The sequence below is a fragment of the Dothidotthia symphoricarpi genome (assembly GCF_010015815.1).
Source record: "Dothidotthia symphoricarpi CBS 119687 unplaced genomic scaffold P153scaffold_2, whole genome shotgun sequence".
NCBI lineage: Eukaryota > Fungi > Ascomycota > Dothideomycetes > Pleosporales > Dothidotthiaceae > Dothidotthia > Dothidotthia symphoricarpi.
In genome coordinates, this window is record NW_022985009.1 from 1,693,362 (window position 1) to 1,945,085 (window position 251,724).

The 251,724-nt window shown below is 49.1% G+C and overlaps 93 protein-coding genes, 1 non-coding gene and 1 pseudogene across 95 annotated transcripts; 41 read left to right on the forward strand and 54 right to left on the reverse strand.

Moving 5' to 3' along the window:
* Positions 1–45: 45 nt before the first annotated feature.
* On the forward strand, positions 46–1,956 carry P153DRAFT_419988 (uncharacterized protein). The gene is made up of 2 exons (XM_033672215.1): positions 46–831; positions 1,548–1,956. The coding sequence occupies exons 1-2, from the start codon at positions 99–101 to the stop codon at positions 1,577–1,579; spliced, it is 765 nt and encodes a 254-aa protein (XP_033528645.1). The 5' UTR covers positions 46–98; the 3' UTR covers positions 1,580–1,956.
* Positions 1,957–2,173: 217 nt separating this feature from the next.
* On the reverse strand, positions 2,174–2,896 carry P153DRAFT_363238 (uncharacterized protein). The gene is made up of 3 exons (XM_033667328.1): positions 2,802–2,896; positions 2,541–2,738; positions 2,174–2,485 (listed from the first exon to the last, which is right to left on the reverse strand). Exons 1-3 carry the CDS (start codon positions 2,870–2,872, stop codon positions 2,362–2,364), a joined length of 393 nt encoding a protein of 130 aa, XP_033528646.1. The 5' UTR covers positions 2,873–2,896; the 3' UTR covers positions 2,174–2,361.
* A 206-nt stretch (positions 2,897–3,102) lies between these two features.
* On the forward strand, positions 3,103–3,702 carry P153DRAFT_372709 (uncharacterized protein; the record flags this gene model as incomplete). The annotated part of the gene is made up of 1 exon (XM_033669413.1): positions 3,103–3,702. The coding sequence occupies one exon, from the start codon at positions 3,103–3,105 to the stop codon at positions 3,700–3,702; it is 600 nt and encodes a 199-aa protein (XP_033528647.1).
* Positions 3,703–3,894: 192 nt separating this feature from the next.
* On the reverse strand, positions 3,895–5,439 carry P153DRAFT_372710 (CaaX prenyl protease-like protein; the record flags this gene model as incomplete). Its single annotated transcript, XM_033669414.1, has 4 exons — positions 3,895–4,130; positions 4,186–5,131; positions 5,187–5,369; positions 5,419–5,439. 4 exons carry the CDS (start codon positions 5,437–5,439, stop codon positions 3,895–3,897), a joined length of 1,386 nt encoding a protein of 461 aa, XP_033528648.1.
* Positions 5,440–5,953: 514 nt separating this feature from the next.
* Positions 5,954–7,657, forward strand: P153DRAFT_381446 (uncharacterized protein; the record flags this gene model as incomplete). The annotated part of the gene is made up of 1 exon (XM_033670043.1): positions 5,954–7,657. The coding sequence occupies one exon, from the start codon at positions 5,954–5,956 to the stop codon at positions 7,655–7,657; it is 1,704 nt and encodes a 567-aa protein (XP_033528649.1).
* Positions 7,658–7,900: 243 nt separating this feature from the next.
* On the reverse strand, positions 7,901–10,520 carry P153DRAFT_392867 (amino acid permease). Its single transcript, XM_033671187.1, has 3 exons — positions 9,817–10,520; positions 9,409–9,760; positions 7,901–9,358 (listed from the first exon to the last, which is right to left on the reverse strand). Exons 1-3 carry the CDS (start codon positions 10,100–10,102, stop codon positions 8,212–8,214), a joined length of 1,785 nt encoding a protein of 594 aa, XP_033528650.1. The 5' UTR covers positions 10,103–10,520; the 3' UTR covers positions 7,901–8,211.
* Positions 10,521–13,504: 2,984 nt separating this feature from the next.
* On the reverse strand, positions 13,505–14,024 carry P153DRAFT_108426 (uncharacterized protein). Its single transcript, XM_033661890.1, has one exon. The coding sequence runs from the start codon at positions 13,991–13,993 to the stop codon at positions 13,673–13,675; it is 321 nt and encodes a 106-aa protein (XP_033528651.1). The 5' UTR covers positions 13,994–14,024; the 3' UTR covers positions 13,505–13,672.
* P153DRAFT_281201 (kinase-like protein) lies at positions 14,025–16,712 on the reverse strand (the record flags this gene model as incomplete). Its single annotated transcript, XM_033663132.1, has 6 exons — positions 14,025–15,175; positions 15,227–16,129; positions 16,184–16,331; positions 16,388–16,505; positions 16,580–16,611; positions 16,662–16,712. The coding sequence occupies 6 exons, from the start codon at positions 16,710–16,712 to the stop codon at positions 14,025–14,027; spliced, it is 2,403 nt and encodes an 800-aa protein (XP_033528652.1).
* Positions 16,713–16,900: 188 nt separating this feature from the next.
* P153DRAFT_108514 (uncharacterized protein) lies at positions 16,901–17,282 on the reverse strand. Its single transcript, XM_033661891.1, has one exon. The coding sequence runs from the start codon at positions 17,176–17,178 to the stop codon at positions 16,963–16,965; it is 216 nt and encodes a 71-aa protein (XP_033528653.1). The 5' UTR covers positions 17,179–17,282; the 3' UTR covers positions 16,901–16,962.
* Positions 17,226–18,386, reverse strand: P153DRAFT_381449 (2-nitropropane dioxygenase; the record flags this gene model as incomplete). The annotated part of the gene is made up of 3 exons (XM_033670044.1): positions 17,226–17,878; positions 17,940–18,194; positions 18,245–18,386. 3 exons carry the CDS (start codon positions 18,384–18,386, stop codon positions 17,226–17,228), a joined length of 1,050 nt encoding a protein of 349 aa, XP_033528654.1.
* Positions 18,387–18,872: 486 nt separating this feature from the next.
* Positions 18,873–20,440, reverse strand: P153DRAFT_280818 (uncharacterized protein; the record flags this gene model as incomplete). Its single annotated transcript, XM_033663098.1, has 4 exons — positions 18,873–19,400; positions 19,464–19,707; positions 19,754–20,180; positions 20,287–20,440. 4 exons carry the CDS (start codon positions 20,438–20,440, stop codon positions 18,873–18,875), a joined length of 1,353 nt encoding a protein of 450 aa, XP_033528655.1.
* A 575-nt stretch (positions 20,441–21,015) lies between these two features.
* P153DRAFT_363241 (uncharacterized protein) lies at positions 21,016–24,483 on the forward strand. The gene is made up of 2 exons (XM_033667329.1): positions 21,016–21,508; positions 21,560–24,483. The coding sequence occupies exons 1-2, from the start codon at positions 21,174–21,176 to the stop codon at positions 24,324–24,326; spliced, it is 3,102 nt and encodes a 1,033-aa protein (XP_033528656.1). The 5' UTR covers positions 21,016–21,173; the 3' UTR covers positions 24,327–24,483.
* A 682-nt stretch (positions 24,484–25,165) lies between these two features.
* Positions 25,166–26,545, reverse strand: P153DRAFT_363242 (Zn-dependent exopeptidase). Its single transcript, XM_033667330.1, has one exon. It carries the CDS (start codon positions 26,487–26,489, stop codon positions 25,293–25,295), a length of 1,197 nt encoding a protein of 398 aa, XP_033528657.1. The 5' UTR covers positions 26,490–26,545; the 3' UTR covers positions 25,166–25,292.
* Positions 26,546–27,007: 462 nt separating this feature from the next.
* Positions 27,008–27,762, forward strand: P153DRAFT_363243 (uncharacterized protein). The gene has a single exon (XM_033667331.1). It carries the CDS (start codon positions 27,417–27,419, stop codon positions 27,576–27,578), a length of 162 nt encoding a protein of 53 aa, XP_033528658.1. The 5' UTR covers positions 27,008–27,416; the 3' UTR covers positions 27,579–27,762.
* On the reverse strand, positions 27,498–27,568 carry P153DRAFT_t18. The gene has a single exon. It is a non-coding gene; the product is annotated as a tRNA-Gly (tRNA).
* Positions 27,763–29,120: 1,358 nt separating the features above from the next.
* On the reverse strand, positions 29,121–30,988 carry P153DRAFT_363244 (cysteine proteinase). Its single transcript, XM_033667332.1, has one exon. It carries the CDS (start codon positions 30,955–30,957, stop codon positions 29,308–29,310), a length of 1,650 nt encoding a protein of 549 aa, XP_033528659.1. The 5' UTR covers positions 30,958–30,988; the 3' UTR covers positions 29,121–29,307.
* Positions 30,989–31,162: 174 nt separating this feature from the next.
* Positions 31,163–33,260, forward strand: P153DRAFT_363245 (T-complex protein 1 subunit beta). The gene is made up of 4 exons (XM_033667333.1): positions 31,163–31,251; positions 31,304–31,452; positions 31,505–32,879; positions 32,934–33,260. The coding sequence occupies exons 1-4, from the start codon at positions 31,249–31,251 to the stop codon at positions 32,991–32,993; spliced, it is 1,587 nt and encodes a 528-aa protein (XP_033528660.1). The 5' UTR covers positions 31,163–31,248; the 3' UTR covers positions 32,994–33,260.
* Positions 33,261–33,725: 465 nt separating this feature from the next.
* Positions 33,726–37,705, forward strand: P153DRAFT_419999 (uncharacterized protein). Its single transcript, XM_033672216.1, has 2 exons — positions 33,726–36,346; positions 36,397–37,705. The coding sequence occupies exons 1-2, from the start codon at positions 34,109–34,111 to the stop codon at positions 37,654–37,656; spliced, it is 3,498 nt and encodes a 1,165-aa protein (XP_033528661.1). The 5' UTR covers positions 33,726–34,108; the 3' UTR covers positions 37,657–37,705.
* Positions 37,706–37,907: 202 nt separating this feature from the next.
* P153DRAFT_280638 (uncharacterized protein) lies at positions 37,908–39,610 on the reverse strand (the record flags this gene model as incomplete). Its single annotated transcript, XM_033663084.1, has 4 exons — positions 37,908–39,092; positions 39,122–39,253; positions 39,307–39,393; positions 39,449–39,610. 4 exons carry the CDS (start codon positions 39,608–39,610, stop codon positions 37,908–37,910), a joined length of 1,566 nt encoding a protein of 521 aa, XP_033528662.1.
* A 9,942-nt stretch (positions 39,611–49,552) lies between these two features.
* On the forward strand, positions 49,553–50,428 carry P153DRAFT_271242 (uncharacterized protein; the record flags this gene model as incomplete). Its single annotated transcript, XM_033662903.1, has 2 exons — positions 49,553–49,698; positions 49,981–50,428. Coding segments are annotated over 2 exons (594 nt in total), but the record flags the coding sequence as incomplete, so codon positions are not given.
* A 1,598-nt stretch (positions 50,429–52,026) lies between these two features.
* P153DRAFT_353447 (SAM and PH domain-containing protein) lies at positions 52,027–54,666 on the reverse strand (the record flags this gene model as incomplete). Its single annotated transcript, XM_033666439.1, has 3 exons — positions 52,027–54,366; positions 54,414–54,608; positions 54,664–54,666. The coding sequence occupies 3 exons, from the start codon at positions 54,664–54,666 to the stop codon at positions 52,027–52,029; spliced, it is 2,538 nt and encodes an 845-aa protein (XP_033528664.1).
* A 3,405-nt stretch (positions 54,667–58,071) lies between these two features.
* Positions 58,072–60,074, forward strand: P153DRAFT_281108 (uncharacterized protein; the record flags this gene model as incomplete). Its single annotated transcript, XM_033663126.1, has 2 exons — positions 58,072–58,144; positions 58,216–60,074. The coding sequence occupies 2 exons, from the start codon at positions 58,072–58,074 to the stop codon at positions 60,072–60,074; spliced, it is 1,932 nt and encodes a 643-aa protein (XP_033528665.1).
* Positions 60,075–60,811: 737 nt separating this feature from the next.
* Positions 60,812–61,957, forward strand: P153DRAFT_353449 (uncharacterized protein; the record flags this gene model as incomplete). The annotated part of the gene is made up of 1 exon (XM_033666440.1): positions 60,812–61,957. The coding sequence occupies one exon, from the start codon at positions 60,812–60,814 to the stop codon at positions 61,955–61,957; it is 1,146 nt and encodes a 381-aa protein (XP_033528666.1).
* A 514-nt stretch (positions 61,958–62,471) lies between these two features.
* On the forward strand, positions 62,472–64,571 carry P153DRAFT_372724 (uncharacterized protein; the record flags this gene model as incomplete). Its single annotated transcript, XM_033669415.1, has 4 exons — positions 62,472–62,561; positions 62,612–62,827; positions 62,880–62,983; positions 63,284–64,571. The coding sequence occupies 4 exons, from the start codon at positions 62,472–62,474 to the stop codon at positions 64,569–64,571; spliced, it is 1,698 nt and encodes a 565-aa protein (XP_033528667.1).
* Positions 64,572–65,498: 927 nt separating this feature from the next.
* P153DRAFT_307360 (uncharacterized protein) lies at positions 65,499–68,896 on the forward strand. Its single transcript, XM_033664667.1, has 5 exons — positions 65,499–65,954; positions 66,011–66,525; positions 66,573–67,531; positions 67,583–67,688; positions 67,743–68,896. Exons 1-5 carry the CDS (start codon positions 65,534–65,536, stop codon positions 68,682–68,684), a joined length of 2,943 nt encoding a protein of 980 aa, XP_033528668.1. The 5' UTR covers positions 65,499–65,533; the 3' UTR covers positions 68,685–68,896.
* Positions 68,897–68,928: 32 nt separating this feature from the next.
* Positions 68,929–70,610, reverse strand: P153DRAFT_108810 (uncharacterized protein). The gene is made up of 2 exons (XM_033661893.1): positions 69,911–70,610; positions 68,929–69,831 (listed from the first exon to the last, which is right to left on the reverse strand). The coding sequence occupies exons 1-2, from the start codon at positions 70,207–70,209 to the stop codon at positions 69,174–69,176; spliced, it is 957 nt and encodes a 318-aa protein (XP_033528669.1). The 5' UTR covers positions 70,210–70,610; the 3' UTR covers positions 68,929–69,173.
* Positions 70,611–72,448, reverse strand: P153DRAFT_108809 (cyclin-domain-containing protein). Its single transcript, XM_033661892.1, has 2 exons — positions 71,235–72,448; positions 70,611–71,188 (listed from the first exon to the last, which is right to left on the reverse strand). Exons 1-2 carry the CDS (start codon positions 72,363–72,365, stop codon positions 71,012–71,014), a joined length of 1,308 nt encoding a protein of 435 aa, XP_033528670.1. The 5' UTR covers positions 72,366–72,448; the 3' UTR covers positions 70,611–71,011.
* Positions 72,449–72,781: 333 nt separating this feature from the next.
* Positions 72,782–74,084, reverse strand: P153DRAFT_363257 (proteasome-domain-containing protein). The gene is made up of 5 exons (XM_033667334.1): positions 73,994–74,084; positions 73,899–73,944; positions 73,831–73,845; positions 73,502–73,777; positions 72,782–73,455 (listed from the first exon to the last, which is right to left on the reverse strand). The coding sequence occupies exons 1-5, from the start codon at positions 74,019–74,021 to the stop codon at positions 73,134–73,136; spliced, it is 687 nt and encodes a 228-aa protein (XP_033528671.1). The 5' UTR covers positions 74,022–74,084; the 3' UTR covers positions 72,782–73,133.
* A 138-nt stretch (positions 74,085–74,222) lies between these two features.
* P153DRAFT_331319 (alpha/beta-hydrolase) lies at positions 74,223–75,818 on the forward strand. The gene is made up of 3 exons (XM_033665457.1): positions 74,223–74,513; positions 74,565–75,200; positions 75,256–75,818. Exons 1-3 carry the CDS (start codon positions 74,410–74,412, stop codon positions 75,401–75,403), a joined length of 888 nt encoding a protein of 295 aa, XP_033528672.1. The 5' UTR covers positions 74,223–74,409; the 3' UTR covers positions 75,404–75,818.
* A 1,968-nt stretch (positions 75,819–77,786) lies between these two features.
* P153DRAFT_381466 (uncharacterized protein) lies at positions 77,787–79,967 on the forward strand (the record flags this gene model as incomplete). Its single annotated transcript, XM_033670045.1, has 3 exons — positions 77,787–78,675; positions 78,758–79,353; positions 79,407–79,967. The coding sequence occupies 3 exons, from the start codon at positions 77,787–77,789 to the stop codon at positions 79,965–79,967; spliced, it is 2,046 nt and encodes a 681-aa protein (XP_033528673.1).
* Positions 79,968–84,390: 4,423 nt separating this feature from the next.
* P153DRAFT_281451 (alpha/beta-hydrolase) lies at positions 84,391–85,301 on the reverse strand (the record flags this gene model as incomplete). Its single annotated transcript, XM_033663142.1, has 3 exons — positions 84,391–85,043; positions 85,096–85,167; positions 85,217–85,301. 3 exons carry the CDS (start codon positions 85,299–85,301, stop codon positions 84,391–84,393), a joined length of 810 nt encoding a protein of 269 aa, XP_033528674.1.
* Positions 85,302–86,120: 819 nt separating this feature from the next.
* On the reverse strand, positions 86,121–87,379 carry P153DRAFT_381468 (uncharacterized protein; the record flags this gene model as incomplete). Its single annotated transcript, XM_033670046.1, has 4 exons — positions 86,121–86,240; positions 86,292–86,667; positions 86,716–86,777; positions 86,825–87,379. The coding sequence occupies 4 exons, from the start codon at positions 87,377–87,379 to the stop codon at positions 86,121–86,123; spliced, it is 1,113 nt and encodes a 370-aa protein (XP_033528675.1).
* Positions 87,380–87,783: 404 nt separating this feature from the next.
* On the forward strand, positions 87,784–88,981 carry P153DRAFT_372733 (lipase precursor; the record flags this gene model as incomplete). Its single annotated transcript, XM_033669416.1, has 2 exons — positions 87,784–88,020; positions 88,076–88,981. The coding sequence occupies 2 exons, from the start codon at positions 87,784–87,786 to the stop codon at positions 88,979–88,981; spliced, it is 1,143 nt and encodes a 380-aa protein (XP_033528676.1).
* Positions 88,982–89,042: 61 nt separating this feature from the next.
* Positions 89,043–91,407, reverse strand: P153DRAFT_392890 (glycoside hydrolase family 13 protein). Its single transcript, XM_033671188.1, has 3 exons — positions 90,739–91,407; positions 90,097–90,636; positions 89,043–90,036 (listed from the first exon to the last, which is right to left on the reverse strand). The coding sequence occupies exons 1-3, from the start codon at positions 91,066–91,068 to the stop codon at positions 89,176–89,178; spliced, it is 1,731 nt and encodes a 576-aa protein (XP_033528677.1). The 5' UTR covers positions 91,069–91,407; the 3' UTR covers positions 89,043–89,175.
* A 614-nt stretch (positions 91,408–92,021) lies between these two features.
* On the forward strand, positions 92,022–93,770 carry P153DRAFT_281118 (maltose permease MAL61; the record flags this gene model as incomplete). The annotated part of the gene is made up of 2 exons (XM_033663128.1): positions 92,022–93,443; positions 93,513–93,770. The coding sequence occupies 2 exons, from the start codon at positions 92,022–92,024 to the stop codon at positions 93,768–93,770; spliced, it is 1,680 nt and encodes a 559-aa protein (XP_033528678.1).
* Positions 93,771–93,852: 82 nt separating this feature from the next.
* P153DRAFT_363264 (uncharacterized protein) lies at positions 93,853–95,966 on the reverse strand. Its single transcript, XM_033667335.1, has 2 exons — positions 95,624–95,966; positions 93,853–95,549 (listed from the first exon to the last, which is right to left on the reverse strand). The coding sequence occupies exons 1-2, from the start codon at positions 95,925–95,927 to the stop codon at positions 94,132–94,134; spliced, it is 1,722 nt and encodes a 573-aa protein (XP_033528679.1). The 5' UTR covers positions 95,928–95,966; the 3' UTR covers positions 93,853–94,131.
* A 4,353-nt stretch (positions 95,967–100,319) lies between these two features.
* P153DRAFT_372737 (monosaccharide transporter-like protein) lies at positions 100,320–102,398 on the forward strand (the record flags this gene model as incomplete). Its single annotated transcript, XM_033669417.1, has 6 exons — positions 100,320–100,336; positions 100,445–100,516; positions 100,621–100,729; positions 100,785–101,522; positions 101,574–101,943; positions 101,995–102,398. 6 exons carry the CDS (start codon positions 100,320–100,322, stop codon positions 102,396–102,398), a joined length of 1,710 nt encoding a protein of 569 aa, XP_033528680.1.
* A 1,022-nt stretch (positions 102,399–103,420) lies between these two features.
* On the forward strand, positions 103,421–104,367 carry P153DRAFT_372738 (uncharacterized protein; the record flags this gene model as incomplete). Its single annotated transcript, XM_033669418.1, has 3 exons — positions 103,421–103,630; positions 103,682–104,044; positions 104,095–104,367. 3 exons carry the CDS (start codon positions 103,421–103,423, stop codon positions 104,365–104,367), a joined length of 846 nt encoding a protein of 281 aa, XP_033528681.1.
* On the reverse strand, positions 104,282–105,390 carry P153DRAFT_109189 (uncharacterized protein). The gene is made up of 2 exons (XM_033661894.1): positions 105,132–105,390; positions 104,282–105,073 (listed from the first exon to the last, which is right to left on the reverse strand). Exons 1-2 carry the CDS (start codon positions 105,255–105,257, stop codon positions 104,480–104,482), a joined length of 720 nt encoding a protein of 239 aa, XP_033528682.1. The 5' UTR covers positions 105,258–105,390; the 3' UTR covers positions 104,282–104,479.
* On the reverse strand, positions 105,165–107,089 carry P153DRAFT_392896 (putative FMN dependent dehydrogenase). Its single transcript, XM_033671189.1, has 2 exons — positions 105,785–107,089; positions 105,165–105,735 (listed from the first exon to the last, which is right to left on the reverse strand). Exons 1-2 carry the CDS (start codon positions 106,854–106,856, stop codon positions 105,524–105,526), a joined length of 1,284 nt encoding a protein of 427 aa, XP_033528683.1. The 5' UTR covers positions 106,857–107,089; the 3' UTR covers positions 105,165–105,523.
* Positions 107,090–107,214: 125 nt separating this feature from the next.
* On the reverse strand, positions 107,215–108,713 carry P153DRAFT_331351 (NAD(P)-binding protein). The gene is made up of 2 exons (XM_033665458.1): positions 107,835–108,713; positions 107,215–107,776 (listed from the first exon to the last, which is right to left on the reverse strand). The coding sequence occupies exons 1-2, from the start codon at positions 108,301–108,303 to the stop codon at positions 107,376–107,378; spliced, it is 870 nt and encodes a 289-aa protein (XP_033528684.1). The 5' UTR covers positions 108,304–108,713; the 3' UTR covers positions 107,215–107,375.
* Positions 108,714–109,068: 355 nt separating this feature from the next.
* Positions 109,069–111,003, reverse strand: P153DRAFT_331354 (cholinesterase precursor; the record flags this gene model as incomplete). The annotated part of the gene is made up of 5 exons (XM_033665459.1): positions 109,069–109,276; positions 109,329–110,266; positions 110,316–110,400; positions 110,452–110,629; positions 110,701–111,003. 5 exons carry the CDS (start codon positions 111,001–111,003, stop codon positions 109,155–109,157), a joined length of 1,626 nt encoding a protein of 541 aa, XP_033528685.1. The 3' UTR covers positions 109,069–109,154.
* A 909-nt stretch (positions 111,004–111,912) lies between these two features.
* P153DRAFT_280712 (uncharacterized protein) lies at positions 111,913–113,185 on the forward strand (the record flags this gene model as incomplete). Its single annotated transcript, XM_033663087.1, has 3 exons — positions 111,913–112,126; positions 112,178–112,628; positions 112,678–113,185. 3 exons carry the CDS (start codon positions 111,913–111,915, stop codon positions 113,183–113,185), a joined length of 1,173 nt encoding a protein of 390 aa, XP_033528686.1.
* A 551-nt stretch (positions 113,186–113,736) lies between these two features.
* Positions 113,737–115,293, forward strand: P153DRAFT_381480 (uncharacterized protein; the record flags this gene model as incomplete). Its single annotated transcript, XM_033670047.1, has 1 exon — positions 113,737–115,293. The coding sequence occupies one exon, from the start codon at positions 113,737–113,739 to the stop codon at positions 115,291–115,293; it is 1,557 nt and encodes a 518-aa protein (XP_033528687.1).
* Positions 115,294–115,566: 273 nt separating this feature from the next.
* P153DRAFT_109333 (uncharacterized protein) lies at positions 115,567–118,212 on the reverse strand. The gene is made up of 2 exons (XM_033661895.1): positions 117,180–118,212; positions 115,567–117,125 (listed from the first exon to the last, which is right to left on the reverse strand). The coding sequence occupies exons 1-2, from the start codon at positions 118,061–118,063 to the stop codon at positions 115,826–115,828; spliced, it is 2,184 nt and encodes a 727-aa protein (XP_033528688.1). The 5' UTR covers positions 118,064–118,212; the 3' UTR covers positions 115,567–115,825.
* A 1,811-nt stretch (positions 118,213–120,023) lies between these two features.
* P153DRAFT_372744 (HlyIII-domain-containing protein) lies at positions 120,024–121,589 on the reverse strand (the record flags this gene model as incomplete). Its single annotated transcript, XM_033669419.1, has 2 exons — positions 120,024–121,358; positions 121,410–121,589. 2 exons carry the CDS (start codon positions 121,587–121,589, stop codon positions 120,024–120,026), a joined length of 1,515 nt encoding a protein of 504 aa, XP_033528689.1.
* A 1,627-nt stretch (positions 121,590–123,216) lies between these two features.
* P153DRAFT_281041 (uncharacterized protein) lies at positions 123,217–125,741 on the forward strand (the record flags this gene model as incomplete). The annotated part of the gene is made up of 3 exons (XM_033663119.1): positions 123,217–123,414; positions 123,619–123,863; positions 124,034–125,741. 3 exons carry the CDS (start codon positions 123,217–123,219, stop codon positions 125,739–125,741), a joined length of 2,151 nt encoding a protein of 716 aa, XP_033528690.1.
* A 244-nt stretch (positions 125,742–125,985) lies between these two features.
* On the reverse strand, positions 125,986–128,311 carry P153DRAFT_353471 (glycoside hydrolase family 47 protein; the record flags this gene model as incomplete). The annotated part of the gene is made up of 3 exons (XM_033666441.1): positions 125,986–126,234; positions 126,328–127,664; positions 127,726–128,311. The coding sequence occupies 3 exons, from the start codon at positions 128,309–128,311 to the stop codon at positions 125,986–125,988; spliced, it is 2,172 nt and encodes a 723-aa protein (XP_033528691.1).
* A 440-nt stretch (positions 128,312–128,751) lies between these two features.
* P153DRAFT_109418 (Metallo-hydrolase/oxidoreductase) lies at positions 128,752–130,100 on the forward strand. Its single transcript, XM_033661896.1, has 2 exons — positions 128,752–128,803; positions 128,912–130,100. Exon 2 carries the CDS (start codon positions 128,950–128,952, stop codon positions 129,988–129,990), a length of 1,041 nt encoding a protein of 346 aa, XP_033528692.1. The 5' UTR covers positions 128,752–128,803; positions 128,912–128,949; the 3' UTR covers positions 129,991–130,100.
* Positions 130,101–130,346: 246 nt separating this feature from the next.
* P153DRAFT_281304 (ribosomal protein L38e) lies at positions 130,347–130,943 on the reverse strand (the record flags this gene model as incomplete). The annotated part of the gene is made up of 3 exons (XM_033663135.1): positions 130,347–130,402; positions 130,521–130,649; positions 130,880–130,943. 3 exons carry the CDS (start codon positions 130,941–130,943, stop codon positions 130,347–130,349), a joined length of 249 nt encoding a protein of 82 aa, XP_033528693.1.
* A 228-nt stretch (positions 130,944–131,171) lies between these two features.
* On the forward strand, positions 131,172–131,887 carry P153DRAFT_420028 (uncharacterized protein; the record flags this gene model as incomplete). Its single annotated transcript, XM_033672217.1, has 4 exons — positions 131,172–131,383; positions 131,476–131,569; positions 131,621–131,667; positions 131,780–131,887. Exons 1-4 carry the CDS (start codon positions 131,348–131,350, stop codon positions 131,885–131,887), a joined length of 285 nt encoding a protein of 94 aa, XP_033528694.1. The 5' UTR covers positions 131,172–131,347.
* A 664-nt stretch (positions 131,888–132,551) lies between these two features.
* P153DRAFT_428111 (uncharacterized protein) lies at positions 132,552–134,687 on the reverse strand (the record flags this gene model as incomplete). The annotated part of the gene is made up of 4 exons (XM_033672703.1): positions 132,552–133,604; positions 133,709–133,917; positions 133,966–134,455; positions 134,508–134,687. The coding sequence occupies 4 exons, from the start codon at positions 134,685–134,687 to the stop codon at positions 132,552–132,554; spliced, it is 1,932 nt and encodes a 643-aa protein (XP_033528695.1).
* A 1,271-nt stretch (positions 134,688–135,958) lies between these two features.
* On the forward strand, positions 135,959–137,655 carry P153DRAFT_363280 (uncharacterized protein). The gene is made up of 4 exons (XM_033667336.1): positions 135,959–135,976; positions 136,027–136,101; positions 136,154–137,057; positions 137,110–137,655. The coding sequence occupies exons 2-4, from the start codon at positions 136,029–136,031 to the stop codon at positions 137,192–137,194; spliced, it is 1,062 nt and encodes a 353-aa protein (XP_033528696.1). The 5' UTR covers positions 135,959–135,976; positions 136,027–136,028; the 3' UTR covers positions 137,195–137,655.
* P153DRAFT_392910 (williams Beuren syndrome chromosome region 22 protein-like protein) lies at positions 137,216–138,412 on the reverse strand. Its single transcript, XM_033671190.1, has 2 exons — positions 138,315–138,412; positions 137,216–138,257 (listed from the first exon to the last, which is right to left on the reverse strand). The coding sequence occupies exons 1-2, from the start codon at positions 138,335–138,337 to the stop codon at positions 137,441–137,443; spliced, it is 840 nt and encodes a 279-aa protein (XP_033528697.1). The 5' UTR covers positions 138,338–138,412; the 3' UTR covers positions 137,216–137,440.
* P153DRAFT_363282 (DUF396-domain-containing protein) lies at positions 138,363–139,573 on the forward strand. The gene is made up of 3 exons (XM_033667337.1): positions 138,363–138,673; positions 138,772–139,005; positions 139,109–139,573. Exons 1-3 carry the CDS (start codon positions 138,604–138,606, stop codon positions 139,543–139,545), a joined length of 741 nt encoding a protein of 246 aa, XP_033528698.1. The 5' UTR covers positions 138,363–138,603; the 3' UTR covers positions 139,546–139,573.
* P153DRAFT_363283 (adenine nucleotide alpha hydrolases-like protein) lies at positions 139,460–142,215 on the reverse strand. The gene has a single exon (XM_033667338.1). The coding sequence runs from the start codon at positions 141,906–141,908 to the stop codon at positions 139,698–139,700; it is 2,211 nt and encodes a 736-aa protein (XP_033528699.1). The 5' UTR covers positions 141,909–142,215; the 3' UTR covers positions 139,460–139,697.
* Positions 142,216–142,972: 757 nt separating this feature from the next.
* Positions 142,973–144,690, reverse strand: P153DRAFT_281027 (C2H2 transcription factor-like protein; the record flags this gene model as incomplete). The annotated part of the gene is made up of 2 exons (XM_033663116.1): positions 142,973–144,087; positions 144,198–144,690. 2 exons carry the CDS (start codon positions 144,688–144,690, stop codon positions 142,973–142,975), a joined length of 1,608 nt encoding a protein of 535 aa, XP_033528700.1.
* Positions 144,691–144,700: 10 nt separating this feature from the next.
* Positions 144,701–145,321, reverse strand: P153DRAFT_392913 (uncharacterized protein). Its single transcript, XM_033671191.1, has one exon. It carries the CDS (start codon positions 145,180–145,182, stop codon positions 144,979–144,981), a length of 204 nt encoding a protein of 67 aa, XP_033528701.1. The 5' UTR covers positions 145,183–145,321; the 3' UTR covers positions 144,701–144,978.
* A 4,988-nt stretch (positions 145,322–150,309) lies between these two features.
* P153DRAFT_331395 (DUF1000-domain-containing protein) lies at positions 150,310–151,594 on the reverse strand (the record flags this gene model as incomplete). Its single annotated transcript, XM_033665460.1, has 3 exons — positions 150,310–151,264; positions 151,314–151,461; positions 151,519–151,594. 3 exons carry the CDS (start codon positions 151,592–151,594, stop codon positions 150,487–150,489), a joined length of 1,002 nt encoding a protein of 333 aa, XP_033528702.1. The 3' UTR covers positions 150,310–150,486.
* A 648-nt stretch (positions 151,595–152,242) lies between these two features.
* On the forward strand, positions 152,243–153,900 carry P153DRAFT_381497 (uncharacterized protein; the record flags this gene model as incomplete). The annotated part of the gene is made up of 2 exons (XM_033670048.1): positions 152,243–152,376; positions 152,430–153,900. The coding sequence occupies 2 exons, from the start codon at positions 152,243–152,245 to the stop codon at positions 153,898–153,900; spliced, it is 1,605 nt and encodes a 534-aa protein (XP_033528703.1).
* Positions 153,901–154,457: 557 nt separating this feature from the next.
* On the reverse strand, positions 154,458–157,088 carry P153DRAFT_363289 (uncharacterized protein). The gene is made up of 2 exons (XM_033667339.1): positions 154,941–157,088; positions 154,458–154,879 (listed from the first exon to the last, which is right to left on the reverse strand). Exons 1-2 carry the CDS (start codon positions 156,984–156,986, stop codon positions 154,745–154,747), a joined length of 2,181 nt encoding a protein of 726 aa, XP_033528704.1. The 5' UTR covers positions 156,987–157,088; the 3' UTR covers positions 154,458–154,744.
* On the forward strand, positions 156,925–158,426 carry P153DRAFT_420039 (Pre-rRNA-processing protein PNO1). Its single transcript, XM_033672218.1, has 2 exons — positions 156,925–157,624; positions 157,682–158,426. The coding sequence occupies exons 1-2, from the start codon at positions 157,313–157,315 to the stop codon at positions 158,150–158,152; spliced, it is 783 nt and encodes a 260-aa protein (XP_033528705.1). The 5' UTR covers positions 156,925–157,312; the 3' UTR covers positions 158,153–158,426.
* On the reverse strand, positions 158,320–160,170 carry P153DRAFT_428120 (uncharacterized protein). Its single transcript, XM_033672704.1, has 3 exons — positions 160,085–160,170; positions 158,855–160,033; positions 158,320–158,803 (listed from the first exon to the last, which is right to left on the reverse strand). The coding sequence occupies exons 1-3, from the start codon at positions 160,136–160,138 to the stop codon at positions 158,411–158,413; spliced, it is 1,626 nt and encodes a 541-aa protein (XP_033528706.1). The 5' UTR covers positions 160,139–160,170; the 3' UTR covers positions 158,320–158,410.
* Positions 160,171–160,726: 556 nt separating this feature from the next.
* Positions 160,727–161,308, forward strand: P153DRAFT_381501 (uncharacterized protein; the record flags this gene model as incomplete). The annotated part of the gene is made up of 1 exon (XM_033670049.1): positions 160,727–161,308. One exon carries the CDS (start codon positions 160,727–160,729, stop codon positions 161,306–161,308), a length of 582 nt encoding a protein of 193 aa, XP_033528707.1.
* Positions 161,309–161,602: 294 nt separating this feature from the next.
* On the reverse strand, positions 161,603–162,466 carry P153DRAFT_353483 (uncharacterized protein; the record flags this gene model as incomplete). The annotated part of the gene is made up of 1 exon (XM_033666442.1): positions 161,603–162,466. The coding sequence occupies one exon, from the start codon at positions 162,464–162,466 to the stop codon at positions 161,603–161,605; it is 864 nt and encodes a 287-aa protein (XP_033528708.1).
* Positions 162,467–162,956: 490 nt separating this feature from the next.
* Positions 162,957–164,690, reverse strand: P153DRAFT_331407 (uncharacterized protein). The gene is made up of 2 exons (XM_033665461.1): positions 163,518–164,690; positions 162,957–163,456 (listed from the first exon to the last, which is right to left on the reverse strand). Exons 1-2 carry the CDS (start codon positions 164,346–164,348, stop codon positions 163,079–163,081), a joined length of 1,209 nt encoding a protein of 402 aa, XP_033528709.1. The 5' UTR covers positions 164,349–164,690; the 3' UTR covers positions 162,957–163,078.
* Positions 164,691–165,061: 371 nt separating this feature from the next.
* P153DRAFT_392922 (uncharacterized protein) lies at positions 165,062–166,902 on the reverse strand. The gene is made up of 5 exons (XM_033671192.1): positions 166,662–166,902; positions 165,643–166,610; positions 165,399–165,595; positions 165,181–165,350; positions 165,062–165,130 (listed from the first exon to the last, which is right to left on the reverse strand). Exons 1-5 carry the CDS (start codon positions 166,805–166,807, stop codon positions 165,100–165,102), a joined length of 1,512 nt encoding a protein of 503 aa, XP_033528710.1. The 5' UTR covers positions 166,808–166,902; the 3' UTR covers positions 165,062–165,099.
* Positions 166,903–167,742: 840 nt separating this feature from the next.
* On the reverse strand, positions 167,743–170,029 carry P153DRAFT_420042 (cell division control protein Cdc6). Its single transcript, XM_033672219.1, has 2 exons — positions 169,925–170,029; positions 167,743–169,861 (listed from the first exon to the last, which is right to left on the reverse strand). Exons 1-2 carry the CDS (start codon positions 169,974–169,976, stop codon positions 167,997–167,999), a joined length of 1,917 nt encoding a protein of 638 aa, XP_033528711.1. The 5' UTR covers positions 169,977–170,029; the 3' UTR covers positions 167,743–167,996.
* A 1,748-nt stretch (positions 170,030–171,777) lies between these two features.
* Positions 171,778–173,349, forward strand: P153DRAFT_363297 (uncharacterized protein). The gene is made up of 2 exons (XM_033667340.1): positions 171,778–171,808; positions 171,853–173,349. The coding sequence occupies exon 2, from the start codon at positions 171,899–171,901 to the stop codon at positions 173,069–173,071; it is 1,173 nt and encodes a 390-aa protein (XP_033528712.1). The 5' UTR covers positions 171,778–171,808; positions 171,853–171,898; the 3' UTR covers positions 173,072–173,349.
* Positions 173,350–173,431: 82 nt separating this feature from the next.
* Positions 173,432–173,504, reverse strand: P153DRAFT_t17 (annotated as a pseudogene). The gene has a single exon. The product of its transcript is annotated as a tRNA-OTHER (tRNA).
* Positions 173,505–173,749: 245 nt separating this feature from the next.
* Positions 173,750–175,049, reverse strand: P153DRAFT_331419 (uncharacterized protein; the record flags this gene model as incomplete). The annotated part of the gene is made up of 5 exons (XM_033665462.1): positions 173,750–174,203; positions 174,252–174,453; positions 174,502–174,679; positions 174,739–174,843; positions 174,894–175,049. The coding sequence occupies 5 exons, from the start codon at positions 175,047–175,049 to the stop codon at positions 173,750–173,752; spliced, it is 1,095 nt and encodes a 364-aa protein (XP_033528713.1).
* A 1,444-nt stretch (positions 175,050–176,493) lies between these two features.
* P153DRAFT_307473 (NAD(P)-binding protein) lies at positions 176,494–177,904 on the forward strand. The gene is made up of 3 exons (XM_033664668.1): positions 176,494–176,876; positions 176,937–177,356; positions 177,408–177,904. The coding sequence occupies exons 1-3, from the start codon at positions 176,810–176,812 to the stop codon at positions 177,764–177,766; spliced, it is 846 nt and encodes a 281-aa protein (XP_033528714.1). The 5' UTR covers positions 176,494–176,809; the 3' UTR covers positions 177,767–177,904.
* A 1,825-nt stretch (positions 177,905–179,729) lies between these two features.
* Positions 179,730–180,768, forward strand: P153DRAFT_363300 (uncharacterized protein). Its single transcript, XM_033667341.1, has 2 exons — positions 179,730–179,979; positions 180,035–180,768. Exons 1-2 carry the CDS (start codon positions 179,974–179,976, stop codon positions 180,404–180,406), a joined length of 378 nt encoding a protein of 125 aa, XP_033528715.1. The 5' UTR covers positions 179,730–179,973; the 3' UTR covers positions 180,407–180,768.
* A 98-nt stretch (positions 180,769–180,866) lies between these two features.
* P153DRAFT_372765 (uncharacterized protein) lies at positions 180,867–182,031 on the reverse strand (the record flags this gene model as incomplete). The annotated part of the gene is made up of 4 exons (XM_033669420.1): positions 180,867–181,033; positions 181,145–181,485; positions 181,557–181,846; positions 181,915–182,031. 4 exons carry the CDS (start codon positions 182,029–182,031, stop codon positions 180,867–180,869), a joined length of 915 nt encoding a protein of 304 aa, XP_033528716.1.
* Positions 182,032–183,195: 1,164 nt separating this feature from the next.
* Positions 183,196–185,144, forward strand: P153DRAFT_363303 (ribosome biogenesis protein YTM1). Its single transcript, XM_033667342.1, has 2 exons — positions 183,196–183,368; positions 183,424–185,144. The coding sequence occupies exons 1-2, from the start codon at positions 183,266–183,268 to the stop codon at positions 184,734–184,736; spliced, it is 1,416 nt and encodes a 471-aa protein (XP_033528717.1). The 5' UTR covers positions 183,196–183,265; the 3' UTR covers positions 184,737–185,144.
* On the reverse strand, positions 185,070–185,626 carry P153DRAFT_281084 (Trm112p-domain-containing protein; the record flags this gene model as incomplete). Its single annotated transcript, XM_033663123.1, has 2 exons — positions 185,070–185,336; positions 185,441–185,626. The coding sequence occupies 2 exons, from the start codon at positions 185,624–185,626 to the stop codon at positions 185,070–185,072; spliced, it is 453 nt and encodes a 150-aa protein (XP_033528718.1).
* Positions 185,627–186,430: 804 nt separating this feature from the next.
* Positions 186,431–186,969, forward strand: P153DRAFT_110043 (uncharacterized protein). Its single transcript, XM_033661897.1, has one exon. It carries the CDS (start codon positions 186,561–186,563, stop codon positions 186,843–186,845), a length of 285 nt encoding a protein of 94 aa, XP_033528719.1. The 5' UTR covers positions 186,431–186,560; the 3' UTR covers positions 186,846–186,969.
* Positions 186,970–187,094: 125 nt separating this feature from the next.
* P153DRAFT_331434 (uncharacterized protein) lies at positions 187,095–189,884 on the reverse strand (the record flags this gene model as incomplete). Its single annotated transcript, XM_033665463.1, has 5 exons — positions 189,463–189,884; positions 189,327–189,417; positions 188,373–189,276; positions 187,872–188,304; positions 187,095–187,821 (listed from the first exon to the last, which is right to left on the reverse strand). Exons 1-5 carry the CDS (start codon positions 189,486–189,488, stop codon positions 187,095–187,097), a joined length of 2,181 nt encoding a protein of 726 aa, XP_033528720.1. The 5' UTR covers positions 189,489–189,884.
* Positions 189,885–190,815: 931 nt separating this feature from the next.
* Positions 190,816–194,182, forward strand: P153DRAFT_110128 (uncharacterized protein). Its single transcript, XM_033661898.1, has 4 exons — positions 190,816–191,424; positions 191,470–193,013; positions 193,068–193,650; positions 193,710–194,182. Exons 1-4 carry the CDS (start codon positions 190,992–190,994, stop codon positions 193,814–193,816), a joined length of 2,667 nt encoding a protein of 888 aa, XP_033528721.1. The 5' UTR covers positions 190,816–190,991; the 3' UTR covers positions 193,817–194,182.
* A 366-nt stretch (positions 194,183–194,548) lies between these two features.
* On the reverse strand, positions 194,549–195,776 carry P153DRAFT_381515 (phospho-2-dehydro-3-deoxyheptonate aldolase; the record flags this gene model as incomplete). The annotated part of the gene is made up of 3 exons (XM_033670050.1): positions 194,549–194,709; positions 194,764–195,721; positions 195,771–195,776. The coding sequence occupies 3 exons, from the start codon at positions 195,774–195,776 to the stop codon at positions 194,549–194,551; spliced, it is 1,125 nt and encodes a 374-aa protein (XP_033528722.1).
* A 181-nt stretch (positions 195,777–195,957) lies between these two features.
* P153DRAFT_363312 (xylose isomerase-like protein) lies at positions 195,958–197,657 on the forward strand. Its single transcript, XM_033667343.1, has one exon. The coding sequence runs from the start codon at positions 196,259–196,261 to the stop codon at positions 197,330–197,332; it is 1,074 nt and encodes a 357-aa protein (XP_033528723.1). The 5' UTR covers positions 195,958–196,258; the 3' UTR covers positions 197,333–197,657.
* A 1,040-nt stretch (positions 197,658–198,697) lies between these two features.
* On the reverse strand, positions 198,698–199,393 carry P153DRAFT_280419 (uncharacterized protein; the record flags this gene model as incomplete). Its single annotated transcript, XM_033663074.1, has 2 exons — positions 198,698–199,215; positions 199,267–199,393. 2 exons carry the CDS (start codon positions 199,391–199,393, stop codon positions 198,698–198,700), a joined length of 645 nt encoding a protein of 214 aa, XP_033528724.1.
* A 153-nt stretch (positions 199,394–199,546) lies between these two features.
* P153DRAFT_420053 (WD40 repeat-like protein) lies at positions 199,547–200,881 on the forward strand (the record flags this gene model as incomplete). Its single annotated transcript, XM_033672220.1, has 1 exon — positions 199,547–200,881. The coding sequence occupies one exon, from the start codon at positions 199,547–199,549 to the stop codon at positions 200,879–200,881; it is 1,335 nt and encodes a 444-aa protein (XP_033528725.1).
* Positions 200,882–200,963: 82 nt separating this feature from the next.
* Positions 200,964–202,515, reverse strand: P153DRAFT_420054 (uncharacterized protein; the record flags this gene model as incomplete). The annotated part of the gene is made up of 2 exons (XM_033672221.1): positions 201,076–202,515; positions 200,964–200,993 (listed from the first exon to the last, which is right to left on the reverse strand). Exons 1-2 carry the CDS (start codon positions 202,303–202,305, stop codon positions 200,964–200,966), a joined length of 1,260 nt encoding a protein of 419 aa, XP_033528726.1. The 5' UTR covers positions 202,306–202,515.
* A 223-nt stretch (positions 202,516–202,738) lies between these two features.
* P153DRAFT_281314 (S-adenosyl-L-methionine-dependent methyltransferase) lies at positions 202,739–203,844 on the forward strand (the record flags this gene model as incomplete). The annotated part of the gene is made up of 2 exons (XM_033663136.1): positions 202,739–203,208; positions 203,265–203,844. The coding sequence occupies 2 exons, from the start codon at positions 202,739–202,741 to the stop codon at positions 203,842–203,844; spliced, it is 1,050 nt and encodes a 349-aa protein (XP_033528727.1).
* An 897-nt stretch (positions 203,845–204,741) lies between these two features.
* Positions 204,742–205,411, forward strand: P153DRAFT_331459 (phosphoglycerate mutase-like protein; the record flags this gene model as incomplete). Its single annotated transcript, XM_033665464.1, has 1 exon — positions 204,742–205,411. The coding sequence occupies exon 1, from the start codon at positions 204,779–204,781 to the stop codon at positions 205,409–205,411; it is 633 nt and encodes a 210-aa protein (XP_033528728.1). The 5' UTR covers positions 204,742–204,778.
* Positions 205,412–207,915: 2,504 nt separating this feature from the next.
* Positions 207,916–209,386, reverse strand: P153DRAFT_307516 (uncharacterized protein). The gene is made up of 4 exons (XM_033664669.1): positions 209,080–209,386; positions 208,645–209,014; positions 208,458–208,590; positions 207,916–208,407 (listed from the first exon to the last, which is right to left on the reverse strand). Exons 1-4 carry the CDS (start codon positions 209,266–209,268, stop codon positions 207,975–207,977), a joined length of 1,125 nt encoding a protein of 374 aa, XP_033528729.1. The 5' UTR covers positions 209,269–209,386; the 3' UTR covers positions 207,916–207,974.
* A 1,701-nt stretch (positions 209,387–211,087) lies between these two features.
* P153DRAFT_428138 (GMC oxidoreductase) lies at positions 211,088–213,153 on the forward strand. Its single transcript, XM_033672705.1, has 2 exons — positions 211,088–211,343; positions 211,397–213,153. The coding sequence occupies exons 1-2, from the start codon at positions 211,154–211,156 to the stop codon at positions 213,106–213,108; spliced, it is 1,902 nt and encodes a 633-aa protein (XP_033528730.1). The 5' UTR covers positions 211,088–211,153; the 3' UTR covers positions 213,109–213,153.
* A 367-nt stretch (positions 213,154–213,520) lies between these two features.
* On the reverse strand, positions 213,521–214,968 carry P153DRAFT_420059 (Clavaminate synthase-like protein). Its single transcript, XM_033672222.1, has 3 exons — positions 214,724–214,968; positions 214,111–214,676; positions 213,521–214,059 (listed from the first exon to the last, which is right to left on the reverse strand). The coding sequence occupies exons 1-3, from the start codon at positions 214,836–214,838 to the stop codon at positions 213,610–213,612; spliced, it is 1,131 nt and encodes a 376-aa protein (XP_033528731.1). The 5' UTR covers positions 214,839–214,968; the 3' UTR covers positions 213,521–213,609.
* Positions 214,969–215,798: 830 nt separating this feature from the next.
* Positions 215,799–219,255, reverse strand: P153DRAFT_392944 (glycoside hydrolase family 3 protein; the record flags this gene model as incomplete). Its single annotated transcript, XM_033671193.1, has 4 exons — positions 215,799–216,157; positions 216,612–218,689; positions 218,777–219,096; positions 219,166–219,255. 4 exons carry the CDS (start codon positions 219,253–219,255, stop codon positions 215,799–215,801), a joined length of 2,847 nt encoding a protein of 948 aa, XP_033528732.1.
* Positions 219,256–219,896: 641 nt separating this feature from the next.
* Positions 219,897–221,419, forward strand: P153DRAFT_252426 (putative hexose carrier protein; the record flags this gene model as incomplete). The annotated part of the gene is made up of 4 exons (XM_033662726.1): positions 219,897–219,929; positions 220,008–220,716; positions 220,766–220,948; positions 221,004–221,419. Coding segments are annotated over 4 exons (1,341 nt in total), but the record flags the coding sequence as incomplete, so codon positions are not given.
* On the reverse strand, positions 221,352–223,107 carry P153DRAFT_420062 (uncharacterized protein; the record flags this gene model as incomplete). Its single annotated transcript, XM_033672223.1, has 5 exons — positions 221,352–221,486; positions 221,693–222,418; positions 222,473–222,693; positions 222,751–222,935; positions 223,076–223,107. 5 exons carry the CDS (start codon positions 223,105–223,107, stop codon positions 221,451–221,453), a joined length of 1,200 nt encoding a protein of 399 aa, XP_033528734.1. The 3' UTR covers positions 221,352–221,450.
* Positions 223,108–223,964: 857 nt separating this feature from the next.
* Positions 223,965–225,702, forward strand: P153DRAFT_280431 (benzoate 4-monooxygenase cytochrome-like protein P450; the record flags this gene model as incomplete). The annotated part of the gene is made up of 3 exons (XM_033663076.1): positions 223,965–224,193; positions 224,246–224,700; positions 224,752–225,702. 3 exons carry the CDS (start codon positions 223,965–223,967, stop codon positions 225,700–225,702), a joined length of 1,635 nt encoding a protein of 544 aa, XP_033528735.1.
* Positions 225,703–226,384: 682 nt separating this feature from the next.
* P153DRAFT_353506 (uncharacterized protein) lies at positions 226,385–227,005 on the reverse strand (the record flags this gene model as incomplete). The annotated part of the gene is made up of 3 exons (XM_033666443.1): positions 226,385–226,469; positions 226,645–226,670; positions 226,727–227,005. The coding sequence occupies 3 exons, from the start codon at positions 227,003–227,005 to the stop codon at positions 226,385–226,387; spliced, it is 390 nt and encodes a 129-aa protein (XP_033528736.1).
* Positions 227,006–228,036: 1,031 nt separating this feature from the next.
* P153DRAFT_274853 (uncharacterized protein) lies at positions 228,037–228,414 on the reverse strand (the record flags this gene model as incomplete). The annotated part of the gene is made up of 2 exons (XM_033662932.1): positions 228,037–228,114; positions 228,202–228,414. Coding segments are annotated over 2 exons (291 nt in total), but the record flags the coding sequence as incomplete, so codon positions are not given.
* Between the last annotated feature and the right edge of the window lie 23,310 nt (positions 228,415–251,724).

The window sequence follows — 251,724 nt, forward strand, 5'->3', positions numbered from 1 at the left end:
ATCTCGCTTGCACCTTCCCAACCTCCCATGTTCTCCAACCAACCACCAAACCAAACATCAACCCGATCATACCAACCTTGACACCCAAATCACAAGAGATGGCTCTGAAGAGGGAGCGCCCGAATTCCCCAAACCGTGCACAAGAGATATTCCGCTCGACATCCATAAAAGAACAAACATCTACATTCATCGGCGCATACTCTCCAACACTCTCCGCCAAAGCCCTCCAATCCCTCCCAGAATTCAGAACCGCAACCCACAAAATCGCAGCATGGAGAAAGCCCTCACGTCAAAAGTCCCTAATGCCGGATTCCAAAGTTTTGTATGATCTGGGCCACGACGACGACGGTGAAAAGTGGGCTGGGGGCCGTTTACAAAACGTGCTTGTAGACACGCAAGCCGAAGGCGTCGTTGTCGTAGCGCGCTGGTACGGTGGCCAGAACATCGGCCCTGTTCGCTTCACGCACATGGAAAATTGCGCCAAAGAAGCAATCTGGAAGTGGAAAGTTGCCGATACGGCCGCACAGGAGGAACAAGCAGCCAAGAAACAAAAGGTCAATGATGAAGCGGTGCGGAAAGAGTTGGAGACGAACTTGAGAGAGCGAGATTACAATATATTTGCGTTGAGGAAGTTGCTGGCGGAGAAGAAGGCGAGGTTGAATGATGAGGAGCTGGCGCCGCCGACGCCGCAGAAACCGCAGGATTATACGCGCATGGGGTTGGATGCGCTGAGGAGGATGGACAAGGCGAGGGATGCGACGATTGCGTTTATTTTGAAGCAGATTGATAAGGTGGAAGAGGAGCTGAAGCTTGTGGAGGCTTTAGATGGGGGTGAACATGATCTAAGCACGGATGTGGCAGAGCGAGAAGAGGACCAGAAGAAGACCCCATCGATACCGGAAGTGGGCGAAAGTTGAAGTATGTTTATGCTTTCGCGATGAGGATTGCTTCCAACCAAGAGGAGTAACACAGATCTTCATTGGACACCAAATCAACACAGGCACGGAAGATATACGGATAGGCATCATCAGTTTCGCCAGATACCCCCCCTGGCTACTGGATTGTCCAACATCGACTACGATTCGAAATCCAAGCGGAAGACATGGCGCTCAACCTGTCCGAAACGGCATCTACGCACCACCCGCCTCCTTCCCCTCAATAACATCAACGACATTCTTCGCCGCCCTCCTAACCGCATCACCCAAATCGACTCCCTGCCCCGGAGCCTCTCCAAACATAACCCCCATCCTCCCCGACGTATCCGAAATCATCGTCTGCAACCTACACTCCCATCAGCACATCGAACCACCCACCCCCCTCACACACCAACTCACATTATACACCGCCCCACCGCATCACCCCTCAGCTCATCCAGCTGCGCCCGACTCATATCAGCAGGCGGCACATTCGGCACCGAGCCCCTCGTCGCCGGCGTATCAGGCGGCGCCGTGTTCTGCACGATGCTGTCGATCATGGCGCCCGTGCGCTGCGCGAAGTCGTGCATGAAGTAGACTTTCCCCGCGCGCTGGAGCGACTGGGCGCGGAAGGCGGGGTGGGCAGCGAGCGCGGAGAGGAGTAGTTCGTTTGCGGCGCTGATTTGGGGGAGGCGCTGCGTGGCGCCTGGTGGGGTGGGCATTGCGCGGGACATGGTGGTGGTAAAGAGGTATGTGTATCAGACGGGAGCGAGGAAAGATAGGTGGATGAGCAGACGCGGGTACAAATACGCCAGCGTTTTGGTCTGTGCGAGACTCAGTGGAGTGTCAATCTTTTTGGTTCTTCGCCGCTGCGACGCGATGTGAAGCTGCTGCAGGGAAGCGGTTTCCCCGCTTCCTATGATTCGACCACCATGTTCGGATCACGTACGCTGGTTGGCGCTATGAGATATTCAGCCCCGTTGTTCGTGCATGGGAGCTCCCTTGGCTTCTTTGGGCACCGGTTTGCATGCTGTTGATGTGTTCCATTGGAGGGGGGTGTGGTGGCTTGCTTATGCGAGGAAGCACGCTAGAGTCGCGGTATCACATGTGAACCGTTTACGTCTGATGTTGGCTTGCTTGCTTGTTTGTTGGACGGTGTGATATTTTGCCCATGGAAGTATACTGGCGTGGTATATGAATTTCAGGCTTTGAATGGAGGGTGATAACAGAGCTACATGATATTTCTTGCAGTTGTATATTTTGTATGCTCTACCATTGAAATTGGCGGAGTGTATTGAGTCGAGTCAACTAACCATACCATCACATATTCAGGCTATGCGTGCAATGTACAATAAACACACAATGCTCTCGCCCAGTATCTCCCTCCTCTGCACAATCCCCGTCCTTCACCCTCCCATCCAAACCATACCACACCTCCTTCCACCCCCTAATGGCTCAAATTCCACCTCCCCTTATTCAGCCTCCGCATCAAAAGTTTCCTCCCCTTCTTCGTCCGCAGCCTCGTCAAAAACCCATGTCTCCTCTTCCTCACAATATGACTCGGATTATACCTGCCTCCCCATTAGCTCCAAACCCCCCAAACACAAAGACATGCACATGACCTACGTATCTCGCGGTCCGCAGCGGATCTGCATGCTCCCCAGCCCCGGGTGCGCGGATATCTTGCCCATCAAGTCGAGCGTTTCGGAGGAGGGCGCGGGGGCGCATGGCGTGCCGGGGGCGGCGAGGGGGGAGGGATGGGCGAGCATGGGGCGGCGCGGACTGAGGAGCGAGATGGAGCGGGAGTGTTGGAGGAGGGAGGATCTGTGGGTGGGTGTTAGCATGTGGTTTATGGAGACTGTGCTCTGGGGGAGGGTTGATGGATACCGCTGTGGAGCTGCGAGCGACGGTCTGAGCAGCGCGGTCGCCGGGACCCGTAGACAGCGAAACGCATTCATCGTGTGTTTAATTGGCTTTTCTTGTCGCCGATTTCTTCGATGCGGGAGTCGTCCACCCCAAAGTTCCACCATGCCATGCGTGGACAGAAAACCCACGCTAGCGGACATGCTCCGTGCGCAAAAAAGTTCGAGAAACGAATCTCGCTCTCCACTACATCCAATCCCCCCAACTCTCACCTCACAAAACCCTCCTACTTAATACACCCACCCACCCACAACCCCCCGAAAAAATGACGTCCCTCGAAGGTCCCCCGCCCCACCGCCACATCTCCACCACCCCCATCTCGCTCTCCGCCGGCTCGCGCATGCTAGAAGCCTACCTCGCGCACTCGGAAGCCCACCCGCACCTGCACCCCGACGCGCTGATAACGCCGACGGGGGTGACTTTCTCCTCGCACGGGGGGCCCATGGGCGGCGTGGTGATGCACAACCTGCGGCGCGTAGCAGCGGGCCTGCGGGGCGAATATCTCGAGCCCGAAGCGACGCCGGAGCCGGAGGCGGACGCGGATGTAGTGGCGGACGGCGCGGGTGCGCAGAAGAAAGCGCGGAAGGTGGGCAGGGCGGGCGCGGAGGAGGGGTGGCAGGATATGGCGCGGTATGAGGAGAGTCAGGGGATGATTCAGGTGGGCGATTTGGGCGAGAGGAGTAATGCGCTGCAGGATGGGGGGGAGGCGCCGGAGATTGAGGCGACTGGGGGCGACGGGAAGAGGAAGATTGAGGATGGGGAGGGGGGGAAGATGGATAAGGAGGCGAGGAAGAAGGCGAAGAAGGCGAGGGATGCGGAGCGCAAGAGGGATAATGAGAAGAAGAGGGCGGAGAACGCTGAGTAAAGAGGGTTCGACACTTGGGACACCGCAATTGCATACAGCTGAGCATTGGATATGACGACTCTCATCCATCGGAGTGGATTTGCTCCTACCGAGCAGTTCTACCGTCTACGCCAATCTGCGCATCTACATGCTTTTCAAACGCGCCTTTTATGATCTCCAAGATCTGTACCATTCAATACATCGCCAGCCGTCTCAAAGTTCCCGGTCACCAGCTTTGATCGGCTTATCCTCATCCGCGGCCTTTTCCTCCACAATCTTCTTGTCGCCCGTCCAGCTCATAGCCTTCAAGCGCTCCGTCAAGATGGGATGCGAGTGGTGGAAGCTAGAGTAGAACCAGTCGGCGTCCATGCTGGAAAGGTTCTGGATCTGGAGCTTGATCAACGAAGCTCCGAGCTCGCGTGTGTAACCAAGATCCACAGCGAAGGCATCTACATTGATTAGGTCAGCCATAGTTCAGCAGAGGAGAATTTCAAGACGACATACCAGCTTCATACTCCATCTTGCGGGTCCATACGTTCATGAGCAGCTTGATAATGGAGTCCGTAGGCGAGAGAATCTCGTTGAACAGGACAAAGCCTACGATATCAGGCCGTTGTCGGATGAAGCCAAAGTCGGCGTAAAGCGACCTGTTCTTGATGAAGACGGAGAATAGTGCAAAAATGTAGAATAGATGCGCCTGGCTGATGAAGAGGAGTCGTGACGTGTGGTTCATCTTCCAGTGACCAAGCTCGTGTGCCAAAACAGCCTCGACTTCCTTCTCGGTGCTCTTCTCCAGCAGTGTGTCGTAGATGACAATCTTTTTCTTGCCAATCCAGGGTAGTCCAGTGAAGTATGCGTTGCTGTGAGCGCTGCGCTTGCTGCCGTCGATGACCTGGAGCTCGGCAAGCGGGAACTGGAGTTTCGACGCAAGCGCTTCGACGGATTCCTTGAGCTTGCCCGGCTTTAGCGGCTCAAGCTTGTTGAACATGGGAACGATGAGAATCGGGTAGATTGTCATGGCCGAGATCTGCACAACCAGCATGAACACCCAGAGGTAGTAGAAGAAGTTCTGACCCGTCCTCTTGATGATGGCCAAGAATCCGCTGCCGATGGGGATACCGAATGCAAGAGCGAGAGCCTGGCCCTTGACCATGTCAGAAAGCCACAGCTTGACCGTCATCTTGTTGAAGCCGAATTTCTCCTCCAGTACGAAGCTGTGGTAGTATGAGAACGGGAGGCCAAACGCAAGGTCGATCCATCCTAGCAGATACATGAACAGGAGCGATTGGGTGATTTCGCCGGAGAAGCGGACGGGCGCATAGCTGGCGACCAACGAGCCGGCGACACCCCAGACGATGGGGTAGACATTGAAATAGAGAGTTGCGAGGTGCTTGACGCGGTTGAAGACGCCGGAGATGAAGCCGAACTTTGCCTTTGCGCGACCGTATGCCTGCTGCATGTCAGCTCACTTAAGCGCGGGGTATTGAAAATGAAAACGTGCGCACCTGAGACTTGTCGAATGTAGTCGAGTCGATTTCCTTGTTGAGTGCTTTGGGGACCGTGGTGCGCTGGAGAACGCGGTATTGGCGGAAGAGGAGCCAGTTCTCAAGTGCGAATTCAGCGAGCGAGAAGCCAACGACAAGCTTCTTCCATGGAAATAACGGCCGGTCTAGCCAGCGGGCCAGGCGCTGAGACAGTCAGTTCACGTCTTTATGTGTGTGTATTATTATGTCTTACCTGGAGAAGTGCCTGGATCATGGTGATTGTGGTTGAAGAGTCGTCAGGCAACACCACGCGTTGAGGACAGTTTAGAGCGTTGTAGGGCTGAGCTAGTGTTGGACAGGGGTACGTCACATCTCACCACCTTTTATTTGTGCTACAAACTACTCCTACATCAGATTCTTTTTCTTTTCGCGCAAACATGCGTGGAAATCTTGTAAGTCATACCTCAAGTATAGTTCGAATCCTCTCGAACGGCGAAGATGCTCGCTGCAGCTTTGTTCTATATTTACTATGTCGAGTGAGAAGTCTCTTCGCCCCATTCACTTCGTTCTTTCTCTTCCTTTGTCTGATGAAAACACAATGCTCGACCATATTCTGCCGTATAACTATCACTGCATACTATCCAATATATCTGCTAGAGCCTCTTGAGAATGTCACCACCAATCATAGTATCCGCATCACCTATCTTCGAATTGTCATGTCTAGGCAATAAATTTGCATGCAGCACAAGATATTAACCGCTACAAGAGCGATCCCAGAAAAACAGCAGATGGGAGCAAACAGGACGACGAAGCTTCCAGGACAGCTAATCTGCTCAACCTGCCATACTGTCTTCGTCACAAAAGTCTCTGACGAGAGTGAGACATATCATGGCCAGCCAGACTCCCCTCTTACAAAAGCTGCCATATATGACGCTCGAGACCTGCAAAAACTGCCCGATCCCTACACAAAATCACCAAGCCTGCGATCCTGGGCAACTTTTAGAGATAGTAAATCCACAGACGAAGCTACTTCGTCAGAGACTCTTAAAACCCCCGATACGTCTCGAATGCAGGTCGACCCAAATTCTGTAGGGTTCCCGACATCAAGTCATCGAGCTGTACGCCGTGACAGCGTTGTGTCTGCCGCTGAGATCGAAAGTCTCTCAAAGTCAAAAGACCCTCGAAGAGACTCTGATACCACCCTATTCCCCTCCTTCCCATATACTCTCAAAAAGCCCAACCCAAGAACAAAAAGCACGCCGAGAGGCAAAGCTCAAAATGCAGGTGCTGCTGCATCTAAGGTCAGTTCCACTCGGCCTTTAAAAGGTAAAGATCACAGCACACATACCGGTTTGAAACTCGCAAAGATGTATCGAACTTTGAGAGGAATGCACAACTCAAAATCTCTAGGAGAAGGCAAGGCAGTGTTGGAAGGTATCAAGGTGTGTTGTAAGGAGAAGCAAGAGTACATGCTAAAACAACAGTCCCTAGAGCACAAGTTCATTAACCCTCGAACGCCTCCATGTCCGCCTGCCAGGGCGACGGCAGCACGTCCAGCGATACGACGTTCACCAAAGACAGCTCGTAGAAGGTCTGGAGATGTCGGTCAGATACCATTGAGAAAGGATTTGCGGAAAGATTCTGTTATAAGCGACGGACAGATCTCGCTGGCATCCCGGGAAGTACCCATTGGTATTGACATCGAGCACATCGCTCTTAACCTTAACAAACCACTTCCACCACTCCCACGACCCCATCCCTCCCCCAGATCAAAACACCACCAAACCACCAAACCTACACACAAAAACCCATCACAAACCGCCAATCCAACCACCCTCCACCCCCCGCAACAGCCCAGAACCCAACCCCACAAACACCCACAACCAGAAAAACACACAAACACCACACGGCAATGGAACACAATCATCACCGCCAACCCCCTGAATACCCAAACCAACGCCCACTCAACCCTCAAAGCGAAAATCTCCCACCCAGGCCCCCTAATGGCAACAAACAACGGCCAAACAGTAAACATAGCCATTGAATGCGGCGGCGCTGGCGGTCCTGCTGCCGCTGTCTCCCTACCATTTCATTCTAGTGGCACGATATTGCCTTCACACACTCAGACTCAGAAACATAACCAACACCCACCGCTACGTCGCGAGCGCCGGAAATGGCAGCACGCGGCGGCTTCGTCGAAGCACTGGCGTGATAGGCTGGTTAGTTCAACTGGGCGGCCGTTGACGGGGGGTCGCAGACCGGACTCGGATGTGAGTTTTTCGTGTCGGGGGGTGGAGGGGGGTGCTTCGGATGCGTTTCCACGGCGGGGGGATGGGGGGATTGACGTACGGGATTCTGGGCCTCAGACTCGCGAGAGGCGTGGGGTTGGTGGAGATGGTGGGGGGATAGGGGTTAGAGCGGGGAGGCGAGATGAGAGGAATACGGAGTTTTATCGGCCTTTTTATGATGTGCTGAGGGAGTATCGCGGATGAATTGGTGGTGGGATTTTGATTTTGATTTGAAAGAATGTGTTTGGCGAAAGGGAAGGACGGTCCTGGTATAGTGCTTTTTTAGTTGGACGCTTGAGGTTGAAGAAATGTGTATATTTTGCTTCGTCACTGGTATATGTTGAACGTGTGTAAATCAAGCGTATAACCTAACTCTAAGGTGGTGCCGTACCTGGTCGTTGCACAGGCGTTAGAAGTCAAATACTCAATCATAAACAGCGATAGTGTATGAAGTTCATGGTTTCATTCATCCCCATCCAGCTCATATCACTTATCATCTATGAACCCTCCAATCACCCCAGCGAAACGTCAACAACAATCATAATTAACCCAACCTCATCAGCGCTCCACAGTAACAACCACATAGAAGACAAGCTAGTATGCAAGGCTGCGCAATGCTCGAAGCATGCCGCCTGGTAGGTATCACAAACCAAGACGCAACCAAAAAGAAAAGAGGGGGGCAAAGAAGCGCAAAACGCTGCAAGAAAAACGACAAAATAATCGCTAATAACGACACACATAAAGCATAAGCATCAGTCTCAGCACAAGAACTTGTACACCTTCTTCCAGCGCGGCCACCTCTTGCGCTCCTCGCGCTCCTCCTCAATCAGCGCCTCGATATTCAGCTCGCGAATACCCGAGTGCAGATCCATATTATGCGAGCGCACAATCGACGTGCGGAAGTAGAGTTTGTACGGGATGTAGAAGGCGATAGTGACGGGCAGGGCGAGGTAGACGCTGAAGAACCTCTGCAGGTGTTCCGAGGTATTTAGGGGCGCTTCGTCGGGGCCAAGGATGGGCGAGACAGAGACCCAGAATTGGGCGACGAGGACGAGGATGTTGAAGAACATGCCAATGTACGAGCCGATGATGCCGGGCTGCGAGCGGAATGCTAGCTCCGAGAGACTGTGGCCCTGCACTTTCCACCCCTTGCGGAAGCGGATGTGTGCTGCGCAGATGGAGAGCCATGTGAAAACGGCGGAGAGCGCGGATAGGGAGAGCATCCAGTTGAAGGCGTCTTCTTGGATTTTGCGGTCTGCGCCGGCAAGGAATGCGAGGAGGCCTATGGCTGAGGCGAAGGCGATGGAAACAAGAGGTCGTCCCTGGCGGTCGATGTAGGCGAAGATCTTGGGTGCTTGGTTCTGCTCTGCGAGCGCGGCGAGGGTGCGTGACGAGCCATAGATGGAGGAGTTGCCGACGGAGAGGACGGCGATCATGATGACGGCGTTGAAGACGGAGGGAAGGCCTTCGATGCCGGCGTTCTGGATGGCGATGACGAAGGGTGAGGCGACAGCATCGGTGCTGTACAAGCTCTGTAGAAGACGCGGTTCGGTGTAAGGTACGAGTAGGCCGACAATAGTAAGTGAGACAATGTAGAATAGCGAGATACGCCAGAAGACCTGCTTGACAGCGGTAGGGAGAGACTTTCGTGGGTTGGCTGTTTCTGCTGCAGCAAGACCGACGAGCTCAGTTCCCGAGAAGGCAAATGCAGCGTTGACAAATGTGCTGCATATACCTTTGAAGCCGTTGTTGAAGGCACCTGGGTCGCTCCAGAGCTTACCGCCAATGTAGCCTCCTTCTGGACCGCCACCGATGTTGATGATGATGCCTAGAATGATGAAGCCAATGACCGCGGTGATTTTTATAATTGCAAACACAAACTCTGCTTCACCATATCCTTTGACGCTGGAGGTTGTCAGAATGAAGTTCGAAAGGTAGTATATGGGTTCACATACCCAAAAAGATTGATGATGACGATAAGGACCAGAAAGATAGCGACCCAAACATTGTTGTTGACCTTGCCACCATTCCAGTATTCGATGGTAAAAGTCGCAGCAACAATCTCCAGAGGAAGCACAACCAACCATTGCAAAGCGTAGTTCCAGCCCATGGCAAACCCCCACGCGGGGTCCAGAAAGCGAGTCGAATATGCTGAGAAGGAACCAGCAACGGGGAACAGCACTGCCATCTCGCCCAAAGCATGAACGGTGCAGTACAGCATTATTCCTACGAGACAGTATGCAATGACGAGTGACCCAGGGCCACCATTGCCCAAGGCTTGGCCTGAACCAACAAACAACCCGGTACCTAAAAAGGTCAGCCTGGTGGAACGCCACACCGTTGACAACACGGCCGTAACATACCTATCGAACCTCCGATAGCAATCATCTGTAGATGGCGGCCTTTGAGTCTCCGCGCAAGTGGCGAATTGGCCGTATTAGCCGCTGCACTCTCGACATCGAAGACCTTGGAATCAGCACCCATAGTCGTCTTGGGCGTGACTACGAAATTCGGATCTCTCTTGAAACTCTCGATAACTCTTCTCCCGATGCCATCTCTATGTACGGAGCTTTCGCCATAGTAATCCGAGGCTTGCGAGCCTCTTCCAAAGCTCTTTTCAGTCCCGTACATGTCGTCCTCAATCGTCATGGTGATAAGCGAAGGCGTGGTTACACGGCGATGGGAACCAGCAAAAAGCAAAGGCAGCGGGCGCTGCGAGCTTGGTCGATCCTGTAGCAAGGGTGGTCTAGTCGTGGCCCAAGAGAAAGAATCCAGGAAGGTAATGAGCGTCTCTCGTGCTCACGTCGGAGGAGGTTGGGCCAGGTGTATTTTAGAAACGCAAGCTTACAAGTGTCCAGGGTGCATATGGCAGGGTCCAGATAGCCGGGTAGCAGATTGGATGTAGGCCTAAGATGCAGGCGCCGGGCCATGAAGGGATTGGGCTTAGTGAGCGGCGGATACGATTATCGAATTGGGGGCAGGCCATGCCGTGAATTCCTGCAGATGGCAAGTGACATGCAGCCCACGCGAATGAAAACCCAGGGGCAATCCCAAGGCTGATTTTGATGGTCGTGGAGAGTAGGCTGTCCAATAATGTCCAACCAGAATGAATTTTCGTCGATAGCCCTGCGTTTGTGCTGCCTGAGCCATGGAATGGTAGTCTGTCACCCCTCGAACCCTGACTGACTCAATGCTCGGTACTTTTCCACGCGACCAACGTCGCCGACGCCATCGCGTTTCGTCATGCCTCGACGCTTGGTCGCTATCGAGGCGGCTGGTGGGACTCGTATTCGGTTTTCCAGAAGCTAAGTGCTTATCAATTGGGAGATTGGTACCACCCCTCACTTGAAGCATGATACCTACGCAGTCCGCGAACGTGTCCTTTGGCGCGGCTCCCTACGGTGGGCCTTGAGATTTACGGTCAACATGGACATGACTGTCCGTGGATCCGTGGATCCGCTCTGGTAGCCGCTTCCTGATTGGGGGACAACCGCCGCGCCGAAAGAGGCGCAGACACGGCGGGGTCCAATGCAAACCTCAAGCATTGTCCAAGACATCACCAACGGCCCTACCCCAGCAGTCAGCATCCTTCGTACCGTGTGGAGATGTGCAACGGTTTGTCGAGCCGCCATTCGTATTCATCAAACCACGGCAATCCGCTCACCCACTTGCTTCCCGCTGTACTGCCGTCCTCACATGAAGCGTCTACTGGTTGCAGGGGCTGACCTGGAACCTCTGTACTGTTACATAAATGCAGGTACCATCACCACCTCCTGCCGTTCACGACGGAGAATTCAGCTCTTTCTGAATGAGCGGGGCATATGTTCATCCTCGGTGCTGTGTATTTGACCGGACCCGGGCCGTCCGCACAATACGTCTTGTGCTACAGAAGGCGAGTTGTGTGAACACAATTTCTATACTCATCAGTACCACATCCCCAAAGCAGTCAGACATGCTCACCACTCTCTCGCGATCCTCTTATCGGTGCTCACCATCACCTGATCCTTCCAGCGAAAGGCAAGACGATGCCATGCATTTCATCGCCGCTAAACACTTACTCGCATGCAGGCACATGTGAACGCCTTCCCATCCCGGTATACGGCCAACGCCTCGGCCTGCGAAAACGCCTCTTCCGTCCGTAGTGAGGCATTTTGCGAGGTCTGAGGCGGCGACCTCCTAGAGGGAATGTCGCTGTGATGGGTAAGTCATGGCACGCGTGGGGTGTTTTGGAATTGTGGTGGTGGCATACTTTTTTGTTCTTTGGGCGTTCGACGTGCAGCGCTGATCTCCCCTTCCCGTCTTTCTTTGCTTTGCTCTGGTCTTCGCGTCTTTTACCTACCACACTAAAGGTACAGCTACAGCGGGCACTTGTTTTCCACTCAGCCTTGAACATTTCCTTCCGATCTTTCAAGACATGTCTCACAATCTCTTCTCATTCCCAACCCCGCATATCACCCCTCCTCCACGGCAGCACTGAACTAACGTCTACTGAAACCATCGCTACGCAACCGACAACAACTTCAAACTAACATCCACATCACACATTCGACATCCCGCCTCCGACCGCGGAGGAAGTCACATGTGCATAGCGCCTTGCAAGGCGACTACCTACTTTCTCCAACACGCCGTCGCCAAACTAGTCTCCGGCACGCATACAAGCGCGAGGCTCGAGCGCGCGAGTGACACTCCTCCGGTGTTCAGTTCGCGTAACGAGGGAGTATAAGCGAACCGAGTTGAAGATAACGTACGCGAAGCAAACTATGATAGGTAGGGAGATAGAGCCGCAGACACGAGTCGTGTTAACGTCGAATTTTCTACGCCACAATCACAACCACCGACCAGAGGCTCTAGTGACGACGACGGACCTCCACGACGACGACGACGCAGCGCGCTGTACTCCGCTTTCTCAAGTCGTAGAATCGGAGCATGTTGTGCGGCGTGTCACTGCTTGCGTACTCACTCACGCACGCTGATCTAGTCGTGGTTAGCTGGGCCGCTTACCAGTGTCTAGTCACATCCCGCCAGTGCCTTGCGTTCCAGCTTTCTATCTACCCGCCGCAGTATGCACTCACTCACTGCACAAGTAGGCGTGATGCGCATCTGCATATCCAGACGTAGCTAGCGACAGCAATCTTCGTACCCGCCCACCAGGTTGCCTCAACGCAAAGGCATGTCTCGCCCGTTGTGCGTGTGTACACCGACACGTGTTGACGGAGTGTTACGCTGCATGTATTGGGGGCGCTGGCTGGCTGGGGAAAGCTAGACTACACTCTATGCTTTACTCTTTTCTGCTAGGAATTATCTATCGAAAAAGTATTGCAAAGGGGTAGGATTATGTCCGTCTCTTCCACCTCTGCTTTCTCCACCCCTCCTCAGTAAAGAAAAGGTAAAACAGACACTACGAAGAAAACCCCCCAAGTAGAGAAAATCTGGGATATACACCGCATATCGCGCAAAAAAGAGCGTAGCAAGACAACACACTCAGCCCGCCTTGCTTCCCAACCCCTCCAAGTCTTGAATAACACTTTCTCCTACCATGCCATGCCATGACTATATTGTATTCTCGGGCGAAACACCCACGGTAAGTAAGTCAAGACTTCTTTTGTTTATTCGCCTCTTTATCGGCAGATAGGTAGATACATGGACAGATAGCTCAGGAGAGGTCAAGCGGGCGTGCTTGGATACAAGTCAATATCAACTCGACTCAATTCAACTCAGCTCAGCATACCTTGGATTTGTCTCAAGTCATCTCAACAACACTCACCTCAATCAACTCAATTGAGCATACCTTGACTTGTCTCTTTCTCAACTCATCTCAACAACAACCAGCTCAGCTCAACTCACGTTCATCTCAAACCAACGCAACACAACATGAACAAGACCAAAGCTGGCAGAGCAGAAAGGACACGGGATAGAATACATAACGCTCCTCATACACACACACCATTTCCCCCATTTCCTCATCTACCTACCTACATATCGCATCGCCCTGCAACAAAACCCGCACATTTTATCTCACACATCTGCCCTGATTCCCAGTCCGATATATACATCCGCATCCTCACCTAACAACACCATAGATACATCTCATCTCATCTCATCCCACCACAGCACGATATATCAACACAACACATCACCACATCACCACATCACCAAATCACCAAATCAAATAAAGTCCAGCCCAGTTCAAGGACTACAAATCCAATTGCCCTCCCTATATCAATAACCCCGACCAAGAACAGCAACAAGAACGAACGACATATCCCCAGCGCACAATCCTTTACAAAAGGCCGTATTCAAGTTCAAGTAAAACAATACACAAGATAATACATACATATATATGGCTAAGAAAAATTTGTATGACAAGTGATGCCGTAGTAGGATTAAGGAAAAGGATAAAAAAAGAGAGAAGCCAGAGAGGCAGGATATCGTGCGTAACGAACAACAACACAACAACACTATACAAGTACAACACAACACAGCACACCAGAGAAGTAAATCGAAAGAAAAGACAAAAAAAAAGCGAAAACGAACCCCCATCCCCCCTTCAACCCACCACTCTACTTCACCCCTACCTCACCCTCCCCCCCAACCCCCCTCCCTCCTCCTCCAAGCTCTCCACAAACTCCCCCGGTCTCAACTCCGGACTAAACTCCTCCACCTCCTCTATATCCTCCTCCCCTTCCTCCTCCTCCTCCTCCGTAATCCCCATAATCTCCCCACTACGCCTCCCCTGTACACTAACACTGCGACTCCCACCCTCTCTCTTCCACGCCGGCTGTCCCCCCCCAGCACCACCACCACCACCAGCTTGCGTATTAACATTCAGCATAGGCCCCTTAAACGGGCTCCTCTTCCTCTTCGCGAAGACCAACCCCGGCGAGGGTGGCTGAACAGTTCCAAACGCCGCCGCGCCCTCATTAGCGCGCACGACGCGGATATTTGAGGGAAAAGCCGAGAGCGTAGGTGTAGACGGTAGGATCTTAACACTGGAGCTATTATGCGGGGATTTGCGAGCCGAGTGTCCCGAGACGGAGACGGTGGGCGAAGTGATGGAGTTTGAAGATGTGGATGATGCTTTCGAGTGCGAGTGCTGGTGGCGCGGCATGGAGCGGATCGAGGATACGGATGAAGATGTGGATTTGCGGCCGCGCAGGCCGCCGGAGGAGCGGCGGTAGGAGGAGCGCGGGGTGAGGGGTGCGGGGGAGGCGGAGAGGCGGCGCATGGAGCTTGTTCCTGAGCCGTTTGTGGAGACTCTGGGGCGCGGGGGTGGGTGTGTTGATGAGGATGTGGGGGGGTTGGGTTGCGTAGAGACGGAGTGGCGGGTTATGTTGCTTGAGCGGCGTTTCGAGTCGGAGATGCTGCCCTCTGGTTGTTTGGGGGATTTCTCACTGCTGGCTTTTGAATGCGGCGAGCGGCCTCGTTTTGAGGTCTCTTTTATCCAGTTCCTGAGTGATAGAAGATGGTTAATGAAGGGCTGTTTTCGGCGGCGTTTGGGTATAAAACCGTTGGGAGATAGGAGGTCAGGGTTGGTTGACACCACCTGTAGCATGCTGCTGCGTGATCTCCGTCTATCCATGTCCTTTGCTGGCAGCGGTGGGCGTGATAATGAATCCGAGTCTCGGAGGTAGGGTTTCTCGATCGGTGGGAGAGGCTTTTCGGTGCTGGATCGTAGGTTTGGGGTCGAGCTAGACTCTGGGAGTTGGGGAAGATCTGGGATGCCTAGAGGAAGTATTAGCGCAGCTGTCACCCTCAAATAATACAACTACTCACCATGCGAACTCCGCCGATTCATAGTCCTACCACGACTCTTTGGTGTGTCCCTAATGTGCACGCCCTCCTCGTCCATCTCTCTGATCGTAGGCGCTAGCTTATCCAGACGACTACTTGCAGCGCTCAACCGTCTCAAGCTTTTCGCCTCGGCCTCCCTTTCCTTTCGTTTGCGTTCCCTCCTCTTAGCCTTGCGTTCCTCCTTTTCCAACAACAACGCCCACCATCCAGCCAGAGAATCGCATCGTTGAGCCAGCACATTTTCAATCACCATATCGATATCCACCCCAGCAGCCCGCATGCGGTGCAGCACTTCTTTCTCCAACTCTGTCGAAAACGGCGGGGGCTGCTGCAGCTTCAGGATCTCCTGTTGACGTGGCGCATGTTCGGATAGCCAGGGGTTCTGCAGTATCTCGGCCAAGGTGGGTCGGAGGATCGGTCGTTTCGAGAGCAGCGCCGAACACAGCTCTCTCGCCTGCGGGGGAAAGTTCTCTGGGTATCTCGGTTCCTCCTTAAGGATCTTCATCTTTGTGACCGTCTCGTCGTCCTCGTCAAAGGGCAGCTCGCCAACCAAAAGCGCGTACAGGATGATGCCCAGACTCCACACATCCACCTTCTCGCCCGCGTACTTTTCGCCCTTCAGCATCTCCGGCGCACTGTAGCACACCGTCCCGCACCATGTCTGCAGGTAGTTGGACTTGCCCTCGTACTCCCTCGTGAATCCAAAGTCGACCAGCTTCACATCCCCGTGTTTATCCAGCAGTATGTTCTCGAGTTTCAGATCGCGGTGGACGCAGGACTTGTTGTGGACGTAGGAAACGGCGCCGACGAGTTGGGTGAAGATGCGCTGGACTTTGGAGGGCTCGAGCGCGCCTTTCTGGAGGAGGTAGTTGTACAGCTCATCACCTGGTTGTCTGGTCAGAATGCGCCAGCTACAGGCAGGCAGATACTAGGGTGTACCTTGACAGTACTCGAGCACGAGCCAGACGAGCTCCTCTGTGACTATGACCTCGTACAGGCGGGCGATGTGCGGGTGTGTGAACTGGCGGTGGTGGTGGATCTCGCGGGCGAGATTGGCGTCGTCCTTCTTGGCCGACTTGAGCACAACCTGTTGCCGTCAGCCATTGCGCTGCGTGCCCAACACGTGCCGTCTCGCATGCGCACCCTGGAGCCATTGCTAAGCTTATGCGAGGCCAAGTAGACCTTCCCGAAGCTGCCCTTGCCGATGAGCTTCCCCAGCGTGTAGTTGCCCACGTTCTTCAGGTCCGATGTCGCAAATTCACTGCGTTGGGCGTTCAGTACATGGTCGGGTCAGTGCACGCGCGCATGTGCGAGGCGCGTCAGGCGGAGGCTTACTCGAGGAGCTGTTTGTACGAATTGGCAAGCTGCTGTCGTCTCAGTCTCAGTACCCGTTGTTACTCCCCCCTGCACTGCATACCTTTTTCCTCTGGGCCTGCTGTTCAGCCTGAGCCCTGAGATTTGACTGCATGGATTGCGCCGCTGCGAGGTGGTGTCGGCTGCAGCGTCATCTACAACGCTGGTCGTGAGGCTGCGGAAGTAGACACTGCACAGGGATATGCACAAGCCAGAGAGGGTCGTGTGCGTACAACAAGAGTCGCCACGTGGGAAGGGATAAAGATGATGGGTCGCAGCGGGGATCGCAAGACGTGAAGAAATTGTGGCGAGACCGCGTCGGGTCGCCTCTCCTGAGCGCGGTGGTGATGCTTGGGAGCCTGATCCTAGTGCAGATCATCGAAGTCATGGAACCTCAATGACGGCCCGTTGCCCTCTCCCCGTGTGCACGCTGCCAGTATTATTCGTTTTTTGAGGGGTTCGGGGATTATAGCAGTTCGCCCCCACGAGAAGGTGTTTTTTTTACTTCTAGTTCGCATGTCGTATTCCGCGCATCTGGTTACACAAACCCCAACCCTGATTCCAAGGCACCACACAACCATCCCGACCAAGTCAAACCCAGGCCTAAATTACACTAAGACGTGATACCCTACAACTTCGCACTCGGCCCGCCGATATACGACTGCCCCAGCCTCAGCATGTCCACCGCCTCCCTGACCATATCATCCACGATTTCTTTTGCCGGCTTAATCTCCTGAATTACGCCTGCCACCTGGCCCATCAGAAAGGGAATATCGACGTCCTTCCCATCATCCATGTCCTTTGCCATCGGCACAATCCCCGCGTCAGTCAGCTTCTTGATCTCATCCTCCCTCGAATGCCAGTCTTTGATGTAGTCGTTGTACCGGACACGAAGCGGTCGGCCGCTAATAACAAGTGTCCGCCCAGTATCGGTGAAGTCTGCAGTCACGACGTTCTCCTTGTGCATCTGCGAACACCCAGCTTCTGTCGACGCAACAAAACGTGTTCCGACCCATACGCCCTGCGCACCCTGCATCAAACTGCTCGCTAAGCTGCACCCGTTGTAGATACCTCCTGCCGCGACCACCATGGCGGGCTCGCCGGTGAGTGGGCTCTTGTATTTTCGGGCAACGTCGACGACAGATGGAATCAGGATGCTGTTTGAAATGTCGCCTGTGTGACCTCCGCCTTCTCCGCCTTGGGCGCATACGATATCAACGCCAGCGTCTAGTGCCTTGACTGCGTGCTTGGGATGTCCCACCATGTTCATTATTAGGATTCCTACAAAGAAGAACTAGTTAGTGCCTTGAATGACGTGAAGGCAAGCTTTAAAAGTGCTTACCTGCTTCATGCAGCCTCTTGATTGTTCGCGCAGGCGGCACACCGACAGCACTGACAAAAAGCTTCGCGCCGTTCTTAATCGTGACCTCAATAAGCTCGTCCAGGTGCCCATGCGTGTAGTCGTGGTTCGTCTTGCGGGCGCTGCCTCCGACCTGCGGGAGCGCCAGATCGACACCAAACGGAAGCGACTTGTCCGACAGGTTCTCTTTCAATTCGTCGATGATGGACTGCAGCTGTTGTGGGGTGTATCCCAGTCCTATTAAACGTTAGGACCAAACTGCTCGTTGTGCAGTGGGAGTGATTCACCTCCAATGACACCAAGACCCCCTGCGTTCGACACAGCTGCGGCGAGGGGTCCACCAGACGTGCGTGCCATGCCAGCGAGGATTATTGGGTATTGGATTCCGAGTAGCTTCGAGAGCGGCGTTTGAAGGGATGGGGTCGACATGGTGGGCTTTCGCGATGTAGACTGTAACAGATTAAGTCAGGGCGCATAAAGCAGAGACGTGTATGAACAGTATATGAAGCGTGTGTGTACATGGCGGATCTGTAGAGTCGTTGCTAAATAGCGGAAGCTGTCAGCCTTGGAGACAGGGGTCTGGCAAATGCGGGGACGGCCTCGGCTCACCCGTCCACCACCTGCGCTTGTTCGAGTCGAGAGTCACATCATGGAAGCTCACACCCCGACGATAAAGTTACCGAAAATTGCCAACCTATATCATCTCGTCAGCCGTTTGCACAAGTCGAGGGCAGGCTGTATGTTGATTCGACCAGTCCAACACAGCAACAGCCTGGCAAGATTGTAAGTCATAACATTGGCACGTGGGGAGTTGTAGACAGAAGAAGGAGTTTGTGCCGTTCCTGATTTTCATTTCCTTGAAAAAATATGTACATTCCTTCGACGGTGAGCAATGGCGAGTTTGGATCGTGGCACCTAGCGCTTAACTCCGTTGATCTGCACATTGGCTCCTCTATGGCCGTTGATTTTTCCATTAACAATAGCCTGTGGCGGCGGCGGTGGCGGAGGAACAGGTCCAAAGGGGCGGCGCTCGGGCACAGGTTCGACAGCGTCCTCTTCGGTGTCGTCATCGTAGTCTCCACTACCTTCTTCGTCGTCTTCTTCGTCTTCGTAGTCGTACTCACTCTCCGTAACCTCCTCGTCCTCTTCCAGCTCGTTCATCGGGACCTGGCCTCGACCCTGGGCTTGCATGCCGCGACACAGCGTCTCCAATTGGATAATCTTCTTGCGCGCAATCTCGGCTTCCTTGGTCTTCCTCGCGAGCTCCTCCTGCATCTTCTGACGTTCCTCCACCATCTCGCCAATATTGCGATTCGTAATCTCTTTGTGACGTTGTAGGTTTTGGTTCTCCTTTTCGAGGCGCTTGGTCTTCTTGGACATTTCCTCCATTTCCTTGCGGAAGGTCAGGAACAGGTCGTTGGAGTTGTTGAGAGTTTCCTCAACCTGCATCTAGTCAGTATTAACCATGATGCCATAAAAACAAAGATGGGGGGTCAGGCCGCTTACCTGCTTGAACTTTTCAACATAGATGTTCAGCTGGGTTCGAAGCTCGGTTTCGGTTTGCGAGAAGGTCGAGACTTGTCTGGTCAACTGGTGGGACTTTGAGGACTCTGCTTCCTGCTGCTTGCGCTGCTGCTCTAATCGTGCCATCTGGTACTGTATCTCGAGCTCCTTTGTCCGGAGCAGGGAGTGAAACTGCAGTTCGCGGAGCTCGTACTGATCGATGAAGGACTTGAATTTCTGACGGAACCTGAAGCGTTTAGCGCATGTTATGCGGGCTGTGGAGCGTGACATACAGCTCGTCCAGCTCGACTTCGGCCTGGTTCTGGGGCTCTGGCCCCATCTGGGCCGTGATGCAGTCGTCGACGTCGGCTATCAGGTGATCGAGGCGTTCGTGCAGCTCCTGGCGGGCCGTTGACTCGCTCGTCTCGAGCTTGTGCAGCTCGTCCTTGAGTTTCTTGTTCTCCTTGGCAAAGTCGCGCGAGAGCTTGTCCAGCTTGTCCTTCATGGTGGTGACCTTGTTCAGCTCGGAGCGCTGGGCGTCCTTTTCCTTCTGCAGCTGGTCGCCGCGCTTCTTTGCCTTTTGGTGCTCGCGCTCGGTGCGCTTCATGGCGGACAGCAGCTCCGTGTAGCGCTTCTGGACGACCTCGAGGCGGGACAGCGGGCCGTCCATGTTGGAGAGCAGCGACGAGAGCTCGCGGTTCGCCTTCTTGACTTCGCGCTCTGTGAGAAGACTCTGGTCAGCCAGCGTTCATTCGGGACGAGGCTTTGCGCCCGGCGGCTCCACCACCCCGCTTTTGCGTGCCTCAGACAGCAGACGTGTACCCACCGATTTCGAGCTCCTGCTCCTTGTCGCCGGCCTCATCGAGCTCGAGCTGGGCAATCTTGGCCTGGATCTGCTTCTGCTGCTCCGAGGGGTCGGCGGCCTTTTTGCCCTTTGCCTTTTTGGGCGCGGGCGCCGGGGGGTGCTGTGCGGGGGGCATGGTGGCCGAGGGCGAGGCCGACGTGCTGCGGCTGGGCTCGTGGTGCGGACGGGACTGGGCAGACGTCGGCTGGCGCTGCTGGGCGACCGAGGCCATGGCCGTGGGTGGGCGAGGGCGTGGGCGTGGACGTGTGGGCGTGCGGTGCTGGCGTGTCGAGGCCCCGTGACGTGCTCGGTGAAGGGGCAGCCGGTGCACTCGCTATCGGGGGGCTCTGGCCGGGGATGCTCGAGTGGTCGGGCTGCGCATCCGCGGCTGCAGGGGCGAGTGCGTCAACGGTGCGCGACGAGCTGGCGTCTGCGGTCGGCGGCGGATCGAGAGTGAGCGCCCGGCGCACTGCGGCTGTGCAGACGGGCGTGGTGCGATGGGCGAGGGAGGCGGCGAGGGAGGCGCGTGTGGGTGTGGTCAGCGAGCGGGAGGGTGCGGGCGTGGCGTGGGCGTGTGGTAGTCGTCTGGGTGGGGAGCGACGGAGTTATGCAGAGTTCTTGGTGTGGTTTCGTCAGTCACGACACGCGAGCTGCGGAACTCGACCAGGCCTCGACGCCCTCGTCGTCCGGAGAATGCACAGGTCACGTCCCAACCAGTCACCTCGCCCACCACGCCCGCTGCAGCCAGGGTAATTTTGCCATGTAGCCATGAGGGCGTCTCGGCGGCAACCGGCCAATCGGCGTCCGAGGCCAGCGCGTCATGTACGAGCGCTGGCCCAACGACGTTTCTGCACTCCTCTCCCACCGCCATGATGCTGCGCTCCACAGGCCGGCCGCTGCCCACTCCCCGCACCCTGCGAGCAGTCTGCAGCCCACGCCGCCGCTATGCCGCCGTCACCGACGTCGCCAACTTCCCGCGCGTCGGCGAGCAGCTGCACGGCTTCACCCTCCGGCGCGTCAAGCAGGTGCCCGAGCTGGAGCTGACGGCCCTGCACCTGCAGCACGACCGGACGGGCGCCGAGTACGTGCACATCGCCCGCGAGGATGCCAACAACTGCTTCTCCATCGGCTTCAAGACCAACCCGCCCGACGCCACCGGGGTGCCGCACATCCTCGAGCACACGACGCTGTGTGGCAGCGAGAAGTAGCCCCGCCCTGACGCCCCCGCACCGCACCCATGGCTCACGACGCGCAGGTACCCCATCCGCGACCCCTTCTTCAAGATGCTGCCGCGCTCGCTGTCCAACTTCATGAACGCCTGGACCTTCCCCGACCACACGGCCTACCCCTTCGCCACCACAAACGCCCAGGACTTCAAGAACCTCATGGCCGTCTACCTCGACGCCACGCTGCATCCATTGTTGAAGGAGAACGACTTCACCCAGGAGGGATGGCGCATAGGGCCCGAGAACCCAATGGCGGCGGAGACGGACGACCCCAGCGCGAAGAAACTGGTCTTCAAGGGCGTCGTCTACAACGAGATGAAGGGCCAGATGTCGGATGCAAGTTATCTATTCTACACCAGGTTCCAGCACGAGCTCTACCCCGCAATCAACAACTCTGGCGGCGACCCACAGAAGATCACCGACCTGACGTGGGAGCAACTACGCAAGTTCCACGCCGACCACTACCACCCCAGCAACGCGAAGATCCTCAGCTACGGAGACATGCCTCTGGCTGATCACCTGAAAGAGGTCGACGGGCGCTTGAGTGGCTTCGACAAGATCTCCGTCGACCAGGAGGTCAAGGCCCCCATCGAGCTCAACAGCCCCAAGCAAGTCACCGTCCCCGGCCCTCTCGACCCCCTGGTTCCCCAGGACAAGCAGTACAAGACATCCGTTACTTGGCTGATGGGCGACACTGCCGACGCGGTCGAGAACTTTGCGCTTGGTGTACTGAGTAGCTTGCTGATGAATGGGTATGGGTCTCCACTGTACCGCAACCTCGTCGAGTCGGGACTTGGCGCAGACTTCAGCGCAAACACAGGCTACGACAGTGCAGGGAGACGCGGCACTTTCTCTGTAGGCCTCGATGCTGTCAAAGCAGAAGACGTGCCCAAGGTCCGCGAAGCCATTGTCCAGACTGTCCTCGAGGCGCGAAACAACGGCTTCGACAAGATCAAGGTCGACGGCATCCTTCATCAGCTGGAGCTGTCCCTCAAGCACAAGACGTCGAACTTTGGAATGGGTATCTTGCAGAGACTGAAGCCCAGCTGGTTCAACGGCATCGATCCTATGGATGCGCTTGCTTGGCAGGAAACTGTTAACGCGTTCCAGGAGAAGTACGCCCAAGGAGACTATCTGGAGGGTCTGATCGAGAAGTACCTCCTGACCGAGAACACTCTTACCTTTACCATGCAACCGTCCGAGACGTTCAGCCAGGAGATTGTGGACGAGGAGCAACAGCGATTGGCGACAAAAATCGCTGAAACCACAAAGCGGTTCCCCAGCGAGCAGGAGGCACAGCAGTATCTGGAGCAACGGGAGCTCGAGCTGCTGGAAGTGCAGGAGAAGGCCAGGAACGAGGACTTGAGCTGCCTGCCTACAGTCCACGTCAAAGACATCCCGCGCGAGAAAGAAAGGAAACCGCTTCGTCATACAGATGTGAATGATGTGAAGGTGCAGTGGCGCGAGGCACCCACGAATGGGCTGACATACTTCCGTGCAGTGCACCAATTACAGAACCTCCCAGACGAACTGAGGGAAATGATTCCGCTGTTCACCAGTGCTATCATGCGTCTCGGCACAAAGAATAAGACAATGGAGCAACTCGAAGAGCTCATCAAGCTGAAGACGGGTGGCATCTCCGTCGGATACCACTCCTCGCCCTCACCACTATCGCTAGACGCGTTTGAAGAGGGCCTGGCCTTCTCAGGCTACGCGCTTGACCGTAATATTCCAGACATGTACGAGCTCCTCCGGATGATTCTGCAAGAAACAGATTTCGAAGGACCAGAAGCCGAAAAACAGATTCGCGAGCTGCTGCAAAGCTCAGCAAGCGGTGCGATCAACTCCATCGCCGAGTCAGGACACTCGTACGCGATGAGATACGCAGAAGCCGGGATCAACGAAGTGGGTCGGCTGGCCGAGCAGACAGGCGGTCTCACGCAAGTCAAGCTCACCACGAGTCTAGCCTCGCAAGACTCACTCAGCGACGTCATCCAAAAACTCAAAGCCATCCAATCCTTCGCCATCGCAAACAACGACCAGTTCCGCGTCGCAATCAACTGCGGCAGCGAAAGCTCAACAGCAAACCAAGACGCACTCCGTCGCTTCCTCGACACCCTCCCCCAAAAAATCTCCGTGCCCCCAACACCCCACCAAACACAATTCCCCCGCAACGCAAAATCCTTCTTCCCCCTCCCCTACCAAGTCTACTACTCCGCCCGCGCCGTCCAAACAGTCCCCTACACCTCCCCGGCCGGCGCCCCGCTCGAAATCCTCGCCAAAATGCTCACCTTCAAGATGCTGCACCCCGAGATCCGCGAAAAAGGCGGCGCATACGGCGGCGGCGCCTACGCGCGCGGCCTCGCAGGCTTGTTCGGAATGTACTCGTACCGCGACCCCAATCCGCAGAACAGCATGAAGATCATGGGCGAGGCGGGGCGGTGGGCGCGCGATCGCGCGTGGACGGCACAGGATCTCGAGGAGGCGAAACTCAGCGCTTTTCAGGGGTATGATGCCCCGCAGAGTGTTAGTCGAGAGGGTATGCGCCTTTTTCTTAGTGGGGTTACGGATGAGATGTTGCAGGCTAGAAGGGAGAGACTTCTTGATGTTACGGCTGAGCAGGTGCAAAGCGTGGCTGAGGAGTTTCTTGTCCGGCGCGCGGGTGAGAGTAGTATCGCGGTGCTGGGCGAGAAGAAGGATTGGGTGAGTGCGGCGGGTGCGGGGTGGGAAGTGCGCGATCTGGGTATGGCGGAGAAGATGGACAAGTTGGCGCAGAGTGAGGATGCGACGAACTAATGTGTAGGATTTATCACGGCTGTGTTTTACGACGTTATGGTCTTTGTAGGTTCATTGTACGATTACTCTACTCTGGTATTCTTGGCCCGCCGCGTGCAGGGCCCTTTTTAAGCTCGGCCCCCCCCTATCTCATTTCCCTATATATACCCCCCCCCCCCCCCCGTAAAACCTACACAAACACAACAAAAAACAGCGCAGCGAACAGAACCCACAGACGTCCTGCTTCCCCATAGCGGCGACGCTTCTGACCTCCCCCTCCCTCCTTCTTATCAAGGTCGCGGGGGGAGAAAAAACGCGCAAGATCAATCCACCCCCCTATCCATCTATCTCTTTCCTGACCATTCACCCCGGTCGTGAGATCGTGGGCGGAGGTTCGGAGGGAGGGAGGTGTGAAGGGGAGGGGGTGGAGCACTCATTTCTCAGAACTGCCTGTGGTTTTCTATGAATCATGAAGAGCGAGATTTTTCTCCTGGCGGACTAAATTTGGGGGTACATTTTTACTTTATATGTTTCGTTGGAATGTGACTTTGCTTTGTTGTTGGGTCGGGGATATATGGATGGATGGATAAATGAGGAACGAAGAATGAGGCATAGAGAGTACCTATTCCATGGATTGGACATGTCCATGAAAACACACGATCAACAGCTACCCGCTCGTGTTCTGTCCGCATCTATACATCAAGCAGCCAGGCCAAACCAGCCAGTCGGTCGGTCGTTCAGAGAGCTCTCTGCTACGACAGACAAGACAACCGTGTACCCTACCCTTCCCTCCCGAGATTTATCATGTGTGTGTGTGTAAAGCATAGTTAGTAGCAGCTGCTCTCCTCCACCGAATCACCATGTCGATGTTTTCACCGCGTCGCATTCCGTCAATCTGCTTCTACAACAAAGCAAGCGAGCAAGCAAGAAGAAACACGCCCAAAAGACGTAACACCGGTATGAGAATTTATATCGATTATACAAATTCTACAACTCCACCACTTCCCCTTCAACCCCCCCATATTTCTCCATCTTACTCGCCTCAATAACAAGCCGTCTATAATCCAGCACAGCCTGCTCCAGCTCCCCCCTCTTAAGCGCCTCATGATCCGAGTGCGCCACGAAAATACTGCCAGGGCCATACAAATACCTCTTATGCTCGCCCTTGAGATTCGGCACATCCGTCCCATAATTCACAGTCAGCGTCTCAAACCCGTCGATATCACAGCTCATATCCACAGGCGCATAGCCCTCGCTGCCCCACTGGATGTGCAGGGCGCCGCCGGCCTGCGTGGCGCGGGCCTGCACGTCCACCAGCGTCTTCTCGATGAGGGCGCGCACGGATTTTGGGGTGCCGGCTGCGAGCCGTGTGGCGATGGATGCGGATGCTGATTCGGCGACGACGTTTGCTGCGACGCCGCCGTTGAGGCGGCCGAAGTTCATGGTTGTGTTGCCGTATTTGTCGCTCCAGGGGAGGTTATCGCGTAGCGTGAGGAGTTCGCCCAGGGCTTCGACGAGGATGTCGTTTGCGCTGACGCCCAGCCAGGGGTAGCCTGAATGCGCTGCTTTCCCCGTCGCCTGCAGGGTGAAGCCCAGCATGCCTTTGTGGCCGCAGACCAGCTTCCCCTCTGTGGGCTCGCCGAAGATGACGATGTCGTAGGTGGGTCGCTTGGCCCAGTCGCTGAAGCTGAGCATGCCGTCGCCGCCTGTTTCCTCGCCCACGACGAACAGCAGTGAGATGTCGTCGAAGAGGGCGTCTTTGAAGCCCGTCACTGCTGTGATCATGGCTGCGACGCTGGCTTTTGCGTCGACGCTGCCCCGTCCGCCGATCATCTGGGTGGTTTCATTGTAGTAGTACGGCCAGAACGGCGGGACGGTGTCGATGTGCGAGGTCAAGAGGATGGTGGTATCGCGTTTAGAACCGTAGGCGAGCAGGTTGGTCCGGTTGGGCGTTACTTCTTGCAGCTCGACGGTGAAGTTTAGCGAGCGCAGATAGCCGGCTAGCCATTGGCCTACGCCGCCTTCGTTGTCGCTGATGGATTCGATTTCGATGAGCTGGCGGTGCAGGGACAAGAGCTCTTTTGAGGTGCGTGGGTCGAGGACGCTGGGTTGGATGGGTGCTTGCAGGGCTGAGACGAGGGGCGCGAGGGCGAGAGGCAGCAGGGAGAGGGTTCGGAGGATCATCTTGGTGGTTGGTGGTGGGGATTGAGTGGTGGTGGGTGGAGGTTGACAGCTTGGTGCTCAGGCGCGATGTGATGAGCGCTAGTCTCGGGCAACTGTAAAAGCGGGAAGTCGGCTGCATTCTTTGTGGCTCCTACAAGCTGCAAAAACCACACAATTAAAATCTATAAAAGTGCATGCAAGGCTTATATTGTTTAAAGTTCTGGAAAAATATCCCTACACTAAACTTAGTTGTAGTTGTCAAATGATTTCGCTGCATCTTGGTTCCTGGTATTTCGATCGACCGAGAGCCAGATTCACACCATCAGCACCCTCAAGCTGGTCGTGAACAGGGCTGTGGTAGAAGTTTTCAGTCTCTTGTATTTGTCTGCGCAGCATGTACTTCTTTTGAGATCTGAGCGCCAGATCGGAACGTGCAAGAAAACGTTGCTTGACAATACAACATCTCGCAATGATTTTCACTTCACAGAATTTTCCAAAAGACTGATCACTTTGAACATGAAGATCCTAGATTGAATTCCTCGAACTTCTACCGCTTGCTCGTCTGCCTCAGAAGCGAATAAGCATATTGAAAACTGGATAAAACCACCTACTTTGCACGAAGCGGAACGGTTGATGGGTGCATGTAGACGCCATCGATACATTGGTAATCTACTCCCTCTCAAGCGAATATACTCCCGTTCAAGGCCTCCATGCCCGTTGCACAGTGTAAGTGTCCTACTGTGTCACCGCGCTGCGAAGCCCAGCCTAGAAGTCTGCGATATGTCCCTGCATCGACCACACTTCTGAGACCTTTGACAACTTCAACACCATCATTAGTCCTCCAAAAGTTCTCACTCGTAGCGCTGTATGCTTCATCTCTACTGATTTATTAACAAACACAAGAATAACCCTCACTGTATATGTCCACTGGATAAACAACCCTCTGCCATGTCGAATAAAAACAAACATCTTCATTCCAATTTTACCCACCATGCCCGCGACAGTAGATTGATGGAAAAAAAGATAGGCTGCATCCTCCGGGAGTCGAACCCGAACCAATTGCTTGGAAGGCAATTATCCTACCGTTGGACCAAGGATGCTGATTTCTGACGCCATCTATCCTACGGATGAGATCAATGCGCGAGCTGTTGCTCTATGGTCTTCGATGGAAAAACGGCGGGTTTTTTGCAATATATTGGCTGCGTTTCGACGGCGGCAGCGATGGCAAGACAACGGATCGATTTGAGTGGTGAAATTGGTGGCGGTGAGGATGCGTGCGGGGCGTAGTGTAATGTGCCAGGGTTTGTCAAAGCCATGGTTCAGGTTTGCGAATCGGCCGGTGTGACGTCGGCTCTCGGGTAATTGTCGAGCCGGAAGTGCACTGCACTGCAATGCATCCATACAACATCCATCAGAACAACCATCTACAAACAAAATCTGTATTTCACACTACGTGCCTGCATTACTCCTCGTATACGCCAAAACATTTTTGTTGCAGTATGGTTCCCTTCAGATGTGTTGCGTTCTCGTGCGTAGAAGTTAGCTACAGCAAATCTTGCAACTACCTGACGACTACATGAAAACCTAGCAGTAGAGTTATGCGACTTGATGATTGCTGGTATCCGTCCAACTTGCCTCTACTTTCGCTTTTCTTCGTGTGATTTTATTGAAGTTATGTTGTAGTGAGGTTGAGCGATACTCATTGCGACAACTACGTACCATAGTAGAGATGAGACTCTGTGTTTTGGATTCTGTAGATACACGCCTAATACGGCGTTGCTGTAGAATTTGTTATTGTTACTTTATCGTGTTTCTGTATGAGGATGTAAGATGTAGCGAAGTCTTGCAGCAGCTTGACAACTTCACACAAATACTTAGGTTGAAGTTGTGTGCCATGGTTGTTCTAGTATACGCTCAATCCCCACACAACCACCGACACACACTCGACAGACACGGCCCTCTGCTGTTTCCCCTCCACGACAAATCCTACACTGACACAATTCGACTAGTGGTTTTGGTAACGACATGGTGCTGGGAACGAAGGAAACTGATCTACCATTGAACATGGAAGGAACTACAAAGGCGGCCTCTGTCAGAGTGAAGGAGGGCCGGTGGATGTGTGATGTGAAGATGGGCAGACCAATACCCATATATGGCCATCATCCTATGTTTCATGCAATCATCTCACCTCCAACAAATAGTACCTTTGGACAACTACACACATGAACTCTAGCTGAACTACGTGCCTCGATTGCTCCTAGTATACGCCCAACCCATCTTTCTTGCAGTGTTTCTTCCCAGTAGTTCGTTGGATCTTGTACATAGAAGTGAACTATAATATACCTCTGGACAACTACAACACAATTAGTATTGGAGCTGTATGCTTTATTTGTTCCTAGTATACGCCTAAAACCACTTCGTAATGGCATATGTACTTTGATGTTTCTTTGTACTGGGTAAAAGGCTCGCTTCTTCTCTCCCACTTCACTCATACTTTGTGTGGATGACTACGAGCGGTGTTGAGATGGAAAGGTTTAGAGGCAATGACTGCGTTGTATGTGTCAGTGCTGGTTTGGGTAGTTTGAGGTGTGTGACGGTCTTGCGATCTGTTCGTTCAAGATGTCATGGTGTCGAGCATGTGTATGGTGTTTGGTGTTATTTGGTAAATGTTTTGTAACTACATCCCTCAACTACCAGGGGACGACTGCAAATATCCAGCCAAAAGTCTCCACAACCAATACTCCTACATCATAGAGCCGTACATGCTTGACCCTCTTCGCCAAAGGTATCTATCTTTCCGCCTTCCATTACTCCAAAAAACTTCTACCTTCCCAAGAGCTCATGCCCTCCCCTTCGCCTTCCCGCCTCTCCTCCGCTCCCAGACCTGCAAATAGCTCTCCTTCGTAAACAGCGTCTCGCCCCGCTCCTTCTCCACAAACAAGTCCTGAATCCCATACCAATCATCGCGACTCCGATCCTTGAGCTGGACGCGCCAAACCTTGCTCTCCTGCTCGCCCTCAACACTGTCATCCTTCTTCTTGACAGCCTCATGCGTGATGTTCGCGACGAGATCGTACCAAATAGGCTCGCCGGGCGGGTACTCCCTCGGATTCGGCTCCACGTACGGCGACATATCGAGGGGTGTTTGCACGGGGAAGGTGACGATGGTGGGGTTGCGCTCGGACACGAATTTGTTTTTGCTGAAGCGCTTGATGTTCATCAACAAGTAGGGGGGCAGGGGGTGCAGCAGGCGGTAGCGGACGCGGTTTTTCATCTTCTCCTGCGGCTGCATGCCGTTGTACTTGCCTAGGATGGTGGTCAGGGGCACCTGGGGGATGATGTTCTTCTCGAGCGCGTCTTGGAAGAGGGGCGCTGCGGGGAGATCGAGGGTCAGGACGAGGAATTTGGAGATCTCCGTCTTCACGTCTGCATCCTCGAAGCGCAGACGATCCCCAGCGTCGGCGCGGGCGGTGATTTCTTGCGACTCGATTTTCAGGCTGCCTTGGAAGACTTTTTGCACGATGCTGGAGCCGGGTTTTGTCTTTGAGCCGCCGACGGCCAGGTGCAGGTTGTTGAGGAACCAGGAGAGGAAGTCCACGGGATCTGATTGTTCGGATAGTGTGAAGCGTTTCGAAGATCTCAGTCCGACTTCTTGGAGTAATTCGTGTGGTGATACGTGTGTCTTGAAGGCGCGTGGATTCCAGATCTTGCGGACGAGAGTGCTGAATCGTTGCGCGAGTTGTGGCCGACTTGACAGGTCCTCGAGCATAAAGAAGTTTCGCAATGGCGCAACGTGCGACAGCGCCTGGACGACGACATTGAAGTAGTCATTCGCCTTGATGTTGTTCATGCCGATGAAGCCTGGTATGTACTCCTTGTTGGAGAGGTCCCACGACACCTTGGGGTCCTTGTCCAGCCGTGCCACCTCCGTCTTGCTCATGCGCGGGTCCACGACAAACTTGATGTCCTCCAGCGACTTCGACTTGACCTCGTAGCCTTCTGGAAGCACGTAGACCTTCTTTGTCTCCATATTCACATACACGTGGTGACCCTCTTCCAGCGCGTGGAAGTATGCCTGAGACTTTGGCCCTCGTCCCTGGTAGTATTTCCCGCAGACGAGACACGCGTAGACGTTGATGTTGGATAGTGTGACGGAGCAGAGCTTCTCAAAGTCGAAGTCGAGCACCTTGCGCGCTATTGTGTCGAGGTACAGGTCTGTGTATCCAGCTTCCGGCGCAGTCTGTCGCTTGGGTACCGCAATCGCCGGCTCGTTCTCGTCGTCGTCGTCCGCATGCTCCTCCGCCTCTGCGCCCACTATGTCCATCTTTCCTTGGTCTTGCAGTCGCAGAGGCATGCTGTAGCCGTTTGTGATCGCGCCCTCCGGTGGTGGGCTTTCCATCTCTTCATCTTCGACTCGCGCTCGTTTCAGAGCCGGGGAGGGCGCGTCGTAGACCTCTTCGAGAGGCTCCAGAGCTTGTCGTTTGGACATGGCGGGGTGTCGTGATTGTGGAAGGCGGCGGCCGGCAGCGCCAAGGTCTGATGGAAGCTAAACACGTCGTATATTGGTTGCAGCAAGCAGATGTGACGGGAGTCGCAAAAGTTCCAGGCGGCATCGAGCAGCGCGGCGTCCGGCGTATTGATTGGCCGAGAAGCTTCGAGCAAACGACGCAAACACCAGGTTCCAGCGCGGGCAACTTGGAAAAAAGTCGCGACGCTCCACGGCCAACAACCCCACATCTTCTGAGATACCCCTCCTTGCTTGTTTCCACCTGTTTGCAACATGGTGTGTCCGCTGCTCACGCCTCATCCCGAAATGTCTGCTAACACGCCTCCAGTCGAATCCCACCCAAATCTTTGCGGACGACGTGACGGAGGAGAAGGGCGAGAATGCGCGTCTATCGGCCTTTGTAGGCGCCATCGCTGTCGGCGACTTGGTCAAGAGCACACTGGGCCCCAAGGGCATGGACAAGATATTACAGTCTGCGTATGGCTCTGCTACCCCGCTGCTTGTTTGACCCAAACTCACACTACAGCAGTTCTACCGGTGAGATTATGGTCACAAACGACGGCGCCACGATCCTCAAAGCCATCGCCCTCGACAACGCCGCCGCAAAAGTGCTCGTCAACATCTCCAAAGTCCAGGACGACGAAGTGGGCGACGGAACCACGTCAGTCACCGTGCTCGCCGCAGAGCTTCTCCGAGAGGCCGAGAGGCTCGTCGACCAGAAGATACACCCCCAGACCATCATCGAGGGCTACAGGATAGCGAGTCACGCGGCTCTGTCAGCTCTGGAGAAGCTTGCGGTTGACCACAGCAAAGACGAGACAGCCTTCAGGAAGGATCTCGAGGCCATTGCTCGCACCACACTAAGCTCCAAGGTCCTCTCCCAGGACCGAACACAATTTGCCACGCTCGCAGTCGATGCCGTCCTCAAGCTGGGAGGCTCGACCGACCTCACGCACATTCAGATCATCAAGAAGGCGGGTGGAAAGCTGAAGGACTCATACCTGGACGAGGGCTTCATTCTGGACAAGAAGTTTGGTGTGAACCAGCCCAAGAGAATAGAGAACGCCAAGATTCTGGTAGCCAACACATCCATGGACACGGACAAGATCAAGATCTTTGGCGCAAGAGTCAAGGTCGACTCGACGGGCAAGCTTGCCGAACTCGAAAAGGCAGAGCGGGAGAAGATGAAGGCCAAGGTCGAGCGCATCAAGGCACATGGAATCAACTGCTTCGTCAACCGACAGCTGATCTACAACTGGCCGGAACAGCTCTTCGCGGATGCTGGCATCTGCTCCATCGAGCACGCAGACTTCGATGGTATTGAGCGTTTGGCACTCGTCACAGGAGGAGAAATCACTTCGACATTCGACCACCCCGAAAACGTCAAGCTTGGGTACTGCGATCTGATCGAGGAGGTCATCATTGGGGAGGACTCGCTGATTAGGTTTTCGGGTGTCCACGCTGGCAAAGCCTGCACCATTGTGCTTCGCGGTGCAACTGAGCAGCTTCTCGACGAGGCTGAGCGATCGCTACACGATGCCCTCGCTGTTCTTTCACAAACTGTCAAGGAGCCCAGGACAACACTTGGTGGTGGATGCGCAGAGATGAACATGGCCAAGGCCGTTGCAGAGGCTGCACAAAATGTGGAGGGCAAGAAGGCCATTGCCGTCGAGTCCTTCTCCAAGGCGCTCCAACAACTACCCACCATTCTGGCCGACAATGCCGGTTTCGATTCCAGCGATCTGGTCAGCCGACTCCGAAAGGCCGTATACTCCGGGCTGACCAGCTCTGGATTGGATCTTCTGTCCCCTGGTGGTGGAATTGCGGATATGAGGGAGCTGGGCGTTATCGAGAGCTACAAGCTGAAGCGCGCAGTGGTTTCGTCGGCTTCCGAGGCCGCCGAGGTAAGATTTACCCATTGTTGCGTTAGTTTGAATATGAGCTAACCTTCCTTGCAGCTACTGCTTCGCGTAGACAACATTATTCGATCAGCTCCTAGGCGGAGGGAGCGCATGTAGGCTTTGATGAATTGATGTGTCTGGCGGGCGAATCGGCTTAGATCCTAGTACGAGCATGAGGTTGTAACGAATTCGGCACCAACTAGAGTGTGTTCTACGAAAAGAAATCCATGCAGTCAAGAAGAACTATGGTCTCTGTCTCTAGTGATGTCTTCGTCATTTGTTGGATGAAGTTACTCGACAGTTTTCTTCTTCGCTCCACCACTCCGTGTTTCAGCCCTCATTCTAGCCCAGCAACTGGGACAACGATCGTCTCTCACGTTTTAGTGGTCCGCGTCGTATCCGTATATGGGGGGTTTCTCTCGTGTTGGACGGGGAAGCCTCCGTGACGCATTGACGCATTTGGAAGGTTTGGCGATTGAGCATTGTTACAGTGGAGCGCCTTTCCATCCTGTGCAAGGCGAATGATGATGTGGATGCTGATGAGCAGATGCAATTACTTTTTGACTGTGCCGTGAATGCTGCTGTCGAGTAGAGTACTTGGCAAAATGGCTGTTACGTATGTAGGCAGGCAACAACAATGACTATATCCGACTGCCACAGCAACGTGAGTGGTGAGGATGTATGGTGACCAAGTGCTTGGGTAGAGACAAGGAAAGCCTAAATACTGGTCGCATGACTTGCTGCTTCGAGGGGCCGGAGAGTTCGGAGGCTTAGAGTTTGTGTGGGTAGTATGTGCTTCCTTTTTGTTTTGGAGAACCGTCTCGTGCCACAGCAGCTTTACTAGATAATGTTCAATCATTCTTGTTTTAAGATCCGATGTTTCACGTCGTCCATCTGCCAACAACACGACGCAACGCTCTCTGCTATTTCGTCACCATAACGACGTGCTCTGTGCCGTGTACCTGAAACGGCCCACGCCGATGACAGGGCCAAGGACCTAAAACAAGGGAAATCGACGGGCGATTCACATTGCGGCCAATCCAGACCCTGGCGACGGCTGTCGAAGCGACCCCCGCCGCAGCTAATATCGACGCCCAAAATCAGCTGCTGCGTCGTGAGCGTCGTCTGCTCGACCCTCTCCATCTCCATCGACTCTCTGATGCTCCATCTCCTCCGTCGCCCCAGCCTCGCCCAGGCATCACCCCCCACCTCGTAGACGAAGCAGCCTCGCCATGCCGCGTCGCCGGCCACCCGGACCTGGCCCGGCGCTCCTCCTGGCCCTGTTCTTCCTACCCTCGATACTCGCGGCCGCTCAGCAGCAGCAACCGCTTGGCCGCAATGCCCGCGCACACGCACACGCACCGGTCGTGCCCCCGAACCATGCAAGGCCCAACCGGGCAGATGCACACGCCGACGGACGGCGACCATACACACCACTACTAGCCCAGAATGAGCGCGCCGTAGCAACAAAAGTCACCTCTGCTCCAGCCATCGCGGCTGTCAGAGCCCCTCCTCCAAGCAATGCAGCCGACGCTCTCATGCAGGGTGTGCGCTCGTTGCAGGACTGGGAAGTTGAGGACTTTGTTCTCTTGGCGACCGTCGATGGCCGCATACACGCACGAGACCGATACAACGGGGAGGAGCTGTGGGAGCTGCCCGGAAAGCCCATGTTGGAGACGTTCTACAACACCTCCGAGGGCAGTGCCGACCTGCACGACCAGTCCTTTGTCTGGATCGTCGAGCCCACAGAGGACGGAGCCCTTTACGTCCTCACTCCAGGGCCCTATCCTGTCCTGCACAACCTGGGCCTCACCATCAAGCAGCTGACCGAGCTCGCACCCTACTCCAGCGAAGACCCGAATTTTCCCGTTGTTTACAGCGTGGAGAAGAAGACGTTCATGCTGGTAGTCGAGGCAGCTTCTGGTATTGTCAAGAAAAGCTTCAGTGCAGGTGGGACCGACTTCCTCGATGAGAGTTGTGCACCGCCAGTCAGGAACTACTTCAACACTCGACAGCGTGAATCTTTGGGAGACATCAATCTTGGACAGACCCAGTATACCATCAGCATCCACAACAAGATGACGAACGAGCACATCTGCACCATCAAGTACGCTGAGTGGGCCCCCAACAATCGAGATCGCGACCTGCAGCTGCAGTACCAAGAGACAATGGACAAGCAATACATCTACAGCAGGTACAACGGCGAAGTCATTGCATACGACCACAAAAGACCCAGATGGCACCAGCGTCCTCTCTTCAGACAGCCCTTGTCGTACCCTGTAGCGCGAGTGTTCGACGTTGCTCGACCTTCCAAGTCTAGTAATGAGAATGAGAATGAAAACCGTGACTCCCTCATTCTTCTACCCCAGCCTCCGGGGCCAGCATTCTCGGAAGACAAAGCAGCTCACGTCCTTCTCAACACAACTGATGCCGGAGCCTGGTATGCGTTGTCAGAGGTAAACTACCCCGCAGTGACCGACGGCGCCCCGACAGCCCTGTGCTACAACCAGGATGACCTACTGGGCTGGGACGGTCCGCACTTCGTAACGGATGAGCAGAGCCTTGTCGGCGTGCATGTCCTAGATCACAGAGTGGAGACCCAACTACGATACAGATCAATTGCAGCCCCGACCTATTATCAGACCGAAGATGGCCAGGTCGTCTCTAATCCTCCAAAGACATCGCCGATGGAGCGAGCTACAATCGATGCTCCGCCTTCGGCAATGATGGAGTCGAAAGTATCCTCATACTGGGCGGTGTTCTTCCTGGCCTGTGTCGTTGTCGCGACTTCTGTTGCCTCGTACAAGCGCCCCAAAAGGCTCGATCACGCGAAGCACTACTTGTCCAACATCTTCAAACCTAGCAAGACCGAGGAAGTGTTCTCTCCAGTGCCTACCGTTTCTCAACAACCCAATTTCATTGAGAAGCAGGTGGCTGAACTACCTGTTGTAGAGGATGTTGTTCCAGAGGCGCTGGTAGAGGATTCTAAACTAGAAGTGCCGATCACTCAGGAGGCAAAGGAGAAGAAGGTGACGTTCAACATCCCTGAAGATGAAGAAGAGGACTTGTCCCTCTCAAGAACCACCACTATCGACCAACCCTCCCCAACTGAGGAAGAAGCGGGCAATGAAGAGGAATCACCCATCATGAACGGCGCAGATGAGGCCCCCCAGGACCCGACCACCGCACCCGCAACCCCGACAAAGAAGAAGAAGACACACAGAGGGAAACGTGGTGGACGGAAGCTGAACAGAAACCAGCAGAAGGATGACGACGAGGTTGGTCGCATCGTAGACGCTGCTAAGAAACTCGATCCTTCGCCACGTCTGCAACCGGATGAAGTCACTATGAATGGCGATGATATGCAAGACGTGTCCAATATCAAGCGGATTGGCAAGTTGACCATAGATCAAGATCGCCTTCTCGGTAACGGAAGTGGTGGGACATTCGTGTTCGAAGGAAAGTGGAATGTAAGTCATTCTGATAGGAGTTTTGTAGAACCACTCTAATGATTTTCAAGGAACGCGAGGTTGCTGTCAAACGCATGTTGCCACAGTATTTCGGACTCGCTGAGCAAGAGGTCAAACTCCTTCAGGAAAGCGACCTACATCCCAACGTCATCCGTTACTTCGATGACGAGAAAGATGAGAACTTCCTGTATATTGCAGTCGAACTCTGCCAGTCCAGTCTCTTCGATCTTTACAAGGATGGCCGGCCCGGTGACGAGCTCACTGAATCGCAACAACGTCTAGTCAACGAGATCAATCGTGACGTTGACCGTGCGTTGTATCAGTTGGCCAACGGTCTCAACCACCTTCACAGTTTGAGGATCATCCATCGCGATATCAAGCCACAGAACATTCTCATTGCGTATCCAGCGAGGAACCAGACAAAGGGCCCTCGTCTAGTCATTTCCGACTTCGGGCTGTGTAAGACACTTCCTGACAACGTCAGCACACTCATCGGCACTACTGGTAATGCCGGCACTGTTGGCTGGAAAGCACCGGAGCTGATCACGCAGCCGAAGGAGATCATGGGTGGCAGTTCCACAGGTGCCTCCCGCGACTCTTCAAGCTCCAGTGATCCTGTTGCCCAAGGCGTCAAGCGCGCCGTCGACATATTCTCCCTCGGCTGCGTCTTCTTCTACGTTCTCACCAACGGCGGCCACCCCTTCGACGACGACGAAGGCTGGATGCAGATCCGCGAGTACAACATCAAGAAAGAAAAAGCCAACCTCAAGCAACTCCGCCTAGGCGACGACTCAGAAGAACCCTACCGCCTCATCGAATGGATGCTAAAAACCCGCCCCGAAGACCGCCCCACAGCCCTCCAAGTCATGAACCACCCCTTCTTCTGGTCCGCCGAAAAGCGCCTCAACTTCCTCTGCGACTGTTCAGACCACTGGGAGCGCGAGATCCGCGACCCCCCCTCAGACCACCTCCTCAACCTCGAATACTACAGCGACCATGTCCTCGACCACAAACGCAACTTCCTCGCTAAACTCGACCATGGCTTCATCGCTTCCCTCGGCAAACAGCGCAAGTATACAGGCGATCGCTTGTTGGATCTTCTCCGCGCACTGCGCAATAAGAAAAATCACTACGAGGATATGGAGGAGGGTGTTAAGGCTAAGGTTGGTCCGTTGCCGCATGGCTATTTGAGGTATTGGACTACCAAGTTTCCGCTGCTGCTTATGAGTTGCTATGAGTGTGTGCAGTACTGCGGACTGCAGGATGAGCCGAGGTTTAGGCCGTATTTTGAGGGCCAGATTATGATGTAGGGGAGGAATGGTTTGGTATTGTGTCGTTTGTGTGGAAAGTTTTGCAGCATCGATTGGTAGTTTCGCTTGCCGTTTTTGTAGGCGTTTTAGTATAGTCGTAATTCCATTCTTTTGTTTGAACAGCCGTCACGCTCATATGCCCATTGAACTTTTTTCATCTGATGGAGGGTGAATTCTAATCTACACTCTCTTTTCGACGAACAACATCGTACACTTTTTTACATTCCTACACCAGCGTTTCCCCCAGTTGTCTACTCCTCGCTCGACAGCGGCGGGAACAACACGCCCTTGAACGCAACCCCCAACTCCACCATCGGCACTCCATACTCAACATCAGCACCGGGCCTACACCACTCCAGCGTCCGCCTATCGGGCGCCACGCCCAGCTGATCCAGCATAGTATCCGCCTTATTCGGCATATACGGCAGCAGCAAGATGCCCGTCAACCTTAGCGCCTCAGCAGCCAAGTACACGATCTTATCGACGTCCTCGCCGGGCTCGCCCTCAGCAAAAGGCAGGACCTTACTCCACGGCTCGGACATCTGGAAGAAGGAGTTTGCGCCGCGGACGAAGTTCGCAATGAGGAGGAGGGCCTTGCGGGGGTCGTTTTCAGCAAAAGCGGCATCTACCTTATCTGTGATAGTGCAGAGGGAGTTAGTCCAGAACTTTGAGCCGGGCCCGTCGTCCCACTGCGAAGTGGGGAGGGGCGAGATACGCGTTATAGCGCCGCGGACGCTCCATTTCTTGCCGCGCGTGACGCGCGAGGCGAGGTTGCCGAGCTGCTGGTTGAGGAAGGAGTTGTAGAGGGAGATGATGCGGGTGTTGCTGTAGCTGGCGTCGTCTTGGATGCCGCCGTCGTGGGCGAGGTAGAAGCGCATTGTGTCTGGGCCGAAGCGGTCGAGGGCGTGGAAGGGCTCGACGACGCGGCCGGTGGATTTGCTCATCTTTGCGCCGCCGAGCGTCCAGTGCGCGTGCGTGAGGATCTGCTTGGGGAGGGGCAGGTCGAGCGCCATGAGGAAGGCTGGCCAGTAGATGCAGTGGAAGCGCACGATGTCTTTGCCGATTACGTGGCAGTCTGCGGGCCAGCCGCCGTCGTTCTCACGACCTGGTGTGAAGGGGTAGCCGGCTTTTGTGGCGTAGTTTAGGAGTGCGTCGAGCCAGACGTAGATTGTTTGCGTGTCGTCGTCGGGGACCCGGATTCCCCATGTTAGACGGTCGTATGGGCGGGAAACGGAGAGGTCGTCGAGCCCGGATTCAACAGAGGCGATGACTTCTTTCATGCGGTGCTCGGGCACAATCCACGTCGGGTTTTCGGCGTAGAAAGCGAGGAGTTGGTCGCGGAAGGCGGAGAGACGGAAGTGGTAGTTCTTTTCCGAGGACCATTCTACCTCGCTGCCGGTCTCGATGGACGTCTGCGGGTTGGTCAGCCCAGCGTTCTGTTGTCTGACAATGAGTGGGCTCATACCATAATCTTCCTCCCTGTTGGTGGATCGAGGTACGGTCGCACAGCCGACTGCGGGTAGAAGGCCTCGTCGGTGACCGAGTACCAGCCCTCATGCTTGGCCGTGTAGATGTAGCCCTTCTCTTGCAGCAAGTACTGTCGACCATCAGCCGCGGATTGTGGCGGGCAGCGCTTCCATAGACTCATACCCATGCATATTCGACGGCTTCCTTGTGGTCACTATCCGTCGTGCGCACAAAGTGGTCGTAAGAGATGTCTCCCTTTTTCGCGAGTTCCTTCAAGTCGTAAGCGTCTTGGACATTGAAGAAAGTACAACACGTGCATACATACTTTGAAAATCTCAGCGCCCTTGTTACAGAATAGCTTAGGCTCCACGCCAGCTTTGGCAGCTGCCCTCTGCACCTTCATCCCATGCTCGTCCGTGCCCGTACACATCAACGCCGTGTTCCCCTTCAGCACTTGCCACCTCTTGATGATATCCGTGAGGACCATAGTATACAGATGTCCGACATGAGGGGCAGCATTGACATAGAAGATGGGCGTGGTAATGTAGTAAGGCTTCACGGCCGGCGGCGTGGTTGAAATGTACCGAATTCGGTTGCTACGAGATTGACATGATGCGGAGAGCCATGGCGAACTTCTCGGGAAACTCGAAAGTACCCTGCGAAGTGTGAGAGGCGGATAATTGACTATTCGGGCGCGCATCGTTCTGCAATGGCAGCACGTCGCGACGCGTGAGCTTCACCTCTGAACTTTTGGCGTGATGACGTGGGGTGGGATTGCTGAGTCAGGCTCCAACTTCACCACATCACTGCGGCTCTTCCAACATCCTCAATCAGACCATGTACCCTCATAAACATGAGCACGGTAGTACTGACGCCCTCATCTACGCTTTCTCAACCTTAGGATGCGAAAATACCGTTGTCATCACTGTTGCTTTGCTCTTTGAGTAGCACGCTACATGTGCGTGAACGGTAATAAAGAGCGGCCAACGTCAAGTATCTGACCGTTCAGTTTCGCATACATCTTGCACTAATACCTCGATTCGAACTGGTCGAGTTGTGTTGCTCAATGGCGAGTCACTTGTCACGGGTATTTCCATCTGAGCTCCTGTCGGCCCACCTTTGGTGGACCTCTGGGCTAAGGGCGCAAGGCCCTTAGAGCTCTAGTATATAGTACTTATAAATCTCTAAGGCTTATACCTTAAGGATTTATCTAATCTCTTAATAAATACCTATTTATCCTATATCTTAATTACCTATTTATAGTGCCCTTATAATTTAAATCCTTTATACTCTTCTTTAGAAAAAGTAGTTAATTTAAAATAAATAAAAGCTATTTTCTTTAATAAAAAAATAATACCTTGTTAAAGAAGATAAAATATTATACTTAAGAAAAGCTTAATAGTATTCTTATCTAAGACTAAAAGTAACCTAGCTCTAAAGTAAAGCCTAGCTACTTATATTAAAGATATAAAGAGCTTAAATAAAGAAAAAGAAACTTTTAAGTAAAAAGTAACTTACTTCCTAATAAAGAACTAGCTACTTAAAGAAATATATAAAAGCTTTTTAAAATAACTTTTAATTAAAGAAATAAGCTATATACTTTTTTCTAAAATATAGTTAGAAAGTAGTATTAATAAAGTTCTAAAAGTAATCTACTAGTTTAGTATTTTATAACTTTCTTAGGAATTACCTTTAAGAGTTTATATATAAGTAGCCCTACTAAGTAGTAAGTAGTATATTTAATTAATTTTAAATAAGCTTCTAAAAGAATAACTTTAAAGTACTAGCTTAAAATATATTATAATTCTAAAAAAATACCTCTAAGTTACTTTATAGTACTTAGGCCTAGAATACTCTACTACTTTAGTAGAGCTTTTCTAGTTAGTATCTAATATAGTAGAAAAGCTAATTAAGGTACTTAATATAGTAAACTTTAAGCCTAAATTAAGTATAAAATTCTACGTCTCTACCTTCTAATAAGTAGATTAGTAGGTTAAGAATATAGATATAGTATTTAAATATACCTAGGTACTAAAGGACTCTATAACTAGAACTTACTAAATAATAAGTACTATCTAATATAGAGTATACTAAGAATTAATCTAATAAAAGATTAATAAGAAAGTAATCTATACCTAGGCTAATATATATATAAAGAAGTAGAAGCTAGTATAAGACCTAGTTTTTATATAGTATAAAAACTACTTAAAGTTTTAAAACTTTAAATAATATACTAATAACTTAGTTAATATATTCTTACTATACCTAAACTATAAGAAATTTCTACTTTATTAAAGCTTCTTTAAGCTTATAGATAGTAGTATAAATAATAAGTTAAAAATCTTCTTAGTATAAGTAAAAGCTTTTAAGGCTTACTAATAAGAGATTTAGTATAATAAAGTATTAGAGACTATTACTAAATAGTTAAAGTTTAAGTAAGCTCTTTATAATATAGAGACTACTATAGGTATAAAGATAAAGTTAAAACTATTAAACTTTATAAAGCTTAAATAAATAGCTACTTCTTTAACTTAAAGTAGCTATAAGAAAAGATATAACTTTAAACCTTTAAGATAGTACTAGAACTAATCTACTAGTACTCTACTTTAGGTCTAGAACTAGAGTAGTAGATAAGTAGTAAATACTAGTAATAATTAAGATAATAAGAAGAAAAGTTAGTAGAAACTAAATTAAAAAACTAATACTAACTAACTCTAAGACTTAAAAAGCTAAGGCCTAGAAAAAGAGAAGCCCTAATTATAAATCTTTTCTAATTATAGCTAGGGCTAGAGTTAAAAAGAAAATAAACTTATATTAAAGTTACTATAATTCTGTAAAAGTTTAATAGGTCTATAATACTCCTCTATACGCTATATAACTTAGGCGTAGAGATTAATATTATTAACTAATATATAGTTAAAAAGAGAAATCTCCTCTATAATCTATTTTATTAAAAGCTAGTAGTAAGCTTTATTAATAGTAACTATTTAAATATTCTTAAACTATATAAACTTATACTTTTATATAGTAATATAAGAAGAACTACTAAAGAAGTAAGCCCTTAGATATTCTAAGTAGTAAACTTTATAGGTTATAACTTTATACTAGAGTACTCTTAGCTATAAAAGGCAGATCTAAAGATCTACTTCTTAATAGGTAAGTTTAAATAGTAGGTAGATAATACTAATAAAATTTAGTTACTTTTTATAAAATAACTACTAGATAATATAAGTCTAGAGAAAAGAGTATATATTCTTTACTCTAGTAATCTAGTATATAAGCTTCTATCTAGTAGCTAAAAAGCTCTATATAAGGAACTCTTATAAAAAAACCTTAGAATACCTATACCTATAAGTAGAGTATAACTAGAAAAAGATATAGTTTAAGATATAGAGTACTATTACTAAAAGAAGATTCTTTAGTTAAAGAATAAGTTCTTAGAAATTATTAATTATCTTTACTACTATATATAAAACTATCTAGACTTAGCCTAGCTACTAGAAATAATAGCCTATTAAATAGTTACTAGTATATATAATAAGAACTCTAATTAGGCTAAACTACCTTTAGGCATAGCTTATATCCTAACTAATAATATTAAGATAAATACTTTATATCTAGTAGTTAAAGATAATATACTTAATCTAAATAAATTAAAATTTATACTAAAGAAGCTATACTATAAGTAGCTTATATTTAGTAAGTATTAAGTAGATATACTTTAACTTAATAAAGAGTATAACTACTTTATTAACTTAAAGCTAAAGACTAAGGTTCTAAATCTCTTTATTTATAACTTCTTTAGCTATAAGCTAGAAATCCTATAGAACTACTTTAATATAGCTTAGAAGAAGAGATAGATCTATTTTAGTAAATTACTTATAGGTACTCTAATCCTCTTTATACTAAAAGCTAATAAGATAATAAGACTTTATATAGACTATTATAAACTAAATAAAGTTATAATTAAGAATTAATACTTTATCTTACTTATAAGTAAGATATTAAATTAATTATTAAAGGTAGCTATTTTTTTTAAGCTTAACCTCTATAAAGCTTATTATAGGCTATAGATTAGAAAAGGTAATAAGTAAAAAATAGCCTTTAAAATAAGGTATAGCTATTTTAAGTACCTAGTTATACTTTTTAGATTAGTAAATACGCTAGTAATATTCTAATTCTATATTTATAAAGCCTTAGGTAGCCTAGTAGATTATACCTATATAGTATATCTAAATAATATCTTAATCTACTCTAAGAATAAAGAAGATTATAATACCTATATTAAGAAGATTCTTAATAGGCTTATTAAGTAGAGCTTATACTATAAAGTAAGTAAATATATCTTTTTAATAAAATCTATAAAGTTCTTAGGCTTTATTATTACCTTTAGTAGTATAGTTATAGACCTAGTAAGAGTATAAACTATTAGAGAGTAGCTAAAACCTAAGAGATATAAGAATATCTAAGTATTCTTAGGTTTTATAAACTTCTATAAAAGATTTATCTATAACTACTCTAGTATTATATACCTACTAGTAGACTATATAATAACTACCTAGTCTTTAGTACTAGCTCCTATAGGAGCTAGTGTAGATAAAAAGAAAAAGAAAAACCTAAAGAAGACTTAAAAGGGTCTTATAAAATAGTATTAACTATAAAGTTAGCCTAATAAGGTTTATAAGGCCTTTTTCTTTATCTAATTAAAGTTTATAGAAGCTCTTATACTCTAGTACTTTAATTTAGTAAAGCTAGTAATAGTCTTAACTAATATATTAGACTTTACTATAGTAGTAATCTTACTTTAGCCCTAAATATTTAAGCTAGTAACTAACCTTTATTAAAAGCTAGTAGTATTCTAGAGCTATAAGTTTACTAGCCTATTAATTTAATAGTATATATATAATAAGAAGCTTTCTATAATTATAGAATTATTTAAGTAGTAGAAATACTACCTTAAATACGCTCTATTAATAATCTAAGTTTTTTCTAATTATAATAACTTTTAGTACTTTATAACTATAAAGGAACTCTCTCTTAAATAAGTATATTAGGTAGAAGAGCTAGCTTAATTTAACTTTAAAGTTAAATATAAGCTAGGACTAGAGAACCTAGCTAATAGTTCCTTAAGATACTCTAACTATATATAGGGCCTTATAGTTAGAGAATAATAGGTACTTTATAATATAATATTACTTATACTTTAATAGAAGCTTTAAATATAGACTCTTTAAAAGTTTAAAGCTTAACTAATTAATTAGGTAATTTTAGTAGAAAACTACCTTAAGAGTAGGCTAGTATAGCTTTATTAACTTTCTAAAATAGTTTCTAAATAGAAATTTTCTAATAGTAGTTTAGCTACTAGTAGTATACTACTCTTAGCTCTTAACAGCTTTTCTATAAGCTATAATAGTTAGAGTTAATCTAAATTATTTAAAGCTTAAAGGTAGAACTTTAATATAGCTATAGTATTAAACTATAAGCTTAATAATTAGGTCCTAGCCTCTATATACCTTATAAATAAAGCTGTATAAGAGAAAAACGCTTATATACTAGAAATTCTAAAATAGCTTTCTAATTTTATTAGATAGGTTTAAGAATAGGATAAGGCCTATCTTATAAATAAAGCGCTAGTAATATAGAGAGATAGTAAAGTAATTAAAAGTACTACTTTATAGAAAGTTAACTCTAGTAGTATTCTATATAGAAGTAGAAAAGTATAGATTCTTAATAATATTACTCTATACTAAAATATACTTATAAGAAACTATAATAATTCTATAAAAAGTTATTATAGAGTTAAGAAGACTAAAGATCTTCTTATAAGAAAGTATTACTAGCTATACCTTAAACTAGATATTTATAAATATATTAAAAGGTATACTACTTACTAGTTAAATAAGATTTAATAGTATAAGCTATAGAAGATACTAGTACCTTTCTTTATACCTAATATAGTATAGTAATATTACTTCTTAAACTTTATTACTAACTTACCTAAGTTAAAAGATAACCTAGGAAATATATATAATTTAATTCTAGTATTAGTAGATAGGTTTAGTAAGTATATTTACTACTTTTCTATAACTAAAATAATCTTATTCTAAAAAGTAGCTAAACTACTTCTTAAATAAGTATTCTTAAAATAAGAACTTCTAAATACTTTACTATTAAATTATAGCTTAGTATTTACTAGTTAATTCTAGTTAGATATATACTACTACTTTAAAATTAACTATTACCTAAGTATAGTATTTTACTCTTAGACTAATAGTTAGACTAAAAGGCTAAACTAGAAGCTTAAAATATACCTATATATCTATATAAACTATAAGTAGAATAACTAGGTTCTATTATTACTATATACTAAATATATATATAACTCTAAAGTATACTCTATATATAAAGAATACTCTATTAAAGTAGTATTTAAGTTAAACCTAAAAGGCTTTAATAAAATCTTAGATAAGTACTAGTTAAAGTAACCTTTTAAAGTCTAAAATAAGAATATAAAGGTACTAAAGCTTTACTAGTAAGTTACTAGAAAACTTACTTAATAATAAGAAATATAGAAAAAGGTAAAGTAAAGCCTTAAGTATACTTAGAAAAGTATAATAAAATAGTATAATACTAAGTACTTTAAGAAATACTATACTAAAGGTAAGTAAGTACTTCTCTAAGTAAAAAATATTACTACTAGGCAGCCTTTAAAGAAATTTAATACTAAATACTTTAGGCCTTTTATAATTATAAAGTATATTAGGAAATTAGCTTATAAACTAGTACTACTACTTTTTATAAAGTATATATATCTAGTATTTAATATATTATTACTTAAACTATAGCAGAAACTCCTTACTAAGAAGAGCTTCTAGCTAGGGCTTATATAACTTCTAAAGAATACTCTACCTAAAGATAAGTATAAAGTTAAAGGAATTATAGAATACTATAATACTACTACCTAAAAGTAAAAGTATAAAGTAAAGTAGCTAGGTTAGTCTAATAAGAATACTACCTAAGAACTACTTAAGAATCTTAATTACTATAATAAGATTCTCTAAGACTATCTAGTAAACCTATAAGATATATTTTAAGGTACCTATAAGCTACCTAAGAAATATAAGTAGAAGGTAAAAGCCTTACTAGATCTAGAAGTTAATAATTTACTAAAGTAAAAATAAAAATATCCTAGAAAGAATATTTAAAAGAAAGAAGAAAAAGAAAGCTAGAGCTATAGTATAGTAATTACTTCTAAAACTAAAATTATAAACTAGTATAAAATAATATAGGCCTTAGTAAAAATAGAAAATTATAATTATTATTTCTTATACTATCTAAAGAAACTAAAATATATATCTACTAAGAAAACCTTTATAGTTACCTATTAAAATACTATAAAGTTAGAACTAATACTACTAGAGTTATACTTAGCTATTAAAGAACTAAAGGAGCTAGTAGTAAAAGCTTTTCTAGAAATACTACTAGCTACCTTCTAACTAGAAGTATAGAAAGCTACTAAATAAAAATACTTTTAAAGTAATAGTAAGAATAGAATCTTTTTCTTCTTAGTATTAGAAATATTAGTACTATAGTAATAGAAGCGCTAGTTAATATTCTTAGAAGTACTATTATATAGAAAGTAAGCCTTTATAGGAGCGTAAATAATAATATTATTAAGATAATATAGGCTAGTAGTACTAAGACTTAACTAGAATAAATTAATAATAGAAAGATACTAGAATAATAGTAGACTAACCTTATATTACTTTAAGTTATACTAAGTAGAAACTTAATAAGCCTAACTAAAAGCTATAGTAGAAAAACTACTATTAGTAATAGTATAGTACTTAGTATAATTATACTTAAGGAAACTTTTATAATAAGCTTTAGTATAAGTATAAGTATTTACTTAGTTAGCCTATACCTAATTATTTATAAAGAGTATATTAGAGTTAGTAGTAAATATAAAGCTAGTAAACTTCTAAGTTTTATATAAGGTATACTTAAGGTAGTAGTTAAGAATATTAATAGTATAATAGAACTTAGGCAGGATTTATTAGAGTTAGTAATAGATAAGGTATAGATAAAATAGAATAGAAAACTTACTTTAGTATAACCTTTAGTCTTAGTATTAAAATAACTACTATAGATACTTTAACTAGCCTTATATTTATAGTATAGCTTATTACTCTACTATAGCTTAAAAAATAATATAATAGTACTATTAGAAAGGTACTTTTAAGAGGTAGTAGTAAGAAAGTTAATATAGCCTATATACTAGAAGTAAGTAAGAGTAAGCTAAGGAGCTATACTAGTAAAGAGCTAATAGATTTACTTAAGTAGAAATATATTACTAATATAGAAAAGTAGAAGTATAGTAAGTTAATAAAAAGAAAGTTATTATAGTAATATTAGAGTTATAAAGTAATATATAGGTATTTTATACCTATTTAGTATATATATATAGGCCCTTTAGAACTACTATAATACTATACTACTTTACCTTACTTTACGTATACTAATAACTATAAAAAGTTATTATAATATAAATAAATAATAAATACTACTTAAGATACTAGAACTACTTCTAGTAAACTACTTATAGAGAGCTAATAGACCTCTATAAAGAAACTATAGTTATAAACCTTATAAAGAGTATAATAGGTACTAATATTAAAGTAAGCGCTGCCTATATAGAATAAACCTTTAAGAAGGCTACTAGTAATATACTTTATAAAGATAATACTAGCCTATAAATAATTATATAAGTTAGTATAAATACTAACTATAATAAGAAAGTAAGTAAATAATAAATTATTATAAGTAAACTCTATATTAAGCTTTTACTTTATATAATTATATATTATAAAGCCTTTAGAATAGAGCTAAAGAAGTAATAGAGCCTAATAAACTATCTATATAGTTAATAGGTACCTAATAAGGTAAAAACTTATAAACATAAAGTTACTAATAATAATATATAATAAGTATAACTATACTTCTAAGAATTATAATCTAGGAATAATAGTAAACAGAACTCTCTATAGAGACCTAGTAGTTACTTATAATAAACTAGGCTATACTTACTAAAGTTATAAAAACTTAGTAATAAGAATATAGGCCTAGTATAGTAGGCCCTTAGGCTAGATCTAAAGACTAGCCTAGAGAAAACTTAAATAATTTAGTACTAAATTTCTTCTAAACTATTTTCCTTTTATAGAAGGTTTTTATAAAGTTTAATTAAGGTAACTATATAAATTAAATACCTATTTATTTACTTTAAAAATTCTAGTAGTTTAAGATAAACTATAAGAAGAGGAAAGGCTTTATTATAGGTATTTCTATCTAAGCTCCTATTAGCCTACTTTTAGTAAACCTCTAGGCTAAGGGCGTAAGGCCCTTAGAGCTTTAGTATATAGTACTTATAAATCCCTAAGGCTTATACTCTAAGGATTTGTCTAATCTCTTAATAAATACCTATTTGTCCTATATCTTAATTACCTGTTTATAGTGCCCTTACATTACTGCAGATTCTCTGTACCCTTCTATCTAATACAAAAAGGTTACACAAGAAGAAAGAGATAGAAGGTAGTGTAGAGAAAACTGCAGGGTTAATCATTCATATCTCTGCTGGACTCTCAACAACATTAACCTTACAGTATTATCGGATTATCAGGGTGCAAACATGCCCATCAAACTATATGCTCATCGCACGAGCCGCCTCCTCACTCGCCATAACACTCAGTTCTAGTCGCAAAATACTCCTTGCATATGGCGCTCTCCCTCTCCTCAGCTACTCTTCCAGTGGTAAGGCTGTGGCGGACGCATTACTCAAGTTCGGCCAGCGCCAAGTCTTATTCTTCTATTCACTTTTATTCAAACCCAAAAACAGTAACGACACAACCACGCTTTCACTTCACCCCCTTCTTGAAAACAGCAGCAATCCCTTGTCAACTCCTGGAAGAAGTTGCATACCCTTTGTAAGCTATGCGTCCTGCTGACTGCATCGGAAGCTTCAATTCTCTAGAACAACGGCGTATAGCGACCTTGGCAATGTAGACGGCATCTATCGTCAAATTTGGGAGCCGTTACTGGATCATACTAGATTTTCATTCCGAGAGATCCCTTTGAGCGTCTGTCCTTCACTTTCATGAGTGATATACCATTGGATGAAATGGGTTGTCCTATTCGGAGTCTATTGACAAACGACATCGTTATTGACTCTATTGAACAACACCGAGGTCGAAAACCTCATTTCGCCCTTACACCTCTCATGTATATCCCGAACTTAAATACAACACATCTTTTCATCTTTCTCAGACACCATCGACGGCAACTCGAACACAATCCATACAGTCATTTGGCCAAAGTCGATCTTCAATTCTCCAACTTGCACCATTCGTTCTACAATACTATCTGATTCGTCACTATGAGAATCAACGCCATCCTCGCGGCGACCATCCTCGCAGCCACCTCGGTCTCTGCGGCTGCCCTCCCAGTCCCCGAGGACGCGGTTGCTGTCCCTGAAGTCACCGAGACCACCGAGGTCACTGACGCCCAACCCACCATCCCCGAGTTTCCCAAGGACGCTTTCGCCGAATACTTCCCTGAGGGATTCGATCCCGCTTACTTCGACGAGGAGGACTTTGACGCCTTCCTTTCCAAGCGCGACGCCTCTCCCGACGCCGGAAAGGGCTTTGGTGGCTGGACCTGGCGACCATGGAGGCCATATGGCTCCCCGATCGGAAAGCGCGATGCTGAAGCTACAGCAGATGCCCAGCAAGGCTTTGGCGGATGGACCTGGCATCCTTGGAGGCCCTACGGATCTCCTATTGGCAAACGTGACGCCGCAGCTAGTGCCGACGCCCAACAAGGCTTTGGCGGCTGGACCTGGCACCCATGGAGGCCATATGGCTCCCCAATTGGCAAACGCGATGCCGCCGCCAGCGCTGAGGCTGGGAAAGGTTTCGGTGGGTGGACTTGGCGACCATGGAGACCTTATGGCTCTCCTATCGGCAAGCGTAGTGCTGAAGCTGAGGCTGATGCTCAACAAGGCTTCGGTGGATGGACATGGACGCCATGGAGGCCTTTTGGCTCTCCCATCGGAAAACGTGACGCGAACGCTGAGGCTGAGGCTGAGGCTGGGAAGGGGTTTGGTGGATGGACATGGACTCCATGGAGACCCTACGGTTCTCCCATTGGAAAACGTGACGCCGAAGCTAGTGCAGACGCCCAACAAGGCTTCGGTGGATGGACCTGGCACCCATGGAGACCGTATGGTTCTCCAATCGGCAAGCGCGACGCCAGTGCCTATGCAAAGGCATTCGCTGAGGCATACCCTGAAGCATGGGCTTCAGCTCAACCCGAGGCAGCTCCTGAGGCTCACGACGACTAAACCACTACTCTCGATATGACATCTATTGCGAACCAAAAAAAGGACGGCTTGTTTACTCGACTTTTCACTTCTCCTTGTTCGTCGGCCTCGAAGATCTTGTATATACATCTCGGACCGACGGACTTGTACCTGTTACACCCATATGCTCTTGAATATGCTGACCCCATTGGAGTCATGTTCCAGCGATAGTTTGGCAACTGCACAGAGTTGGCCGGTTTCTCCCACCATCAGCACACATCCAGGCTTTGTGAAGGATGTTTCCCCGACGACGGGAGGGTACCTGGTCTTTTTTCTCCCATATCTACCTACGCATCGAATGATATTTGTCTGCTCACGTTCCCGCGTCTCCCGTCAGCTCTGTGATTGATATCCGCGCGGCCTACTCTGAATCCGCAGATTCCACTCCAGCTAGTTGACTAGCCAGCTCGCATACAATAAGTCCCCCCTGTAGTACACTAACTGACAAATTGCCCCACCTCCCGCCTCACAAACGAGTTCACCATGCTTTTGTCAAATATCACGATGCATATGCTGACCTTCCTTGTTCCTGTCACATCACATCACATCACATCGCCGATCTCCCACTTCTAATTAAAATCTTCACATCCTTCGCTCCTTCGCTCCCGCGCTCTAGATAAACTCTCGTCTTGACAGCTGACATGCTTGCTACCCGCTTTGGTGTCTGCTCCCATATCACCGCCATGCGGGTAGCCGCTGTCATTCGCATGCTTGTGCTCTGTGTGCTGGTTGGGTCGGAGGTTGTGCTGGCACATGCTGTAGTGCGAAGAGATTTAGAGAAGTGATGGGTGAGCGAGAGGTGCGAGTTTGACTTGAAGGCAGGTCAGGACCTCCTACCCATCTGCGAGGGTTGCGAGAACAAAAGGCACATGCAAAAACAACAGGAGTGAAGAAGGTTCTAATTCATATAGTTCATTTAATTCGTTACAGCTGACTACCCCATGTATGCATTGCCCTCTCAACTCTCATCCCCACCCATCTGGTTTTCCAATCTGATGTAACGACAGCTTTTGAATAAAGTCATATTTGCCACCAAGATGCTCAACGATAGTAAAAGAACAGAAAGGTCCCATCCAATGCTCCTCCTCTTCCGTAGATAATATCCTAGTCATTCATTGCCCCATACATTTGTGTGTGCCCCATGCGTTACTCCCTGAACCTCGCGGTCCCGCTCAGCGTCCAGATCTTTATGATGGAAAAACAGTCGTAATATCAAGGTGCTAGAATTAGGGGAGAGGAGATATCGAACGCGGATAACATGCCAAGTAAAGAAAGTATGAAAGGGTATAATCGCGGCCGTTGTCAAGGAAATAGAAGACAGTGAAAACATAACGCAGAAACAAAACGCAGGAAAAAACGCGGAAACAAAAAGGAGCAGAATAATCTCTTGCGGACTGGTTGCACAAAGGCAAAGGAGGTTGAACCAACGAGGTGGTCGAGGATCATCCAGTGATCACTCTGTACCCGTTGGTTCTTTTCTTGCCACCGCTTCACATGTCGGCACCGTTGACGTTCACTTCGTACCCATCGTTCTTGGCCTTCAAAGCCTTAGCCAGCATAAGCTCGCGCATCCAGTCGATGCGCTCATCGCGGCCTTTGACAGCGAAGTGGTGTATCTTGCCGTTGGGCATGACTCTCTTAACATCACTCTTAGTGGGAGCGGCAGGAACGAGCTGAAACTCGAATGCAGATGCTGCCATACTATCCTTCTCTTTCTGGTGGCTCGAAGAGAGCTTCAAAGCACGCAGCTTAGCGGAAAGCTTGTTGGAAGCGAGGGACGAGCAAGCCACAGCATACTCGTCGACATCGATTGTGTGCAGTGCTGACGAGGTGGGCAGCTCATTGGGATGCATGGCTAGCGTTGTGCCCTGGAGACGGAAGTGGTGGTCCTCCCATTCGTGACGCAAAAGTCGGGTGCGGCGCTTCTTCATCCAGCCATGGTGATTCACGCCGTTGTACGAGAAGCCACCTTTGAGTGGCACAGACGGGACCTCTGCCATCTCGGCAACTACAGGCATGGCAACTCGGACAGGTGACGACTTTGCACTGTCATCGGAAAACTGTGTTCCATGAAGAGTGTCATCATCCGATTGAGGACCCAATGGGCTGAACACCTGGCCTTCATTAAGCGCCGGCAAGGGTAGGGAGGGACGTCTTCGTTCTTGACGGGATCCAGCCCTTTGGAGTTGGACCTTGTATTGCATGTTGGGTGGCACCGACTGACTTGTGTCACGAGACACAGGGGGTAATGGCACGGCCGTTACGGGTACGTCCATTTCGGACATTGGTGTACCAAATCGGTAAATGCCACCTGGCGAGGCTGTCCTACATGGCGAGAATGTAGTGTCCGGTGCAACGTACGAGTTCGCTGGAATGGCGTTGCGTGGGTTGCCGTAAGGCTGGGCAGACATGGAGCGTGCCACTGGAATTGTAAGTTTGGGAAGACTTTTGAGGTTATAATGCGGGGCTGGCATGAACTCCGGAGGATGCAGGAGAGGGGTGGAAACATTGAATGGGTCGAAGGACTTTGTCGTGTGTGCCGAAGTCGACGCAGAGAAAGCTGAAACCTGTGGGTAGTGCTGATGCTGTGGTATCACCAAGTGTGGCCGACTAGGGAACATCTCCCTAGGAGGTGTCGGGGGTGCTTCGATAGGTGTTGCACTAGCATACGGCTGATCGACGCCCTGGAGGGTAAGGAAGTGTCGCACATTGTCCTGAGGGTCGCGGTGCTCCAACTTTTGGAGCATGCCTTCCTGGAGGTTGAAGTCGGGTAGTTGGCTGGGTCCTAGCAAGTCTGACGATGCTACCACAGATGGCACCACGACAGATTGTTCTGCATCCGAAGTTGGACGATGGACGTTCTCGACGGCCCGATATGCTGTCCGGGCGTTGCCTGGGTCTCCTGCGATGAAGATCTGGCCACCCTTTTCTGGAGAAATTGGAAACCCATGCTCCTCTTGGAGTCTGGCAAGTTGACGTTGCTGTTTCCTGTACTTGGCGCATCGTTCCCCCTTTGCACATGTGTGTGGCTTTGGAAGTAGTTGCTCGATGGCCACAATAGAAACCGACTCTGCAGGAGTGATCAAGTCGTCTGCTGGGTTCTTGTTTCGTCGGCCTCTCCGTCGGCGACCGCCTCCGGGAGTGATTGGCGTCATCAAGTCATCGCCATAATCACCAGCGCCCCGTGGCTTGTCACGACGTCGACGATCCCGGTTCTTGCTTTTCGATCTATTTCCCGCCGCCGAGCATGGATGGTCAAGATCCTCGAATGGGGTTGGTATGGGCGCCGGTGCAATTGGAGAAACCAACCCATCTAGTGTACGCAGGGAGTCGATTTGGTTCCACAATTGATGTCGTTTCCCGAAGGACTCAATTTCCAACTCTTTCAGATCATCGAACTGCAGATCGAGCAACACAGCACCGGTAATATCATGAACAGCAAACTTGTCAATGACTTCGTTCTCGAATCCATTTTGGTACATCCAGGTAGCCACGTCGCGTGAGCTCCAAGCGCGGACTTCAGCGTTGTCGAGATGGGCTACTGCCGAGGCAATGTTATTGTACTCACTCTTTGGGACTACCGTCGCGGGCGTAGCCTCTCTGAACGAGGTCTGGAGTCGGAGGGGAGTCTCTCTTGGCAATAGTGGTGACATTTGCAGGGCATAGTCGAAGTCGTTGGAGGATTGTGAGGTACGAAATAGATGTGGCCCTTTGGGGCCTTCGACTGCTTTTGGCAGATACCATTCGGCAAATTGGGGTCGTTGTTCGATCTCTGGTGTGTGGACCTCTTCAAAGGTCGATATAGTTGTCTGACTGCGTCTGTTGTCGCTCTATTGGCCGTCAGTGAAGCACGTCAAACGTTGCAATTCAAACTTACAGACGAGCCACTGTACTCCTCGAATTCACTTGAGTCATCTTCGTCTTCGATGTCTGTATACGCAACGCTGATATATGAGACGGGACGTTCTAATGACGACCGGGGTGCCAGAGTAGAGGAATAGAATGATTGTGGTGTCCCCTTCTCAAACATCTCCATACCCGGCTCAAGGGCTGTGAAGGGTGTCATGGCCTGCTAGAAGAATGTCAGCATCGACTACTCAACTGATTCAGGGTGATGTCCGACATACCATGATCACGGTTTGTGGTATGTACACGCTCAGTGGCAAGGAATACAGTTGTTCAACGATGGTCTAACAACGATTCCGAACGAATGTCTCGAGCATGGCACGTACACTGTAGCAACACGACTGTCAAAAAACGGAGAAGGACCCCTTCGGGTGGAGGGCGCTTGTAAGTCTTTTTGTAGAAAGTTGTGGACAGCCGTTGATAGCGGAGCCTCGAGGTGTGATATTATCAACGTCTGCTGCAGAGGCAGCACACTACAGGCATAGCTCGTCCACTGAGGGGTCTCGAGTCTCAGAGACACGTCTTCTCCGCCAATCCGCACCCGGAGCTTTCCGCCCGCATGCTGGTCAAAGTGAGGCCGGCGCTTGTACAGCAGGATGAGCGAGGGCATGAACGGGCGCCCATTCGCTGCCCTTGAGATTGGAGCAAGTGCTAATTATGCCCTATCGGGAGGGATAATTGCCATTAATATCGCGGAGCATAAGCCACATGCACGCTACCGATATACAAGGTCTTCAGGGTCTGCACTTGGCCACGCTCGCTTCGGCACGCGCGGAATGGCCCACAATGAACGGCAAGATGTCCACATCTTCTCGGTCAGCCTGAGATTCGTGGTCGCTTTGCCAGACGATCATCGTGCATGTGGCTGTCGAGTAGTTACACAGCGCAGATCCGTCTTGCCGATGCCGTACACTTACGTACGTACATGCCGAGTCCAACGACGCAAAATCGCACTGGCGGTGTCGTCAGCCCCACTGTCAGATGACTCTTCCTTGGGCTTCAATTCAGGACCAGCGGCGATGGCTCGGGCTGTGAGGCTATTTGGCCGACCAGAGAGAGGCTGGGAAGTATGCCAAGAGCAAGACTCCCTCGGATGTGCCGAAGCGATCACAAGCCACAATGCAGCACGCGATATTGGAAACAGGCCCATCACACACTGCGGACGGCTACTTCCAGCCATGCACGCCACAGACGGGTAGTTGTGCACAGAGACCGTTGTCGTCACCTTCTCTAACTTCGCCTTCCCACTCCCAACCTCACGCCTCGTCGAATCCACCACCTCGCGTCCCGCGTGCGACCTGGGCTGTTGGCACCCGTGGGCTGCAAAGTCGATTCAATTCAGAAGCCACCCAGAGTCGACCATGACTCTACTCGATTTTGCCACAACAACAGACCACATGCTCTGTCGACCCTTGTCCGCGGTCGCGAGAGATGGCAGAGATGGCAGAGTTCACCGTGAAGGCCTCATCAACCCAGGTCGAGCTGAGGGCCAACGAAGTCGCACAGGACTGCCACATTTACTCCCCGTGACTGAGTATTCCTGCGGTTTCCCGTTGAGATGACCCTCTTGGTCTCCATATGCTCCGCTACTTACCACGATGGACCCTCAAAGCGTGATTGTTGAGGGCGAATCAGACCGCAGGCATGGCTTTCGACTACCACACTACCAAACCGCGACCAGGATAAGCATTAACCCGAGTCCACTTGTACAGTCTGGCCCAAGAGACGGTGAGAGTCGTCTGTCGTGCTACCCAGAACGATGCGTTTTTTGCGAACACGGCGCCGACAGAGTGGTGCTGTGCTGTTCGGTCGAAAAGGCAGACTTCGGAGGGTCGTCCAGTTCTGCATCGGTTCCGCGAGTGGCAAGCACCGAACTGGCCGGCCCATCGTCATCATTGCGGTTTGGTAATGTGCTGTTGGCAAAAGCTGTCCAGCAACTGTTCGTTTCGTGATGCTACTTTCCGTCATGCGATGGGGGTAGGTATGACATTCTGCAACTCACAGCTTCAACGGCAAGTAGCCTGCAGCTTGTACCGAGTTCAACACTGCAAACACAAATTCATGCTCTCAGGTGAGCGATCCTTCCGAGGAGGTACCTATCTACAGCCATTCGCGGACTATAGAGTATTGACTACGTTTGTCGGTAACCAATGGTCAATTAGAGCGGAGAACATGCCCAAAAGGGAGTTACTCTTTCTACGGAGCAACTCTGGCATAATCGTACTAATTATGTGCAACTCCTCGAACTCAAATGGTCAATTAGCGGTCTATACTTAGGAGCACTGCACGCAATCGCAGCCGAATCTACTCGTGCGCATGTAAGCTAGCTCATCACGTCCTTCCATTGGATGGCTATCTGCCGCTAAGGAAAGCTTGTTCTGCAAAATCCAACTTCCAACAACATGCATGTGGACCACTCAACGTGCACCCACGTCGTCTCTTCGCTTCTGCATACTAGCCCGACCCATCACACGATAATCGACTTTCGCGTAGCTCGGAAACTCTCATCGATGGACCTGCCGCCTTTGGTCGGCCATGCGGCCTCTCTTTTCGTTCGCGTAACTAGCTCGTTGGGCAAATCCGCGGTGGAAATGATTACGACAACTCGAAAGGGAATTGGACCATAGCCGTGGTCTGCAGGACGCAGTTCAACGCCCCGACGTTGTGGTCTTACTTTGCACAAACGAATAGATTCGAGAGATGGCCGCATATTTCGGTGCCACGAGTCGATATGCATTCCTGGAACCCAACACCGATGCAGGCACCAAATTCATGCTCCAATGCCGTGGACGCCCACATCTTACCTCTTCACATGCACCAGCGATCTCCAGAACAGAACTAGCAACGTCCGGGCCGCCCATCTATCAGCCGCTGCAAGTATCTCCTCGCGACATGCACTCTGATCTTAGGAGGTTGGAGGTGAATGCGAGCTAAGACGTGGGTACGTCCCGCAAAGTTTACTCGATGACAAGGTTGATTTGGCCTAGGGTCTAAAGAAGATAAATTAGCATGCTATAGTCAGTGTGCGGGGCCCCTAACCGATCGATAGCCGTTCAGACATGCACCCCTCTCGCGCTCGGTGCGGCAGCTGGCTGGAGCGCGGCGGGTAAAGTAAGCCCCAAAATAGCTCGGGATCGAAAAGACCCCAAAATGTCGACATCTGCCTACAGGTTGAGATATCCTGACCAATAGACGTCGAGTACCCACTGCATGCATGGCGTTGGCAATTCATTCCCGTTGGACGGTTCCTCCTGACCACCCGGTCTGATAGCAGAAAATCCAATAATAGATCGAGTAGTTTTTGCTATCATTGCACCATTTGTGGCACTTTAAAGGTACATAACTATGTCGGTTGTCCCTCCAGGAAAGGAATATCACATAATTTGGTTGCGCTCCTTCTCTCCACTTCGAAGTCCGCCGGTCGAACTTCAAGTACCTGTCTTTAATTACACACAGCCCGGTCGAACCCTGCTATCCTGTCCCTTTTGCATTGTCCCGTTGCGCGTTAGTCATTTTTGCCGCATTGTTTACTAGCTTCGATATACATACCACACCTCTGGGCCCTAGTACATGAACTGTCCATGTCTTCCTCTTCCGCACCCACATCTGTTGGCAAACAGTCTGCAACTATGGTGGGAACAACAAATGCTGCCAATGCAGCAAAGCAAGCCGCCGCAAAGATGCATCGCCGCTCACGAACAGGTAAGAGTTACCCTTCGAGTCTTTATGCAGGGATCCCGCGCTTGGACAGTCAGCTAACGGGAGCTCTACAGGGTGCTTCACATGTCGCTTGCGACGAAAGAAGTGCGATGAAGGAAAGTCTTCCTGCCGCGCCTGCAAACATCTTGGTCTCAAATGTGAATACAAAAGGCCGATGTGGTGGAGCAACAACGAGCAGCGACGAGGCCAGAAGGATCACATCAAGAACATAATCAAGCGCACCAAGCTCAACGAGAAGAGTGCGCAAGGAGTTCCGATCGGCACCAACACTCCACCGAGCCTCTGCCACTCGATGCAAACCGCAGACACCTTTTCAGACGGAATCGCATGCACTCGTGCGCAGTCTGTCGATTCGCAGAACTCTCTGGACTACAACTTCAATCCCACGCCCGACTTTTACAACTCGTCAATGCCCCCGCCAATGTTTGCACCATCTTTTACCCATCCTGGACACTTTGCACCGTACGAGATCGACATCAAGACTGAAACTCAAATGTTCATCAACGACATCCCCACACGGCGAGACTCCACAATATCTACATTTAGCCACTATCAAACACCACCCGCTGTAGGACATGCATACCCGACTGACAACTGGGTACAACAAGATTACTTCGAGAGCCGCCGAGAGTCTTTCGCCGAGGAACCACTTGACTTTCCTGCCTTCGAATTTGCTCATGGTTGCTTCAGCCCCTCACACCAACCCATGATACAAGTCGAAGAATGTGATCAGCATCTTCTTACTCACTTCATTGAGAACGTCATGCACACGGTTTATCCCGTTCTTGAGGCAAACCAGGCTGGCTCTGCCCGCGCGGATGTCATTCTCCCAGCACTTGAGACCAACAAGGCTTACCTACACTGCTGCCTGAGTGTTGCTGCTTTGCACATGAAGACTACTCAAGGCCTCCAGGGAGACGAGATCGACAACGACATCTATCGAAACCGCTATGCTACCGTCCAACAACTCACCGACTCGCTTTTCCGTGACAACGATCATGCACAGACCCTTGAAGCTACTCTTGGTATGATTTTCTTCCCGTGCTCGGTCGGACGGCTCGATGATGGTCTCCCTGATATTCCATGGCACCAGCACTTCCTGGCAGTTCAGAGTCTCGTCCACAAGCTCGAACTTCCAGCACAAATGGTCGCTCTGAACGGACAGCCACACTCCCAGCCTCCTTTCAACATGACACTTACTTCTTGGATCGACATCCTCGGTGCAACTATGTTGGGCAGAACGCCATCCTTTGCCGACACCTACAGGGAGAAGCTTATCGCCGATGCATCCTCTGGCCTTGCAGAGCTCATGGGCTGTGAAGATAGGATCATGTACTTGATTTCGGAGATTGCCTGTCTCGAGGCGCTCAAACTTGAGAACATGGATGATGTGCAATTGTGCCAGCACATCCAGCTTCTCGGCGAGCAAATTAGCTTAACAGAGCCACCACATGGCGCGCTCAACCACGCATATTCGGGGACCGGAGAGATTCTCCCAAGGCAACTCCGCAAGAACATGACTGCAATCTATCGCCTAGCCGCCCGCATCTACCTTTGCAGCCTGGTTCCTGACTACGACCGAACGCAGCCGACCAACGTCAACTTGGTGAGCGCGCTGAGCAAGGCAATGGAGTACATACCTGCTGGTCCTCACGGGTTCGATCGCTCCCTTGTGTGGCCTCTCCTAGTGGCTGGATCAGCTTCACTGCCAAGCTCCAGCTTCCGCAACATGTTCTCGGACCGCGCCCTCCAGTTGGGCGAGTCCTCAAACTTTGGTTCCTTTGGAAAGATGAAGGAGCTCCTGAGTGAGGTTTGGCTGATTAACGACGACAACCTCGCAAAGGGCAACAAACAGAGTGTCCACTGGCGGGACACGATGCATCAGAAGGGCTGGGACTTTTTGCTTATCTAAAAAGTCCTGCCTTTCTGCTGGTTAGCATCCTGGTCTGTTTTAGCTACTTTGCGACTACACTCCTTCTTCGTCAGAGCCACCCGCACCTAACTTTCGCTATATTCCATCAAAGCATTTGCTCATTTCTTTGCATATATTACATTCTCGCTTTATACCCACTTTGTAATTTTCTATTACAGCCCTTCGGGAGCTAGACAGCATTCATACGGCGCGATAACATCGACTGAGTGGCATTGGAGGAGCATCATGGTGATGATATTACGGCTGACTCGATGTCCTGCCTTTTCTGGTGGACATCTTGAGACGATTTGGAAGCTAGTGCAGCTCCCACATATTTTGTATAGTAGTTTGATAGGATTTCCGCTTGAGCCTCAAGGCCATGCCGAAGAGACATGAGTTCGAGTCGAATCGAAGTTGAATACACATTTTCGAGCTGCACCGAAATACTTCTTATTGCATTTGTGAACGATTGGCTGGTTCGAGTTTCCACAACATGAGGCGGGGTTACCGCATCCGACAGTAACGCTCGTTCTAAATTTAGCAAAGACATACAGACTAAGACGATATGGATGTCGCGCCTCGACACACCTAACTCGCACGACGTTCTCTTGCCGCTTTTCGACATCTGGACAAAGTCTTGTCGGGTCACTGCAGCCGCATGCGACTGCTAATCTCGTTGACGTTGTTGTTGTTGGCATAGCGCTTGACCCGTGTCCCCACCCTCTGAGCTCTATACAATGACTTCTCAGGCCAGAGTTCCGTTCACCTCTGTAGACACATCGATAAGTCAGCCGCTCAAGGACGAGGTTGAGTCGCCGAGCATCTCCAGCACAAATGCGCTCGCCCGCTACGAATACGACCATGCCACCACAGATGGCACCAAGATCCTCATGGTAGAATGGGAGGACGACGACACAACACGAGGGGTGCGCGGAGACTGGCATATATCTTGGGAAGGCAGTACAAGGGTTCTCCCCACGGATGATCAGTCTGCCAACGATGTCAATCGCATGTACTTCCTCCTGCCTCCAGGAGTTGCAGTGCCTACGAGCGTGACACTCACACACAGACCGGAGGACACCGACAAGGCGCCGGTGGTGTGGAACACCAACCCGTTGCCTGCCATTTTCCCGCCCGAGTTAGGGGCATCAGCACGCGCGGCGGGAAAGAAGGGTGTTTTGCATACCATATGGGCGAAGAAGAGGTTACAAGTGCTGCAGAAGGAGATCGCGGCCGAGTCACGAAACAACATTGAGGGTATTGGCTATCTGATGGCGGTTCAAGAGAAAGATTGGATTGAGGAATCTTTTGGCGTGAACGCAAAACCAGCTGGTCTCAACATCTCGCTCGCGCAAACAACAGTGGCACAGCCAAAGGGTCCTACAAGTCCCAGGACACCCGGCGGAGGACGGCTGATGGAAAAGCTAGCCGGCCTGAGGTTGGGCACAAACGAGAGGGATCTCACACCAAAGTCAGAAGGCAACGGCGGCATGCCTCACCTGAACCCTCTGTCGCCAGAGACTTCCGACGTAGCCGTTTCGTCTTTCGCTATCTTCAAAGGTGCGAACCCCTCTACACTTGCAGCCAAGCCTCCGCAGCAGCCCCAGCCATCTCAAGCAGCACCTCGCAAACTTGCAGCTCAAGCCCCGCCGCCTTCGATTGTTGCACAACAGGGCTCGGGCATGGGCTCTCTTAATGCATTGTCAGCTCCGGATCCGAGCTTCCAGTCTCGAGGCCTGTCATTACCCTCAGAGAGTGATGACAAGGATGACGAGCTTTTTGCGCTGCCCCTCAGTCCGAGGAGTCCCGAGCTTGGGACGAGTCCGTTCTCGTTTGCGGGGAATGACACGTCAAAATATCTGAAAGGGGAGAGTGCCACATGAGGGTTTGTGTTAGATGCGATTGGTGTCTCAAGGTCTCAAGATGGATAGTTCAAGGTTTGCAAGAACGCTGGCTTGTGCACGGATAGATGATGCCTAAGCTACCTGCCATTTGCAAGATTAACCTACGGTATGTGAATATAGGGAGATGGAAAGAAGTACTTTGAATTTATACACGCGAATGCAAACCTTCCGCACTTGAACTCACGAACTCAACCAATCTTGAGATTTGCCTCGAGCCACATATTCAGAGTACCTATCAATACAATTTCCTTCTCTCACAAGCATGATATCTTATCCATGTCGACGCAGCAGATGCATACTTGACATCACGTGATTGCGACACCAGATCACGCTAGTTGACGAAAGTGGAACCTGCGACACGGCTCCCGTTGCAAGCTTCCCAAGCTCATCTTCGCAAAGCTCTCACCACCCTTCATTTCGCAGCGACGCAACCCCCTTCTCTTCGCATAAACTCACCGAATACCTCGACGCGTATCTAGCTCAACGCGACATAATGCTGGCAACTGGGCGCGGCAGCATCGCACAGGTGCACTACACTGGCGAGGAGGCTGCAATTGAAGTCAAGAAGCTCCTCGACGCGGTTGTGAGTGTTGAACTACCTTGAGTAGCTGCGCACATACTGACGGCTCTCAGGTTGAAAACGAAGATGATTTCGAAAAGTGGGAGGCGCTCGTTGCTCGCGCGTCTGAACTCGAGGGCGGCGTCACTCGAAACTCTAGCCCCTCAGCAATCGAACTTGTGCGCAATGTTTACGATTGCTTCCTCACCAAATTCCCGCTCTTCTTTGGATATTGGAAGAAATACGCCGACCTTGAGTTTGCGATAGGCGGCACCGAAACGGCTGAAATGGTGCGTGTTCCTGGCGAGCGCCCTACTGTAAATATGACTGATTGTATGTTAGGTGTACGAGCGCGGCGTGTCCTGCATCACTCCTTCAGTTGATCTATGGGCCAACTACTGTTCTTTCAAGATGGACACATCCCATGACAACGACATCATCAGAGAGTAAGTTTTGCCTTTCTTCCCCGATTCTGAAACTCAACTCGCATCCTAGCCAGCTGCGAGGACCCTGCAATGCGGCAGTGCGTGTTCACACATGATCGAGTGTCGCTGGATGTTATTCGTCACGCCGTTCTGTTGCCCTTCACTCTACCCTCTGCATCCCGACGAGCTCATTGCGCGTTATCGAAGTTGTTGGAAGTCGATGGTCTAGCTCCCGTTCAGGGACGGTTTAGTCTCTCTGCAAGCCCGAACTCCTCTCTACCTCTCCTCCCTCCATCGTCTTAGCACATACTAACAACGTAGACTCTTCGAGCGCGGTGCTCATTTTGTAGGTCTCGATTTCCAGAGCCATCCATTCTGGGACAAGTACATCGAATTCGAGGAGCGTATACAGGAGCCTGCCAACGTCACCAAGATCTACACCCGCGTCATTCTCCTACCCATATATCAATTTTCTCGTTATTACGAGAAGTTCTCCGTGCTGCTTGGCTCGCGACCGATCGAAGAACTTGCAGAGTCTGAGATACTCGAGACGCTGAAGAACGCAGCTCAGCTTGAGAACCAGGGACAACCCGAGAAAGCGCCGCTTGAGATCGAGCGACAGCTGCGTCAGAAGATTCACCAATACTATTACGACTCATATACCCGTACACAGCAGGAAGTACAGAGCCGTTGGAATTTTGAGCAGGCTATTAAGAGGGCCTATTTCCATGTCACAGAACTTGAAGACGCAGAACTCGACAACTGGCGCAAGTACCTCGACTTTGAAGAGAAACAGGGCGACTTCCAACGTGTTTCTTTCTTGTATGAGCGTTGTTTGGTCGCTTGTGCGCTTTACGACGAGTTCTGGCTGCGTTACGCACGCTGGATGTTTTCACAGGGTAGAGAGGAGGACACCCGAATCATCTACATGCGGGCCAGCTGCATATTCGTGCCAATCTCAGCGCCCACAATCCGCCTCAATTGGGCTCGGTTCGAGGAGAAGCTTGAGCGCATTTCAGTCGCTCGTGATATTCACACCGCCATCCTGGAACAGGCACCTGAACACATCGAGACTATCATCTCTCTAGCTGGAGTAGAGCGACGACACGAAGGCAATGACGCTGCTGTGCGCCTGTTAGATGAATACATTGGGCAACACAACAACCACATCGGTGGCGTTTTGGCTTCTGAGCAAGCGAGAATCCTGTGGCAATGCAAAGGCGCTGTCGACGAGGCTCGCCAAGTCTTCAAAGACAAGTATGAGAAGTTCCTCGACTCTCGAGACTTCTGGTTCAAATACCTGCAGTTTGAAGTTGGACAACCTTCTTCTGATCAGGAAGAATCTCACAAACGCATAAAGGCTGTTCATGAACTGATGCGCACCAAAGGCCGCTTCTCTCCAGAGACATCAAAGGAGCTGTCACACTGTTACATGGAGTATTTGCTCAACCGCGGGGGCAAAGACGCAGCTGAAGAATACATGCTGCTGGATAAGGAAGTCAATGGGTATGTATTATCTGCTAAGAGCGTCCCTTCTCTCCCCCTCCCCTCGAAACGAAAAGGAAAAGGACAGCCTCACGCCGCAGCAAACAAGCGTCAGCGCTTATAGACTGCTCTTGATATTGCCAATATCATAGAGCTAGCATGTACCTCGACTTCCGGTCGTCATACCATCATTGCCCTCGCCGTTTTCACCTTCCCACAAGCTTTGTTTGTTAGTTCTTCTGCATTTACATGACAGCTAGCGAAATGTAATTTACCACCATTCTCTTCTCTGTAATGAGCTTGCTGACATTGGTGTTTCGAATCTATAGATCAAAGCAGGTCGAAGATAACGCAACCATCATTCCTGTCCTTCCCACGAAGCCCAGTCATCGGACTCGCTATTAGGTGTTGCAGTCAGAAGGTATGTGTGATACAATCACTCTGTTTAACACGATCCCCAGTGAATAATTACTAACGCGTCGTCGCAGATGAGGTTCGTCACACCCCGCGAAGCAACTAGCCCTGCTCCCCTCAGCTCCAGCAATCGCATATGGTCTCTGATCCGCAGCACTGTATGCCTCGTATTATGCCAAGAGATCCTTTACTGTTGCCAATCTGACACAAGGGCCGATGCAAGCTTTAGGCTGGACCGTCTCGAGATTAATCTGCTCGCATTGTTCTCCGCTGTAATCGATTCCCTCAGGTAATACCAACTTTTCCTTTCTCTATTTGTATTATGTCTGGCTCGCCATCGTTACGCTGTTGGCTTGTGTCGATAGTAAATACTTGCTACTTCTTATAAGAAGTTCATGGCTATGAGCGCAGAAACGGCGTTATGGTTTGTTTCAGATTTACGAAGAACATTGTAAACAAGCAGTGACACTGTACCACGTATGTAGAAAAGTTCAATGACATGCTATGACTGCATTCTGCTGTGTATCGCTATTACTCCAGAATCTGGGGTCGAGTCAGATGATATCACTGGAGTTCGCGTCTTAGCGCGTTTTCTCCTTATCGATTCTCTCCTCACACAGCTGCTACACACAACGGCGCACCACTCGTCGCGCACAGTTTTGTCTCCCCACAATGGGACCCCACAAACGGCCTCTCCCTGATGGCTTCAGCGACGATTCGCCCTTCTACTCGTCGCAAGTCAATGCTTACCCATCGTCATCGCAGAGCTACGCGCATCCGTCATCGTCTCAAGGGCATGGATATGCGTCATCGCCTCGCGCCCCGAAGCAAACACGTACCGCATACAATTCACACACATCACGCACCGTATCAGGCTCGTCGCAACACGACCCTCTGGTCATTGACGATGACGACGACGAAGACGCGTCGCAAGATGCGCCCGATGCAACACAAGGATACAACGAGCAGCAGTACAGCTACATGTTGTACGGCGTGCAACATGCCAAAATTGTAGGAGTGAGATATTACGACGGGTATGCAACTGTTGGGGAGATGGTCATTTGTAGAAGAGAGCCGCATAACAAGTATGACGGTAAGATGCGCAATGAGCTGTGCTCCGTGTGAGTGATGGCTAATTGTTCGATACAGCAAATGCCATTCAGGTGCTCAACGTGCAGGGTCAGCAGATTGGTCATATACCCAAAACTGTGGCTTCGAAGTTGGCGAAATACATGGACCAGCGTAGTCTGCTCATCGAGGCGCAAATTACTGGTCCAAAGGGCGCCTTCGACTGTCCAGTTGAGCTCAAGTTCTATGGCACAAACGAGCCAGTGGAGCGCGAGAACCTCCTGGCAGCGATGCGCGCAGACAAACTCCCCATTGGACACGCGGCAGATCGCAAGCGCAAGGAGACCGCAGCCGAGAAGGAGAGACAAAAACTCGCCAAAGAAGCTGCCAAGCAGGCGAAGAAGAGAGGTGGTGCCGTTGTTGGTGCTGCTGGAGGCCTGAATTACGAGAATGGCATGGCAGAGTTTATGGCTGGCTCTTCGCAGGGCGTTGGTCCTGGGCCTAGCCTCGAAGACATCATCGGCGGCAGTGAGCGCTTCAACCCCAGGAATGTCGAGAGTGTCGTTGAGGAATTCGGTGTTAAGGAGAAGGATTTGGTAAGTAGTCACTTGACACATCATGAACTCCTATTAATTGTCTGTAGGCGGAAATGCCCAAGGCATCCCAGCCAGAAGCACTCGAGACAAAATTGCACCCCTTCCAACTGCAAGGTCTGCAGTGGATGTTGGACAAAGAATCACCTCAACTCCCAGCTCAAGGCTCGAAGGATATTGTGCAGCTCTGGCAGCGTCACCCGAGGATGCCGAACGCCTTCACAAATCTTGCAACCAACTATTCCATCACTAATCCTGTGCTTGCTTCAGGTGGTATTCTCGCTGATGACATGGGACTGGGCAAGACAATTCAAGTGATATCGCTCATCATGGCCGATAGAGCCCTCGGTCGCCGCGATCCTGACTCCTGCAACGCGACTCTCATCCTGGCGCCAGTCTCAGTGATGAGTAACTGGAGTACACAGATGAAGAAACATATCAAGGACAAGTATGCTCTCCGTGTCATGTTTTGGCACGGCACACGAAAGCAGCCCATTACACCTAAGCAGATCGAAAACTACGATGTCGTGATCAGCACATACGACTCGGTCTCGTCTGAGTGGTACTCGCAGAAGTCGACCAATGTACCCAGGCAGTCCGGGGTCTTCTCTGTGAAATGGCGTCGTGTTATCCTAGACGAAGGACACAACATTCGAAACCCCAAGGCGAAGAAGACAATTGCCGTTACGAATCTTATGGCGCAGTCTAGGTGGGTACTCAGTGGAACGCCCATCATCAATACCCTCAAGGATTTATACTCGCTTGTGCGTTTCCTCCGGCTATCCGGCGGCCTCGACACTTTTGAGATCTTCCACGGAGCTATCATGCGTCCAGTACTGCAAGGCGACGCACAGGGTAACATGGCACTTCAGCTCCTCATGAAAGGTGTCTGTCTGCGGCGGAAGAAGGAGATGTCGTTTATCGACTTGCGTCTTCCTGAGTTGTCGGAGTATGTTCACAAGATTAAGCTTCACTCGCACGAGCAGGAGAAGTATGAAGCGCTAGAGGCGTGAGTTCCACCCAGTTCAATACCATGATTTGCACACTAAATGATCTTCAGACAAGCGAAGGGTACATTAGACCTCTACAAGCACAATGTCGGCAAGCAGAATGCGGCGGATACTTATCGCCATTTGCTCGAAGTTCTTCTTCGTATGCGCCAGCTCGTAAGTGTACTTGATTGCTTTCTATGACAAATACTTACTTAACGGTTGAAATAGTGCAATCACTGGCAGCTTGTGGGAGAAGAGCGTCTTGACTCCATCTTGAAGCAGCTAGAAGCGGAAGGTGTTGTCGACCTGACCGAGGAAAACAAAGTTGCTCTTCAGAAGATGCTCCAGCTGTCTATCGATTCACAAGAGGACTGCCCCGTTTGCCTCGATACTCTGAAAGACCCAGTGATCACAAAATGTGCACACGTATTCTGTACGAACTGCATTGAGAGAGTCATAGAAACGCAGCACAAATGTCCCATGTGCCGCGCCGACCTCGAGTCTCTCGCTTCGACAGCTGTCAAGCCAGCGAAAGAGGTATCTGTTAAACCAGAAGCACTCACGCAAGATCAACTGGCAGACAAAGAGTCCCTCGAAAAAAACACATCCAGCAAAGTCGGTGCTCTGCTTGATATCTTGAAGGCCTCTAGCCAGGATCCGAGTAACAAGACTATTGTCTTCAGCCAATGGACGTCTTTTCTCAACATCCTTCAGCCTCACCTCACTCTACACGGATTGAAATACACCAGGATTGATGGGTCGATGTCGGCAACCCAACGCGACATTGCCCTCGAGGCCCTAGACTCCGACCCCGAAACTACCGTCATGCTCGCCTCCTTGTCGGTTTGCAGCGTAGGTCTCAATCTTGTTGCCGCCAATCAAGTCATCATGGCGGATTCATGGTGGGCGCCTGCCATCGAGGATCAAGCCGTCGATCGTGTACACCGACTGGGCCAAAAGCGCGAGACGAAAGTGTTCAGGCTAGTGGTTGAGGGTAGTGTGGAAGAGAGAGTTCTGGACATCCAGGAGGAGAAGAGAAAGCTCATGGGCCTTGCATTTGCGGAGAAGGAAGGCGGGAAAAAGAAGAAGAGGGCGGGAGCTGGGCTGGGGGATCTTATGAGGTTGTTGGGGCAGGGCCAGAGTCAACCGCAGCAGCAGACTCAGGACTAGGCAAAGACACGAAGTGTTTAGGTGCGGATATGGTTGGGTGTGTTTGGTTGTAAAATATCGACGGATGGCGTTATTTGCGGAAACGGATGGGTTTGATACATGCCATGGGAACAAGATCAACGGAACGGCTACGGCTTTGATCGGGCTTTGGAGTAGGGTTTTGTACTGTACTTCTCTCCATGTTTTCTTACATCAATGGTTGATTCGAGTTGCCAAACTACGAAGAGCGTAGACGGTTAGTCGACAGACTTTCCATGTTGCTGCTGGTGTGATTCGAGTGGTACTGTTGTCCATGTCCCTTGCACCTTCTTTGCGCATGATAAGGGCCATATGCTTTGGATCCGCAAACCCTCGAATCCTCCTGCATTGTTCCAGCAATCACCTCGCCCTCGAGAAGCTAGAAGTATGAACATCCGATTCATTACTGTTAGAATCCGACATGGTTCTCTTTAGATAGTCATCCATATATTTGATTGTTCACTTTCCACCTTATTCCCCTCCACCTACTCGCCCTTGCTCTTCGACAGGTGGCACAAACCCCTCCTGGAACCAACTCCAAACGTTCAATCCAACCTTCACCCCACTCTTAACCGGCAACCCCGCATGCCAGCTCTCCAGGTACCCGGTCCCATCACTCCGCATATTCTCCCAGAACACCGCATTCCTCGCCACCGGCTTAAAGATCACGCCCTGTCTCAAATCCACCTCTTTCCCCTCGCTCTTCCCACTTTGAGATGTCGCATTAGTCCCCGCAACCCCCTGTTCCTCCACACCATCCATCTCCTCTTCACACTCGATAAACCGACACCACTCGCGCCCCCTCGGTCTCTCCAAGCGCGGGAAATGCGTCCCCCCTCCCGTGCAGTTCGCAGCTACATAGACCATGAAACTGCTCACCCGCCCGCTCTTCTGCGTCCCCGTGCTCCAGTCGTAGTGGTACGTGTAGTGCCCGCCCGCGCCGTATCTCTGCGTCCACAGCTTCTCAATGAACATCCACGGCCGCCAGCCCTGGAAGCGGCGCGCGCGGTCCTCGATGCACTTCACCACATCATCACGCGGCAGCGGTGCCTTTTCGCTGTTACGGATAGTCTTATTCAGGTATTCTGCGTGGCCGGTCCAAGTCGTTGAGGGCGTGAAGAGCGGTTCGCTGGGGCGATGAGTAAGCATCCGTTAAGCGTCACACAGGCGGAACAACTTCTACAATTGTACAAGAACTCAAGACTCACCTCAACCCAACAACATGCCCCGCCTCCTCTGCGCTCAAGAATCCCTCAATGTAAACTACCAGAGGATCCCGTCTCAGCACGTAAACCCCCCGATACGCATGCTCCCCACACCTCAGATTCTCCTCCGGGAATACCAAGCCATCCAGCCTAGCACCGTGGTGCCCTGCGCTAGCGTCGCTAGGATGCGAGGCTCGCGTACCGTAGAAAAGGGACAGCAAAGGCGCGCCGGCAAGAACGTAAGCAATCGAGGCCAGAAAGACGTATTGAGTGAGCGAGGAGAGGGAGAGGGTCGAGGACATAGTTTCAGGGAGGTAAGGAACGTAAATGCAGCGGTGTAGAAAGAAGGATTTAAGATGTTTTGGCTGGGCCGTTTTTTGGCGACGCCCGAGTAAGGTCACCGTCTGTGCGTTTACATTGCTCCTCGCGGGGTTGCCTCATGTGGTAGAGATGCGGTAGTGAGTTGATGTTTTTAGGGGGGTGGCGTAATCCACCTGCTTGTGTTGTCGGATCGCTAATGCATATTGATTCGTCGTTTGAGACGAGGCTTGTATGTTCGTCGGTTCAAAAATCACTTTCAGAGACGCAGGGGTAAACACCGTAAACACCTCGGCTTGAGTATTAAGCATTGCATAAGAAGATCAACTCCTCACCCATTACACCTCTAAGAACGCCGCCCTAAGGGTCTTCGAGAAAGTCGTAGAAAACAAGAAACGGATGTATTGCTCAAAGAAAGCCCGTCGCTGTGATCTCGTCATGAAGCCGCATCCTGGCTTCATCAAGACCCCTAAGCCAAGCTTGTCGAGTCGTCCCAACTTGAACAAGCCCAAAAGAGACTGAATTCATGCAATGAAGACTCCGGCGAGCCATCGTTCCACCCACCGAACGCCAGGAAAGCAGCACTTCGTAGAAGCTAAACTCTTGTGGTATCTTCTTGCAGTTCGTGTCCTGCTATGAAATTGCAATCAGAAACTGCCTGCTCTATGCAGTGCCCTCGATTCAAAGTGGCGGGCCTACTCCTGCAGGCCCAGCACATGTCGTGAATGTTAACCGTTTCATCGCCTCCGTCAGCGTGCGCGCTCTCCGCGATGTACAGCTGCGCAATCACTGACTTCCTCCTGTCTGTCTCTCGTGTTGTTCCGCTACTTCTCGCGCGTAGAATTCGACCAGCATTGTCCCGTAAGCCTCCATTTCTTCCAATGGGACAGCTAGGCGAAAGTCGTTCAGCAGCAGAAACTGTAGCTCTAGATGGTTGAGTTCGACCAACGGCAGGCCACCAACCTGTTATGTATTAGTAACGCTCAACTATCAAGAAACAACCACATACCTTTGCGTATCTCGAGTTTGTGTAGAAGACGTCAGAGAAAAATTTGCTAGCACATGTAACACCAGCTATCACGAGTCGGTGAATGTTGAAGCTATCAACAACGAAGAAGTGTGATAGGTTGTATGTATCAGGTTCTAGGTCTTGCTGAGGCGGGGATGGTGGCTGAACTCCTGATACTTGGGGTTGAGACGATCTGCCAAGAGAACCAGAGGGTGGCGGTGTCGTAGCCTGTACTTTGACAGACGGAGCCTGCTGGGCTGCTGTGGAGTCGGTATTTGTAGATGCTGTGGAGTTTGCGCGCTCCAGTGATTGCTGGTTAGCCTGACGGAGGCTCATCATTGGTCCAGCGTTGACTCTCTCAGTCATCCTGTCGAAGTAGACCAGAAGACTAAGGAACACCTCGTATGTGGTAGGGCAGTATTTATGAATTCGGCTGAGATAGCTGAGGATGGAGATGCTAGGTACGTTCTTGCCGTGGAAAGCCAGCACGCTGCTGGTCTGCTGGCTCAATCCCGAGGTACCTTCAGGCGGTGGGATCTGGCGGTGCAGATGATCGTGCTGGCGATCGTTGGTGGTAGTGATTTTGGTTAGCAACCCGGCCACCATCTCGATGATGTCTGAAACGGGCATGTCGCTGATCTCATACTGGGGCCCAACGTCTGTGGGGTCACGTCGCTGGCGTCGCGACAGGGAGCGTGTCTGAGAGAATGGGCTGGACTCGTCGATGGCGAAGCTCTGGATGTGGGACAGGCTCTTCACCTTGATGCGCCGAGTTGGGTCTGCCGCAGCATCAGCTGCAGGTTGTGCCGATGGGGTGGGCTGCTGCGAGTGCGTTCTGAGAGGCGCCGGCGGATGCTGGTGAGAGACGGAGCCATGCGCGCTGGGCTCTGCAGGATTGTGCTGTTGCGGGCGTTGGGCGGGTGTTGAGCTCGATGGCGGGGCTCCCGAGTCGGTCATGGCAACATCCGTCTGCGAAGCCACAACTCGCGTCGGCGGGTTGGCGGCCACTGCAGGCGACGGGCGCGCGGTGGTGTGATGGGCAGCAGGCGACTCTTGCGTCTGCGGATGCCCGCCAAACATGGTGTTGTGAAAGTGGTTTCCACCAAAGTCGCTGACTACTATCGATCCCATACCGCGACGGCAGGTACTCGGGATTCTGCAGAGCGTAGGGAGGTTAGGGGTGGAAGGCGCGGCGCGGTGGCAGCACTGTCGAGCAAGGAGCGTGGATCAGGTGCGACGAGCGTGGGAAGTGTCGGTGGTATTGTCGAGCCGGTCGCGGTCAAGCTCTTATCGCAGACTACAGCCAGCGCAGACGATCAAGGCGACTCACGGGCAGATAGTGAACATTTCGTGCCGTGCCCAAAGTGAATTGGACGGCGACGCGTCTGGCAGGGAGGGTGAGGGGGAGGAGGGGGAGGGGAGGTGGGCAACACGAAGACGCGGGCGGTGTTGAGCTGGTGGAGCCGTTGTTGTTAGACTGGACTGCGTGGGGAGCGTGCCCAGGCCTCTTCGTCATCTGCCGCTTTGGCTCGTCGCTGCCCGAACTCCCTTTCAGGGCCTATCACATGCATGTGCAAGCATCAATAGGTGCATACTGTTCCCCAGCTTTGCTTTGCCCTGCTTCTTGTCGTAGCTATAGCTTTCCCATCAGAACAAGGCGATGAGTTAACGGTCATGTCTCATTGGACTATCATGTTGGCACCTGCCACTCAGGGCTGCCGAGCCTACACACCTCAAAGACGCTCGTACGCACATTTCTCAAGGCTGTCCAAAGGATGAAGGGCGAGCGGACGACGAGGGGTGTAAAAACCTTGTTAACCCTGCCGACGTTTCAGCCCCGTCGTGTGCCCACAACATGCGGTTCGCATGGCTTTCCTGATTCCAAACACCACCACGCAACTACTGCTTACCAGGGCCCTCGTAGCTCTGGTCTGGCAGGTACAGGTGCCGCTGCGCGCCTTTGGCAGTGAGCACGACCATGCGAATTACACCTCCTGAGCTCCCGTCCCACTTGATAGCCTCTGAGAGCGAGCCCTTGACAAACTGGATGCCCTCCTCCTCAGTCATGTTCTCCTTCCAGTTTGCGTCGCAGTAACCGTAGATGTATGTTGATCCAGAACCGCCGATTGCGTATGATTGCTTGTGTAGAGAACCACCGAGAGGAATTGAATACACTTGGCCACCGTGTCGAGAGTCCCATCCCGCAATAATCATGCCCGCCCTATGAATTGTCAGCCGAGCTCGCGGTTGACATCCGCGTCACCTACGAGAGCGAGTCCTTGTTGGAATAACAGAGCTCCTGGAATATGGCTGCCGCCGTCTGTGTCGTTGGTGGCTCGTCGTTCGTGATGCCATATGAGCCCAGATGGTAGTGCACAATGTCAGCCACCGCCTGCGTGTCTGCTGCAGAACCGGACCTGCAACACCAAATTGTGTCGTGGACTTGTGTGAGCTTGTCGGTGACACGGTTTGCAATGTATGCTCCGGTTGTCGTCCTACTATCTGCGCCTAATATTACGCCGTCCTTGAAGTTGATTGCCATGCTGTGCGAGTCGTCAGAGAATGCGGAGTAGTGGCGTGGGTTGAGGGGACAAACATGGAGGTACCGAGACTAGACATGTCTGTTAGCACGCTGGAGAATCGCTAGTACTGGTTAAGTCTTACTTGACCTCGCCCTTCTTGAGGTGGTTCATGTCGACATGGATGCCATCTGCGCAAAGGTGAGCTTTAGAGCTGCGTAAGTCCAAGGCCCAAGTTACCCTCTCCCAAGGAGCCAGTAGTCATCATCGTGATAGAGCGAGCTGGTGGTTTGTAAGGCCGATCGTTTCTATAGAGATGTCTTCTCGGAGTTTCAAGATGGGCGGGGAAGAAGCTGTGGGGTGGTGGTTGCATAGTTGGTGATGCGCAGGCAACGCGAGCAACTCGGTCTTGGCACTGCGCTACCGCGCTAAATCCCCTACCGTAACATGCGACAGCTATCTGTCCGTCAACTCCAACACGCGCCCGGAGAACTGCAGCCGCAATCGAAAGCCTTCTTCTATTCTAGTTACGCTCTATGGAGAGGTGATACATTCCCCCTCCTACGCTGTTGCTGCGTATTCTCCAGCAGACATTGGCAACTTCAATACCAAGCACTACCCCTTCCAGCAGATCCCCCAGACCAGGATTATCCAAGATGAGTTCGGCAGTCGACAACTTCATGTCCTACTTACGGCTCCCACTGCTTGCATCCTCTGGTATCGCGGCTGCTCTCAGTGGGCTCTTGTATTTTAAACAAAAGTCTGTAGTTACAAATTGAATTACCAATAAACACTTGACTAACAAGTACAGCGAGATCATCTACCCCAGGGCCTTTCCGCCAGACGCTCGTACCAACGTCCCACGACCATCGCAATTTGGCCTCACCGATTTTGAAGAGCTGTTCATCCCTACACCAGATGGAGAATCCCTCAGCGCCTTCTACATTCGAGCAAACAAGCAACGTGCGCGCAACGTGACGATTCTCATGTTTCATGGGAATGCTGGCAACATCGGTTACCGACTACCTATCGCAAAAATACTCGTGAACGAGCTGGGGTGTAATGTCCTGATGCTGCAATATAGAGGCTATGGCTTGTCGTCCGGCAATCCGAACGAGAAGGGGCTCATGATTGATGCACAGACTGGACTGGAGTACATACGCCAGCGACACGAGATTCGCGGCTCACGTATAGTTCTATACGGACAGAGCATCGGAGGTGCTGTTGCGATTGGCCTGGGTGCTCGGAATCAGAAGCACGGCGACATTGCTGCAATCATATTGGAAAACACATTCACATCGCTGAGGAAATTGATTCCAACGGCTTTCCCTCCTGCTCGATTCCTCGCTCCGCTCTGCCACCAGATATGGCCGAGCGAGGAGACCCTGCCTCAGATTACCAAAGTGCCGATTCTGTTCCTAAGTGGGTTGAAAGATGAAATTGTTCCGTAAGTGTTGTGTCAGGAATTGAGAATCTGTTCAATCACTGATATTTTCCATTAGGCCTTCCCATATGAGCCGGCTGTTCCAAGTGTGCAAGGCTACCAAAGTATGGAAAGAGCTTCCCAATGGCACACACAATGATACAGTTGCAGAGCCAGGTTATTTTCAACACATCGGCCAATTTCTGAGCGAGTTTGTAACTCAATGAGACTAGGTATCTTGTGGAGCAGCCGTCGCCTAAACAGTTTCCACTGGTCCGGGCCCCCGTTACGAAGCACGTGTTATAGATAATATATGAGGTTTCAAGGTTCACTGTGCGTAGTCGAAGAGATGTTACCAATCCAGCACGTTTGTACGTGGATCGAGTCGTGGCTCTTACAGACACAGAGCGTGTGCAGTCCACGACCGGAGGGGTCAGCGCGTCTAGATAGATGACTGGGCGCCGCACTCCAAGTGGGGACATCGAGACACTACGTAACTTCGCATGCGTGACGAGTTCACAGCATGTGATTGTCTCGTTCAAACCAAAACTGTTCTCAATCAGATGAGATATGGGCCCGGTGCAAATTTGAGTTCTTTGAAGCTCGGCAGTTCTGTCAAACAATAAATCAACTATATCGTATGTTATGACGGCGTTAACTATATTAGTTCCCGCAACAATGACACGCCATTTGTGATCGCCAGGGGCGCGGCGACGGATCTCCTTTCAAAAACGTATTTTGCCAAGTGCAGAGTGCATGGTAGCGATCTCCACCACAGCCACGGAGCTTACACAATCAACGCACGCGCAAGACGAGGCATCCGAGATGACGGGACGAACTGCCTCGGTATCTTAGACAATGATTCATATCTCCGATACCTATTCCAAAGTAGCGGGGTTCTGGCCAGACTTGCTTGTACGACACGATCTCGCCGAGCGTTGTCGGAAGAGTGGTGGTGGTTTGGTAGAGCACCTGTGTTTGGACCCTTGATGCCAGCCTAGCTTACGCCACTGAGCCACTGATGATTACGTCGGTCAAAGCTCGAAAGCTTGAACTTCTCGAACGTTGAGCTCTGGGCCTTTCGGAATCGAGCCACAACAGTAGTGGCTGTGCTAAACAGTCGTGCCGATCTCTCGTCCTTTTTTGCGGTCATACCGAGTGGCAAAGAAGCTGTGATTGGCGCGCCCCACATCCGCTCACAAACGGTCGTGGGTGCATCTGCTATGGAGACGTCTTCGCTTCACTAGCCCGTGTGAGCAAGCCGGGCACGCCGTCTCGCCACTGCCATGTACCAGCGAGTCGGTCTCAAACGCGTACTCCAGCCACTCTTCTCAGGCACTACTGCCGCGAGGCTTGCTATCAGGGCACAGGCCTCTCGGGAGCTGTTAACGTTGCTTTCTGCCGGTTCATGTCAGTCCCTGACGTTAGCATGTCATGATCATGATGCCCAAACGTCCACGCGGCGGCCACGGCCACGGCCACGGCTCCTCCCCTGTTCTCCTTGTCGATCCAAAGTTTTTTTTAGGGCAACCAGCTTGTGCGAGTTCTCGTGCAACCATCGCTGTGTACGGAGTAGGTAGCGGTCTCCCTTGGTCGGCAGGCTACGTTGGCGTCTGGCTTTGGTCGACTGTACAGTGTCTTTCGTTCACTTCACACGTTGGCCTAATCTGAAAATTGCATAGTTGAAGCGGAGCAAGCATCGTACTATGTCTTGCGTTCTTCCAAGACACGGCATTCTCCTGTTTGCTCTTGACTTTTCCTAGAAACCTAACAACCTAGCAAACTCAACTAGGAATCCGTGACCAAGACCACATCATCATTGTTTTCAGAACTCTTAGTTTAATTTCTAGGGTCTTCCATCTCCTAGGTACTTGTGTGCTGACAGGGTCCGCAAGCATCACGATAGTCGGCCAGGATCAGCGCTATTGCCCATGAGCGTCTAGAAACGCTCACTCGCCACAGTACCATTTCCCGTCCTTACGACATATGCCCTGAAACCCGAATTACCTTGACTCTTGCATTGTGGTGATCATGTCGCCTCCAGAACATCGGTTCGGGCCCTGTCGCTCCACAGCCCAGCCACAGCCTGCACCAATCCTGAGGCAGAAGGCGTGCAAACCTCGTGCGGCATTCCCGCTCGCCCTGGGCCAGCCAGTAGACCGTTCATGAAAACCCCCGCCTGTCTAGCCTTTGACCAACTACCTGGACCTACGCTTAACCCCATTGCGTACGCTACCGCTCCCGCTGTCAAGCCTCATAAAGCTTCAAGAGCTCGCTTCTGCAGCCTGAGTGGCTGCATAATCCGGATCATCGTCCCCCAACCGGAGCCCCTACTCTTTCTTGGGACGGTGGCACTTTCTCCATGCTTCTTATTTTACACGCGAACTCTCACTGCCTCCTTGTTTATCAATATACTCCAATCATCACTCCGTCTGAACCACTATCTTTCGGTACTCTGTCTTTCCGGCTGGTCACTCATCTTGGATTATCTTGATATAGCATCAGGTACGTTGTGCATTTTGGTACGATATCAACACACAGTCGAAGTTACTCAGATTGAGTACAACTTCGTCCTCCATCGCTCGCTTAACTTTTTGGATATGAGCTAATATGGCTTTCATTTGGGTTCAACAGTGGTTTGCACTTCCTACTATCTCTTACCCAGCTCAGATGGGTGATTTACCTCCTGGATCCAGGCCTCAGGCCTCGGATGTCATCGCAACTGGTCTTGCGCACGATGAAAATTCGACTTTCTATGGCTCCTCAACCTACAAATCTCCAGACAGCAACGCTCCGTTTTACTCTCAGCTGAGTTCGATACCCCAAGGCCCGCCTCGGCAAGATTTTCGCTCTTCTGTGCATACCTCCGTGCAGTACCAGCCTCAAGACAATCGTGTGTCTCCTCTCAATATGGGCTCAATGGCTGGAGCGCTACCAGACTTTGGCTCCAGCGACGAGAGTTTAGCCAGCTCACAGGGCATCCCACGGACGCTCTCTGGCGCATCACCGTCCGCCATAGCTTACCAACTCGGGCAGAATCTGCAAATGCCCACGCACATGTCCGGCAACTTTCCTGTTCACCAACCTTATCCATCTTCGTATGCTGCGGGCCCATACCAGCAGGGTTTTGTACATACGCAAGGTTCTCAACAGGGTGCTTATCCTCCTTTTGCGGCAAACCAGCAACGCCTCTCCGGACCAAATTCGATGCAACCCCCATATCAACACTATCAACAGCCTTCACAGTTTATGTACTATCCAGCGCCCTTTGGACATCAGAGCCATTACGTTCCCGGATACCAGATGCACGGCGCTCAGAATCAAGCAATCTACGGAAGAAGGGGGAGCTCGACCAGTGCATCATTTGCCATGCCTGGCCAGAACATCGAGCCATCACAGTACGAAGGAATCTACTCTGACCCTCGTATGGGTCCAGGAAGTGTACAAAACATGGGTATGACTGGGCCTGCGTATGGCGCACCGCAGGTTCAGAGTTCAAGTGAGTAAAATTCGGTCCCTAACGGTGCTTTCAGATGAAGCGCGAGTTTCATCGGGACATTCACTGACTTGGTGGGTTCTAGGTCTCCCTCGCTCAGGCCCTGTTAGCTCGATTCCTCGCGGACCACCTCGAAAGCCAAAACAATCCGGGCATGCGCTCTGGGTTGGAAATCTTCCCCCTGGCACTACAGTCATAGCTTTGAAGGACCATTTCTCGCGCGAGGCAACAAAGGACATTGAGAGCTTGTTCTTGATCTCCAAGAGTAACTGTGCATTTGTGAACTATCGCACAGAAGCTTCTTGCACAGCTGCTATGCACAGGTTCCACGATTCGCGTTTCAACGGCGTCCGTCTTGTCTGTCGGCTGCGCCGCAGTTCGACGCCGGCCTCTGGAGTGCCTACGGGGCCCTCAGCTATGATGGGCAGCCAGCACAGTAACTTGTCCTCACCTTCAACAACCAGGCCAGACGGCGAACCTGTAGACAGTCCGCAAAACGTCGATCCCGAATCTCCAACTCTCAACAACAACAACGGTGTGAATGGCACAGGAGCATCACAATCCTCGAACAAATATTTCATCGTAAAGAGTCTCACACTGCAGGACTTGGAGCTCAGCGTACGAAACGGGATTTGGGCTACCCAGTCCCACAACGAGGATATCCTAAACAAGGCCTTTGAGGTAATTTCGTCACGACATACTACATTGCGATGCAGATGACTAACGTTTGGTAGTCGGCGGAAAATGTGTATCTTGTTTTCTCGGCGAACAAATCCGGCGAGTATTTCGGCTACGCTCGCATGGCATCATCCATCCTAGAAGATGGCTCTTGTATCATAGGATCGGTACCCAAACCCGAGAGTGTTGAAGAAGCACCAGATGCGCCCAAGTCAATCCCTACACCAGCCATGGAGTGGGCTCCGCGAGGAAGAATCATCGACGATTCGGCGCGTGGTACAATCTTCTGGGAAGCAGAGAATTCCGAGTCAGAAGGCGATGACGAGACGGTTGTAAGGGAAGACACTCCAGTGGACGATGCGTCCTCTTCGGCAGTCACTCAAAGCTGGGGCAAACCTTTCAAAGTCAAATGGGTGTCTACAAACCGCCTGCCTTTTTACCGCACGCGCGGGCTTCGCAACCCTTGGAACGCCAACCGGGAGGTCAAGATTGCGAGGGATGGCACTGAGCTTGAGCCCAGTGTCGGAGAGCGATTGGTGCAGATGTTCCACCGTCTGGGTCCTTCGAGCGCCGCTGCGCCGATGATACCACTTCCTCCTCAGATGCGGCCTTATTAGCTTCGTGCTTTCTTGGACCGGCACTCGGCGTTTGAATGCGGTGCTTCGCGCCTCATTGTCACGCAAAAGTTCATTGGCCTGCTGGACAGGGTCAGTATGCCTTCATTCTTATCATGTTAAGACGATTGTATTCGACCGAACACTGATTATCAGACGACAACGTAAGTTTATTCGCTTGTCTTTTTTTTTAAATGCTTCGTATTTGCTTTCTTGTAAGTTGCGAGGCAGATTTAATCGAGGACATGGAATTGGAGTCTCGTTGTTATGTGTATATGTAATTGTAATCAAATTGCTTTCGCATAATTCGATCTTGTGTACACATCACCGATGACCAGAACGTTTCTTCAAACTATTTGTGGATTATGTCACTGTCTCAACGGTCATGCAAATCACAACCTGTCATAATCAACATGTAGGTATATAAAAACGCAGCTCAAATTTGGAAGAGATCACCGCAAACAGGCCATTTCTTACTGTAGATGAATCCTCTCTACAGTCTCAGAATCCTCAAGGAGCAATCTGACCAATACATTTTTGGCGCGTAAGAAGAAGGACCCTTTTTTAATCTACCTTCCATCCATCCGCTCAATCTCGTCCAGCATCCTAATGAAGGATACCCTGTCATGACATCAACTAAAAAAGAACCACTTTAGCCATCCATCCTTCTATCCTCAGACTTCAGGAACCCTTTTTCCTCGCGATCCTCGCCGCCCCCTGACTATGCATCCATACCGTGCGGTCATCGTGCGCAAATCGGGCCGATATATGCCCTGATATCACCATGCAAATTCCAACTTTTGCATGGGGCTCTGTGCGTATGTGTGGCGGTGCAGCTGAAAGTTTCTGGACTAAGACGGTAAGGTTTGGGAAGTGGTGTGATGTATGCGTCCGCGGAGCGTTATTGGAGAACTTTCGGAAGTGGCTAGGGGGTAAGAGGGAAGGAGTTAGGCACGCTGTGCAGCTTCGAGGGCATGGCATGGTGCGTGGATGCAGGGTCGGTCGGTTTGATATCCATTGCATCGCATCGCATTGTAACGCCTCGGCATTGCATCGTGCTACTTATTTTTAGTAATGCGTGTAGTTTACACATGCAAGACATAGAACGATTGAGCGGAGTTGTCTTGTGCCCTTTCAAACCACACCTAGGTACTCGTCGTAGATGTGCAATACTCTTACGCGTTTATTACGGTCATATCCCGGGGTTTTTGCTTTTTGCTATGCCGCGGTTAAAATCAACTGCATTAAACCTAATAGGGACATCGTACATTCACTTCTCAACAACCAACCTTTGGAGACGCGCAATCCCAATATCAATCCGCTTCTAGACAAAGCACTCCCCCGACTCATGGGCTCTATGAATCGTGCAGACAACACTTGCCATCTCCACCGGACCATGAAATTGATCTGTCCACCGCTTTCACGGCTCACGGGTCCTTGCCGCGCTGTCATGATAATTCCCGCTCGCGGCATTTATCCTACTGTGGTACCTAGGGAAGCGAATACGACACAAACCCCATTCCGGTTCAGACCGATCAAACGACATTTGGCGATTCAGCATCTTGAAGCGCGCTTGGCAGAGCGTTCCTGCCTAGCTTACAGCACTACGGGGGACGTTGTGGTTAACGATTCAGACATCTCCCCACCAGGACTGGCAATGAGAACCGGCATCAACGTGATCTCAGGGTTGTGAAAATGAATAAGTTTATGTTATGACATTTGGTTCCAAGTTGAGGTGTTGTGCTGATCTCCGTCGTCGGGTAGAGTACGTCGGAGTTGGGCGCAGGAGTGTAGATCTTGGTGTCTGCGCTGGAAGGAGTCGAGCAGATCGATTCTGTAACTTGCTTGTCCATGCCGATATGGGGATCTTACGCGGCGAGCTTCTGCATTGGTCGGTATGTCCCGAATAAGACGTATGGCAAGGCTTGCGTGTCAGGAGTGTTAGTACCACGCCAATACTCTTCGAGTGCGGAGTGGTGGCTACTACCGTAGAACCCATCGAAGATTGAGTTTCCCGAGCTCTTTAGCACAAACCTTCTACACTGTTAGATATACGCCTAGATTTTAGGCCCATTTTTATGACGGACCCCGCATATCAAAGTCATGGTTAAAACACGTATCATTAATGCAATTTGCTCCTTGTCATCTGGTAACATGTTGTCCAGCAATACCTTTGCCGCCATTCTTCTCCAGAACGAACTCTACTCTTGTACGAAGAAGTCTCCCTCTCACCCGAGAGACCATGAGGCACTGTTCAACGCACCATCTTCACATCAAAATCCATGCAGAGAAGCTTGGTCAAAAACAACACCATGTGAATTCTCAAGATTCCCAATAGCGTCTTATGCTAGGGCAAACAAACACCCAAACGCTCGTTGATCCGATGATACTAGAATTTAGGCTAGCTTTCGTTTGGCTAGACTGGTATATCATCACTTAAATGGAAAGAACTGCTGATAAAGGATCAGGTAGTCAAGATGCTTTTGACCATGAAAACAGCATCAGTGCGCAGTTATATGCTGTGTTGACCCCGTACTTGTGCCTTGAGCTGAAACTCTGCTAGATAGAGACCATACATACAATACCCAGCCGGTGCGAGCACAGTGCTCAAACAAGTTCAAGCCCTGTAACGATGAAGTGACGTCTGCATCAGTACATTGAGCAGAAAGTCGTCAAGAGACGGTCAATCAGCTCTTTGTTACTGTTATTATGTACTCTTACTAATATCTACTGCGTATAAAGCTTGTGCAACAAGCATGAATACGCGATAAACTTAAAATAATAATGATGAAGTGAAGAAAAGAGTCTTTGCAGTTAAGCAAAGACTACCCACATACCCTCCCCTTTGAGTTCATACATAGGACCACACGTTCACTGTACTTCTCAGACCTCCACTGCGCTGATGATGTTCTCTCTCGGTGCAAGAACTAAATATACACCCACTAGGTCCCAGCTCACTGGTGTCTTGTACTCTTCCAGATTGATCTAATTACTCATATCACTTACGATACTTTCGAGTGTGAGACATAAAACATTTCTCGACCAGCCTCTCCATCAAACCGACGACTTCGAAACAGCCAGTTCCAAAATACATGTTCCCGATATCCATCCAAGTAGTCAAGGCCTTGCACTATTACTACATGCTAGTACCTAGACAGTGTCAAGCACCCTCGCACAAACGGCTTTCTTCCTCAACAAAACAAGATACCACGATACAACGATAGTGAGTGATGAAAGTTTGACAGTTGATCAAGCGTTTTAGCGTTACGTTGTAGATATTCTGGACGTTCTGGAAGCTGTCCAGCCATCCACACCAAACGCGGCATACGTGCTCAACGGGCGTTGGACACGAGTGTAACAAATCATGGATGGTACGTGTATGTATTAGTGTGATGTGTGGGTGAGAGAGCTAGCTAGGTAGCTCATGCCATATATACATGCCAAGATCCGTGATAACGAGGGACTAACACACCCTCCCACCCCGAGACGCCTCCTAGTCTGAGCTAAAACTTATTTGTCGTTCAGAAGTCTTCCTCGTACAGAACAAGCCTGCATGTATACACGTCAGACAGCCAATGCCAAGCATCTACTTACTTACCTTGAGATGAAATTCCAAGTACTAACCCTCTCCTGCTAGTAAGCAAAACATACACATATCCTGGTTCCAATCCCCTACCCAATCTCCAACCTCTCCTTTCCTAGACCCCAAATTAACTCCCACCCCAGCCTTCCAACCCATGCTTTCCGCCCCGGCAAAATCGAAATCAATGCCCTCAGTGAAGAAACTTGACCTACTCTATCCTGCCATATGCCACAAGACCATACAGCAGAGAAGCGCTGAAACCAAATATTAGGCACTGAGCACTGGGGCGGATGGCAATCCCGTCCCCCATCTCTATCTAGACAAGATCGTTGTACCTATCGAGTTCTGTTGGAGGATATGGACTAGGTCATGGTGATCAAGGTATTGCTGGCGGCCTGGTATCGAGGTCGAGGATGTGCTGTCTGCTTGCGCATCACGACTGGCATGAACAGAGCACCAGAAGAGCGATAGTTCGATGATTGAGATGGTTGATGGAGCATGTAATCGAGGCATAAGGCCGAATTATATGCCCAATGTAATTGGCATGGCTGGGACATTTACATGATATTCAACATCTGGTGTGTATTAGGCGTGTGTGGGTTGTGGTGATGGCTGGTTCAATTCGGTGGGTGTAGAGAGTGGGTGTAGGGTGGGAGTAGATTGGGTGATTGGCGGGGATTGAGGTAGTTGCTTCCTTTCGACATATATACAGACCCCCCGAAGCTCATCCATCAAGGGAGATGCTCCGCAGAGAAACGCAGGACCAGTACCACGCGCGATTGTAGAGCCAAGACTACAACTCCCTGCCATGCCACCAACACTACAAGTCCATCCCCCCGACCCTCACAAATGCTTCCCAAACCACTCCAGCCCCTGCTTCTCCGCATCATCCATAGCCTTCTTATCCTTCTCGCTACTCCAATCGCCCCTGAGCGCAAACCCATGAACCTGCCCCTCATAAACCTTCACTTCACTCACACTCTCCTTCTTCTGCATAAGCTCCCTAATCTGCCCAATCTCCTTCTCACCCAGCAGACTATCCTTATCGCCCAGTGCCAAACTCAGCGGCTTAACAACGGGCTCGAAATCCGCCGGGATCGCGACCAAGCTCGGGTGACACGCCACGGCCGCATCCACCACATCTGAATGCGCAGCGAGAATCGCGTACCGCCCGCCCCAGCAGAAGCCGATAGCGCCCACCTTCTGCGTATCGCTGCGTTGCCGGATGGCAGCGAGGAAGTCGTCGATGATCGGCTTGGAGACTGCTTCGCGATGGGAGATGAGCCAGGGGCCGAGCGTGGCGCCGACCTTTGCCGTGGCGGTAGCTTTTTCGACGACGGTCTGGGACTCGCGGACGGGTAGTGGGGGCTCGACGACCTGCAGGAAGTCGATGGGGAGGGAGTCGCCGTTGTGGACGTCGGGGATGTAGGCTTTGTAGCCGGCGCGGGCGTAGGAGTCGGCGAGGAGACGCGTGTTGGTGAACTTCCAGCCGAAGACTGGGGGTGCTGTTAGATATGCTGGGGGGTGTGGGTGGGGTGGGGTGCGTACTGTCGACGAGGAAGACTACGGCTTTGCCTTTGGAATTGTCTGATGGGGTGGCGACATAGGTGTTTAGTCCACCTGGGAGACGTTAGTTGTTGTTCGGTTTATATCATATTGATTGACTCACTGATGACTTGCTCACTCCCCGTAGGCGTACCCTCATTGACCTTGCCCGAGAGGCAGCACGCACTCATTCCAACTCCGGTAGACATTGCGATGAGTTGAACTTATGTGATATGACTTGCTATTCACGAGCAGAGAAAACGTCCAGGTCAAGAGAAAGAACAAAGCAATGCAGAAACACAGTCTCACGAAGCCTAGGGTTGTGAGGGATGGTGACGTGCATCTTCAAACGTCGACATGACGCAACGGAACCCCCTCCGTCGCATAACATAGCAATGCACTACACATAGAACAAAGCATGGCCAATCTTTGCAGTATCCGCGAAACCCATCACATCGCCTACATAATCAGTGATTAGCAACCCCGCCTCAGCACCAGCGCGGAGCTCCGTCCAGAATTCCAAATCCAGCCCGAAGTCGTCGAGGATCGAGATGTTCCGAGAATGCGGAGAAGTAGCAGTGACGAAGCAGCGCACTAGCTGCATGAAGCCAAACCCGCAGTTTATAAATAAGCTTTCATGACATCGTCCAAGGCATTGGCGCCGCGTTTGTATGGTGGTGCAAAGCCTTGGGTTGCGTTGCGTCGTTTCGAAGGATGGCAAATTGCTACCGTACCCGTCCCGTCGTGACGTCAGTCGTATTCCACGCGGGTGAGACATTGCGCAAATCTCAAGAGGGAGATTATCTGTGGAGAAATGTGATTTTTCCAGTAATTGGTATTTGCGTCCCACGACAAGACGTCAAAGTGTCGAGCACTACCAGTACTCTACGCAAAGTGGTATGCGTAATCTCTAACCACTCATCAGTGTATGATCCAGACCAACGCCGTCGCCAATGATGAACCGTCACTCGTGGCAGCTATAATAATACAAAAGAAACAACACGAAAAAAGTCGCTGTAAACTAAAATCTAAGCCTTCCACTTCGCCGTAGTCCATTCATTGTACTCTTTCTCAAGATCTCTTTGGACCCATGGAATAGTAATGGCGGTCCAGATGCCCGCCCAGAGGAATGGCATTACCCAACCGACCTAAGAAAGTTAGCATGGAGCGAGGTGGCGGTTGCAAGTGGAACTACTTACAACGTAGGCAGCATCTCGCGGAATAGTGAAGACAATGACGGTGCAGACTAAGGAGCAGACAACGGCGCCAATAGCCCAGAAGAGAGTCAGGCGATGTAGCATCTCGCGGAAGCCCTTGCTAGCCTGGTACCTGAGGTTCAGCCTTTGTCGGAAGTCGGTAGTACCCGAGCCATCGACGGCACAGATGTCTTCAATATATGGGTAGATGCCCGGTCGGAGAGGTGCACCCATGGGTAGCGAGGAAATGCGGCAGGGGGCGGGCACTTTCAGGTAGCGGAGGACGTCGATTATCAGGAGTTGTACGCCAATGGCAAAGAGCATAGTTGGCGCAGGCATTGCGAGAACGCGGATAGGAGGATACTTGGGACATGTGCCGCTGGGAATGGTTAGACTGGACGTGAGAGGCGAGGGGGCAAGTACATACGCGATGAGCTCGATCATGACGAAGAACCATCCTACCGAAAGATTCCAGTGAAACCAGTCGAGCTGTATACGGTCAGTCTGGGGATGAGCGTGATTTCTTTGAGACTCACATAATGCCTCTGCGCGCCAATGACTCTGCAGTTGGAGTTCTTCTTCCACAGGCGAAAAAAACGGACAAAGTACTCGACGATGGAAACGGTTCCCAGCATTGCGGTGCTGATACTGAAGACGGCGTTTGCCGACAGCTGGTCTCTGGACAGGCCGTACCATAGGCCAAAGTACATGCCAATGGGCATCAAGATGCAATCGACGACAATCAGACACCAGAAGTAGACGATGGCCTTCTTTCGGATTCGCAACGAGTACTTGAGTGGCGGCGGGCGCCTGAAGTCGGGGTCATCGTAGGTGACCTGGGTGTGAGGATAGATGGCGTGAGGATAGGTGGCTTGGGCATTGGGAGAGACTGCGCGGCTGGCGGTCGCGCTGGGAATGGCGGCTTGCGTGGTGCTCCGTGGCTGTCGCTCGTCGTCGTCGGAGGCACCGTCGATGTTGATGCCCGGGACGTTGAGCGTGTTGGATTCGTGGGTATGCGCCGTGGCAGGGCGCAAGAGCTCGACGGGCGAGACCGACCTCAGCGGCTCTGTCGACGAGTGCTGAGTGGCCATGGCGTGCTAGTGATGGAAGACAGCACCAAGCAGTTGCTACGGCTGGGGAAAAAGGGTTCGTGGTCTTCGCGTTCCTTGTCGCGGTGCTAGCGGACGGTGGTGTCTTGGAGACGAGTTTGGGGAATGGAGAGATACAAAGGGCAGGCCGGGTGCACGTCTCATCGCGCAGGATGCACGCACTGCTATGACGTACTGCCGAGCATACAACGCCACGAATCAATCCCTCACACTACCCTCTGGCGCCGAGCCTACCAAGCCAATTAATCCCCACCCTGGCCGCTACACGCTCCGACACCACCTGACACTCGACCGTGTGCCACAAGCGCGCCCTGACCTCACCGACTCTCGACGTGAACATCGTCGCGCCACGCTTGCTGCTGCGGAACATGTAATACACACCACCCATGGCCACCTTCCTCGGCCTGCTCTTTTCATGCCTGGTGCTCGTCGCCTCTGCTTCTGGCAGTCGCGCCGGCAATAGCAGCCTGGTGTCGCAGCAGCTGTTCTGGGAGCTCGAAGAACTCGCGCGCATCGTCGACATAGCCTACTGCGTGGGCACTGCGGGCCTGGGCATCCAGAAGCCCTTCCAATGCGCGAGCCACTGTGCCGACCGCGACTTTGAGGGCTTCGAGCTGGTCGAGGTGAGCCGCTGCAGCTGCCATGCGCCGAGCACACGGCTCCGTACTGACTCCCTAGGCGTGGAACACCGGGCCCTTCCTGTCCGACTCGTGCGGCTACATCGCCCTCTCGCACTCGCCCGCCAACCCGCGCATCATCCTCGCCTTTCGCGGCACCTACTCCATCGCGAACACAATCGCCGACCTGTCCACCATCCCCCAGGCCTACGTGCCCTATCCCGGTGACGACGATGACGACCAGGCCAGCTCAGACTTTCTGGCCCCGAGAGTCCAACTCGAATCGTCAGAAGACGACCCTCCACCTGCCGATCCGCCCAAATGCGACAACTGCACCGTGCACATGGGCTTCTACTCGTCGTGGCTGCACACGCGCAAAGTGATACTCCCGCACGTCACAGCCGCTTTGGACAAGCACCCAGACTACAAGCTGGTGCTGGTCGGACACTCTCTGGGCGGCGCTGTTGCAGCCCTCGCCGGTCTCGACTTCAAGGCACGCGGGTGGAACCCCCATGTGACCACCTTTGGTGAACCCAGGCTCGGCAACAAGGAACTGAACGCCTACATGGACCAGCGCTTCAACATCACAGCCGACCACGAGCACAACAAGTTCCACCGCGTCACCCACGCAGGCGATCCAGTCCCCCTGTTGCCGCTGGCTGAATGGGGCTTCTCCATGCACAGTGAGGAGATCTTCATATCTGAGCCTGACCTCCCGTTCTCAATCGCTGATGTTCGACACTGTGACGGCGAGGAAGACCCGCATTGTATTGCCGGTAGCGACGCAGCACGTCCTGCATGGGGCGTGCCCACTCGGTTCAAGTTCTGGCAGCTGTTCTTCGCGCATCGAGACTACTTCTGGCGACTTGGTCTGTGTATGCCCAGTGGGAACCCAAAGGACTGGTATGGGAAGTACCCCACGGATGGCATTGATGACGACGACACAAACGAAATTGACGAACTGTGATGAGTGATGGATGATCCATGCAGAAAAAGTTGGTAATGTACATGCTGAATAAAAATTGTTTATCTTTCCCTCTTTGGTTTCATTTCTATGCCTAGTCTTTCCTTCGGTCCATCTCAACCAAATCATGATTCGTCAATTCATACCCCCCCAAACGCCTCTCCACATGCATCATCCATGGTCTATACAAATCCCCCCTAAGCTAGCAAATACACCCGCCCCTCAAACGCCGCCAACCGCTCCTCAACCGGCCCATCCACACTACTAACCAGCAGCTCCCTCTTCGCCCCCGCAATCTGCTGCGGCAACACCAACGCCTTCTCCCCATCAGTAAAATTACAAACAACCAGCGCCCTCTGCCCCTCCCACGTCTTGCTAAACACGAAGAAGTCGCGATTCCCCACGTTCAAATCGTCGTACTGCCCGTGCACGAGCAGATCATTATACTGCTTGCGCAGCGCGAGCATGCGCTTCCAGAACGCGAGCACCGAGTCCTTGTCGCCCTGCTGCTGCGCCGCGTTGCACACATCCGCGTCGTCGAGCGGACGCATCCACGGCTTTGCCGTCGCGTCGGGGGGCGAGAAGCCGTTGTACGGCGCTGTGGACCAGCTCATGGGTACGCGGGCGTGGTCGCGCGCGAGGTGCTGCAGCGACGCATATGCGGCTTTCAGGGCCGCGGGGTCGTTGTTTGTGCGCCGCGCGACCATCTTGTAGTAGTTGCTTGAATCTACGTCTTTGAACTCGCTCATGTCCCATGTGTCCGGGAAGTTTGTCATGCCGAGTTCCTGCCCCTGGTAGATGAAGAGCGTGCCGCTTAGTGCGCACATCATCAGGCTGAGCATCTTGCCGCCGGGGATCCGGTGCTGCGGTAGGTCCGAGGTGAAGCGTGTTATGGAGCGGGATTGGTCGTGGTTTTCGAGGAAGACGGTGGTCCAGCCGTCTGAGGGCGCGCGGATCAGGTCCTGCGTGCGGGTGATGGCGGCTTTGAAGTCCGGGAGCGTGTAGTTTCTGGGCGTGGTTTGGAACTTGTAGGGGCCTTGGCCGATGTCGACTACATCCTTGGGGGTTGTTAGTATGTGGGATGTTGGGTGTAAGGGAGGGGATGGGGGGGAACGTACAAATTGAAACACCATGTTCAGTTGCTTCTCCCGCGCGCTGACATACTGCATCACGCGCTTCATATCCGGCGTGTGCGGACACTCGCCTACCGTCATCGCATCGTACTTCGCTAGCACCTCGTTCATCTCGGCCAGAAACTCCGCCATGCGCGGACCATTGCAGTACTGCAGGCCAGCAGGCTGCCATTCGGACCCAGGATCCGTAATAGGCGCATCGCGCATATCGCCCTTGCTGTACATATTCACCGTATCGACACGGAAGCCATCGACGCCGCGCTGCAGCCAAAACTCCATGGCCGACTTGTAGATGGCCTGGCGCGTCTCCGGGTTCTCCCAGTTCAGGTCTGGCTGCTCCGGGCAGAACAGGTGCAGGTAGTACTCTTCCGTGGTGTCGTCCCATTGCCAGACGCTGCCGAGGAAGTTGCTGACCCAGTTGTTGGGCGGCTTGCGCTGGCCGTCGACGTAGCGTGCGGGCCGCCAGATGTACCAGTCGCGCTTTGGGTTGTCTTTTGAGGAGCGCGATTCTTGGAACCATGCGTGCTGTGGCGGGGGGTGTTAGCTCTCATTCATTCATTCATTGATTGCATGCATGTATGTCACTTTAGACGCGGGGTGACTAGTTCAAGGCGGGGCAGGGCATACCTGGTCAGACGTGTGATTGACAACAAGATCAAGCACCAGCTTCATCCCCCGTGCGTGAGTCTCGGCAATCAGCCGCTCCATGTCCTGCACGGTGCCGTACGGGGCGTACACGCTTTCGTAGTCGCGGATGTCATAGCCCATGTCCACCTGCGGCGAATCGTACATGGGACACACCCAGACGACATTGACGCCAATGGAGTGGATGTAGTCGAGCTCGGAGATGATGCCGTTTAGGTCGCCTATGCCGTCACCGTTCGAGTCCTTGAAGCTGGCGGGGTAGATCTGGTACACGACGCCGTCTTTCCACCACGGTCTCGCGGGGCCCGTCATGTTTGGGGTGGAAAGTGAGATTGGGGAGATGACGAGTCTGACAAGAGGGGGAGTGGGGGGGAGTTTCAGTATAATGAGGCTGTTTTTTGCGACGACTTGCGAGCTGCAGCTTTCTTATACCTCAGCGTGATCTCCGACAAGTGATCGACAGGCTCTGCATGCGAACCGACATGGCATGGGTTGACATGTATCGATGTCGGGGGAGCGGCGTTTCTGCCTCGTCATTGGCCACATGCCGGCCCGCACGGAGAAGATGTCGTGACGACAAGACGGGGTAAGAAGCATCTTTCCCATGGGGTAGAAGCATGGCTGCACCCCGCCAACAAGCTAACGAGGAAGCAGCCGAGAGTTGGAGAACCCAGCAACAGGTCCGACGTCGAACGAATCAAACACGAAACACGGCCGGTGAACGTTTCGTTCTCCGAGCAACTAACAGAGTTTACTTCACGTGAGCAGCCATTTTTAGAGTTAGTCGACACCCTTTTTTAACGCCGGTCCGTGTTCTAGCAAATCGAACGCCTGTAGCAATCTATCCGAGATTGCTTCCGCCCGCCTTCGAACGCTACTTTTTCCCCAGACTAGACCCCCAGATGCAATGCCCTATTGGAAATATGGGGTCCGTCGCGTTCACACCACCACAAACCTCCGATATAATACTCTGTCGCGTGAATCCCCTCACTCCACTATTGGCCTTTCCACACTTGGCAGGTGCTTGGGCATAAAACTCCGACTCCGCGTGCTCAAGAGTAGGGGGTTGTATAAGTAGAAGCTGGGGAAGCAACCAACCTGATCACCATCCATCGAGCTCCGAGTTCCCAGTTCCACGGTTCAAGAGCAAGCCAGGCCGCGAGATCTTCAGTGCATCTCGCGTGTATTCATCCTTTTATTATTGGTTTAGACATACTCGCCACCAAACTCGGTTGAGTACGACAACAAACAACACCATCACCAACATGTCTCGCCGCAACAGCGCTGTCGTCGCCGTCGACGCAGACCATGAGCGTCGTCTCTCCATCGCTGTCCCCGACCTCAAGGGTCTCACTCACGATGCCAACAAGGCCTCCGAGTCGGAGCGCAACATGACTCTGCTCCAGGGTATCAGACTGTACCCCAAAGCCGTCGCATGGTCCGCCTTCCTCTCCGCCGCCATCATCATGGAAGGCTTCGATAAGGTCCTCATCAACAGTCTCTACGCCGTCCCTGCATTCAAGGAGCGATTCGGCTCCCAACTTGCCGATGGAAGCTACGAAGTCAGCGCCGCCTGGCAAGCCGGACTATCCAACGGCGCCTTTTGCGGCGAGTTCTGCGGCCTCCTGCTCAACGGCATCATTGCCGAGAAGTTCGGATACAGGAAGACGATGATCGGAGCCCTGGCGGCCGTCAACTGCATCATCTTCATCGTCTTCTTCGCGCAGAACATCGTCATGCTGCTGTGTGGTCTGATCCTGTGCGGTATCCCATGGGGCGTCTTCCAGACCCTCACCACGACTTATGCCGCCGAGGTCGTTCCCGTCCCGCTCAGACCCATCCTAACCACCTACGTCAATCTCTGCTGGGTCATTGGCCAGTTCCTCGCATCTGGCGTGCTAAAGGGCGTTGCGGAGCGGCCCGACCAGTGGGCCTACCGCATCCCGTACGCGCTGCAGTGGCTCTGGCCCACCCCCCTCATCATCGGCATCATCTTCGCCCCTGAGTCGCCCTGGTGGCTCGTCCGCCAGGACCGCGACGACGACGCAAAGAAGATGCTCATGCGCCTGACCACCGCCGGCAAAAACCCCGACTTCAACGCAGACGAAACTATCGCCATGATGCGCCACACCAACGAACTCGAAAAAGCTGTCTCCGCAGGCACCTCGTACCTCGACTGCTTCCGGGGCACGGATTTCCGCCGCACAGAGATCGCAGCCATGACGTGGTTCACCCAGGCCTTCTGCGGCGCCGCCCTCATCGGCTACTCAACATACTTCTTCCAGCAAGCCGGGCTCAGCGTATCCAACTCGTTCAGCATGAGCCTAGGCCAGTACGGCATCGGCGCCATCGGCGTCTTCGTCGCCTGGGCGCTCATCCCCCGCGTCGGACGCCGAACCCTCTACCTCTGGGGCGACGTCGGCATGATCATCGTCCTGCTCGTCATCGGCGGCATGGGCGTCATCCCCAAGGGCAACGTCGGCGCACAGTGGGGCATCGGCGCTCTCCTCCTCGTCTTCGCTTGCACCTACAACATCACCGTCGGCCCCGTCTGCTACGCCATCGTCGCGGAGATCCCCTCAACCCGTCTCCGGCAGAAAACCGTCGTCCTCGCACGTAACTTCTACAACCTCTCCATGGTCGTCAGCAACGTCCTCACGCCCCGCATGCTGAACCCAGGTGCTTGGGTAAGTCCCTCCACATCCACACCCCTTCCCACAAAAACAACATAGCATAACTAACAAACACCCCAACAGAACTGGGGCGCAAAAACCGGCTTCTTCTACGCCGGCACCTGCCTCTGCTGCTACATCTGGGCGCTGTTCCGCCTCCCCGAAGCAAAAGGCAGAACCTACGGCGAACTGGACATGCTGTTCGAGAAGCGCGTGCCCGCCCGCCAGTTCGCCACTACCGTCGTCGAGCCCCTGCACGTCAGCGACACGGAGAGCGAGTTTGGCGAGAAGAAGCGTGCGTCGGCGCATGTTGAACATGTTAGTGCGCAGGCGGTGAAGTAAGGGTACGCATATGTGTGGGGAATGGGAGGGTAAAAGGTTAGGGGTTCGTGTGTATATGTCTTGCTTTCTTTTTCGGTTAGGGACTTGTTATGTGTAGGTTATTGTATGGATGGATAGATGGTTGGGTGGGTGTTTGCTTTCCACCGCGTTATCTGGTGTTGTGGGCTGGGTTGTTGCGGGTCTTGTATACATGTTCATCTGCTGCTTATTTGCCTTGTTGTGTACTCAGATACAACCCCTAGTCCCTTTCAAGTGCATCCATGTTTACAGTACTACCCCCTATACTCCACCCGCTTCCCTCAACCCGAACAAACAAAATCAAAGAGTAGAAACAAACCGACAAATTGATATACCACCCCCCTCACCCCGCCTCAGCCCCAAACGTCGCCATCGACAACCGCTGCGAGATATTATTCCACGTAGTCTGCAGCGCAACCCTCGCCTCCAACTTCGGGACCCCGCCGCCGCGCCCCACCCCATCCGCCAGCCCCTCCAGCCCCGCCGCCGTCTTCGACTGCGCAACCTGCAGCCAGGGATCGTACACGCCGGGGCTCCTCAGATCGGGCGGAAAACTAGGCGAGCTAGCATTGCTCACGGCCTCGGGGAACATAGTCTGCAGCCGCTCTAGTTTCTCCAGCAGGATGCCGCGCCGCGTCTGGTCCAGCTGCGGGAAGAGTAGCACGAAGTCGAGGACGAAGAGGAAGTCGTCTATGCGGAGGGCTGTTTCTTCGAGCGTGGCGGCGGGCACGTGGATCAGGACGTCTGCGATGGTGTCTGTGATTTCGAAGAGCTTCTGCGTGATGCTGCTGCCGTGGACTTCGAGGTCTTCGCGGGACATGGAGGAGACCTGTTGGCGTAGGGTTTGGGAGAGGCGCACGGGGAAGAGGAGGGAGAGGCATTCTTTTGAGGAGCGGGAAGAGAGGAGGGAGCGGCCCATTGCTAGGCGCCAGACGAGAGTGCGGAGCCATTCCCGTGTGATGATTAGGTCGGCGCGCTGCATCATGGATAGGCTGGCTAGCTCGCGTTGGTCGGTTTCTGGGTCGCCTTCTAGTTCGCGCGATTTGGCTTCTACCCAGGTGCTGGTTACGCTGGTTACGCTGCCGTCTTGGGCGCCGAGCCAGCTGTTTAGAAACTCCGTGTCCAGGAGTCTGAATAGCTTGATGATTTGGTTGAAACCATCGTGGACCTGTAAGGGGAGGGTGGGATCGTCCTCGGGTAGGGTGTATAGTGGTGGTAGTATTGCATGTCGGTAGTCCAAGATGGCGATGAAGCGCTCTTGAATGTAAGCTTGCCAATACAATCTCTGTCTTCTCGACCTTTCAGGGGGCGATAGACTCGCCATGTGTTCAGGATTGTCGATCCGGAGTAACTGAATGACGGAAATGGCGTCCCTCATATAGTAGAAAGCGGAATCGTTGCCTTGCAGACTCATGAGGCAGTTATGTATGAATATGGATTGCATGGCTCTCATGACAGACGAATGGAAGTGTTTGTAAGTAGGTCTCATGCTTTCGATCGAATAGTCCATGAGCTGCTCGATAGTCTGAACCACTTCTGCAGTTCTTCTGTCGCCATACCGTGTCAAGTTGAGCGTGCAACCACCAAAAGCGTAGATAAACGAGCGTACTTCTCGATCCGTGTCCATGCTTTGGATATAGTGCCGAAGTTCATGTTCCGCAATGACAGGCTGGACGGGGTACACTCCACCCATATAGTCCGGAACAAGGTCCAGGAAGAATGCTTTGCTGTACTGTGGTAAGGAAGGTGACAAAGGAGATGCTGGATCTCGTCAGCTTCAGTTTTCCATCTCAAGATTACGTCTTTGCTACACCCTTTACACGGTCCGTACGTACAGATATCGCTCCCATTGCGCTCGATTGACTGAGTGACATCACCATATGGTGATGGAAAGCCTTGCTGTACGGAGATGGCTGGCAGAATAGGCGGTGAGGTAGCATTTGTGGTGGTGTGACTTTTGAACTGCGAGATGACATGACCTCTCTTGCCTTGTGCCCTCTGTTTACCCGTAGGCGAGTAAACGCATCTCAGACCAAGATGGCTGCACTGCTGGCAGCGATCCTGGCCGTTACACTTGACCTTACGGCGCTTGCACGCGTCGCAAGCCTTCGAGACTCTTTTTTGAGCTGGCTGTTCCATGGTAGTGGGTCATGTTGCTGTAGAGTAAGTGAAGTTATAAGGCCTCGGCGCGAGCGGCCTGCGTGGGTCAGACTGGTGCGAATTCTGAGATGTACTCCGCACTACGCTAGCACCGAATCAGACAAGGCTGTGACCACTTGGATGCACGAGGCGCAGGTCCGATCGTCCTAGTCTCGCGACAGCAGGGGTAAATGCAAGTACGGAGTTGTACTCAAGACGGCATTCCCTGCGATGACAGATTTGATCATCAGGTGCTGAGCAGGCTGAGACTCGAGTGCGCGTGCTCCCTACAGAATCATGTTTGACCCCTTCTCATACTCCTATTCGACACTCGCATATGTGCAATCTCAAATAACGTTCATGCACTATGCAATTATCGATAATAGCATCATTCACACGCATGTAGGGCTGCAAGTAAGAACTAGTGACTAGTTTAATTTATCTCCTCCAGATACTCAAACTTTCTCGCAATTGTGATTTCCAGAAGCCAGTTCTTTCTAACAGCGTGGAACTCATATTTACATACTGCACATTTTGTTCAACATTCCAGTCCAGAGATCTTCTTCACAAATAGCATACACGAGGTTATAACTACGCACTGCCTCGATCCAGAGTAGCCACCGTGTCAAATCTGGAGACAAAAGGCAGACACAAAGGCTAGGCTATTTTCAGAGAGCGGTCGAACTAGAGAAGGACAGATCAACTCGAAAAAGCACAGAAAGGGTAATAACTACGCCAACCTTTCTAGTCCCTAGGATACGTCAACATGGAACGCCGTAGGTTCCAAATATAGTATAGCGTCGCAAAATACAAAGTGTACATTGTTATACAGCTTTCAAGTACCCAAGCAGTGTCCAAGCAGTGGTGCTCGGGTTTTCAAAGATGTCAATGTCATCTATGGCTTCGTCGTGTTGTATGCTGTCTATCCCGATAGCGAGGTATACAGGGAGCGCGGATCTCTCGTACCATTACCTTGAGATAAAAGTAGCGAAACCACAACGATAGAATTTACAAAAGTGTGTACCGCTATGAAGTCAGGCACATGACTTCTATATGGTCGTATATATAGTTGTCAAGCTGTTGCAAGAACCTGCTCAGATAACCTGAATCAAATGTTCATGTTTGTCCAAACTAAACCTACAGCCAGTTTTGTATCTCCAACATTACGCCGCGTTCTGTTCTGCAGTAGCCTGATCAGGTGCATATGAGGATCTAGGTCTATACAAGATGAGTTCGTCGATCAAGGACGACATGAAAGCGAGCTCCTAGCTTTTGAAGTCTATGTCACTGATCCATGTTTGATCGTAAGTGACAGAATATTGGTAGAGCTGTGATGTTTTAACGTCAATAGCGGTCTCTATATACTCGCTGGAAGAAGATATCAAGATTTCAAGTACTCCATAACGATTCCAGACTTCGCAACAACTCCAGACTCCACAACGGCTCTAGACTCCGGAGTGACTCCTGCCATGCTCGTCCTCGGTGGTTGGGCGCCGGGAGGGGCGTACAGACGTAGATGGAGTGAATATACCTCAACTGTTCTTGGCTGCAAGTGGGGCAGAGAGTAGGGAAGGTAGTACTGTAGTCTGAGTACCAGCGTCTTCCTCAGCACCAGGCCCCTTAGCACTAGCGTCACCATCTGACTCAAAGTTGAATTCGGTGACGCCAAGAATCTTTAGATCTTCCTCCATGTCGCCATCGTCGTCGTATCCGCGTTATCCTACTTCGTCATCGTCACCGTCCGCTTCTTCCATCTCGTAGCCCTAATCCTCTATTGCATCGTTTGCACGGTAGCGAAGCGTGTCTGCTTCAGCCTCAGCAAGTACCTCCTCCGCATACGCGAGGAGTCTATTTTGATTCTCTATGCATTGTTTATCATAAGGTCCTGAGAACATGTTCCTGCACCCTTCCACGGCGAGTTTGGCATGTTCGCTTCTTCCGCCTCATGCGCATGGAAGTGGGCTAACGCTTTTTTGGAGAGCGCCTCGTGAGCTCAGCTCAGATTGCTTGTCGGCGGCATGACTGCAAAGGGAGGGTTCAACAGTCATGTTAGATGACGTGAAGTAAGAGATGCTACCATTTTTGGGGGCACGACGATGGATCGAATAAGCCTGACGTGAAGTGAGGTGGGTGAGGTGGGAAAAGTAAGGTGAGATAGGTTGAGCGTATGTGTGATGGAGCGTTAGGAGTACTGTCAAACGGTTATGCTATCGCGTGAGGGCAAATAGGCTAATTGACGTAGACCGTTTGTCTGAGAAAAGGGAGTACCCTTTGCCAATCTCTTACACAAGTCATCTCTAGTGAAATCGAAATCCTCGTTACCAAACCAGAATACATTACTAAGAATGCCTGCGTCGGTTACCAGCTTCTGTATCAATCAAACATAATGTGCCTGCCAAAAGTTCAACACTATCATTACTTCGCAGAAAGAGATCAGTAACTTTACCATTGCCTTCTTGATGCGTGATCGGGGGAAGTGCATGTATAAGTGAAATGGCTCGTGATTTGATTTGGCTGCGACGTGGATGACAATGTATGATGACGGATGTTGGACGATGACATACAAAAGTCAAGGACGATAGATGAAGAAAGGGAAAACAAAATAGAGTTAACAAAAGCGGCATATACAATCGAAATTTTGATCGGGCTTCTATATCTCAAGCTTACTTGTTGCGATAGAAACTTCAATTTTGAACCAACTCCTGGTAGTAATTGTTTCCTTTCACTCACCTTGAACTCTTTGCGCACTCAACATTTGGAATACGCCAACCTGAAGCTACGAAGCCAACAGGTCGATAAGCTGTTACAAGTGTCTCTCGAAAACCTACCCTTGAGAACGGGTAAAACTTTCTAGCTTTATGCAATTGGTATGAGGATACACATCCAGGAGGACTAGTCTGGTATGGAGACTCGCGAAGTAGACGTTGGAGAATGCGATGCTTTTCTTTTTTACAAATAGCATACCCAACAGCATAGCTATGCATGACCTCGAGCAGGGCAGCTATGGTGGTAAATCTGGAGAAACATAGGTAGATATAGAGATTCAGTGGGTCCCCCACAGCCATCAGGTTGGAGAAGCGGAGAGCTACCCGCAATATGGTAGGCAACATTGTAACAATAACTCACTCTCCACTCTGGCTTCCTCCACTTTTTTCCTTCATTTCAGAATTGTGGGCCATTTGTTGGAGCCCCACGCCAGGCATGGGAGATTCGCTGGAGCCCCACGAGCGTGGTCAGACTCTCCGACTTTTCGCGGTTCTCCACTGTTAATCACCCCGCTGTTCTCTTCCCACTTACTCCAACGTTTCCCCATCGTCCCTCTGACCCACTATGCGTTCGAGGGGAAGTCGATAACTCAAGCGAAAAACGTCGGCGAACGTTTTTCTTCGATACCTCCTAGAGCGCGTTTGGTCCGTAGAACAAGGGTGGAACTTCTTGGGTGTTTGTGCCAAGACGTCTTACGAGCTTGTCGTTGTTGAATTGCCGATCCAAGAGGTTACTTCCGTATTCTTGTCGTCAGAAGATCAACTCAAAGGAGGAACTGGGAAACGAAACGGAACGTGCACACACCTAAAGAGCCGGAATTGTCCCTGAAAAATCAAGATGTAACATGGACTGCATACGGCATGATTCAGGATGCTGACGAGAGCACGGCCGTAATAAGTAGGAGTGGAGATAGTTTCTAGTCTCTAACCCCACCCGGAGCCTCCAAGAAGTCACTAGAGCGTGACCACCGACGTTCGCCCGTAGTGTCAACGATCTTGCATCCGGAAATGCATCGAGCATCGGACTCTGGGGGTCCGTCACGCGACAACACCAAGGGTTTTTCTTTTCTTGACGCCGTGGCACAAAGGCGCTGACCTGGGGATGCGGGGTATCTCAAATCTTGCAGCTACATGCTCCCACATCGCTGCGTGAGATCGTCATAGGCGGCTTGGTCAGGTGGTACGTGCGATGCGGTCCGATATGTGAGTCTCTGGAGGTGGGCTATCATCGGAACCCCGTAGATGCTGGAGGCTGTGGTGTTGTCCGATCGAATGCGACATGCTTCCCCACAACTTTCATCTGGAAGCTACCGGCTCGTGCCACCGAGACAAGACGCACTACGGCAATTTCGGACATATAGACGATAGCCGTTGGCTACAATCTGCTGCTGACAGCTGGCCAAGAAACTTACTATCTTGAGCATGCATTCCCGACGGGCGGCGTGGCTTGAATGACGTAGAACCCTGAAACGAGTGCTGGGCGTCCTACTGGGCATTACGCATGCGAGAGGACTGATCAACATGGTTCTCATAAATACCCAAGGGTGTCTTGATTTGATAACAAACACCAGCTGCGAGGGATCGCTTCGAACTTCTCCAAATTTTTCTAGTTGTTACCGTTGTAATCATGGGTTTGGGCAAGATGTGAGTACCACCACAACATCCCGATCAATGACCAACACCACAACACATGACTACGACCACGCAAAATCACCACAATACACAATCATGATCTGTACTGACTAGATGTAGGTCTGTTCGTATAAGGGGTGCCGACTGTGGTATCGAGGCGATAATGTTGGGATGCGTAACCTCTATTGGCGGGTAAGACTACCCATATACAACCCTACTCATCCATGAGGACGTAGCTAATATCAATAAGGTTTTTGTTTGGCTATGACACATAAGTAACCCTGCTGTATATGGAGAGTAGAACTATCAGAGCTAACTTTACTCGATTCTACTGGTCAAATCTCGTCTATGCTTCTCTTCAGAGACTTCATCAACCGATTCGGGCAGAGGCAGGCGGATGGTACAGTAGGTTCAACTACTCTTTGTGGCCAGGGGTATTATTGCTAACATCAAACCACAGATGGGCTGGGATAGCACCATCCAGTCGCTCGTTGTGTCTACCATGAGTCTTGGAACACTTGTTGGTGCACTGAGCGGTGCCTACACTGCAGATTGGTGGGGACGACGTCGCAGTTTGTCCTTTGGTGTATTGATATTTGTCATCGGAAACATCATTCAGATCACGGCCATGAACTCTTGGGTCCATCTCATGGTTGGCCGTATCGTTGCTGGACTCGGCGTAGGCAATCTCTCTATCGGAGTTCCCATGTTCCAGTCTGAGTGCTGCCCGCGAGAAATTCGTGGCGCAGTCGTAGCCTCCTACCAACTCATGATCACTATCGGAATTCTCGTGTCGAACGGTATCAACTTCGGCGTCCGCGACAACCCTGGACAAGATTCTGACGCTAGTTGGAGAATCGTCATCGGTCTAGGAATCGGCTTTTCTCTACCATTGGGCATCGGCATTCTCTTCTCTCCTGAATCTCCTCGCTGGTTGGCTGGACGCGGTCGCTGGGAAGACGCCCGGATGGCGTTGGCTCGTCTGCGAGGTCTGAAAGACGACCCCACCAACACACTCGTCAACGATGATTTCAAGGAGATGCAGGATAGCATCGCAGAGCAGTCCAAGGCTGGGGATAGCACCTGGGCGGAGATTTTCACCGGTTCCTCTGGACTTGCTCGTATCGTTTACCGTACCGTGCTCGGCTGCGCACTGCAATTTCTTCAGCAGTGGACCGGCGTCAACTACTTTTTCTACGTGAGTGCATTATATGCAAACAACCTATCATTTCACTAACTCGACACGCAGTATGGTGCAACTATCTTCTCGTCTGCCGGTATCGAAGACCCCATTCAGATGCAGCTTATTCTCGGTGCTGTCAATGTGGCCATGACGCTGCCAGGCCTTTACCTCGTTGAACGTGTCGGTCGTCGAGTTCCATTAGTCATAGGTGGCCTTTGGCAAGCGGGCTGGCTACTTGTCTTTGCCATAATTGGTATTGTTCGCCCCCCAACAGAGCATCCCAGCTCTGGAATTGTCATGATTGTCTGTGCCTGCATGTTCATTGCATCTTTTGCCATGACATGGGGCCCATATATATGGGTAGTCATTGGTGAGACTTTCCCTCTACGAACTCGTGCCAAGCAGGCATCGCTTGCGACAGCTTTCAACTGGCTTGGTAAGTGTTCTCTCTTCCTAAAACTGCATTTGTCCTTGCTTACAGCGTCAGGTAACTTCCTGATTGGTTTCCTCACTCCCTACGCCAATGACGGTATGGGATACGCCTACGGCTTTGTTTTCTTCGGCTGCAATTTCGTAGCTGCAGCCGTCGCCTACTTCTTCCTCTTCGAGACGAAATCTTTGTCACTTGAGAACGTCGACATGATGTACTCCGACACTACTCTCACCGCTCTCTCTAGCAAGAAGTGGGTCCCACCGGGTTATATTAGCCGCAACGAGCGTGACGAGGCCTACTGGCATCGTCGCCCGTCCATCTTGGACGAGGGCTCTGGTACAAATGCCGCAGGCGGACCCAAGTCAGTCGACGAGAAATACGATGACAAGGACGAGAATTCTCCGAATCGCAACATGTCGATGCACCGCGAGACTATCGGTGATGAGAGGAGGGTTTGAACAGGTCTGCTGTTTGAACCGAGAAAGCCGTGTTATTCACAAATATGCATATAGAGTATCAGACGTCCTCATCCGATCTTCAGGTCGGCAGCAAATGATGGCGTACTAGTATATAATCTTACTTTGACGATTTCTTGAACAACTATACCTTCTCGTCATTCATGTGCTTTTTGTCCGCAGAGGGAGGGACCCCAACATTCATTGGACATATTTGTGGCCATAACAAGTAGGACAAGAGGGTCGACGATAGGAACAATATATCAGATAATGAGTTTGGATACCCCATCACGACGTTGTTCTCATCGGCATTTATCTAAAACCTATCGACGATTGCAGTCCAGAGAAAGTCGAAGGTGATGTCGTGGATAGCAAGGCATGGTCGTGAGTCACCAGCTAGGACAACCTAAAGAGATCGAACATTCTCCTCCGGTGTCTCCTAAGAGCCTATGGCAGTGATAAGAATTCCAAGCGGGTCTGAAGTCGTGTGTGATTGAGTGTTGAACTTCAACATGTGGCTGTATGGACCCGAGGTCCAAGCATGCGACACTAGAATTTGGTTAGGCACAAATACTTGGTCAATCTCATCACTTTCGTCATTCGTGGTGCTCATATAATTCTTCCTCATCCATTTTGCTGTTTTGTTGATGAACTCTGATACCATCTTGTGCTTCTAGTATGGGTGGACCTGATGTCTACATGTGTTTTGCAATCCTCTCGTCAACAACAACATACTCAAGCTCATTTTTTAGTACTGCCTTCTTTCCATCTTTATATACATGTTATTTGCGTTTTCGCAAGCGTGAAAGACTAACTACTGTTTTACATCCGGTATCCGAAGACGCGCCGAGTACAGCGTGCACAGCCACTCTAATTTTAGCAAAGGGAGGCGCAACGTGCAACGTCACGCCTGTGTGCAACGCGTAACACGTCGATTCAAAGGTCGAGCCTGCGCTGTTGATTCTTTCCAAAGATATCTGTTAAATCCCACGATACACTCACTTACGCAGTGACACAGCAACAACATGCCTCCCGTAACACACACGACCCTAGCCAAATTAGCGCGCCGCAGTCTCCTCACGTCAACACCCATACTCGCACACCACTTCGAGCGACGCGGACTGTCTGTAAACCACACGCAGGCCGTCACACTCGGCATCATCGGCGCATATGTAGTCATCATCGCGCTGCTCTGGAACTTGCCGTACGTGCGATGGGTGTTATGGCCGTTCAAAGTACGTGATATTCCTCGGCAAGCCTCGCCATCACCTGACCTAAACCCATAGATGCTCGTGATAGCCTTTCATGAATTCGGCCACGCGATAACCGCATGTTGCACCGGGGGCCGCGTGGAGTCCATCTCTCTCGACCCACATGAGGGTGGCGTGACGCACATGCGCGGTGGAAAGCAGTTCCTAACATTACCCGCGGGATATTTGGGATCATCGATCTTTGGTGCGCTGTTAACGTTTTGTGGCTTCAATATTGTTGCGAGCAAAGTGGCATCTATTGTTCTCGGGGTGTGCTTCTTGCTTACGTTGTGGTGGGCAAGGAAGGATTGGTTAACGATTGTGACGATTCTATTGAGTGTGGGGATGTTGGTTGCGTTTTGGTTCATTGAACATGGAGAGGCGTTGAGATTTTATGTTGTAAGGTTTCCTCTTCCCGATTCTTGTACTTACTGCTAACGGTGTCACAGCTCTTTATTGGCGTCATGTCCTCACTTTATAGCGTCTGGGATATCTGCGACGATCTCATTCTACGCAAAGTAAATTCCTCGGATGCCAGTGTGTTTGCGAAGCGGTATGGTGGTTCATCACAGTGTTGGGGACTCATCTGGTCGTTGATTTCACTCGCCTTCATGGTGTGTGGAATTCTCGCGGGACTAGCGGCTTTCAAACAAGATTTTGACCAACAGGAGAAGGACAGTGAAGGCTTTATTCCGACAGTCCGCATGCTGTTAAAGGTTTAATAGTTGCCGTAATGACAGAGAGCGGGATATTATTTAGGAAGATACCCATTTGTTCCCTGGCGTTGATCTTGACAATAACGACACATGTACTCTGGTGGCCAGTCTTTATGCCTTAGTCACTCTCTCGACATTCTTCGTCCTCACCCTCGTTATCCTCGTCAGTATCTTCATCACTGTATACCTCAGCTTGTCCTGGCGCCAAAGGCAGCCCAAACGTCTCAGCCAGACTGCTCTTGATTTCGTCCAGGCCTTCACTACCCTCCTCGTATCTGTGCTCCACCTCCTGTACCAACATCGAGTACAGTACTTGAGCGCGATTCTGCCAGCGTCTACGTCTCTTCTTTTCGAGCATGACATCAAATTTGGCATCGAGAGCGGCTACCTCGTAGCTTTCCGTACTTGCTTTCGCGTCCCCAAGCTGACAGTGCATAGAAGCTAATTCCGAGATCAGATTCGTGCATTCGTCGGCCTTCGAATCAAGGTCCCTCCAAATCTCCGCGTTTGTTCTCTTGGCTTTCATAAGGTCTACCTTTATACGCTCATGACATTCAATTTCGATATTGAATGCTTGCAGTAATAACTTGGAGTCATACTGTTCAGATACGAGCTTGTGCTGCGTTTCGCCAAGCTTGGCTTCCAGATCGTCGAGTTCCTTGCGAGTCGAGAATGTAGATGGTCGGCGATGTATGGCCAGAAGGGTTTCCACCTTAGATATGTTAGTGCTTTGATGCCTTTCGTCGTTGGGATTGGATGTCTCGCTTTACCTTCTGGAGCTGGTGCGCCATTTTGACTTTCTTGGATGATGTGGGGTTGGCTGCAGAGTCTGCTTGTCGCTTGGCTGAGATCTTAGGTCCAGTTACCTTGAATTCGATCGTCTCAGTTCCAGTCATATTGCCGTCCTTTCTCTCGACGAATAGATTGGTGTATGACTTGGACTAAGCTAGAAATGAGCAAGTATGAATGTGTCTACTGGACTACTTGGTAGACGTGAAGAAGTCTGGTAAAGGGAGTTGCAGCGTGAGACAAGGCTGGAGATATTGGGTTGGTGCTTGCGCATGTGAGATAGCGGCGATGAAGGTGAGGTGAGACGATCATCAATCAACAGTGAATTCGATATTGACGATAGATGAGAAGCAATCTGAACACAAAGTATTCCTCATCGAATAGCTATCCCTTTCACGTTGTTGAATAGGTCTTCCTCCCTCACCAGCACACTGCGGTTCAAATCTTTCTTGTCTACACTTGGAATTCCCGACAGATGCAACGTCAACTCTAGCTCGCCCATAAGAGACTTGAGAACGTGACCAACTCCACGCTCACCCCCTAAAGCAAGCCCATAAACATATGGTCTGCCAACCAATACGCAATCTGGTAGATGTTAAGTAAGTGGGCAAGTACTATGGGGATGTTCACTTACCAGCTCCCAGCGCCAGCGCCTTTGCGATATCACTGCCACTTTGTATGCCGCTATCAAAGAATATGGCAAGTTTGTCACCAACAGCGTCGGCTATGTGAGGCAACATGCCGAGCGAGCTATTCCCGCCGTCTTGTTGGCGACCACCATGGTTCGAGACCACAATACCTTGAACGCCTGCGTCAACGGCGCGTTGAGCATCACCAATAGTTTGGATTCCCTTGAGCACAATTGGACCATCCCAGTGTTCTTGCAAGAACTTGATATCTTCCCAGCCTTTGCTCCAGCTTGGGAAAATAGTACGCATCCACTCCGGCGCCGCACTGTCGATCTTTTCCTCCACCTCTACGCCATGGCGTTCTTTGAAATGCTTTCGGAACACGGGGTCTGTCATCCCCAGCTCAACCCCCGTTCGATCTGCGCGAAGAAATGGATTGTAACCGTTATCCATGTCTGATGGGCGCCAGCCGAGAATGTACGTATCGAGCGTTACGAAGAGCACGGTGAAGCCTGATGTTTTTGCGCGTTGCAGTAACGAGATTGTTATGTCGTCGTGCTCGCGGCTAGGCCAGTAGAGTTGGTACCACCGCTGTCCGTCGGGACCGTTTGCGGCAGCAGTATCTTCGGTTGAGGTACTCGATGCTGTACTCAAGATGTACGGTATGGCTTCTTTCGCCGCTGCCTTGGCAACCGCCACTTCTCCATCCGGATTGAAAATCTTAAGCACGCCAACAGGCGCCATCGCGATTGGGAACTGCAATTTCTCCCCTAAAACCGTGGTGCTCAAATCGGGGAACTTTTCGGTCTTGACCATCCGCCTCGGGACAATGGACCACTTCTTGAATGCTTCTCTATTCTTGTTGGTAGTCTCACGGACACCCGCAGACCCGTATACATAACCCTTTGCGTCAGCAGAAAGCCGGTCGCAGGCTAGCTCTTCCCACTTGCTGGCTTGGAAAGTGAGCGGTGGGCGGTCAAAATCGAGACCACGATCATAGACCTCCATTTCGTATTCGTAGCCATCTTGCTTGGGTTTATGGTCTGCGTATCTTGGGTGTTGGACGTGTTCAGACATTCCGATTGTGGACCCGTGGGATTTCTGGTCGGAGGTATTGAAGTAGTCGTCATGAGCCAATGACGGATGCTTTTATATCTTGGAAAGCTACTAGCACCGTTCTATCATGACAGCATCCGGCAGCATGCGGGTCCATGGCGTCTGGTCAACGTTGGCCAAAATGCTTGTCTCCGGCAGCTACCCGTCAGTGACATGGATCCTTCTTGATCAAGATCCACAATATTCGATAACGAGGTTCGTCGGGATTAAGACTGGCTTTGTCCTGGCCAACGAGGGATGCTATGTTACACCCTTCGACGATGATGATGATGACGTCATCTACTTGTCAACTAAAAGCCCAACTTTGTCCGTAGCCATTGGCCGATTTGTTATGTTCGCGTGTATTCTTTGATGAAATCGTGTCAATCTTCTATTCTAATCTATAACTCTAAATTATGCTTATAACCTCTACCCAAACTCCTTCCATGCGAACGCTCCGATGCAATTCCGGACCAGCCGAATACTAATACAGCCATTAACTCATACACTGACACACCCTCCATCAATCTTCAAATGACCTCCTGTCATGAACTTGCTGTCTTCACTCGCCAAAAACGCAACCACGCTCGCAACGTCATCTGGCTGTCCAAACCGCCCCAAAGCGGTGTCTTCTTTTAGCTCTGCGAGATTTTCCTTGCTCCAACCCTCCTTGAATCCTGGCGTGGCGATGATGCTTGTGTGAATGGTGTTGACGCGAATACCAAATTGGCCAAGCTCTTCAGCAGCTGTCAAGGCAATACCACGTAAGGCGAAGCGTGAAGTTGAGTAGGAGATCATCCCAGGAAAGCCTCGGAGTCCAGCAATGGAGGAGCGCAGGATAATGGAGCCGCCCGCGTTACCATCGCGCATCGCTGCAGCAGTATGTTTGACGCCCAGAAAAGCTTTCGCGATGTTAGCTTGTCTTCATGAACCCCTTCCGAAGGCGTTCTAAGAACTCACCTGACTTCACATTCGTCGACATGATTCTCTCGTAATCCTCCTCAGTCGTGTCAAACAGGCTCTTGGACGCATCTCTCTCCCCAGCGTTCAAGAGGGCACAGTCCAACTTGCCAAATCGTTGAATTGTCTTCTTGACACAGGCCTCGACATCTGCTTCAATTGTAGCGTCCGCCGCAATCGTCAACAATCTGCTCTCTAATGGCACCCCGGTCGGAATCGCAGCCTTGAGTACCGGCACAGCCCCTTCCAGCGATGCCTGGTCAATGTCCACCAGCGCTACATTGGCACCCTCGACGAGCAATCTTCCCGCGGTTTCGATACCGATTTTGCCGCCGCCACCGATGATGAGGGCAACTTTTCCTTCGAGGCGGTGGATTGGGAGCGGCCTGGCGAGATTCATAGATGTTGGAGCGCGCTCAAGACCCGGCCGGATGATCTTGTTGAGGTTGAGGGTCGAAATTCCGTTCATTTTGTCGTAACTATGAGTATTCGTTTGTTTGGTTCGTTGGTGAGCGTGATGTTGCAGGTGTTCAGTAGTCTGGCAATTCGTTCCTTCTCTTTTCTGTTTTCAAACTGCGGATAAGACGTGCAATGTTATCGCAAATCGCTGCTCGGCAGCACCGCGACCCTTATTTGATGTATGACGTGTCGGAGACCCTAGGCGAAAAGATTTGCATCGATGTAACGTCTAAAGGTTCCCGCAGCTGAAAACACATGTTGAGGATCCAAAAGCCCACAAGTTCCACAAATTTCGGTCCAATGTCATCATTGACCGGTGTTTCGCCGAGACCTGCAACATCGCCGTCTCCAACTTTCGAAGAATGGCGGTGGGAAATCTGCACGCGAGTCAAGCGCTATCATCTATCCGTGGGGACAATGGAGTATCCTGATGAAGTGTATGGAGAGAAGAGCGGGGAATCATCAATAAAGGGTCTCCCACCCGCCGTTAATGCACTGCTTATCTTGTTTCAACTCACGCCATAGCGTGATGGTTGTGGGGGGAGAGCGTCCTTTCAGCTCACGCGGAAAGTATATACGTAAGATTAGCAAGAATAACCAAAAACATATACCGAGTTCAGTAAGACGCTACGGATCAGACAAGGTGTTTCCAGTTTCATGTCTTCTATAGACGTGGAAGTGCAGATGGTTGACGTAACAATACATGGCACTACAAACTGAAGGCTGGAGATCAGGTGTGGAGAAGAATGGCATGAACACACACGATGAATTGAATGGTTGGAGAAATATTGATTCACTACAAGGCCCTGAGACTTGGGATTGCACCTGCCTGTCCAGCACCAACAAATGGCAGAAAGAGGCCTAGAAAGCACCTCGACCAGGTAGCGGATCGTTCTTCGCGGGACACACTGCGTCGTATGTGATCGGCTCGATAAAATCCGGCTTCGCACTGTTGTTGTATGCCAGACGAACGAGTGTCTTGCCTAGCAGAATGAGTCAGCAACCACACCTTCTATTGGGAGTGTAAGATCTTACCGTTCGTACTGTATGCAGGCCAGCCGTACTTCGTCAGACCGTTCTTTGAGTCCGTCGCAAACGCACCCCATGCACCCATCACATACTTAATTGTAGCGTCTTGGGCAGGCGAATTCTCGAGGCCAGAAACGTCCTCTGCGGTTCCAAAGACACTGTTCAGATCAACTCCATGGTAGGCGCCGCTACCTCTGGGCGAAAGGCCTGCAGTGCTGTTATACAACCTAACGTTGTCGAAGTCACCATGGTACCTGTAACGCCAGGTTGGAACACCATACTGCACCCTATACTTGGTTGAGTAAGCATTGGGACAGTTGAAGGCACGCTGAGAAAACAGGTCCCATTGAGCGTTGGTGAAATTAAGCTTTGAAGCCCATCCAGACAGTCGGTACCATCCATCTTCTTGGTCGTTGTTACCGGCTAGGAGGGGAATCTTTGCAAAACTACCGGAGGCAGACAGCTGCTCGTAATCAGCGAAGACGGTGACATTGTCGACAGTCGGGTGAAATGTCGCCTGCAAAGTGGCTAGAGAGGGGAGTGCGGGAACCTTGGCGGCGGCAGCCAGAATGACTGAGGTATTCTTCGAGCGAACGCAAGAGAGTACGTTGGCGGAGTTATCGTTAGGACCACCGCAGCCTACTGTCTGAGACACGTTATACCATATTGTCTGCGCATATTCCGGAGTGTTCGGCAGGAAGCTCAAGGAAGTCCCTGACATAGGAATGAGGCCAGAAACAATAGGGTCTTTCTTCCAAGCGAAAGACCAGTAGTCGACAGAAGCACCACCGGCGCTTTGGCCGAAGATAACAATACGTGAAGGGTCGCCTCCGAAGCCTACGATGTTGTCCCGCACCCATTCGACCGCAGCGCGATGGTCTTTGAGAGCAGCATTGGCCTCGACACCCGGAGCACCGGCGAAACCAAAAATTCCAAGACGGTAGCTGAAAACTGTTAGTCAAGCTTATCGGTGTGTAAGGATGGGACTTGTACTTGAAAGTGACGACGACCACATCCTCGGTATCAGACAAATATTGCCCGTTGTAAAAGGGACTGTGAGGGCCAGGGATCTGGAATCCTTCATGCGATCGTCAGTAGCGATCGCTGTGGGGTGATCATGATCACATACGTCCTCCGTGTATGAACACAAGCACGGGCTTCTTGGCCTTCGCATTGCCTGCATTCTTAGTCCAGACGTTCAGCTTCAAACAATCCTCGGATGTAGGATTGCTGTTCTGCGCCGCAAAGTTCTTCCATACTCGCAAGCCAGACGGCTCGGTAAAATTTGGAAAGCTGCTCACTGGCGGCTTGTTCGATAGACAATCACTGTACAGGGATCAACATTGAGTAAGTTACTTGTTTCCTGTGGAATACTTACGCCGACTGAGGCTGTTAGTGCTGCGGAATGTTGTAGAGTGTATGGAACGCTTACCCATTCAGAGGCTTCAAAGACAGTACCTTTCGACGCGACAAATTTCTTTGGTGCGGCGAATCTTAGTTCGTCCACAGGCGCAGCTGCGTATCTGATACCCAGATACTCCGTTACAGACGACCTGTTCGACGCCTCGTGACCAACAATGGTTCCACTTGTTGTCAGGACGTTGTACGAGTGTACCGGTCCGGCAATGACAGGGCCGAACAGCGTGGCTGCCGCTGCAGCTGTAAGGAGCAGAAGATTCATGTTTGTTAAGGTGAGACGGTAGCTCTGAGTGCGCCTGATGAATACGGAAGGAGTCCTGGCCTTGCATTATGTATCCCGTCTCCTATCCGACGAATTGCAGGCGGTTCGCATGCCATGGACGTGTAAGGTTGCATGGCTCACCCGTTAGCTGGACCGGCAAGGCGAGTGTAATTCTAAGCTATGGCGCAATTTTTACTGTAAAGAGACAATACACCGATGCAGAATGCCTGTGGAAGACTCATGGCGGTGCCTGACCCATGTGTTGGGAACACGGGAAGAGCGTGTTTCGACAGGGGTGGATATTTCCATGCTAACCAGGTATGGAATGGGCAGCACAGGGAACTTGATTCTCTCCCGCGCCGGACTGAATTTACTCTGACATGCTAGATGCCGTTTGTGTCTCCCGTTGTTGACGACGGTGCCTCCCGGTAGTTTAATTAAATGGTTTGATCAGAATCGGTGTTTGTCAGCCATTGCCTCCAAAGCTCTATGAACAACGATGAATCTGCGGAAGACGATCATCCCGAGTCGCATTGATCTTCATCCACCATCCTGTTTCTCCCACCATCTCGGAGGATTTTCTTGTTCGGTACCGAGGCCCAGCACCCGGATATGAAGCTCCCAGTTGTCTTGCATCTTCTCAGCCGGGAGCCGACTGTTCTTCCAATAGCAGGAGAACGTAGCAGCCATGATCGAATCAGTTTCCCTACCTATGCTGATGGGCCGTGCGATTGACGCAATTTGATCACTCCACATGAGGTTCCATCTCCTCGGTACAAAACTCACAAATTGCAGGATGCGTAGCCCTTGCTTGCGATAGTCCATGGAAATGTTCTTTAGCTAAGCATCTGCCTCTCGTGCGGCACCGTCATTCCTACGCTCCGAAAAGAAACCACAAGCTCAACGATCATGATTTCCGACATTGGACTCGGAACGCAAGGACCTGTGCAACGAGGATGGGGTCTATGGCTCACCAGTGTGCTCGCCGTGGCAATAGCGGCGCTCTTTGTTGGCGCCAGGTTTGTCCAGAGGCGTGTCAAGAGAAGTGGTCTCGGAGTGGATGATTATGCGATTCTGGTTGCCTTAATCTTTTCAGGCATACTATCAATGACAGAATGTCAAGGTAAACCCTCTCCCGCCGGTTCACATTGACAATACTAACAACGAACTACAGCCGTAGTCTATGGTTATGGCAGACACTGGAAAACACTTCCATCGGAATCTCGGATTACAGCTCGCCAGTGGTTCTATGCCGCAAATATTGTGTACAAAATGGTCCTCATGTTCAACAAAATTTCCGTAGTCTGCCTCTATTACCGCATCTTCGCTGTATCTCACAACTCGTTCCGCATCGCTTGCCACATCATGAACGCTTGGATCATCGCCTCCGGCACAGCTTTCGTCATTGCTACGGTATTCCAATGTACGCCAATCGCAGCGTTCTGGGACAGGGGCATCGAAGGTTATAAATGCTTCAAGAATGAGCCATGGTGGATCTCGTATGCGACGACGCAGATAGTTACGGACATCCTGCTGCTTGCGATGCCGGTCCGACAAATACTCACACTGTCTCTGCGTCCAGCTGAGAAGTTGGGTATATGTCTAGTCTTTGGTAGTGGTGCATTGTGTGTCTGCTTCACTCAACCTTGACACAACGTGGCTAACGTACAATAGCGTCACTTTTGCTTCGATATACCGCGCAACAACTATTGCAGCCTCTGCCAGTGACCCCGATCCTACCTGGGGGCCGATCCCTGCCACAATTTGGTCTGTCATCGAGGCGAACGCAGGCATCATCTGTGCCTGCCTTCCCATGTTTCGTGGACCTTTCGTCCACCTGTTTGGATTCATTTTCGGCTTGCGCGAGAGAACCCCAAAGCCTCGTACGTACCCGCTTACGTGGAGCGGTCGACCACAAGCATCAGCGGTAGTAACAAGTAGCAAAAGAGACGTTGGTGATTCTCCCACAGACAGCGATGGAGACAGCGAAGAGGAAATTGTCATGCATCAAAACAAAGTTCGAGTGCGTGATGGGAAGGGCATACATCGAAGTCCAAGTGGGATATTTGTCAAAAACGAGTTCGTCATGACTGACGAGCTGGCTAAAAGACGGAGCGCAGCAACATCTGAAGGCCAGGGAGATACCAACATGCGTGGGAAGAGCCCTTTCTTCCACATTTGACGAACCAATAGACGATATTTAATGATACCAACTCTAGCCCACTGCGCCTTTGTCCTCCCTCCAAATATTAATCCTCATTGGTCAGGATATTGATGTTTTCTGGTGGACCAACTAGTTTTCTCCGCTGCTAGCTCGCCGGGCAGCGCGCATAAATACTGAAGAGATTGAGCACACAAATTTGATCGACCAACCAACCCTAGCACGCGTATCGCGCCCCAACATGCAGCGATACGAGACAACAACGCCATGCAGGAAAAAAAGAGTGGCACCAAGGCTTGCCCAGATGAGTTCGCGAATTACAAGGCTGCGGAAAGTCAGATGCAACCTGGATGGTTCCCCGCTCCTTCGCAGGCTCTGCGCCACACCTAAATGCATGCTCGAAAAACTCCTCAGACGTCATGCAAGCGTTAAATCAATAACAACACCTCTAGCTCATCCAGCAGCTGTGCATTATAGTCCCGCTCATATTGCTCTGTGTTTTACGCAACAACTGCGTTCGCGACTGTTCCTTTGACATTTGCTGGGCAGACACAGATAAAAGCTGCCCCACCATGACGACCAACACTATCGAAGCCACACCACCTGCCAAGAGCAAGGTAGAGATCCTCACCGATGTTTTCGCGCTCGCGACACAGTTCAGCACGTGCGTGGAAGCTTTCAACCTTATCCATCCGTCCAAAGACAACGACCATCCCCAGAAGGTCGCCCTTGTCAAACTCGGCCTGCAGCAGGGGCGGCTGCTCATCTTTGGCGATGCAGTAGGCATCTCCTCTCCGCCGGCGACTATCGCTAGATATATGATTCCTAGCCGCCCTGGCCTCACAAACCCAGATCCCAATGTCCCTGTCAACTTCGGTGTCAGAGATGCAAGATTGGATGACGAAGTCAGCAATGAGAAGGTCAAGAAAGCGCTGAATGAAATTGCGGGTCGCCCTGCGCACATGTCACGAGAAGAATTGATGGATAAGTTTGGTCTGAGGAGCCCCAAGCATGCTACCAAGATTCTGTATCCGCCGCTGGTCCATAATCGCCTCGAAGCTTTCCGCGAAAAACACGGCTTACTCCAGGACCTTGTCCTACAGAGCGGTATTCGAACCAATTTCAAACGTACCTCAAACATAACAATAAGCCACTGGACTGTCAAAGACAGCGCGCGCTTCGAGCAGTTTGTCAAGACAATCCGTGACGAGGTTGACGCACTCATTGACCTCTTTGGCGTGAAAGAACAAGTGGACCGCGGCACACGCTCCGATATCCGTTGCATGGCCTGGCATCCCGAGCTGACGGGTCCCATCGTCCAGAAAGATTGGGAGAAATTGCGCCTTCTCCGGGAAGCATGTGAAGTTGACTATCCTCAATACATCGAGGTAATCGATATAGCGCTGCAATATCTGCACGAAGAGATCAAAGAATCGTCCCTCGCAACCCACCGCGCGGCGAATCAAGCAAAACACGAAGCTTCTATAGCTGGCGCTACAGGTGCGAGACGCAAGAGCGACCACGAGCTTGCGCCGGGCGCGCCGACTATCCCTGCAGCCGTAGAGGAGAAAACAGCGATCCAGATCGCCTGTGAAAAATCGTTGAATCCGAATGTAGGCAAGGAGAAACGGCCTAGCTGGCTCTCGGCGTTCAAGTTCAAGTCCTGGTCGAAGAGCCACAGAGGAGGAAAGACGCAACGCTCGAACAGTTTGCCCGATGCCTCAGCCGACCCGCAGCGTGCCTTGTCTGCAGATAAGTCTTTCTCATATGATTCCACCGGCGAAGACGCCAATGCCCTCACGACCGTGCGATCCAAGTCTCTCAGCGCCATGTCGGATGACTCGGGGCCGCTGGATCTAGATTCAAGGATGCGGAACCTATCTGTTGATGAGGGGAGAGACCTTCCTGCGATCCAAGAAAACGGCGTTGCGGTCGGAAACCAAGCTGCTCGTTATTCCTGGGACAAGAATGCGCTCGTGCAAACTCAGACTGTTAGTAGCGAAGGTAGCGATGAGAACATGCTCGCTGGTGCCACGACGGTAAACAGCTTGATTGATCGACATGATATGTATCGAGGCATGGGCAGGATTGAGACAAAAGATATCAGGGGGAAGGCGCATGAAATTTAGGCAGATATGTGGAGGAATGGGCATCTGACTTGAAGATAATAACGACAGATACGGAGGTTATGTATAGCTGTAGGGTGCGAAGTTTGCGTGTACTTGTTTCTTGCTTTGTATACCAGGTTCTGCGCGGAGTCAAATCAATGATAATGCTTGGTTACTTATGATATATCCATACGACTTCCACGTCTTGCATATCGAACATAGGCTGTGATCGGATTGTTCTACATATGCAAGTATTCATATCAACGCATATCGAGATTCTCAACTTGTGGTAAACGAAAATTCAAGGTTATTAGGACCCGTGGTACATAAACTTGCTCATGGCGCTCACTCTACATCATGTACGCGCCATGCACTTTATATATCGTAAGCCTCAGCAAAAAGCCAACATAAGCACCTAGAAAAATCCAGACATGCGCCACGCTATCGTTAATCGTGAAATGGCCGTTTCGTCGTCTCGCGTGTAAGGAAAGTTACTCACGAACATTCTTAACCCAAACCCAACGCCAAATCAAAGGTCAAATCAAAACAACCATCAAAGCCTCAAAATTAGCAAGCGTGCAACCAACCTGTCGAAGAAAAATCCCATATCATCACCCTGCCTCTTCTCCTCAGCTTTCCCAGCCAAATATCCAGCAGTACTCGCTCTGCGCACCACTTCTCTCACACTCTCCACAAACACATCATCAGCACGGTTTGCACGCTGTGCCTCTCCCTCCCAATCTGGTCTCAGCCTAGCATGGCAGCCGGAGAAGCACGCGCTGTAAAAGTCAAGTAGAGTCCTGACGCCATCGTCATCCGTTTCCTGGTCTTCTTCCAGGTCCGAGGAGCGCGCTGAGCCGTAGTGGGAGTGGTACGGCATCTTCGCGGCGTGGTAGTGGATCGATTCGACGGTCATGAGCACGGTGATCAGCACGGCGAGAGCGACTGGCCAGTCGTCGGGCTCGCGGTTGAGAAGAAGTTGCTCGAGAGACGAAAGGACGTCTTTCATGTACATCAATGCGAGACCGGGCATGACGGCGCCAAACTGGGAGCGGATGAAACACGGTGCGGGTCCTATGTTTTCATCTTCTGCTCCGGAGTAGTTCATCGTGTGACTCATTAGGCGAGCTAAGTTTGGGCTCTGGGACGGTGCGGGGAGCGTGATGTCACCACCTATGTGTACGAGGACGAGGAGCTTAAGCGCTTGCAGAAGAATACGGGAGTACGCTGATTGAGAGAAGATGTAAACTTCGCGGAGAATTTGCAGCTGTGAGCAGTAAAGTGGGAAGGCACGAAAGTGACGAGTGACGAGGAGCGCGAGATGCATGTCGAGAGACTGCGAAAGGCAGGAAGCAGCATCTGGAGTCAAGACAGCTGGAAGCACAAAATCTTCATGCGTACATCCACTAGATGGCTCTGGTGGCCAGGAATATACAACGTGCGTGTGAATTAAAGTTGGGTAACCCTCGATGTGGAGGGCATGGACTGTGACTGGAAATGCAGGTCCGAAGCCGAAACTCAGCGGGATTGTGTACTCGGCATCAACGGAGGTAGTAAAACTGCTGGACGCAACGAATAAATTGGGAGACCGCATTGTAGGATGCCATCCCAGTCTATCAGACAGGAAGGCGCTCGACAAATCACTAAGGATACGATCGCGGCATGGAGTATTCACAAGATCCCCCTTGTAGTGTTCAACACACGATTTGCATGGCGTTCCTGGATCGCATTTCCCTTTGCGCCTTTTGCAGTTTGAACACGAGCCGATGACCCGCATCAATGCTGCGTGACTCCGTTGTTCAACTGTGAGGCATGTCTTGCGCCCTCTTGCTATTCGACTTGGGAGTCCTTCCCTGCTCGAAGGCGTCAACCTATTCGTTTGAATATTCAGTTCGTACGGTACCCACTCGAGTGACGTTGGCGATGATGTGATTGTTCTGTTTTGTGATTCAACTTGCGAACTACTCCTGGACAGAGCCACGCTACGAGGCCGTCGATGAGTAACTGGAGATAAAGAGAGTGTAGATGGTACTCTCTGGGAGTGTGAGACACCCGAATTGTAGGCAGCGGGCCGGCGGTGTGACCGAGGGATCGTGATTGCCCTACTACGGATCTGCTGTGGTTCTACAGAACGTGGGGCTTGCATAGCCATGTCGTTGAAACTTTGCGGGTACGATTGCGGTATTGGTATTGGAGCCACACCCGCCCGATATTTGTCGTGTTCTTCATTGGGTTCGATCACCTGAGGTTGATCTGCCCATGTCCCACCGTTTGTAAAAGCTTGAGAAGCCGAGACGTCCAAGCCACTGAAGACAATATACGGTTTCAAGGCAGTCTCCGTTACTGTCTGGAGAGGCTGGGTCGATGCAAAGCTGTCCGTAATCCGCTTGCAACTCGTATCCAGTATAGGCCAGTCGATAGTCCGTCCCGGAGATGAGAGGCCATTATTACACGCGTCAAAAGATCCAGAATAACGATCTCCGAACGATGAAGTCGTTGTATCAAACGACGGCGAGGTATAGAATACCTGTTCCGAAGAAGAAGAGCCTCCAATGATCGAAGCCGGTGCGGAGATGGTGTAGTCGAACGAAGGAAGCGCCTCGACAATAGGCAATGGTGCTGACCGCGGGTAGGATTGTTCTGGTAGGTTGTAGCTTGCAGCAAGGTTGCCGTCTTGTATTCCAGTAAACCCGGCATTGCCTTGGAAGAAGGGACAATACGGTTCACTAGTCCAGGCAATGAGGGTGTGCCAATCTTCTTCCGGCGAGTTGTTTCGGCCGCTGTGAGACATGGTACAGGATGGTGTGCGCTTTACGTCAGGCTACGTCAAGGGAACACAAGGCGGAGTAGAGATAAGAAATAGCACAAGAATTTCGATTCCACTTCCCTCACGAGGCGAAAGTGTCAATGAAGACAGTGGCGAAGCGAGACTTTAACGAGCAAAGAAATAAGGAAAGTAGAACCCGTGGAATTTTATCTTCTGGACTGTTGCGCGGCCGTAGACATATACCTCTCTAACGGCGCTCTAAGAGTGGGAGCCGCAGGGCTGACAGCAAAGACTCAATTGACGCCCTTTAGCCCTGACCATATCAACACAAAGGATTTTGACAGAAAGCTATCGCTAATGAGCGAATGAACACTCGAAACGTGATAAGCCCGCGCGAGACTACTCGCCACTTACTCTTCGTGCTCGCCCTGTCGGTCCTTCGAATAAGGCAGACAGTGTCACGTTCAATATCTACTGCCCGGTGAGCCCGAATAGGGATCGTCTTGCAAGCGAATGCGGAGTAGAACGCCACGTCAGAAGAGGAAGGCTTCTGGAAGGCTGGCTGTACTTCGTGGCTGCAACGAATTGGTCGGTGCACTGCCCCAGACGTCCAACTTCCCATGTGAAACAGAGGAAAGTCTGAAATGCGATGGATGGTCTGATGAGCACAACCAGTCCACAGCCGAGGTTGTTTGGTGAAATGTCGCATTACGATGCAGCGATTCATATCCTGCGCCTAGCGGCTATGCATGACATCTCAAAATGATGGATGAGTTGATAACTGATCTTGACTCTCGGTCAACTGCAAAAGCGGGAAGTAAGTTACATTCTTTGTGGCTCTTACAAGCCGCAAAACTACACAATTGCAATTTGTTAAAGTGCACGCAAGGCGTATACAGCTTATAATTCAGGCACAAGATCCCTATACTAAACTTAGTTGTAGTTGTCAAGCTGTTGCCTGGTATTTCGATTGGTCGAGAGCTTGACTACAGTCACCTTTGCCACAACAGATTCTGCGAGCAGCCGGCACACACTGTACGCGAGTCCTCAAGACGTAATGGAGAGAGAAACTTATGTTATCCGTTGTTAATTCGAAAAAGCATCACCACATTACGACTTGACTGCCGCCATAAACTAAAATGTTGTCCTAAAAATATGACAGTACTAGATCATTTAATTGACTTAGTAGCACAGAATGTATAGAGTTGTTACATTCCCTTTGTTTTGTATTATACTTACTGCTCTAGATTGCAAAAGTCAGGACAACAATGCTTGCTAGGTGCAGATGTGAGGAACATGCTATTGAACTTCCTCTGCATGCTGTGTCAGATAGCTAAGAGGCTTTCATTTACTATAACAAAAAGACAGGCAAAACTGACATATAGAACAAGGAGAGCAGGTATGTAAGTACAAGTCTACATTGTGGCTATCTAACAGCAGCCTTTAACGAAAATTTAACCTACTTTATGCCTGAATACGAACATCTTTCTACACACTATTACTACAACTAAGAATGGGGTGGCATTACCGATGGGGTGGATGATTGGTGGAATAGCTTCAAACTCTGGAAGGAATTAGGAGTGAACCTAAGAAAAGCTAGAGGCAGGGTGTGGTCGCGACCGTTGATTAACTGGTTATCTACCTAACTGCGACGTTATCAGCAGTGTGTTGGTTGGGCGGAGCAGTGGACATGAAGGAGGCATGACATGCAGGAGGCTTGATATGCATGCGCGGTCATCGCGGCTTGCCGTAATTGATAGATCCACGAAGACAGATGCACATTTATTCGAACACATGATTAAACATGCTCAAGGCTAGGCATAGTGATAGGATTGAACTGAATAGAATGAAGCGAAAATATTCCCTGTCGACATGAATGAAGGACCATCATAACTACAAATCCCGCGTGCTGCTATGCAATCGAATGCGAAATGTGAATGGCTTAAAAAAGCCTAACAAGTGGACACAACTCTCTACGCTCAATCTAATAAACAGAGCAGCTCGTCTGCGCGCGCGTCAGGGCCGAAGTGAACATGGCTTGCATGGCAGTGTAGTGGAAGACGATACCCCCCAGTACAGCGAAATGCCAGATGTTATGCGAGCAGCCAATATAATCGAAGCTTCCTGGAAACCAGCGCTCAGGCACTTTGCACGCATACAGACACGCGCCGGTGAAATACACAACCATACTCTTGGTGATGGGTGCATAGAAATACTGTGCCCAGTCGAGGCCGCGCGTGTATGCCAATTGACCAAACGGAACGAATCCAGTGCACGCAAGAGAGACATAAAAGGTGACGCGCAGCCAGGCCATATCTGCGCGATTGAAAGTTGGGTGCCAGGGGAGGATAACGCCGCCCATACCGAGAAAGGCTGTCATTCCCATATAGGACCAGCGGGAGACGGGTTCGCAGTAGAAGGCCGCGTACTCGGTGGTCATGATGGACGCAGCGACGAGCATGGAGATTCCAGTGTAGTCGACGCAGGCGAAGCGTTCGAGCAGTGTTTGGTGCGAGATGCTGTTCATGGTGTGCCAGATAGTCGAGCAGACGAGACATTTGCAAGCCGCGAAGAAGAAAACGGCGGCGATAAAAATGTCCGCTTTGGTAGACATGCTAAAGTTGACGCTTGAGGGGTAGAAATAAAAGGCCAAAGAGAGTACCATCAAAAGGCCGAGGAAATGCGACCAGATGTTTACGAGCTCGTTGTGGATGGTGACAACGGACCGCACACATGCCCACTTTCCTTCCGAGAAGCGGTAGCCTTTGAGAATATGTGGGTTCACTCTCCAGGGCTCGGGGAGGTCGTCGTAGCGGATTAGGCCATGTTCCTTTGCGCGTGCGAGTGCATTTTGAACTGCGTGTTCGATCGTCAATTCGATCGTCTCCTTTGCTCTCCGCGCCTTGTCCAATCCACCGTCCACCACTTCCTTTGCTTTTTCGAACCCCTCATCCATCTTCCTTAGCCCCTCCTCGTAGAACTCGTGCGCATAGGTACTTATTGAGCTATCTTTTACCGCGTATGCGCGTGTTTCGAATTCCGTCAGATAAGATTCCATTAGCATGATGCCTTCTAGGACTTTTTCTCCTAACGTCTCTTTTTTCTCCATGGCTTCTTTGTAACGCTCCTCGACTGTTTCGACAAAGACAGAGGCTTGCCGCCGGCCAGCTTCGATTGCGCCATCTGATATCTTTGAGCACGAGTCACGAACGGCAAGGAGAGTATTGTATGCGTATTCGACGCCAGCGTCATAATTGATATGGCCGTAGGATTCTAGGAAATCTAGTCTGCAATTGAGCTCAACCAGGAAGTTGCGGAGCTGTGATGTAAGTCAGTTGTATGGATGTGGGACATGCGAATAGCTACTGACCAAGACCTGGAAGTTCTCTGCCTCTATCGTACACGGCCTTGTGGACCATGAGTGTCGTCGTTGTCGTCCCGGTGACAAGGTATCGTAGTCTCTAAAGGAGGGTCGAAGAGGCTCTTCGTGTGACACCATGACGCCCGTACTGACGGCAGCAGTAGACACTGCCCGGCGCATGACAGGCATGACGGGCATGACTATGTACAGTTGTGCGGGGTTTGTTGAGGCGTGGCAAATACTCCAATCGATAACGGGTTTATCTAGAAAGGTCGAAGATGTCGGCGGACAGGAACGTAATTGGCTGAAAATCGCATATGCTCAGTCTGTCTGCTGAGTACCGTTCGCAGGCGATGTGGGAGGTGTTTTCTAGGAGACGATTGAGACGTTTTTCCGCGAATAGATGAAGGGAGCAATAGGCGTGAGAACCCGCTCGATATCGGATTGGACGGCAGTATGCAGCAGCGGCGTGGGTGTAGAAGGAGCGAATGCGACACTGAGCAATACCAGCGGGGTGCTGAGAGAGGATGAGAGAAGAGGCAGAGGCGCCAGAGATGCACGCTGGACGCTTGCACGGTTGGCGCCCGTCATCAAACTCGAGTTATTAGACCATCGATGGTCACCGCGCACGCCTCGGACGCGGCCATGTGCAAAAATTGGCATGGGGCCGGCATTGCGGCGGATCACGCCTTGGCAGGGGAATTAACATTCAATAGTCTTAGACTGCGACGGCAACAACAACAACGACATGACTTTCGCTTTGTTGTGCTTGTCAAACTACGCTTTTGGAGTTTGCCATGGATCTGGTTACACAGTCTTTCGTCATCGACATGTCGGAAAAACGAGGGACTGAGGCCGGGCTCCTGCCTAAAGCAGCCACCATGGCTTAGCGACCAAGAAGCCTTGTGACTTTCCACCTTCGTCATCGCCGGCCACGGTATCAATCATCCACCCATTATTTCGCGACATGGTTCAGCAGAAAGTCGTCCAACGATGGTTCTCAGCACATGATGGAAACTGCACACCATACAAACACCCTTGAACCACAGAGCCGGCCGCCATCCTCCACCCGTTACCTTGTCTTCTACAGCAACGACTATTCGAACAAGTGTTGTTGCTCAGGCTTCTCTCTATTCGTATACATCCCCCGATACCATTCTGACTCGCGCAACGTGCACTGCAGATGGCTATTCCCAAAAGCAACATGAGACGAACTTCGATCAGTGGTCGGTATACGAGCGTCGCTCCTCGCATCCGCCTTCGCCAGTCTTTGTGAGACGTTTGATCTACTCGAACCCTGGCGTCTTGTACAGTGTTAACAACTCTTCACCGGAAACCGAAAGATCGTCCACGGCTGAAATGCTCGCAGGACCGCCTGGCTTACACACTGAAATGAGCCTCACAGAAGCCTCGAGTCGCCAATTGCATCCGCATATCCGGTGTTACGAGTGTGTTAAATCGAACAACCTCCCAATCTGACACGCGTCCGACCTACAGTAACAGCCGCATGTTCGGCATTTGGCATTGCATTACAAGCCAAAATTGCCGCCAGCCGTATAGTAGTTAAGCAGTTCGCTTTGCAGCATGCAGCTAGCCACCAGACTTTGGCTCTTCGACCAATCGCTAGCATAATGAGATCTCCGGTGCTGCATTCCCGGTGACCGCGTACGATACCCTGCATGATCCGTGGCATGACCTCAGAGACCACAAAGAACGTTAAAGTCAAATACATTAACTCCTCAGAAAGTTCCTCCCTCACTGCCACCTTGTAGCTCTGTTAGAGTGAGTATCAGACACTGGAGAGAATTTCCACACAATGGCGGAACTTGCGGCAATCCTACCTGTCGTCTCTCGCAGCTCCAGTCTTGCGCTAGAGCTGTATCGAGTCGCCGCCTCAACCCAGGACGTTGCGGGCGATTATATCAAGGTCGCGAAAACAATCAACGGGTTTGCTTCAATCACGAAGCAAGTAGGAGCTTTGATCACCGAAGATGACCGTCTACCTTCGTATGAGGTACGTTCGATCTAGCCACGTATAGCACCCCCAATACATACCTTCAGTCGGGATGTGCAAGATCGTCCGACAGTCTTGGTTAATTCAACTACATCTGTCTCACTCCAAAGTTTCCTTGAAAGTGATGGTAGTGGTCATTGTGTGGAATTGTCCTACTTGTCTATGTTCCCGGGTTGATTGACTAGTTGACTAATACGAATACAGGCTCATGAGATTCTGGAAAATGTCATGGAGCAATCCGGATCGGTTTTTACAGAAATAGAGTCGATCACCTCTGCTCGAAATGGCAGCAAGAATGGCTCTCGTTACGATCGAAACGGACAGGCCCGACGAAATTCTGTGGTTTGGCCAAGGTTAGAGTATCTTACAGCTCACCTCGAAACTTTGAGGACAACCTTGTCAGTCCTGTTGCAGACGCTGTACACAGCGCAGAGCATCATGTGGTCAAAGTAAGTTATGCCTCCTTTTCCATATACTTCTCTACTGTGAGCTGGCTTGTTATGAGATAGGACTTTCAGTGTCGGTAATATTCAAGGGTTGATGGATTTCTCATGACCTTTCGAGTGCGGGGATCTTCTTCACACATATTTCATAAGTCAAAACACTTACAACGACACAGGTTGCGTCCGACAGTATCGCCACAGCAGGCGGCAAGAGCAGTAGCGAACGAGAAGATGCAGCTGGAAACGCTCATCATCGAACAACAGATATCAATTCTAGTCGCCTCAAAACTTTACGAACAAGCGCCAAGCCCGGATGATCGGATGTTGATGGAGAGTGACAGCTCTCAAAGCCTTGCCGCTATAGGCCGTGGAAGCACAATACCAAACCCATCTTACCTACACCGATACCACGACACTTATCTCGCAAGTCTTAACATTGCAGGCTCTGTCGAGGACGGATACCTACCAGCGGCATGCAGTATCTCTGCTCCGCGAGTAGAGAGCTTGTTGGAGAGGTGGACGAGTCTGCCTCAATTCGACAATCGCATTCGTGATGCGGAACGAGAAATCCGAATGCAGCAGAGGGAGAGCCAACAACCTACAGTCGAATCTGATAGTGACGAAGAGCATCATCATCGTAAGAGTAAGAGTAAGAGACATCAGAGACCAGACTATGTTCAGCCATTATTCAGTGACACGGCCACAACACCGATTCCGGTAGCAGAGTCGCGACCCAAGCCAGCTGTCCCCGTATCGCATACTTCCTCACCAAGGACTTCACCAAGGTCATCGCGCAACAACTTTCCTGTACCAAATGCCGAGCAATACACACCCAATTCAGCTAGATCCAGCGTGTCAGGCCTCCCCGTCGAAGCCGCAGCTGCAATCGAGGCCAACGAAGAGAACTCCGACGTCGACCTCGAGATCCCATGGACATTATGCACACGCAAGTATTACTGGAAGTACATCGACGCCAAGATGATCAGTTCAAATACCGATTTACCACCATCGACCGCGTTATCCTCGCGTCACCCCTGGACCGAAATAATGGCAAGCTGGGTGTGCAAGGAAGCAATCCGCGAAGCCGGCTATAGAGTCACACAGGTGCAAAAGGAGCGGCGCGAAGGAAAGCGCACGAAACTTGAACCATGTTTTTGTATCGAGCAACCCTTGAAATTTGAGCACGTCATGCAACTCGTCGAACGCACCGTCGAAATCTACAGAAGCACACAGGAGCCACAGCCACAGTTACAGTCACGCCCTACTCCCATTCGGAACACGACCCACCCACCACTACCATCATCCTCTGTCGACCGACCCCCGCCGCCGCCGCCACCTCCTAACGCACAACGAACCAGCGAGATCGACCGCGACCGCACACCTCGACCCCACGCCCAGCTCGAACGCTCCACAACTTCCATACCCTACGCATCCTTCCCGCCGCCCCCACCACTAGACCGCTCGCTATCCACACCCGGCTCAAAACCTTTCCCCCCTCCTCCCCCTCCCCCCACAAACGAACAAAACCCCTATCTCCTCCCAGCAGGCTCCTACCCGCCCCATCGTCCCCAGCCCGCCTCAACCCCCCAGCAACCCGCCTACCCGCCCCCTCCGCACCGCCAAACTTTCCCCCAGTACCCAAACCCCGTGCCCCAGTCCCCGCTGCGCCAGTCGTACATGAACACCCACCCCAGCAGCAGATACGACACAGATCTCACGACGTCCGAGTCTGATAGCGGGGAGCGCGAGCGCGCGAGGAGGCGCAGGTCAAGGTCGAGGTCGAGATCGAGGAGACGCACGCTGGGCCGGAAGAAGAGGACGATGCAGGCGTTGATGGGGGTTGGGGGGTTGACGGCACTGTTGAATGGGTTGGGGGATCTTTAAGGAAGTTCGGAGAGAAGAGTAATAGTCATGTCATGCTCAAGGCTTTGATGTGTTGATGAAAAGTTGATGTGCGAATAGATAGATAGTTCAATACGTGGTTAATTCAATAAATGCGTTTCGTGTTCCTACTCGTTCAACCAATTCCGTGAGTCTGGGTCTGATCTGGCGTGACCACCCCATCGCAAAGTAAATCCAACGTTCAACGTTCAAAACACCTATAATGCAACCCAATACAACACCCGGCTCAACTCTCAGCCACCACACTCTGCCCCTCCTTCTTTTCCTTCTTTTCTTCCTTCTTGTCCTCCTTCTCGGAGGCAACAACAATATTCCCCTTCGCGTCCCTCGGCAGCCTCGCCCACCCAGTCTTAAACCGCTTCTTACTCGCGTCAAAGCGCGGAAAAGGATGAGCCTCAGTATTAAGCACGATCTGATCGAGGGGCAGAACATCGCTGGGACTGAAGAGGAGGTAGAAGTATTTGAGAGTTTCGGCCTAGTTGCGTACGTATTAGTCTCTCGAACAGTCATGTGAAAAAGGAGATATAGATGCAGATGTAAAACAAAACAAAAGGGGAGGGCAACATACCAGCCAAAAGCTCTCCATATTATCCCTCGTCGGCGGCGGCACAGCACGCACATCGCCCACAGACGAGAACCCGCCCCCACCCTCAACCTGCGTGAAATTCGCAAACGCACGGAACATATCCCAGCCCCAGTCGCGGTAGACGACATCACCCGTGATGCGCCACATGTAGAACAGGCTCTCCACAGTCTCGGGGCGCTGCAGATTATGCGCATCAGCGGGTTTGATGACGAAGTCCTTCTTCCAGCCCTCTCCGTCTGCGACGTCGAGGGGGAGGTCAGTTTTGGACTGCAGGATCTCTGTGCGGTACATTTTGGGTGGGTCGTCGAGGTCGAAGTGGGCGATTTCCGGGGCGAGGCCCGTGGGGGTGACGCGGTACATGCCCATGCAGGTTTTTGTTAGTTCGCGCGCGAGCTGCATGTCTTCTTCCTGCTGCTTGCCCCAGGTGGGGAGTTTTTGGGCTTGGGAGAGGGGGAGCCCGCCTGTGGCTGCTAGCGCGATGGTGCCTGGCATGAAGCAGACTAGGTGGTCCATTTTGGGGTGCAGATGGCCTTCTATACCGGATGGTCGCTCTGCTAGGACGGTGAGGTGGGTCTCCTTGGTGTAGGTGAGGAGGTGCTTTTTCACGCCTCTGAGTGACTCTTCCCACATGTCTAGGTAGATGGGCTCTTGCTTTTGTGTTTGGAGGTACTGCTTGATTAGGTACTCGTAGTAGCTGTCGCCTCTGCTTCCTAGTCGGATTTCGTTTCCGCGGAAGGTTCCTTTGTCGGCGTAGATGAAGATGGGGACGAGTCCGTCTTTGGCGCCGTTGTTGTCGACGACTTGCATGACCTTTTCGGCTTTCTCCCAGTAGTGCGACTCGCCGGTCAGGTAGGCTAGGTACTTCAATTCGAGTTGGAGCGTTGTGGCTTCGGCGGTGGAAGAAGCACCGCCGTCTGCGTGAGAGGCCTCGCCCTTGCCATCCTGGAGGATGACACTGGCCCAAGGAATGCCAGAGGGCGATTCAAATGCGCCCATCAGACGGTCTGCCAGATCCGTCGCCTTCTCGAGGAAGATGTCCTCGTCCTTTGCATCGTCGGATTTCAGGCCGGGCAGCGTCTCTTGTAGGTAGTGTGCCGACAGCAGGCCGCCGAGCATGCGTATTGTGGTTTCGAACGTGTTTACGTCCTGCTTCTTGTCGTAGTCGAGGGTTGTGGATATCCACTCGCGCGCGTGTTTGAGTTCCTTCTTGAGGCCCATGATCATCAGGGTGTCGAGCGCATCGACAATGATCCAGCCGAGACCATTGGGTTCAGCCATGTAGCGGCCTTTGCGGGAGATGGGGTGGTATTCGTCGTAGCCTGCTTCTGTTAGCATTCACGCCTGGAGTATTGTCTCCGCGCAAGATGGATGTGGACGCACCCCAGCCATGCTCCTCGTATGCGGTCCAGCTCAGCAAGAAGGCATCCCTCACGTCGTCCCTCCTCTTGTCCCACAGCGCATCGCCCTTCTTCCCACTCCCACTCCCACCCCCTCGGCCCGAAAACGGCACCCACGTCTTCTTGCCATCCGTCTCCACATCCCCATCTTGTGCTGCACTCGACCACCCAAACCAGTAGAGCAAGCCCAACACGAGCAGCGCCACCAAGCCCACAGCCTTCCGACTCTTCAAGAAGCTCTTTCTCCCCCGCGCGCTCCCCACGCCATAGCCGTAACTCGTAGGTTTATCCTTGTACATGGGCAGGCCCTTTTCTTTCCCCGTAACCTTGTTCCACACATTATCTTCGAAGCGGCGCTGCGCAGTCTCGAGGGTGGGCACGTTGCGCGGAATGGCAAAGGACATGTCGCTGTCCTGGAGCGCCTGCTTGGTCGCCTCGACGGCCTGCTTGGTGGACGCAAGGGCCTTCTCGGTGGTTTTGGCGGCGGCGTTCTGGAGCAGCAGGAAGGCAGAGGGGGTTGCTAGCGATGCTTTGTTGCGGAGGTTGAATGGGTCGCGTGTTGAGTGCATTGGACTGCGCCCGTCCAATTGCGCCTCAAGTGGGTTCAGAGATGCTGCTCTGACGGCGTCATTTTTCGCGGGATTCAATTACACCCAGTCTTGACTCGTTGACCAGACAGGTGTTCAATGCATTGCTTCCGAAAGGGGACGCTGGGACAGGGATCAAGCTTCCGAAACCCAGCGTTTCGTCGCCAGCCACAACTGCTCGTTTGACAGGGCAGCTGCACCCCACAGCCGCTGCGCATCGACTCCCAGCAGCCTCATTGCTTTTGTATGTCACACGAGGGCAGCGACGCGTAAGAAGATCGACCCTCAGCCCTCTTTCCAAATATACACTCAACATGGACGAGTATAACATGCCGTGGCAGCAGCGCCCATGTGTAGAGACAGCACAGTGTCACCCGCATGATCAACCCTCCTGCAGCATTTTCCCATTACCGCTTTCTGTCGTCACTGATATCCTTCGCATCGCGCACCATGGCGTCCTACTCCCGCGATGAAGTGTGCTTCCTATTCTTTGCCCTCTTCTCCTGCTTCCCTCTCTACCACCGCTGCACACCTAGATCCCCCCACAGAGGCTCCGTAAGCTCACACGAACCGCTGCACAAGGAAAAGAAACAATCAAGTCTATTCCGACAGCAGCAGTCATGAAGCACATCCAGATCTCGCCCGACACGTCAGGCCCGCCTGTCAAGGACCAACCCTCCGTCCCCGCCTCTCTCCCCGACGCCAAGGAGACCAAGATCCACCCCGCAAATGCTCCCAACGCCGCGACAAACGCCTCGCTCTTCTTCGTCGGCACGGCCACCACGATCCTCGAATGGGAGGGCCTGCGAATCCTCACAGATCCAAACTTCCTGCACGCAGGCGACCACGTGCACCTCGGGCCCGGCGTCAACGCAACAAGACAGACGAACCCAGCCATCGACCTGGAAGAGCTGCCGCGCATCGACGCAATCCTGCTCTCGCACTACCACGAAGACCACTTCGACCGTAAAGTCGAAGACAAGCTCTCCCGCTCAATACCCATCATCACCACCCCGCATGCAAAAGACCACCTGAGCAACAAGGGCGACGAGTCCTTTACCAACGTCCACGCCCTCGCCGTCTGGGACAGCCTGGTCCTCGACATCGCCTCGCCGCGCGCCAATGCGCAAACCCCCAGCGTCAAAATCACCGGCACCCCAGGGAAACACATCCCGCCCGGTCCGCTGTCCATAGCCAACGACCTGCTCTCCGCCGTCCCGCCGACAAACGGCTGGATGGTCGAGCTCGGCTACTCGGACCCCGCTTCCTCGTCGTCGTTCGAAAACGGTTACCGCATCTACATCTCGGGCGACACGCTCATGGTCGACGAACTCAAGGAGATCCCCGAGCGCTACAAGGATCAGAACATCGACCTGATGCTGATCCACCTAGGCGGCACGACGATCCCAGGGCCCAAGATGCCGCTGCTGATGGTGACGATGGACGCAAAGCAGGGCGTGCAGCTGATGCAGCTGGTGAACCCGGACCTGACTATCCCCATCCACTACGATGACTATGATGTGTTTTTGAGCCCGTTGGACGACTTCAAGAAGGCTGTGCATGCGGCGGGGCTGGATGGCAAGGTCGTGTATCTCGATCGGAAGGATCAGTTTCGGTTCAATGTCAAGCAGGATGGGAAGGCGAAGCAGACGCTGCAATAGTTCTGGACGATTGTTAGTCTGCTGATAACAATAAATACCCCATCCATCCATCTATCCATCACATGTATTCCTCACCACACGCTCAACACAGAATGACAGACAGACAAAAAGCGAAAGTGGAAGTTTTGACTTTTTTCATTTCATTCCGGGAAACCATGCCCCCCGTTGACGAAAGGGAAAAAAGGGGTTCCCATATGCCATTGAAGAAAGGGTTATCCGATGTTGACGCCCCGTCCGGTCCGCCCCAATGTCCATGTCCATATCCCATGTCCATGCTTCCCCGTCATGCTCTCGTTGCGCAGTTCCCCTCGCCCCCAGTGTTCATGTATCCAGCTCCCGCTTCATCGTGGGGCTGTTTATGCGGCGTGCTTGCCCTTGGGGTTCTTCTTGCCGACGTCGGAGATGGTGAGACCTGCGTGTGTTGTGTTAGCCTGTGCAATGCGCTCGCTTTTTGGTCGCGTGGGGGTGAGGTATCTCGCGGTACTATGTGGTGTGTGTATGTGTGTGTATGGAAGAGAAGGGTCGCGTACCAGGAGGCAGGCTCTGCTTGAGCTTCTCGGCCTTGTCCGTGTCCTTGAGAACGAGCGTGTAGACGTTTTTCGAGCAGCGGACCTTGAACTTGATGTTGTTGACCTTCTTGTTCTTCTTTATGCGGGCAGCTAGAAGGCAATCTGTCAGCTACTTGTTCTCTTCCATAACAAAACTTCCACACTTGTTTCGATCCCATGTCCAATTCCCCCATATCCCATCTGCGTTGAGCGTCTTCTTCCTGTCCCTTTCTTCCTCCTTCTTTTCTTCTTATTCTTCTCCCCTTCCCTCCCTATCCCTCCATCTCCCGCACCCCTCCCCCCTCCACACAACATCACTTAAAAAAAACAGGCACACGTACAGCTAGCATCCTTGCGCCTGCAGATCTCGATGAACTGCTTGATATCGGAGACTTCGGAAGGCATCTTGAACGGCGGGGCTGTGTGAGAATTGGCGGGTCGTTTGAAGGGGGTTATAAAAAGCGACTGACTGGACGTGCGAGTTTGGGAAGCGGGTAGGCCAAAATGTTGTGGACGCGGAGCTCGCTTGGGACGCACGGACGTATAGGAGTGGCGCTTCCGCGGAGCGTTACGCGATTGGGTTGCGGGCGGCGGGGGGGGGGACGACGTAAGTGTGGCGCATGGCATTGCATGAGCGGAACGGGGAAAGACACCGAGGGTTATGGTTGCGAGGGTTTGTTTGTATATTAGTTCACGACTTCCTACGTTGTAGAGGTGTCCTTTGATATTGCATCTATACAATACCTACCAGTACCTACAACAATCACCACCACCTCTCCTTCCACCCCACAACCCAAGCCAACCCAACAATGCCCACCCCCATCGACCGCGCCGTAAGCCAACGTGTACGTGAACTCCCCATACCCTAACACCTCCTCTACCTCGTGTATAGCGTGCTAGACGGGCATTCCCCATCCTACTAACAACCTACGCATAGGGCCCGTTCTTTGCCTTCGCCGCCGTCGTCACAGGCGTTGCAGCCTGGAGCATCTGGGGCCAAGATCTGTTTCCGAGCAGTGATCCCACGGGAGGTATGTTGATTTTGGGAATAGAGGTGCAGGATGCTAACATGTGACGTCTAGATCCGGAGACGTGGACTCGCGAGCAGTGCGTTACTTGGCTCACTAACGTAAGTATCCTTATACTGCTTCACATCATCTCTCGCTCCGGTGTATTGTCTCTTGTCAAGGTCTATCAATTGTTGCGCGTCCAACACTCCGCCTATCTAACGCTCCCCGCAGAGAAACTTGCACCCTTCTCCTATTGCAACGGCCGCCGAGCTCTTGGAGCGCATCAAGGCGAATATGCGAGTGGTCCGTGACGGCACGAATGGAAGCACAGGACGTTGAGTTGGTGTAGTGATGTGTTGAGTTTTGCGTAGCTATAGATTGAAATCCCTATTTGGTCACTTGGACTAAACATGAGCGTTGACGAGAGCAGGGCGGGGCGTTCTTGGGAAGATCGTAATTGTATTTGATACCCTATTGCGTATACATCAAAACTTTGATCCATATTGGTTGTTGTTGATATGGACGAGGTGTGAAGAAGGTCTATGAGTAAAGTGAATTATCTAAGAATCGCAGAGTTCTAGAGTGATGAGCAGATACGTTGAGACAGAGCTCTACATGAAAGAGCAGATGGGAACCTGCTCGCTTTCAGAGCCTCGATAAACTCCTAGATCTCTATCCCCGCCACGGCTGCTCATGAATGTAGAAGAAAACACTGAACGCCGCAACACCTCGCCATGCCATCCCGCTGTTGTTCTCAACGGAGTAGAGATGGACGCAAGTTGGAGGAGACGCGGCAGTCCTTCCACCCAGCCACGCGAACTAGAACAGCCAACTCATATCAGCCCCAAGCCTCAGTAGAGTACCACGGTAGTCGTCCAGCTGCTTGATGGTAAGACTCTCCGAAAACTCGAAAAGACTCCGAAGACCTCCAGGCCTACCTATCCGAACACCAAAGTCTACCCTCGGTCTTCTCCCCACATGAGCATCCCATGGTGATACAAGCTTACTCGCCACCATCCGATCTCTTGAACTCCTCGAGAATCTCCACACTAGCGGTGAAATGCTGCTCGTCCTCGAAGTAAGCGTTCTCCTCTTCCTGCATCTCCCTGGCCAGACGCTCCAGCTCCTCAGTCATGCGCTGTTTGTACGGAGTCATTTGCTCCTCGATAGTTGCCTGCTTTTGAGCCATCTGCTGACGCTTCTGACGCACTTCTGCGAGACGCTTGCGTTGATCCGCGAGCTTGCGCTCCATAGTCATCGGCCTCGGGCTTGGGGAGCTTGAAGCAACTTGAGGTACTATCGTCGGTACTGCGGAGGCTGCAGTGACTTTGGTACGCTTCAGCTCAGGTTTAGCGTCGTTGGCGAGCTCAGCGGGACGCTTTGCGGGTGTGATGGGAGTCGGGGGCGTGAGGGACTTCTCCTGAACGACTGCAGGAGTCGTGACGATAGGGGCGGGCTTGACGACTGGCTTCTTGACGGGCGTAACGGGCAGCTCAGGGACCTTTTGAAGGACATCTTTGACTTGCGCAGGCTCACTAGCCGCGTTGCCGTTGGTGAGTTTGGTGTCCGTATCGGTATCGATCAGGCTGGAGGCCTCTATAGTACCATCGTCAGCTGAACCGGTAGTCTTCTTGTCGGCTGGAATGGTGCTGGCAGTGCCACTGATAGTAGGTTGGTCCTTTGTAAGAAGTTTCTTGACGGGGTTCTTGAAACTCTTCGTAGCGACAGGCTTGATGGGCTTGTTGGCAGTCTTCTCGATGTTGCCGTTTGTCGAGGTCTCAGGGACCTTGCTGCTGTCATTGTCCATGATAGAGGTTGTGACAACACCATCGGTCTCTCCCTTGACGGCATCTTTGTCAGCCATGGGGATTGCCATCTCCTTGGTCGGTGACTTCACAGAAATGTCGGGGGAGATGTGATCTTCAAGGTCCTTGTCAATCTCCTCGTGGGTCTCGAGTTTGGAAAAGTGATCAGGGGAAGCTAGAGAATCTTCTTCGGTAGGAGACTGGGGAGGAACTATGGCCTTGTGGCGTTGTCTCCTGGAAAGAGTGGAAGGCTGTGAGTAAAAGTCAGATATAAGGAACAATAGTTGTGGGCGAAAAGTCGAGGTGACGTAGATTGTCCAAAAGGTTTAAGGTCAAGGCAGCAGGGCTCTCTCACCTTGGAAGCTGAATCTCTTCGCGAACCTTTGCCCGGTGTCGGAGGCATAGGCGAAGACGTACGAGTAGAACTATCTCCGTCGTCCTTGGTTGGCGGCTTTGAACCATCCACAAGCAAAGGTACAGGTTCGAGAGCCAGAGTTCGGGTTTCGCCAACAGCTTTGTCGTACGGATTGAAAGTCAGCTGCATCTCTTTCTCCGCAATGGCTTCTATATTTTGATGTCAGCAGTGTTCGACAAACTACACAAAGCACTTACCATGGTCCCGATAGTGGAAGCGGAAAATAGCCCACGGCGCATCCCCAGGACGCAATGCGGTCATCTTTCGATGCTCACTGCTGGCCTTCACCGAATCAAGGGCAGCACAGTTCTCTTCGAAAGTCAGCTGGAGCGTAGGAGGGATTTCCCGGTAGCTAATCGTATTGATCACTTCATCCTCAATGTTCTTGTCGCAGTTCATGTGGTTTGTAACACCGGCGAGCTTGTGAGTGACATTGAATTGGCGGGTGGCGTATACGCGTAGTTCAATGGTGCCGATGGTTTCGGGGCCGTCGCCTTGAGTCATAACCACATCCGAGAGTGAACAGACATTCATGTCTGTATCAATGATACCCTTGTCTGTCTTGTACAAGAAGGACTCGATCATGAACTTCTTGGGCGGCTTGTTGTCGCGTACGGCTTTTGGGTTGTAGGAAACTGCTTTGCGATGTACTCCATCCACTATAGCGTCTTGGAAGATATTCAAAGTCTAACCAAACCCCGTGTCAGTATTCGATGGATGATGATGGATCGCAACTTACCGTGCCCGAGAAGCTGCCTAGTATCTTGATCTTTTGGCCGTCCTCGACAGGAACGAAGCAGCAGATCGCGTTGTCTATGGGGTCGATGTATTCGCCATACTCCTTGAGCGCTTCCACCTTGCCGTGTACATGGAGGTGGACATCGCACTTGCGATCCGACTTTGGTTCAGCGACTTTCATGGCGGCAGTTGTTTGGGTGGAGTAAGGTCCGGTTGGGTGTGTTCAAGCGAGTTGAGGTTGGGCTTCGCACCTGTTATGGACAGGCGTGGACTGTTGTAAGAAGTGTGGCAAAGATGTTGACGAGGAGTGGACGAGGATTGAGAGTGCGTGGGGAAGAGAGACTGGTGGTGGGGGAGAAGTTTATTTATGCATATGTACGAGTCGAACTGCGGTAAAGGCAACTTTACTGCTATCTTCAGCCTCGAGGTGAGAGAGGCTGGAACTGACGCTGCTGCAGATGCTGTGTGAAGGTGGATCGGGAGTGTGCGTAAGACGAGATGTCTGTTGGGGTGTGGTCAAAGTGAAGAGGTTGTAGAAGGATGGCAAGAGCGACCCAGGCACGCCCATCGTTGATGAGCGGTGGTGTGGAGGCGACTTCAAGCAGCACATATGTGTACAAAATAGACTGTAGGAACGATAGTTGTACTCGTCCTAGTGGAAATAACACAAGTGACGATGAAGTCCACCGCAGTGTGACCGTTGGCAGATGGCGGAAGATGCACTTCGAGGCTTGAGAGGCTTAGGTGCATGAATAAGAACAAGAAGATATTGTGTGAGATGTGGAGAGACATCATGAGACTGCGATTATCGACTATGCACGTTGCGTCCATCTCTTACAGGCCGTGAGCAGCATGTAGCACCTCAGACTGGTGCATCACTGACCTGCTCACGGGGCAGTTACAGACACTGAAAGGAAAAAGAGAACACCCCTAACACATCGTTACCTTTGTCTGCGCCAGTCGGGGATGGTGAGCTGAATGACTGTCCAAGTCGATAGTGTTCATGTCAAAGACAAGCCAGCACTTTGCAGCGTCGGGTAGTGATTTCTGGGTATCCATCTTCTCATACCCGTTTTTGAGCAACATTGCACGCATCTCTTGTATCCAGCTCTCCAGGTACTTCCGACTCGATCACGATTATTTTCTAATCGAGATGAAGATGAGGATGGAGATGGAGAGACGACGTGCATCGGAGATTGATTAGATAGGTGACGAATGCGGCAAGTGCGGTCGGTCATTCGCCAAGGGCTGCATTTTCCGACATGGCGGGAGCTGCAGCTCCTCCATCGCAAATCTCTCACCAGCCCTCTCCACTCCACCGCAGCCACCATGTTGTCCAAGACGTCCCAGCGATCCGCCCAGGTACGACGCACCGCCAATTGGCCCGCGGCCGCTCTGCTGACAGGCCACGCCAGATGCTCCTGCGGGGCGCGAAGCCCGCACGATGCGGACCCTCGATGGCTGCTCGAAGTAGGCCCACGCATGCACCGCATCCCTATGACGTCGCTAACACGCCGCAGCCATGGCGACGGTCGGGCAGGACATCTTCAAGCCCACCAAGTTCGGCGGGAAGTACACGGTGACACTGATTCCCGGTAGGCGGCGACAGCCTCCCCCAGCCACGAGCCGATATTGAACACAGCGCAGGTGACGGCATCGGCGCCGAGGTGTCCGAGTCGGTCAAGGAGGTCTTCAAGGCGGACAACGTGCCCGTCGAGTGGGAGCAGGTCGACGTGTCGGGTGTCGAGACGGGCGACAAGCACTCGGAGGAGCTGCTCCGCGAGTCCATCGCCTCGCTCAAGCGCAACAAGCTCGGCCTCAAGGGCATCCTGCACACGCCCGTCGAGCGCTCCGGCCACCGCTCCTTCAACGTCGCCCTGCGCCAGGAGCTCGACATCTACGCCTCCATCGTCCTGCTCAAGAACATCCCCGGCTACGAGACGCGCCACAAGAACATCGACTTCTGCATCATCCGCGAGAACACCGAGGGCGAGTACTCGGGCCTCGAGCACCAGTCGGTCAACGGCGTCGTCGAGTCGCTGAAGATCATCACCCGCGAGAAGTCGGAGCGCATTGCCAAGTTCGCCTTTGCCTTTGCGCTTGCCAACAACCGCAAGAAGGTCACCTGCATCCACAAGGCCAACATCATGAAGCTCGCCGACGGCCTGTTCCGCAACACGGTCAAGCGTGTGGGCGAGGACTACCCCACCATCGAGACCAACGACATGATTGTCGACAACGCCTCGATGCAGTGTGTCTCGAGGCCGCAGCAGTTTGACGTCATGGTCATGCCCAACCTGTACGGAGGCATTTTGTCCAACATTGGCGCCGGTCTTGTTGGCGGTCCTGGTATCGTTCCCGGATGCAACATGGGTCGCAACGTCGCCGTCTTCGAGCCCGGGTGCCGTCACGTCGGTCTCGACATTAAGGGCAAGGGCCAGGCCAACCCCACTGCCTTGATCCTGTCTTCCGCCATGATGCTGCGACACGTTGGTCTTGACGACCACGCCAACCGCATCTCGCAGTCCGTCTACAAGGTCATTGCCGATGGGTGAGTGATTGATTCTGCTGATATTTTGATTGCGCCACTAACACCCCTACAGCCAGGTCCGCACACGAGACATGGGCGGCAACTCGACCACCAAGGAGTTCACTCGCGCTGTTCTGGGCCAGATGGAGAAGGCATGAGAATACCACGACATCTATGATGCTCAACTGGGGTCGTCCATGTCTGGACGATCTTTTCCTTGACGATTGAATGCTTTGGATTGTACAACTGGGTCGGCCGGAGTGTGAATAGCGCTGTACGTCTAGTTGGTATATAGCATGGTGCATGATTGAATTGACATTGTTACTCCCTCTCCTCGTCGTGTCGATACTAAAAACCCATAACGCCTCGCTATGCATGACCGTTGTGATGGTGGGTGGGTATATCTAGAACTGAATCCTCCTCTTCCTGCCCGTGTACTTGGACGTGGCCTTGACGACTTTACCCTGTCCTTCCATCTGCGTCTTCTTCTTCAGGATCCACGCCTTGCTCCCCTTCTTCTCCTCCCCACGCTTCATCCCCTTCATCTTGCGACGCGCGTCCATAACATCAACCCCATCCATCCCACGCACCACACCCGTGATATCCCCATCCAACTCCCCTCCACCAACAGTAAGCACGAGATACGTCTTCGCATTCTTCGTCCCGGGGTCATCCTCCAGCAGTCCCGCTCCGAACCCCGCCTTGACCGCCGCCTGCGACACCATCTTCTTCTGCTGATCGTTTTTCGGGTAGAACTGGCACACAGCGCGCCCCCCACGCCGCAACGACGCATACAGTTGATTAAAGAAACGCGACAGCCGCCCCGCAGCCGTCTCCTCGCTCGTCTCCGCATTGCACAACCACTGCACGGCGGAAATGCTGATCGCGGCATCAAACGTACCGGGCCGGAACGGCACGCCCTGTCCCGCGTCCGCAAGCATCAAATCCCCTTCCAGCTCGCGCTCAAGCGCTACCCCCAGCATCGACGCGCTGATGTCCATGCCCACCCAGATGTGCGGCCCCCCCGGCGTGTCCGGCGCATCGTTTGACAGGATCTCCCCGCTTAGCCCCGAGCCGCAGCCCACGTCGAGGATTAGCGAGGGCGCGGTGAGCGAGAGCAGGGACAGAGCGCGGTGGGTCATGCTTGCTTGGATGGAGCGGATGCGTGAGGAGGTGGTGTATTTGCGGGACTCGGAGTCGTTGTAGAAGAGGTCTGGGGGGCTGGGGGGTTTGTTAGTGTGGAGGTAGGTAGGATGGAATGAGTGGGTGACGACGTACAGGATGTCTTCTGGGCGCGACATTTTGGCGGTGTTGTAGTGTTGTTCTTGAGTGTGAAGGTCTGGTCGCGGCGTTGCTGTATGTCAGACGTCTGGGTTGTAGAAGGAGTGCCAAGATTTCCTTGCGACGAACAACTTTTTGGCCAAACCGACCCCCACATTCTGCCGATCGGCGCCCCCCCTCCTCGGCCCGGCCGTTTCTCCGCGAGCCCTCCTTCCTGCCACCTTGTCTGACCTCATCGCCGCGCAGACCTCCCCTTTCCAAAAGCCCAAAAAAAAGAGTCGCGAATATGTGGATATTGCCGTTTCTTGGATACGTGGGTGTTGTGCTGGGGTTTGCATTTCTGACGCTTGCTATTGGTATGTTCTCTCACCAAGTTCTTATTCATTGTTACAGATATTCTGAGCATCTTGCTGGAGGAAAGGGATACATGGCTAATTGTACATACGTGTCACAGCATCCGGACTATATTATCTCTCCGAACTTGTTGAAGAACACACCGTGTTTGCGAAGAAACTGCTCTACCGCCTCATCTATGGCGTCGTCGCTGTCCAGCTGTTACTGCTGGTTGTGGATAAGTTCCCGATCGGGTTGAGCGCACTGAGTATTGTGAGCCATGGGGTGTACGCGCAGAACCTGCGCAGGTTCCCGATTGTCAAGCTGACGGATCCGCTGTTCTTGCTGTCTTGTGGTACGTACTTCATCTCTCCTTTCTCCCACCGAATGCGCTTGCGCCTGCGCCAGTATCTTACCTCGAAGATGACACGAATGCGCGTGCTGACTACCAGGAACAGGCCTCGTCATAGCAAACCACTACCTTTGGTTCCGCCACTTCAGCGCGCCGCCACCCGCCTCCGCATACGCCGCTTACCCCTACTCGCGCGCTGCCAACATCCCCTCCTTCACCGAGATCGCGAGTTACTTCGGCCTGTGCGTCTGGCTCGTGCCGTTTGCGCTCTTCGTCTCGCTCTCGGCTGGCGAGAACGTCCTCCCATCTATGGGATCTGAGTACGCGACGGGCGACGGGAGTAGCTACATCACGCCGGGGAAGACGTCTGGGTATGGAGTAGCGACCGGCGGGATAGGCGGCGCGACGGGTGGGGGCAGGAAGAGGAGCGGGACGAATGCGGGGATGGCTAAGGCGGTTGTTACGGGAGTTAAAGAGTGGGTTGGGGAGACAGGGGAGGTTATGGGGTTTTGGAAGGGCGAAAGGACGAGGCCTGGGTTTTGAGACGGGTAAGGAGGTATGATTGTACGAGTATAATGTCGATTCTTTTGGTTTGAACTCCTTTGCTAAGAGTGGATATGTCGTCGTCCATACACCTTCCTCCCCACCGATCAACAGGGTATACACTCCATCCACAAGCAAGCCAGCCTCTCATCTCAATCCCAATCCACCCTCCCCACCAACACACCTCTCACCTCCTTTCCATCATCCCCCCACACCCTATGACAAGGCACCCACTGCACACCCATCCCTATCTGCACACTTCCCTCAAACCCCCGCCCCGCATACAATGTCGCGCTCGTCCATTCCCTCACCCCCTCCTCACGCAGCGCCTCAAAATCCGCCATCTCCCTCACCTCAAGCGCATAGAAGCGCGACCGCGAATTCTCCGTCTGCACACGCGTCAGCACCGAACCATGTATTTGCATTTGCGTCTGCGTCACAGAGGCAGATGCGAGGCCCATAGCGCTCCATTCTACATCCACATCGCGCGGGAGCGAAGAGACCTGGGCTACGAAGCAGGGGGGTGTGGATGAAGTGGATGTGGTGGTGTGATCGGGGATAGGGAGGCGGAGCGTCGTGTCGTTGAACGGGGAGGTTTTGGCGCGGTTTAGGCGGTCCCAGGGGTCTGGTGATTCTTCTTCTCCTTCGTCACTGTCAGAGGATGGGCCGGAGGGTGCAGAATGAAGCGCCTTCCACACGCGCTGAGCGGTGCGCACACGCTGCTCTGCATGTGCGCCTGCGGGGATAAAAGCTACGCCCGCCGTCCAGCACCGCACGCCTTTTGCGCGGCCGATACGCCATAGATGTTGCAGTGACAGGGCGGCCTGGCCGGTGAAACCCGCTTGTGAGTAGACGGCCATGGATGCGGGGACGAGCGGGATTTGACCTGCTATGTAGACTATTTCGTCGGGCTTGGGCTTCTTATCTCCGTCTTCGTCTTCGTCTTTGCTGTTTGTCTGGACTAGGGGGAGCGGGACGGAAATAGCCTGACTGTACGGTCCGATGTTTGCAGGCGCCCAGTAGCTGCGACTCTGCACATGCAGACCCTGTCGTCTGGCCTGCTGCTCAGTGCCCAACTTATCAGCGACCACGCTTAGCATTACGTGCACGCCGCTGGGCATCGCGTCGCCTGCGGCTATGGTGACGCGCGCGGGGGGGTTCACGCCGCTGAAGTACTGCGCGTAGATGGGGTTGAGGATCGTGAAGTCGGCCATGTTGCGGAGGAGGAGCGTGCAGTGGTTTATGGCTGATTTGGGGAGGTGGTGTTGGGTTAGGGTGTGGGCGAGGCGGAGGAGGATGTGTGTGAGTTGGCGGGAGGGGGAGCTGGACGTGCGGCTGCTGAGGTTGGAGGATGTGAATGCTGTGGGGGTGGAGTTGGCTGTGTTCTGTGGGAGAGATTCTGAGGCTGCCGAGGGAGATGTTTCTGTGGGTTCAATGGGAAGCGTGGCGTCGTCGTGCTCTGTGGACTCGAGTACCTTCTTGAACTCCTCGTCGAAGAGCTCAGGTACCCTCACTGGCGCGCTGTTTCCCTCCTCGTCCCCACTCTTCTCCTCAAGCCTACTCTCCTTGATCCTAAACACCGTCTGCCCGCCCTCCAACACGCCAGGCGCCGCAGCCTCAACCCTAACCCTCTTCTTCCACAGCGCCCTCGGCCCATCAAGCGCCAGCGTCTCAAACTCGCCGCCCTCGCCCAAAATCGCACCATTACTCTCCTCGCCAAATCGTCCCATCGCTTTCCCCAACCTGGCAATAGTCTTCTGCTGTGCAACATCCAGCCCCAAAAAGCCCTCATCCAGACCTCCAGACGCAGTCTTGATGATCACAGCTTCTTGTCCCACGGCCGCCATATCATGCAGAAGAGACGACTGCGTATACGGGGGGAGTAAGGGATACTGCCACAGATATGACAGCGGCGTGAGGCCCAGCCTCAACGCAACAGACTCGACTCTCGTCCGCTGATACGTGCTCAAGATCGCGCCTGTAGACACGGCGTTTGCCTCTGGATGCGCGCACATGATTCTCTCCAGCAACGGCACCAGATCCTCCGTCTCATCCTGTTCCTGCTCTTGCTGTGCGATTGACAACTCATAATCGCGGTTTGAATTGACTGTTTTACCAGTGATTTCTTGGCGGTAGAGAGGGATGGCTAGCGCTTGTTCGTACAGCGGAATCACGGCATGCCCCACGGTCTGGTACATGTAGCTATTGATATCTCCATCCTGACCCGCCGCAAACGAAGGCGGCGGGTAAAGATTTGCCAACGCGACGATGGAGTGACCATTAGCCTGGCAGTGCAAGATGGAGAAGAACGAGTCCTTTCCGCCCGAGATCAGCGCGATGACGTGGAGAGAAGAAGACGACATGTCCAGCACGCGAGACGGGAAAAGAAATAAGGCGAGTGACGTTTCTGGTCGGGCATGGTGGGATGCGTGCGTGCTTGCTTGCTGGTTTGTTTGGTAGGTTTTGCTCGCTAAAACTTTCCCACACTAACGCGGGCTTGCTCGAACCATGGGATGAACATCTGACAACCAGTGTGCTTAGCCAAAGTTTGCGGAACGTACCATGTAATGCAAACCATATCCCAATCGAGATGATTAGAGTTTGTTAGTATCTAGCGCATCGGATGGTGGCATCTCGATGTCCCATATGTCAAACAGGAAACGAAATAAGCTTTCCCTGTGTGACAAACTATGTAAACCTTGATGAAAAGTGCAAGTGACGCGAAGATCATCAAGGTAGACACCGGGGACGCGCGTCACAAGCCGAACCATGAAGTCAACAAAGCAAAAAAAGGTGAGGTGATGGTAAAGTTTGTTATGATTGATGTGTGCCAGCACTCTAACCTACTGAACGCAAAGAGAAGAGCGTGCATATGCAGTAGAGGCGATGAAGCCGATTACAATGCATATGACAGAATCGAATATTCCCAGAACGATTGGCGTGCTCAGTCGCAGCCCATTACAACGAGAGTAAGAACTCGAAGAAGACGAGAGCTTGTAAAGAAAACGCGGCGATAGTGGCCGATAGGGATATGACCATGCCATCGTAAAGTGTGTGTGCAAGAAAACCATTGCCACGAAAGAAAACACCAGATCTAACCCTCCAGTAACCCACGCTGAAACCTGTAGAAGTACCATGCTAAACGCGAAACCCAAACGTGATATAAGAAGACCCGGTGAATGCGTGTGCAATCCGACCGGTATGATACAGATGAAGAAGAGATATAGTGAACTTTTTACCGCAACCAAGAGGTGAAGGAGACCGCCAATGGAGATATGTGGAGCCTGTCTAACCGAGCCACCCTTGCGTAACCGCGTAATAGTAGAAGCCGCCGTGCGTGATGTAAAACCCTTTGAAAAGGGTGAGGTCATGATGAGTCGTTATATAAGATGCAAAGAGAAGTGAAGGGTGAACGAGCGAGCGAAGTCTACTCGTCACGCTTCCTCTTGTTGCGCATCTTCGAAGGCGAAGACTCAAGGTCGGAGTAGGTGTCAGAGCTTGAGCTTGAGATGCCAGCAGCAGCCTCGTAAAGGACGCGACCCATCATAGCAGGGTCTTGGTTGTCGTAAGCACCCTGGTGAAGCTCGGAGCTATCCAACACACCCATGACGATGGCACCGGTGCCGTGAGTGCGCTGGTGCTGGGACAGGTTGTCGCTGCGGGAAAACGTCTTGCCACAGTCTGTGCACTCAAATGGCTTCTCGTGAGTGTGAAGGGAACGGACGTGGCGCTTGAGGTGCTCCTGGCGGCGGAAGCGGCGTGAGCAAAGAGTGCAGACGAAGGTCTTGGATGGGTCATCAGTCAATGACTGCTTACGGCCGCGACGGCTGGTTGGCTGCGTGGATGTTGCAGCGCCCTCATCAGAGCTGGAGCCGACGGCGTTGTCTGCGTTTGACTCGTGACCTGAATGATGTTGGCTTGAAGATCCAGACGCGGTGTTGTCATCACCAGATGTCTGAGTCTTACCCTGGTAATCGGACTCGGCCTCGCTATACTCCGAGCGAGACTTCTTGGTTGACCGCCTCTTAGGTGCGGATGCGATCGACATGTTGTCGGAGTAGTAGTCGCTGGCAGCAGGGGTGAGGGGAAGGCCGTGAATTAAATCCTCCTCGAAATCTGTGAAGCTCTCGTCGCTGACGAAGTCCTCCTCAGAAGTGAAGGCAACAAGGTCAAGTCGTTGACGCTTGCTGGTCAGAAGGGTGTTGTCGCTGTTGGAAAAGTGAACTAGGCCGGTGAAGTCGTCCTCGCAGTCAAGCTCAAACAAGGGCTCGAAAGTGGGGAGGCCAGACAAGTCGAAGGAATGCGCAGGCTCAATCTTGGCAACCTCACCCTTGAAGATGATCTTGTGTTCTTCGTCGCTAGGGCAAAGTGTGGGCAGCTCTGAAGATCCGCAAACGGTAAGATCCTGAGGGTTGCAGAAGTTGTCCTCAGCCTCAACGAATGACGAACGTGGAATGGGCGAAGGTGATGGGGAAAGCGAGGGGCACGAGGTTGCGGATAACAGGTACGATCCCTGGCTAGCCGAAGGCGGTTGGATGAACACTTGTTCCAGTCAGCAACACTGTTACGGTACAACTTGCAACCGCATCACCGAAAGTAGCAAACCCCGCCGGCTATGCTACTATTCGGGATTGTTTGTGAATTGTGCTTACCTGGTGTCATGGGTGGGGTGGTTGAGCGCCACTCAATTCCAGCGCACAGAATCTCAGAGAAAACCTCACCCTCACAGCCTTGCTTTACGCCCTCGATGGTCTCACCGGCGAAGAAACCATTTACTGGTGTTGGCAAGAACTCGCAAATCGAAGGCGGGCTGCTGATGCTGCTCCCGCATGCTGAGAGAGGCGGTGTGGCGGGTGCGAAAGAAAAGTCGGTGTCGAGATGCTGCAGGTAGGGGGAGCCATGGGGCTCAATAAGGATAGTGGGCTTCTGGTACATGGGTTGAGGCGATGCAACAGGTGTCAGCATCTGGTTGGCGTATGCGGTTTGTGGGTAAGAGATCTGGGAGTGCGATGATGTTGGCCTCTGGTAGTACATCTGTTGAGGCTGGAAGGTCGACTGGCCCGATGGGTGTGGTGTGAAGTGTCCGTGTTGGCGTGTGTTCTCTTCTTGTGGGGTTGGGTTGTAGTAGAAGAATGAAGACTGCATGGCCTGGGATGGGTGCATGGGATATGAACCTTCCATTGTGAATGTGATGGTCTCGATTCACTTGGACCGGTTAGGACAGATTGGCATGTATGGCTTCGATCCACTTACAAGTTAGAGTCGAGGTGAGGATGTGATGGGTCAATAAGATGGTGTTCTCAAGAGACCGATGCGTATAGATGATGTATTAGTTGTAATGGTGCGGTTGGGTTGTCGAAGGAGTGACTGGACAACAGCTTGTATGGACGAAGCTGTCTACTAATAGGTGGTTCTACTGAGTCAAGGAAGATGTCATAGGATCGTGCGTCGACGAAGATGGTGGTGGAGTGATGCAAAGGAAGGAACGGTTACAATGCACAAAGTCGACGGGAAAGACTGTACAAATGTAAACCAAAAAGGAATACCAAGAAGGTGACGATGTGGAAGTGAAATGGTTGATAAACCCTGGATGATGAAATTACAACGAGCGGAAGGGACAGCCTGGATAAGTAGCATAGATCAGCGTCCGACGAGACAGCGGTTTAGTCTAGAAAAGTAAAAGATGACCAGGCACACGGGCTGACGCTCGGATTCGGTCGACGACTGGTGTGGGAGGGGAGTCGGGGCGCAGCGCAAGCGGGCCCACTCTAGCCAGAGAGACGGCAGTCCCCTGCTGCGACCAGGATTTGACTCGCGAGGGTGACAATGGGCGAGCTTAGGGCAGCGTGGTGCATAACTTTGTGCGCTAATTATGGTCGCCAAATGCGTGGCTGCATGGGCTACACATGCGAAATGAAGACCGCCGGCACAAGTGTGCACACTCATTGGGTGCGGCCCTGCACACGATTGGATGCCTTCGCGTCGTCCATGGCCATTCATCCGCACTCCCCGAATGCACTGCACGAAGCAGGCGACGGCAGCTGAGACTCGCCACGGAAGTGCCGCCCTGGTGGTGACGAGTGGCTGCACTGTCAGTGGACGATAGGTGTGTGATGGGTGGGCGGATTGGTGCGAGTCCTGGTGTGTCGTGCAACGACGGTGAGCACAGAGGACCGTTTATCGCCATGCCACCCACCTTCTTTGTCTTCAGGCCGGGATCTCCATCAGGCTATCCGCCCAATCGATAATGATAGCTGCCCGTCGGTCAAGACCCTGTTCCTAGCCTTGGCGGGAGAGGGCGCGACGGCTGCTGTCGACGTTTGAATGGTTGTTTCGACACAAGTGTGCTCACCACTCAGCGTACGTCGCTACTGCAGCGAGCCATGACGACGCTGCCCACCCAGTTCAGTCACACGAGACGTAGCGTCTCGATACCGAATCGTCGTCGAGACCCGCGGTGCCACGGCGGGCCCAACACAAAGCAACACCATCGAGGCTGTACCTGACGATGATGTCGGCGTCCCGGACGCGCCGCGACAGGCGGTTCGCCATCAACTGGATACGCGCAGCAGCAAGTCGTCGAGGTCTGATGATGGACGATTGCACGACATGTGATGACTTCATCTTGCTTGCTTATACTACGTATGCTTCCATTCTTGCGTGGGAAATACTTCATCGTGAAGAGCGTTGCTTCTTGCCTCCTGCGTCAAAAAGAAGGGCCACCTAGGTAATGTGTGCCCGTATACCGATGCTGGCATGCTTGGGAGTTTCCTCGACCTACTGCAGGAACCACAGTTGTGACGCGCGGAGAGATGCTGCCCGCTGTGCCTGATTTGCCCCAGCCAACTGGAATAGGTACGCGTGCATCCGGCTGCTTTGTGGGGAGATGGACGACGGCTAGGTGATGGTGCGACAAGCTCGTGATCGCTGAGCTGCACCTCGCCAGCGCCGTTCATCGCTATCTTCCTCGAAGACTCAGCGACCCACGGTAGGAGCATGCAGGCCCAAGTAGCTGCTCAAGTCTGCTGCTGTCATTCTGGAGCGTTTCACAGCTGCATTTGGGCTGAAGACTGAGTAGGACGGTGCATACCGACTGCAGTCTGCTGTTCTACCCTTCCATCGGTCGTGCATGTGCGGACAATATGTCTCAGGGCATCGATAACGATGTCGCTGGGCTTATCCCACGCGGTTCCGGGCTCGGAAGGGCGGCAGTCGTTAAATTTGTGCATTCCATCTTCTCGTACTGTCAGCAATCGATAATTCCTTATCCCCCGTTCAGCGACACCCTCACAATTGCTATTTTTGAGGGTTTAGCGCAAATCTTATGCGACAGTGCACAATTCGATCGACTGCATGATTGTGCGCCGGTGCAGCCCTAAGCAGATTAGCGCTCTTGCTGCTTTACGCGACCGCGAGGTGCCCAGCTCTGGGTTTTTCGCCTGCGTGACAGCGGCGCGGATTGACTTCAACCGGCCCAATCACCATCGCCTGACATGCCACCCCACAGTAGTCACCATTTCCTATCGGGCTGATTGAGCAAAGGGCAGCCCACCAATGCAGGTACGAATGCAGGAACAGGCACTTGAAATGTGCTACAACAATGTCCGTCTATCGTGACCCTTGACACCCTCGGCAATCCTGCACCTCGTTTCTTGGGCCTACCTACCTTCCACGCCGCATGTGACATTCCTTCGTATGACGGAGGAAGGACGTTCTGGAAAGTTCATTAAGCGGGCCCGAGCAGGGTCTGGAGGAAGATAGCACAAGTCAGGAATCATGTCCGTCGCATGAGCACTGGTGCTCTTCCATGTGCCGCGTGCAACGAGGTTTAGCGTTGTAGGGGCTTTGCAATGCCAGAGGGTCGGCGCCGGGGAACGACGCATGGCTTCCATAGCTCTTCTTTGTTCTCGGTCTTCTCCACCAGATCGACCTTATCATTTGTCGAGATTCATGGAGCACCCTGATCTTCGTGCAATCTTGACAGAGAACCCAGGCTGGCGGGGTCGTGGCTTTTGGTGCCGTTCATCGACAGCTGACAGAGCCTAGCTATTGGCTTCCTCGCCTCTTGACTCGTCAACTTCTCGCCGGAAGCGTTGTCAGTTCATCCGCCTCACAAATCCTCCATTCACTAACCACGCCGTCTGCGTTACTGCGTCTGTCCCGTTTGCGCCGCGGCTAGTTTCTGCCGTTAAGTGTTATAGCATGCGGTGAAGCGACGTTCACAATTTCAATAAGCCTTATGGCGTTACTACTTACTCAAGTTCCCTTGATGATCTGATTTCGTGTATGTAGAAGGGTTTTCGATCTAGGCTTCACGTGCAACCGGTGGCCGAAGCGGTCAACCATCCGAACACGTTGGCAGTGCGGCGCATGGTGGGCGTTTTGTCATGCCAGTGAAACAACGTCAAAGTGCTCACCATCGCCGAAGAGGCACTGACAGCGCTGTTCTACCCTGAAAAGGCAGTTGGCATGGGGCCTGGCACAGTTTTTCTGGACGTTCTGTGCGTGATTGTCGATATGAAATTTGAGAGTTATGCTCAAGCAGGGCTAGGTAGGCCACACGGCCCCATCACAAATTGTCCGGCAGCCGCGTCGCACCGCACCACTGGTCCCTGGCGTCTCAATTTTCAAACACTTCCCCACACTGAAGCTCGTGCTGAACCGTTGAGATTGTTATGCAGTGTGGTCATTGAGCCAGGGAGGTCCTTTGTACGGGAATGGCTCAGATGATTCAAAGGCCTGGCGTAACCAAATTCGCCGGCAAAATGCGTGCCTCGTGTAACGTAAGGCGGGAAGTGGATCTCGCGGAGGGCCCGTCCTGGAGCCGTGATGGCGAGTTGACGAAGTGTCGGTGTCCTGACCACCTGGCGTGAGCAACATGTTGCCACTTCGAGTTGAGTGATGACGAGTCAGATATGCATTTCTGCGATTCCAGGTAAATAACCCCAGTACAAACTTACCCAGTAACAAATGCGTCTGCAGTCAGCTCACGAGTAAGAGAAACTGTTGAGATTCGCCGGGAGTGCAGCCGAATAGGTAGACAAAGTCGTCCGCCTCGGTGTGGCCTTTGCTCGACAAGTATTTCAGACCTGGTCCTATGGCCATTCCTGGAATAGACACCATATGATTCGACTTCCGAAAAACATCGTATCCGTAACGAAAAATCATGAGTTTGAGAGGGTCTGCGGCACGCCTCCGCGGTCCTACCACGAGTCCGATCACGGACGGCTCGAAGATAAAGTTATTGCCGACGTAAGCTGCTGATCCGAGTGCTGATCTTGGGCCGCTCAGCTGCAGGTCCCAAAAGCCAAGATCTCAATCGACTGACGCACGTCGTAATTGGGAACGCACGTACATCAGGGTTCTGTTCGCAGATTTTGATCATCGTGACATGACATGGAGGCGAGCTTGTGCAAACATCATGAATATTGACGTACTCGCTCTTTTCGAGTCATCGAACGCGTCTCCACGGATCTTGGTTTCTGGATTTGACATCTCAGCTCGCACATGGCACGGAAGTGCTGCAAGGAAGATGACGTGACGGGCGATATAGCCTGAATACAACCTTGAACGTGGGAAATGAGGACAATACACAGTACCTGATTCGGACAATTGTGTTACGCCATCATGTCAGACACCCCAGATATAGCCAACGAATATTGGCATCGTTATTGACAACGATAATGTCACCGTTCGTAAGGTGACCAAGTGTTGTTTCGGCGGCTGAGCCATATGCTGGACGCGTCAACAGGCCAGTCCCAGCGTCCAAAGTCGTTTGCTAACAGTGCGACAACGATGTCCGCCGCCGCATGCAAGTACACCCGCGTTACGAACGGTATCAGACACCAACAGGTGTCTCAAGTTTCCCGTCCCGCCGCATGGCATGCCTGTGCCGCATGAACTGTCAAATTGCAGAAAGGATACCCCCAGCTGTCTGCCATCGTATCTTTGAATCGGAAACGAAGCTGAAACGAGGATGACAAGAGCTAGAAAGGCCAGAGAAGCAACAAAGAATAGCCGTTGAACAAAAGGATGAGGCCCTGGTCTGGTGGGGTTTCATGGTTGCATCTTCTTCTGAGGCAGCATTTCGTTTCGGCGGTCTGCGAAATCTTAATCGCATCGTGCGTGAACCAGAGGTGTTGCCCTGGCGTAGCTTGCTGTGTTTTGGCAGTAGCGGTGCGCTCCTGCATTGGTGCTGTTTCACAACAACAACATTGCATGGTTGCATCACAGCAGTTGATGTTGACGCGACTGTCATGCAACGGTCGCTTCTTCTTCCATTCTCAATCTCCACGTCCACCTCCACCATCGCAACAATAACAGGCCTCAGAAAGTAATTATGATGAGATCAGTCGCACCAAAAGGCGCGTCATTCTCTTCCTATCATGTATAAAATATCTCATCAGCGGCCATGTCGAAAAAGAAGTCCATCTCGCATCCAGAAAATTCTGTTCCCAGTTTCTCGCGCTAACAGGCCGCTAAACGAGCATCCCGAAGTGCCGCCATCGGCGCCACGATTCGCCGGGCACAAGATAAAAACTTCGCGCATCTGTGTACTGCTTCTGTTTCTTCGTGCGGCAGCCGTCATAGTACAGTTTCCCCTGTGCTGCCATGTCTATCAGTGACATGGCAAGTGTCGTTGACGGCCCAGAAGAAACATATTGCATCATCGATCGTATACACTTTGTGGCGGCGTCCTATTTCGTGGCGCCTTCGCTGGAAAAGGGTCGAACATACTTTTTGAGTGAGATGAGGATTTAAATTGGCATATACGGTGCTCATGTCATTCATGTGAACATCTCAAGCGCAGCTGTGAGCAATGTGTGTTGCTGCATCGACGATTTGATATATCTAATTCATTGATGTCGCTGCATGTACTCATGAATAAACACTCTTCATCGCATGGTGATATTACTGGACACCTATTTCGTCCATATCTCCTCATGAGTCGTCGCCTATCTTCTCCAACTTGCCAATTTCCCTCTTCTCGCCGCTCTCACCTATGAACCGGACTCTGTCGATGCGCGTCTTCTCGCTGTCGCCATCTCCATCCGCTACAAACAGCACGAGCGAATAGACGTTCTGGAACTTGACGAACCGCAGCTCCAGCTTGGCGGTGCCCGTCTGCTCGTCCCAGTCTGACTCGTTCAGTTCGATAGTCTGTGTAGCCGGGATGTCTTCGGCCTCTTCAAAACCCAGATTATGCTGGCGATTCGTCCACAAGTGAATTGTCTTGGGCCGAACTGGAGTCTCGTCGTCGTCATCGCTTTCGTCGTTTGGCGGGCACGAAGTGATCTGGATCGTGTGAACCTTTAGTGATGAGGTGAAGGGTATGTAGAGCATGAGTTGGTTGTCGACATCGCTCTCTACCCAGTCTTTGCTTGAGTCGGATCCCGAGGCGGCCCGCTTGCCCTTGCTCAACGAGCTAGGTTGCGACGTTTCGAAGAGAGTGCGTACACCGCCGAAATCGCTATCCGCATTTAACAGGTCCAGACCGCGTACATCCACTTGATCCGTAACATCGGTGTATCCTCGAGGAAGTCCAGCCCCTCGCCATGCGCCACCGCCACTCGAGCTTCCTTCCCCAAAGCCTCCAGAGCCGCCGTCAGACTCGGCCTCTGCGGCAAGGCTCTTGATGGCCTCGGAGAGTTGCTGGGGATTCGAGCCGCCAAACTTGCGTATCTGTTGGTTGTTTTTGAAGACGATGAACGTTGGGGTGCTGGGAGCATGGGTCAGTAGTGCTCCCAAACACAGTGTTGACCGCCTACTTGGTGATGTTGTAGCTCTGCGCAATCTGTGCCTGTTGCACCACGCTGACCTTGGCAAACGAGACTCTGTTGGCTCTCGAGAGCTGGCCTGCTAGCTGGTCGTAGAGGGGGGCAATCGCCTTGCTTGACGTGTTCGCTTCATTGTAGACTGTATCAACAAACATTAGAATTATGTGCTACGCAAAACATGGACGTGTTCTCTTACAGTTGAGCACCACGATGCGCGAGGAAGAGAGCAGCGAGCTCAGCTGAGACGGCGACGTGATATCTGTGGTCGACATGGCTGCGGTTGGAATGAAGAGGCGTTTGTTGTGGGAAGGTCGAACACGAGGAAAGGGTACTGGTGGGGCAGAGCCGCTTCGAAGCTCCCCGCTGCCGTCACCAACATCTGCAGCCTTGACGTGCAACGCGCGCGCCGACGAAGCTTCCAGAACAACACCACACGCTCGAGATCGCCATCACAAAGCACAGCTACCTAGCCCACTAGCACAAGACACTGTTACATAGCCACAACGACGACGTATTGCCTCATCCTCGACCTCATACCAAATACACTCTTTGCTGCAAATAACGAACACGCCCCCGTAGCAACCGCCTGTACGACAGCGAACATCCTCAAGCATCCTTGCTATAGACCCTCATAGCCCATATCGGGAACGGTAAGCGTCTTCCTTGACGTTCACTGTCCCGCGTTTGTGTACGGTCCTAATCGACAACCTCATGGCAGGGCCAAACAACCTCTTCTTAAGCTTCCCCGAGGCCCGACTTCTTCACTTTATCAACCTGCTATTAGTAATCGAGCGCTGCGACGCATCTCGAAGGGTCCACCGTTGGGGCTGCTGGTACTCACGTGCTGTCATTATTGCAAACGTTCCAGTTGCGCTCCTTGCCTCCTACGGCCTCTATAGGCTCTTCCGCCCATATCGATAATGTCTCACGTTCTTGTGTTCAACTCGTACGCGAGGACTGTTCGGATTGCGACTACACCTGTCAAGTATCTGACTGAGGTGCGAGACGAAGCTTGTCAGAAATTCGGCGTTGCGAAGGATCAGTTTACGCTGAAGTGGGTGCATGTTAGTTTGATACTGAGAACAAATCGCTGACATATGCACATAGGTACAACAACAAGCCAATATCACTCTCTCAGCAGATACGACTCGCGAATCTACCCCAGGGCGCCCGTCTCGAGCTTGTCCAAGCGTCGCGGTCACCAACTGTCATATCAGTAGCCCTCCAGCTTCCAAAATCTCGGCTAGTACAAAAGTTCGCGAGTACCACTTCATTATGGGAGATCCTGCGACATTTCGAGAGTGCTGACGGAGCCAACTACAACTTCACACAGCGTGCGGTGCCTGAGCTGGACGGTGCTTCCGGTGCGGGCAGACTGCATTACGAGATGCCTGTAATCACAGTCATGCCGGCTCATCGGGAGCACTCGACATTTACAGCACTACAGCAGACGTTGAGCCAGCTCGGCTTCGATGCCGGGTCTGCTTTGTTGAAACTGTCACACAAGAATAGCGGGATACCACTCGAGGAAGCTATGACACAGATATCGCAGTACTTCAAGAGCGATGAGCCTACTCCTCCCGGCGCACATGCAGCAACCTCTTCCCAACAAGGATCCATTCCAGACTTGGAAAATGCTGCTCCAGAGGCGACAACGACTGTTGCAGGCGAGACTATCCGTGACGACGAACCAGATCCAGAACCCATGGAGGTCGACACTGAACCAATGGCAGAACCGATAGCTGAGCCAGTAATAGAGCCTGAAGTACCTGCGGAGGTGAAAGCAACTGAGAACATCGAGAATATATCCCCAGCAGCAGCATTAGCAGCGGCAACCTCATCAGCATCGTCTGCACCAGCTCAAGAAACTCCGCAATCTTCAGACTCCACCAACAAGCCTCGCAACGTACAGATCTTCGCCGCATCAACATCATCGACTCCACAGGCTGCACGAAACGCGTGGAATGAAAACGACTATGTCCCCACGATCCAGCACGCAAAAGCCCACCAATCGCAACTACTAGATCGCACAAGAAACACCCGCTTGCTTTCAGACAAGGAGCTCGAGGAGCAAGAGAAGGCCCGGCAAGAAAAGATCAACGCAGTAGTCGAAAAGGGCGGGTCCCTCCGGATCCGCATGCCCGACGGCACCCTCATCCAGATGAACTTCAGCAAAGCAGACACAGCGCAAGGCCTCTACGACTTCGTCGCCGGCTTCCTAGAAAAGAAGAACGAGCCCTTTGAGCTCAAATACACGGGTCCAACAGGTCGCCTCATCCTGCTCGGACGCGACACCAAGCGCCTGATGCAAGACCTGCGCTTCTCCACCAGCGAGCTCGTCACGTTCCAGTGGGCGGAGAATGCGAGCGCTGAGGCGAGGGCGTCGCGCAAGACTATCGCGCCCGAGTGGCAGGCTAAGGCGCAGACGTTGCGCGTCGAGGAGCCTGCGCCCCAGCAGCCAGAGCAGAAGAAGCCGCAGACGGTTGCTGAGGGGAAGAGGAAGGTGGGTATGAGTTCTGAGGATAAGGAGAGTAAGCTGAAGAATATTTTGGGCAAGGGGTTGTTTAAGAGGAAGTAGGTGGGACGCTTTAAGTAAGGTGGTATGTGTTTGGAGCGTGGGAGGGGGTGTCTATTGGTATACAGTTATGTGTATGTTTGTTTGTCGTGCGAGTATTTGCATAGTACGTGAGCGAGCGAGTGGGCGAACGGGGTTCCAAACAATGCAAACGCATGTATCTTTTCAATGAAGAGGATTTGTCCAGTGCTCACCCGACTTACCTGTAAACGACATATACCTCGCACAAAAGATACAACGTGATCAATGGCGATGGGAAATAAACCTATGGGGTACTCTGAGCTGTTAAATTCGTGGATTAGCAATGTAGCCTATCACTAATGGTTTTCTTTTTCATATGTACATATATCGTTGTGTACATGTATAATATCTTCATCTGACTAATTATTACTCTATGGAAAGATCTGAGGCTATCACTTCACTCCACTTCACTCCACCGTAACAGGATTTAACATCAAACACACGACGACCACTCTCTGCCAAAAAAGGCCAGGTGAATAGAGTAACCTGAAAGTATGATGTCAAGAGAGATATGCGCAGCATCCCAGTATTGCATTTCGTTTCATTTCATTCCATTCAACTTATGCCATTCCATGCCATTCATTTCACTCGTACAATCATACATAACTATGCCGCAAAACAACCCGCCCGCCCTCTCAAGCAAATCGCCACACCTCATTCGGTGATCCGACTCCAAACGCCTTACTCTACCCTGCCTTTCCGTGTATAGGTGTATAGGTATAGGTATAGGTATGTGTAGTAGCAATAGCAATGATGATATATATACAAACCTCCACTCCCTCCCTTCCATCTACGTAAACCTTTCCTCGCCTAGGAGAAAGAAAGATCACGCGATATTCCCCGCCAATCCCAAAAACAGTGCCTGAGCAGCGAGTTGCAGCGTCCAAATACCCACTTTCTTAATCCGTCGTTTGCGCACGGTGCGATCATCGAGCACGTCGCGGGCGAAAGCGTCGTACATCTATCTTCTTGTCAGCTGTGTTTCTTTCTCCTGTATAGTAAGGGGATAAACGTCGACATACCTCGCGCGAAACTTCCTCCATAAGCCCGCTATCATAAAGTGTCCAGCTACCGTCGAACTCGCCGACTCGCTTGACGACCCTGCAGTTCAGGGGGATGAACGTGCGTTTCGAGTTCATATATGCGACGATAGGGCGGACGAGCGCGTTGTTAACGTAGGAGATATCGCGGGTGAAGATGGGGACAGCGGCACGGACGTCGTTGAGGTGGACGCGCAGATCCATGATCATGAAGCGTTTGTCTTCTTCTTGGTGTGGGTCGTCGGGGTGCTCGTCGTCGTGGTGGTCGAAGCCGTGGGCGGCGTGGTCGGAGAAGTGGTATTTGCGGCTTGTTTGGGCGACGGTGGCTTCGACGCGGTCGTACATGTCGGACATGACTTTAGCGATGCTGTCGTCGTCGTCGTTGGGGAGCATGATGTCTGCTACGATGTCGACGTTGCCTTCGTGGATCCAGGAGAAGGGGCCGTCGTAGCCGCGGTTCAGGTGGTCGATGTTGAGCCCGTCGATGCGGATGCGGCTGTGCTTTTTCCAGGTGCTGCCGTCTTCCGAGTCGCGGCCGCTGCTGAGTTGCGTGCCCGTGTAGTTGTGGGTTTGGCGGGGGTGGATGGTGAAGAGGGAGTTGTCGAAGGATCCGGACATCATGTTGGCGGATAGGAAGTCGTAGAAGAGCCACTGCTTTCGCAGTTGAGGGAGGTCGCAGGAGTAGATGCTGACGGCGAATGGACGGAAGCTATCGGGCTGGTAGATGGTCACGAGTAGGTCCTCCATCTTGAAAGAGTCGAGCTCGAAATCTCCCGCAGAGTGCTCGTGCTTGTAGGACCTGGGATTCACACCTTCGATTGTGTGTACAGATGTTCGGTCCACGACACCACGAATGCCTTTGATCTCGACGTCTTTTAGCAGCCCCTTGCCGTTGAACCACTTGGAGAAGGACAGCGTGACGTTGACGGTGTCGATGGAGACTTCGAACTGGGTGTAGTTTGTGTCCTCCTCGGCGACGCCGTCTTGCACGTCCTTCTCTTGCTGTGTTATAGCGGCAGCTGCGGCGGCCATCTCGGTTTGTGACCCTTTGCTGACCTTTCCTTTACCCTGACCGGGTCGTCGTGAAACGAACACCCTCCGGAACGAGATGACGCCATCCTTCCACTTGGGAACCACGGCAGTCTCGAAGACGACCTTGATGCCAGAGGACTTGGTCAGGTAGTTGCCGATCCACTTGGCAAGCGTCTCCTGCGAGAAGGCAGTGTTGATCAGGAAGACAGTCAGCATGAAGAAGGTCGTGGTACCCAGGACGAACCACAGGGCGTGGGCAGCCAGCACCCAGGAAAAGAGGGCGTAGATTTCGTCGGCGTTGAAGGGCCGCGTGCTCCTTATGGTGAGCCATTTGAAGTGTATCTTGATGCGCGAGAAGAAGCCTGATGCTGCCTCGAGCAGTTCTGCTTTGCTCGGGCGGTACAGGTGTGGAAGGTGTGGGAGAGCGTTCGGGAGGCGGTCGAGCAGGTGCTTGCTGGCAGCTGGCGGTGCTTCAGGCGATGCTTCAGGCGGGGTATCTGGGGCAGGGTTCGAGGGGTTGGGGGGTTGCTGAGGCTGAGGCGAGAGCGTGGCCTGCGGAGTCTGGGAAGCAGCGGCCTGCTTATCCTTGGACGAGCCATTCGTGGACGAGCTCTTGTTCCGCTGGCTGGTATAGGCGCTGCCTCTTGCTTGTGAGGTGCATCTAGTAGAGGCACTCCTGCTCCAAGCAGACAGCACAGCGAGCGTGACACTCTGCTGGACGTCTGCGGGCTGCGATATCGACGGGCGTGGGAAAGTCGCCGAGAAGCGTCTTGCATGTGAAGATTGCGCGCACCGAGAAAAAGCCGTCGACGAGCACGCGGGGCTCTGCGCACTCGAGGCGATGGTCCGTCCGTTCCTCCATGGCGACCGCGACCAAGTCCCCGGCTCCAAGTCCAGCTCCAGTCCTAGGCCAACCCGCGGAAGCACACGACCCCTCTGCTGGACGACGGAGCGCCGCAGACCCGCGCCCAACGCCAGCCCTACATGTCCGTTCATTATAACTGCGGCACCCACATGGTCGAAGCCCGCAAGTGCTGAGTGTGCGAGCGTGTTTGTGCGACGGGCAGGAAGCGGCGCAGAGTGGGAACAGGGCGGGAGGAAGCACGTTTCGTCATGACGCGAATTCGCAAATGCAATGCATGTTCCGGCACACATGGGATGGGGGCGCTAACACCAGTTCACGCTAGCCCGCCCGGCTCGCCTCTGCATTTTTTGTCAACTTTCTCTTATCGATAACCCCGCCCGCCTGCGACAATCTCACGACAATTCTCAGCGACGCCCAATACACCGCAGCACAGAAAGAGACGGAACAACCACACAAAATGCCGGCCCCCACAGCGCTCCAGCGCCGCCCCGAAGACCTCGCAGAAGACGTCACCATGGAAGCGACCAACATCCCGCTCCCCGCCGAAGACGAAGACGCCGAACTACTCGACATGAGCGCGCTGCCCACCGACTTCCCCCCCGACGCCCCCGACGCCCCCACAGAAGACGCCCTCATGACCGACGAGACGGGCCGCCCCAAGTTCGCGCCCTCCAAATCCATACCCCTCGCCTTCCGCCGCGAGCAGCGCAAAGTCCCCATCCCCCCACACCGCATGACGCCGCTGAAGAACGCATGGCCCAAGATCTACGTACGCACATTGTAATTCCAGAAGGTGTATGCCGCAGTCGCTAACCCGTCCACACAGCCCCCCCTCGTCGAACACCTCAAGCTCCAAGTCCGCATGAACATCAAATCCAAGTCCGTCGAGCTGCGCACGTCCTCCGCCACGACCGAGACAGGCGCGCTGCAAAAAGGCGAAGACTTCGTAAAAGCCTTCACGCTGGGCTTCGACGTCGACGACGCCATCGCCCTGCTGCGCCTCGACGACCTGTACATCGAGACGTTTGAGATCAAGGACGTCAAGACGCTGCAGGGCGAGCACATGGGCCGCGCCATTGGCCGCATAGCAGGCAAAGACGGCAAGACAAAGTTTGCCATTGAGAACGCGAGTCGCACTAGAGTCGTCCTGGCGGACCAGAAGATCCATATCCTGGGTGGATTCAAGAATATTCATGTTGCGCGCGAGGCTATTGTGAGTCTGATTTTGGGCCAGAATCCGAGCAAGGTCTATGGCAACCTGCGGACTGTGGCGGGGAGGATGAAGGAGCGTTTCTAGGCGATGAACGATAAAAGAGGAGAGCAAGCAGATGATTTGCGCATTTCATGGCGTTTTGGTGGGCAGGACAGGGCGAAATACCATCTGACATGGATTTCCACACTTGCAAGATGATGGCATGGCGATTTTTTTCTTTGGTTTGGGAGATAGAAGCAGTGTTGAAATTTATCTCCAGTTGACTCCATATACATTACAGGGCGGATCATTCGAAACCCACTGTCTGCATCATAAAACACTTTTTCCTGTCCCTACTCATACCTACCAGTAGCGATTTATGATACTCGATTCAGGCATGTCGCGCAATGGATCCGCTAACGGTGTGGCAACAGTCTGCTCCACACCTTGTCCGTCTGTGACTCTCCCCCGAAGATACGCATATCTAGGCCATTGATGTCCATTTTTGTCTTCGGGCCAAGGTTGATGCGGCACGATTGGCCAGGGAGCGAAGAGCTTGATTCCAGATCCAGCCTGAGCCAAGTAAAGCACGATTGTCGAAGCAAACTTCTGCATGATGATTGTTGCTACTGACTGCCCGTACGAAGGAATGCCTTGGAAGTTCCAGAGGTCAGCGCTAGGCTCTGTTGCGAGTGTATCCCCAGCAAGGTCTAGCATGCGAAGCGTGTGTAGTTTTGGGTGCTGTGCAATGATTCTCTAGACACATCGTTAGCCAAAATGGGTAGGAAACACCAGATTCCTACTAACCAAGGTAGCTTCCATTTCGGTTTCCACATGCGCATAACCAGTCGAGGAACCGAGTTGAAAGTCCTGACAAAGCTCGTGCCATGCACCGAGATAGCCCGGTGAGAGATCGAGCGCAAGCTGGGTGAGCTCCGGACAAGCCTCTAGGATCGCAGTCAGATCAGCAATCGAGTGGTGAGTCGGCAAGAATGCTTGCGAGCTGCAAACACCCAACTCCGTGAGACTTTGAGCATGATTGATGATGCTCTCTTTGCTGACCAATTCGATCGCAAACATGTCTAGAAAGAGTGCAGTCAAGCCTGAGAAGGAAAGGAGAAACCTCTCCATAGCCAGAACTACTTCTTTGCCCTTTCGAGGATCACCCGAGACATAGATCTCTAGGGTTCGCAATGCAGGCTTGTTATCTCCAGAGAAAAGAGTAGTCATAGACGTGAGAATGAGCCTCAAGTTACCGCAGTCGCAGATCTTCAAATGCACAAGGCTGTTGAGTATGTCGATACGGCCGATCAGGGCAACTGCGCTCCGCAGATCCAGATGTTCGAGTGTTAGAGACTTGAGCTTGAGCGGCTGCGAAGACCCTCCACTGATCTCTGAAGAGATTGAGCTGATGTCGGCATAATCCGTATCTGTGTCTTCGGTTTGATCCACAGAGATATGCAAAGTATTGAGTTTTGGTGTGTTATCGATCAGAAATCGGAGATTCTCAAGGGAAATAGTGGCCTTTTCTTTCTCCAGAGGAACGTACGTTTCCAGCGCTCGAACGTTCCCCAAGTGTTGGCGTACCCATGGAGTCAGATGAAGCTGGGTGAGAACATTAGATGATATGAGCTCGAGTTGTCTATGTGTTTGTATAACGAATTGGAGCAAGCTTGCGCTGATTGCCACATGTGAATAGAATGAGATCAGCCGATCTTTCGGTAATGCAGTGAGCAGCAGGAGTACGTTATCTCGCATAGGTTCTTCTATGGATGTAACGCTTGCAGGCTCTGTACATCCAGGATAGAAAATTAGACGACGTATGTAGCGCAAAATGTTGCTTTGTGGGCTAAGCAATGCCTCCAGGGTTTTGCTTGTCGAGAGCTGTAGATCTGAAGGTAGGGTCTCCCACAATATTGGTGCCATCAAGCCGTGACATTGTTTGTTGACAAGGCAAACGCTTTTCATATCTTTGGGTTGACGTAACTGGAATGTATTAGTATGATGACATTATGAAAATGAAGCAATTGATCTGACAAACGCAAACACGTTCTTCAACAGCTCAGGCGGGAGGGTCGAGAGTCGTTCCATGGTCGACCTGAGTGGGCGTAAGTGAGAGGTTGAGTGAGAGGTTGAGTGAGAGGTTGCTGGGGAGGAAGTCATGAAGCGACGAGGGCAGTCATGGAAAAGCTTAATCTCAGACAATCGGACTTTACCTTGGAGCAAGGAAGGCACGACTGGCACGTTGCCTGCTTGGCGATGATCGCGAACCTGTACTGAGCTGGATCGAGATATCCCCCAATGTTGTTCAAAGATACGAATTAACACTCAGAAACGTGTGTCAGGTTATAGTGAACCTTGACGCGCATGCAACCAGCAGATCTGGGCCGTTTGGTCATCTGCATGTTCATATTTCTTGGACGCGTGTGTTTTGCCAGGGTGAAGTCACTGTACAAATTCATCGCACAGGCTACTTTCGAGTAGACATGATAGAAAGTTACATGGCGTTGCAGTTTGTTGACGTAAACAGTGTTGATGGTGGAAGGAACGTGGACTATCAATGTCAAAATCACGCCATCACGTGGAGACGTGTAGCGGCGGATTATCGTCCTTCACGTCATGATCTCAAACACTGCCATGACCATTCGCATTACATTCATCATTAATCATCCCGAAACCATGGCTACACTATACCGACAACAACAGCCGTCTGAGCCCTCTAGATCCTCCACTACACACGCTCTATTGCAACTAGACTGCAGCGCAGATCTCCTCTTGTATTCTCGAAATCTCGGTCCAGGCGTCCAAGCACGCTGCTTTGAGCGCAAAAATGAAGCATTACGCGCACAACTAGACCAGCATCGCGACTTCCTCATTCAACAAAAAATTCACAGTCCTGTTCCTCGTCTTGACATTCCTCGACAAGATGATACTCAGAGGCTCAATGCGCACAGTGTTGCCTCCCAGCTGATTCCATTGCATGTTATTACGCAGCCGCGACATCAACCCGAAATACAAATCCCTATCCGACAACAGCCTGCAATGAACGTCCTTGTGCGCCCGCAAAGTCCCGTTGAAGATGACATGGACGTTCATCCTGTTGCTCTCCCGCAAGCTTTCGAGCCCTTCGATCCCGTGTTGGAAGAACGTCGGCGATACGAAGATATGTTAATTCACCACCGATTGTATGAACGCAGAGTTCAATATCTTAGGAATTTATCAGGAGGCCAATTAGAAGGCGACGGAAATATTGGTTTTTAGTCGAGCTCGGGCTTCCGGGGGTATTGCAGAGTATGAAACGTTGGAGATGGCAATCTGGAGTGTTCGTGTTATACAGACACGGCAACAGGAGAATATACGAAGACATACGTTATGTGAGAATGGTTCCAGGGGACATGCTGGATATACTACAATCTACACATATCGACGGTAATTAGTGAACGACTTTTGCGGGACTTAGTTGAGAGAGAAGGATAGAATCCAAAGACAAAGAGGAGGGTTTGGAAGTAATCATGGATACGATCCGCTATATACGTCAATACCACTAGGAGGAACTCAGCAAAGTCTTCGTTCATCTTTCCGCCAGAACTCGAACCGCCATACGTCTATCGGCACTACCTCTTTCTTCCCCTTTTTCATCACACCCACGACATCCTTCCTCGTAGCGACCCCTTCAGCCAGCTCTTCATATCTCTCACACACCTCCTTCCCACAAATCACCTCTGCAACCTTCCTGGCCTCCCTCTCCACTGCGCCCCTCAGCTCTTCATGCCACCACGCCTGCCGTCCAAACCGACTCTTCACCACCACGATCACTCGCCCACACCCCAACGCCCACCTGTCCGTTCGCAACAATGAGAAATCCACCTCACGCGGCGCCTTCTCCGGGTCATTCTGCGCATGATCTGCTATTGTGACGTTAATAACCAGACATTGCATACTACTTGCATCCTGCAAAACCTCAGCAACAAACTCAGCGTCATCCGCATGCCAGTCATGCAGTGAGAGCTCCGGAGCCGGTAAGTCTCGCAGCGCAACGTGTGACCATGCTTCGAGGTTGAGGGTGAACGGGCGGCTGGAGGGTTTTATGGGAAATAACAGGGACGACGGGATCTGGGGGGTGGAGCTGGCGCGTGGGTTGTGCGACGGATTACTAGTTCCCCATGACCAGGCTGCGTTGAGGAGGAGTTGGTCGAGACCCTCTGTGAGAAACTGTTTGTTTGCGAGGAGCCAGAGAGGGAGACCGCGCTGATGCGGTGAGGGACCGGACGAGCGGGTAGTGTAAGTCAACTCGTATAGTCTGTCCTGGTGAGGGATGGATAGTCTGGAGGTATGGGACCATATCTGATGGTATACTGCGTTTCGCAGCTCGCGAGGCAGAGTGAAAAAACCAATCGCTACGGATGTGTCCTCGGCCATTTTTTGCTTGGGGAGACTGTGGTGTTGAGGTTGAGTTGGTGGGCAGGCTGGGTGGTGTGAGATGATAGTATAAGTAGTACCTCGAGAAATATCATTCGTCAGTAAATAACTCAACTCGTGGCGGATATTCACTGGGAGCTTGGGTTGCCGGGCCGTGTGACCAGCATCATGTTATATTACCTTGGCAGTTTGTTGGGGTAGTGGATAGAGCATAATGGGAAGTACGTGGACCTTAGGAGTGTGAGATGACACCCCAAAACACGAATGCCGATCAGAATAGGTAAGACAAACGCTCATCGAAGACAGATAACCGCTGTTTGCAACTCTGGCAACAAACGAGCGATGGAAGAGGAGGTGGTTACACAGCCTGATCCCAGACACAGACTTTGGACCCGTGCCAATTTCGACTCAGCCTGATCGAGCCTCGAACAAAGGAGCAAGGGACGACTCAAGTCTCAAGAAAGCACGCGTTGAACGAAAACACTACGACGCGGAGTGTTTACAACCAAACCCCATAGGAAGTCTAATATCCAATCTATTCACGCGAAGACCAATAGAACCTACATAGTTCTAAACAACACTTGCCAATAGTACCAAGTTCAACTTTTTACATCATCTCTTACTCACCCCACCTTCGAGCACTCCCAATCGTCTTCCGATGCTCCCAAAGCATACACAACTGCAAAACAATACACTGCCCACCCACGTCACCACAGCCAGGTTCTCATAGCTGACCAGCCTTGTACTGGGCACGACGCTGCTACTACTGCTACTACTTGGTGGTAGACTGCTTGTGGAATTTGCGGCGGGGAAGGATGGCGACGGCAGGACATCCGGATTGGAGAGGAAGATGAAGGATGTGAGGACTGATGTGACGACAAGGGAGAATGAGAGCCCAGGTTTGCTGCGGTCGAGCATATACCAGAGTGCCGGGTTGACGAGGGCGAGCGTGAGGGTTAGTTGAAGGGTGGATTGCCAGGGGAGGCGGCGCTGTTGCAGAGATTAGCTATTTTTCCAACATGTCCACGTAGGAAAGATGGAAGGAACTTACAATGGCAAACGCGATACCAAGAAACGCACACACACTTCTGACTACGTCGTTGATCTGCTCACTAACGGATATCTCACTGCCTTTTTCCGATTCCTTCTCTTGCGCGTCTGCATCTAGGTCCGCTCCCCGTCCATCCCACAAGAGATCAACATACGGCAACAAGCTTCCCAGCGCAACACCAAACATCCCCCAACTAGCCAGATACACCCAACCCTCCCGATCAAGCTCAACATGTACCGCAGCCAACTGCCTGGAATCATGCAGATGACTGATGATCAACCCATACACGAGGCCAAACACCCACAGCGCAGCCAATTTACTCCCAATCACAGCGTACTTCCACACTCCTTGTCTCTTCCTCTCTTTCACTCCCTTTTTCCCATTGCTCTCGACCCGTCCTCCAGTCCTCGCCAAACTCTTCATAGTAAGCCCCCCGTCCGGGCTTCCCAAACCCTCCTGCGCGAATCCCATACGCGCCGGTGTCTCCGCGCCCTCACCCCATGGCGTCTCCCCAGAACTCGTTCCCACATCGTCGTAGATACCAGAGAGCGTGCTACTCCTCAATTCGGCAAAACTTTTATTCCTCGACGGCGGCGTGTTATCCTCTGCATCTTCGCGCGAGTTGTACGTTCGGAGGAGGCGCGCGTTGAGCTGGGCGAGGAAGTCGCTGCTGCGGGAGCTCTCGCTGAGACTCGGTGGCGTAGATTGCGCGTGCGAGAAGGCGTGGGTCGGCGAATCTGACGTGTCGACGTGCGGACGGCGTGGGATGGGGCGGTAGATAGGTGGTGGATCTTGCGCGGCGTTTGTTGGGGTGAAGCCGTCTTCCGCCATATTTGTGATTTCGTAGAACGAATGTCGTATGCGCTTGTCGTTTGCGCTGTAGTTGTAATGAAAGATACGGAGCTAAGATAGGAAAACGAGTGGAGAAAAGTTTAAGAAAAGAGGGTATACAGCGCATGCGCTGTCGGTTTTCTCGTCCCCGCGTTTGGTGTAAAAGGAAGGTTGAAACTCTATATGCAGGGTGAGCTCGGTTTTGTTTGGTTGGCCTGCGAGTCAGTCGTCAGTCTGCTCTCAAACACGCCTGGATAGTCAATGTCTTTTGTTTCAATGAAACAAGAACCGTGAGAGAGCAATGGAAAGAGGGGAAGGCACTATAAGCCGAGAAAGTAACTGACGTCTGTAACGCAGCTGTTTCTCGCCGTTGTCATGTGCAATTATCATGTGAAGATCGACTGCCGATCGTAAAACTCCACATCAGGTCATAGATGTTCTCAACACTTTAGTTGATTGGTACATATTCTCATTAGATTTGGCTTTTCTGACTGCTGTTCTGGAGGTGGTGCTGCACCACAAAGCTCTCAGTTTCCACGCCCTGTCACACTGTGGTTCCAGAGGGCGTCGTCTAGAGCGTAGCCGCAGATACACCTTTTCCGCCTCTATCCTCACATAGTTCAACCGAATCCTGCAGGAAATGCTCAAAAACGCAAAGCTCAAAACCCTGCCGTCATGTCGTTTGGCTCAACATCGTCTCATCATCAAGGCTACCCCTCGAACTCCTAGTGCTAAGACTATCTAACCCACCCTAATCGACAATTGGCTCAAGAATGTTTCCACTGTGAGATGGTGAGTACACAGTCAAGAATGGGAGTGCTGTAATACTTACGCGACAATGTTGGCCCATCCGATAAGTCGCCAATGCTTCTCGATACGTCGAGACAAGGCAACCTTCTCGCCAATCTCAGTGCAAGCAGGAGATGTCAATGTTAGACGAGCAGCATCAGCCTTGACGGCAATGACCTTTGCACCAGTCGCGGTGGAACCAATGTTGACCATCTGAATGCAAGTTAGCAAACCTCTTGAGTGCTTTCAGAACCAACGTACGAGGACTTCGTTCTTTGCAAGCTTAGCAACCTTGGCCTGCTTGCCGTCGGCAGTCTTGACACCCAACAACCTTCGGAGGAGGAAATAGTTGACCTCAAGCTCCGTGTAGATGTTAGGCAGATGTCCACGAAGACCGAGCACGAAACCGACGAGACGATCAGCACGGCACAACGTAGGATCGACACGTGTACCGACACCTGTTGAACGTTAGACAAAATCAGCAGTTATATCCTTCAAAACGTACCGATCAGACCTCCAGGCACCGCAAACTTCAGATCGTTGTGCTCGGCGAACAAAGTCACTACTCTTGAAAAGATGGGCTTGCACTGAATCTTTCCAGCGCTATCCTTGGACACGATACCAGGCCTGATCTCGATCTCGTCACCCAGCTTCAATACACCGGTCAGGATACTACCACCAGCAACACCACCCTTCAGCTCTTCGATCTCAGCACCGGGCTTGTTGACGTCAAAGGATCGGATGACAATCATGTGGGGCTTTGCGGTGAAATCTCGTACGGGAACGGGAATCTTGGAGATGAGGTGTTCGTTGATCGAGTCGATGTTGAACTTGAGCTGGGCAGAGATAGGGATGATAGGAGAACCGTCGGCGACTGTTCCTCGGATGAACTTCAGGATCGACTCGTAGTGCGAGGCGGCGCTGTCTTCCCGCATCAGATCGACCTTGTTCTGGAGAATGATGATGTGGTTGAGCTTCATGATTTCGATGGCCGCAAGATGCTCGCTAGTCTGCGGTTGGGGGCAGGTTTCGTTTCCGGCAATCAGGAGCAACGCGGCGTCCATGACGGCGGCACCCGACAACATCGTGCTCATGAGAATGTCGTGACCAGGGCAGTCGACGAAGGACACATGGCGCTTCAGCCGGTATTTCCCTCCGCAGCCTTCACGCTCGCAAGGTGGATCGACCTCCTTCTCGCTCTTGTACGATCGGTAGCATGTTGGGCGCGGGCACTCTGGGTTGTCACACTGGTAGATCTTTGCGTTTGCATAACCAAGCTTGATGGTAATATTCCTCTCCAACTCGTTCTTGAAACGGACTGTCTGGACTCCAGAGATGGCCTTGACTACCGTACTCTTTCCGTGGGCGACGTGGCCAATTGTTCCAATGTTGATGGTGGCTTGGCGCGAGATGATTTCGGGGGACAATGGATTCAGTGTGGAGAAGTCTATTGTGTCTGGGTCTGGCTGTTCGCTGCTGCGTGTCAGCTTTGCTAATATGAATATACTAATTCGGAGGGCTCACGGAAGCTCTGGGCGTTCTACAGGCGCAACCACCTCCTTGGGCTTCTTCAGCGCAGACTTTGGCTTCGTCTCCTCAACCTCCTCCTCATGCTCAGATGCTGCTACACTCTCGTCATCGCGGTGCTCATGCTCGGACTCGGACTCCATGCTGGGCGGTTTCTTCGAAACTCGGGTGATTGCGGGTTGGAAGTGCCTGGGAACGGTCGTTTCAAGGTGTGCGAGTGTGTTGCAGTGATCCTGACGTCGAACGCCTCCAAGATCAAATCCCACACAAAAAGCGGGCAGCGGGGTGACTCAGGCGCACGTGATCGGAGAAACGTACGCCGGGCCCCGGGGAGCCGCATAAAACTTTCTCGCGCCGCGCTACCCTTTCTGCTTCCATATTGAACAACGCAAAATTCAAACACACTCACGAAAAGCATTTTCTTTGGAGTGACCCGTCGCCTACGGGCGATGGAGGTTTCCATGAGAACGAAAACCGTCTGTAGAGTGGAGAAGAGATACCAGTGGCCGATCTTGGGTGCGGTTTCTACCTGCTTTCGAGCAAATGGGAGAGAGCGCAATGATTAGTCGTACATATCACGTTTACCATCATGGTTAGCTTGATGAGAGCTGCCCTGTGTTGTGACTGTTGTGTTGGTGAAAGCTAGTCATCGCGAGGTGCAGAGCTTTCTTGTCCCTTAACATATCGGACGCGTTTGACCTGTCTGTGCGCGACATCCACTTTCATCAAGCTTAGTCTGTACTGACCATGTCTTTGCCAATGGTTGTCAGCATTATACCGATCCTCAGTTGTGCAAGGTTGCTTGTGTGGTACTCGTCCTCACCGTGGCGATTTCCAATTACACCTGTATGGACCGCTCATATACACCAGTTAAGCCATCACACAGCCGCGTCTGATATAAAGCCCGTGAAAATACGTTAATCTCACCGGCCAGATGGGGTTCACGTTCGATCACCGTGTTTGGGAACTGCCCTCTCTCCTAGCAAGTGGAAGGATAGCAATAATACGACTTTATTAAAATATGGCAGAGGAATAGAACCACATCATCGAAGACCAGACAAATTGATACAGTATCTTCGAATTCATTCGACTTCTCTGTTCTACAGTCAGAAAAGGCGCCATGCTATGCTATCTAAGCCGTCGAGTCTCAGTATCCAAAACCTCGGCATAATCTTCTGAACGCCCCACGCTATGCAAAGATCAATGGAAATCCAAACGCTATTCCTGCACTCCATGTATGATGTACACCTTCTTTACCCACCTATCCAAACACCAAGTTCCACGCACAATGGTACCTGCCATGTTACACGATCAATCCAAAAAACTATCTTCCTACTCATCACCCTCCAAAATGCCCCTTAAAATCCCACTACCGGGACCCGCAAGAGCAGCTCCAAGCTCTTGATTACCCACAACACTCGCAACGCGACGATCTTCGACAACAATACCAGGAAAGCCGCCCCGGCCCCTTCTGCTGGGTGTACCAGCCGCAACGACCAACGACCCTGCCTTGCCTTCTACTGCCGAGATAAGAGAGAGAGTCTCCAGGCTGCCGACGATGTCGCGAAACTCGGTACTCGTGAGCGGATGTAAGATGTTCTCGCGCTTGCACAGAGCGGTATAAGCCTCGAAGAGCTCTTTGATAGTAGGTGCAGTATTGTGAGATCTTGAAGGTGTTGACAGGACATTGTCTGCGGCCGAGGCGCGCTTCTTCTTCTCCATGGCCGAAAGCGAGCAGAGGACTGCCTTTTGCTGGAGGTTGAGGTTCTGGAGGCGCTGACTTGTACCATTGCTGAACACTGCTGCTGTGATTTTCGCCATATGTGCAATGGTTGCTCGAGGAGCGGTGTCGACAGTGAGTTGGGCGAGCGAAGTCGTAAGTGCATTTTGAGGCTTCGATTTGGAGGGCGATCGTAGCAGTGCGAATGATGAGAGATTGTTGTTCTCGACTAGTGGCGTCTTTGACGGCGAGGGTGTGGGAGACGGTGTAATTTCAACGGCCTTTTTAGCATGCTGGTCCCGCGTGTCGGCTTCAATGAGATCAATCGCTCGTCGGCAAATATCGAAGGCCTTGCGCAGATCACCGGATTGCGCCGCAACCTTCTTCGAGAGGAACATGATGGCTGTTGGATGGATGAAGGGGAGCTGACTCGAACCAGCCGGAAGGAGCGTCTTGAGTTTTGATGTGATGACAGAAGAAATCTGTTGCGCGGTGTACGGGAGGAAGGGGAGTAAATGAGGCTTCAGACCGCGGGCCTTGAGTCGAGGAAGGAACCGATCCGTAAAGTCGAGCGCATTCGCAATGCCAACGAGGACAAGGCTAGAGGTTTTCTGGAGCGACCATTCGAAGATATTGTACAGAAGGTCGATGTCGAGCTCCATGAGATGGTCCACTTCGTCCAATGTAACAACATACGGCGTTTGGCGTTGCATGAAGAGACCGTTCAATGTGTCCATCTCCGTGCCCTCAGTGACCTCGGTGATATCCACAAACTCCTCCAGAAGTGTCCTATACAGATCTGTGGCGTTCTTGACGCTCATACAGTTGATATAGCCCGTCTCGACTGTGCCATTGGTTGCGACTGTGCGGCAGATGTCGGCTACGAATGCGCTCTTGCCAGTGCCTGGCGGGCCGGAGACGTATATACATCCAGACTTCTTGTTCTTTGTGCGCGTCGAGATGAAACCTTGCAGCTCTTTCTTTTCTTCTTCTCGGCCGAATAACACTGTAGGCGCGGAGCCTCTGGAGAATAGCTGGCGGGCTTCATTGTAGACTGTGGGAGCGGTGTGTCGAGGGGTACCCAATGTGTGTGGCGATCGAGGTGTCAATGGTGGTCGTCCAGCGAGAATGAGTCGGTGTCTTGGTGTGACGGCAACTTTGCTGGCGAACGCGTCTCGGTGTCGTGGTGTTGAGGGGGTGAAGGCGATCTTCTCTGGTGCTTTCGAGGGCGACGTCTTTGTAGGCGACAGAGGAAGACGTGATGCAGGCGCGCCATGCTTCGCAGGTGTCGTGCCTGCCTTTCTTCCGCGTTTTGCCAATGGTTGCTCCTCCTCCGCCAGCTCATCCACGTCCATTGGATCATCATCTTGCAGAATCGCCTTCTTCGGTGTGACAAATGGGTTCTCCTTCTCCGCTTCATCGAGGATCACAAACTGTTCTCGTCGTTTTGCGCGCGTTGTGACATTGCGCTTTGCGTCTGTAGAGCGCGTTAGTGACGCGTTACCCGAGCAACCGCGACTCGAGCGTTGATTGTGCCTACCTTCTGCGCGAGCTGCGCTGCGAGTTCTCTTTCCCAGAACGGTAGAAGGCATAGTTCGTGATGACTGCACGGGAAGGCGGGTGGGGTGTGGTGGCAGGTGCACTCGACGATTGAAGATGGAGGAAGGAGCTCCTTAGCATGCGCGACCCGACGCGTAAAGTGCGTCTAGCGTGACGATGTCCCGCCGCACTAGTGTGTTAGCGCAATCCACACTTTTCTTCTCATCTCAGTTCGGACTGTTGGAAGAAGCTGAATCAAGTCTTGCTCCTATGCTAAGTCTCATTACTTTCTGGAGGATTCTATTGTCCTGGTAGTTTTCATACCTACAAAGCGCACAGGATAGTCTCTGCCCTTTCTAGCCGCCATCTCACGACTTGACCATGTGATTGATACCTCCAGCTTGACGCAAAGATTGGATTGCACATCATAGTGTCTGAGAGTTGCGCCCTTCTCGATCAAACTTTGCTTCAGCCTCCTATGGCCGCGAATTACCCTGTCGAATCGCCTCACGCACAGCCCCGTCCGCAATTGTTACGACATATCCGGCATACAGATGGCCACAGCTTGCCAGTTCTCGATCGGCAGTGACCCGTTACACGATCCTTGAGTTCGTTTTCGCTGTTTGCTCGAACATGAACATACGTTCCACATGCAGTTATCAGGAAGAGCTATCAAATTCTAGAGCTGGATTGAATTGCATGAGATGTGTACGGAAAAGTGTACCGGTCTGGTGACTTCCACTATCTGATCGCTCTCTAACAGCCAATGTGTTTGCGTGTTCCATAGAGGCTGTGACCTGCTTGGTTGTACAATGGAGCAATGCCCCCGTATGTGCAACGTAAGCAAGGTTTGACTAGGGGAGTATAAGAAGCTGTAAGAGTAGCCTTGCCCTCGATTCTGGCTGGCTTCTTTCTGACCTGTCTTGCGGTTTCTCATCCTGCTCAAACTTGTTTGGTGTTAGCGATCGAAAACAATGGCATTTGATATGTTCACACTGCATTGCCCTTACCGATGGCATAACAATTTCCCACATGTTCACGACTATCCTCTACAAAGTTGGCAGATGAGGCACCCCCGTTGGTTGCATGATAGAGAGCCATGCTGCGACTTCTGCGTAGCTCGCGACCGTATAGTAAGTTCAATCTGCTATACATCCTCGTTGTCATCATTCAACGGCTTACACTTCATATAGCCAAGCCTGGACACTGAACTCCAGGAACTTTGGGCTTTTATTCCATTCCATCACTGCCAATACATCCTGCAAACGTTGGAGAGTGTACATCATCACTTCATGTGGGGTCATGATTCCAACATTCAAGACACCTACTTCCTTTCGCGCGAAATCGAGAAACTCTCAAGAAAGCTTCATAATATCTCCAGGTCTTTCCCCGTTTTTCAGGGATTGTCACGCATGGCAGAAGAGCTGAAGCTCATGGGGAGGGATGTGCAGGTTGGTCCTCCACGACTTCGATACTACACGATGCCGAAGCGCCGATATAGATGGTAGTTTTCGTTGAAGATATCTGACTCAATTATAACTAATCCTGTGCCCTGTATTGCTGGATAATATGGCATTGACCAACTTTCTCTGAGTTCAGTTTAACTTAGGTGTAGAAGGCTGCCATTTGTCTGCTCGCCTTACTCTTTGGCCATTTTGCTTCATTAGGTTGTCCCAAAATCCCAATAGTCTTCTTGGACTGTTTTCTATCAAATATCCCAAAGTCTCGCATTCGTCAGCAACTCGGCTAATGGGACAACTTGCGGCCGATTTGATGCCAAATCAACTATGTCAGCCAACTTCACGGACAAACTCCGCGTCAACAGTACTACTTATAAAGCAACAATAGAGTCTGATTCTACGAGTACTCAAACAGAGAAATTCAGTCCCAGAACAGTAGGTGTACCATTTTAGGGCGCTACAAGAACTATCCAATCAACTTAGCTCGTATCAGCATCACGCAATCCAGCTTCACAATGACCTCGTCGCAGCAGTATCCCGAATTCGCGAATCATGCCGCGACAAACGCGTCGATCCCGTTCTGGAAGAAGGTCACCAGCCGACTGCAGTTCTCGCGACGTCGCGACAATTACGCGCCAAAGCGCGTCTTCGCCCCTCTGGCGAGAACGTCACAGGAGCGCCTCGATGCCTCCTTGACAGAATCATCATTCGATGCGACAACCCTCACACCTTCTGACGTGTCAGCAGCGCGCGAGAAAGGAAAGACGGTACTGTACCTTGCGTACGGGTCAAATCTGTGCAATGAGACATTCAGAGGTGTGCGGGGCATCAAGCCCATCTCACAGGTCAACGTCCTGGTCCCATCACTACGATTGACATTCGATCTGCCCGGAATTCCGTACATAGAGCCATGCTTCGGGAACAGTGCGCTGCGGACACCAGACGTACCCTACAGCGACGATGGCGACAACGGCAACGCGAAGGGGCAAGACTACCACAAAGACCGCTGGCACAAGGGCTTAGTGGGTGTGGTATACGAAGTCACACTCAGCGACTATGCACACATCATCGCGACAGAAGGCGGGGGATCGTCCTACAAAGACGTCATGGTGGACTGCTATGTCCTCCCAGACTCTGACACCGTCCCTACGTCGCCATCCACGCTGCCCTTCAAAGCACACACCCTCTTTGCGCCTAGGCTAGACCAGAACAACATGCGCGCCACAGATCACCCTACCCGCCCAGACCCTAGCTACGCGCAGCCTTCCGCTCGCTACCTCAAGCTCATCACCGACGGCGCCACCGAGTGCAATCTCCCCGCAGAATATCAAGACTACCTTCATGACATTCGACCCTACACCATCACAAGCAAGCGACAGGCAGCGGGAAAAGCCTTGTTCGCGGCGATATGGATGCCTTTCATTGTATTCGTATTCTCGCTGAACAAGATGTTCCAGGACAAGAAGGGGAGATCGCCTGCTTGGCTGAGCAAACTTGTGTCGCTCATATTCGCGGGTGTTTGGTTGAGCTATGATGGGGTGTTCAAGGAGGTGTTTGGGGATGGCGAGCGAACTGTGGGGGACGAGGCGATGGGAAGACGATTCAGGCAAGAGTATGGTGTTGGCGGCGAAGCCGAGAAAGAGGCGTTGCTTGAGGAAGTTGTAGAACTCATGCACCAACAAGCATGAAACCAGAAGACAATATAGGAGACATGGGTTGGTGTTCATACAGCTGTAGCCAGGATGGCGGCCCTTAGTTAAGTGTACAAGCTGGAACCAAGTTGCACCAGAATCCTACAACAATTTGGCAAATGCATTCAACATCGGTGCAGAATGCATGTGTTTTAATGTCTAGCAGTATATGCCCAATACACCCTTCTGTGAGTTCTAGGGTTGTGGTGTCGCTGCTTGTAGATGATATAGAACCTAACCGAGAGCGTAGAACACAGGACCCAACAAGATGGAAACGATACTAGTGGGACTTATTGTCAGGGTATTCATTAATGTACTGTGCCACACCCGTCCCCTGTTACCCGACAAAAATAAACCGGGGCACGCCAGGAATCGAACACTAAATCTTCAGAATGACAGTTCTGCCGTCTTACCATTGGACTACATGCCCGTTCCTCCAGGACGCTGTGAGTACAAAAACATACAACAGCGGGAATTCCCTATCGGTACCCATATATGTACTAATCCGCCGGTACGTTGCTTAAATAGGGCTGAGCGAACGGGAAGCCTTGCATTCAACGTCGTGTGATCGTATGTGGAAGAGTGGCTGATGTTGTGGTAATATATATCTGGCCGCACGGCGTTTTGTGGGCGGTTCGTGTATTTTTTTCTCTATCCAAACCTAGGCATACCTCTTCAGACGTGGGCATGGTTCTTCTGCTCCCAGCCCAACACCTGACTCTGTTGCTGTTCCTCTCCGTTCCCAGCAGCGTAAGTCGAGGTCACCGTGTACTTCGTCTCCTTCACAATGTTTTTCTGGCTGTCCCCGTCACCAAATTCAACGTCATCCTCGTCGCCCAAGTGGTGGAAAGTGTCCATCATCAGGAGACTCGATCGTGATTGTGGCGGCCTGCTCTTTGATACTGGGTACGTGTTGGCCGATGCGGGGGCACCCATGGGTGTTGCGCTGCTGCTCATCTTGAGTCGAAGGGAGAGGAGAGGACGAAGGGCGGGGAGCGAGCCAGCAACCACGCCGATTCCCTCTTCCATCAAAGACCAGAAACCGATTTTGCCAGTGCTGTACATGAATTCTCCGGGGTCGCTGTAAAGAGTGAGGTAGTTGAGTCGAACGATCGTTGCACAACTCGCACTGATCTTTAAGTTAGCAGTATACAAACCTGAGAGTAGAGGAACTCACAAAGAAGCCATTGCAAGGATAACAGCCACTGAAGCCTTTACGTTGCCCTTCATCTGAACATTCCACAACAAGACGGCTGGCAAGATTGCTAAGCTCCAATCGACTACAATTCCGATAGCTGAATAGAACAAGCTGACGTCGCTGTTCAGCTTGAGGTTGCATGTACCATTAGCTGCACCCCATAATGTTCCAATTGGATGGCCTTTGTGAAAGTCAGTGACGCTCATCTCGTAAGGCGGGTTACTCGTACAGATATTGGCTATGCCAACACAGAAAACAAGGGCGGCAATGACTGATGCACCTATGATTGCCCAAAGAGACCAATTGAACCGACGACGAGTACCGGCGATACGCAGAAGTGTCACTGCGATGCTACATTTGATGAACATGGCGCTGACGGCATAGAAGTATTCTGCAATGTAGAAGAGCTGAGGTCGATTAGTCTTGTGCTTTCTGGCTTCTCATTAACGATAGTGAATGGACATACTTTGGTTCCTTTCGATTTCGTAGCGACAGGCAGATCGGCAGATAACTGACCGGCGCCATAATAGCAGCATACAATGCATAGGGCCGCCGTGACAGAGAAGAGAACCTTAAAGTGTTAGCCCGCTGTTTTGTTGCTCTGGGTTGTTGCACACATACAAGTCCTACGAACATCAAGTAGTCATCCGACCCCCAAGCCTTTCTCCATATCCGTACTCCAACGCGCATGGAGAACGTAACCCAACTCAAGACTAACAAAATAATTGAGGCATAGAAGAGTGCTATGCCATCTCCAGCCACATCGACAGTGGCCATGTTTGCGGCCAAGAGGAATGATAGAACGAGTGAAGACGCAGGAAAAGCAGCTTGCCAGAGATTTGTGGTTGAATGACTGATATTAGGTGTTTTTACACGACTGATATCCTTGAGACGATCAATCCAAGAAGTCTTGTTGACGAAAGAGGACTTCTAACATTTTGCAAATCTTGTCCAAATTAGACACGATAGTTAAGGAGGAGCAAGTGGCTCTCATTGCTAAAAGTTCCGACTAGCTGGGAGTGGTTTAACACCGTCCTTTTCAAGGATGATCTACTCCCGGTCGAGCTCACGGCTGGGCTCACGATTCGAGCTCATCATTGAGGTCGCCATTTGAACTCTCGCGCAACCCCGCTCATCCGTTTATCCGCCGCGCGTTCACGATTAGACCCGCGGGTCGACTTGCAATCGTGCTCTCGATTGAGGCTACGTCACAAAAACACTGTCTTCACCTTGATGTAGCGGCTCCTTCCCATAGCACATTGAAATCTCTTGTCGGAAATGCACCTCTCCCGCCACACCGCTGCTCTTCGAAGCCGGCACATCCGTTGTTAGCCTCAATGACCTAATGCTACGCTACGTATGGATGTCCCATGGATCACGCCAAAGCCCTGCAGCTCAGTACGTGCTTTCCGCCTCCCCATCGGCCCGTGGCAATTTTTACCCAATCAAGTCGTCCGAACAACGGCAGGGAGCAAATTCTCCTGAGGACCACGCGGCTGGTAAAAGCCCCCCGCATACCAAGCACTCGTACGACCTATACAATGGCGTAGGCAATAACAAAAGTTAGTAGTGAACCTAGTATTTGTAAGATGTTAAAATTGAAACCAATGACCTTCTACAACGTTTCTCTTTGCACATTCGCCCGATTCTTTTGTTGTCGTTGTTATCATGGTTGCTGGTGTTGTTGGTGTTGCTCTTGTTGTGGAGCTATACTACCTATGTTAAGAGAGGCTGTTGCTGGGCTTATCTCTGGATTCGGCAGTTTTCTGCGGGGATTATTGTCAGCCGCGTGGGGGGCCTGACTTGGGTCGAGTGGCTGTATGGATAGGCTTAGCTTCTAAGTCGAGCAGCATGAATATAGGCCAGAACCGGCGATCAGCAAAAGTCCTCTTCCTCTTCCGTCAGGAAACTGATCAAAAACAAGTTTAGGATTCCCTCGGAGCACTCCTGCTCCCATGCTCTCGCCAAGCAAACGGTCCACATGTTTGAGCCAAAAGCACGCACAAAGTTAGGTCCAAAGAGCCCAAGCTGCAGAGCAGGAGAAGCGCCACAAGACGCACGAAGGTTCTCCTGTGTTCGAGACCTCGAACGTGGGGAAGGTACCACGATCACGTGTGAGATGCAATGCAAAGATGGAAGAGTTTTACTCAGTAAAATCCTTATCGAGCCGTCGAGCCGAGACGAATCATAATGCAACACATTGTTTTCTCTTTTGAGAATGCTTCAAGAGGGTACTCCTGAAACTCACAGACCCGCTTAGAATCACCTTCGCACATCCCATGAATCAGTCAGTAGCGCGCCGTCTGTGCGTCTTCCACACAAATTTGCTTATTTCGACACACGTCTGTGCGATTGTATGCACCACCGATTCGTGAATTGTCGTAGCGGCAACACCTCGGGAGCTCCTTTGCTACCGTAAGCCAGCAGCTCCACCCACCTGCCATAGACCAACTACCCAAGTTCCCGGGGAACTTACTCTATTTTTTAACCTCAAACTTTCAATCGTTGACTTTAAACTCTACACAAAGATCACTAACATGACAGACTTTCAAATTCAGGACGGAGATCTGACCGGCTTTAAGGGCAAGGTCGCTATTATCACAGGTACCGCTTCTTCGATGCAATGCAACCTCAACACCTAGAGCTGACCCTGCATCCTCACAGGTGGTTCATCTGGTATTGGTCTTGCTACAGTCGAGCTGCTGCTATCTCTAGGAGCATCAGTCGTCAGCGGTGACATCCAAGAACCTCCCGCCAAGGGCGATTTTCTTTTCGTGCAAACCGATGTCAAGAGTTGGACAGACCTCACGAAGCTTTTCAAGGCAGCAAAGGACCGATATGGAAGGATCGATTACGTGTTCGCCAATGCTGGAATCGGCCCTCGTGCCAACTACCTGGCCCTTGAGGTCGACGACAAGGGCGATCTGAAGGAGCCAAACAAGGATACCTTGGACATCAATCTGAACAGCGTTGTTAACACTGGTACCCTGGCCGTTCACTATCTGAAGGAGCAGGCGGAAGGCGGAAGTATCGTGCTTATGGGATCCAGCACTAGCTTACATCCTGTCCGAGCCGTTGATTACTGTAAGTCATCAAGCCGCCAAGTCTCCGTCCAAGGCTAACAAGATGTCCTAGCAACGGCCAAGAGCGGTGTCCTCGGCTTCTGCCGCGGTCTCGCACGCCTCGTAGAAGCCGCTGGCCTACCTATCCGCATCAACGGTCTTGCCCCCTCATGGACGGCAACTCAAGTCTTGCCTGATCTGGAAATGCTCCTGAAGGCAGTTTCGCAACCATCCCAATCCACTGCCGTGGTTGCCCGTGCGGTTGCTTATCTGATGGCTGACAAGTCTCGGCACGGAGATGTACTTTTCGTCTGTGATGGAAAATACAAGGAGATTGAAAAAGCGGTGCTTGCGCCAGCGTATGAGACTATCAAGGGAGATGGACCTAGCGATGACGATGTTTTGGCAAAGGTCTTTGCGCTAGCTGGTTAGGAGGGGAGGAATTGAGTTGACACATTTCGCAAGTCACGACCTGTTACACCAATCATACCATCAGCAGATAGCATTGAAAATGCTTGGTAGATACTTAGATACACAATGCCAATTTAAAGCAAACGATAACTCTGTTACGACTCTCTGCAAGGAAAATGTACGCACTTCCTGTGCCTTTGGAACTGTGAGTTGACTGCCCAAATTTTCCACAGCTGAAGTTTCAGTCTTAATGCCTCAATTATCGCTAGGATGTCCATCCTCAACGCAGTCAAGGATTTCCGGCATTCAGCCTCAAAAGGGTCCATGTCGCTTGGATGGGGCCGAGCGAACCAGACGCCCAGGACACCGTCAGCTCAATGCTCTAGGTATTCCTGTCCCTCGGATACACCCTGCCCCACTCTACACGTACATGCTACAGTAGCATTACGGGGGGTTCCGCTACAGCGGTTCGACGGTACCTGACATATCCTTACCGTCTTTGTAGATGATCCTTACGGCGTTTGTACCGTAAATGATCCCTACAGCCTTCGTAAGCGCTCGTGTCGGGTCTCAGCAACCCCTACTATGTAAAAGCCGACAATTCTCCAGGGTTTTGTGCAGCGAAACACGTTTGATCCACCGTGTATCATCCGATCCTTTGGTGACAAACAAATGGAGTTTTGCTAAATAACGTGGAAAGATAGCGCTCTTTGAGTCTTTCCAGGTTAGTTATCCGAGAGCCTACAATGGTACACAACCTGGTCAACATTGATAATTGAAACAGCTCTCACATATTCACGTCTCATCTTTTCCATCTCCGATTTCTTAGTTCTGGGTTGGAGAAAATTCTCGACCGTTTGTGGATTCGCATTCGAAGCAGTACTGTCCTCCTGATACGACGGCTACTATCCCGCTGTGTCCTAATCAATAATATCAATAATCTCGTCTACAGACGCGAGAATATTCAAGCTGTTTAAGTCTCCATAAGTGAATATCGGAGATGACCGACATCCGTCCTATTGAGATATGAACTCAGTAATATCTGATTGGCGCGGCGCATAACCTTCCAGGTATCCTTTGAGGTGCATGTGGGAATCCTGCAGCGTGCTAGAAGGTTCAAGACGATCTGATGATCCCTTACAATCAAGGATCACAAAAAGGGCCGCCATCAACGTGGGCTATGCACATGCCTTCTAGAGGCATCATGCGACGCAGATCCTCAACCATGTGTTTGAGCTCGTGCAAAATCTTTGCCTTGTTTTCTCCTGAACCCCTTGAACACTCAACTCTAGCTGACTCTCCATGCATACTATCTATCACAACGCATGCTCAACTTTAGCGTGTGAAAGCTCAATGTACACGAGGGATCGGGATCGGGATTGATGTGTGCTTCGTCACGAAGCGCACTCGGAGCTTGGCTGAGGCTCGTATCGAGCCCACGTTTGACACATATCTTGTCTGGAAGAGATAGCACGGAGCCGTGGGGGTTTCGAAAGTGCTTTCAGTATCTTGCTGGCGAGGAGGGGTAAGCCACGACTGCGCCGCGTAAGTAGGACTGTCTTTCGGTGTTTGATATACCACACTATGAAGAACGACAATATACAAAGAGAGAGATGCAAATTGAGGTAGTGCGGTGAGTATCACTACGAAGGAACTTTATGCTCTCATCACCCCAATCCTAGCACATAACCCAGCCAAACTCAACGACATCAAGGAGTAATAACAAAGAAAAAGCCACGTAAAAAAAGCTTGAGAAATTAAGGTTGAACAGATAGTAGGTCGATAAGACTACTAATCGCATCTAATCTCAAGCGAATTTCAGATAGAATGAAGTCAGAACCTTTTGATAGTAGTTAAATTGTATTCTTCTATCAGCTCAAAGTCTATTCGTGCTGTTTAGCCCAGGCGAGATTGGGAGACATTGCGGCTTTTCTGAGTCTTCAGCGATGACATCTTTCTTACCCGTCGTGTGGCGTGCGAGAGCTCCGAAACCCGACACCACACGATCCGCAGTGAGTATCACACTCGATTGGGTAGATTGTCAATACGTATTTGACCAGATAATCGCTACATTCCTCGGCAGCTATTCGTAACGCATGATAATGCTTGGAACTGAAAGGGATCGAAGTGCCGTAAAGTACCACACCAAGTCTACACAGTGACGCGCAACATCATCGCCAGAAGAATGCCGTCGCTTACTCCATACTCTCATATACTCTGAACATGTAATGATAGTATGTGTTCAACCAGGATATCTGCAACTTAAGACACTGACAAACCGTCCCACAAACCGCATCACCCATCATCTTTAGAAGCAGCACATCCCACATCCCTTCTCTCACCACATATCTCCCCAACACCAAAGCAGCCTTCTTCACAGTCGCCACAACCCTCAACATACCCGGCTGCAGCATCGCCCTCAACACCACCCACGCCGTCGTATCCGCGCTGAAAAGTCTCCAAACCACAGTTCCGAACCTCAAGGCCCCTCGCCTCATCATGCTCAGCTCCGCGAGCCCAGATGCAAAGTTCTGGCGCGACATGCCCTCGTTCGTATACTCGATGTTGCTGAGCGCTTGTTCACACATCTACCGTGATCTTGCGAAAGCCGAGGTGTATTTCACGAGCAAGAGTACTGTTCTCGTGATGCTGGGGAGCTGACGCATGATGTTCAGCGGGGGAGTATGCTTAGTATGGAGAAGGAGCATATGTTTGTTGGCTTTTTGGGCCTGGCGGCTGCGATGATTAGGGCTGCGGATGAGGAGGGCGATAGGTGGGATGTGGCACATGTCAGTGTATTGTTGAAGGATGCGAGGAAGACTAGTTTCGAGTGGTGGGCGCCCGTTTAGGTGTCTAGGTGTTTGATTGTTTGTTCCTTTTGATGGGGGTTTGGATATGCATAGTAGGCTGTTGTGAGTACCTCGGAAGAAACTTGGTATCTTGACAGCCTTGAGCATAATGCGCATTCAGATTAGAGTAGTCGACCATAGCTTCAAGGAAACATGTCGTTTGGTATACGTTGGAAACAATCGGGACATGTTGCATTCTCAGGGCAGAAGAACACATTGTGTATTTCTCATAACTCCATCCATACTGTTCGAAACCCCTACGACACCGATTCTCACTGAACATACCCGAGCGTTCCATACTGCGCGTAAGGATCCTGATCGTACTTATCATGCTCGTTCGCCGTGGACTGGCTCATGCGACCTGCACTGGTCTTGAGAAGTCCTCTCCTAGCATCCACAATCGGGCTGACGTAGAAAGGTTTGCCCGGCTCGATTCCCTCTGCTTTCGCATCAGGGTGATCAATCTTGAACGCAGTAGCACCTAGTAGGGAAGCACACGTCAGTATGTAATCGAAACTTGCACACACACGCACTGCGAAGGGTCACTCACCAATAAGGTCCGGGTGGCTGTTGACATAGATATTCTCCCAGTTCCCCTTTGGAGATCGATACATTTCGTGCCAGATAGAAAGGTGAGGCATCTTGCTGATCTCCTTGTTCCACCAATTCCAGCCCTCACGATGGAAATCCGAATGTGCAAACTTGTGCAGACCGTCGGATGACTTGAAGTACATGACCGTCATGAGCTCATTTCCTGCGGTTCGCTCTGAGCCAGTCCAGCCCGATGCACCAAGGAAGTCGAATTCTTCGGCATGGGCTTCTAGGTTGCGAGCCATTCCAGTAAAATAAGCACCGAGTTGCTTGGTTCCGGGGGACAACATGCCCATGGGACTGAATTATGGGTTAGTGTGTTGCCTTTTTTTTTTTGGATTGCCATGCAACATGTCGATGGGGGAACTCACTGGTTAGTTCTTGCACCGATCAGGAAGATAACGATATCGCCATTAGCTGGCTTCGATCCAAACTGGCCTGTCGAGTCTGGGAACTGCGAGGAGAACTTGTTGAGCATCACGCCATCCATGTAGTGATTGTGCTTGACGCCTGCTGCCATGAGATAGGCATCAAGGACTCGGTACAGAATCAAGACAACACTTGGAAGAATGGCTACACGACCGAATACCGCCAGAAGCGCAGCTTGTGCGATGCCGCCGAGTGCAAACCATGTCGAGAGGTTCAGCTGATCGCGTATGAACTGTGTTCGAAAACTTTAGTTTCCACTCATATGCGCCCAGGCGGTATTTGTGCGAGAGTTTTGCTTACGTTGAGCTCAAGGGTGTTGAAGCCAGCGAAGATTGGTTGAAGGCTTTTGTGATACTGTGACTTTGGTCTCTCAGCTGTTGGCTTGACCAAGGGAACAAAGTCCCCGTTGAATCCCATCTCGTAAGTAAAAAGGCTATTTGAGTCGGTGCTGGCGTTGGTGTCGACGTTGAGTGAGGTATAGCCTATGGCCAGTAGATGTGATAAGTGGCTGACTTCCCTGAGTCTTTATATCTTAGACTAAAGCGATATTAAGTTTATAGTCTCCAGTCATGTTCGTTACTGGATATGTACTGACACCCAACACTAGTGCGTCACCCAAAGCTAGCCGCTTCGTAGCGTCATCGCCGGATTGCGGAACGATCTGTCAACCCGCAACGGTTGAATACATCTCCGATTTATATGTGGGCGGCGAAGGGTCCAGCACTTACTCACGTATTTAACCTCTCATTGCACTTTACGGACGTAAGGTGAAATGCCCTCTCGACAAGTGAACGCTTGACACGGCCCAACCCCAAGCGCAGAACTGCTTAGGCTATATATACGCACACTTGTAGGTTTTACAGTAGCATCTGCTATGTAATGTTTGTCGCCTTTTTCATTGCGTTCCATTTTTTGTGAATTGATATCTCACCGAGGATACCGAACTCGAAAACAAACGTCATGATATCATGGCTGAACAGTTTTATACGCCCTGTCGTCAGGGATACAGCTCAGCATTAAAGACACGACAGACAGTCGATTTAAGAAGATACAGAAGCTGACGCATAGAGTACAAGAGAATGTAACATGTGAGATGCGTTGGTAAGAATCACACATCAATGCACACATGTTCTCACGTTCTCGAAATGTCAGAAACGAGTACAACCATACAAGACGTTGCGAAATCGGATGCTGAAGTGAGATTGATATATTATAACAGTCCCTAAAAGGCAATTGTTCGAAGCAGGTACAGCTGACTTTGATCGTAAGTGCTTATTGTTCTGCTGCTGACAGGATCATGTTTATGGTATGGCGCGACATGTGTTTCCGACTTGTACGGCCGTAAGAGAGGCATGGTGCAGGCAAGAGTCTTCAACAGCTTTGTCCCTCAGGATGTGATCAACTGCTCACGGCGTTTTATCAGCCGTCGGTTCTTCGATAGATGCACAGCAGGGTAATCTAGCTGCATCTCGCCATGGTTGCAACTCTAGACTCTTGTCATGATTGTGGGGTTGGAGAGCGGACTTTGCGAGAGCTGATTGGGTCACACTTTTCCATCCCGCGCTAGCCTGATCGAAAAAGTTCGAGGTTCCAAAATTTCGAGAGCTTGGACGACTGCAAGCAACATTACGCCTACGTATATACCAAGGAAATGGACTCGATCATGGCAGAAACCAAAGTGCAGGTTCGCCTCAGCACGCGCGACCCCAATCTGCAGATTTCCGACGAGCCGACCGTGTTGCTTGTCCAGACCTGTAAGTGTGCTTGCGCTGGAGTATGTTTAGAAACAGTGGTTAATACAGCACTCAGCTCTGGGCCGCCACCAGCTTTCCACACTCGCAAACGACCTCCTCCACCGAAACGACAATCGCATTCCCTTCGACATCCTCATCAACGGCCAGTTTCTGCGCACCTCGATTGACGAGTTCCTCACTAAGAACGGCATCAATGCTGAGTCGACGCTGGACGTCGAGTACACGCGCGCGCTCGTTCCGCCGCTGAATGTCACGAGCTTCGAGCACGACGACTGGGTGTCTGCTGTGGATGTGCTGTCGCGATCGTCGGCTGCGGGGATATGGTCGGGCGCGAGCATACAGAGTGGCCAGGAGCGGATACTGAGCGCGAGTTACGACGGGCTGGTGCGGGTTTGGAACACATCGGGTGATGTGCTGGCGACGTCAGAAGCGCCCAGCAATGGCGGGAGGATCACGAGCTTAAAGACGGCAAAATGGCTGTCAGACAAGAAGATTGTAGCCGCGGGCATGGACAACACAGTGCGAGTCTTCAAGTACGACGACGACGCGCGAACCATGACAACAAGTCTCGAGCTGTTCAACCACCGATGGGGCGTCGAAGACATCGCCGTCCACGGGCCCTCGAACAGAATCCTCTCCGCCTCCTCCGACACGACCATCTCCCTCTTCTCCAGCAACGCAAAGGAAAACCCCGTCGCGCCATCGACACTCCTTCCAAACTCGACAGCCGCCTCCAATAAGCGCCAGAAACTCTCCAAGCCCGACCGCACCGTTCCCGCCCGCGGCGCTCTGTCCACACTCTCCGGCCACAGCTCACCTGTCTCCAGCGTCATCTTCAAGCCCGACGACGCGACCGTTGCCTACTCCGCCTCGCACGACCACACGCTCAAGACCTGGGATCTGCCCACGTCCTCATGCGTCGACACGCGCACAACGGGCCACGCTCTGCTCTCCCTCTGCGCCATCCCGTCCCGTAATCTGCTCGCCACAGGCACATCAGCGCGCCACATCACGCTCGTCGACCCGCGCGTGTCCGCCACACAAATCAGCGTCATGACACTGCGCGGCCACAAGAACGGCGTCGTGTCCCTTGACACGGATCCAAACTCCGAATACAACATCGTGTCTGGCAGCCACGACGGGACGTGTCAGATTTGGGATCTGCGCAACGTCAGCGCAGGCGGCGCTATGGGCGAGGGCATGACGGGCGAGAGCGTGTACACGATCCACCGGCAGGGCCAGAGTGGGCCGGCGAAGAGCCACGGCGAGGGCGCAAAGGTGTTTGGCGTCAGGTGGAACAAGGAGGTTGGCATTGTGAGCGCGGGCGAGGATAAGAAGGTGCAGATTAATCGCGCACTAGGGTCGTAGAGAGTGGACAAAAAGCTTTGGCGTTTGGCGTCTGGAATGCGGTCGGATACCACGTAGAGTAGACTGAAGCGAGGAAGGGATAAAAGTCTTGCTCGTGTTTTTCTAATCGACCAGCCCTGCTTTTGAGCGCAAGATCGCAATCCCGCCTATCGAGTGCAAAGTGCAGACTCCACCGTACGCCATGTATATGCTGAAATGAAAAGGGTATCATGACTTTTGTGCCGCCTTTTGTCTTCAACCTCGCCCACGCCCACTCGCACTTCCCACACCAATCTTCCCACCACACCATCTGCCTGTCCTCCAACACCTCTCCCTGCACTCCCCATACACCCCTCACACCAAATGCCCCGGCAGCAAAAAATTCGCAACCCCCTCTTTCACCGCATACTCGTGCCCACAGCACCCGCACACCAGCTTCCCCTCGGCAATACACGTCTCGAGCAGCACGCGATGCAGGTCTTTCGCCGTCTGACTCGGTTCCTGCTCCGTCGGTGCGGTGTGCGTCTCGTCGTCGTCAAGCGCCGCATTCAGGTTCGCGTTCGACGGCTCGACGAGATCCTCGGGCGTGGGCGGCGTGGCGGGGAGTTCGGGGAGGCCCAGCTGTGATTGCGATGGTCAGCACGTGGTTCTTCTTGTGTTCTCGTTTTCGTGTGTTCTGCTAATCCCATCCCATTCCTCGGATTTTGTTCCAGAGAGCGACGCACCTCGCGACATATAACCGACAGCTCCGCCCACATGAGGCGCGGCAGGATGTTGCGCAGAAACGGCAGGTTAACTTCTGCTTCTTGGATTTCTAATTCTGCGTCGCGCGGGTGCAGGGGGAAGGAGGAGGGGTCTGTTTTGCACGTTTTGATGGCGCAGGTGAGGAAGTTGAGGGTGAGGAGTTTCATTGTTGCTGCGGTTGTGGTTGTGTGTTTGGAGGAGTGGAGGTGGGGTTGTAGGGTTCTTGGTGGTGGTGCTTTGTCGCGTTGAGATAAATTTGGATTTGGGATTTGGGATTTGGTGGAGGGGTGCAGGTATGACGCTAGTGCTCCACATTTTGGACTGAGAATACGAGATGTCTTTAACACTATATATTTACGACGGTCGACAAATATGTTTTGAAGAGGATACTATTTGTTTCATTCCTCGGTACGGGGACAGTTATTTCTTACTATCGACTCTCAACCTAAACTAATACCATGTAGAAACAGTAGTCGCGAAAGCACCACTCCACCCAATCCCTTACATTCCCTTACATTCCCTCATCATTCCGTATAACCTATGTCTTGATTCAAAACCCAATCCTAGTTCTAATCCCAACTCCCCATCTCTCAAGACCATCCCCCCCTCCACTCCCCACCCCCGCCACAACCAACCCTCTACTCCGACCCATGCAATCCCTCCATTTCATTCCGAGCCGCGCCCCAGGCCCCCAACACCCCTACCCAACCACATCCTCCATCCCCAATCCTGCATCCTACACGGAAACAAGCCACCTCACCTACCCATGCATCTTGAAACAACCCAGGAAAACTACACAGTCGATCTACTCCGACGCGCTGACGCGACGACTTTCGTCATGAACGGTGGGGAGTCATATCGCCTCCTAACCTGAATGTAGAGTGGGATGCGAAGTCCGAGGACGAGAGGATGCGAAGATCGGACTGGGGGAGTGTAGGCAGCGGTGGGGAGGATGGTGTATATAAAGACGTTGTCTGGGGAGGGGAAAGGAATTAAACACACTTTCAGATTCCAATCAAATCAAGAAGACATTCAATCTGATTCCATTCTACCAACCCTACCTACCCATCTACTTTAGCATCTTCCAACTGAATCGGCAGTATGCCCTCCAACACATCCAAAACGACTCCTTCCTCCACCGTGTCGGCAGATGTACATTCAGATGCTTCCTCGATCAAGTCGACAAGTACGACTTCAACCACGAAGACGATTCTCGCAAAACTCTTCAATCGGAGAAGTATGTCCATTTTGGGGGGTTATAATCTCACGTATGCTGACTCGATCACTAGCTGCAGAAGAACGAGCAAGGAGAGATCAGGAAGCCTCGGAGAAGGAGACAAAATATGCGGCGCGAGCAGCGTATTTTGCTACGCATTAGCATGTTGAGAGAGTTGTGGGAGTAAAGCGACGTCGAGGGATCTATGCATAGCTGTGGCATATGCAAGGAGGAGAGAGGAAGGTGGAGGCTAATGGTATCGTGGTTTGGACTGATAGTATTATGGTATACGAATAGCCTGGGCTGTCTTCTAATGTCACGGTTCTTGTTGTTTAGGGAGTGTAAAACACACTCAAATCTTCCAAGCTGTCTCGAGTCTTCAGTTGTCTAGAATAAATCCTATGCGCGGTCAGCAATTGTCACTCTTCATATCGCGGCTTGCCAAGTAGTCTTACAGTGTTCCCCCAATCAGCGTTGTCCAGCCAATTCAAAAAGTCCTCAGCCTCCGTTGGGATTGGCTCCATCCCTTCAATCATGGGCAGATCGAAAAACCCTGGCCCAGGTGCTGATCCTGCCATCACGCCTGCATTCCCTTGGCCCGAATTAGCAGGGGGCTGGTAGTTGAGAACCTCGTCCAAGACCAGGGCAAGCATCTTGTTCAACTCGCTGCAGAGTTTGTGATTCCCATCACCTGGCAAGACAATACCTTCCAGGCACGAAGTCAACACCGAGAGCTTGCGGATCACATCAGCGCGCGAGACTGTGTTGGGAAGCGGCACGCCGTCGATAGTGCATCTTCTAAGCTCCAGCGCAAGCATACCAGCAGCAGGGAAGCAGTAGAACAAAATGACAGTCGGAAAGTGTCTTCGTATTTCGTATATGCCATTGTTTGGCTTTGTAATTACAAGGGATGTCGTGAGCAGTTTCAAGGATACTTCCAATAAAGCCGGGAGGGCGTCTTGGGTTTGTCGGTGGAGAAGTCGCTGCATTTGGAAATGCATGTGCAGATACTCGAGATAAACAGTGATCAAACGTAGGGTGGTGGCTGGTCCGAGACCACTCCATGCTCCATCTTCATCATACATCTCGTAGCGGAGGTGTGCTGGAAGGGTTTCCCAGAACTGGGTACATTCAGCCGATATGATGCTAATACGATCAGCTACAGTGATTCAAAATAAAGCCAGTTATCGGCTTACCGTAGGTTGCGAACGACTTCGCTGTCCTTCTCGCCAGCAAGACTTTGTTCCAGGAGTCGTTCCTTGAAGATGGCGTGCTGACAGCGGAGCCTGATGAGCGTAGCAGAGTACATGTGACCCTCGGTATTCCATCCTGCGCTATCCAGCTTTGAAAGGGCTTCCTTGACGATGTTTGGATCGTCCGCAGCTATGATATCGTCGGCGACGTCAAGTATCTGTTTGCGGTCGCTATATCTCCATGCCATCAATGGAGGACGGCCGAAAAATACCGCCATCATCTTATCTGACCGGTACACAGCTGAATATGTTCTTCGTCTTGACTCGCGAAGAAACATGGGTTCACTGTTTGTTGCGCTGTATCCTCCTTCGCAGTGCATACCAGCAGCATATAGCGCGGACACAGTGTCGCTCAATCGCTTCCATGTTCCGTGATCTGTCATTTATCAGAACGCGAAATACCTAACGACTTAGGGTACGCACAGTTGTCTCCGTAGAAGTTACTCACGACGTGCGCATTGATGTAGATAAGCCAAACCATAATATCGTTGACAGCGCCATGTGTCTGACAAAGGTTGATACAATCGTTAGTGGTATGTATGATATCCTCAATAAAGACATCCCGATCTATCTTCGTCCCATCATCCAGCGTAAAGAAAGAGTCGTTGGGAGGGATGAACTGCGCGTTGTAGCCAGCTATGGCCAGAACCAAGCCTAGACTTTCCCATCTCAAGTTGGTTCCTGTGAACAAGGTGAAAAACTCCGATGGAAGCATCGTGGACGGTACTCGCAGGGGTCTGATCGTGTTTCTTATCATTTCAGCATACATTGGATATGGGTTGCTGCCGGCGGCTTTGAGCAGCTCTAAATCATCACGCAATTGAGGCAGGGCCGACAAGATAAGGGGTCCGACTAGAGCGGAAGCCATACGAGTGCTGAAATACATATGCACTGACTTCTCGAAAAAGGAGAATGGTGCCAACTGCGATACGATCGAGTGACCAATGCCAAACTGACAATGTCGAGTTCCCATGTTCTGGGCTGAAGATGAAGGCGTGATGTTTATCCGTTCTCGTGGTTGCTCATGTACTGCGTCTGGTAGTGGCCGTTCTTCAGTGAACACGCTTGCGTAGCTAGTTGAGCCTAGGTAGAAGCTTCTCACCGGCTCTGAATCTGTCTCAGCTTGTGTGGTGGTGGTCGCAGACGGCGTCGACCAAGAGTTACTGACGGGAACAGTTCCAGTGTCATTTCTGAGCGTCGGAGGACTCAAAGCAAGTGAGGAAAGTACTCCATGATTCCGGGGGGCCTGTACCTCGCCAAACCGAGCCTCTGCTCTCCGACGACGAGGCTCAGGTTTCTTGCGAGGCGTGCCAACCGGCTTGGTCATGGGCGCATCATGGTAGAAGCACTTCAGCGAGCATCAACAACATGTACACAATCACGGTTCAACGGGCTCACTTGATCGGTAATGCCCCTGTTTTGACATTTTGTACACGTTGGCGTTGTGTGGTCGCATCGGATCTTTGAGATGCGACATGGCTCGCAAGACCTAGAATTGGTCAGCATGGATCGAGCACTCGGAGTGTACACAAACCTCGGCTTTCCATTCCTTCGTAACATTTCGAACAGCCTCCGAGGTGTCAGGAGAGATGAAAACGATGGAGGTGGTGTGTTGTCGAGGGCTCATGAATTCTCGATTCCGTTTTAATTCCGAGAGCGGAGATTGTTCATGATTGGCCGGAGTTGGAGATCGGACTAAACTCCAATTGACAGGCATAATATCTTTGATAAGCTTTGCAGCTGCACTCCACTGTGAATAGTGTTTTGTTGCTACACCTACCACCCCGTTGAAGCGAGAAGAACGTAAGCGCTCATCAGACATCGTCGCTCATTTGGTTATCGCACTACTTCGAAGTAGACGATGGGACTGTAATGTTTGTCCAACACAAAGTTTCTAGTCTTCCTCGACGAAAGAATATGGACGATCATCCTAGATCGATGACGTTTGGCTGATGTTTGATGTGCAGTAAGGAATAATTGGGAAGTTGCGGTCTGCGATGAAGCGTCTGGGGAAGTAGCAGTGCTGCGCCCACACTCACGTCATGCCCACAAACCTCCACTAAAACACCAAAATCTGACAGAAAACACCACCACCTCCAATGATGGCGGAGATTGTGGCTGTGGCTATGTCCGATGTCACGCCGGCGGTTATCGCGCTCGGTTTACTGTGAATGGCTCCCATCTGGATTCACACAAACTCACAATCATGCGCTGGCATTGGATTCGCACATCTCATCTGCGACTGCATTGTCCCGGTGCGGACACCCGCTGATTGACGAAAGGGAAAACCCCATCACAGCATCGTCAACACGATGATTGGTTCATGATTTTCGACACATGTCATCTCTCTATGGGTTTGTGCGTCCATCAATCCTGACAATATGCAGCAGAGCCGCAAGAAAAATCAGCTGGCCCGCATTGAACAGTTGTGCGACTCGTGAGTCGTTTCGCAAACACGGCCATTTGATGAAACCTTGCCTGGGCAATGGGGCGCAGTGCGTCCTCTAAACGCCTTGACACCTGAGGCATCGGAGCAACCCAATCATTGACGCTCTAGAAACCACCCTACAGCACATCCAAGACTGAATCGAGAACGAGCGCTTTTCGGCCCGCGCGGGTGAGGTACATCATGGTTCTCCAATGTGGAATCTATCGATGATTCGCAGCGCGAGCGTGTGTTGCGGGTGGGTGCAACTCGGGTGGTGTGCATTTCGCTAGAACCGATAGCTGCATGTACGGGTTCTGCTCACCGGTCCTCGTGGGGCAGGGCAGGGTATTGCCATCTGAACATCTCTCCTCTCAGCCGCCCTGGCTCTGATCCTTCTTACACGCCTTTCCTCGAGCCGTGTTGCACATCTTCTTTCCGTTGGCAGGACCGTTCCGTGTATTTTTGCTTGTTGCGCGTTCGTGAGGCCCACGTTGGGCGAGTACACATCGTCAGCCTTTCGTCGTTAAGGCCACCAGCCCGAGGATCGAGTGTCGGGCATCTCAGGCCATCGCGTGCGCAGTTTCTGAAATTCTTCTAATCCAGTTTGGCCGCCCACAGCGGCCCGCCTGTGCATCATGTCCACTTTCTCTCAGCAATACCAGTTTCAGGAACAACCACAATTCTTCGATCCACGTGCGTTTGGATATGGCCAATATGACGTCCTACGGCCGAAGACACCAACTGACTCCTTGCTCAACCATACTGGGCTATCACCCGGTCCACTTTTCACCACGCCGCCATTGAGTCGCAATCCCTCGCAGCAACCGGAACTACCTCAAGATCAGCTGCCCGAGCACATGTTTTGGGAAGACCATGGCAGCCTCTCGAATTCCCCAACGTCTGTGAGGACACCGGACCCCGACTCATTCGAGGTTGAAATGCTCGACTCAACCTTACGCAGCTACTACCAAAGTGGAAATACAATGTCGACCCAAGCCCCACAGGATGCCATCCCGGTGATGGACACGGGCATGTTCTTGACTCCTCAAGGTACTATCAGTGACCAAGGTATGTATCTTGAAAAGATCAGGTGCCTCCGCTGACATATCGAAGCAATCCAAGCAGCGTTCAATGCTACTATGGCTGAAGCTCAACAGTACCAGCAACAGTTCAATATGCAAGCCTATCAAGAGCAGCAACAGCAACATCAGCTACAACTGCAGCTGCAGCAACAGCAACAGCAACAACACCAACACCATATGCTCGCGATACAACCACCACATAACTTTTTTGATCAAAGCTATACTACCCAACCGCCTCGACGTGGTCCCTGGACTGGTCAAGGGCCTTCAAGGTCATCAATGGTACCGCGGTCGGGTCATGTTGTCTTTGATCCATCCACTGATCATGTGAACTATTCCGAGTTCCTACACGATGTAGACTCCTGGACGATGAACTCTACGGACCCTTCTTATCTAGTGTCACCCAGCGAACCTATGGCGCCCCCGTTGGACAATATATTCTCCATGGCAACGCAACCTTATGTGCAATATCCGCTCGTTCCTGTTCCTTATCCTCAGATGCAAGCTCAGAGTCCAGTCGAGATGCGCATCACTGGAGCCTCACCTACTCCGGATGCTCAGAATTTTGTGAACTTCAACGCATCGTCAACTCTGTTTACGGAAAACTACATCACGGGATATCAGCTCCCTCCTTCGTCACCAGGCACATCATCAATTGATCAATACCCGCACTCTCCGCTTCAACAAGCTCTGAGCCCGCAAGCTTCAGCACCTAGTCCCAGTAGTTCAGATGGCAGGGTTTCATCCTACCAGCACTCGGACCCTGGTGTCATGATCACACAATTCTCGATACAGCAACCAAACTATTCAGCGCTCCAGTCAGAAAATTCGTTACAAGTCAACTTTCCAGCCCAAGGAAGCATCCCGGAAACGACATTCGATGCGTCTCCAGAACCCGAGTCTTCTAGAAATGGGACAAGGCAGCTGAACAAGTCTGGCGGCAGAACACTTGGAACACATCTGGAACCTACAGTAGCCAAAGCAGCACATGACATGCGGAAGATAGTAGCGTGTTGGCACTGTGTGCTGCAGAGGGATAAATGTGGACCGGGTGATACATGCGAACGATGCTTGAAGCGCTCCCAGCGTCCGAACGCCGATTGTGGTTTGGGGTGCTCGCGTATCAAACTCATTGATTTATCAGACTCGTTCCTTCCTATTCTCGTCACGCAGATGCATGAGAACAAACACCTCGAGACGTTTGTTACTCAGCACATTCAACAATGGGGCAACGTCGAGATGACGGTCATGATGACCTGTGGTCAGCATCACATGCCTAGATTTCCAGTCAAGGTATACGAGTTTGTTCCTAGAGGAAACGCATTGTTGGTACAGATACAGTACAGGACGGACCCGGTTACACATGAGAGAATTGCGATCGAGAAGCAGAGCCCAGCATTAGGTATGGTGTTGATCAACCACAGCGATGAGAAGCGGTACGAAAGATACATCAACGAGATTGTTGAACACCACCTTGATGCATTTGGTGAGATTTGTTGGATGGAGGATGATAACGATTTCCAACAAAGGCTCTTCAAGCTGATGACAAGGGTCAAGCCGAAGAGCGACGACGAGGTATGTGCTTTGACGAGTCGAATTCGCATAGAGTGTCATACTAACTGCTTCCAGGCCAACTTATTCCGCGATGTGTACCGCCTTATTGTCGTCACCTTCATAATGTCCCACACCCTGACCATCGCCGAAGAGACCAAAGTCTCAACCCTATCGCGCATGCATTCCTATGGCGGCGGCAACTCCTACGTCCAAAACTACACCTCACCCCGCATGACGAACCGACAGCTCAAATACTTCTTCTCGCGGCTGCAACGCTCAATCCAAAACAGTCTCCTCAACCGGCTCCAGCAAATGTTCAAGTCGTCCAAAGGCTGCGACAAGTGGCTCGCCGCCTTCCTCGCCGTCGTAGGAATGTGCATGGCGCTCGAAGACCAGCAGAAAACCGTGCACCTCGTCATGGCAACGCGGTCCGCAACAGAGGGCCTCGACCCCCGCGCCGCGCAGGAACAGGCCGACGTCGCGTGCCGCGAAATCGATACCCGCATCCACTTCATCCAGCAGATCTTCCGCTGGAAATACAACCGCAAGTGTAACCCCCTGGTCAACCCGGACCACGCGTGGGACCAGGAGGTGGGGTTTGGTGATGCGACAAGCGTTAGTTTTGTGCGCCAGGTTGCGCAGCTGGTTAAGGAGAATTGTGAGTTTTTTGTCCCCTTGGCTGACCTGTAAGTGGATGGTGAAGCTAATGATGTACAGCGGATTACCTCCAGCAACGGCGCGTGGTTAGCATTTCGCCTGCTAACCAGGGCCAGTATACGGCTCGGCTTGTCGGCGGGTTCTTGCTCTCGTTCTGGATGCCTTGATCTAATACTCACATATTCGCTGTTTCGTTGTCGAACTTGCGTATCATGTTTTATGAATGGGGTGGCATTACTCAGACGATGTGTTACACTCTCTTGCGCACATGTTGGAATACGTTTGGATCGCTTTTCTTCGCTTTGCTTACGACGCGACGTACCTTGTTTACATCTCACGGCCTTTTTCCTTCTTTTCTTTCCATGGGGTGGTCTTTTGATTAACGGCCGCTTTTTTCATGATCTTGTATTTTGGTATACCCTTTTTTTCTGTTTTTCTTTCGGTCGTCTCCATTGGTTGTAGGGTTGTAGGGTAGGGTAGGGTAGTGTGAAGTGCGTTGGAGCACGTAATCATGTCATGTCATGTCATGATGTATACGGATATGTGAAAAGTTCTATCAGTCAGTTACTCTACGAATGAATACACGGGATCGTCTTATCGCATCGCAGCCACATTTCACGAGTGATGGTGAATGTTTGATAAACCATTACTTTTCGTGAATGTTTCGATGGGGTTGAAAACTTTTTGTGCTGACCCTCACGCTCTCCCGCGGAGGCTTTGCCTTAACCATGCTCACGCACTTTTGTGTTGAAGATGCTCCCCAGAAAAACGCCTGTCCGCCCCACCAGCCCAGCCCAGCCCAGCCCCCCCATTCGCTACCCAAAGTCGTGGAAATCATGAATGCCGTCGGACAAGAACAAAAAAGGAAGAGAAGAAGAAGGAGGGGGAGAGGAAAGTATCTAGCTAGTACCGTTCTGACCGGAGAGAGACCTCCTCGTCGCAACAGCAGTAGCCAGCTCCTCGAGCACCTTCTCCGTGTCGGCCCAGTTGATGCACGCGTCGGTGATGCTGACGCCGTACTTGAGGCCTTCTCTGCCTTCCTTGGGGACTTTTTGGTTGCCTGTGAAGCGTGTTAGCCGTTGTTGTAGTTTATCGTGCGAGAGTATGAATTTACCCTCATTGATGTTGCTCTCAATCATGACGCCCATGATGCCCGTCTCGCCCGCGGCGATCTGCTCGGCCAGCGCATGGACGACCTTGGGCTGGTTGTTGTGGTCCTTCTCCGAGTTGCCGTGGCTGCAGTCGATCATGAGACGGGCGTTGAGGCCCTTTGCGCTGAGCTTCTCGCGCGACTCCTTGACGCTCTTGGCGTCGAAGTTTGTGCCCTTCTTCCCGCCGCGTAGGATAACGAAGCAGTCGTCGTTGCCCGTGGTGCCGACGATGGCGACGACGCCGGGCTTGGTGATGGACAGGAAGTGGTGCGGGTGCTTGACCGAGCCGATGGCGTCGACGGCCACGTCCAGCGTGCCGTCTGTGCCGTTCTTGAAGCCCACGGGGAACGACAGGCCAGAGGCCAGCTCGCGGTGCAGCTGCGACTCTGTTGTGCGGGCGCCGATTGCGCCGACGCTGAGCATGTCGGCGAGGAACTGGGGGGAGATTGTGTCGAGCATCTCGCTGGCGAGCGGCATGCCCTTCTCGGTCAGGTCGACGAACAGCTGGCGCGAGATGCGCAGGCCCTTGTTGATCTTGAACGAGTTGTCGATGTCCGGGTCGTTGATCAGGCCCTTCCAGCCGACAGTCGTGCGCGGCTTCTCGAGGTAGGAGCGCATGACGATGAGCAGGTCGTCGCGGTACTTCTCCTTCAGCTTGACCAGGCGGTCGCAGTACTCGAGGGCGGCGGCCGGGTCGTGGATGGAGCAGGGCCCGATGACGACGAGCAGCCGCCCGTTTGCATCTTTGCCCTGCACCACGGCCACGCTCTCGTTGCGCCCGTCGAGCACCGTCTGCCGCGACTTGGGCGTCTGGGGGATCTCGCTCTGCAGGAGGTCCGGCGGCGTGAGCGGGTTGAAGCCGCGGATGCGCCAATCCTCAGAGCTGGTGGGGTCGCCCACGGCCTTGTTCTCGATGAAGAACTGTGTCCGTGTTGGCGGGGGCCGTGATATAGTCGAGGGGTGTACATACCGACATGGCTCTTGCTATGCTGCTGTTGCCAGGGGAGGAATGGTAAATATAGATTCTGTGTGTCTGGCTGAAGGAGCAGTCTTTTTATGAGTCGAAGTGGTGTGAATGAGAATGACCGCCGGAGTCAGCACAGGCTGATTGGCTCTTTTGCGGCACAAAATATTTTTCCTCTTTCTCTGCTGTCCACGCTTTCCACTCATCGGCCCTCCATTTATCATCCAATACGAGTATACATGATGCTGCCAACACACATACAAAGCCACTACAGCACGACTAGAACCTTATGGCCTGATTGACTCCGTATACGCCTCACAGAGCAACACATCGCAAATGTGTGCGGTCATCGATGGCTCCCCCACTTAGTAGCTACGTCACAGCCATGCCATCCGAAAAGCTCCATGGCAGCACTTATAGACACTCGTTGCAGAGCTCACAACATCCCCAACTAACACCGCCCACTTACATAGCCACGTGACAGTCCTCCTACAATGGCCGCCCTCGACCCCGCATCCCTCGCCGCCGTCCCCATCAGCTACGCCTCGTGTTCGCTCGGCAGCCCATCCGACCCGCCACCCCTCCTCGATCGCCTACATGCCATCCACGTCGGCAGTTTCTCTGCCATCGAGCTCTCCTTTCCAGACATCCTGTCCTACGGCGCCACCCTCCTCGGCCATGACGTCGAAGAGGACAACTACGACGAGCTGTGCACCGTCGCGGCAGACATCAAGAAGCAGTGCGACGAGCGCAGTCTGGGCATCATGATGCTGCAGCCCTTCTCCAACTTCGAAGGCTGGCCCGAGGGCTCCGACGGCCGGAAAGACGCCTTCGAGCGTGCGCGCGGCTGGATACGCATCATGCAGGCGTGCGGGACCGATATGCTGCAGGTTGGCTCGAGCGACACACCACTTGAGAAGCTGGACAAGAGCCGGATCGTGCCTGATCTGCGAGAACTGAGCGACCTGCTCAAGGAACACAACTTCAAGCTCGCCTACGAGAACTGGTGTTGGTCGACACACGCGCCCGACTGGAAAGACGTCTGGACCATCGTCAAGGAGGTTGATCGCCCCAACATCGGCTTGTGTCTCGACACCTTCCAGACCGCGGGCGGCGAGTGGGCAGACCCAAAAACCGCGTCGGGACTCCTGGAAGATGTATCCAAAGACGAGCTAACCAAGCGCTTCACACAAAGCCTCGAGCAGCTCAGCACCACCATCCCAAAAGACAAAATCTACCTCCTCCAAATCAGCGACGCGTACAAAGTGCCCCAGCCCTTCTCCGCAGAAAGAGACGACTCGGGCCTCCTCCCCCGCGGCCGATGGAGCCACGACTTCCGGCCCCTGCCCTACAACGGCGGCTATCTGCCTGTCGCCGACGTCGCGGCTGCAGTGTTGAAGACGGGCTTCCGCGGCTGGTTCAGCTACGAGGTGTTTGATGGCGGGGCCGAGGGTAAGGGTCAGGGTCTGGATATCGTTGCTTATGCGAGGGCCGCGAAGAGCGTGCAGACTCGTTTGCTGCTTGAGTGTGCGGGGCAGAAGTTGGATGAGGGGTTGGCGACGCGGTAGTTTTATCATATGTTAGGGTGTGGATGCTGAAGTTGAATGTGTGTCAAGGCTTGTTGTGCGGTTGTAACAGAGTTTGATGTGCTTGTAGTTGAACTACATGTCGCCTCGCGTTGAACTGCTTCGTTGCAGTGAAGCACACGCCGACGAGAGACTGAGGTACCAACACCTTATCCTCATGATAAAAGTAGAATGAGCAGCGATGTGTCCAAGGTGAGGAGATCAGGGCAAGAGACGACCTTTGAAGACATGGATGATGCACAGCAACGGCCACATCAAAGCTTTACTCGGCCGTTCAGTATGAAATCACTAACTTTTGGCTCTCCTACATGCATGCAATGATCGTCTTATACGCCCACATCATGGCTCGACATCTCCCTCCCTCCACATCATCTCCGAGCTGCACTTCCGAACCCACCTCACAGCTCGCGCAAGCCCTGCTCCTCCTCATCAAACTCATCCTCATACAGCATCTTCATCGTGATGAGCATCTGCTCCTTATCCCCCCCAACAGCCTCCTTAATCCATCCCTCCATAGCATAGATCTGATCCGTGAACTTGTCCGCATCAGCCCGCGCCTTCCCCGTCTCAGTAGCCTTCCTCTCCATCTCGACGGGATCCTGCTCGCTATACGCCGCCAGCTCCTTGCGCAACCCCTCCAGCTCCCTGCCCAGCTCTGCATGCCTCGCAATAAGCGTCTGCCGATCGTCACCTACTTCGCATCAGCAACGCACACAAAGCCGTCAAGAAACAACATACCGTCATCATCCCCCTCCTCCCTCGCCCTCCCCGCCTCCCGCACCCTCCCCTCCAACTCCCTCACCACACCGTCCGCCCTCCCCCACTCCTCCCGCGCCTTCCGCAGCGCCCCCTCTTTACTCTTCTTCTCATCCGCCGGAAAACTCCAATACCAGTTCCCACTCCCGATCTTCTCGACGCGGATCTTGTTGTCGTCGGCCAGCGCGCTGAGGTAGTCTTTCACGTGCATGCCGCTGATGGACGCGATTTGCGGGAGCGTCTTCTCCAACACTTTGATGCTGTGTGCGTGTGAGGTTTTGTGGAAGTAGGAGAGGATTAGGGCGGCTTTTTGGGGGTTGGGGGTGGGTTTTGGGGCCTGGGGGTGTTAGTGAGGGGGTGCAGGGGGAGGGTGAGTGTACCATTTTGTGCAGGTGGTGGTGTGTGGTTTTGTGGGAGGTTGTGGTGGTTGAGAGAGGTGGGGAGGTTTGTTGGGGAGTGTGCCGTCCTGGTGAATGCGAGCCAAGACATCAGCTCTCAGGAAGGCAGGCACGACCCACGTCGTCCAGCAGCACCGGGATATATGCGCACAGATTGAGAGAGCTTTGGCTTCATCAAGTCACAGTACGACACTCAGTCTGATTCCTCAGTCGAATCATCGGATGACGACCATGCACTCGAATCGGACTCTTCTTCAGTTCCCCCACCCCTTGACACAGGCCTTTCCATTTCCTTCTCTTCCACCCCTTCCATCTCACCCCGCGCTGCAAGTGCTTCCACCTCCTCCTCATCAGCCCCCTCCAGAAACGCCAAGTCCCCCGTCTCACCCAACACCTCTCTCGCCGTCTCTTCAACCAGAATCCCCAAAGCAATCAGCGCAGTCTCATCCATGCATTTCCAAGCTTTTTTACTCCCGGGCTCTTCCGTGCTGGCATACAGTTTCGACACATGGGCATGCAGTGCGCTCAGCAAGTCGCCACTGGGCAGTTTCTGATCGGGTGGCAGCCGGGTGTGGGCGTAGTAGTAGTCCGTCTCCTCGTATCGGATTGGCGCGTTGCTTTGCTTGAAGAGAACTTCATCTGGGCGGAGTGGTTGCTTGGCGTCTTTGACGGAGGGCGCTTTGTCCACGAGACCTCGTTGTGTTACCTTTCCTTTGCACGGTCAATATATGATTTTAGTGTAGGGCTTTTGGTGTCGGGCACCTGCTACGGCATCGTAGACGCTCGCGAGGCGCCTGGGAGCCCGCTGAGAGGCTGTGCTGTCGTTGCCATCAGACGAATCTGTCGGTGGGCGTGTGAAGCCTCCGTAGTATTTCCTCCGCTTGATCATGTTTAGCGTTGATGTTGTTGCGCGCAGAAATGTTTGGATGGTTAGAGTGAATGTTTACATAAGCTCCAACAAGATCGACGTCGACGTCGACGTCGACGTCATGTTTCACGTTGAGTCTCAAACACGACCATCAAAGAATGTAGTCGCATACATATGACCACCCAACAGCTGCTCGACCGCGCTTACGGCCTCGCCTCCAACAATGTCCTCAGACGCGCCACCACGTCGCGCCTCATCTACGCGCTGCAGCCGGCCGCCGTGAACTTCAGTCAGCATCTCCCCTCCGAAGACAGTCCCCACGAGCGCATCCCCGCACACGTATCCGGCGTGAACGCCATCACCATCGACAAGTTCGAGGGTCGATACCTGCTGTCCGGTGGTGCCGACTCATCAATCGCGATATGGGACCTCGAGGCGCAAACATGCGCAACCTCGGCAGGAGAAACCTACCTGCCCTTATCCGCGGTGAACAAGACAGCAGAAGAGCACAAACTAGGCATAACACAGCTCTGCTTCTACCCCTTCGACTCGCTCGCCTTCCTCACCTCCTCGTACGACCACACAGTCAAGCTGTACTCCAGCGAAACGCTCGCCCCCTCCGCCTCCTTCGACCTCGACGCCGTCGTCTACAACATCGCCCTCTCGCCCATCGCCTCCCACCTGCTCGTCGCCTGCGCCACACAGTCCCCCAACGTCCGCCTCATCGACCTACGCTCGGGCGCCAGCACACACAGTCTCGCCGGCCACACAGGCGCCATCCTCTCCACAGCCTGGAGCCCCACGCGCGACCACCTCCTCGCAAGCGGCGCCTCAGACGGCAGCGTGCGCATCTGGGACATCCGCCGCAGCATCAGCGAGCTCGGCACCCTCGACCTCGAAAACTCTATCGGCGGTACACGCACATCCTCCCGCACCGCACTAGCACACAAAGGCCCCGTGAATGGCATCACTTGGACCGACGACGCCGCACACATTGTAACTTGTGGCCACGACCAGCGCATCCGCGTCTGGAACGCGGAATCCCGCGCAAACACCCTCGCTAACTTCGGCCCTGCGATTAGAAACAACGGCCTCGCGCCTCGCATCCCCGTCCTGCCCCCCGCTAGCTTCCTCCACCCGGGAGCAGATATCCTGTACTATCCCAACGGCACCGAGATCCTAGCCTACGAGCTCTTCGACGCAAAACTTCTGCGCCGTTTACGGCGTCCTGCACCTGCGCCTTCGCACGCTCAATCTACCGGACTTGACAGGGCGAGGGATCGCGTCACGGCGCTGGCGTGGCGCGCGCATGACGTCGAATTGTACTCTGCGCATGCGGATGGGAGTATTGGCGCGTGGAAGCCGCGGACGGAAGAGGATGCAATGGCGGATGCGGAGGAGGAGGGTGAGCGGGAGCAGAGGGAGGAGGGCCGGAAGAGGAAGAGGGGTGTGCTGGATGAGATTTACAGGGGGTTTACGGGGGGGAGGGTGACTTTTGGGGGGTTGTAATGAGATATCGTAGTATGGTATATGGATAATCGGTATGAATCTGCTTCTTCGTCATGTCGTCGTCGAGTCGTTGGGTGCTACGCTACGCTACGTGTTCTTCCCCCATCTCTCTCTCCATTATCACAGTCGAGTCAAGTTCCCAATCATAACTTCACACCCCCTTCCCCCTCCCCCTCCGACTCTCCCCCACCCACCGACACCCCACTCGGCGTCCGCGCCCCACTCCCCGGCGACCGCAGCATAGGCGACCGCACAGATCTCGGCGTCGACCCCGGACTCCGACTCCCACTCCGACTCTGCGGCGGCAGATTCAGCGAGCCCAGCCCGCGCTGTACAGCGAGCCGTTGGGCGTCGATGCGTTTCCGGTGGATTGTGGATTCTTCGTGCGCGGCGAGACGCGCTTCTTCCGTTACCAGAGTGTCGATTTCTGCTTCGCCTTCTGTATCGGTGGTGGGCAGCGGCAGGGGGCTGACATCGCCATCCTCGTCGTCGTGGCGTGCGCGCGTGTGTCGCGACGAAGTGGTGCGGGAGCGCGCAGGCCGTTTACTCCTCCCACCCAGACTTTTCACCGACGTGTCTTTCCTGGAGCTACTTTCGTCTGTCATAGACGGCCCCGTAGCGCGCCGCTCAAGCGCCATGGCAAATTCATCGTCCAGCGGGACGGCGTCGTCGAGCTCGTCCTCACTGGGGAAGATGTCGCCGCGGGAGCTGAGAGAATCCGTCGTGTGGCCCGACGTGTGCGTCCAGCTGCGTTGGCGCTGGTGGCCCTTGAACTCGCTGCCGTCCTGGGCGTCCTCGTCGCTGTCCTCGATCAGCGGCTGCTCCTCGATGGTGCGGCGTGTTGCGCCCGGGTGGTCGACGAGGTCGGCAGCAGAGGGCTTGTAGCGCAGACCTTTGCCGCCGATCTTGAAGGGCAGACGGCCCAGGAAGCCGAAGTAGGACGAACTGGGGATGAGGGTTGGGTCTGGGCCGGCGTCGTGGGGGGCGCTTTTGCGGCGCGGCGTGTTGTAGCGTGGGTCGCGGTTGCGCTGGCCGTATAGCATTGCGTTCTGTCGGCCTGGCTGGGCGGTTGCGCCGTAGTTGGTTCCTCCTCCTCCTCCGCCTCCGCCCAGCAGGCGGTCGAGGTTGTCGTTCCCCCACCCCAGCAGCCCGTCATTCTCATCTTCCTCCCAGTCGTCGTAGAAGTCGAAGCTGGACTCTGCGCGCCCCCGCGAACGCCCGCGATGTCGCCGCCGGTCGTTGTGCGAGGGGAAGCAGGGCGCGGTGCAGGCGTTGACGCAGTGAGTGACGGACGCGAAGCACGGGCTGATGTACGACTGGGTGAAGCCGTAGATGTTTTCCTGGGCCGACTCATTGGCGTGCTCGAGGTTGTCGGTGATGTGCTGGAGCGTGCGGTTCCAGCGGGGGTCGCCGCGCCGATACATGGCTGGCCGGCGGGTGTCGTCGTGGTGGGCGTGTTGGTGGTGCGACGGCGGACGACAGACGGGGTTGGTGACGTAGGGTTATGAGGGTTACGAAGCGCGCGGTGCGAAGATGCGACAGCGCATCGGCTCTACGACGTGGACATGTGCATGTACGTGTGTCGGTGCGTCCATCCACTCCAAGCGCGACACGGGTTATGCGATGCGATGCAGTGGGTGCGTGCAGGAAGATGCGGCTCGACGCTTGCTGCTCCCCCCAGCCTGGCACGGACGAACCATCCCCACACTCACGCTACCGCCGACCGAGACGAGACGAGACGAGACGAGAACAAATGCTTAGCGTTACTCGGACTTCGTCATCGCTCAGCATCTGATTGGCGTGGAACATAGAAAAAGCATCCAACCCATTTCCCCAATAAGTATTGCAGGAAACTCAATGCGGTACATCCGCTTTCTCAAGACTCCCCGCATCGTCGTAGAGAAGGGTACTTCAAGACGCCAAATCCACTGTCTAATCACAATCACATCTGACCTGGGCGACTCATTCCTGCCATACGATGTCGAATTATCAGCAGAACTCCTTTCCAGCCAAAATGAAGAACAGACCATAGTATGGAAAACAGTCCAATGGACAAGCGGCATGCGAAGCCTGGCCATCACACTCCCCCTGCCAAAATCCTCACCACCTTCACTGCGCGTGAAAGTAGGAACAGACGCCAAATCCACACACGACGAATACTCCGCCCTATCCGGCGAACACACCCGCGGAATAGTCTCAGCATGGAGCGCGCCATTCTCCCTCTCCACCCCCGCCATGAAGTTAGCAGAGCGCCGCTTCACACTCCCTTCTAACCAGAAACTCCACATCTGGGAAGAAACAGGGGAAAGCATCGCCCGCCACATATGGTGCCCCATCCCCTCCCTCCCACCACCAACTCCCCACTAACTAACCAACCCCCCAGGGACGCCGGCATAACACTCTCCTGCCACATCTACGACATCGCATCCCTCCTCCCCCCACCACGCACCCCACCCCTCCACATCCTCGAACTAGGCACCGGCTGCGGCACAGTCGGCATCTCCCTCGCCCAACTCCTCCCAAACGCCCACATCCTGCTCACCGACCTCCCCGAAGCCACCGACATCGTCTCGCGCAACATCCGCGCCGCCAAACCCGCGAACGGATCTTCCCTCACCTTCGCAACCCTGGACTGGGACGCCGACTTACCGCGCTATCTGCCCCCGTCTATCGATTTGGTGCTCGCGGCCGATTGCACGTATAACCCCGACAGCAGTCCGGCGCTTGTACGTACGCTGGGGAGGCTGGCGGAGGCTTCGACGCGCGTGGTGGTTGCGGTAGCGATGAAGATGCGGCATTCTAGTGAGGAGGTGTTTTTTAAGCTTATGGAACAGGCGGGGTTTGAGGAGGTGAGGGTGCTGGAGTATAAGTTGCCGGGGGATGTTGAGACGGGGGAGGAGGTGGTGTATTTGCATGTTTATGGATATGGGGTGGGGAAAGGGCGGGATGATGTGGCTGCGTGATTGTTGAAGAGCTTAACGCAGTCGTTCTAATGAGGTATTGAACGGATTCGTGTTTTGGCAGTCATCCGTTCTCGAGTCGATACACAGTCGTGACGAGGTTGTACCAATACCCTCCTACACAGTAAACCACCATACCTGCGCACAGAACATTATGATCAGTAAACTCATCGGAAGTGAAGGAGAGCAGAATGAAGAAGTGAGCCAATCCGATTTGACTAACTCCTCACATGTCATATCGAAGACATCGAGCGAAAAGGATGGCTGCGCAATGCAAAAAGCTCCATAATCAAACTAGACAGCTATATCGAGGAACAATGTCAAATGGCGGTCAACGACTCGAAGCCAAGAACCTACCTCAGAGGGTTTCTGCCCGCAAGAATCCATCTCGCTTTCATCCTCATGAGCGTACGAGATGTGTAGGTATTCGCATATTTGGACCTGGCTCTTGATAACGCAATGTGCTGGATTTTGATCGGGAATACACCTCAGCTCAACTCGATCGCGTGTTGAGTATCAGTTTCGTCAGTACAGTCAGAGGCGAACACGGGGTAGGGGTGAAGATCGTCTATCTTGACCATTTGGTAGGTGAACAAGAGATGAGGAAGAGAGGTAGACTGAACGTGTAATTAGTGCCTTATCAATTCGTCCAAATCTGCATAGTGCAGATCATGTGAACTTATTTTAACAAAGTAGGAGCGTTGAGTAAGCATGTATGGAGAAGGATGAAAAAGTAGGTTATGTATGGTACTCACCATCAGGAGACAAAACGGTTCACTCTAAATTCAACATAGACGGGACGTCGTACTTCAACTACATCCAGCCAATGAGCAAGATTCTGTACGTAATCCAATCGTAACGTCGGAGCTAATACGACAAGAACTCAAAGTATCACCGTAGGGCTTCCAGTCCTCCACTCCCCAACCCATCCGAAACCATGACTCCCCCCCTAATCCACCTCATCCGCCACGGCGAAAGCCTCCACAACATCCACCCAAACCACCCGCACCCCGACCCCCCCCTAACAAAGCGCGGTCACCACACAACAAAGCACACCACCCTCCCCACGCCCCCCGACCTAATCCTCATCTCGCCCTTAACCCGCACCCTCCAAACCGCCGTCAACATGTTCCCCTCCCTCCTCACCACCCCACCCCAAATCCCCGTCCAAATATGGCCCTCCCTCTGCGAAACACACAACACCAGCCCCTGCAACACGGGCTCCCCGCGCGCCGCCCTCCAAACCGCATTCCCCTCCCTCGACTTCTCCACATGCCCGGAAACATGGGACTTCCCGCCACACACGCACGCCGATGCTACGGCGCGCGCGGAGAGAGTGCGCGCGGAGTTGCTAAGGCTTTCGCAGACTTATCATAGTATTGCGGTTGTTACGCATAGGGGGTTTAAGGAGTATTTGGTTAAGGGGAGGAGGTTTGGGTTGGGGGAGGTGAGGTCGTATCGGTTTGCGACGCTGGAGGAGGGGCGGGAGGAGGGGGTTAGGTGGGGGGTGGATGGGGAGACGGGGGCGGTGAGGGATTTTGGGCCGACGGTTTTGGTGTTGTGGGGGTAGTTGGGAGAGGGGGGGTTGTACTTAGCTTATGATGGGAGTAAGGGGGAGGTTATGTGAGGGTGGTTGGGCGGTTGTGTGATGAAATGGAGGCCATCTTCTAAAATACCGGTTGTGATCTTAAAAGTATGCGGACTCAGAATATCTATACGATTCAGCCTGCTCTCGACTGAACTCTTCAGTCCTTGCACGCCCCTTGCGGCAGAATATGCATAACCCATCTCATCGAACACCCACAACAACCAGTACATCAAACGAGTGCCTTCTCTCTCTCTCTCACCTCGTGAATATTCCCCCCGAGAAACCGAACCCTAGGTAGTATGCACCTCGTCTCTCTCGAGGTCCAAACTTCACTCCGGTAAGAGCGGGGAGGATGACTGCGCTTCCCATCGACGAGCAGAAAGTCTTGCTGTAATCGAACGGACACCCTCCCTTCAACGAACTTACGCGTTTCAAAACCTCGTAACCTTGGCTAGACGATTGTAACCCATATCGATTTGTTTTGCGCAGATCAGCAAATATCCTCGCGGATTGACACACTATGTTCGATGCATGGACGAGATCAATTTCCAGTGTGAAAGCGCTCTTGTGGGGTCAGAGAGGCGAGGGTGGTTACGTTGGCTTTGTCCAGTTCTGTACCATCAGCTGGCCGAGTCGCAGGATTCTGCGAAGATGGAAAATCTGGATTGTCGTACACGTCATAAGTGGGCTCAGTAGGGGAGATTTTATCTTTGTCGTCCCTGATTCGGTCTATCGTTCTCTGGTTTGTTCATGATGCATATCTTGGAATCTATGTTCAGAGAATATCTCGTTCTACTTCGCCTTCCCTCGCTCTGTAAAAAGGCAATTGCCCATTCAACTAGATTTTCCGCATTCATTTACTCAATGCATTATCTCCTAATAATGCATTATCCATGACATGATTGCTCTTTTCCTTCTTCGGACGCATCTGGATAAATCAATCTATAACATCACGTTGATGCGACATGAGCGACACTCTTTCGCGTAGTGTTGTTCAGCAGGGACTAGGGGTTTAGTGGTGCATTAAACAAGATATCTCCTGAGTCATTAGGGAGGACTATGTGGATTGGAGTATGCCTCGTGTAGGAAATGATGTGTGACGCGATTACGAGGCGATTTACAGCGTTCTTAGGGTTATGATTGGAGATAAGGGTTGTGATACAAAAGAAGCGTTTGCTTCGGTTACTCTAAGAACGGTGAAAATGATGGAAATCTCCAACGTCGCCAGTTGAACAGTGGTTACGTGGGACGGGATGTGGGGGAGATAGGACAGGTAAGTCAGCCATGTGATCAGAGTTTCTCTTCGTCAGGGCTTCTTTGAATCCGTCCTGGTTAGTCCAACGATCTCTTCCAAAGTTGGCGCCATGCTTGGGAGTATCAATAGTGGCGGATGCCGATTCAACTGGTGAAGAGCCATGTCATGGCAAGCAAGAGGTTCCGTATGGACTAAACGATTTCGGAGAAAATTCGTGCCTTTTCGTAACGTCTAAAGTGTTAAACACAGTTTGATTTGTGGATATGGGGTTTCAGCTGAGAAGCGGCTATGGCGCAAGAACCGACTAGTTAGCAGCTGAGGCCCCCAAACATGTTTCTCCGATAGGAGAAGGAGTTCACTTCCGAAACTCTCACATGGTTATCCACATCAGCCACGCCATTACACCATAGTGCGGGACGATCCGCTAAGCCCGAAAAGCATGTGTGTGGTATGCATCGGCATCAAGTACTTCCGTAGACGAGGGACTGGTGCACGGCTCGTCTGTTGTAGTCTTTGTCGGACTGAACTTTTCATGTTGAACTGTCTACCGTGTGTCGGCAAGAGAGTGACACCAGAAACTGATCGGGCAAGATTTACCATCAACAATCCCACGCACCTATTTGGGTTACTTGTCCGAGAGTGACGACACACTAAAAGGGGCCGTGTTGCGCTCCTTACGAGGTTTATTTTCTAAAGTCGATAAGCCGGAGTCCACTCCAACTTTATTTCCAACGGTTCATTGCAATGTCACTCGTTTGCCGTAAGTGGCTGAAGCTACGGCTAAATAAAGTCGCAGCATATAGCTCCAGAACCTTCAGATGAGGTGGCTCAAAGCTGTTGCACCGGAAAAGCCATTTCGGCAGCGGCAGAGCGGCAGGCTGTAATCCATCCTGGAAGAAGATTGAGATTGAGGGTATAGGTGGTGAATAGGGTTTGAGCATCAGGGGAACTAATGAGTGGCGTCAGGTCTATAGTGTGGGGCTCGTTCACTGGGTCTCAAAACGACGAGTGACTCCATCCACAATCAGCATGGTCAAAAAGCCACTTGCATTGGTGTTGAACTTACACGAACTACGGTAGAACTGCCGACCTAGACCGCAGACAGAAGAAGATAGCCGAAAAGTCGAAGAACTGCCTGCGACCTTTCGATGATGTGGACGAAGTTTGCCAACATGTAACCTCACAAAAGCGCAGTTGCCAGAGGATGAATTTGATAATGGACTGATGTAATATGATGTTGCTACTGAATTTGCGGCATTCAACATTCGACACCGTGCATGTAAACAGCACTCAAACCCACTCGACCGTTCGAGGTCGGGCTGGCCGCTGTTCATGAACGACCATGCTCACTTGTGTAGTACACATGATCGTGTTGTCCGACCCCTTGCTCATAACTACGTGATCATCCGAAAGCATCGTGTTTTCACTATCGTTGTCGGAGTCACGATCCGGCTTTGATGACTTACTGCTCTGCTGACTCGCGACGTTCTTTATCGCATAGCTGTTTCGACTTCCTCGCGTAACTCCAAACACTGTGTCGGGTAGCACCTTGCGCAGGTTTTTCTCAAATGTTTTCCGTAGCGGTGGAAGAGATGCTGTGAAGACACCCACAAACACCTCGGCTATGGCGAAAATGCTGAGATTGACTGATGTGTATGTGGAGTCTGGTGAGTTTCTCAAGGCCTTCATCTCGTACAACTTGCATGCAGATATAGTTGTCGTTCTACGGCAAGATATTAGCATAGTTCACTGTAACAAAAGTGAGTGTCTTACACGAGCCCAAGTAAGAAGACAGCGCGAACACCCCAAATTGTGCGTCTGGGTAGCTGAACCCTTGAAATATACAAGAGCGGGGCAATGGTGTAGATAAGGTCCGTGAGAATGTTTGTCGCAGCCCCGGAATATCCTACAACGATTGTGTAAGCTACGCGCTGTAGGAGCAACGTCCAAGGAGACCCACCTGATATGACTCTGGGTTCAGCGGACCAACAAGAACCTGGCTGTTTGCCCGCAACGTCCCAGTGCTTCGATATGGGGCTACACTCGCCCAACAAAATGACAGAGGGAAAGACAAAGTTTATGCCCAAGTGGAGAACGATAGATAGCCAGACGACGATTCGAAAACTTTTGGAAAAGTCCATCATTAAGATGTAGGCGCAAATGCTGAGTTTGACCAAGGCCATGCCGTAGAGATTGAACAACTGGCCAAACCATAGGTATCTGAGATACTTCTCCAGATTGGCTGGTGTCATAATCGGGTCCCAAACATGTTTACCAGCGCCATATTCGGCAGTTTTGTAACAAAATGAAGCTCCGATGATTGCTAGGACCTGCACGTCTTGTCAGAAACTATGGCCACGTAATCTGGGTGAAGATAGACCACAGAGATACATACGTGACCTGTCCATAATAGATGATCCGTTAACAGGAAGTAGTTCCTGTTCTTGATACTGATACTCAAACGGAGAGCGACGAAGATTGAGCTGAATACAATCAGAGTAACGATGGGTATCTTGAGGGCATTCGAGCGGTCGTCTAAAGGAAGTCCTTGTGGGGTTGCTGCCGAAGTAGACATGATTTTCATCCAGCACCAGAAAGTTAGAATCGTACGATGGAGGAAAGGAGAGGAAGGTGATGAAGCTCGGACCACGACCGTTCGTCGTGAACGCAAACAATCATGCAGCAGGATTTGGTGGAGCGAGCTGTTGTTATAGTTCATGAAGCCATACAAGCAGAGCGGCTAGAATCGCCGGGGACAGGTTGCCCAATCGGGAGAGTGCGACTTGTCCATGCCTGTGGCGTCTATAGTGCCTGGATACGCGTGGGAGCAGGCATTTGCTTCGCGCACACGATTCAGTGATACCCCCGTAACGAAACTGTAATCCTCTCGTATGTGCACATCGCTTGTTTCATGAACATGTAAAACAAATAAGTTTTGCAGAGACTGACAACTTCTTCTCGAAATAGTCTTACTACCGAGACGGATTGTTACACAGTGTTTGAGCTCAGCTTGCGATGCCCAGGGCTTACGGAAAATCAGAGTTTAATCAACAAACTAACCAGATGTTCTAGTTCGTCTCGAATGCTCTGGCGTACCGGTAGGTTGTCATTTTGCAAGCGTCGGGTCTCCCTTGACGCACAGCTCCGCGGATTAGCGCCATCGTGTAGCGTCGAAGCCAGCCAATCACTCTTGATACGCTCTTCGCCTACCATGCGGCTGCCGTCGTGAGCTCGTGGCAGTTGCACGGGGCACTGTGATGTCTATGGTTCACCCAATAGTTCGACCGACTATCGGCACACTCAACTGCGCAGTACTTTAGCATCAACGACGCCAATCTTGGTGAGTATAGGCTATGAAGTCCAGACTTAAACCTCCAGTGTTTGTACAGATTAGGTATCTTCCGCGTGGGGCAGATGTGAACCTAGAAGTCGTGATACCGCTCGTTGCTTCAACGGCTGTTTCGGTTTGTGTCATCAACATGACTGTACGTAACACAAGAGCGACCTACTGCTAATGCTCAATTGAGTGTGTGGCAAGCCGTGTTGGAGCCTGTACATCCAATTCGATCTAAGAAGCGCAAGCGGCCCAGCTAGATCGACGCGCCACATAAAAGCCTGAAAGTTAATCAATAGGGTGCAAGTAGCCGACTTTAAGTCTCTATTGGACGGAGTACCGAATGTCTCAATAGTCTTCAGGGTCGACCAGCAGTGACAGGGCAAAGAGGAATCGAGACTCTAGGTGGTGTCACGACATGTAAAGGTCATAACAGAAGTTCGTCGATTAGATGCGCTTAGGTAGTCAGATCGTACATGATCGACTCAAGGGTTTGCGTTGATCCGGGGCTTTGGAATACCCAAGTCCCTGTGTTGAGCATCAACTGCCCCTGACGAAGAACTAGTTCGGAGAAAGTGCAAATTGTCAAGATCCGAGGCTGTGGTAGGCGACAAGTGTTAGCGTGGTTCCTGCATATGCGGTGCACCCTAGTGCGTCACTTACCACCTACCGGTAGTGCCTGAACGACTCGCCCTCCCGCCATGAGTATTCTACATGGGAAGGGTTCGAGCGGACATTTGTCTCGCCGACACCTCTGCAATTCCTAGCTGAACAAATCATGAGCTCGATTCCCAGACTCACTAAGGTGGCAATTTTCGAACAAACCTCAGCATGTAAACTACCCTTACATCGCACCTCTTTTTGCAGAATAGACCTATTGCCAGTGTGAATTAGCTTCAGCAAAGGCGCACCTCGTTGCAGGCAACAATACACTAGAACCGTGTTGCCGTGACTGGAAGCAACAGACCGCTAAAGGAGTGAGCTACTGACGCTTGCGTGTTCACACCCCTTGTCATGATATTACAAAGGTTTGCCCCATAACTCTTCATCACAGTCGGATCTTTCGGTCCATCACGCTTGCACCTTCCGCTTCGTGTTACCACACTCATTTACGTTACCACACTCATTTCCCACCATGCCTTCGTTTTGTCTGTCCATTCTTTTTTGCACCACTATTTTCTCGTCATCGCAGACTATCCCGAATACGAGTCAAGCGAAGAGCAGTGCCGAACCGGATGTAGGAGGGAAGACGTTTGACTACATCGTCGTTGGCGGTGGACTGACTGGACTCACTGTTGCAAACCGTTTGAGTGAGGACGGTGACCGTGAGTATCCCTAAATCTAAATAAATCCTTCAACATCCTGACATGATAACTAGGTTCCGTTCTTGTTATCGAAAACGGTTTTGTCAACGATGATGTCTCGACTCAAATCCCCGCGTTCGGAAACAGTCTCAATACTGACCTAATGTACGACATTCCTTCCGCTCCCAATGCCAACATTGACGACCAATCGTTTCCCGTTTACGTTGGCAACGTAGTAGGCGGTGGGTCGGTGATCAATGGCATGGCCCTGGACCGCGCATCTGCTGCCGATTATGACGCATGGGAGCAGCTCGGCAATAATGGGTGGAATTGGAACAGCCTGCTCTATTACTTCAAGAAATCCACCACTTTTACACCACCCGTGGCGGACAACGTCAAAAACTTTGGAATTACGTATGACTCATCATATTATGGCACAGATGGGCCAATCCAAGCATCGTTTCCCAATTTCGAATACCCGGACACGAAAACCATCTGGAAATCCTTCAAAGCCGAAGGCATCCCGTTGCCTAGGGAACACGCCGCTGGCACTGCCGTTGGCGCCCTCTGGATTCCCACTGCCTTACAGCCCAAAAATCAAACACGATCTCAAGCAAAGAACGCATATTACGATCCTGTGAAGAGTCGCAGCAACCTCGTCTTGATTACCGGAAAGAGAGTCAATGAAATTCTCTTCGACCAAAGCTTGTTGACCGGACTGAAAGCCAAGGGTGTCCAATTTGTCTCGCGCTCAGATCAATCGGTTAAACAGGTCTACGCAAAGCGTGAAGTCATTCTCGCTGCTGGCGCTGTCTTTACCCCCCAACTGCTTCAGCTTAGTGGACTCGGTCCAAAGGATGTTCTTACTGCTGCAGGTGTCAAGGTGAAGAAAGACATGCCCGCCGTTGGCGCCAATATGCAAGATCACCCCAACGCCTACGCGTATTTCGATCTCAAGAACATGTCAACTCCAAACCCGTTTAGCCTGCTGGACCCCGTATACATGGCCGCTGCACGAGCCCAATACGACACTAATAAAACTGGTCCATACACGCAAGCTCATGGGAGTAGCATTGCATTCTTGAGTCTCCAGAGCATCACCGAGAAATACTCACAAATCGTCAACACAATCACGGCCCAGAATGCACGAAGCTTTCTCCCCTCAGTTTATGCCGATTCGACCCTTCTACGCGGATTCCAGAAGCAGCGTGATATTATCGCAAATCTATACTCGCGCAGCGACGCAGCAGCTGGTGAAGTGCCCATGGTGCCTTTTGGTGTTGCGATAAGCGCGCTCCAGCGTCCGCTATCCCGTGGTACCGTTACCCTGAATCCATCGAACAAGTACGGCAATCCTGTAGTTCAGTGGAACACCTTCCAGAACCCTGTCGACAGACAGATCTTGGTCGAAATGGTTAGGTGGACCAGAAAACATTGGGCAAGGACTGAGCTCAACTGCTTCTCGCCAATTGAACTCATTCCTGGAGTTGAAGCTCAGACAGACGACGAGATCATCGACGCTTTGATCCAGCACAATTACCTCCAAGCATCGTTCGCGCACATGTCAGGTAGCTGTTCGATGATGCCTCAGTCATATGGTGGTGTTGTTGCCAGCGATTTGACTGTGTACAACACGAAGGGTCTCAGCATTGTTGACGCCAGCATCATTCCTTTGATTCCAGCTACGCACTTGCAGGCTACGATGTATGCTGTTGCTGAGAAGGCTGCGGATCTTATCAAAGCTCGCAATAGTGCTACACTCCTTTCAAGCTTACTAGGCTTTTAATACCCTTATTTTATAATCCCATTTGAGAAATTGAGTAAATATTAGCATTATCAGTAATTCGTACTACGACATAAACATACACATTTGTCAGTGGTCATTGGTGAAATTGAGCATCATGAAATTTCCGGCCTTGCGCATTTCCTCATCGTTGGATTGAACGAACATGGTAGGCGGCCTTTGTGTCTGCCATCGTAGTTTGGTAGCGAAAATGATATGCAAAGCACGGTTACTGGATATATTGGCCGTGCGAAGTCATGAAGGAGGAAATGTTGTGTTTTGAACATCAATCGTCCGCCATTACACACCAGAGAATACCTAAGCGATCCGAGCCGCGCATGCGCTGCAGGGCAGTTGCTGAGCAAGAGGAAGTGCTGGGGAGGGAGCTTTGTTAGAATATTCCAAGAGTGTTTTTGACACTAGGGACATTGGATTGTGATACTATCTAGTTATCGATGTTTGATTCGGCCTTGTTTTCACTTGTCTACCTCTCCGTTGGTCTTCTCATACATCGGGTCCAAGCACAGGCTCACTAGCCGCCATGTTGCACTGCCTGAAGATTCTCACTTCCTCGGGCACAAAACTTCCAGTGACTGTGTGCAGCACGCCCCTGTTATTGAATAGGGCCATATCGCCTTCGTCCCAATCCACCGCGTACACCAGCTCTGGTGCAATGCCCGGTCTTTGCATACGGTGCACAATCTCCCGTACTTCCTTCAAATCATCGATGATGGTACCGTCGGCTAGATGCAAAGCTTGGATAGCACTTGGATGCACTTGCAGCGCCAGTTTGTTGGTGACAGGATTCTTCCAGCACATAGGTAGAATCTTGATTTTGGATTCATCAACAGGTGGAAGCTGGTCAATGGGTAGTTCTAGCTCATCAGAGATGAGTCCGAGGCCATCAGAGCGGGACTTGGAAGGGGACATCCAGATGTATGGGTGTGGGGCGTACTAGATGTCTGTTAACCTATAATACCTGAGTTTATGGCGAATAAGACTTACTTGAACCTTTGTCGTTCTGGCGAAGTGCTTGTCTTCCTCGCTTAGGAGATCGTACATCTTATAGCTTGACACAAACGCTGTGCTGCCCCGAGATAGCTTCAACTCATCACCGGTTCCATCATCATACCGCAGCGTCTGATATTCTGTTTTTGGAACCTTGACAGCTAACAAACTCGTGACCTTTGGAGGCTCCAAATCATATAGTGCGGCGTCGATATGCCACCTATAGAATCTCGTGTTTTCACGGTCATCTTCGTCGCTGATGGCTTGCTTGTGAAATGTGCGGTGGTGAGGGTGCTTCAGTGTAATATTTTTAAGTCCTTCGAATTCAGCAACGGGCCCGTTGCCGATGACTTGAACTTGTGGCTGGTGAGGGATGGTCTTCAAGTCAGGGTGAAGAATTGAGCGTTTGGCATCAAGAGTTTTGCCGTGTCCGTAACCGGTGGCTGAGGGGTCGAAGAGCCGAGTCAGTTCATATTGGGCTTTTGGTGAGAGGGCCTGCTGGCTCTTGAAAAGTATAACTTGGTTCTCATAGAGAGCTTTGATGATTATCTCTGCGTCGGATTCTGTACATGTCAGCCCGATCGCTTATCAATGTCGACAGCCGACATACCAGTAATGTTTTCAAGGTCAGCACCTCGAATCTCGGCGCCGAAGTCGAAAGATGAACCTTCTTGAGGTTGTATCTTGTGTATGGTGATTGGACTTGGGGTAGTGGCGTGAGGCATGGTGATTGGTTGAACTTGCGAAAATAAGTTTTGGGATTCTGAATTTAGCAGCTTCCCCAGTAAATGTGGTGTTCTTGTAGTCTGTTTGATACTTTCTTTCCAAAGTCTAACTAACTGGATATATACTGCATGTTCAGTGCTACAAGTCATCTAGCCTCCGATGTTGATGAGATCGGAGGCGGCCGATCAAGCCTTGGTGCCCCGCTCTGATCCAATCACGGTGTGCTCCGTCTACGAAAGTGGAGAAACGCACCGAAGCGAAAATTCTTTGATAAGACAGTCGGCGCATTGCGTTCAAGAAGTCCTTCGCAAGCGGCCGAGGTGGCAATTCTTATAGCGAATATTCCAGTGGAGGAGTGTCGCGGTCACAACCGTGATATTGCCACGCATTACAATAGTGTTGTGACCACCGAGTCGGGCTGCTGGGAGTCACATTGAATACTGACTGCAAAGAGATTGCGGTTATCGATAAAGTGTATCTCATTGTTTTAGTAAAGAAATTAGCGACTCAATTGTCAGTTCATCATCCTGCATGAAGCAAGCTAGCAAAGGTGCAAAGGAGTAAAGCAAAGCCCAATACAGTTCAGAATACCAAAACAATCGACCACCAAGCCTCATTACAACCTGTTCCAGACGACCAACATATAATGGAAATCATACCAAACCCATGCAGGATATGGAGTTGAGAAGACTCCAGTTCTTAACCGAATTCTAACTTGCAAGTACTTTGCTTGGTGATCGCTAAAGAGTGGTAAGGGATTCACATGTGACTAGAGCCTTCAATCAATACACATAGAAGTTTACTGTTCCATCGCCACTCTACCGCGGAACCCTGATCCGACGAACCATGATGATCTTGGCAACCCAAGCGGAGGCAGCCGTCACCATCGAGAAAGCAGCGCTAGAAGCAAGCGTAGGAGTATATCTCGGTTCATCAGCAGGATTCTAGACATACAGGATCTAAATGAAGGAGGAAACCATGATGGTTATGACGATGAAAACGGTAGCCGCCTTATTCTCTTTTGTCTGACCGCATACCGAAGCGCACCAGCCAAGGACAAGGGAATTGACACCACATGTGCCAATGGTGAAGATCACTTTGGCCATGTGTCGGCCCGCCAGGTTGAGAATCGTGAAAGCTGCGATGAAGCCGACGGTCGCCACTATTTTCGAGATGGTGATATGACAGATACGCTCATTGAACCTGTCGGACGACGAGGACACCGCGATGGTAAGAAATCTGGCAATGAGGTACGGTGGGCATAAAAGGGCCAACGTTATTGTTCGATTGGAACTGAGAGTCTTGACCACGGTCGAAACTGCACAGCAATATCAGCGCTTTCAGTATGAGCATATGAGAAGGTTGCACGTACGAAGTTCTTAAACCATTCACAGCTAGAAGCATATGCGCCATCGCATCAAAAGGCCACACTACCGAATCACTGACAGCTTGCGAAAGGCGCTTTTCTTTCCTGTCGCATCAAGTTCCACACTGTAGTACGCGATATCGCGTTCTTCCTGGGTAAACCATCTTGTTGTCTGGGGGTAGTCAGGAAGGATGAACCATCCAGCTACGCCAATTACAGCAGTGATAACGCCTTATAAGATGAAATGTAATCAGTTAGAGTATATAAACAACTTGCCTGCGCAATCAAGGTGATTCAAGGGTACCATTCTATGGCTCCCAAAGCCAACGTCGTTCCAGGTATACTTCCCGGGTTATAGATGAGTTTGAATCTCCAGCATCCCGTGCCACAGTTATATCGTAGGCACCAGCTTCTAGCTCCCAGCTTCCACTAATCCAGTTGGCTGCATCCCGAGCATTTACAATGAGTGTGACTGTTATCTCCTTTGCTGGCGCCAAAGTAGGAGTCTTTCCATAAGCCACAAGTTTCCGAGCAGATGGATCTTCCGCTGGAGACATGTACACTTGAACTACCTCATCGCTTGGATACTCACCGATGTTTTTTACCGTCACCGATAACTCCCATCCATGTTCTTCGCCTGGCAGCTGAGCTACGGCCAAATCGCGTACCTCGAATTCCGTATAGCTAAGGCCAAATCCAAACCACCACTGCGGTTCTATTTGGTTTTTTAGATACCATCGATAACCGACGCTTGTACCTTCCTCGTACCATACTTGTCCATCGACTCCAGGCCACAATTCCCTGCGATCTGCAAAATGTAGGTCTTGATACCTTTTGGGCCAAGTGACTGGTAAACGACCTGATGGTGTCGCGATGCCTAAGAGTATATCTGCTAATGCGTTGCCAGCCTCTTGGCCCCCGTACCATATTTGGAGTATCGTGGCAATCCGTGAATCAGATGCCCATGGCATTTCGACTGGTGTTCCTGATTGGTTTACAAACACAATCGATTCCGGACATCTTGATTGCTTGATCAGACTGCGGACGAGGCTGTCCTGTGATGCTGGTAAGGACAGGCTCCCCCTGTCGTAGCCTTCAGATTCCCATTCATCATCGAGGCCAAGTATGACTACTGTGTAGTCACTTGCATTCGACAGCGCAATTGCGTCTGTTTCGAGAGTGGGTGGTAGTTGCTCTAGAAAGCCAAGCCGTAGACCCGCTTGACTGGCGAAAACGTGCAGGGGATCAACTTCAGCTTCTTTCGCCTGCACAGAAGCCTCGGTCATATGTTGTCGTGTAGCACATTCTACGGTAATTTCGTAAGTTTTTGCAGCTTGCATATCTACAGCCCTTATAACTTCCGCGCTTCCGAAAGCATAGAATGTCTCCCCTTTCTCTTCCCAGTTGTTGTTGTCAAGTATCAGTTCTCGATCGAGGTACAATCTTGCGCTCCCAACAGAGGAAACACTAAAAGAGTGCATTCCGCTCCTCGATGGGGTAACCGTCGAGGTTAGCCGGAACGAATATGGCTTGCCAAGCATGTCTGTGGGAGCAGTGTCAAACAAGTCGACGTAAGAGCTCGTTCTGAATTGCGTCGCTTGGATAGGCCCGGTGAGATTGGTCGTTGAGAAAAACTCCAAGCGTAACATGGCGCCGGAGTCCGTCGGATTTGTTATCATGTGTGGCATCAGCCTCCATTGCTCTGACGAGATCAAAGGGAGCCATTTGTTACTGTACATGCCAGAGCAGTAATTGACTTCGACCGATACTCCGAGACTTGCTGTCAAGGTTTTGAAAGCCTCTATCGGTTGACTGAGGTACTGAGGATTCATGCTTGCCGAACCTCCACCGCCAGGTGTACACATTTTCGATTTTGAACCAATAAACGCCACCTTTTTACCGGCTAGTTCGACAGGTTTTAGGGGCAACGTTCTCTCGGAGTTCTTCAAAAGAACTGCGCCCTCTGCGGTTATCCTTCGTACAGTTGTAATGTCTTCATCATTAGTGGATGTATACTCCTCTTGCAGACGAGTAGCTTTTGCGTCTGCCTCGTTTAGTCCAAGCAGATTTAACCTCTTCACTAGAGTCAAGAGACGACGACAAGACGCATCAACAGCTGGCTCCAAACCTGGATGTTTCTTGCTGTTCAGAGCTTTGGTAAGTTTTTCCCCTCTTAGCTCGGAAGGACCTGGCATTTCTAAGTCGCATCCTGCTAACACACTTTCAACAGTAGAATTTGTGCCACCCCAATCGCTCATTACGAGGCCTTGGTAGCCCCACTCCTTGCGTAGAATGTCATTGACAAGAGTTTTGTTTGAATCCATGTGCTCTCCGTTGACGCGATTGTACGCTGTCATGAAACATCCTGGCGGGGAGGATGACTTAACGAGCATCTCGAAAGGTCGGAGGTAGATCTCGCGCAGTGCTTTCTGCTCAACGTTCACGTTAATGCTGAATCGTTGGTACTCCTGATCGTTCGCGACACTTGCGAAAACATCAGCATTTGCAATGATCATCGTGCTCCTCTGATAGGCCTGGAATATGGTAGGTTGTATAGACTGGGTTACTCACAAGTGCTTCGCTGTTGCTACTACTTCTCCACTCTCCTGCACACCACTCACATAATCGATCGCAAGCGTACCGCTCAAGAATGGGTCTTCAGAGAAGGACTCAAAGTTTCTCCCACCAAGTGGATTCCGTGCACAACATACAGTCGGTGCCAACAAGATCTGGGACCGTTTCGTTTTCGCCTCCCTACTCAAGACGCGGCCTATCTCGCGGAGATCTGACTTGGACCATGTAGATGCCAGTAGCACGGTAGCAGGGAGGAATAATGCACGCGGTCCGTCAACTATTTGATTCCCTCGCGCCCCGACCGGGCCATCTGTTGTCTTTGACCTGAATTAGCGAGAGTGTTTCATGCTAAATGATGTTTACATTAGTTGCACGAATATGCATACCTTCAAAGACCCGATACCCAGACGACTGATTTCTGACGTTTGCCACCCATCAATACCAGATAGTAATGCCACTTTCTCGGTCCATGTCATCTGATTCAAAAGGTACTCGATATCGCGTGATGCCTGCCGTGACGGTTCCATTCTTTCTGGTTTCGCTAATTGTCAAAAACGCTTCGAAGTAGAAGAAACAGTATATAGGCCTTTCTTGGTTCAAATTCCTCTCCTTGTTCGCCTTAAAAGTATCCGAGATTCATATAAGCTGTCTTGTGCTTCCTCCGCTATCTCTCATAAGGCTTTCCACTTTCCTCCACACTTGAGGATCTTTTCTACATTTTGGGTTAGTGCACCTCGCTAACCAATCCTCCGTATCTTAAACTCAACTTGTGCCGGTGATATCCCGAACGTACAGTTCGTCGCAGATTACAGCTCCAGTACCTGAACAGGGTATCGCATGATAAGCAATGTTGAGGTCGCATCGAAGCTTAAGTCCGATAACGTAGAGGTGACTTACGCTAGTGTTCAGATAAGGTATCTCTTCAATGTGACCAGTGTTTAGATTTCCTTCCATACAATAAAACGTTGTGGACTTCATCTATGATTTCTTCAATACCTAGTATCCTGTAGTCTCGCATTTTCTAATTGGCCTCACCATGGCGGACGTCAACGAACGACCTACGACGCCCAAGGAGAAGTTTTTCATGAGCATCATATGTTTTGTTGCAGTATGGAACTCAGCGACACAGGGTTACGATTCTTCTATGATGGTAAGTCTTCTTTTCACGCTCAATGTCAACCGAAAGATATATTTTGTAGACACAGCTCCTGTTGACATCATTCTCCAGAATGGACTTCTCATTCTCCCTTCGTACGCGGACTACTTTCGAGTCAGCGAGGGTGTCAAATCACTTGACGTCTCTATCGTCTTTGCCGGGTGCGTAGTTGCCACTCCATTTGCCGGCTGGATTTCCGACAAGTACGGTCGCAAAAAAGCCATGGCCATAACTGCACTGCTCGCCATCTTTGGAGCAGCGATTCAATCTGCTGCCGTTCATTTCGCCATGTTCTGCGTTGGACGTTTTATCGTCGGCATATCAATTACGACAGGGTCTGCTTGTTCTCCCAACTACATTTCTGAAGTAGCTCATCCAAGACACCGCGTCTTCCTTACAGGTGTTTATGGCTCCACATGGTATGTAGGGTCGCTCCTGGCAGCGTGCATAACTTTCGGCAGCCAATATATTCAGAGTACATGGGCGTGGAGGCTGCCGTCTCTATTGCAGTTTATCCCATCTATTTTGTGTTTAGTACCACTTCCTTTCATACCCGAGAGCCCGCGATGGTTGATATACAAGGATCGACACGATGAAGCCAAGGAGGTTCTGATCAAGTACCATGGCAATGGCGATCCGAATTCCACACTAGTAGCTTTAGAGTTTGAAGAAATTCTGCAGACCCTTGAATACGAAAAGTCGGTTCAGAAGACTTCGTTCAAGGCTCTTGTTGCCACCAGGGCAAATAGATGGAGATTTGGCATAGCTCTTGCCGTTGGCAGTAAGTTCCTCTCCCACGATACCACGATGATCACGACTAAACAGCTCAGTCTTTGGTCAAATCTCGGGCAACAACATCATCTCGTATTATCTCGGAAGCGCACTCGATAGTGCCGGCGTCACAGACGTGCCATCGCAACTTGCTATCAGCATCGGGTTGAGCGTATGGAATCTTGTCTGTGCCATGATTGGCAGTGCATACATGGATAAAGTTGGGCGAAGGCCTGCTTCCTGTATGTACATTCGAATGATGTGCATGGCTGTTTTGTTTTGCTAACATGTGATTAGTATTTGTGTCTGGCTCTATGGGTGTGTTGCTCCTAGTCAACGCCATAATCACGAGGTTTTACCTGGATAGCCCAACGACCGCATCCTCTGCTGGATCGGTGCTGTTAATCTTCCTATTCTATGGTTGCTATTCTCTTGTATGGACACCATTGGCTTGGATTTACCCTATCGAAGTTTTGAGCTACTCTCTTCGTGCGAACGGTCTGGCAGCATACAGTGGTGCTTTGTATCTTGCTGCCTTCTTCAACACATACGCTATTCCATATGCAATGGAATGGTCCAGTTGGGGGTTCTATCTGATTACTGCGCTCTGGTGTCTAGTCGGAGAAGTTGCCATTGTGTGGTTCTACTTTCCAGAGACGAAGGGAATGACGCTGGAAGAGGTGGACAAGATATTTGATGGTCAAACCCACTCTGGACTGGAAGGTCTCGGCGTTACAACACAAATCATTGAGATGAAGACCAACGGTCAAAAGAAAGACACTGTATAGTTTAGCGATAGCCAGTAGCTAATCTGATACAGAGGTGGCGAGTACAATTGAACATGAGAATATGAAAGAAGCCTTGGTCTTACAATTTAGACACATAGTTTAGTCTAGGATGAATTGATTAACTTGCTCACGCGCTGTTAGGTAAGTTGGCAGATGCGATTCTAACCTTCCCAGCCCAAATTACTTTTTATGACTTACAACGCTCCAATCTTTCTGCACATTTATGCCCGTAGTGCGTTCCGCATCTGGCATGATGTCACCGCCATCATTACTTAACCGCATCATCTCAATTTCAGTCTGGTGCTTTCCATGTGCATTCCTCACAATCTCAAAGTCTTCCTCACTATCTAACCTTGTGAGTCCACCGACGGTAGAAAACAAGCCACCAGTAGCTCCTTTCTTGCGGGGTCTGGACTTTCGCGAATCGTCGGTGCTACCAAACGGGCGGGAGGGGTAACCGCTACTGGGTCCAGGCGATTTGGCGTCTGAAATCCGGGACCCGTTGAAGGAGAAAAGCTTGCTAAGGCCGATGAGACTGAGTGCGGGTTTGAGACTCGGAAGGCAGGCGCAGACCAAGCCAATGTTGATTTCGACAATAGACCAGACGACGATCTCGCGGAAGTTGAATGTTACATCGCCGGATGTAGCGATTGGTATCTGAAGGAAGATAATGAGGCGAACCAGTGAGACAACGGCAATGAATGTTCCCAGTACGAACATGCCAGCGATGACGAGTCGTTGCGCGATCGGCGCATGGAGTCGCCACACGTAGGGCATCGGTATCGCCACCACGATTATATCAAGGATAACGTTCGGTATAGATCCGCCTAAGTATATAGATCGAATTGGGATACACTTTGCTTCTGTGATGGTGATGTCCCATGCTGCTTGGACAGGTATGCAACTAAAGACAAAGCACATCAACTAGCGAAACCAAGGTCAGTGTGGGGTATTCGAGCTGCAGATAGAAGTACTCACCATCGCGATGTACCATGCTGCGCACATCCCTGCCACAATCCATATCACTGTTCTCGCGTTGACGGAAAACAGACGCCAATAGAATGCGAGGACTGCAAACTTGATACATGCAATAGCAAACGTGTAGAACATCTGGGCAATCCAAACACTCTTCAAGAAGTCAATGACCATCAGGGGATGCGACAGGTTCGCAACATGTCGCCCGAGCATAGATCTCATACCTATGATGAGTGAGTAAGTGCGCTGTGTTGACCCATGAACTGAGGTAGAGGACTTACCAATCATGCAAGTCCAAAAGAAGCCGTTAGCTAATACGAGGGCTACCACAGTTGTGTAGTCATCCAGACCGATATTGGACCTTCCGCCCGCTCTTCTTCGACACCATAGTTTGAGAGGGACGACGACCATGACAAGCGCGTATGTCGAGTAAGCCACGCCATCAAGACGGTGAAGGTAGGCATCGCTGGTGGCAGTTAGCGCTTAGTCAACCATGAGTGTTCATCAGCTTGGAAGTTTGGACGGGCACCAAAGTCTCAAGGTACAGCAATCAAACGCCTTGTATGCATATGTTGAGGCTCGAAAGGAAACAAAAGAAACACTTACACACTTTCTTCAGACTTGAATACGCGTTCCATCTCGTCCAGAAAGCTTCAACAGACTTGACAGTAATCTTTAGGAGTGTGGGGCATGATTGGGACTTTGTACGAGTAGTTGAGAATTCTAGAGCAAGTGACAAGAACCCTGTTCCAACCCTGACTGCCGCGGAGAGGTGAGTAATGGTCGATAGTGACTCCTGCCATCACAACGATTATTTCGCCCCGAACTCTACATTACCATGACCGCGCGTCTGCAACCGCCACCAAAGAAGCCGAACAACACGCGCCTATGGAAGATTGTGCATCCACAACATAGCGCTTGGCTGAGGTGACGCAAGTTCATCATGGAATGACAATGCCCTTGACCGTATCAAACGCATTGCGTAAACCCCAATAGAACAACTGTAATTCGCGAGTGATCGGCAGGACGTCTGGCACAGGGTGTTTGGCCGGGCCGTTGCGAATGACTAGCGCCGCTGAGTCGTCCTACCACGTCCGTCCCATCTGGGGACAAACCTCCGAATATAGGCGAGGTGCATGTATATAGAGTTCAAAAGATACAGGCGTCTATTCGCATCCTGGTGAAAGTTCCACGAATCTTGAATCAGAGATCGCCATTCCCCACGACTCATGACTAGTTGTCATTGGTTGAACTTCGCTTGGGGATGAGAAGCGACGTGCCTATATCCGTTATTGTATAGTGGGGCTGACCGCGCCGCTTTGAATGCTTTTTCTCGGCAACCGCGAAGAGTAAGGTAAACTGGATAGCTGTTATCAAGTTGATGGTCATTGGTTTGTTCATTCGAGCGGTATTGAAGTGTACCTAGGGAGTCTTCTGTCCTTCTCTTTCCCCTCCATTCATCCCCACGTTACTCGGACTATTGCATTTGCTCAACATGTCTCTTCATGACCATTTGAACGAGGTGTCGTATCCTAGTCTTCGGGTGCTGGGAAGTACCCTGGTCCTATCGTATATAGTCTTCACTGTCATATACCGGCTCCATTTCCATCCTCTGGCAAAGTTTCCGGGGCCATTCTGGGCTCGTTTGACTGTGTTCCCGTCATGGTGGCATACTCGTATGGGGGATCGCCACATCTGGCTTTACAGTCTCCAAGAAAAGTACGGTGGGTACAGCAATGCGATAGACGAGACAATTGCGGGGCTGATATTGCACAGGTATTGAGTTCCGATACCGACCTGACAGCGTCTTGATAAACACTCCTTCTGCATATAGGAAGATCTTTGGTCCCACTGGAAATGTGAGGAAGGCCGACTATTACAAAGTATGGCCGCGCAACGTTAATACACATAACACTTGGAACACGACAAGCATCGACATGCACTCCCGCAAGCGACGGGTTATGAATCATGCCTTCTCTGAGAGCGCTTTAAGATCAGCCGAGGGTTTTCTTCATACCAATATTGACCGATGGCTTGAGCTCCTTGGGGCGCTGGCTGAGACAGATGGCGACTGGACAGCATCCTTGAACATGTGCGACTGGATGAATTGGCTTGTGTTCGACATTCTTGGGGACCTATGCTTCGGACAGTCGTTCGGCATGAAAGAGCCAGATAGCAAGCTACGCCATGTGCCTGAGATGATGGTCGAGTACCTGAAGCTAATCAATCCAGTAAGCGCACCATCTGTTTACTATACTACATTGAGGTGCTGATATTTGTAGATTGCATGGGGTCCGCTCGGCTCAGCATGGGTATGGATGAAGCCTCGCGGCCTCGACTGGCTCTTGTCAGTCGCCTCGCCGCGGGCCGTAGTGCAGTGGCAAACCTTTGTAGACAATTGCCTTGCGAATCGCACACTGGTTCAGCAAGACTCGGAAAGAGACCCAAAACCTGATAGCGAAGTTCGGAAGGACTTTTTCTACTGGCTTTTCAAGGCTGAGGATCCTGAGACCGGCAAGCGTGGCTATACCCTGGACGAGCTCTTCGGCGAATGTGATCTCCTTACTATTGCTGGTTCTGACACGACGTCGATAGTGCTTTCGAGTGCGTTCTTCTACCTCGCGCGACGACCGGACGTGCAGGCCAAGCTCGCAGAAGAGATTCTCTCTACATTCTCAAGCTATGGTGAAATTACATCCGGCAGCAAGATCGTCTCGTGCAAATACCTCACCGCCTTCCTCGAAGAGGCCTTGCGTATGACACCTCCTGTTTCCGCTGAGCCAGCCCGTGTGGTTCTTCGAGGTGGTACGACTGTAGACGGCCACTACATTTCCGAGGGATTGCACGTCAGCACTGGCTTATATTGCCTCAGCTTTAACAAGGATGTTTACTCTGAGCCTTTTACATTCCGGCCTGAGCGATGGATCGTAGCCAACGAGAGAAACCTGGGCTCTTCTGTTCAAGACGTTGCCAAAGCACAAAGTGCATTCTGCGCTTTTTCTACTGGTTCCCGCGGCTGTGTTGGAAAGAACCTAGCTTGGCTGGAGATGCGCATCGTTATTGCCAAAACTCTGTGGACGTTCGAAGTGAAGGCTGATCCAACCAACAAGCTTGGGGGAGGCGACCCGCGAGGTAAACCAGGACGGCAGCGTGAGGATGAATACCAAACGTATGAGATGTTTGTATCAAACCGCAAGGGTCCAATGGTACACCTAAAGAAGAGGGTTCATTGAAGGGTGCTATCGTATACTATTCTATTTGTACAAAGATCATGGTCGAGAGCAAATTTGCTCGTCACCAGATGTGACATAACACAAGAATAGGTAGAGATAGCAGACGCCAGTTTTACGAACCCAAATAGACGAAGCCCCAAAAAAAGCAATTGATCGTGCATGTACTCGAATGTTGTGTAGCGGTGAGAGCGTTTATGACAAAGTCCGTGCCGCTTTATGCGATGGAATTTCAGGCGCTGATGAGGTACATAACGATCGTTTGCTCTCAAGTATAACTGGCCCGTTTTGAAGACGAAACACAGCTTGCTAATTGACGACGTAATGATACAAGCAATCAGCGGCCCATCTTTTGCTGCATAAGAACTATCTCTTGTTGAGCGTAACGAATGCATTTCGCGACTCTCAGTTCACCGGTTGCGGTACGTGGCTATTTTAGATAGTCTGGAGCCGCGACATGTTTCTTTACGCGACGTCAAATTCCCTCAAGGACTCACAGCTGAGTCCCGCGGAGATAGAGCTTGGACTTTGTACCGCGGTTTCCGCTCTTTGCGCTTGTTACCTAAGCACAGCTAAACCTCTGCAACAACAGGCTTATTACTGTAAGTAGTATTATTATTACTATATTAGCTATCTTTGAAATGGAAATAATATATAATAAAAAAGATTAGATGTCGTGGTATTCTCACGCCTTCTCTATCTGGCCCAGAACGGCGCGGGTGAACTCCTTGGTGGACAAGTTGCCGCCCATGTCTCGTGTGCGGACCTGGCTGTAGGGGTGTTAGTAGCGTAATCAAAATATCAGCAGAATCAATCACTTATCTATTAGCAATAACCTTGTAGACGGACTGCGAGATGCGGTTGGCGTGGTCGTCAAGACCAACATGTCGCAACATCATGGCGGAGAAACTACGGGTCTCACAACCCTTTCCCAGAACAACATACTTATCTACCCGTTCTCGCTCCCCTCTCTACAGAAGAAATACTATACACAAGTCTTATCTTGTACTTGCACGCTCACACACACACTTTCTCTCTCCCCCTCCAGTGGCGACTTTTTATCCCGCTTTCCCCGCCCTAGATGGTGGATACCCGGATTGCATACGTCCACATCCCTCGGTTTCGGGAAGGGTGCGAGGCCGAAGTAATCCATCCGTGTCGTGTTGTGAAAGGACGCCAGCGGGGATGTAGTCGGAGGCGTGGGCTTTCTACTACGAGGGGTGGGTCGGGATTGAAGTGTTGGAGGATCGGGGTGGTGGTGAAGGCTGCGTAAAGTTTTCAAGTCGTTAAAGGGGCCTTGCGGCATGATTCGGCAAAGGCGAACTTGACTGACGTTTGTCTTGGTCCGGGCTACTAACGGTGCCGGCTAGGGAAGGAGAAGCTATCTATACATTGTCGGTAGAAGGTTTTGCGAAACCGAGGAAGGCGCGTACGTCCTTTATGTGTTTCCTTATGCTCTTTCAGATTTCTCACTGTAGATTAAGATGTGGTGTAGAATATGCAGTGCAGAATACGTCGAAGAATAGTCGTAGGACGTTCATTCACGTAACGTTGGAACGTGCTTGGTGCGTTTGCTAGCCCAAACGGCAATCACTAGGTACGTACCCGAACAGTCCATATCGCGTGTGGAAGGCTGTCAGCCACTCGTCGTCTGCCGTGATTCGGAGACGGTTGAACGCTGCGCTAATGTCGAACTCAGTGTAGTACTTCGCGCGACCATGTCTGTGAATGTATCAGACACCAGTAGCACCAGTATCAACGAGAGCTCTCAGGTTGCTCCAGGTCGTGGCTTACTGAATTGAGCCAGAGTATTGCGATACAGCGTTTCCAAGAACCAGGTGGAGAGTCGGACTATAATTCAGCAGAGATTCGGTGTGCGCGCGGTCTCAAGGAGCGACTTATCCTCGGGACGAGTCTTTTCCCTTCTTAAAAACGGTCTGCGGCTGTGACGTCCTCGAGAGCGCGAGGAGTGCGCAGATTCAGACGAGTCAGATCGGACAGAACGAGTACCGGCGCTGTAGGCTCGGACTTGTTGTCGGGGAATAGCCACGGAGCAACTGCTAGAGATGTGACCTTTCTCGTTGCACTTAAAGCATTGTCCTTCAGCGATTATCTTCTTCCGTTCGGCTAGTTAGAGGCGTCAATCTCCATTCCCACCAGGTACCGATCTTGCTTGGTACTAGTAGTCGTACGTGCAGTCGGGAGACATCGTAGGTCATTGAAATACAGGGAGATCAGGTTAGCATAGTCGTCCAAGGAGCGCGGAATTGTAACGCCGACCATGGCACGGCCACGGCGTAGTTCGTCGGAGAGGGAGCGGCGCAGCTGGTTTATCTGGGCTTCTTCTTTCAAGTTCGTGTCAGCTACGGGACGTCGCAATTCGGCGAAGTGGGAGAGGAAGCTCTTCTTCCCTTGCTTCAGGTTATTGAGTCGGCTCCAAGCATTCAGTTCGCCATTCCGGTCACCGTAGGTCGCTACAAGAAACTGTATGAAGCGGTCTACAGTGCAAATATCCTCACCTATTAAAGGGTCGATTAACGTAGCAGGGTCGCGTTCGAGGCGGGAGTGTGCGTAAATCAGTTGAGACCTTTCTTCGGGGAAGTGATCGACATTCCCCTCCAGCTTGTAACGTAGTTTCCTTAAGAAGAGGGAAAGGTCCTTCGTCTTGTTGTTGAACGCTGGCGGATCAGGTAGTCGTTCGGATCGGAAGTTCTTGTCAGTTCGAATCTCGGTCGTAGGTGGGGTCTGGATTGCAGGCATAGAGCCATCGCCAGACGCTGACATGTTGACGGAGGCTGGACCATTCTCGGTGTTCGTAGCGTTAGGTCGTGATAGTGAGGCTGACTGGACTAGGGCAACTAGTGGTGCCTCGAGGGTAGAGCTTCGTAAGCTAAGATATATCTAGGTAGCTAGCGTGTGTGCCTTAGTAGCGCTTAGTCAATTAGCAGTCAGGTGTCAGGCAGCCGGGAGGTTACCGTGACATTGATGGACTAAAAAACTGTGAATAAGAGCCCTGCAGTCGACGTTAGTTGTGAATAACACCGACTGGAACCCTTACATCATGTAATTGAAGGAGAACTCGCTGGTTAGAGTGAATGCAGTATTCTTATTTCCCTGTTCCTTCATACTTGTTAACAACCTCCGCCCTATCTCCTCCGTAATCCCTACCCCTCTTCATCTTCTCCAGGTTCTGCTAGGCCGGTAGCGCTGACGTTATCCGCGTTTGCATCCGTCCCCCACACCGCAATGTCGACCCTACTTCCGCCTACAGTGACGAAGATGATCTTGTCAGTGTTGCTCATCCTCATCGCCTCAAGACAAATCATGCGTGTCTAGACCACGTTCCGCGATAGACATTGTCTTTTTCACGTGCAGCACGCTCCGCATCCTCTCCTACGCTGCTGTGCCCCGTTTCATACAACACTAGCGCGGTAGCTGAAGCCTGGAAGGTAGCACGGACAGTCGGCATGGCCAAGACTTCGTTCTCCCCGCCAAGATCCCTCTCTGCGCACACGAGCAGTACAGTGTCGTCTTGTGTTGACCTCTCGTCCATAATGGCAAAAATGTCGGTTATAATTTCCGACTCCGTATCCTTGCGAAGCTTCAAGAGCAGTTGGTGACATTCTTGAGGCGTCTTTCCAATAAATGGAGAGTTTGGGTCGCTTCCGTCTTCCCTTGGTGCCTTTGATGCCTCGTAGTAATAGTCGTCAATGCTGTCCACGAAAACAATGTCCAACTCGTCCTCGTCGACGCCGTTTTCCTTAATGAAACGATCCATGATCTGCAACCCTCGCTAGAAGTTAGTATTGAGCCGAGCCTAGGGAGTGGGTGGAGGGAGGATAGACGCTACTAACCTCTTTGCGTAACAGAGCGGCGTAGACTACAGGAAACAAGAGAGTTCCCATCTTTTTAAATTTAGGTAAGTTGGGTATAAGAAGAATCGGGTTACAGTTAGGGCGAACAAAAGCAATTAACAGGCTCTTACAACAGTATAGTGTTATAAATACTTAGCGTAATAGAGAAAAAACGTATACAAGATAGAATATAGAATACTAGTAGTATAACGTATATAACTTTTTAGCCTTTTAATATTACCTAATTTAGTATCTTCCTACCTATAGGGTATACTACAGTATCTTCCTACTAGCTTTTAGCTAGCGTAACTATCTTCTTATACGCCTAACTATAGCTTAATACCTTTTCTTATTTCTTTATTAAGCTTTCTAAACTACTAAGCTAATAACTTTAAGTAGAAGTAGGTATAATTAGGTATAGGCACTTAAAAAATATCTCTAATGTATATATATTAAATTCTAAGTATCTAGTTATTCTAGTTCTAGATTATTTTAAGATAGTATAATTAAAAAGTATAGTTAGAAATTAGATAGAATACTAGATATAGATTAATAATTTTTTCTACTAATAATAGGTTTAATTAGAATATTTAGTACTACTTAATATATATTTAAATTTTTAATTACTTAACTATTTAAGTTATTTTAAGTATTATAAATTTATATTATTATTATTATTTTTTTACTAAAATATTAAAGTTATTACTTTTTATTATCTTTAGTAGTTCTCTTAATTAAATTTATTTACACTTAATAAGCTACTTATATATACTTAAGTTCTTATACTTATTACTAAATACCTTTATTTAGTCTATAAAAACTTATATAAATAGTTACTTCTATACTTAAGCTATAGTATTATAGATAGCTCTAAGTATATAAGAATTAAAAATATAATACTTATATTATTTTAAAATAGAGCTGTATATAGTATTTAGAGTAGATATTAATATAAGACTTTAATATTAAAGTCCTATATTAATATTAGTTTATAGTTACCTAGAAGTTACTATTTCTAATATTAAAGTTTATAATTAACTACTATAAGTTACTATTTCTATTAATAAAGTTTATAATTACCTATAAGTTACTATCTCTAATCTTAAAGTTTATAATTACCTATAAGTTACTATTTCTAATATTAAAGTTTATTATTTCCTAGAAGTTACTATCTCTAACGTTAAAGTTTATAATTTACTATAAATTACTATCTTAAGCCTTAAAGTTAAGAAAATTATAAATTACTATTCTTAATACTAAAGTTATAACTACTATAAGTTACTATTTCTAACGTTAAAGGTTATAATTACCTATAAGTTACTATTCTTAATATTAAAGTTTATAATAACCTATAAGTTACTATTCTTAATATTAAAGTTTATAATTACTTATAAGTTACTATTTCTAACGTTAAAGTTTATAAGTTACTATAAATTACTATTTTAAATTTTAAGTTATACTTAACTTTATTTTATTATTTCTAATATTAAAGTTTATAATTTAGTATAAATTACTATTCTAAATACTAAAGTTATAATATACTATAAATTACTATCTTAAGCCTTAAAGTTAAGATTATCTATAAATTACTATTCTATTATATATAAGTAAATAGGTATTACTTCCTAACTTTTATTACCTCTAATTAGATAGAAAATATTAGTATTATCTATTATTACTTCTAACTATCTATTATTACTTCTAACTATCTATTATTACTTCTAACTATCTATTATTGCTTTTAACTATCTATTATTACTTCTAACTATTTATTATTACTTTTAACTATCTATTATTGCTTCTAACTATCTATTATTACTTTTAACTATCTATTATTACTTCTAACTATCTATTATTACTTCTAACTATTTATTATTACTTCTAACTATCTATTATTGCTTCTAACTAAAGAAGGTATTTTAACTACTACTACACTATTAAATAGTTTACTTACTCTCTCTTCTAGGTATTCTCTAGAAATTATATATACTTCTTTATTTTAATAAGCAGTTTCTATCTAAATATTTCCTTTTCTTTACCTTTAAGTATATAATTTATTTTATATAATATTATTTAATAGGCTATAAGAGTATATATCTAAAAGGTAATATTTTATAATTAGTTACCTTTTTAAACTTACTTTTTTTTTCTTTTACTTTATATCTATCTCCTTTAAAGCTACTTATATATTAAAATTTATTTAATAAGTTTATAAGAGAAGGAGTACCTTTACTAACTATTACTTCTAATTATTAATATATATAGTAAATAACTATCTATTTATTTTAATAAAACCTATATTATTAAAATTATAAAAAGTATATAGCGTCTTACTTATATTATACTATAACTTTATATTATTTTTTACTCTTTTCTTTATTAGTTTTACTTTTTACTAACTTAACTATTCTTTTTTTATTTAGAACCTCTTTTACTAATTATAGACTCTACCTACTATATCTTTAATATAGCTAAACTTAATAATATACTACTAGAAGTTCTTTAGTATATTATTAAATATATAGATTTTTATTACTTTATATTCTTAACCTAAGCTTACTTTATATTTACCTTAGCTATTATAAATAAGGTTTTATATACTAATATTAAGAGTATAACTTTTTAAATCTTTAATACTACTACTAAACCTATAAAGCTATTAAATCTTAAAAAGAGAAGTTATTAATAGTAATAGTTTAAGTATATATATTACTTCTATAGGTTCTACTAAAAGTCTACTAAAGGTTATAGTTAATTTAATAAGGATATTATATATTATATACTATACTAACGTAATAACTTTCTAATAATAGTAGGTATCTAACTTTATATAATTTAGGTACTTACTAATATAATACTTAAAGCTATATTAAAGTAATAAAGAATATACTCCTTTTATATATAGTACTTTTAATACTAAACCTATATTTTTTAAACTTTTCTTTTATTCTATTTATTTAGAAGAGCTCTGCTTAAGAGCTATTAATTCTTTTCTTAAGTATATATATTAAAGAGTATAAGAAGCTAATTAAAAAGAAAGAAGTAGCTACTAAAGTAATAGCTATATACTTCTAGATACTAGAACCTACTATCTAGGCCTTTATTAAGTATCTAAGAGAACTTCTTAAATAGAGTATTATACTGTAATTCTATATTAAGACCTAATACTAGTATATATATAAGGAGGTTCTTACTACCTATATCTTAGATCTACTAGACTTAGAATAGCTAAAATAGTCTTTTTATAACTTTTTAGAATAGAATCTATATAAGAGAATATAAGTAATCTATATATTATACTATACTTTATTTATAGATATATCTAATAGGATAAAGGCTATTTAAAGACTTTTATAAAGTTTATAGCTAAGATTAAAATAAGAGAGAATAGAAGAATAAATATAATATACTTATATTATTATAATTATAAAAGTATATTTTAGTTTTATTTTATTATAATTATAAGTAATTACTATATTATTAATAAAGTCTAATAAGTTTAATACTTAGAAAGAGTTTATTACCTATAATATTAAAAATACTACTTAATAGAGAAAAAATAAATAATAATAGATTAAAAGTAAGTTTAGCGTGTACTTTTAAATAGGATTAATATATAGTATATAAGGAATATTTTATTAATATAATTTAGAGCTAATATAAGTGTTATAAACCTATATATATATCTACTAAAGATATATACCTCTATTTAAAGAAGAAGGAGAGAGTAATAAAAAGGTAGTATAATATAGCTAATTTTCTTTTTATTATACTCTTTTCTTTTCTCTCTTACTCTATTTCTTTATATATATAAGTATATATAATATAATAATATAAGATAGAAAATAAGTAAAAGATAAAATAGAAAGTAATTAAGATTACTAATACCTAATTCTAACTATAATTCTAGACGTTAGAATAGCTTAGACTATACTTATATAATTATATAGAAGGGTCTATTATATCTAAGTACTAGATAATAGTACTAAAATTAACTCCTATTAGTTTATCTGTATCTATACCCTTAAAGACTAGTTTATTTACTAAAGAGTAATAATCTTTTATATATACTAAATATAATAGTAGGATTTAATTATATATAACTTATATATTATCTATATAAGATTAAATAAGCCTAATCTATATTAAGATCTAATCTAGAGATAATATTTATTTAATAAATATATTAGAAACTTTATTTAGTAAAAGTAGCACTAAGATCCTAAATCTAAATATATTTACTAGTATTTACTATCTCTTCTTATAAGTTAGTATATAGTCTAACCTATTCTATTATTAAAAGAATACCTAATATATTATTAGCTAGCCTAGCTTAGTAAGGTTATAGAGAATCTATAGTTATCTTTATCTAGTAATAGTATTTACTCTAATACCTCTTTTTCCTATATATCTACTCTTTATAATAATATAGGCTTTAAGAGCCTATAACTTCTTCTAAAGCGCTGTTATTATTTAGCGCTAATAGAAAATATTAATAATTTTAGTAGCTTCTATATATATAATCTAGAAAAATAGGTTTTTAAAGTGCTTTTTATACCTATCTTACTTTATAGCTAACCTAATTTCTTTATTTACTAGTTTAGTATATAGATTATAAAGTAACTATAAGTTTAAGATAATATTTACTTAGATTATACTACTATAGCTAACTAGTATTAAAGGGTAATTTAGTTAGCTAGAATTATTAAGAATATTCTACCTACTAGCCTAGTAATTTCTCTAGATCTATATAACCTAAACTTAGTTATTTAATATATACCTAAACTGTAGTAAGAAAGCAGCCTTAATTATATTCTAAATATAATATTCTCTAAGCTTTAGATATTAGTTAAAAAATAATATAAACTATAGATAGGGGTTATTTAGAGCTATATTCTTAGTTATATTCTTTCTCTATATATTAGCTATCTTAATAAGTACTTTATTTTAGATTACCTTATTTTAAGTATATATATTTTCTTTTCTACTTTACCTATAGTGCAGCTTAGCCTCTTTCTTATTACTACCTTTCTATCTAATATCTATTTATTCTTTTATTTTAATATTAGTATTTAAGATTAGGTCTTTTAATCTAGCGTAGATTTTATTTACTTACCTTACTAATATACCCTTATTACTATTTATATAAAGCTAGACTAAAGAAGTATTACAAGTCTAAGATATAAGTAGCGTATATAAATATAATTAGCCTAACCTAGATACTAACTAGATAGTATTATAATTAAGGAAGAAATTAGAGATTATATTAGTAGTACTATTAAAACTAGATAAATTCTCTAAAGGTAGCTACAGTTCTATACTAATATATAAAAATAAGAATATACTAATAATAATAGTATAAAGAAGAATTAATAAAAAGAAGTAATAGATTTATATATCTAATATAAAGTAAGACAGAGGTTAAGAATAGAGAGTAATTAAGAGTAATTAAGGAATAAGCTATTAAAATAATTATTTAATCTTTCTTAGTTTAAATTAGTATACTAGCGTCTTACTATAATTTATATTTAGGTTTATAATTATACTGTATAGAGAAATGTAAAGTAGAAATTAATTAATTTCTTTATTCTAAGTTATATTAGAGATTAATACTACTTATCTAAAATATATTATCTAGCTCTAGTACTTTCTATCTCTTTTATTATATTTCTTTATTCTAATATAATATCTATACCTAATATAATTATTTATAATAAGAAATTTAATATACTTATCTGTGTTATTTATAGTTATAGTTTACTTCTTTTAGGAGTAGTTAACTATCTACGCAAGATCTATAAAGAGGATTTATTATTAAAGTAATAGAAATTTATTATAGAGTTTCTTATACTTCTAGGTAATAAGCTTCCTAAAACGTATATAGAAGCTATATACCTAAGTTACCTAGTATAATAGATACTTTACTTTACTCTCTACTAAGATTATATTAGCTATAACTAGTGCCCTTAGATATATAGTAGGAATTAAGTAATAGGAAATATAAAGAACTATAACTAAACTCTATATAGGATTATATTATATAAGAATAGAGATTCTAAGAGTAAAAGACCTATAGAGGTAGAGAAACTAGCTATAGATAAATACTACTAGATATAATAGTATTATATACCTACCTATTAGAAAATTTATCTAATACTCTTAAAAGCAGATATAATAAATATAATAGGTAATAGAATAGAGTACCTTATAGTATCTCTCTTTAAAGTAGTAGTAAAGATTAACCTCTTCTCTATAATAATATAGGTACCTAGTATTAGTAGTATAGATAAAGTTAAAATTAATTAATTATTTACTAAATAAGAAGTAAAGAGAGTAGAACTATTATAGAAGACTTTATTAATTCTTTTAGTTAGTAACTATAGTAAAGTAAACTCCTAGCTATTAGAGTCTAGGTTTATAGCTATACTTAGTAGTATACTAGCTACGTATATACTTAGCTTAATATAGAAACTAAATTAAGATAATAATACTAGAATATATTTACTCTAAATAGCTATATAATCTATAATCTAAGTCTACTAATATACTATATCCTAAATATTATAGACTATTCTAATTAAGGTTATAAATAAGAATAACTATAGACTACTAAGATTACTACTATAAACGTATTAAGATAAAGTAATTAAATATAGTATATATATCTAGTATATATTTATATTTTTTATAAGAACTATAAATAATCCTAATATATAACTATTCTCTATATACTAGCTAAATAGAGAACAGAAAAATTTATAGTTAGAGATAGTTAATTATCTAGGCTACTAAAGTGCTCTTTTATTACTAAGTAAGCTAGAGAAGAATTCTAATTATATAATATTTACTCTACTTAAACTACTATACTATACGTTCTTAATTTTTCTTCTTAAATAATAATCCTTCTATAAAGAATATAACCTCTCTATATATATTATAATTAGTATACTTTACGTTAAGGCTAACAGCTTCTATAAAGTTAGTGTATACACTACTACCTTATTAGCTATTAAAAAGATTACCTATTTTACTTTTATATAGAAGCTTATAATATAATTCTCTAAGTATAGACTAGAAAGTACTATAATACTATTTAATACTATCTAAGAGTAGACTACTCTATACCTAAGTATAAAATACCTAATAATTATATAGTAGATTATCTCTCTATCTTTATTTACTAAGTTAGTGTTAGATACTAATATTATAAATAGATTTATAACATAGAAGAGCAGTAACGTTACTATAAAAGATACTACCTTAAATATACTTAAGTTTATTAGTATAGTATATAGTCTATATAAGATAATAGTATAGTAGTTACTTAATATAACCTTTATAAATAGTTTTAAGTTATTACTTACTATCTCTTAGAACTAGCTATATAATAAACTATTAGTCTTATAGCTAGAATAGTATATATTTAATAGTAAGGTAAATCCTATTCTTTACTCTAGAAATAACTTTATTATTAGCTAAGTAAAGAAGGCGCTTTTATAAGGTATAGTTTCTAAAAGGTAGTAGTAGAAGTTACTATATTTCTATAAAGAAAAAGGTATAGTTAAGTACTAAAAATAGGTTAATAGACTTTAAATACTACTACTACTTCTTATCTATCTTATCTATAGTTAACTTACCTATAGTACTAAGCTGTTAAGTACCTACTATTATAATATATTAGAGAATAAACTCTAAATTATATTCTATATTAATAGACTTATTATAATTATTAGTTAATATTATAAACTCTATACCTAAAGCTAAACCTTAAGAGTTATATATTAATTTCTTTTATAGAAAGTTAGCTACCTTCTTATATAGTATATCTAGTTAGTTCTACTATATACTTAGATAGTCTGTTATTATAAACTAGTAGATAATAATATAGAAGCTTTATAGGTATATAGCCCTCTTCTATAGCTTAGTTTTAATAGTAAAGTATATACTAATTTAAAGATACTAACTAATATACTAATATAAGTAACATAACTATAGCTTATAGTAACTATTAATACCTATATAAATTAGGTTAGCAGATATTAGGTTAATATCTAGTAACTATAGCCTATACTACTCTAGTTTTGTATTATAAAGTCTAACTAAAGTCTATTAACTTACCTTACTACTATTACGTAGCTTAACTAAAGTCTACTAGGACTATTATATTATTAGAGTAAAGTCTACTAACTTACTCTTACTACTATTATATAGTCTAAATAAAGTCTACTAGAACTATTATATTATTAAAGTAAAGTCTGCTAACTTACTTTTACTACTATTATATAGTCTAACTAAAGTCTATAATATTCTTAATAACCTATATTACTACTATTATGTAAGCTCTACTTACCTATATTATTACTATATTATTACTATAACTCTACTATATCTATTAACTATCTTACTACTTTTACTAAAACTATTAAACAGCCTAAAGGCTCTATAGCGTTACTAGCGCCTCTATATACCTAGCCTATAGTTTAATAGAAATTATATAAGTCTTTAATACTCTACTATTTATATATAGAGCCTATGTACTATTCTTATAACCTATTAGACAGTATAGTGCCTCTATAGGCTACTATTCTTATAACTTATTAGATAGCGTAGTACTTCTATAGGCTACTATTCTTATAATCTATTAAATAGTATAGTGCTTCTATAGAGCACTATTTTTATAACCTATTAAATAGCGTAGTATCTCTATAAAGTACTATCTTTATAACCTATTAAATAGCGTAGTATTTTTCTAAACTACTCTTAGGCCTATCTTTATATATATATACTGTCTACTAAAAATTATTAGATAGTTTAAGAGCTCTAAGGGCTACTATAAAGGCCTATAGAATATTACTAACCTAGTAGTTACCTAATTATAAACTAGTGTAATAGTTCTCTAGTACACTTTAGAGAAACTAGTAGTAACTCTATTCTAGACTAGTATAATAGTTCTCTAGTATACTTTAAGAAAACTAGTAGTAACTCTATTCTAGACTAGTATAATAGTTCTCTAGTATACTTTAAAAAAACTAGTAGTAACTTAGTTCTAGCTTATATAAGCTTCTTATATATTCTTAGGTTACTTATAGAAAACTATTTATAAACTAGAAAAGTATTATTATTATAGAAAATATAATAGCGTATTACGCTATAGAGCTTTTCTAGTAATATTAATATAACGTGTTAGCCTATATCTATAATCTAAACAGCCTACTATAGATAAATAAAGATAGTATAGTGTTAGTATAGGTACTTATATAGTAAATATTATTTCTATATCTTATTAGGTAAGTATTAGTAGAAATAGCTACTTACTAATACTTCTATTATATATTATAGCTATAGGCATAGTTATATAGCCTACTTTCTAATCTAAGTAACTACTTTATATAGATAAGTAACTAGAAAGTTAATAGCTAATTCTAAAAAATTTTAAAGGTCTATACACTAGACTAAGACACTTAATAGATATAGCTTATATAGTAGAATAACTTAGAGTATTAGAAATCTGTATACGCTCTACTATTTCTTAATAGTGTATTCTGCCTAGTATATTATTTAGCCTATCTAAGTTAATACTATAAAGATAGTTATACTAAAGTTAATAAAATAAAGTAGTATTCTATTAGAGGTTTATTACCTATCTATTTATACTAATATATACCTAAGCTGTTTATTCTTTACGCTAGCTTTCTACCTTTACCTTAGGTAAATAGACTATAAAGCTAGCTTTACCTCCTTTAAAACTATCTACCTTATATAAATAAATTATATTTATACTAACCTTTCTTACCTTCTTCTTAATACTCTACCTAATTTTAATTTAAATTAGTTAGTTTAAAGATAGTAAATAACTAGGTTAATATACTTACTAGTACGTATCTACTATAGTATATAAATATACGTTCTTATAAGTATAGTAAGATTACTTTTTAGTTAGTATAGAGATACTGCTATTACTACGTAGGTACGTATATTAATCTATACTCTTAATAAGGACTAGTTTAATTACCTAGAGCTTCTTATTAAGAAGTAAAAGGCTAGTAGTAAGTTAAATAAATAACTTCTAAGTAATATATAAGACGTGTTTACTAATAATTCTCTAGTAATTAAGAGAATTATAGTTAATTCTAATAAAGAGGAAATCTTTCTATATATAAAACCTACTAATTCTTCTATATCTAGAGTTACTAACCTATTAAAACCTAATATTAAGAACTAGGTTATTACTAAGAAAGAAGCTAGAAGTAATAATAAGAATACTACTAGTAGGTTTTCTATATTAACTTAAATTAATAATATATCTAAGATAACAGGCTCTATTAATAAGAATATTAAAGTTATTAAAGTAGTTTATATTATCTTATTATCTAAGTCTAAGGTGCTCTAAGATCCTTCTACTAAGCTTAGATATACCTAAGGCGTAGTAAAACCTAAGTAGAAAGAGAAGTTAATTAGTTAAGAAGAAAAGAAAAATAGGCAGAGGCTTACAGCCTATATACTAGAAGAGGTATAGCTAATATATAGTATAGAAGGTATAAAACTAGAGTAATATAATAAGATACTTAGAATATATACTATAAATAAAGTAATATATAAACTATAGCCCTAAATATATAAAATAAATTTAATCTAAACCTAATATAAAAGTAAGCTATAATTACTCTTAGTAAATTAGAGTAGAACTAATTTATTAAGATAGCGTAGAGAAAGACTTTTATATAATATAATTCTTATTATTTATATTTCTAAGATTTACGCTGCTCTTATTCTTTTAATATAACTACTATACTAGTACGTATAGTAATAAAACTACTAGAAAAAAGTTCTAGCAGTATAAGATAATATATATAACTATAATAATTAGGTGTCTAAGGTACTAATAAGTAATATTAAATAATTATATATACTATATTATAAAGTCTAAAGTACTTAGAACTTTAATAAAAGAGTTTAAAAGTTAAACTTAAATATAACTATTATTATAAGAATATACTAATTTAAAGTATATATACGTTTTTAAGAAACTAGAAAAATAACTAAACTCTAAATCTAACTCTATTATAAGTAAATACCTTAAAATAAACTGTACCTAGTTATATTTATATATATAACTAAAATAAAACCTAACTATAAGTAAAGAAATAGTTATAGAGTATAACTCTTTATAAGAAGACTTTTTAAGACCTTCTACTATAACGCGTATAAATAGAAGTGCACTTACTATTTAGCTAATAATCTTATAACTTTAAATAAATATAGGTACTACCTCTTTACGCCTTAACGTTAGAGTTCTATCTCTAGTATAAAGCTATTAATAGAATAAGTATAGGATTTTACTCTATTTAGAGTCTAAAGCTATATTATAACTCCTCTATACTTAGTACTCTACGCTTCTATTAATTTATAATTAAGCTATATTATAATACTCTCTAGGTATATATTAGGTAGGTTACGCCTATAGAGTAAGAGTATTATAACTATTTATAGATCTAATACAGTAGACCTATACCTAATTAAACTTAAAAATAATACTAAAGTAATAAGGTTACTTAACACAGTGTTATTATTATCTAGTATAATATAATAGTTAACTAGTAGTAACTAAATAAGTGTTACCTAAGTAAGCCTAATACTAAATAGGTTAGTATAAAGAAAATCTTTAAACTTATAACCTTTATAAAGAATTATATAAACGTTTTAGTAAATAACCTTTAGAAACTTAGTATAGCTCTATCTAAGTATATTATAGTTATTAAAGACTTAGTTATCTGTTAGAACTAGGTTCTATTAATATTATAACAGGCGCCTATAAAAGGCTTAGTATATAAGTAGAGTAAGCTCTTATTACTATAAATATATAGACTATAACTACTAACTATCCTCTCTAATATAATAAGCTAACTTAATTTTACTTTAGAGGTCTTATACTAAGTATTAGTATACCTTATATTAAAGCTTAATAGGTAGTGTAGTAGTTATTTTCTTAATAAGAAGATAATAGAATACTATAAATACCTAAGAAGTAAGGCGTTATAGTCTTCTTACTAGGTATATCTTATAGTATATAGAACTATAGCCTAACTAGAGATAAAAGAAACTATAGGCGCTATAAATATACCTAGTAAACTTAGAAGTTTCTAGACTATAGTATATTATCTTAAGATAGAGAGAGAAATTAGTAGTAGAAACTAATTATATAGTACTTAATAAGCGCAGCTAGGCCTCTATTATAAAAGTATTAATAGTAAGATTAGATAGGGCCTTACTCTTAGTACTATAGGCTATTATATTCTTAAGCTAGAGTAAACTAGGTTAACTAAGTATATAGTATTAGAAATAGTTACTAGCCTATCTATCTTTAATACGCCTAATTAGTAGGGCTATAGAATTAATATTTACCTATACCTTCTAGAAAGTAATAGTAAAAACAGATTAGGTAATAATAGTATATAGATCTATATCTAGAATAGTAATCTAGAGTAATACTTATAGAGAGAGTTAAGGTTAATATTAAGTAAAGTAGAGGTTAATATTAAGTAAAGTAGAGGTTAATCTTAGTAAATAAGTTATATAGTAAATAAACTAGTTATAGCTAGTAAATTATCTTCTACTAGTTTAATACATACCTAACTATACTTAGTAAATAGTAAAGCTTAGAGGTAAAAAAAAGATAGTAGGGCTTTCTTTCTAAGCTTAAGTAAGTAAGATTTATAAGTATAATAAAGTAGTAGATAGTATTTAAAGGCTTTATAATTCTTAATAACTTATATTTTCTACTTACTACTATAACTCTTCTGTGTTTATTAACTATCTTACTACTTCTACTAAAACTATTAAATAGCCTAGAGGCCCTATAGTATTACTAGCGCCTCTATACGCCTAGCTTATAGTCTAATAGAAATTATATAAGTTATTAACTCTCTACTATTTATATATAGAGCCTACGTACTATTCTTATAACTTATTAGATAGCGCAGTGCCTCTATAGGCTACTCTTAGACCTATTCTTATAGGTATATACTATTTACTAAAAAAATTATTAAATAGTTTAAAGGCCCTAAGAGCTGCTATAAAGGCCTATAAGATATTACTAACCTAATAGTTACCTAATTATAGACTAGTGTAATAGTTCTCTAGAGTACTTTAGAGAAACTAAGTAGTAACTCTATTCTAGCCTAGTATAAGCTTTAAATATAATATATAATAGGTCTTACTTTTATATATACTTACTTTCTAGTCTAGTTAGTTCTTTACGTAGTTAGTCTAGGGCGTTTATAGGTATAGTAGAAAGCTCTTATATAAAAGTAGCTCTTACTATACTACTTACTAACTTAGTACTAGTTACTTAATACTATACTTAATATACTTTTACTTATATAAGTAACTATTAATAGTTATATAAGACTTAGGTACTAATTATATAAGAATAAACTATATACTACTATAAGTAAACTCTATAGTACTTCTATTTAGTCTACCTCTTCTTCTCTTTTTCTTCTTACTTCTACCTAACTCTTAACCTAAACTTAGTTATAGTATTAGTCTAACTTTCTTTTACCTTATATTACTACTAGACGTAGCGCTGTATTAATATAAGCTAATCTAATACTATTACTACTACTATCTCTAGAGTATATAAGTTAATACGCCTCTTTATAGATAATAATATAGAGTTAAAGTATTAATTATATATTAACCTAATAGTAGTAAGTTATACTCTGTACTATATTTATATATTTAATAGTTAGTAATACTAATATATAAGCTACGTCTATACCTATAGTTTACTATACTATTACTTTCTAAGCCTTTACTAATAGACCTAAGGTGTTCTTTAAGAGTATTAGATTTATAACTATAGTAGCTAGTATAGCTTTCTAGGGCTACTTCTAGTACTTAATAGGTATTAGCTTATTAAATAAGCGTAATATACTACTTTAGTTTCTTAGTTAAAAGGTAGGCTTTCTTAAAGATAGTAGTATTTACTACTCTAAGTTTAATCTATATATACTAATAACTATTAAGAAATTAAATATTATATACGTCTTCTTTAACTAGTAGGTTACTAATAATAACTTTCTTCTAATAAGTGCTACTTAAGTTTCTTATTTCTACTACTTCTTTCTTAAGACCTACTAGAGCCTATACGCTATAGAACACTTATACTTTATTATTAATATTAGTTATTTATTACTAGACTTAGCTAACCTAAGTAGTACTACTATTATTCTTAGTATTTATAAGACTCTAATAGAGCTTATAAAGATAATTAGAATAATACTAGGTATAACTATAATTAAGGTTACTATTAAGTTAATAATACCTTTAGAGTAATATATATAAGCTCTTATTAACTTTAAGTACTACTATCTTCTAGGTAAGATTAAATAGAAAGATAAGGTAGCTAAGTATCTTCTAGACTAGCGCTTCTACACTAGCACTACTAATCTTCTACCTACCTACCTTACTAGAAAAGCTACTGCTCTTTCTATTATTTAATATATAAACCTAATAAGCTGTCTTTATCTTACTATAGTAGCCTAGCTATATATATAAAAAGAAAGAGTCTTTTCTAAAAGGTAGTAGTTTATTAATAGCTTTCTATTTAAAAAGACTTTATTCTAGCGCTTTCTACTTCTCTACTCTTTTAGTAGGTTTATCTTTAACTCTTATAACTATATAAACCTATTTATAGTTTTAGTCTAGTAAGTAGTATTCTAGTAAAAGACCTTTATTTCCTTAGCACTAGATAGAGTTTAAGTAGTTACTAGATATTAAGTTATTTTATATAATAATATAAAGTTACCTACTATCTTAATTTATATTACTATTACGTAAGCTCTACCTGCTAGTCTTATTACTACACTATTACTATAACTCTTTTATATCTATTAACTATTTTACTACTTTTACTAAAACTATTAGATAGCTTAGAGGCTCTATAGCGTTACTAGCGCTTCTATATACCTAGCCTATAGTCTAATAGAAATTATATAAGTTATTAACTCTTTACTATCTATATATAGAATATATATACTGTCTTTATAACCTATTAAATAGCCTAGTGCCTCTATAAAGCACTATTCTTATAACTTATAAAATAGTCTAGTACTTTTATAGAGTACTATTCTTATAACTTATAAAACAGCCTAGTGTTTCTATAGGCTACTGTCCTTATAACTTATAGAATAGCCTAGTACCTCTATAGGCTACTATTCTTATAACTTATAGAATAGCTTAGTGCCTCTATAAGCTGCTGTCTTTATAACCTATTAGATAGTCTAGGGCTTCTATAGGCTACTATTCTTATAACTTATAGAATAGCCTAGTACTTCTATAGGCTGCTATTCTTATAACCTATTAGATAGCCTAGAGTTTCTATAGGCTACTGTTCTTATAACTTATAGAATAGCTTAGTGCTCTTATAAGCTACTATTCTTATAACTTATAAAATAGCCTAGTACTTTTATAGGCTACTGTTTTTATAACCTATTAAATAGCCTAGTACTTCTATAAAGTGCTCTTAGGCCTATTTTTATATATATATACTGTTTACTAAAAACTATTAGATAGTTTAAGAGCTCTAAGAGCTACTATAAAGGCCTATAGAATATTACTAACTTAGTAGTTATCTAATTATAGACTAGTATAATAGTTTTATAAAGTGCTTTAAAAAAACTAGTAGTAATTTTGTTTTAGTCTAGTATAATAGTTTACTAAAGCGCTCTAGAGAAACTTTTATACCTAACTAGTATAATACTATACCTTATTATTTTAGTAAAACCTCTAGTTATAAACCTGTTTATAAGTAGTATAATAGGTTATAGTACTATACTAGAAAGGTTATTACCTATAACTTACCTTATTATACTAAATAATATATTAGAACCTTATATAGTCTTCTTACTCCTATACTATTTAACTTAAAAATAAAAGATACTTAACGTTTATAATATTTTATACTTAATATTATACTACCTTTACCTTATTATCTCTCTTACTACTAGTCTTTCTTTTTCTTATTTTATATTTTTATTTTCTTTTTCTTTCTTATTCTCTATATTCTTTTCTTTTTCTATTAGCTTAAACTCTCTATTACTTCTTTCTATATTCTTATTATCTCTTATATAACCTCTAGAATAGAGACCTACCTAACTACTACGTAAGGCTAAATAGTCTTAAGCGCTAAGGCTACTAAGAAGATAAAGAACTTTATTAGTAAGTAGGCTAGTAATAGTATAATTAACTACTATAAGCTGTAATATACCCTATTACTATCTTTAACCTAAAGTTAATAGCTGTAGATTATATAAGGCTACTTCTACCTAATATAAAAAGGTATATATTAGTATAAAATACGTTTTATAAGATAAATAAGTAAGGTAAAGCCTACGTATACTATTATCTAGTATAGGTATATTTCTAGTTAAACCTAGCCTATCTACTTAATAGTTACTAGAGGCTAGCTTAGCTTTAGAACTAACTATACTACTTTCTTCTATAAGCAGTATACCTCTATAGACTTACTAAGGTAATATAGTTAACCTCTATAAATAGCTTATAGAGTAGGTTATAATATCTATACCTAAATATCTTCTAGCTAATAAGTATACAGCCCTAATAAATGCTAATACTAGGTAACTAGTCTAAAGTATATCTATATTAAGCCTCTTTCTTATTACTGTGTAAACGCAGAAGAAAGCCTATAAACTAATAGTAAGGTATAGAACTAGTATTTAGTTTACTTATATAAGCGTATTATAGATACTATTAAGAAAATTAGAATATTTTATAAATATTACTACTACTATATACGCAGTTAAAGGTAGTCTAATTATTATATATAATAAGTATAGTTTTATTACTATATTATCTCTCTTTTTCTGTGTAGAATTAATAGACTCTACTAAGAAACTTATACTATTAGGTATTTCTACTCTATATTTAGACTTAATACTAGGTACTAGCTCTACGCCTAGCTCTATACTAGTATAAGGCACCTATTTATAAAACTAAGAACTACTAACTCTTAACCTTAATAATAACTCTTTTAATAATAGTTTTATCTTCTTTTACAAGAATAATCTATTATCCTTTAAAAACCTATACTTAATATTCTCTAGTAGTAACTTCTTATCTTTTAATACTCTATTTTTAATATTTTCTAATAGTAACTTCTTGTTTTTTAACACTTTATTTCTAATATTCTCTAGTAGTAACCTCTTATCTTTTAACACTCTATTTCTAATATTTTCTAGTAGTAACCTCTTATCTTTTAATGCCCTATTTCTAACGTTCTCTAGTAGTAACTTCTTATCTTTTAATACTTTATACCTAATATCCTTTAGAGGTAACAGTAACTATAGTAATAATAATAACCTACTATACTATAGTAAGATAGGCTTATTTAATAACTTTTTCTAAGTTAGTATTTACTATAACCTAGACAGCCTAGTAAGCTACTAACTAGTATATAGGTATATATATATTATTTTATAAAGTAGTACTATCTACTAGCTAGGCTATACCTATAAACTATCTAGCTACTCTCTTTTATCTTTTATTATTATATACTATTTTCTATACTTACCTTTCTTATATTTTTTTTTATAGAACCTCTTTTCTTTTTATTCTAGATATCTTCTTTATTCTTCCTTTCTTAAGTTAGAGATTGTAATTAAAATATACCTATTCTATACTAAGACTTAAATACTAGATCTAACTATACTCTTCTATAACCTAATTATATATCTGCTTAAGAGTAAGATAAAGTAACTATATCTTCTAGTATTATATAATATACTAGCTATAGGTAATAAATCCTATAGTAGTAAACTTAATATAAACTAGTGTAATAGTTTCTAACCTTACTCTAGAAAAACTAGTAGTAGTTCTCTTTTAGCCTAGCTTAGTACCTTATAGCCTTACTTAATAAGAACTATAAGTAATATATATAAGAGGCTAACTCTAAGAGTAGTTACTAGTATAAATTAGATAAATTTGCTAAGAATCTATAGTACTAGTTTTCCTCTACTTATAGTCCTTCTAGTAGTATACTAAGAGTTTCTAAAGTATAGGTAGTAGTATAGGTATTAGCAGTTAGGCCTGCTAAGCTCTAAGGCTTTACTTACTAAGGTTCTACTAGGCCTAGCCTATTATATAAGCCCCCTTCTAGTAAAAATTCTTATATTTTAACCCTACTATAATATAATACGTTAACCTATTACTAATACCTCTGCCTACGTCTATATATATATTTTTAGCTTTAACTTATATATACTCTTACCTCTCTTACTCTTCTTTATTAATATAGTTAATACTTACACTAGTGCTATTTCTAGTAGTAAGTAGTCTACCTTTACTATGCTTACGCCTACCTAGCGTAAGAGAAAGAAGGCTAAAATAGATACTTAGAGAGCTAATCTTACTAAAGCTAAGGCTAAGCTCTCTACTACTACTTCTATATCTATATCTAACTTATTTAGTAAGGAACCTAGTGTAAGTTTCCTATCTAAGTTTTACCTATTCTCTTACCTATTTCCTAATATTATCTAAATAGACACCTACTCTATAGCCTACTAACTACTCTACTTCTATAGTTAACATCCTCTTTATTAGTAAGATTAACCCTCCTTACTATATTAACTACATAATATATCTAGCTACCTAGAGTAAAATTTATAAGTTTAATAAGAGTAGAGCTACTTACTATTACTACTCTACTAAGGTAAATTCTACTTATTATACTATAAGTCTACTAGAATTACTTTCTTCTCTTTATTTATAGCTAATATTTCTATAGATCTCTAATAAACTTAAGCCTACTATTATTTATATCTATAAGCTTTTACTACTTATTAAAATAGACCTATAGTTCTCTAAGTTACTTAAGAATATTAATAAGGACTTTATCTAGGATCTAAAAAAGGCCTAGAATAAGGCTTAAGAGCTTACTCTTAGCTAGAAGAAGTACTAGAATAATTATACTTCTAACTTAGTTACTAAGAGTTTACTCTATAAAATTACTAATAAGTTAGGCTTAATACATACTAGTGTTTAGAAGTAGAACTAAGGCCTTATAGACTTAGTAAGTCTTCTCTTTAGTATCTAAAACCTTGTTTTCTACCTATTTTTCTAGCTAATTTATAGGTTTTCTAGGCTTTTGCTATTAATAATTAGACCTACTCTATTACTTAGGCCCTTAAGAAGGTTATTAAATCCTAGAAGTTAAGCTACTTACCTATTAAGTTTAATCCCCTACTACTCTATAGCTATAGTACTAGTATTCTAGCTTCTAGTTCTTTTAGTAGTAGCCTTTAGGCTTTTACTATTAGCTCTTCTAATTATCTTTTCTAGTCTAGATAAGAGAGTTTAGTTTCTATTATTTTTAAGTATACTATCTTCTAGAAACTTAGAGCTACTAGTAATAGTAAGCCTAATAGGTATATTAATAAGTAGAAGAATAGTTTCTAGGCTATAAATACTAATTAGAAATAGGTTCTACTAGTATTTTCCTAGGTTCTTTAGTATTTATAGGATAGATACTCTAGATATTTACTAGCTTTAGGCTAGTTAGCCCTTTACTATTTCTCTCTCCTCTTTACTATATATAAGTAGTTAATTTTATTTTTATTAACCTATTTTCTTATAGCCTCTATATTTTTTATTTTTTTTTAGCTGCCTATATTCTTAGCCCTAGTAAAGGCACTTATTAGTATACTACCTACAGTTTCTAGTAGTACTATTACTAAAATTACTACCTCCTCTACTACGCCCTACTATTACTAGAGCCTCTAGTATTATTATAGTTTATTAAGGAAACCCTTATAGAACTCTTCTAGTAATTTACCTATTTTATTTTATTTATCTTCTAAAAAGGCTAACTAGCTATCTAGTACTTTAGCTTCTTTAAAGTTTTCTATAGGTTTCTATAAAGTTATAGTATAGTTCTTCTACTTAACTAGGTATTATTTTCTATATCTCCTACTACAGTATTTCTATCTTTTACCTATAATTTCCTTAATTTTCTAGTAGTTTTCTAGTTCTCTATTAATATTTTTTAATACGCTCTTAGGTTAGTAATTATTAGTATCTTATCCTACTAAAGAGTTTCTAGAGTATAGCTATAGCCTATCTACGTAAAATACTAGGTAGATACTAAAAAAAGTATTTAATCTTATAGTATAAAGAGAGATTACTTCTTCTACCTAGAACTTTATATTTTTCTAGTCTAGTTTCTTACTTAGCCTACTATTAGAGAAGTGTTTACTATACTATAGCTATACTTAGTCTCCTTCTTATAGTTATAGTACTTCTTATTAATAGCAGTTAGCCTAGATTTCTTAGAGTTATTAGGCTTCTACTATTCTTACTTATATATAATCTAGTATTTCTATAAATTTTATAGTAAGTGCTTTAGCTAACTTCTCTACATTATTAGGCCTTTAATATTATTACTAGATTACCTATTCTACGTCTTTCTATACTGTATCTATATTATATCTATATTATAGAAAGAATAGGCTAATACTAGTAGATACTACGTTTCTTTCTTTAATAGCAATTTAAGTAGTAGGATATATTAGTGCCTAGTTATCTTATTTCTAATTAATATAGGCCTATAAGTAGAATTCTATAGTGCTATTTATCCTTTTAGTAGTACTGTTAGTTTCTAGATAGTAGCTAGTAGATACCTAATAGGTAATACCTAATTTTCTACAGAGGGTTTTCTAAAAATCCCTAATAAACTAGCTACTACAGTTAGATATAATAGTGTCTAGGAGCTAATAGTAGGCTATAACTTTTTCTATAAAAGCTCTTATTACTATTTAGGTATTTAGGTCTTTTAATAGAATAAGTATTATATCTTTACTTAACCTATCTATAACTACTATAAGGTACTAGTACCTATTACTTATAAGTAAATTAATAATAAAGTCTATTAAGATTTTCTTCTATACTCTATCTAGAAGAGAGAGTAGTCTTAGTAGTTCTCTTTTTAGTTCCCTCTAAGGCTTAGTTCTTCTATATACATTACAGTTTTAGATAAATTACTTTATTATAGATAATATTCCTAGAAAGAAGTAGTTATAAGCTAGAATTATATAGGTATTTTTACAGCCTAGATAGCCTATAGCTAGGAATTTATAAGTTTCTAAGATAATTTTAGTATATAGTTCTTTAGAATCTAGTACCTATTTTTACTTTTAGTAGTATAGAAACCCTCTTTTATTAATAGTATACTCTACTAATAAGACTTTTAAGTTTAGGTCTAAGAGGAACTTTTTCTAACCTATTTCTATAGCCTTCTTTACTCTTCTATACGTTAGGTTATTTTTAGCTATAACTTCCTATATTCTCTTAAGCTCTTCTAAGCTATTATAAGCTAGAGTAGAGTTAGTAGTAATTCTTATAGGCGTACTATTAGGTTCTAGTAAAGAGTTATTATCTACTAAAGGTATATTATTAAGTTTCTAAGGCTATAGACTTTATATTTAGTAGTAGAATAAAATACCTACTTCTTTCTCTTCTTTAAGTTAGGGTTAGCTTCCTATATATAGCTATAAGAGCTAGAATTCTTTTATCTTTATACGCTTATTATTTTAGCTTATTAGTAGATTCTCTTCTTTCTAGAAGAGTATATTAGCCCTTTTATTAACCTTCTCTAGGTAGTATATAAAGGTTAAATTAAATTAGCTAAGTATATTTAACTAGCGTATATACCTCTTAGATAATAGCCTTATAGTATAGAAATACTCTAAGTTCTTATAATCTATAATAATAGTAAACTTTAGAACTTACTAGAGTTTAGTACCCTATTAATTAATATACTTTATTATAGCTAATAGCTCTTTATTATATATAGTATAGTTTACCTTAGCTGCTATATTCTTTACTAAGTAGTATACTACTGTATAGAGTAGCCTATCTTTTCTAAACTACAAGAGGACCCTACTAGTTACCTACCTAGAGGTATTATATTCTATTACTATTTTTAGGTCTAGGTTAAAGTTAGCTAATGCTAGTTTAGAAATAAAGGCACTTTTAAGTTTAGAAAATACTATTTTCTAGAGTAGGGTTAGGGTTAGGGTTAGGGTTAGGGTTAGGGTTAGGGTTAGGGTTAGGGTTAGGGTTAGGGTTAGGGTTAGGGTTAGGGTTAGGGTTAGGG

What these genes read in the sequence shown, in the direction of transcription:
- P153DRAFT_109333 (XM_033661895.1), bottom strand. Translation starts at nt 118,063, where the DNA reads ATGTCTCACAGCGGCCGAAACAACTCGCCGGAAGAAGATTGGCACACC. An exon ending in TCATCGCCAACGTCACTCGA is followed by an intron (nt 117,126 to 117,179) that starts GTGGGTACCGTA and finishes GCCTTCGAGCAG; the next exon opens with GGAAGGACTCCCAAGTCGAA.
- P153DRAFT_420039 (XM_033672218.1), top strand. Translation starts at nt 157,313, where the DNA reads ATGCCGGCCCCCACAGCGCTCCAGCGCCGCCCCGAAGACCTCGCAGAA. An exon ending in ACGCATGGCCCAAGATCTAC is followed by an intron (nt 157,625 to 157,681) that starts GTACGCACATTG and finishes CCGTCCACACAG; the next exon opens with CCCCCCCTCGTCGAACACCT.
- P153DRAFT_108810 (XM_033661893.1), bottom strand. Translation starts at nt 70,209, where the DNA reads ATGTCCTCGACCCTCTCCCTCTCCTCGCTCACTCAATACGTCTTTCTG. An exon ending in GGGCATGTTGTTGGGTTGAG is followed by an intron (nt 69,832 to 69,910) that starts GTGAGTCTTGAG and finishes TCATCGCCCCAG; the next exon opens with CGAACCGCTCTTCACGCCCT.
- P153DRAFT_428120 (XM_033672704.1), bottom strand. Translation starts at nt 160,138, where the DNA reads ATGGAACGACTCTCGACCCTCCCGCCTGAGCTGTTGAAGAACGTGTTT. An exon ending in TGAAGAACGTGTTTGCGTTT is followed by an intron (nt 160,034 to 160,084) that starts GTCAGATCAATT and finishes AATACATTCCAG; the next exon opens with TTACGTCAACCCAAAGATAT. An exon ending in CCGAAATGGAAGCTACCTTG is followed by an intron (nt 158,804 to 158,854) that starts GTTAGTAGGAAT and finishes CGATGTGTCTAG; the next exon opens with AGAATCATTGCACAGCACCC.
- P153DRAFT_392896 (XM_033671189.1), bottom strand. Translation starts at nt 106,856, where the DNA reads ATGTCTGAACACGTCCAACACCCAAGATACGCAGACCATAAACCCAAG. An exon ending in GGCGCTGGCGCTGGGAGCTG is followed by an intron (nt 105,736 to 105,784) that starts GTAAGTGAACAT and finishes AACATCTACCAG; the next exon opens with ATTGCGTATTGGTTGGCAGA.
- P153DRAFT_363280 (XM_033667336.1), top strand. Translation starts at nt 136,029, where the DNA reads ATGGCGACGGTCGGGCAGGACATCTTCAAGCCCACCAAGTTCGGCGGG. An exon ending in CACGGTGACACTGATTCCCG is followed by an intron (nt 136,102 to 136,153) that starts GTAGGCGGCGAC and finishes AACACAGCGCAG; the next exon opens with GTGACGGCATCGGCGCCGAG. An exon ending in TACAAGGTCATTGCCGATGG is followed by an intron (nt 137,058 to 137,109) that starts GTGAGTGATTGA and finishes ACACCCCTACAG; the next exon opens with CCAGGTCCGCACACGAGACA.
- P153DRAFT_109189 (XM_033661894.1), bottom strand. Translation starts at nt 105,257, where the DNA reads ATGACTGGAACTGAGACGATCGAATTCAAGGTAACTGGACCTAAGATC. An exon ending in TGGCGCACCAGCTCCAGAAG is followed by an intron (nt 105,074 to 105,131) that starts GTAAAGCGAGAC and finishes AACATATCTAAG; the next exon opens with GTGGAAACCCTTCTGGCCAT.
- P153DRAFT_420042 (XM_033672219.1), bottom strand. Translation starts at nt 169,976, where the DNA reads ATGCCTTCTACCGTTCTGGGAAAGAGAACTCGCAGCGCAGCTCGCGCA. An exon ending in CAGCGCAGCTCGCGCAGAAG is followed by an intron (nt 169,862 to 169,924) that starts GTAGGCACAATC and finishes CGCGCTCTACAG; the next exon opens with ACGCAAAGCGCAATGTCACA.
- P153DRAFT_363243 (XM_033667331.1), top strand. Translation starts at nt 27,417, where the DNA reads ATGTCGAATAAAAACAAACATCTTCATTCCAATTTTACCCACCATGCC.
- P153DRAFT_331407 (XM_033665461.1), bottom strand. Translation starts at nt 164,348, where the DNA reads ATGGCGGAAGACGGCTTCACCCCAACAAACGCCGCGCAAGATCCACCA. An exon ending in TTGGTATCGCGTTTGCCATT is followed by an intron (nt 163,457 to 163,517) that starts GTAAGTTCCTTC and finishes TCTCTGCAACAG; the next exon opens with CGCCGCCTCCCCTGGCAATC.
- P153DRAFT_363244 (XM_033667332.1), bottom strand. Translation starts at nt 30,957, where the DNA reads ATGTCCAAACGACAAGCTCTGGAGCCTCTCGAAGAGGTCTACGACGCG.
- P153DRAFT_110128 (XM_033661898.1), top strand. Translation starts at nt 190,992, where the DNA reads ATGTCCACTTTCTCTCAGCAATACCAGTTTCAGGAACAACCACAATTC. An exon ending in AGGTACTATCAGTGACCAAG is followed by an intron (nt 191,425 to 191,469) that starts GTATGTATCTTG and finishes GACATATCGAAG; the next exon opens with CAATCCAAGCAGCGTTCAAT. An exon ending in GCAGCTGGTTAAGGAGAATT is followed by an intron (nt 193,651 to 193,709) that starts GTGAGTTTTTTG and finishes AATGATGTACAG; the next exon opens with CGGATTACCTCCAGCAACGG.
- P153DRAFT_363245 (XM_033667333.1), top strand. An exon ending in GACAAGATATTACAGTCTGC is followed by an intron (nt 31,453 to 31,504) that starts GTATGGCTCTGC and finishes ACACTACAGCAG; the next exon opens with TTCTACCGGTGAGATTATGG. An exon ending in CGGCTTCCGAGGCCGCCGAG is followed by an intron (nt 32,880 to 32,933) that starts GTAAGATTTACC and finishes CCTTCCTTGCAG; the next exon opens with CTACTGCTTCGCGTAGACAA.
- P153DRAFT_392922 (XM_033671192.1), bottom strand. Translation starts at nt 166,807, where the DNA reads ATGGAGTCCGAGTCCGAGCATGAGCACCGCGATGACGAGAGTGTAGCA. An exon ending in TTGCAAAGAACGAAGTCCTC is followed by an intron (nt 165,351 to 165,398) that starts GTACGTTGGTTC and finishes ACTTGCATTCAG; the next exon opens with ATGGTCAACATTGGTTCCAC. An exon ending in GGATGGGCCAACATTGTCGC is followed by an intron (nt 165,131 to 165,180) that starts GTAAGTATTACA and finishes ACCATCTCACAG; the next exon opens with TGGAAACATTCTTGAGCCAA.
- P153DRAFT_307360 (XM_033664667.1), top strand. Translation starts at nt 65,534, where the DNA reads ATGGGACCCCACAAACGGCCTCTCCCTGATGGCTTCAGCGACGATTCG. An exon ending in GCCGCATAACAAGTATGACG is followed by an intron (nt 65,955 to 66,010) that starts GTAAGATGCGCA and finishes TGTTCGATACAG; the next exon opens with CAAATGCCATTCAGGTGCTC. An exon ending in AAGTATGAAGCGCTAGAGGC is followed by an intron (nt 67,532 to 67,582) that starts GTGAGTTCCACC and finishes AATGATCTTCAG; the next exon opens with ACAAGCGAAGGGTACATTAG.
- P153DRAFT_363238 (XM_033667328.1), bottom strand. Translation starts at nt 2,872, where the DNA reads ATGAATGCGTTTCGCTGTCTACGGGTCCCGGCGACCGCGCTGCTCAGA. An exon ending in TCGCTCGCAGCTCCACAGCG is followed by an intron (nt 2,739 to 2,801) that starts GTATCCATCAAC and finishes ACCCACCCACAG; the next exon opens with ATCCTCCCTCCTCCAACACT. An exon ending in CGCTGCGGACCGCGAGATAC is followed by an intron (nt 2,486 to 2,540) that starts GTAGGTCATGTG and finishes ATGGGGAGGCAG; the next exon opens with GTATAATCCGAGTCATATTG.
- P153DRAFT_363242 (XM_033667330.1), bottom strand. Translation starts at nt 26,489, where the DNA reads ATGATCCTCCGAACCCTCTCCCTGCTGCCTCTCGCCCTCGCGCCCCTC.
- P153DRAFT_428138 (XM_033672705.1), top strand. Translation starts at nt 211,154, where the DNA reads ATGCCTTCGTTTTGTCTGTCCATTCTTTTTTGCACCACTATTTTCTCG. An exon ending in TTTGAGTGAGGACGGTGACC is followed by an intron (nt 211,344 to 211,396) that starts GTGAGTATCCCT and finishes CATGATAACTAG; the next exon opens with GTTCCGTTCTTGTTATCGAA.
- P153DRAFT_363312 (XM_033667343.1), top strand. Translation starts at nt 196,259, where the DNA reads ATGGCCGCCCTCGACCCCGCATCCCTCGCCGCCGTCCCCATCAGCTAC.
- P153DRAFT_108809 (XM_033661892.1), bottom strand. Translation starts at nt 72,365, where the DNA reads ATGGGATCGATAGTAGTCAGCGACTTTGGTGGAAACCACTTTCACAAC. An exon ending in CAAACTCGAGATACGCAAAG is followed by an intron (nt 71,189 to 71,234) that starts GTATGTGGTTGT and finishes AATACATAACAG; the next exon opens with GTTGGTGGCCTGCCGTTGGT.
- P153DRAFT_363283 (XM_033667338.1), bottom strand. Translation starts at nt 141,908, where the DNA reads ATGTCGTCTTCTTCTCTCCACGTCATCGCGCTGATCTCGGGCGGAAAG.
- P153DRAFT_363297 (XM_033667340.1), top strand. Translation starts at nt 171,899, where the DNA reads ATGACCTCGTCGCAGCAGTATCCCGAATTCGCGAATCATGCCGCGACA.
- P153DRAFT_392913 (XM_033671191.1), bottom strand. Translation starts at nt 145,182, where the DNA reads ATGCTACTTATCCAGGCTGTCCCTTCCGCTCGTTGTAATTTCATCATC.
- P153DRAFT_420059 (XM_033672222.1), bottom strand. Translation starts at nt 214,838, where the DNA reads ATGCCTCACGCCACTACCCCAAGTCCAATCACCATACACAAGATACAA. An exon ending in TGACCTTGAAAACATTACTG is followed by an intron (nt 214,677 to 214,723) that starts GTATGTCGGCTG and finishes TGACATGTACAG; the next exon opens with AATCCGACGCAGAGATAATC. An exon ending in CCAGAACGACAAAGGTTCAA is followed by an intron (nt 214,060 to 214,110) that starts GTAAGTCTTATT and finishes ACAGACATCTAG; the next exon opens with TACGCCCCACACCCATACAT.
- P153DRAFT_392910 (XM_033671190.1), bottom strand. Translation starts at nt 138,337, where the DNA reads ATGTCGCGCCCAGAAGACATCCT. An exon ending in TCGCGCCCAGAAGACATCCT is followed by an intron (nt 138,258 to 138,314) that starts GTACGTCGTCAC and finishes CAAACCCCCCAG; the next exon opens with CCCCCCAGACCTCTTCTACA.
- P153DRAFT_419988 (XM_033672215.1), top strand. Translation starts at nt 99, where the DNA reads ATGGCTCTGAAGAGGGAGCGCCCGAATTCCCCAAACCGTGCACAAGAG. An exon ending in TGTGGAGGCTTTAGATGGGG is followed by an intron (nt 832 to 1,547) that starts GTGAACATGATC and finishes TGGGCGCGGAAG; the next exon opens with GCGGGGTGGGCAGCGAGCGC.
- P153DRAFT_363257 (XM_033667334.1), bottom strand. Translation starts at nt 74,021, where the DNA reads ATGATGACTACTGGCTCCTTGGGAGAGG. An exon ending in TACTGGCTCCTTGGGAGAGG is followed by an intron (nt 73,945 to 73,993) that starts GTAACTTGGGCC and finishes ACCTTTGCGCAG; the next exon opens with ATGGCATCCATGTCGACATG. An exon ending in TCCAACAAGGACTCGCTCTC is followed by an intron (nt 73,456 to 73,501) that starts GTAGGTGACGCG and finishes GACAATTCATAG; the next exon opens with GGCGGGCATGATTATTGCGG.
- P153DRAFT_108514 (XM_033661891.1), bottom strand. Translation starts at nt 17,178, where the DNA reads ATGGTTGTGTGGTGCCTTGGAATCAGGGTTGGGGTTTGTGTAACCAGA.
- P153DRAFT_109418 (XM_033661896.1), top strand. Translation starts at nt 128,950, where the DNA reads ATGAAGCACATCCAGATCTCGCCCGACACGTCAGGCCCGCCTGTCAAG.
- P153DRAFT_307516 (XM_033664669.1), bottom strand. Translation starts at nt 209,268, where the DNA reads ATGAAAATCATGTCTACTTCGGCAGCAACCCCACAAGGACTTCCTTTA. An exon ending in ATCTATTATGGACAGGTCAC is followed by an intron (nt 209,015 to 209,079) that starts GTATGTATCTCT and finishes CAAGACGTGCAG; the next exon opens with GTCCTAGCAATCATCGGAGC. An exon ending in TGAACCCAGAGTCATATCAG is followed by an intron (nt 208,591 to 208,644) that starts GTGGGTCTCCTT and finishes CAATCGTTGTAG; the next exon opens with GATATTCCGGGGCTGCGACA.
- P153DRAFT_110043 (XM_033661897.1), top strand. Translation starts at nt 186,561, where the DNA reads ATGCCCTCCAACACATCCAAAACGACTCCTTCCTCCACCGTGTCGGCA.
- P153DRAFT_363289 (XM_033667339.1), bottom strand. Translation starts at nt 156,986, where the DNA reads ATGAACGGACATGTAGGGCTGGCGTTGGGCGCGGGTCTGCGGCGCTCC. An exon ending in TGGAGGAAGTTTCGCGCGAG is followed by an intron (nt 154,880 to 154,940) that starts GTATGTCGACGT and finishes ACAAGAAGATAG; the next exon opens with ATGTACGACGCTTTCGCCCG.
- P153DRAFT_363303 (XM_033667342.1), top strand. Translation starts at nt 183,266, where the DNA reads ATGGACTCGATCATGGCAGAAACCAAAGTGCAGGTTCGCCTCAGCACG. An exon ending in CGTGTTGCTTGTCCAGACCT is followed by an intron (nt 183,369 to 183,423) that starts GTAAGTGTGCTT and finishes TACAGCACTCAG; the next exon opens with CTCTGGGCCGCCACCAGCTT.
- P153DRAFT_363264 (XM_033667335.1), bottom strand. Translation starts at nt 95,927, where the DNA reads ATGGAACAGCCAGCTCAAAAAAGAGTCTCGAAGGCTTGCGACGCGTGC. An exon ending in GCGCAATGGGAGCGATATCT is followed by an intron (nt 95,550 to 95,623) that starts GTACGTACGGAC and finishes GACGAGATCCAG; the next exon opens with CATCTCCTTTGTCACCTTCC.
- P153DRAFT_419999 (XM_033672216.1), top strand. Translation starts at nt 34,109, where the DNA reads ATGCCGCGTCGCCGGCCACCCGGACCTGGCCCGGCGCTCCTCCTGGCC. An exon ending in TGTTCGAAGGAAAGTGGAAT is followed by an intron (nt 36,347 to 36,396) that starts GTAAGTCATTCT and finishes ATGATTTTCAAG; the next exon opens with GAACGCGAGGTTGCTGTCAA.
- P153DRAFT_363241 (XM_033667329.1), top strand. Translation starts at nt 21,174, where the DNA reads ATGATGCTGCGCTCCACAGGCCGGCCGCTGCCCACTCCCCGCACCCTG. An exon ending in ACGCTGTGTGGCAGCGAGAA is followed by an intron (nt 21,509 to 21,559) that starts GTAGCCCCGCCC and finishes CACGACGCGCAG; the next exon opens with GTACCCCATCCGCGACCCCT.
- P153DRAFT_392890 (XM_033671188.1), bottom strand. Translation starts at nt 91,068, where the DNA reads ATGACGGGCCCCGCGAGACCGTGGTGGAAAGACGGCGTCGTGTACCAG. An exon ending in TCAATCACACGTCTGACCAG is followed by an intron (nt 90,637 to 90,738) that starts GTATGCCCTGCC and finishes CCCCCGCCACAG; the next exon opens with CACGCATGGTTCCAAGAATC. An exon ending in TGAACATGGTGTTTCAATTT is followed by an intron (nt 90,037 to 90,096) that starts GTACGTTCCCCC and finishes ACAACCCCCAAG; the next exon opens with GATGTAGTCGACATCGGCCA.
- P153DRAFT_331319 (XM_033665457.1), top strand. Translation starts at nt 74,410, where the DNA reads ATGAGTTCGGCAGTCGACAACTTCATGTCCTACTTACGGCTCCCACTG. An exon ending in CTCTTGTATTTTAAACAAAA is followed by an intron (nt 74,514 to 74,564) that starts GTCTGTAGTTAC and finishes TAACAAGTACAG; the next exon opens with CGAGATCATCTACCCCAGGG. An exon ending in TTGAAAGATGAAATTGTTCC is followed by an intron (nt 75,201 to 75,255) that starts GTAAGTGTTGTG and finishes ATTTTCCATTAG; the next exon opens with GCCTTCCCATATGAGCCGGC.
- P153DRAFT_363282 (XM_033667337.1), top strand. Translation starts at nt 138,604, where the DNA reads ATGTGGATATTGCCGTTTCTTGGATACGTGGGTGTTGTGCTGGGGTTT. An exon ending in ATTTCTGACGCTTGCTATTG is followed by an intron (nt 138,674 to 138,771) that starts GTATGTTCTCTC and finishes TACGTGTCACAG; the next exon opens with CATCCGGACTATATTATCTC. An exon ending in GCTGTTCTTGCTGTCTTGTG is followed by an intron (nt 139,006 to 139,108) that starts GTACGTACTTCA and finishes TACCAGGAACAG; the next exon opens with GCCTCGTCATAGCAAACCAC.
- P153DRAFT_392867 (XM_033671187.1), bottom strand. Translation starts at nt 10,102, where the DNA reads ATGACGATTGAGGACGACATGTACGGGACTGAAAAGAGCTTTGGAAGA. An exon ending in TGCTATCGGAGGTTCGATAG is followed by an intron (nt 9,761 to 9,816) that starts GTATGTTACGGC and finishes TGACCTTTTTAG; the next exon opens with GTACCGGGTTGTTTGTTGGT. An exon ending in GTCATCATCAATCTTTTTGG is followed by an intron (nt 9,359 to 9,408) that starts GTATGTGAACCC and finishes GACAACCTCCAG; the next exon opens with CGTCAAAGGATATGGTGAAG.
- P153DRAFT_331351 (XM_033665458.1), bottom strand. Translation starts at nt 108,303, where the DNA reads ATGAACGGAATTTCGACCCTCAACCTCAACAAGATCATCCGGCCGGGT. An exon ending in GTCGACGAATGTGAAGTCAG is followed by an intron (nt 107,777 to 107,834) that starts GTGAGTTCTTAG and finishes ACATCGCGAAAG; the next exon opens with CTTTTCTGGGCGTCAAACAT.
- P153DRAFT_307473 (XM_033664668.1), top strand. Translation starts at nt 176,810, where the DNA reads ATGACAGACTTTCAAATTCAGGACGGAGATCTGACCGGCTTTAAGGGC. An exon ending in CAAGGTCGCTATTATCACAG is followed by an intron (nt 176,877 to 176,936) that starts GTACCGCTTCTT and finishes GCATCCTCACAG; the next exon opens with GTGGTTCATCTGGTATTGGT. An exon ending in TGTCCGAGCCGTTGATTACT is followed by an intron (nt 177,357 to 177,407) that starts GTAAGTCATCAA and finishes AAGATGTCCTAG; the next exon opens with CAACGGCCAAGAGCGGTGTC.
- P153DRAFT_108426 (XM_033661890.1), bottom strand. Translation starts at nt 13,993, where the DNA reads ATGGGGGTTCGTTTTCGCTTTTTTTTTGTCTTTTCTTTCGATTTACTT.